This window comes from Pinus tabuliformis, chromosome 6 (genome assembly GCF_031772625.1).
Source record: "Pinus tabuliformis cultivar Carrire ecotype Pingquan chromosome 6, CPIR1, whole genome shotgun sequence".
In the NCBI taxonomy this organism is placed as follows: domain Eukaryota; kingdom Viridiplantae; phylum Streptophyta; class Pinopsida; order Pinales; family Pinaceae; genus Pinus; species Pinus tabuliformis.
In genome coordinates, this window is record NC_142292.1 from 831,612,404 (window position 1) to 831,900,761 (window position 288,358).

The following is a 288,358-nucleotide window of genomic DNA, read 5'->3' on the forward strand; positions in this document are numbered from 1 at the left end:
CACCGTTGTAATATGTGTAAATCACTGTACCATAGCCAATGAAGTGGGTACGATCACTTCACGAGCTCTGATATGATCTCGTGCTTGACTCCTTTGTAAGGGGGTCTTCCTGAAGAAAAAATGTAATAACTGCATTTATCTCCCTATCGCAAGATTCTAATGTTTGTCTGCAACTTTGGAAAGTTTACTCACTTCCCTATTCCAAAGCCCTACAACCTAATCTATTGTAGGTGGAAAGAGCCCTAAAAATAATAAAAATTCTAGATGAATTTTATTAACGCTGTGTTATTAAGTTGTTATTTATTCAAAGGGTAAATGAACGTGAAATCGATGGTATTATGACTTGACTCAAAACTCTAATGCATCAAATATGAAATGTGTAATCTCTTCATTTCGATTACTTCTAGCTAGAGTAAGTAAAGAGGTTCTTCTTTAAAACATTAACTCCGGAATGTACCACTTCTAATTTTTCAATGCAATTCAAAGCTCTAAGTTTCCAACCATGCAATGTAATCTATGAACAATATGCTTGAAAACTATGCAAATGTAATCTATGCACAATTTTCGTGAACACTATGCAAATGCAATCAATGCACAATTTTTGTTCATGAAATGAGAATTCTAAACATGCAAATGAAATCTATGCAAGATAATTCTTTAAAATAAACACAAGATGATTCCAAATCAGCGAAAGAACAACAAGACTATTTCCTTTCACTAATACAACTAAAGAACCAATCAAGTGTAAGTAAAGGAAATCGGGTGAAAATTCCAAAGATAAAAATAATGACACTCAAAGGCAATTAACACCCAGACACAATTCAGCACACCCCCCCCCCCGGGGCGATTGAGGGGCATTTTTTTTTTCAAAATATGAAGGAAAAAACAAGCAAAAATTGTTAAGAAAGTGAGACAAACCTTTGAGCAATGAGCAAAGGAAATCAAATTAAAAACACCCAATGAAATCCTTAAAATGAAAATGCTTGAATGAATATTATGAAATTAACGCTTAAAGTGCAATTCTGATTAAACTTTAGTAATGGAAATAAAATTACTTATGTTTTCAATATAGCACAAGAAACACGTCGCATCAAAATACTAATCCTTGAGAAACCCTACCTTTCAATCCTTGAAAACGAAAAAATCTCAAGACAACTCCTTCACAACACCTGATCAAACACACACAGACTGACTAGAGGCATATACAAGTGTAATGAAACCTTAAAAAACAAAAATTCAGACTTTAATGAGAGTAAAAGCCATTTTTTCAAAAAAATTCAGAGTATGCGCAGGTAAACAGTATAATATAGTGTGTATGCACATTGTTGCTAAAGGTAACTTGTGCTCTGTTTCTAAACAGAAACCGCGCAGGTTGAGAAACTTAAAGAAAAAATAAAAAAATATCCAAACAAATCAAAAAATCTGAAAGATCATTAACTTGTCAAGACTTGGATAAAGCTATAAAAAATGTTATAGAATAAAAAAAAAGGAGATGGAAGAGAACAGGAAGTTCCCTAGTATGATTGCCAATTTGTTATGAGGACTAATCGCAAGTGTAGACATAAGCAATCTTCGTAGGTTTCTTACAAAACCTGGTAACAAGCAAACAATCAAGCTAATTCCTTGTCTGAATCTATCTTTTCTTGAATCATGAGCTAACAAGGTGAGAAAAAGAAATTCATACCGTATTACAACATGCTTGATGAAGATCCCCCTTTGTGCTTCATTGCAACTCCTCCATGCTTGAATCTAGAGTTGCATGCATGGAAACAAAAAAGGATCAAAGACATATGCAACATAAATGATTCAATAATTCAAATTAGTGATCAAGGAGACTAGTAACAACATCATTCCATTGGACAAATAGAAATAACATAAACCATCCGTGAAATTCATCAATTAATCCATTGAACAATGTAGTGAGAAGAAACACTTGTTTGTATTAATTTCAGAAACATAAAAGAGTTATAAAACATGTGCTTTGATGTTGTGAAGCCCCTTCCATTGATCTCAATCCTCTCAAAAAATGATAAGCTCTCCAACCTAATTTCTCTAACATAAATTTACTCTGAATAGCCTCCATTCAACTCCCCCACCTATGGCTTGATTAATAGGCCAAAAGGAAGTAGTTTGAGATCCTTAGTCCAAGGATGAGATCCACTAAAAGAGGGATGGTGGCTCCTTGAAGAATGGGGATTAGCTCCATAAAAAATGAGGTTAGGCTCAAATAAACATGAGTTTGAGGCTCTCTGTTGGGAATGATTCGCCCAACAAAGCTTTTAGATCTCACATTTTATTTTTAATTTTTATTGAGTCATGTGCGCACGTTTTAGTGGTAGACAGAGCGCACATCTACGTAGGGATCAATGTCAATAGCTACGTATGCATAGAAACTAACTAGGAAAATGCGCAAGAGACTAAAAGTGGGTTTATGGACCATGTTTCCTAGAATTTACACTTTATTTAAGGTATATAAGTTGTTGACTTGCAAGGGAGTGATTCATGACACTTGGATGGATGGGGAGAGATCCAATTTGATGATCATTTGCCTAATGTGACAAAATGACATGTAACACTTTGCATAAACCAAGATAGGGGAGCAACATCTTCCACTTTATGGGTAACAGATAGGGGTAATACCCTATTGTCTAGAGATCCCTTAACTCCAGGAAACCTCCATCTCAATTCCACACCCTGTGAGCTCAAATAGGGGGGAAGAGTCGACTCTGTGTCCTTGATTAGCCCAGACCCTTACTTCGTAGGGTCACATCCATTAATCCATGTTGCTCTCTGTAGATTAGAAACATATCAACATGCTCACATCCAGTACCAACTTAACCAACTCGCTGAAGAGTTACCTCAAACATACCAAGAGCACCATTCCTCTATTTTCTTGTTCATGTAGGACATCAAAATCAAATATTATGTTAGAAAAATACATGACATAAAAGGATACCTTATTCATCCTCCCTCTCATGGAGGTACCAAACACAAGCCTAAGCTTGTCTCGTACAACAACACTGTCTCAATATATGAAGATATCTCAGTCTTAGCTATATACAAGATTCTTTGCCAATCAGATCCCACTCTTTATTATCGCAATGTATCACTGTCACATCCAAATCCTATTCAAAACAACTTTCCAAAGAGTTTCTTCAACCAAAATTCTGCACAACTAGCCATGCTAGTAATAATGTACTCAACCTCAGTCGTTCTTAAAGCTACAAACTTTTATTTCCATCTCATCAAAATGTCATGGTAGATTGCAAGCTAAAACGGTACCCAAATGTGCTATTTTTGTCATCATTTGTGCATCCATGTTGTTGTACATCTCCTATAGTATATCTCAAACCAAGATTGATCGTCCCATGCAAATATCTTGAAGGGTGCTTGGCGGAAACCCAATGTGTATGACGCGGTTCAATCATGAATTGACTTAAGTTGTTCTCTACAAAACATATATTTAGGTGGATGTTACAAGGAACATCAATGCTTTAATCAACTGTCGGTTTGTAAGTTAGGTCTAGTAATATCTTTGCATAACTTCTTGAAATTAAATTCAATTGGATTGTCCAAGGATTTGCATTCCCACTTTCTAAAATTTCTTTAATAACTTCACGATATGTTTCCCTTTTCCAAACTTCATCATGCCAAGTTCTTCATTTCAAACTTCAAAGGCCATCTCCCTCTTCCTTTGATCATTAGAGGCTCGTTACCTGTCAAGAATAAATCGTCAACATATAAAACCAAAATCAAAGGCATACCTTGGACCACTTTGAAGTAGAGGTTTGGATCAACACATCTTCCAGGCTTTACTAGGTAACTGTCAATGCAGACATACCAGGCTCGGGGAGCTTGCTTCATACAATGCTTTCTGCAAACATAATACTTGACCAAACCAATATGCTCAACCTTAAACAAATCAATATTGTGCAATCAAATCAACCAAGTCTACTTGTCAAACCAGAACAAATATCAAAGCTATGAAAGTTCCTACCAGTATCACTGTTAAACCTTTAATCCAAGTTCCCAAGTAGAGCTCACATCTAAGTACCAGGTTACAACCTTATCTATTTGACCTATCAACAATTGTTATTTATAATATCAAGCCAGACTTCATCAAGTCATCCTTATGATCATGATTTATATCCCGAGATGCAAATGCATATGTCATATAAGTTCCATCCATCCATAGTGAGATCACTACATACTGAATCAGAACTATGTACTCTTCAACCAATGTGCCAATACAAAATCAATTATGTCTACAGAGCACTGCTATTTCACGTCGAGGCAAATTACCATTATCAAGAACCAAATATGATCAAAACCCTAATTCATTATCACTATGACTTCAATCAATCAATAAGACAAAACATATTTATGAATTGTCAAGCATCATGCCAAAATTCCAATACTGCTTATCTATATTAAACCAATAAGTGAAATCTCGTCAAACCCTTGCAACTATTATCAAATATTGACATATACTAACTTCAATGGTCGAATCAAAATAACATACTAAAATGCAAATTCCAGTTCCTTGCAAACACAAGTTTAGTCAACACATTCACATTCTCTATAGTAAGTCAAAAATTCAAACTTCCCTGCTCATAGGACTTTCTATTGTCTGCTCCATATCTATAAGACTGTCATACTCTTGGTGTGCTCCTGATCTCATGCATAAGGCTTCAATTTTGTGTCCTACAGACATAACCACACTCATAGGCCTTCTTCCGTGCGGTTGGGAGGCTTACAACTGAACCCTTAAGCCTTCTTCCGGTGCGGTTGGGGCTTAGACTAGGAGAACCCTTCTCTGCTTAAATAAGAACCTGTCAAAACCTTTTTCCACAACATCAAATGTTTATTCATGTCTAGAATCCTTCCTCCAATAGTCAAGTGTCTTCTTTTCAAATAATAATAGGTGTTAAAATCTCATGAAAAGTTTCTCCCTCTAAATGGGAAGCCACTTCAGTCATCATCATTCAAAACATCAACCTATCTATCATAATATTGTCATGCATCAACATAACTGTTAGATCATGAAATCAAACTATATCAGGTTCTAAAACATATATTCATCATGGTCATAACATGTTAGCATCAACTACTTTATCATCACATATGAATATGACATAAAACTTTTATTAAGGGTTAGTGTCATATAATTAGGGTAGCTGACACATGTATCATTATACTTCAAGGATCATAATCACTACATCACTTCTTTATCACACTATCTAACCATCAAGATAGGGCATCCACATTTACCACATTGTCAAATTTACTAAGATTATCAAAACCTAACAAGAAGGTCCCGAGTATCAATTTTGTTGTTACACTTTTATCATCAAGGTTATCATGCTTATCACAAGCATTAATAATAAGATCAAGTCACTATATATAAAAGAACAATGTATTTAGCTTGCTTCATAACATCAAGAAATCAATCATGTTTAAAATGTAAGATACTTGTCAAATATCAAGTGCACCAATATATCACATGTACCATAAATCAAACTTACTTTCATATGCATATATGAGTCATTCATGAAGGTGATATTCCCATAATGCCTTAGGGCTTACCCTGCCATCCAATATTGCAGCTGAAACAATATACTATACATACCTTATAACATTCATATACCTTTGCACTTTGTGTCACTTACTTGTTATGGACAACTGTAACTCTTCTCTTCCTACACTAGCTATCTTTTCCTACACCTCAGATGATCCTCAAGAAGGATCCACTTATCACATCTCATTAGGAGGTTAGAAGTATCCAAATACTCAAATATACATGCAAGAAGTATAATCAATGATCAAATCAATAAATCTAAACAAAAGTAAAGACATAAAGAAGTAACATAAATTGAAAAATTACTTATCTTTAATGAGAGGTGATCATCTCCCTCTTGAACCAACCTTCAAGAGTCATGACTGTCCATTGTCCATATAACATTGTTGCCTTCATTATATTTCAACCAACTTCATCAACAACCAAGCCTAATTGAGACTATCCCATCTAGTGCTACATCAAACCTGTCACAAGTGCTAGAACATCTTCACACTGATCATGCTAGGGTTTCTAGATTGCATATCTCAAATCTTTGTCATAATCCAGGGTTTCTTCCAAACCCTAACCTCATAATATCCATCAAACCCTAATAACCAGATTGCTTAGGGTTTCCTTCAAACCCTAGTATTCTTTTAGGTCTCCTCCATCTTCTCTTGCTTCCATCAAAGGTGTCTTCATGGGGGTGATCTTAATGACTTTTCTTCAGCCCAACTCTGATACCATGTTAAATTTTCTTAGGGCTATATTGTTATTTGCTTTAGATAATTGCATTTCTTCATTTACATATTAAATTCACCCCACAACATCATAACATTATTCAATTTTACAACATTATTCAACAACATATGCAATTATATAGAAAGAACAATATCATCATCAATGCAGTGAAACATAAAGGAACAATAGAAGAAAATCTTTCACACATAGAGACACCAGGATTGGTCGGAGATAGGGCAAAACCCACTACGAGGAAAATCCTTTCAAATTATTTTCTTATCAGAATGTCATTGTATGTTTCAACAAAGAGAGAGTACAATGATCCATATCTTCAACCACAAACCTATCCAAAAAATTCAACTAAACAACATTCATGAGATGAACCCAATAATGCTAATAATCAAAACACTTATTCAAAAGCCTATGGTCAACTGTCGAATTATGCAGTCAATTGACAAAATCTGCTGTCAACTGTAAAACTCAAACCCTAGTTTCCAACCACGCGTAAAGAGTGCACGTGCGTGTGGTTGAAACCCTCCAGCGGCACTCATGAGCCTGCATGCCTGTGGTTGCAACCAAAAAATGCCCGTGTCAACCTTGCGGTTGGAAACCAAAATCGTAGATCTCACGTGCTATGTGCGAGTTTCAGACCCTACAATTTCGGACTTGTATGAACCAATCTTTGCGAACCAACTCAAACCTGTGCGATCCAAACCAAAGAAAGAAAAATGATAATGATGATATCCAAATGAGGGTCACTTGACTTGTATATATAACCATTCGAGGGTGTCCAATTTCTCTTTTGGGTCGACCTATCCTTTTGTGCATACGTGGGTGTCAATTAAAAAATACACTTTCCCTTGTCCAAATCAAGTGCTTCAGAAGTCAACACTGGTCCTCTTGAAAAGAGGAATCTAGTCCCATGATTGGAATTTGTCACTAAGCTGTCAAATTAACACTTGACTTATATATAAATTTCCCTAAGAGGTTCCCAATTTCTTATAGGGTTTTGTCATCTTAGAATAATTAGGGAACATATGAGATCTTACCCAAACAGGGACAACAATGGGGATCTCTTCATTTGGATCAAAATCTAAGGACCATTTATTCCTATGAGGTAGGGGTACTCGAAGCGAGGGCTGGGGTTCTCGTACTTGTACCCAATTTGCACACCTAACCACCGAAAATCGGTTTAGGTTCTTCTCAAATGCGCCCTTCTGAACCCGGTTTAGGTATGGAGAACCCGATACTCCGAAAATTAAAAATGGGTTCTTTCTTTGTGACGGGTACTCAGTACCCTGTAAAAGGGTGCGTGGTTCCCCGAAAACTGGTACTCGGAGGGTACTTAGTTTGTTACATAGTTTTTTTGTTTGTTTGTTGGATTTTTAATAAAATATTAAAAATTGATGAATGGCTTCCCACACTCAGACTAAACCCTAGTGTTTACTAAACCAAAAAATTTGCATGTGTAGATGAGGAGATACAACCATATGGTCTTATTGAGCTACCTCCAGTTGCTATGGATGAGCAAAAGCCTCGAGATGAGAGTGATCCCTCCCTAAAGAGCTTGTTGACTGCTGAACTTAATGATGTTGATCATGATGACATGGATGCTGATGAGTGATGACATGACTTGAGGAAGCCAAACCAATAATTTTGATACTTGCTCAGTTTCACCTTTTTTAAAGAATTTTCTATTGCATATGTGGAAATACCTTAAGGCTAATTTTAAATATAATATGACAATTGAATCTTGAACATATAATATATACCTATTATCCTCTATTATCACTGTTTTATTTTTCTTGAAATATTTCAAAATTCAAATTTTATATAATATATAAACAAACTATCATATAGTATATACCTCGACGAACCCACGCACTTTGTTTCAAAGAGTAACGGCCCGTTCCCGTACCCGAACCTGAACCTGAGTTTGCTGGCAACTTAAATTTATTTGAAGTTGATGGGAGGGGTTAAGAACCCATACAATTTGCCAGCCAGCACTGACGTGGAGAAGAGCAAGGCAACTTTTTGAGGGTTTTCAGTGGTTACATTCAGACTTTGAGCTTCTTGAATTCTCTTCACGAACCTTTGGGAAAACCCATTCCATTTGACTTCGCTTTTTTGGCGGCTACCTTTGTGAAAGAGCGGAATGAAGCAGCAGCAGAGTCCGAAGGCTGTCTGAAGGTGCCCGTGTATGGTGAGGACCCGCAGCTTTTCCTGTGGAGGGCTGGGAGAAAGTAGAGTTGAGTCATTAGAGTGAGCAGAATCCAAGCATCGAGCCTTTCATAACGATAGGAACTTGAGTTTTAGTATACAATTGGTACTTTTATGATTCATTGGATGTGTGTTACACTTGTTTTTTTATTATCTTGTGTGTATCTGTACATTTGTTGGTCTGTTTGTTTGACTGTATATGCATATGTTTTTGTGCTTTCCTTTTTGTGCAAATATCATTTTTTATTTTATTTTGGAGAATATAATCCCTCGCTTACATATTAGGCATTTCAAGTGAGACACTGGTAACTTGCCAGCACCTCAGAGTTCTCACCCCTCTTTTCTAGTTTTCTTGATGGGGAATGATAATTACTACTAGCTGAAATACCAGGAGGTAACCCCAAGGGGTTGGGTGAGATTTGATCCTGACATGTTTGTGAAGTTATGCACAAGAGCATCTAACAATCAAGGCTAAATGGGGGCTTTGTGCAAATAATATTTTGTTAAGTCATAATCATTCATATAATTTTCTTGGTGTTGAGCTCCATCATTCCAGCATATTAATGCCCAGGGAATTTAAGAATACATTTTAAATTGTCAGCCCAGGATGCCTAAGCTTTCAAGATGCCATGCACTGTATGTGCAACTATAAAGGTTTACCAATTGGAATCTTAACCCTATTGTAGCAAATGTTGAATTAAACCATTATGGAGAATGACAACTAATCTGTCTACTGAAAGAACTGAGACTTTGCAAGAATGAGTTGCCCAGCAGCACACCAGTGATGCACCCTTTTGGCTTCTTGACACCAGTCGTGCAGGGGATAAAGGATTTGCAGAAAATAACTAGCAACTAAAGTCATGCCAATACCAAGTCCATAGAAAACTAGCAGCATGCCCTTTCGAATTTTTGTGTCTTGTGGAAATGAATTGAGATTGTAGAAAGAAATGACAGTAACTAACCACAGAACTGAAGCAAACTTGCAGAATTTAAAGTCTAAGTTGATCACACAGTGGAAATAAAAGTGCAGAATCAAAATCTAAGTTACAGCAAGAAGGGATTCATCCAGCAATGTGTTCCAAGAGTGGGCCTTGTTGAAATTTTGTCGCTATGGTTGGTTTTCATAACTAGAGTTTGTAGCCCTCCAAATATATATGTTATGATAAGTACAAATGTGGTTTTCATGTGGACTTCAGAAGGGTTTTTTTAAAATTTAAATTTTTGGCACCAAAATGATCAAGTCGGCCCATCATTAAGTGACACCCATTCGGCCTCACCAAAGACTATAAATATACCACTTGTTCTCCTCCTCTTGGCATTTCAGATTACATCACCACACACAAATTGTATCTTCTGTTCATCTAAGCGAAGAAGACACAAGACAAGAAAGCCGAAGTTGACCAGACAGTCCAGCATTTGACTGAGCGTCTTTTTTCTCTCTGTTTGACCTCGCATGTGTAGAAGACAGGCCAAATTTCTTCTGGGCAAATCACAGGGCAGCGGACCAAGTTTTTGAGGTGAAGAAGAAGGCCGAAATTTGGCCTCGCAGATCAGACTTGACCGAATCCTTTGGGCAGCAGTTTGACTTGAAAGAAGACAGTTTGAACCAGGGTTTTGTTGTTATTCTGTTTGACTTTAGTTTTTACTGGAAAGATCAGATGTATCGCTTGTTGGATCGAATAATTTCTCTAAGGAAAGGGTTGCTGAGTTTTTCTCTAGAAAAGGATTTTCCCAAGGTAAAATTTGTGTTGTCTTTATGCATCATTGTTCTAATGTGATCCCTATTGTCTTATTGTTTTTCTGTGGTTGAATTTCTAAAGTATAATTGTTTAATGATAAACTGAAAGTGTTAAAAAGAATGTCAATATCATTAGCAGTTGGACACGCTCGAGCCACGAATTGGACATGTGTCGCTCGAGAATCGTGTCCGCCACGTGGGATTTGGGACACGAGGGGGGAGGATGAATCCCATTTCTTAGTTTCAGGAATTTGTGCTTGTACCACACGTCCTGTCTCCATCTTGAATGACACAACTCTCGATCCTCAGATCTCCAACTGACTTTTGTCGCCCAACACCATGTGCAATTTCGAGTCCCATTCAGCTAGAGTCTTGAAAACCTCGTGTGACCCTGTCATATGCTTCGTCGCACCACTGTCCACGTACCATCCATCTTCATTGACAATACCCTGGGAGAAATGAGAAATCATAGCAAAGTCCTCCTCTTCCAATCTCTTGGAGAGATCATCTATCTCAGCTGAAGTGGCAACACCGACGACTTGCTTTCCTTTCCTCTTCTCCTCATCTCGCTTCTTCTTCATTGGACATCTCGACGAATAATGACCCATCTCGCCACAGTTGAAAAAACTTGACTTTACTCAAGTCCTTTTTCTTGCCCTTCATTCGCGTTGCAAGTGCCATGTCATCATCTGAAGCCTTCTTCTTCAGATGAAGATCCTCTTCTTGTAACTCTTCCTGAATGAAGCCATCCCAAAACCTATCCCAGTTTGGCAGCTTCTCCCTGGCAACGATCCCTTTGATGAAGGGCTTCCAATCCTCGGTGAACCCTTTCAAGGCAATCCTTACCATATCTCCATCTGAGGTAGACACACCGATGGTAGCGAGCTCATCTTTGACCTGAGACAATCTCGTCAAATACGAGGTCACGCTTTCACCCTTTGTCAGCTTGTTGGACTTCAACTTATCCTCCAATAGTTCTTGTTCTTATTCTGGAACAAATTTTGAATAGCTATCCACATCTCACGTGCATTGTTCTTCCCGGACAATTTAGGTATTAGGGCATCCTTCACACCATCTAGGATGATCAATCTCGCCCTTGCATCCAAATCTTCATATATTTCCAACTCCTCAGGGTCAGTTGGCTTCTTGATCTTTTTCTCGGCAAAATCCCAAAGCCTTTTGACCTGCAAGACCAACTTGATCCTTTCCTTCTAAGGACTATAGTTAGACAACCCCTCCAACCTATCCTCATACCGGAGACCTACTTGCAACTTCGACATTGTAGTGAGCCCTTCACTTACAATGTGACCAACTCCCTCTCATGTTGTACTTCGTTGCGCACAACTCTGATTTACTTACTTCCAAAGTAGCTCAGACACCCTCTGATACCATGTTGAATTTCCACGACCTTGGGTCTAGGTTAGAGTCTTAAAATCACTGATGCTACCAAACCAAGAATCTCAACCATAAACTACTTTGCACAACAGAAATATAAAGCAATAAATCACATATGCACAAATATACACGGTTTTTAACAAAATTGTACAATCCCAATCTTCGTTATACTAAACAAACTAAGTAATACAACAGTCTATGGTTTACAAGATACAATGACAAACTTTATTGTGCAACTTTAATATCGTATCTTGTCCTGCCGGTCCTTCGCTCTCGTACTGCTCACTAGTAGTGCCTTAGTCCATCAAGGCTCCTACACATTGAGACTCCAAGAGGGCTACCTCCTAACAATGCTGCAAAACTTTTGCTGCATGTACACGAGCTCATCAACTGCTCTCTAGGCTGGCCAATTCCCGAGCTTCAATCGGCCAATCTAGTAGTCACTTTCGTTTATCAAAGTGTTGCTCTTTAGGCTGCAAACTTCACCTAATCATGCACCAACAATGTCCTTCTTATCTGCTGCTCTAGGGCAATTTTGGGTAGCCAACATACTGCCCTCCAATCAGATCAATGGTACCCAATCACTGTTGGCATTATGATACAGGTGTTGTCCTTGATGGCAACTCACTCAGATGACAGATCATAGTGCAACATGTCAATAGCAAAGAATTAATGATTAGACTACAAAGAATGAAGAAAGAGAGGTATAGGCAGGTTCACCTTGACAAAGGAGTGTATACACGCGGGTTAACAGACCAAAAGGAGCATATAACGTACACACGCACTTTCACAGAATGGAAAGCGCGTATATATTGGAAAACTAAGTTTTGGTCCAAGGTATTTGGTCCATGGTATTTTGATCCATGGTATTGGTCCAAGGTATCTGGTCCGAGGTATTGACCCTAAGTATTTGGTCCAAGGTATTGGTCCTAAGTGGCCAAAGTGTTGAAGTATCGAATATCTGATGAAGTGTGAGATCTAGTATGTAGGTTATTGGGTTATGGTGCATTGCTGGATCTGAACCAAGGATGAACCTTAGCTTATGATGAGAGATCAGATCTAATGATGGATCGGGAACTTAATGCGTAAAGTGAACTATCATTATGTGTTATTGTTCATGTATATTCTAGATTTGAATACTGACGCATATATTATTCTGTAAATGATCTGGTCTCGGTATAACTAAAGTCTGGAATAGCTGCAGAATTTTGAATTTATATTTGCAGATATATACGCTGGTTGGCTTTGAGTAAAGCGCGTATGCACGCAGGTTCGACACATGGAAGTAGCGTATACCTTATAAAATATGTTTTAGTTGCTTTTGTTTGCTGTTGCAGTGTTCTGGTTTCTGGTTACTTTATTCTGGTGACAACATTCTGAATGATTAGATTGATGTGTTATCAAAGTGATTGATTGATTCGGTTGTGGTTGGTTCAAAAGGAGATTGGTTGATGCAGATATATTTGATGATTGAATGATGTTGTTGATGGACCCAGTCTGAAAATTTACGAAACGTGGTCCCTAGTAGAAAAAAGAAGGTTGTAGCCTTTTGTAGGCTAGCACCTATGTACTAGTAAACACATCAGCTAGTACAAGAGCTAGGGGGTTGTAGCTCTCTTCTAATAAAAGCTGGAGAACGAGAGAAGGTTGTAGCTTTCTGCAGGTAGAACCCTGCGTATTGGTATAAGACTGCACCAGTACAAAATTGTAAACAGAATTTTCTTATTATTAAAAGAAGACAAAGACGACAACAGTAGGTGGTTTTTACCCACATTGGGTTTCCACTTTATATCTTGGTGTTCTTGTGTGTTGCTTATGTGTGATGCTTTATTCTGCTTTTACTGCACTGTCTAATGAATACCTGATATGTTGATTAAAGTTCAATACATGATAATTTGGGTAAATCTAAAGATCTCTGCATATACGTTGGTTGCATTAAGTATAGTTGCGTATACACGCTAGTTCACTGAGCTGAAGTAGTGTATACAAATCAGTTTTGAAAGTTAAATTATTGATCTGATAATACTGATTCACCCCCCTTCTCAGTATTATTTCCAACAATCATGTCACTGCGAGATATGCTCCTAAGAAAGGCTTCTCACTCTCCAAGTCAGCCTTTCTAATTGGCTCCCACAGGCTGCAATGTCACGATCCAAAACTGACCCAAAAACGTGGGTCCAACACACATTCAATGTTGCTGCTATACTATTGTACTGCTGTCCCTGGTTAGGGCAAGTGCATGCTGCAACAACCCTTCAAAATTCACCCTAACAGTCTCCTTTTTGCTGCGGCCTAGGCAAGGTGAGATGGCCTCCTTGTGGGCTTCTGTTTTGGGCAAATGGCAGCCCTTAACAGCCCAACGCCGGCCTATTTTGAAGAGGCTAGGCATGCGGCCTACCTCAGTTTCTGCAACACCCTAACAACCCTCCAAAACAGTCACTTCTCACCTCTTTTCTGCCCTCAAACAGATCTGCAAACACCCCTAGCAGTCTCGACCTTCTAACTCTTCTCCTCGGCCTCCTCCAACACTTCGGTCACCTGAAACAACCCTAGAAACAATCCTTTCCCTTCGCTGTTCCTTCCCTTTAGTTGTTGTGGCTTCACAGAGATATCCAAGCTCTTCTTCCTTGTGTGTGTTGCACTTTTTGGATGCTCTAAAACAATGCCTCCACCCTCTTTTTATAGCCTAAAGAAGGGCTCCAACGAATTACTGAAGAGACCCTTCTATTGGAGTGATTTACATCAAGCCTACATGACTTGAAAACCAATAATTAATTTGTCAACTTCAAAAATTCATTTCTCCACTTCTGCAACTCGGAATTCGACGATTCTTGAAGCGTTAGATTCATCTTTCCGCCCTCTATTGTTTCATGCCATCACATGTAGTAATGTGCCTCCGGCATTGCCCCAAACATGATTGGGTGCGAAACCCCAAACTTGGGTTCCAAGCCCACAAGTGACCCTTATGGTGTTTGCCCTCCAAACCCTAAACCCTAAGGCTTGGTGTACCTCCCAAGCTACACAAATCAACACTCCTTAGCGAGGGAGGTACTTCCAAGACTAGGAAGTGTCACTGTCACTGCTGGAAGCACCCTGCTTCTTCTTCTTATCCTGTAATGTCTTCCACTCTTTGCATGATTCCTTCTTGGCAGTTGTAGGAGCACCCTTGCTCCCCATTGACCACACGCTCTTCTTGGACTGCAGAGTCTCCCTATGAATCTGTAAGTTCCCTCTAGAACTAGACTCCCTTTGAGTCTCTGGAACCTAGACCTTCTTAGGAAGGCATACCTTCTTCTCGGGATCCCGTACCTGCTCCTCTGGAGCCTGCACCTGCACCTGCTCTTGCTTCTTTGGAACCTGCACCTGCTCCACCTGCTTCTTTCCATGATCCACAGGCTTGCCTGTCAACTTGTAGAGACCATGCTCTCTAACTCCGAGTATAATCCCATCGGACTTAAAGCCTCTAGGCCTGAGTCTTGCCTTCCATCCTGGAACAAGACCTCAAACTCTTTCTTCTCGACCATCGAGATGGAAATCACGCTATATTTGAGTCCTGGTACAAACAATACATCCTAGACCCACATCACACGTCCTATCTCCATCTTGAATGGCACAACTCCCGATCCTTATATCTCCAACTGACTCTTGTCGCCCAACACCATGTGCAACTTCGAGTCCCATTCAGCTAGAGTCTCAAAAACCTCATGTGACCCTATCATATGCTTCGTTGCACCACTGTCCACGTACCATCCATCTTCATTGACAGTACCCTGTGAAAAATGAGAAATCATAGCAAAGTCCTCTTCCAATCTCCTGGAGAGATCATCTATCTCAGCTGAAGTGGCAACACCGACGACCTGCTTTCCTTTCCTCTTCTCCTCATCTCCCTTCTTCATCGGACATCTCGACGAATAATGACCCATCTCGACACAATTGAAACACTTGACTTTACTTAAGTCCTTTTTTCTTTGCCCTTCATTCGCGCTGCAAGTGCCATGTCATCATCTGAAGCCTTCTTCTTCAGATGAAGATCCTCGTCTCGTAACTCTTCCTGAATGAAGCCATCCCACAACCTATCCCAGTCTGGCAGCTTCTCCATGGCAACGATCCCTTTCATGAAGAGCTTCCAATCCTCGGTGAACCCTTTCAAGGCAATCCTTACCATATCTCCATCTGAGATAGACACACCGATGGCAACAAGCTCATCTTTGACCTGAGACAATCTCGTCAGTTACAAGGTCACGCTTTCACCCTTTGTCATCTTGTTGGACTTCAACTTATCCTCCAATAGTTCTTGTTCTTATTCTGGAACAAATTTTGAATAGCCATCCACATCTCACGTGCATTGTTCTCCCCGGACAATTTAGGTATTAGGACATCCTTCACACCATCTAGGATGATCAATCTCGCCCTCACATCGAAATCTTCATAAATTTCCAACTCCTCAGGGTTAGTTGGCTTCTTGATCTCTTTCTAGGCAAAATCCCAGAGCCTTTTGACCTACAAGACCAATTTGATCCTTTCCTTCCAAGGATTATAGTTAGACAACCCCTCCAACCTATCCTCATACTGGAGACTTGCTTGCAACTTCGACATTGTAGTGAGCCCTTCACTTACAATGTGACCAACTCCCTCTCATGTTGTACTTTGTTGCGCACAACTCTGATTTACTTACTTCCAAAGTAGCTCAGACACCCTCTGATACCATGTTGAATTTCCACAACCTTGGGTCTAGGTTAGAGTCTTAAAATCAGTGACGCTACCAAAACAAGAATCTCAACCATAAACTACTTTGCATAGCGGAAATATAATGCAGTAAATCACATATGCACAAATATACACGGTTTTTAACAAAATTGTACAATCCCAATCTTCGTTATATTAAACAAACTAAGTAATACAAAAATCTATGGTTTACAAGATACAATGACAAACTTTATTGTGCAACTTGGATATCGTAGCTTGTCCTGCTGGTCCTTCACTCTCATACTACTCACTAGTAGTGCCTTAGTCCATCAAGGCTACTACACATCGAGACTCCAAGAGGGCTGCCTCCTAACAATGCTGCAAGTCACTTCTGCTGCATGTACACGAGCTCATCAACTGCTCTCTAGGCTGGCCAATTCCCGAGCTTCAATTTGCCAATCTAGTAGTCACTTTCGTCCATCAAAGTGCTGCTCTTTAGGCTGCAAACTTCACCCAATCACGCACCAACAATGTCCTTCTTGTCTGTTGCTCTAGGGCTACTTTGGGTAGCCAACATATTGCCCTCCAATAAGATCAATGGTACCAATCACGTCACTGCGAGATCTGCTCCTAAGAAAGGCTTCTCACTCTCCAAGTCAGCCTTTCTAATTGGCTCCCACAGGCTGCAATTGTGAAAATTTGGAGACCCAAATTCCCTACTGCAGCAAATTGATATTGCTTCTCCTACTTGTTAATTCATGCTAGTTATTTGACTGTGTTACACTCTAAATATCAAAGTAAATACAATTGCAGCCTTCACAACATAAATAATATGCGGAAACAAGAACTAAGCAAGAAGAAATAACACACACACAAGTGACATTGGTGTTTTTGGACAAATGTCCCCAGAAAAACCCAATGTGGGAAAACCGATGCAACAATTGAGGGTTTGTATTATTATGCAGTTATTTTTGACTACAATTCTTCGGATTCCCAAATTGGCAATCCTATACAGAGATCTAACTGAACAAAAAGTGTTAGCCTCTCTCATAAAACAATAATAAATCCAAAAATAAATAAATAAATTAAATATTCCAAGTTGGGAATTTGTGCCTAACTCTTGGGTTGTTCCTCTAAGATAGGAGTTAGTTTAGGTAACTCCTATATTGGTGTGTGTCTGGTGAGAAATTATCTCAACCAAAAGTGTCTAAGATAGCATGCACTATCTTGAGAACACTGTCTCTCATCTATTTATTTGTAACACTATATTCAATTTTTTTAATGAATGAAAATGTGAGAGAGAAGCATGAGGCTTCAGCTTTTTTCCGCCAATATTTTGGGTCTGGTTTTTATGTGTGCTTTATCTATTTGTCTGAGTTAATTTCTATTTTCAATATGTGGTATCGGAGCTTTTTTGGTTCTTAGGGCCTATGTGAGTCTATCAGCGTGAAGATCTGTGAAGCAATTGTAGCATTGATCATTGAGCGTCGAAAGGGCTTGGCGTTGAGGACGGCTCGTTGTTGAGGAGGAGAGCCGAATATGGATGTATTCTCACTGAGTATACCTCCACATAAAGGTGCCCGTCAATTGATGTGAAATTTTGCTATTAGAACAGGCCCGGCTCCGGCCACGGAATGCGTGCAGCGAGCGTGCACCATCCGATTCTAAGAACGGGACAATTAAATCATCCAGCCATGATAGGCATGTACACATCCGGTATACGGCAGACGGATACACAGTGATTATAGACTCACCATTCCGTTTCATTGATTGGGCGAAGCAATACGTATTTTGAATGTGATTGGCAGATCTGAGGTTATTAACAGACTCACGAGCTTCATCAAAACAAGCCCATTTCAGCGTTGTGGACATTAAGCTTGAAACCCTTGAGGGGTTTTCTGCAATTTTGGGGATGACTTAGCAAAGTATGTGAAGGGATAAATAGGGCGCCACCAAATGCCATATCTGTGACCGATCCGTGCTTTATCCAGGCGCTTTTGGAGGTGAAGCGAGGTGAAGGGGAGTCATTTTAGTCTTCTGGTTGAAAACCAATGGGAAGTTCTCGGTGTAATTCCACCCTCTGTAACTTATTTTCCTGAGGAGCCTGTTGAGAAGTCAGTGTTGGGTCCATTGCAGAGGTCATAATTGCATTTTTGAGATCGAGCTGATGTGTTGAGAACGGAAACCGCCATTGAAGACTACAACATGTCCAACAATGAAGGCGAATATCGTGCCAATTCTCGATATCGTGGTATTGCCATTCAATCCAGCGTGTTAAGTGTTTCACTGTGAAATACGTTATGGTGCAACGTCTAGCAAATTATTGCTTCTTTATTCTCTGTCAAAATTAGTCTGTATTGAAATCATATCCAGTGTGGACGTATTTATTTCTCTGTGATGCTGCTTTGGTTTCATTTCCATTTTAATATGTGAAATCACCGTGTCAAATGTTAGATTTATTGCTGGATCTAACCTGAAATTGAAGCAAAAGTCGTTGCGGGAGGAACGTTTCCTGTTTTGGAAGACCAAGACTAGTAATCATTGAAGAATGTCCAGGCTGCGAAATAAATATCGCAAAAGATCTGCGTAAAGAGGAATCAGTCCACGCCTTTTGTTCTTGTGAACCACCAAATCTTGAGCCAACTTGAGATGATCACGAGTGTAAAATGATAAAATTTTGCTTCTACTCTCCTTGCTAACCTGTGACAATATCGGACACCTCATCTCTGCGATTGTTCCAGGTCTCCTTGACTACATTGAGAACTTCTGCCATGGGAGGCCTATCGTCTCTGAAAGGCTGAACGCAGCGATAGGCTATATCTAGCACCGTTTTGATGGACTCCAAATCACGAGCATCGACAGCCTCTACGATCCTGGGATCCACGATCTTCTTCACGTCCGGGTCTCCGCCTCTCATGAACATATGCGTCGAGTAAACAACCGACTCGGCCCCGCCGGAGGGCGTGTTGACGACTGCCTTCTGGCCGGAAATCAGCTGCAGCAGAACGATTCCGAAGCTGTAGACGTCGCTGGCCTCGGTCAGCTTGCCGCGCGTGAAATACTCCGGGTCGAGATAGCCCGTCGTCCCCTTGATCTCCGTGGAGGCGTGTGAGAAATCCGGGGCGATGAGCTTCGAGATTCCGAAGTCCGACAGCTGATCAAATATTTTATTAAAGTTATCATTTTACACTCATTAAACTTAAAAGTGTGAACGTGAATTCACCTTTCATAAAGTGATTTTATAAAATCCATAAAATTGTTTTTTAATGGAAGAAAGGTAAATGAGTGAGAGTGGATTTACTTGACATGAAATTGGAGATGCATTTTTATATGCATGAAAGTGCTGAGATTGTGAGTTGAAAGGTTGGTATTTCGCTCTTTGAAATTGAAGAAATAAGGAGTGTTTCTATTTGTATTTGGAGTGATAAGGTGCATTACATTTTGTAAATTTGAAGAATATTTTGTGGAGATATAAGTGTATTATTTTGTATTTGGAGTGATAAGGGAAAGTTGTTGTAATTCAAATTATTGTTTTACTTTGAGAGGGATCGTGTCACTATCCGTTCAGATTTTGAAGGCGATTTGTTTCAAAGGGTCGTTAGCTTGGCATTATCATTGCTTCATATGTACTCAGTGATTAATAAAGATATCATTTTTTTGGTGTTGATGTGTCCTAGATCCGCCCGAAATTGAATAAGGGGATCTAAGGTACACTATGTGTGCTTGATGGCGGATGTGTTTTATGGATTCATGTTTTTGCTTTTTGATCTGTGTCTAGTTGTGACACATCAATAATTTCATCTAATATTGCATACATAAAGCAAGCACAACACATAGCTGCAAGATCAACACTACAACAAATAATCAAAGTTTTCAACATCGGCATTCTACCTCAACAATCAAATTCACTCAATGTAATCAAGTTCATGAAACTGCAAACTCCAACATTTCAAAGCAAAGTCTACATCACTACAATCAAGTTAATGAATCTGTAAACTTCAACGTTTGAGAGCAAAGTCTACATCAACATTCTTGCAAACAAATTTAAGAACTTGTAAATCAAATTCCAATTACATTGAATTGTAAGGGTGCATTCTCGGTTGAAACCGACACCCAAGTCTTGAATTGAGTCAAATTGAATTCATTGTAGTGAGTCATTAAAATCATTGTAAGCTTTTTTGGGTGCATTTTCGACAGTGTTCGACACCCTTCCTTTAAGCAGAATCTAGTGAATGCACGAATTTTAATTCTAAAGCACACAAGCAACAAGTTCACATCTCCTGCAAGCGAGCGTGAGTACTCATTCAAGCAATTTGCGTCAAGACAGTACAAAGTTCAAACCTTCAAGCGAGCCAGAGTGAAGTTCATCAAAGCAACCAAACAAGTTCAACTCTAACACCAATCAAGCAAGTTGAGATCGACATCAAGTGAGTGTGAAGTCTTCAAGTAAGGCAAATGAGCATTTATGCAAACACGATCATCATCAAGCGAGCGTGAATTCCAAAGTTTAAGCAAGAAAGTTCTACAACTCTAGCAAGTGTTCCTAGCAAGTGCAATAAGCAAAAAATCAAGCGAGTGTGCCATTCAAGTCCCATAGCAAGCGAGCATGTCATTCAAGTAACAAAATCAAGTGAAACATTTCAAAGCACGACATCTACGACAAGGGAGCCTGACTTCAAGTGAGCAAGTTCAGATGGCGCACCATATTCAGTGGTTAAACATTCTTCATAGTTTGATCATCTCCAGTGATGAAGACATGGTGCACATCAGCAAAGAAACTCTTGCTGATCTTTCACAGCATCTACAACAAACACATGAAACCATTGAGTTTCTTCAATTAGAGTCGCAAATACAAAGAGATGAGCTACAACAAAAGAGTGCTTCTTCCAAGTCATTCAACCAAACAGATGAAGATAAAGATGTTGATTCCAAATCACTCATCCAAACAACTTCAAGTGTCGAAGTTGTTCATGATCAAATTCAAATTTCTTCCAAACCCATCATCAAGCCCTGGGAAGAAATTCAAAATAACAAGAATCGACGAGGCTTAGGATATGTCACTGATGACACCAACTTACATATCCCAGATTATTCCAAGCCAATTAAGTTCGTGAGTGCAGGATTTCTTGAACAACACACCTCAGCAGGTTCTGAGAAAGTTGCAGTCAAACAGAATTGCACACAACCTGAAGTTGAAGTCCAACCGAAGTGTTCTCATTGTCAAAGAACCGGTCATATGGAAGATCAATGTTTTGATCTCCATCCTTGTTGCCATTGTGGCAAGCCCAATCATTCCTCAGAAAAATGTCGCAACCAACAAAAATTAGCCAGATTGAAGATACATTATGAATGGATCGATCCTTGGGAATGGTCATCCACAGTCCAAAGATTGTCTCAGTTCTACAACCGACTACACTCACACATAGTGCAGCCAGCAGTGAACTGATGATGGTACTCTCATGCAATTGAACGAGGGAGTACAACAGTGAAACTCTCCTACACCTGAAGGGGGGGAGTTCAAATATATTTTGGAGAAGATTGTCTCTCCTTTCAACTGACAAAGGGGGAAAAATGTCAATGAAATTGACAAGTGGTTGTCAGACTGAAAGTCTCGACAACATCAGCGAAGCAGCCAGTGGGCATCTTCATCAGCCAGTGGGCATTTGTCATCAGCAGTGAGCATCAGCAAATTCGCCAGTGGGCGATCGACAGCCAAAGCAGCTTTCATAGCAAAAGCAACATTGAGTTGTTTTTCGACATCTTCAGCCAGCGGGCGATCATCATCAACAAATACGCCAGTGGGCGTTCATCAAATTGTGTCAGTGGACATCGGATGTTGTTCTCAAGCAAAGGACAGTTGGATCCTTTTGCGGCTTGGCACGTGATGAAGTTGTCAAGCAATATTCATAGATGAATCAGGCATGCAGCTGATTCATGTTCTCTTCAGATTTGAGTTTTTTCCAGCATCCAGTTTTGGCGGTTTTTTCAGGCAATATTTTTGAGGATCAACATGAGAACTTGGAAGATGGTTCCTTGTTCTTATTTTGGATTTATCATTGAAGGGGGGAATGTTAGCCTCTCTCATAAAACAATAATAAATCCAAACATAAATAAATAAATAAATTAAATATTCCAAGTTGGGAATTTGTGCCTAACTCTTGGGTTGTTCCTCTAAGATAGGAGTTAGTTTAGGTAACTCCTATATTGGTGTGTGTCTGGTGAGAAATTATCTCAACCAAAGGAGAAATTATCTCAACCAAAAGTGTCTAAGATAGCATGCACTATCTTGAGAACACTGTCTCTCATCTATTTATTTGTAACACTATATTCAATTTTTTTAATGAATGAAAATGTGAGAGAGAAGCATGAGGCTTCAGCCTTTTTCTGCCAATATTTTGGGTCTGGTTTTTATGTGTGCTTTATCTATTTGTCTGAGTTAATTTCTATTTTCAATAAAAAGATAGTGAGATGATCTCACCTTGTCACTGGGAAATCCGGCACTGATCTGCACTGGAGATGAGCCTCTGTGCTGTCTCTATGCAGTCTCTGCGCAACACTGCGTCACACCTACCCAGCTACTGCATCATTGCTGCTGGGACTGCACTGCACCTCCTCTTGATCTTCTGCTCGCTGTAAACTTCAGCCCTCTGTCCTTCGGTATCACACCCCAGATCCGACACTAGATCCCGACTATTCCCAACAGAAATATGGACTCCCTCTGAAGCTCTGTGTTGCCACAACGTAGCTCTATGCTGCCTCTGCGTGGCCCAACGCCGCCTCTCCGGACTACTCTCTTCCTTCTTTGCCTTGCAGTCTCCGGATCAGGAAAACTTCCTGCAAAAAATTATCCCTGCCCCTCACTGCAAGAAATCTTTTCAATCACCTTCTCCAACAACTGCGACACTGTTCTCTTGAGAAAATCGATCTCTGATCTCTCACCCGATTTGTTTTCCAAATGCCCATCAAACCTCTTCTTATAATCTTCTCGTTAATCAATCAACGACCCAAATTAGATTCTAATCAATGGCTCAAATCATTTTGACTTGATCCTCGTCTTCTTTTAGAAGTTTCACCCCTAGTTTAATTAATACCCTTTAATTATTTTAATTTTCTAAGTTTAGACTTAGACATCCATTAAAAATAATTAATTATTTTAATAAAACTGTCTCTGGGTGGAATTTCCCAAAACGATATCTGGGTATTTTGGAATACATGTGTCCTAGCCTCCCTGCAAATTTTGAGGCTTAGAACACATCTGATGCTACTAGAAATCAACAGCAATGTCACGATCCAAAACTGACCCAAAAACGTGGGTCCAACACACATTCAATGTTGCTGCTATATTACTGTACTGCTGTCCCTGGTTAGGGCAAGTGCATTCTGCAATAGCCCTTCAAAATTCACCCTAACAGCCTCCTTTTTGCTGCGGCCTAGGCAAGGTGAGATGGCCTCCTTGTGGGCTGCTGTTCTGGGCAAATGGCAGCCCTTAACACCCCAACGCTGGCCTGTTTTGGAGAGGCTAGGCCTGCGGCCTACCTCAGTTTCTGCGGCACCCTAACAACCCTCCAAAACAATCACTTCTCACCTCTTTTCTCCCCTCAAACAGATCCGCAAACACCCCCAACAGTCTCGGCCTTCCAGCTCTTCTCCTCGGCCTCCTCCAGCACCTCGGTCAACTGAAACAGCACTAGAAACAGTCCCTGCCCTTCGCTGTTCCATCCCTTTATTTGCTGCAGCTTCACAGGTATATCTGAGCTCTTCTTCCTTGTGTGTGTTGCACTTGTTGGATGCTCTAAAACAATGCCTTCACACTCTTTTTACAGCCTAAAGAGGGGCTCCAACAAATTAGTGAAGAGACCTTTCTATTGGAGTGATTTACATCAAGCTTACATGACTTGAAAACCAATTATTAATTTGTCAACTTCAAAAATTCATTTCGCCACTTCTACAACTCGGAATTCGATGATTCTCGAAGTGTTGGATTCATTTTTCCGCCCTCTATCGTCTCATGCCATCACATGTAGAAATGTGCCTCTGGAATTGCCCCAAACACTATTGGGAGAGAAAGCCCATACTTGGGTTCCAAGCCACAAGTGACCCTTGTGGTGCTTTTCCCTCCAAACCCTGAACCCTAGGGCTTGGAGTACCTCCCAAGCTACACAAATCAACACTGCACAGAATTTTTGCAGCACACTGCACAGGTTTCTGCAGCGCACTGGATTTGTGTTGTTTAACTTGCTCTACAGCATAGATTGTTAGCACTCAACAAATGATAAATATTCAAACTGTAAAAATTAATTCAAAATCACCATAAAAGCTGCCAAACTGGTCACATTGCAAAGATTTACTGAATAATACGCAAGTGGTTATTAACTTATTATAGATGGTTTAGGGAATCCAAGGGGTACAAAACGGGTAGGTTGGAAGTTGGAACTCAAATATTCATGAAATAGGCCAAAAGATGAGCAAAATAATAGATATCCGGGACTCATCACTTGGATCTTTCACCAATACGGTAAGCATGCTTTTCAGTCTTATAGGTCAGTGTGTGTAATGGAACTGTGATATTTTCCATAGAACATCCAAGAAAAGACACAGAGATTTACATTAGGAAGTATTATATCTAGTGTATTACAGTCTCAAGTTGTTTAATATGTTTGTAGTCCTTTCTTTTCATTGTAATTCATTTCAAATATCATAAGTTTTTGTAGTGTTTGTGATGATATATCTCAGTTATCTAAATGATTTGCCAGATAGAAATGAGATCTCAGGAGTTAATTTAGAAAATTTGTGTATATGTTTTATAAAAAGAGAGTTTAAATGTTATTGATTTTATACAAAAATTTAACAGTTATGGGTTCATGGACACAGTATTTCATATTTTTCTTTGCATGTATGTGATTTGAGCGATTAATTGGAGGTCACCCCTGCCAACCTACTGCTTGCATATAAGTACTCATTCTGGTCAAGATACAGTAGCAAGTACAACGCAGCAATTTTTTTTATTGTGGAACATAGTAATTGCCATGATTACACTGGGTTCGTTAAAATATAAAGGCCTTTTAATGTTTATCTATTTTATAAGAGTATTTTAGCAATTGAGTAAAGGTTCAAATACAGGCTATTTCATATTTGGTTTGCACGTAATTTGAGAGATTAATATGAGGACCGAGATTGCCCTGCTAGCCCACTGCTTTTGTATGGTTATTCACTCTTGTCAGGTCAAGATATAGTAGTAAGTAGAAAGCAGAAAATCTACTACAGTAAAATATAGTCATTGTCATCATAATTATAGCAGCATTGAGATTTTGGGTATCCATATCAAACTCTGATTTATTTCACTGATAATACAAGCCGTTGGCATATGTTTCTTATAATATTGTTTAGTCAAATGCCTAAAATTATTTTGAATTTTTGATTTCTCTGAAGCTTGCAGTTTGGCATCTTTAAGTCCTCTATATTATGATGGATGTCCCTTCCTGCCCTGCATTGGAGATTGACTGGGGAGTTTCTGCTGAATTATCGGACTCAGATTATGATGCAGATGACTTTGATGAAGAACTACAGTCACTTTATTTTTCCGATCGTGTTCCCAAACTGCAGTTCAGGTATGCACAGTTTTCCAGTGAATTAATTTTTCCAGGCATCTGTTTACCATATCTTTTGTTGAAAGAAGATCTGATCATTTGCATGCTTGCAGAAAAGATGTTTCTGTGGCACGTTGGGATGGGAAGAAGGGTATGGCAGAAGTTATTGTACGGAAGGGAAGGATGTGGTCAACTACTGGAATTATTCGAAAAGAGAAGTTGTTCTGTCATATAGAAGAGGTCATGTGAGCCCCTTTTGCCTTTTTGAACTCTTAGTGAGCTCTCAACTATGGTATTGGAATATTAGTAGCTTTTTAACTATGGTAGATTTTTTTTTCCTTGTTGGAAGTGCTTCTAGTAATGATGCCAACTGGGCATCTAACTTCCCCAATAAAAACATGGTGGCCAAATTTGTTCTTGGATCGATCTAACATGCTTCTCTCTCATGGATCTTAGGTCTCTGGTGAGATCTTTTAAATAATTTGTCCCCACAACACAACACTTCGAGTGCTTTACAACTCCCAAAGAAAAATTAACAACGCTAAATCCCCCGCCTACTTCAAATTTCATAGCCCCGTAAGCACTAGGGCTTCACCACCTTCAAGCATGTGTTCGAGGGCTTGGAACCACCTGCCTAGGCGAAAAGGAGCTAAGGCCTTTCGACCCGACCTGTTGACATTTCCCTGTTATAACACAAAAGCTTTAAACCTCAAACTTTAACACACGGCGCTTACTTTGATTCAGTCATATGGGTTTTTAACACCTCTTTGATGCTAGTTTTTCTTCCAAGGCCGAATAGCTCTTATTCAACCTGAAGATCTTTTGTACTAGCATGTTGATCCGTGCATTTGGAGATTCGCCCTTCACTCGACTTCACACTTGATTTGACTGCTAGATGCTTTGTAACCCTGGATGTGGTTCAACAATCCGCCCATCCAAAGTTTGCTTGGCGTAATAACCTTCCAACCAGACCTGATGTTGTCATGACCAGATACAACGTTATGCCTCAATTTGGGGTCCATGCTGGATAAAGATTTTGATCTGGCTGATCTAGGGATATGGGTGATCCACTCCTTTACTTATTGAATAGCCAAATGTCCTGTGAGTTGGATAACACTTTGCAAATGCTTCAAAATACAGTGTCCTCGAATGAAATCCACCCGAATATGGTTTGATTGGCCCGAATATCCTTACTCAATCCATTTGCTTTAACACCACACTCACTCTTCATGTGGAAATCTGGGATCCGACTTACAAAGGGGTTTGTTGCAAAATCAAAGGTTTGGGCTAGAACCATGCCAGGTGGAACCTTGACTCCAGTGGCAATCTTCACTTCAGTTGATGAAAATTTTTAACTTGTTTTTTTCACTAAGTCCTTCGGTATGTTGTTCTTGACTCCGATAATGGATAAGCCCCGAAACAACAACATCTCGTCGATAACAGAGGATTGGCTTGCGAGCTTAACTTCACAACTACTTAATCTATTTCTCTGCCCTTCGTAATCATGAATCCTTTCATCAAATTAAGCTTACCTCTGCCTGTTTTGTCCTGCACATCAGCTCACCTGCGAGGACTCGACTGTGTACACACAGTCTCGAATTAACATAGGATCTGTACAAGTTTGGACTAATTCACATGATTATTCGACCTCTCTTGGTCCCTTAGCCTCTCTTGGCTATCTCCTTTTCTCTTCTCTTCTAGCAACTTACTTTCATTTCCAAAGGTCAATTATATACAACAATGATGGTTTGTTAAGATTCACTAATGGTGGATCTAATCCCTCATATAAGGAAAATATAAAATCTAAGCCTAAAACCTCTAACTCCTTGACAAATCTCTCCAAATAGTGTTTTAAATGTCGATGAGGAAATAATTTCTCATTTCCTAAATCTCTATTTCAACAAGAAAATCAAATCCCTATATTTAATTACTAAAATTTGGCTTAAATTAAATTAAGGGAACCCACTCCTTTAGTAAATGTGACAAAACCTCCTATGTCTTGTTGACTTGGAGAAATGCTCCCACATCAAGTAGCATGCCACAAGGGCCTTCATCACATAACACAAACTTCTTTTGGTTTAGACGCTGAGTTTAAGGGGATTATTCTGTCAAATATGCTTGGGATTTGAAGCTAGGTTCATTAACATACCCTTAGGGTGGGGAAGACCACAACAAGAATGGATCTTTAGGGGATTGCTTGAAACTCTTCAACCTCATTAGTCAATTGTTGGTGCTTGGTTTAAATGCTACTTATATTGACAAAACTATCGTTATAAGATTAAATCATTAATGTATGCTTTATTCATCGAAATAAACATAGACAAATTGAAAAAAGAATTGAATTCTCAATTTTCTAAACGTTGTTGCTCTTTTGTGATCTATTGAACAACCTCATACATTTTGTTATATATATATATATATATTATTTAGTTATTGATGTACTTTATTTATAATATCGTTTTATCTAATGAATTAAAAATGAGGTCGTAAGTTGTGTTGTTTAAGTTAAACTTAAGACACATTAATTAAAAGTTATGAATTGGGCATTATGTAATTGACATAACTTATGTCCCTCTCTCTCACGCATGTATTATGATATTACACCAATGAATAATATCATCTAAGTATCTTTCTATTCCCTTTTTTGTGTTATCAACTTCCCTTTGAATTTTGCATGACTTTATGACATGGTATCAGGGCCATAAGGAAGGGTGTCTGGCGAGGCACAACTAAAGATTGCAAAAGATTGTGTAAGGCACAAAGAAGGAGATGATAAATTGTAAGAGACAAATTGAGATAAGATAAGATAATTTAATTAATGTCTAAGAAATTACCACAAAAGTAGATCAATGGGATTACGTTAAATTTCCATGAAACTCTGCAACTACTTAGTGAATCACTGGAAACTAGGCAATTGAAAACTGAAACCAAATTTACTTTCACCAAGATACAGAGTTTCTTAACAAATTAGAAGTAACAAAATAAAAACACCAGAGATAAAAACACATCACACAAATTGACATGCTTGTTTACTTATGAAACCAAATAGGGAAAACCTGCTTCCTTGGTTGTGGTATTGTATTGATTGTTCTTGAGCAATTGGATCTATTACAAAGCAATCTGTCTCTAAGAAAGCATTCTGCTTCTTCTAACAAATCTCAGTGGATACAATTGTTTTCGGCCTGCCTTGATCACAACTTGATCTTGGCCCTTTAGCACATAGTTGTTCCCTGCTGAATACCTTGACTTGCTCTGCTAATCCCTTGATCCTACTCCTATTCTCTTGCGCACTTGGCAACCCTATTTCTTAGCGCAAATCCCTTATTTCCTAGCGCAAGTTTGGCTCCTATTTCCTTGCACAGTTGTGCCTCCTATTTCTTAGGACACAAGCTTCCTCAAATTGGCGCCCAATCAATCTCCTAAATTATTGCACACTAGTAATCTCTTATTTCTTAGGTCACAAGCTCTTTGTGCTCTCCACAATCAAGGATACATTCACAAACTCGTGAACTGTATTGTCTCACAAACCTTGTGTACAAAACTTATGATTTCTTTTGCCTTCGTCCTCCTCTTTATAGACCCAATTTGAGCATGCAAGGGGCCTAGCTCAATTTAGAAACTTGAGTTATGATTGATGAGTTAACTGAGAGTCCAACTAATTCTCTCTCCAATCAACACTTGGAGTATTAACTCGTTCTTCCTTCAATGAAGACTGAAGACTAACTCGCTCTAACTGAACTTGCAATTGCCACCTCATTTTGTAGTCAAACTGATGAAGACTCCACTTAACTGAAGCCCCAACTCTATGCATGCCATCTTGATGATTATTCCAGTAAAATTTAAATAAACTCACCCTAACTGAAGTCTAACTCATGAGCTCGCACTCGTAATGAGAGAAAGACAATTCGAGATCTTCATTGGCTAAGGTACAAGCCAGAAGACCTTTGCTCGCTACATTTTCAACAGTCTCTCTTAGCAAGGAAGGTACTTGTGGAAGAACATCCTTCACATGGATCTGTCTCCAACACCACCCCGTTATTCGTTGTTGTAGCTACTCCCTCTAAACTAGAAGACTTCCCTACTTCCTACTGCATAATCTGATCTGAAGACCTGCTCCTTCCAACCATGCTCCTAGGATGCACCTTGTACACCCCAACTGAGCCTACTATTGATTTTCCCTCTGGCTCTGAGTCTATCAACTCAGTAATTAGTGCCATATACCGGGTGTACCTCTATGGCTGCTTACTCTGCCTGAACATAGGGCTAGGGGTCTCAACTCGCTCTTGGGCCTCCTGATTGGCCCACTTGGCTCTCCTCCTCCCTATGCTGGGAGTCGCTGACTAAGTGGCTGCCTCCACTCGTCCTGGTCTCTTCTCCTCATCATCATGCTGGTCGGCCCACTTGCCAACTAGTTGAGACTCAAATTGTGATATTGGTTGAGGCTCCTTCTTGGGAGCTCTAACCTGCTTTTGCTGTAAGGACATCCTCAAAGCTTTCCTCTCCTCAACCCTTCTGTCTCTACTCTGTGCACTTCTTGCCTTGCTGCTCAAGGCTGTGCCTATCTCAACTTGTAGTAGTTACAAATTCTTCATCCTCACACCTATTTGCTTCTTACACCTAGAAGCTAAGTGCTTGAGGTAAGCCTTACCTCTCCTGAAGATGACATCATAACCCTTGTTCTCAAGGGTAGCTACTGAAACAAGGTTATTCTTCTGGCTTGGAACATAGAGGATATCTCTGAGATGGAGAGAGCTATGTGACTCCATCTCAAAATTGACAGTACCAACTCCCCTAGTTGCATACTTGTCATCATCTCTAGCTCAATTCTAAATTGCATGTCCTTCTCCTTCAGTTGATTGAAATAATTCTTGTTTCTAGTCATGTGGAAGGATGCTCCTGAATAAATATACCATACATTGTTGTTTGGTGAGCTTGCCATGCAAGCTATTAATGAGAAATCTTTCTCGAACTGAGGAGAAAACACATCTACCTTAGCTGATGCAACCACATGATCGTTATTGGACTCCTTCTTCCGATTAGGACACTTAGTGGCATAGTATCTAAACTCATGGCAATGGAAGCACTTGATCTTGCTTAGATCCTTCTTCTTCTTCTTGTCCTTTTGACTGGACTTGACCTCTCCTTGGCCCTTCTTGCCCTTGGCTTTGCTACCCTTTCCTGCCAGGGAAAAGTTCTCATCCTTTGTCAGAGCTGATCGCCTAGCTCTCGTCCCTCTTTGGATTTCTTCTTGAATGCAATCACTCCATAACCTTTCCCAACTCGGTGGATTTTCTCTGCCATTCACTGCATCTTGGAAATTTTCCCATGACTTATAAAGTCCTAATAGCGCAAGACCCACAAGGTCTTTATCTATTACTATCTCGCCCACTCCATCTAGCTCATCTCAAACCTAGGTGAACTGGGAAAGATACATAATGATGGGCTTTTCTTTGCTCATCTAGATATTTCTTAGCTTGTGTTTGAGAGCAAGCCTCCTGGCATCACCGGAACCCTGATATAGATCTAAGATGGCTTTAAGCATCTCATATGTCGTCTTCTTCTCACGGAGAGGAGGAATAATATGGTCTCTAACACCCTCAAGAATGATCCTCCTCGCCTTGGTGTCATTCTTATTATGCTAGATCAACTGTTGGGCATCTTGAGGTGGCACTATTTGTTGCTTCACAAACTTGAGCACCCCATTATCTTCCAACACTACTAAGATTCGCTCCTTCCATGATTAGAAGTTCGAGGCTACATAATACATATAGACTGTGATCTGCCCTTAGCCTTAGGAACGCCATACTGCTATCCAGAGAGATCCTCTTCAAACTCTAGCGCAAGCCTTCTACTTGATCTGCGCTATTCACTAATTAGTCAATCTGATGTCGATCTTTATATTGATCTTTGATGTGATGACATGTTAAATTTCCATGAAACTCTACAACTACTTAGTGAATTATTGAAAACTAGGCAACTGAAAACTGAAACCAAATTTACTTTCACCATGATACAAAGTCTCTTAACAAATTAGAAGCAATGGAATAAAAACACCAGAGATAAAAACACATCACACAAATCGCCACACTTGTTTACTCAGGAAACCCAACAGGGAAAACTTGCTTCCTTGGTTGTGGAATTTTATTGATTGTTCTTGAGGAATTGGATCTATTACAAAGCAATCTATCTCTCAGAAAGTGTTTTGCTTCTTCTCACAAATCTCCGCAAATACAATTGATCTCGACCTACCTTGATCACTGCTTGATCTCGACCCTTTAGCACACAACTATTCCCTGCTGAATACCTTGACTTTCTCTGCTAATCCCTTGATTCTTCTCCTATTCCCTTGCGCACTTGGCAGCGCTATTTGCTTGCGCAAATCCTCTATTTCCTAGCGCAAGACTTGCTCCTATTTCCTAGCGCAAGTCCTATTTCCTTGTGCACTTGTGCCTCCTATTCTTAGGACACAAGCTTCTTCAAATTTGTGCACAATCAATCTCCTAAATCCTTGTGCACTTGTGATCTCCTATTTCTTAGGACACAAGCTCTTTGTGCTCTCCACAATCAAGGATACTCTTACAAACTCGTGAACTGTCTTGGTCACAAACCTTGTGTACAAAACTTATGATTTCCTGTGCCTTCATCCCTCTCATTGTAGACCCCAATTCTAGCATGCAAGGGGCCTAACTCAATTTAGATACTCGAGTTTTGATTGACGAGTTCATTGAGAGTCCAACTGATTCTCTCTCCAATCAACACTTGGAGTATTAACTCGTTCTCCCTTCAATCAAGACCAAAGACTAGCTTGCTCTAACTGAACTTGTAACTGCCACCTTGTACTGTAGTCAAACCGATGAAGACTCCACTTAACTGAAGCCCCAACTCTATGCATGGCATCTTGATGATTATTCTAGTAAACTGGAAATAAGCTCATCCTAATGTTAGTTTTTGTAGCATCGGATGTGTTCTAGCCTTGAAATTTTGTGGAGAGGCTAGAATACATGAGACTTTCAAAACCCAAAAATCGTTTCTGGAAATTCCGCCTAGAAATGAATTAATTAGATTATTAACCAATTTTGTAATATTTCCTAAGTCTAAACTTAGGGAATATGGTTAATTAATCAGAATTAATTAAGTCAAGGTGTGAATGTTCTAGAAACTCACACGGATTGACTTCAAGTTAATCCTAGCCATTGATTAAGATTTAATCTTGGCCGTTGGAGTCCCAATAGATGATTATAAGAAGAAGTCGATGGAGTCTTGGAGAGCACACTTGAGTAGCAGTTTCTTGTGTAGATCTAGCTAGCTGCCATAGAGTTCGAGCCAGAGAGGGACGCAGTGTCAGTGAGGTGCAGGGACAATGATCTGGAGGAAGATTTCTAGATTTGGAGAGGCAGTAGCAAGAGGTTGAGTTATTCCTACTGCAAGAATGTGAGTGCAAGAAAGCACAAGTGCAGGAACGCGAGTGCAGGAATGGGTAAGTGCAAGAACGCGCAGGTGCAGGAACGCGAGTGCAGGGAGCACGGGTGCAGGAAGCGCGAGTGTCGGGGTTGCTTAGGGAATATCTCTGCCGTATTTTCTTGCTGTTTGGATTGCTAGTTGGGCATCCGTAGATGTACTCAGATTTCACTGCTGCATAATAAAATAAAACCCTCACTACTGCACCGGTTTTCCCAAGTTGGGTTTTTCCGTGGACCATTGTCCATAAATAACTGTGTTATTTTATGTGCGCTAGCATTTCTTCCAACGTTTATTCTTCTGCAGTTTTGTTTGTGTAGGTTGCAGTGTGAGTTATTGAGTATTTGTTGTAGGAAACAATAAATGAATTGTTAGTTAAAATAAAAATTAGGAGAATAATTTCCAGTTGCTGCAATAGGATTCGGGTTTTCGAATTCTCACACCTAACTGAAGTCTAACACACGAGCTCACACTCATATTGACAAAAAGACAATTCAAGATCTTCACTATAGCTAAGGCACAATCTAGAAGACCTTTACTCGCTACATTTTCAACAAAGAGTACAACCAATATGAATACATTGTGGGAGTGCTAGCACAACTCGTAGAAAATGCCAAAAATAATACAAAGAAAGGAACCTACATCAGTATAACATCAAAACATATTTATAAAATCGTGACAAAGGTCAATGATACAAACACTAAGTGAGTTTGTTCAAGACTAGAAAAGTGGACAACCCAACCCAAGAACCTGTCGGGAGAGAGAATGAGAGGTAGATTGGATGATGAGCTAATGATGTCAAGGTCTCTTGAGTCTGAGGGTGAGGGGGTTGAATTGGTCATTGGCTTGCTTAGTGTTGTAGGAACCTCCCCCAATGGATCTAGAGGTAGATTCACATACCGTACTGATCCGCCTTCGATCCTTTGGTGGAACCACGGATTGTGGATCTGAAAATCGGATTTGTAGTTCTGCCATTTTTGGGCATTTCCTAAAATTTAGGATCCGTGAGGCCCTAATTCGCGTTTCCGTTGGTTGGATCCACGGACCCGAAAAGGATCGGCCGTGGATTGGCCATGGATCTCGAGTGGATCTGTCATGGATCGCGAGTGGATCCGAAAGAAGGTGGACAGTTCCACGTGGGGGCCATCTTTTTTATTTTTTCTTTTGCTTTTGATTTGGGTTTAGGGGGTGTTTAAGTGGGTTGAGGGTGAGTTAGGGAAAAGAGAGGATGAGGTTAAAAGAGAGAGTGAAGAAGGAGGAGCTTGGAGAAGTAAAGAAGAGAGCTTGGGGGAGTGAAGAAGGAGGAGCTTGGAGGAGTAAAGAAGAGATGTCATTTACAATAGGTAAGTGAAAATCCCAAACTGCGTCATTTTTTTGTCATTCTTTTTTGTATTTTTCTCCTCCCTCTCGTACTCTTTCCCATTCTTTCTTCTTGCTCATTTTATTGTAGGTGATATTCCAAAATGGTGTTCTTTTGGCTTATATGTATCATTCCACTTTTGGTATTGATGATGTTGGTGGGGAGTAGAAATAGAAGGGAAAAAGAAGAAAAGGATAGTGGTCCCCATATGAGTGACCCAATGTATGATGAGGAGGAAGGGTTTGAAGAGGAAGGGGATGAAGAGGGCATTGAAATGCAAGGGGAAAAACTACATTGACACCCTTGTGGAATTATGTGACCAAACTTGAGGGGGGAAAACGTTGTGGAAGCTACAAGTTTTTGTGCCCTCATGATTATCATGGAGGAAAACCTTATTGTGGTTGATATACCCGTGTGAGGAGACATCTTTTTGGGGTGCTAGACAATGATGAGAAAAAGGGTGCCATAGGGATAGTGTTAAATTGGCAATTAGGGCCAAACTCCATGTGGGTCACCTCATTTATGGTAGCTGATATTTTTCCTAGATTCCTCTTGTCAAGAGGTGTAGGATTGATCTAAGGATCATCTGATTCCGACAAGTATTTATGGAGATATGAATTTATTTGTATTTACTTGACAAATTGTCAAGGTCGGCCAGCAGTTAAATGTGTGGCACACATGCCCAGTGAATCATATAAATACAAGAGAGGTTGATTCAATTTCTCATCATCTCATCTCACTCATTCTTCTTTCTCTCTCCTTAGCTTTGGGTTATACAAGGTGCAACTCACACATGGGAAGGAGGAGGATGCATTAGGGCAAGGAGGACGCTGAAAGGAGGATGCAGAAGTTGCTGAAGGTCTCTTTGACCTGCATTGACCAAGCGTTGACTCCTCAAGGGTGTGGTTTTGGAGTGGCTGCCTCTCCTAGGCAGGCCGCAGATTTTGGCACAAAAATCGAGGCAATTCGTCCATAGGTTTGACCAGCATTGACTAACCTAGTTTTGGGCAGTAGATTGACCTCAGTCAACAACAATTTGATTGTGTTTTTGGGGCTGTTCAAGGGTTGTTTCTTCAGACTGTTCGAGGGTTAGTTGACCGGAAATTGACCAAGCATATTGGAGGTCAATTTCAACTCGTTTGACCAAGTTTGACTTTGTTGATCTAGGGTTTGCTGCTGCTGATATAAAATTATAGAACTCTGATTTTGTACTATTTCTCTCTGCTAAACTATTGAAGATAGAAAAAGATTTGATCAAAGGGTTTCTCCGCATTGGGGTTTTTCCCTGGCTAGCCGCCACATCTTGTGTCTCTTGTCTTGGCTTGTTTTCTGTTGATCGTTTAATGTTCTATCTGCACTTTACTTAATGTATATGTGATTGCTAATCTGTGGCTAATAAGAAGAAAAGAAGTAAACTGCTCTAAGCATAGAACATACCATAATTTAACATGGTATCAGAGTTGAGGTGAAGACATAGCCCAAGCAAGAGCAAGAGCAATCACCGAAGAGAAGGTTAGCAAGGCTATCCTAAAAACTTCATGGGTTCCTTAACACTCTTCCACGCCGAAGACAAGCTCCGTGAGAAGTCTGACTATCATGGATGGAAGATGTCTCTCGATCTGACTTTAGAAGATCAGGAAGTGTTGGACCATGTGAGAGGCAATATTGTTGTGCCTCCATCAAATGCATCCGCTGCTTCCAAAAGCAAGTGGTCCAAGGGAGAAGTCAAAGCAAGGAAAATCATCCAAGACTCTATTGACAAGCGCCTGGTGGCCTATGTTTCCGAGTTGACAACCTCTAAGGAAATCTACGATAGATTGGTGAGTTTATTTAAAGTTAATGATGCAAATCAAGCTTTGTTCCTTAGAAATAAGTTGAAGGAAATTAAGAAGGGCAAAGATGAGAGTATGCAAGCATATTTCTTAAGGATCACCGAGATCAAGAATGATCTCCTATTTATTGGGGAAGTAGTTCCTGACAGGGAAATGACTATCACAACCCTTGGAGGACTGCCACCTAAATGGTATATATTCAGGACTATTCTTCTCAACAATAATGTCATCCCAGGATTTGAGGAATTGATGGCTAGATGTATTAAAGAAGAGACAAGGATGGAAGAGCAAGAAATGCCCACACTTAAAGGCCATCCTTCTGCCTTTACTTCTCATGCTAAAAGAAGAAACAATTCTGGGGCTAAATCCAAAGGAAAGGCTGGACCAAAGGGTGGAAGAAAAGGTCGATGTTATAATTGCAACAAAATGGGCCACTATGCGAGGGAGTGCCTTGATAAAAGGGACTCACACCATGACAATGACCAAAATCACTCTCAAGGCAATCAAAGGAATGACAGGTCCAATAGCAGAGGTAAAAGAAATGTCGGAAATCAAGGAAGAGGACAACCCTTCAAGAAGGCAAGAAACTCCAGGTATGAATCTAATGTTGTTAACAATAAGCAAGATGAATATTGTCTACCAACGACCCTCTCTACTACTGCTCCCGTGGACTCGCTGGGAAATTGGCTTATTGATAGTGGTGCCTCAAGGTAGTTCACTGGTTACAAAGAAGCTCTCTCCAATCTGATAGAGAAGGAGACCAACCTGGAAATTGTTCTTGGGGACAACGCAAAATATCCCGTGAAAGGCGTAGGGAATGTCACTCTTCAATTGAATTAGGGTAATACAATTCATTTGCAAGAAGTCCTATATGTACCTGATCTCAAAAAGAACCTGGTGTCTGTTTCGGCAATGGAAGACAAAGGATACAAGGTAACCTTCATTGATGGCAAGGTATGTGTATGGAAAAATAATTTTAAGGAAGCTTTCACTCTTGGGTTTCGAGTTGATTCATTATATCAGGTCGGAGGAAGTCCGCTGGGTGTCATGTCTTGTGTCACATCACTTTAGTCCGAACTATGGCATCGGAGGTTTGCTCACCTTCATTATAAAGCTCTACCCAATGCAAGACACATGGTGACAAGGATGCCTGAGTTCCAAGTAGAGCAAGAAGGTGTATGTCCTTGATGTGTCGAAGGGAAGCTCAAAAGGGGACCATTCCCCTCAAAAGCAGAACCTCTGATATATTGCCGTTGGTTCACTCAGACATATCTGGTATGATGCCTGTGAACTCTCTGGGAGGATATTTATATTACCTCACTTTTACAGATGATTATTCTCACAAGACCTGGATATACTTCTTGAAAAAGAAGGATGAAGTGTTCACTTGGTTTCGTCACTTCAAAGCCTTGATCTTTTCAAGAAGGATGAAGTGTTCACTTGGTTTCGTCACTTCAAAGCCTTGATCGAGAATCAAACCGAAATGAAGATCAAGCTCTTAAGGACTGATAATGGGACTGAGTATGAATCCAATGAGTTCCATGACTTTTGCAAAGAGGCTAACATTAAGAGGGAGACTACAACACCATATACTCCTGAGCATAATGGTGTGGTGGAAATGAAGAATCATACGATTGTGGAAGCTGTCTGTTAAATGCTTCACGATTAAAGACTTCCGGAGTTTCTATGGGCCGAAGCTGCGAATATCGCCGTATATGTGCAAAATCGATGCCCTCATCAAGCATTGGGTTCCAAGACTCTCGAAGAGATGTTCACTGGTAAGAAACCTGACGTATCTCATTTTAGAATTTTTGAAAGTCCGGTATATTTTCATGTGCCGAAGGAGAAGAGGAATAAATTGGGTGCATCTGGAAAGAAATGAATCTTCATGGGCTATAGCGAAAACACTAAGGGCTATAGAATCTATGTGGCTGGTCAAAGGGAAATCGAGATTAGCCATGATGTCACCTATGACGAAGATATGGCTCTTAGAAAAGTTGACAATCTTCCTACTCAAAGGGGGACCTAAAGAAGCTGACACCAGGGAACCAAAGGAAAAGGAAGATGAGACGATGCCCGATGTGGAAGAACCTATGGATCCTATTGATCCCCCTTTGCAAGAGCCTTCCTCTTCTAGGAAGAGGCCTTCATGGCTTAGGGGGACACTTGATGATGCTGAAGGGCACGTTGCACCCAGGGGAACCTTCCGGGAAAGTAAGAAGCCAACCAGGGATCAAGGATACTTGACCATCATGAGCACGATCATCCAAAATGAGCCTTCGTCATTCGCTGAAGCTGTTAAACATCAGGTATGGAAGGATGCTATGATTGAGGAATATGAGTCCATCATGAAAAAAGATGTCTGGGATGTGGTCCCCAAACCACAGGACAAAGCAGTTGTCACTTCAAAATGGCTTTACAAGATAAAGCATGCAGTTGATGGAAGTGCGGAAAAGTATAAGGTTCGTTTTGTCGCTCGTGGCTTCTCTCAGAAGGAAGGTATAGACTATGACAAGATATTTGCACCTGTTGCCCGATATACCACAGTCCGCTCGATCATAGCCCTTGCTGCTTCGCAAGGGTGGAACCTACATCATATGGATGTCAAGACTGCGCTCTTGCATGGTTCGATCAAAGAGGTCTATGTGGAGCAACCCGAAGGATTTGAGATTCATGATCGAGAATCTCATGTGTGCAGGTTGAAGAAGGCCCTCTATGGGCTGAATCAAGCACCTCGACCGTGGTATGAGAGGATTGATAGCTACTTGATGAAGCTGGGATTCACTAGGAGTGAAGCTGACCCTAACCTTTACTTTAAGGTTGAAGATGACAATCCTCTCATACTGGTGTTGTACATTGACGACCTCTTTCGTACAGGTGCAGACCCTCTCATTCACAAATGTAAGAGGGAGTTGGCTTCTGAACTTGAGATGAAAGACCTAGGACTGATGCACTATTTCCTAGGACTAGAAGTCTGGCAGAAGCCAGGGGAGATTTTCCTATCTCAAGGAAAATATGTGGTGAAGATATTGGAGAGATTCGGTATGGTGCACTGCAAGCTCGTGACTACCCCGATGGAGCTTGACTTCAAGAAGTTAAGTGGTAGTGCTGCTGGACCCGTTTTACGAAATGCTACCGAGTATCGTCAACTCATTAGAGCATTGATGTTCTTGGTGAACTCTCATCTGGATATATGTTTTGCAGTCAACACGTTGAGTCAACATATGGTTGAGCCTCACCACTCACATTGGATTGGTGCCAAGAATCTGTTGAGATATCTTTGTGGCACAATCACTCATGGGTTGAGATACACTGCCAGATATGTGAGACTACATGGATATATCGATGCTGATTGGGCAGGCAGTGTGGTGGAGCGAAAGAGCACTTCTGGGTGCTGTTTCTCTTTGGGATTTGCCTTGCTATCATGGATGAGCAGGAAGTAGAAGTCAGTGGCTTTGAGCACTGCCGAGGCAGAGTACATTGCTCTAGTATGGTCTCTTGTGAGGCAGTCTGGTTGCGAAAGTTCTTCAGTGAGCTGTTTGGATTTACATTGGATACCACCGTGATGCTGTGTGACAACTAGAGCAGGATTCGTTTATCAGAGAATCCTGTATTTCATGATCGTTCCAAGCATATCGATATCAGGTACCACTATATTCGAGATATGGTGCAGCGGGGAGCAATAAGGCTCCAACATATCGGTATAGATGAACAGGGTGCCGACATTTTGACGAAGCCCCTGGGAAAGGTCAAATTCTTGACTTTCCGAGAACGACTTGGTGTCGTTCAGAGACCCTCTTATGAGGGTCGAGTATGATGTATTGAGCTCTGGGAGCTCCAGGGGGGGTGCGGGGTACTTCTTGGAGCGACATGCAACCACAGGGCGATTCACCATCCCCTAGTGGTGCACTATGTAGATATGGGATCTGTAGATACAACGATGCGTCCATCGAGGATCAATGATACTGATTTGGGATGACCTCCATTGATATGGGATCAATGTACTGATTTGGGATCAGTGGGAGTGGTATGACACACTCTAAGACTGACTTTGGGTCAGTGGAGGATGGTATGATACATCCTTGATCATTTCTTCTTCTTCATAGTTCAAGCAAAGCAGAGCAGAGAAGAGCAAGGCCAAGCAGTGCAGGGCAGTGCATTTGATGGCTGGGATAGTAGCGATGGTCAGACGGATTGCAGATGGAGTTCTCCCTAGTTGAGAGAGAGTGTTAAATTGGCAACTAGGGCCGAACTCCATGTGGGTCACCTCATTTATGGCAGTTGATATTTTTCCTAGATTCCTCTTGTCGAGAGGTGTATGATTGATTTAAAGATCATCTGATTCCGACACGTATTTATGGAGATATGAATTTATTTGTATTTACTTGACAAATTGTCAAGGTTGGCCAGCAGTTAAATGTGTGGCACACATGCCCAGTGAATCATATAAATACAAGAGAGGCTGATTCATTTTCTCATCATCTCATCTCACTCATTCTTCTCTCTCTCTCCTTAGCTTTGGGTTATACAAGGAGTAGCTCACACGTGGGAAGGACACATTAGGGCAAGGAGGACGCTGAAAGGAGGAAGCAGAAGTTGTTGAAGGTCTCTTTGACTTGCATTGACCAAGCATTGACTCATCAAGTGTGCGGTTTTGGAGTGGTTGCCTCTCCTAGGCAGGCTGCAGATTTTGGCACAAAAATCGAGGCAATCCGTCCACAGGTTTGACCAACATTGACTGCCCTAGTTTTGGGCAGCAGGTTGACTTCAGTCAACAACAGTTTGACTGTGTTTTTGGGGTTGTTCAAGGGTTGTTTCTTCAGGCTGTTCGAGGGTTAGTTGATCGGAAATTGACCAAGCATATTGGAGGTCAATTTCAACTCATTTGACCAAGTTTGACTTTGCTGATCTAGGGTTTGCTACTGCTGATATAAAATTACAGAATTCTGAGTTTGTACTATTTCTCTCTACTGAACTATTGAAGATAAAAGAAGATTTGATCAAAAGTTTCCCCACATTGGGGTTTGTCCCTGGCTAGCCACCACATCTTGTGTCTCTTGTCTTGGATTGTTTTCTGTTGATCGTTTAATGTTCTATCTGCACTTTACTTAATGTATATGTGATTGCTAATCTGTGGCTAATAAGAAGAAAATAAGTAAACTGCTCTAAGCATAGAACATACCATAATTTCACAGATAGCAGTTTGCCCTAGGGTTTCAATGGAACAAAGAAGAAAATATGTCCAAATAGAGGAGGTTGCACAAAAGAAAAACAAGAAACAAGAAACTCATTCTGAATCAAGTGCAACTGCAGCCTCTAGATTTGGTAGCTCATCTCCTCATGATACTTCTGCAACCTCTGAGAATAGAAGAACAGTAGTAGATTTCTTGAATGTTGCTGGGAGGGATGATGTGGATGGAAAGGTGGTCTGGTTTCTTTGTGCTTGCTGTGTTCCCTTCAATGTGCTTCACTCTTTGTATTGGCAAGATATGGTTAAGGCCATGAATGAAGCCCCAAAAGGGTACAAGAGACCCAAGTATGAGAAAGCTAGAATCGTGTTATTAGAAAGAGAAAAAGCAAATGTTCAAAGATCTTTGACACATTTTAGAAATGAGTGGGTGGATTGTGGGGTATCCATTGTATCAGATGGTTGGACAAATATTAGAAACCAACATTTGATAAATGTTCTTGGTGTTTTTGCTAGTGGTGCAGTGTTTCTTACAAGCCATGACTCTTCCTCCATCAGTGCATCTTCCCAAAACATTGCAGATCTCCTATTGAAAACAATCAATGATGTTGGTATTAATAATTGTTGAAGAATGTAACTAGGTTCAGTCTTCATCACTGTACTTGAAGTCAAAATGTAATATATTTGTCAAAAGAAAGCAAAAATAAATTTTATTATTGATTTAATTGACTTGTTAAAGCATGGGTTTCGTGCTTAGGTCAAATGTATAGGTCAAGCCTCCATTGTAGGCTTTAGGTTATTGTCAAAGTCAATTTGTGAAGACTCCTACATCCATCAAAGTCTCTTTGCTGTTGAAAGAATCTCATGTCGGCTTAATATAGCGACACACCTCTTCATATTTTCATGTCGGCTCATTTCTAGATGGTAACACCTATATATAGGAGTGTGACCTTTGCTCAAAATCACAGAACAAAAACTCGACTATTTCAGAGAACAAGTTTGGTCCTATTATAAAGACAAGTTCGGATGACAACTCAAAGACATGTTTCAGTATTTTTACAGTGGAGGAACTCAGATTAGTTGCAGGGATGATCTCGGTGTAAATCACAGTGTGGCAAAATCAAATATCACAGTTTCGGTGCTAATACAGTTCGGTGATATTACAGTGGTTATATCTCGGTGCTACCACAATGAATGTCTCGGTGTTATTACAGTGAGGAAGTCTCAATATCTCGGTGCTATCACAATCATGAAGTCACAATGCTAGTGCTATCACAATGGTATGGTTTTGATGCTAAAGGATAAACTTCGATATATTTCAGTGAGTAAGTTCAGAGATCATTGCTATCACAGTGATGCAAGTTCGGTGCCATTGCAAGGATCAAGGTTTGAATGAAGAATGACGACTACAGGAGCTATTGAACTGAAGAATGACAAGGTTGACTTGATGGGTGGAGGTTGTCTCAAGTTTGAGTTGAAAGGGTCTTGGTCGTCTCATCTTGAATCTACTGAAGGAAGAATTTTGACTGGGTTTTCCTCTAGAGTGGGGTTTTCCTTGGCAGCGTGCCTACATCTTGTGTTCTCTTCTATTTGTTGCTTGGCATTAGTCTTGATGATAATAAAAGATAATTAAAAGATGTAATAATAATAATATTGAAAATATCATAAGTTAATGTCATAATAAGAGAAATCGTTTAACCGCCACCTCTATGGATTTCTCAACAATAATGTGGTTCAAGTGATCATTGATAATGTGGCAAATTGTAAGGGAGCAGGAAAAATCATTGAGCGTACTCATCCACACATCTTTTGGTCTGGGTGTTTGGTGCACACATTGAACCTTTTGTTGCATGATATTGTGAAGCAAAAAGAATGTGGATGGATTAATGAGCTTACATGAAAGAGAAGCAACTCATTAAATATGTCCTAGGGTTTTTACCCACCATTTTGTGGGTAATATCCCTAGGAGAATTTTTCTCTCCAAGATGGTCCTCAACTGGCAGCCAACAACCCCTTGCGACCATCAACTAGCTCATTGTGCCATTTCTCCGCCACCTGAGCAGCCATGTGGTCCCCCACCCATCTGCAATGATTGTATGTTTGAAGGTGGGCCTCCCGAATCTAAAGGTATGCCTTGTCATTTTGAAATTGAGCATTGTAGTTTTCTTATCATGGACACTTCTGGACATGGATTAATGGGGGGATTCGGCGAAAAGAATGGGTTAGGTCCGTGCTCTTGTCCCCTAGACCCCTTTTAGGTATTAACTTTGGATTCTAGTCCCGTGGGATCTCTTTTACTGACCATTTGGCTCTAGGGATGGTATTTCATGGGAAACCCCGATTTTGGTTACGTGGTCTCGCTCCCTTATCCACTTATATTACCCCCTTTCCATTCATTGTTACCCCTTTCATCATTTCTCCCACTTGGGTCCACATTCCTCCATTGGGTCCACATAGGGTCAGCGCACCCCTTCTCCTTGCCCACACCTTGGGTCATGGCTTGGAATGAAGCCCAGAGGTTGATGCAGAGAAAAAGAAATTCAAAAGCATATATGGCCACATTCAACACGAAAAGTACCACAAAATGCAAAAGATGACTAGGACAAAAACATTTATCACATGGACAAAAGCCATTACATCAAGCTCTACCCCATCATCATGGCCATCACCTTGGTTCCAATAGGTTCTATGAACCTTCCTCATCATATAGGAACCCATGATTGTCCCAAACCCTGGTGGGTAATGAACCGCCCCACCTTAAAGGGGGGAATTCACTTCTATATCTTATACATCATGCTCTAACCCCTTGAGCCCCGAGCAGTTAATCAAAGAAAATCATAAAAAGGAAAAAGGGATATAAAGAAGGGTGGAAAAACCAAGGCCGGGGCACCTCATGAACCACGATTTCTCCCTCCTACACCTTATAAACCCAAGTGTGGGCTTCCCTCTTATTAGCTACCCTTGTGTCCCGGCATGTAACCCAGGGTTGCCCCCTCTCATTCCCTACATCATTCACCTATCTACCAAATGCCACCACCTTTGACGGATGTACCTTAACTACATTATCCCCTTTAGAAGCAGAAACCACCTAATAGGGCACTTGGTTAACCCCATTGGGAGTTTAGGAGACATTAGCACATCCCGAAGCCCATTATGGAAGGGCAGACCATTATGAAGTCCCCACCTGTGGTCCATGACTAGGTAAACTCATTTGCTCGATTTCTCTAATGACTTGTTGTACTGGAAGCCTAGGGGACGCATTGGATCTTATGCAGAATTGCAAATGGTTTCTATTTGGGGTTTAGTCTCCCTATACGGGGTCCTAATCCTCCAGAGGGCTACATTGGCACATATAGGGTGAGCGTTGAGTGCCATGGCCCCCCACAGCAACATATTGCACTTCATGGATCCCCACAACGATTTAAAGATTATTTGTGGTTCAGTCATTGGACGAGGAGGATGCACTTGATCCATCATGCCCAACTGGCCCTAAATCTACACCATACACTTGGCAGATGATCCAGGACTTCTATGATGATGTGGCATCTCCTACATTATCATCCTAGCCCTTGAGGGCAACTCACTGGCGTCTTCGATTTGTTTGGAGACCCATGAGGACACTTGTGTGCCCCCACAGTCATTTGGAGCACCACAGGTTATTACAAGGGGCCAACCCCTTATCCACTGCTTTTCAGGGTCCTATTATTCATTGTGGTACCCATGGACCTCATTAGGCCTCTTAGAGGGCCCTACGACGTGCATAGATTTTTATTTGTCCTCTTGAGAGGCTTACCTTTTAATTTGTGAGCTAGTTTGCTGGGCTTGTCACCAAAGTTAGGTCATTTGCACATTATTTTACTTCAGGGGCTAATGTAGGCTCATTAGCTAAATCAAACTCCTAATTAGTGTATAAATAGGAGTTATTTGGATTCATTTGTATCATCACTTGACTGGGGATCTCTTTATCTTTAGAGAACTTCGCACTTTTTCCTTGAAGGATTATTTTGGATGATGGATGAATTTTGACGTATGGATTTGGGCTATTTTTATCTTGGAGCTTCTTATTTGCAAATGTGATGTTGGTTGGATATACTCTCTAACATTGTAAGTGCAAATTTAACGCTATTTTTCTTGTTGCTTCATACATTTGAATTTCGCTATGATTAGGGCTAATTGCTGCATGTACGGAATGTGGAACTATGTGTCTATTTAGCTTATTCTTTATATGGGCCATTGTTAGATGAATTGAATTGTCCTAGAGATCATGCTATCTTGATAAGCTTGCACCATTTGTATGAAGCATAAATGCTTGAAAGACACTTTTGTTCTCTTTCCTCTAACATTGGACGAAGTTCACTTTTGGAGGCTCCTTGAACAAGAAACTAAATCCTTTTTCGTTATTATCCTTGACTCCATATCCCCAAGTGAATTAGGCATTGGTCCCTCAAAAAGGGTGATCCTTTTAAACCTCTTTTTACCCTTTCCCCTTTTTTTAGGTCTAGCCCCATTAGGTCACCTAGGGCATCAATTTCCTGGGAAACTAGCCACAAGAAAACTTTGATCTCCTAGATACAAATGCGCTGGTGGGTCCCCTCGCTCTCCTCCAAATTTGAAGCAATTTTGACGGTGGAATCTCTGGATACCCTAAGCCCTAGCTCTAGGATCAAGTTTTGCCTAGGTGTTCCCAAGGCTAGAACCTAGTAGGATCAATTTGACATCTTTGGGAGAAAATTCTTGTTTGATCCTTTCCCCTCACCTTGGCTAGGTTAAGAGCATCATTGGTTGCCAAAATCCATCCCCTAACCTGGGCTGGGTCCACTTGGCCTCGTGTGGTCCCATTCTTCACCAAAGCCTATTTATCAAGGACTACTCGAGAAATCAGGTTCTCAAAAAGGATTTTAGAGATTGAGAACATCTTTTATAGTTCTTATACTTCTCCCTCAACCCTCCAATCCTCATCCCCTCTCCCTAGAAGATCAAGTCCCTTGCTTAAAGAGCAAGCAAGCCCTATCCTTCAAACTCTTCTGGAAAGGGAATCATTTGGGTCACTCCACCTCTTTATTGATCTACACTTTATAAGTGACTTCCTAACTACTGGGTATCCTCCCATCGGTGAAAGTCTGTAAAGAGCAGGGAGTCTTAGTTGTGGTGACAGTGGGCTATGTCTCCATAATTCCCCTTGACCTAGCAATTGTCCTCATAGAAACCCCTTTTAGGTCCCTTGCTAGTTTGAGTGGTATCAATTTGGCGCTATTGCCGGGGACACGAAACATGCGTTTTGTTCCCCATACAACATATTGACATATGATTATTGGCGACTCCATTGGAAAAACGAAGCCCTAGTTCTTCATTGAACTTTAAGGTTGATGCTTGTAGGGTGAAGTTAGCATTTTTTAGGCATCTCTAATTTCACCCTAGCGACTTCTACATATGTTTCATGTATACCTCAAATAGGTTGTTATTCTTTCGTAAATTTCTTGCTTTGGACATTGCTAGCATCCCTGGACATCCTAATCATGTCACAGGAAGGACGCTATGTGGGATGCTTGTGTTTGATATGTGATCCACTCTCCGCAATGGACCACATAAAAAGATTTAATGCACATGCTTCAAGAGAGAAGGTTGTCCACCAAGATGTCCTTGTGTTATTGTTCATGTGATCTCTCGGTGGTCATAACTCATTGCTGCATGATCATGATGTTGATTTTTGTGTAGTTTGGGACGTACTCCAAGCCCTAGTGTTCGAGGGTTGGAGGTCAAAGCACCACATGTAGGCTTGTGGGCTTAGAACCCAAGACTGGGGTTTTGCACCCAATCGTGTTTGGGGCAATTCAGGAGGCACATTTCTAAATGTGATGGCATGAGACGATAGAGGGTGGAAAGGAGAATCCAACGCTTCGAGAATCGTCGAATTTTGAGTTGTAGAAATGGAGAAATGAATTTTTGAAGTTGAAAATTAATTATTGGTTTTCAAGTCACGTAGGCTTGATGTAAAAATTAGCCAATAGATTTGTCTCTTCATCTATTCGTTGGAGCCCCTCATTTGGCTATAAATAAAGGGTGAATTGGAGTTGTTTGAGCATCCATTTTGGTGCAACGTCCTCTCAAGAAAGAGCTATGAGATTGGCCTACCTGCAACAAGGAGAGGCCCTAGACAGCGTGGAGGAGGTCTGAATTTCTGTGATGGAGGCTGAGTGAGTTGTAGGAGCAATAGACTGTCTTTGGGTTGAAAAGAGGGCCGAGACTGCTGTTCTAGAGGTCGAGTGGCCTTGCTGGTGGGCCAAGTTGCCTAGGGCAAAATGTTGTGTGTTGGAGTGTGTTTGGGCACCAAAAAGGGGGACCGTCTCACGATTTAGGGCTGTTGTGCTAGGTCACAGGCCTTAGCACACAGCTGGAGTTGCATAAAGGGGTGTCAAGGGTGGACTAGTCCCTTAAGAAGGCAACGTGGGTGAGGAAGAGGCTTCTCAAGGTATGACGCAGTCCCTTGAGCGCTTTTTGTTAACTGTCATAAGGGTTTAAGGCTGTAACACTTTCCCTAACTAGGGCTGTCACAAACACAGAAGTAAACACCATTACAATAGTGTTTCGGAGGGGTGTTGGGTCCTTGATTTGTGGACCAAAGCATCGATCAGTTGATGGGAAGCTTAAGGAGGCCTTAAGAGTTGTTTGGAGGAGCCCACGTGGACTGTTGGGAAACCTACCAAGCAGCCAAGGTGACATCGGGCACATCAGATTGGAAGACAAGGGGACAACAACAAGGAGAGTTGTAGATGGACTCTTGTATGGCAGTTGGATAGATGTCCTAGGAGAGGACATGTTGTTGGTGCCCAGATTTGTGCAATAGCTCCTCTATTGCAGAAGAAAGGGCAGATTGGTGGAGTCTGTGGGCAACCATGTGTAAGGGTCTCCCAGGTGTGGGGATGCCCTAACTAGGTGCAGATGCTACAACGTGGACTTGGTCTCTCATGGGCTGTTGGAGGGTAGCATGAGAGAAGACCAAGTGTGGACGAGATTGGGCACTTATGGTCTGTTCGAGGACAATGTGATAGTGTCCAAGTTGGAGCCCGGTGAGCAACACCTTGATGGACAAAGGTGGTTGCAAGAGAGGCAGTTGTTGAGCTCAAGGGTCTGATCAGCCAAGAGTAATTGTGCAGCGCGAGACTTATGTGTGGAGAAGCCCATCCACAACAAAAGATGGGTAGTCCTCCTAGTCCGTGTTCATTGTAGGAGATGGACATCTTGCAGTGATAGGTGGCATCCCTCTGTGCCCTATGTTGGTCTTCATCGGAGCAGCGCAGGAAGACTATAGTGGGCTGAAGTCCTTGAGTAGCTGAGGAGCAATATTGGGCAGATCGAGAGTTGTTCACAAGTGGAACTGTGAACAACTCGACAGGAGTCTCAATGTGTTGATGCATTGATGGACGAACGATCAACTAGTGAGGAGATTGGATAGCTGAGATTTAGTGGCCAGATGAACTTGGAGCATTGATAGAGGCAGGAGCTGCAGAGCGGGAGCCAAAGGACCGCGCAGATACAGGGTACGACTGAGGGGAGTTGAGCGAGTCGACTTCATCAGCGAGATGGTTAGAGTATCTTGTCGAGGGTATATTGGTTGTCGATGGATTGACACCAAGCCCCAGTTTTGTATCTTGTACTAGTGGATGTATGAGGGCCATTATCCCTACAAGAGCCCTAGACTGTTGTATTATATGTTGTTTATTATAGCAAAGATGGGTTGAAAACTGTAAAAATTTGTCCACGTTCTATGCATGTGTGATTTAGTAATTTACTACTGTTTATATTCCGCCATGCAAAGTAGTATCGTTGAGATTCTTGGTTTCGTAGCGTCAAAGATTTTAAGATTCTATCCTAGACCCGAGATCGTGGAAATTCAACATGGTATCAGAGCATATTTGAGCTACTTTGAGGGACAGTGAATCAAAGTGTGCACAGCGAAGCAACTCAGAGGGAGTTGTAGGTGTTTGGATCATGGAGCAGAGGGTTCAGGTGAAGACACAGAGATGTGGTCTCAATAAACTACATGATGAGATGGGTTGGGAGTTCTGGTGGGTCGGTGATGAACCTGGTGCACTTCAGTATGTTGTGTGGCAGTTTGTAGATCATGGACTTCCTATGTCTTGTCGTGGATGGTTGGGACAGCTCGAGGGTTGCTTTGGCTTGGACGAGATCAGGTTGATTGAGATGGCTTCATGTGATGGACTTCACATTGGCAGGCTAGAGTCTTCATCGGATCGTGATGTTGCATATTCGAGATTGGAAGGATTTGCACGAGTGGTATTTGATCCAGTAGGATGAGTGCTTGTAGGACTGAATCAGTGGAGATCGTGTAGGCTTGGAGGGAGTCTAGCCTTAGAGGGAGCAACCCTATGGAGGTTTGGGATCTTTAGGTTCGGATATGATGAGTTAGAGGCATTATCGATATTTCTGGTTTCATTCTACAGGGTATGCTGCAGTGATGGATGCCAAATGGGCTAGTGTCGTCATCAGATGATGGTTATTCCTAGTCTTGGAAGTACCTCCATCGCTAAGAGGGAGTGTTGATTTTTGTGTAGCTTGGGAGGTACTACAAGCCCTAGTTTTCGAGGGTTGGAGGTCAAAGGCATGAGACGATAGAGGGCGGAAAGGAGAATCCAACGCTTCGAGAATCGTCGAATTCCGAGTTGTAGAAGTGGAGAAATGAATTTTTGAAGTTGAAAATTAATTATTGGTTTTCAAGTCAGGTAGGCTTGATGTAAAAATTAGCCAATACATGTGTCTCTTCATCTATTCGTTGGAGCCCCTCATTTGGCTATAAATAGAGGGTGAATTGAGTTGTTTGAGCATCCATTTTGGTGCAACATCCTCTCAAGAAAGAGCTCTGATATTGCCCTAGCCGCAACAAGGAGGAGAGGCCCTAGACAGCGTGGAGGAGGTTCGAATTTCTGTGATGGAGGCCGAGTGAGCTGCAGGAGCAGCGAACTGTCTTTGGGTTGAAAAGAGGGTCGAGATTGTTGTTCTAGAGGCTGAGTAGCCTTGTTGGTGGGTCGAGTTGCTTAGGGTCAAAACGCTGTGTGTTTGGGCACCAAAAAGGGGGATTGTCTCACGGTTTAGGGCTGTTGTGCTAGGCCGCAGGCCTTAGCACACAACTGGAGCTACGTAAAGGGGTGTCAAGGGTGGACTAGTCCCTTAAGAAGGCAACGTGGGTGAGGAAGAGGCTTCCCAAGGTATGTCGCAGCCCCTTGAGGGCTTGTTTGTGAACTGTCATAAGGGTTTAGGGCTGCAACACATGCCCTAACCAGGGCTGTCACAAACGTAGAAGCAAACACCATTACAACAGTGTTTTGGAGGGGTGTTGGGTCCTTGATTTGTGGACCAGAGCGTGGATCAGTTGATGGGTAGCTTAAGGAGGCCTTAGGAGTTGTTTGGAGGAGCCCACGTGGACTGTTGGGAAGCCTACCAAGCAACCAAGGTGACAACAGGCACATCAGATTGGAAGACAAGGGGACAACAGTTGGAGAGTTGCAGATGGACTCTTATATGGCAGTTGGATAGATGTCCTAGGAGAGGACAAGTTGTTGATGCCCAGATTTGTGCAATAGCTCCTCTATTGCAGAACAAAGGGCAGATTGGTGGAGTCTGTGGGCAGCCATGTGTAAGGGTCTCCTAGGTGTGGGGATGCCCTAACTAGGTGCAGATGCTACAACGTGGACTTGGTCTCTCGTGGATTGTTGGAGGGCAGCGTGAGAGAAGACCAAGTGTGGACGAGATTGGGCACTTATGGTCTGCTGGAGGACAGCGTGATAGTGTCCAAGTTGGAGCCCGGTGAGCAACACCTTGATGGACAAAGGTGGTTGCAAGAGAGGCAGTTGTTGAGCTCAAGGGTCTGATCAACCAGGAGCAGTTTGTGGAGCCCGAGACTTGTGTGTGGAGAAGGACATCTACAACAGAAGATGGGTAGTCCTCCTAGCCTGTGTTCATTGTGGGAGATGGACATCTTGCAGTGATAGGTGGCAACCCTCGTGCCCTATGTTGGTCTTCATCGGAGCAACGCAGGAAGACCATAGTGGGCTAAAGTCCTTAAGTAGCTAAGGAGCAATAGTGGGCAGATTGAGAGTTGTTCACAAGTGGAGCTGTGAAAAACTCGATAGGAGTCTCTCGATGTGTTGATGGAAAAACGATCAACTAGTGAGGAGATTGGATCGCTGAGATTTAGTGGCCAGATGGACTTGGAGCATTGATAGAGGCAGGAGATGCAGATCGAGAGTCGAAGGAGTTGATTTGGGGTAGTATCGGATGTGCTCTAGCCATGAAAATTGGTGGAGAGGCTAAAGCACATGAGATCTCCAAGACCCAGAAATGGTTTGGGTAGATTCTAACCGGTTTGGGAGATATTAAAATAATTAATATTTTTAAAGGAGTTCTTAAGTCTAACTTAGGAAAAATAAAATATTAATGGGTATTAATATAAAACTGGGTTAGAAGGGTCCAAAAGTCATGGATCAAGCCAAATCTAATCTTAGCCGTTGATTAGAGATTTAATCTCGGTCGTTGATGGACCAACGAGAAAAGTATAAGAGGAGGCTTGAGGGTCAGTTGGAGAACACACCGAGAGAGATCAAGAACTCAATTTTCTGGGGCAGGGTTTGCTGAGGAAATTGAGTGAGTGATTAGAGTTGTAGCTGAGGGGCAGTGAATACATAGCAGAGAGGCAGAGTTAGTACCAGGAGGATCAGCGCAGAGCCAGGAGAGGGACACAGAGCCAGCTAGAGGCCACGCAGAGGCAGCCAGGAGCTGTGCAGAGCCAGAGAGGGCCAGCGTGTGAGACGTAGAGGGTCCAGGGGCTGACGCAGGGCCTAGAGGCAGCGCTGGGAGCATTTCGTGGGACAGACTAAGAGCTGGAGAGCCGGATAGGGTGATGCAGTCCCTATCAGAGTGACGCAGAGCAGCGGAAGTTACATTGTTGCTGTGGAATCGTTCATCCGGAGTTTTAGCCAGAATATCTGTCTCTGACTGAGAGGTACTACTGCCGAGGGCATTCTCTGTTGGGTGAGCCATTTCTGGCACCCAGGTTGTATTCTGAAACTGCACAATAATAAAACCCTCTGAATAGCTACACTGATTTTCCCCCATTGGGTTTTTTCCGGGGACATTAGTCCAAAAACAACGGTGTCACTTGTGTGCTTGTTTACTTTCAGTTGATGATCTGTATGTGTTGATACTGTACTTGTATTTATTTTCAGTATTTACATGGTAAATAACTTGTTAAGTAATTGAACAAGTAGGAAGAAATAAATTAGATAGTACAAGAAGAATTTCTAACAGGTTAAACTTAGAAATTCCAACATGTTGCAGATCACAAGATAATTGAAGGCATCAGCCGAGCAGAGCAGTAGCAGCAGAAAACAATTGTCCCGAGTGACAGAAGCTGTTCCTAGCAGAAAGCAGCAAGGAAGGGGTGACGCAGAGTGCTTGCGTCATCAGTTCGAGCCAGGAGGAGGATCAACGCAGTGGCAGAGAGGAGCAAACCTGACCTACGCAGTGCCCGGTCATCTTTCTCAGCCAGGAAGGATTGACGCTGTGGCTAGGAGGTGCAGATTTTGCCGGTGCTGGGATTGCGCAGAGCCTAGAGGCTCAATTCTTCAAGTCGTTGAGGAATAGGGGGCTGCGGATAATTTGCAGAGCGAAGCTAGTGGGGTACTGTGGTCAGAACAATACCTAACAGGGTAAGACCAAAGAAGAGGGATTTCCAGAAAGGAAATTGAGACTCAGAGGGAGTCGAACCGAGGACTTCTAGGGGGGAAGTAAAGAGACTCAGAGGAGTCGGATGAAGAGTAGCAAGACGGCAGTGAATGCGCTGAGAGATCTGGATACACTGGACGAAGCTTCCAACTTCGTAGTCTGGAAGGCCAGGATCTTGTCCATTCTAGACAGGTATCACATCAAGCACTTCGCCTTGAAAACGATAGCGATCCCAGTTGACCCAGCTGAAAATGAGAAGTACGAGGAGGCAATGGCCAGGGCAAAGTGCATCATCCTTGATGGGGTCAAGGATCATGTGGTGTCGCATATTGCCGAGAAGGACACGACAAATGAGATGTGGGAGGCCTTGAAGAAATTGTACTAGCATACTTTCGTGCAGAGGAAGATGTTACTTGAAAATCAGTTGCGGTCATACTAGATGCAAAAGGGAGAGCAGATAGATGTCTTGGTGGATTGAAGGAGATCCGTGATCAACTAACTTCCATAGGGGCCACGCTAGATCAGGAACTGATGGTGAGGACCGCATTGAATGCAGTCTCAGAGGATTGGGAGGTATTTGTCCAGAGCATACTGGGCAGGTCGAGCCTTCCAGATTGGGAGGAACTGTGGGTGACTCTTCGTCAAGAAGAGATCAGACGGGTGACCAAGGCGGGGAGTAGCGAAAAAGGGGTCAGAATCAAGGAGGAAGAAGAAGATGCAGCTCTCGCATCTGTGGGAAAGCAGGAGAAGAGAAAGAAGAAGGACCTCTCCAAGGTCAAATGCTTCCATTGTGGGGAACTGGGTCACTATGCGAACCAGTGTCCGAGGAAGAAGAGTAAGGGAGAGGCTTCTGAGACCAAGGCAGCGCCAACAAGGGCAGAGAAAGAAGTGGAGACAGATGACGACTGTGCCATGAGTGCTCATGCGCCACTTGAGAGGAAGTGGGGAGACATCGAGTTGTAGTCAGACGGACTACAGATGATTAGGCGCAGGATCCTTGAGATACCCAACCTCTTGGATTATACCTTGCTACGAGAGCCCCGAAGAGAAGTAGCAGGACTGACGAATGTCGGTAGAGACAAATGCAGATGGATTGACAAAGGGTGCTACAGTGCAGGAGTCCCAGGACAGCATGAGGTAACAATGCGAGATGCATGGAGTTGTTGCAACAACGTAGAGGTCAGTAGAGGGAGCACTTGTTAGCGACAGAGGGAGCTTCAGCATCGGGAGTGTTTCTAGCCTGATAGAGATGTCAGAGTTGGGAGGATCAGTTACTTACTTCTCAGTAACTGAGTTGTAGTGCAGCGATTAGCAGTGGCAGTGCTATGGGCAGCACGATGCAGCATGATGAGAGGGCATGTAGTGTAGATGCAGCGGTGGCAGTGGCAAGGCCATGGGTAGTAGCGCGGATGCAGAGGGAGCTGCCGTACAGATGCAACAGTGGCAGTGGCAGGGCCATGGGCAGCAATACAAGATGCAACAATGTAGAGGATGTTGGGCAAGGAGGCCTAGCATCAGCACAGGGACCGATGCTAGATGATCAGGGTGATACTCAATGAGGAGTATTACTAGAGCATAGTCCTCGCTAAGAGGGAGTGTTGATTTGGGGTAGCATCGGATGTGCTCTAGCCATGAAAATTGGTGGAGAGGCTAAAGCACATGAGATCTCCAAGACCCATAAATGGTTTGGGTAGATTCTAACCTTTTTGGAAGATATTAAAATAATTAATATTTTTAATGGAGTTCCTAAGTCTAAACTTAGGATAGACTTAGGAAAAATAAAATATTAATGGGTATTAATATAAAATTGGGTTAGAAGGGTCCAAAAGTCATGGATCAAGCCAAATCTAATCTTAGCCGTTGATTAGAGTTTTAATCTCGGCCGTTGATGGACCAACAAGAAAAGTATAAGAGGAGGCTTGAGGGTCAGTTGGAGAACACATCGTGAGAGATCAAGAACTCGATTTTTTGGGGCAGGGTTTGCTGAGGAAATTGAGTGAGTGATCAGAGTTGCAGCTGAGGGGCAGTGAATACATAGCAGAGAGGTAGAGTTAGTACCAAGAGGATCAGCGCAAAGCCGGGAGAAGGATGTAGAACCAGCTAGAGGCCACACAGAGGCAGCCAGGAGTTGCACAGAGCCAGAGAGGGCCAGCGTGTGAGACGCAGAGGGTCCAGGGGCTGACGTGGAGGCTCCAGGCTAACGCTGGGTCAAAGAGGCTGACGTAGGAGCGCTGGGAGCATTTCGTGGGACAGACTGAGAGTTGGAGAGCCAGATAGAGTGACGCAGTCCTTGTCAGAGTGACATAGAGCAACAGAAGCTGCATTGTTGTTGTGGGATTGTTCATCCAAAATATTTGTCTCCGACTGAGAGGTACTACTGCCGAGGGCATTCTCTGTTGAGTGAGCCATTTCTGGCACCCAGGTTGTATTCTGAAACTGCATAATAATAAAACCCTCTGAATAGCTACACCGATTTTCTCACATTGGGTTTTTCCAGGGACATTAGTCCAAAAACAACTGTGTTACTTGTGTGCTTGTTTACTTTCAGTTGATGATCTGTATGTGTTGATACTGTACTTGTATTTATTTTAAGTATTTACATGGTAAATAACTTGTTAAGTAATTGAACAAGTAGGAAGAAATAAATCAGATAGTACAGGAAGAATTTCTAACGGGTTAAACTTAGAAATTCCAACACTGAGGAGCAACAGTGGGCATATCGAGAGTTGTTCACAAGTGGAGCTGTGAAAAACTTGATAGGAGTTTCGATGTGTTGATGGATGGACGAACGATCAACTAATGAGGAGATTGGATAGTCGAGATTTAATGGCCAAATGGACTTGGAGCATTGATAGAGGTAGGAGTTGCAGATCGGGAGTCAAAGGACCCGACAGTTATAGCGTAAGATCGAGGGGCGCTGAGAGAGTCAACTTCATCAGCCAGATGGTTAGAGTATCTTGTTGAGGGTAGATTGGTTGTCGATGGACTGACACCAAGCCTCAGTTTTGTATCTTGTACTAGTGGATGTATGAGGGCCATTATCCCTGGTATGGGAGCCATAGACTATTGTATTATATGTTGTTTAATATAACAAAGTTGGGTTGAAAATTGTAAAAAGTTGTTCGTATTTTGTGCATGTGTGATTTACTGTTGTTTATATTCTGCTGTGCGAAGTAGTATCATTGAGATTCTTGGTTTGGTAGCGTCAGAGATTTTTAAGATTCTATCCTAGACCCATGATCGTGGAAATTCAACACATGAACCTAGGAGCATCTCATCTATGAAGAGTTCGTTGATAGCTTTCTTAGACATTTTCAAGTACACCTTGCATTAACCATCCAAGAGGAAGCCTTCATCGAGCATCATCAAGACATTAAGAATCTAGGTAATGAGCAAGAAGACAAGTCCTCCTTGGGTCCACATGATGAAAATAATGATTTTGAGGACACATGTGCTGGGAAGGATGAATTTATGGAAAGTGAAATTGAGACCAACCTTACCTTTCTCAAGGATATTACTCTCGATGAATCCTCTTTTGAAAACCTTGAGAAATATGATCCCATTAGCCCCTTGAAAGATGACATTGAGGATTATTTCCACATTGAAAGGGAGAAATGGGAAATTGTTGGTCCTCAATTTGATGGTGATCCCATTTACGACACTGACAAGGAGGATGAGTATGGGATTGGTCTTCCTTTCCCCTTGGGCACTATTTGTGATGGCATACCCATTGATACCCTTGGGGGGGAGAATCTTCATTTTCCTTTGCATAAAGAGGGGCAGTTGGAAGTGATAAATTTTCCTTTTAGGAGAAACCCTATCTTTGATACTAGGGAAACTGATAAGGCTCCCACTTCTCATGAGTATGATTCTATGTTCAAATCACTTGAGCCTTTAGATTATGATCTTGGGAAAGCAAAACCTGTTGAATACAATACTTCTTCCTCCCTTTTTCCTATTGGTCATCATCTTGAGTCTTCATTAAATGATTCCCTCACCTCTAGTCATATGATCTCAAGTAACTGTGAGCCCCTCCTCCCTCCCGAGTATAGTGTCAAGGAAGAGACCTTCATTGATTATACTTTTCCTCCTTGGACGTACCCTCAGGGTTTTAATCACTCCATGGTATCCCCTCTCTAGTGTGATCATCATGTGCAACCTACTTGTGTCTCTCCATCTCGTCGACCTCCCTTTCCTACTAATCATAACCCAATGAAGGCCATAAGCCATGACATAAATAATAAGGACAATGGTGGAAGTGATGTGCCAGAGGTGGCCATCCATCAAAAGTTTATGAGCTTGGTTGTTGACATCTCTATATTTTGGTTGCAAGAGAAGATCTCATGGACTAGATTACATCCTTTTCTTACCTCGTCTCACATAATAATCCATGTGTGGGCATCATATTTTCCCACCTCTCGCCTACAACATCCTCCATGTGTTTGGGTTTGCATTCGCTTTAGGGTTTGCTACATGAGTAATCATACAAGCAGGCATATTTATATTGACTTGATGACATGTTGGTTGCATTGGCTTTATGATTACACTTAATAGAAGCTTCATCATATGCATGTTAAGGTAGAATGCATTGCATGCTTAATTTTGCATTAGAAGTAACGTCATATGATTTTTCTCATGATAGACAAATGCATATTTTATTTTCTGTTGATTCTATGGCCTAACATATTAGCATGCGCGATCATGAGATGCTACGAACGCATGTTGCCCCGTGTTTCTCCATCTATTATATGTGCAGGCGACAAGTCTATGGTAACCAAGAGATTGTTGGAGTTCTTGTGACCTCCTGTTCCAGTAGCTTCACTCACTTCTTCGAGAGATCACATCCCAGTTGGAGCCAGATGTTACCTACCATTTTGTGGGTAATATCCCTAGGGGAATTTTTTTCTCCAAGATGGTCCTCAGCCGGCAACTAGCAGCCCCTTGCAGCGATCAGCTAGCTCATTGTGCCATTTCTCCGCCATCTAAGGCAGCCATTGGTCCCTCTCCCATATGCCATGATCATATGTTTGAAGGTGGGCCTCCTGAATCTAAAGGTATGCCTTGTCATTTTGAAATTGAGTATTATAGTTTGCTTATCATGGACACTTCTGGGCATGGATTAATGGGGGGATTTAGTGGAAAGAATGGGTTAGGTCTGTGCTTTTGCCCCTAGATTCCTTTTAGGTAGTAACCTTGGATTCTAGTCCCGTGGGATCTCTTTCACTGACCATTTGGCTCTAGGGATACTATTTCATGGGAAACCTCGATTTTGGTTGTGTGGTCTCACTCCCTTATCCGCTTGTATTACCCCCTTTCCATTCATTATTACCCCTTTCATCATTTCTCCCACCTGGGTCCACATTCCTCCATTGGGTCCACATTGGGTCAACTCATCCCTTACCCTTGCCCACACCTTGGGGTCATGGCTTGGAATCAAGCCCGAAGGTTGATGCAGCTAAAAAGAAAGTCAAAAGCATATATGGCTACATTCAACAGGAAAAGTACCATAAAATGCAAAAGATGGTCGGGACAAAAACATTTAGCATGTGGGCAAAAGCCATTACATGAAGCTCTACCCCATCATCATGGCCATCACCCTAGTTCCAATAGGTTCTATGAACCTTCCTCATCATATAGGAACCCATGATTGTCCCAACCCCGGGTGGGCAATGAACCGCCCCACCTTAAAGGGGGAAATTCACTGCTATATCTTATCCAGTGGACGAGGAGGATGCAGCTGATCCATCATGCCCAACTGGCCCTAGATCTACACCATACACTTGGTAGATGATCCAGGACTTCTATGATGATGTGGCATCTCCTACATTATCATCCTAACCCTTAAGGGCAACTTACATGCATCTTCGATTTGTTTGGAGACCCATGAGGACACTTGTGTGCCCCCACAACCATTTGGAGCACCGCAGGTTATTAGAAGGGACCAACCCCTTGTCCACTGCTTTTCAGTGTCTTATTCTTCATTGTGGCACCCATGGACCTCATTAGGCCTCTTAGAGGGCCCTATGACATGCATAGATTATTATTTGTCCTCTTGAGAAGCTTACCTTTTCATTTGTGAGCTAGTTTGGTGGGCTTGTTACCAAAGTTAGGTCATTGGCACATTATTTTATTCTAGGGGCTAATGTAGGCTCATTAGCTAAATCGAACTCCTAATTAGTGTATAAATAGGAGTTAGTTGGATTCATTTGTATCATCAATTGACTGGGGATCTCTCTATCTTTAGAGAACTTAACACTTTTTTCATGGAGGATTATTTTGGATGATGGATGAATTTTGATGTATGGATTTGGTCTATTTCTATCTTGGAGCTTCTTATTTGCAAATGTGATGTTGGTTGAATATACTCTCTAACTTTGTAAGTGCAAATTTAACGCTATTTTTCTTGTTGCTTCATACATTTGAATTTCGCTATGATTAGGGCTAATTGCTGCATGTACGAAATGTGGAATTACATGTCTATTTAGCTTATTCTTTGTATGGGCCATTGTTAGATGAATGAAATGTCCTAGAGATCATGTTATCTTGATAATCTTGCACCATTTGTATGAAGTATAAATGCTTGAAAGACACTTTTCTTCTCTTTCCTCTAACATTGGACGAAGTTGACTTTTGGAGCCTCCTTGAATAAGAAACTAAATCCTTCTTCATTATTATCCTTGACTCCATATCCCCAAGTGAATTAGGCACTGGTCCCTCAAAAAGGGTGATCATTTTAACCCTCTTTTTACCCTTTTTGCTTTTTTCTAGGTCTAGCTCCATTAGGTCACCTAGGGCATCAATTTCCTGGGAAACTAGCCACAAGAAAACTTCGATCTCTTAGATACAACTGTGCTGGTGGGTCCCCTCGCTCTCCAAAGTTGAAGCAATTCTGACGGTGGAATCTCCGGATACCCCAAGCCCTATCTCTATGATCAAATTTTTCCTAGGGCTAGAACCTAGTAGGATCAATTTGACATCTTTGGGAGAAAATTCTTATTTGATCCTTTCCCCTCACCTTGGCCAGGTTAAGATCAACATTGATTGCCAAAATCCATCCCCTAACCTGGGTTGGGTCCACTTGGCCTTGTGTGGTCCCATTCTTCACCAAAGCCTATTTTCCAAGGGCTACTCGAGAAATCAAGTTCTCAAAAAGGATTTTAGGGATTGAGAACATCTTTTATATGTCTTATGCTTCTTCCTCAACCCTCCAATCCTCATTCCCTCTCCCTAGAAGATGAAGTCCCTTGCTTAAAGAGCAAGCAAGCCCTATTGTTCAAACTCTTTTGGAAAGGGAATCATTTGGGTCACTCCACCTTTTTATTGATTTACACTTTATAAGTGACTTCCTAACTATCGGGTATCCTCCCAACGGTGAAAGTCCGTAAAGAGCAAGGATTCTTAACTGTGGTGACAATGGGCTAAGTCTCCGTAGTTCCCCTTGACCTAGCAGTTTCCCTCATAGAAACCCCTTTTAGGTCCCTTGCTAGTTTGAGCGGTAACAGGGTTAGAAGGGTAAACTACTTTTATGGCACTTACTCTAGGTTGCAGTTGCTTAAACTTTCAAAAAATAGATTTGCAAGCTATCACCTCACCTTTAGACAACTAGTGAAGGTGAGACAAGCTTTAACTAATATGGTGACATGTGAATCATGGGATGACATAAACATTGATAGAGATGGTGCTAATGTAGTCAAGGACACCATTTTTGACAGTTAGTTTTGCTCACAGATCAAATATTTTTCACAATTCACCAAACTAATTTAATTCATGATCAAGTTTGCAGATTCAGATTGACTTGTAATTGGGAAAGTGTATGAGCAGATGGATGGCATGTTAGGGCAAGTTAAAGACATTGTTGAGCCTAGAGATATCACCTTGTATAATTATATTCATGCAGAGGTGGAAAAACGATGGGAAATGCTAAACATTCAATTGCATGCCTTAGCATATGTTCTGAAGCCTAAATACTATCATCCATTATGGCTTTCAACACCAACACCTGTGGGGGCAACAGGAGAAAACCACACCTAGATCCAGAGGTTCTATCTGATTATATGAAAGCATTGGATAAATTAGTCCCTAATGAAGAGTGTGCCATGCTACGAAAACAATTGAGCAACTATATGCTTGGCGTTGGTCTATTTGGGACCAATCATGCAATTAAAGATCGAGAGAATGTGTCTTCTTTTGAGTGTTGTAACATGCATGGAGGTGCTACTCCATTTCTACAATCTTTGGCATTACGGGTGCTATCATAGGTGGTAAACACTTCTTTTGCAGAGAGGTGTTGGAGTACCTATTCTTTCATCCACAGTGTTAAAAGGAACAGGTTAAATGTAGATCGGGCAGAGAGCTTGTTATATGTTCACTACAACTTGCATTTGTTGTACCATTATTGTGAGGAGGCAAAGAAAAGTAAAGACTTGAAGGTTCGAGACAAATGTCCAGTAGAGGCCAATTTGGAGGACGAAGTGTTGCAATTAGAGCAATTGGAGGGTGCTTTTATCTAGGATGATGAGGATGTTGAATGGTGTTGTCATTGATTACAATGTTGGTTCTCGAACGCTCTTAATATACATCATGGATTACATCAGTAGAAACTTCAATAGACAAGAAGCCGTGGAAGGATGGCTGGAAACCCTAGAAGCCCCACACTTGTTGAAGTTTTTGAGAATGAAAATCCGTGAATTTGATTTGGAGACCATCTCAAATTGATGCTCCTCGTCATACTGATTCTAATGATATATGTCACGTCTTGTAACTCCTCTCGGTTGAGGAGATATGGGCAATCTAAGGTCGAAGCTCCCATCCTGTGGTGAAAGTCCCCAATACCAAGATGATATGGCAGCATATCATTGGTTAGAGTATGGTTCAAGTCTTGAGGATAAGAAGGACGTCTAATACTTGGAAGATAAAAATATTTTTTTGTATCAAAGTATCCAAAAATAATTTTTCCCTTAGAACGTTTGGGGTTTTTGGCTCCTATATTTAAAATTTAAATTTTAAATTTCGTCTCCCTCCAAAAGTAAGTCGGCCTCACATTTTGGCTAAAATCTCTAAGGTTAGCTCCCTCATATGGCACCCGTTTTGAACTATAAAAAGGGGCACTCGTCCCTCCTCCAAGGCATGAACTTAACGCCTATTTTCTCTGTGATTTCGTCCAAGATCTGTGGCCTGGAGCAGTCATGATTATCTGAAGTAAGGTCGAAGTTTTAAGGGATTCATCTTCAAGTGGCTTGAGATATATTGCTCTTTGCTCTTCCTGTTGTCTTGGAAGACATCTTCTGTATCTTTTCTTGGGTCTAGGGCTTCACTTTTGTTGTTTCTATGGGTTGAGGGCTTTGCAGGGTTACGAAAGTCATTCGGCCTCCCTCCGGACTGATCTAGCATGTCTTTTGGGGCACTCACATACCTAAGCCTGAATTTTTTCTATGGATAATTTGTTGAAACTTTTCAGGCCCTCATAGGACACATATTTGTGGCATCTTCAGTTCTTGAGACGTCATTCTTGTTGAGATAATAAGCATTGATCAAACTTTCTTTCACTAGCCAAATTTTCAGTCCTCTTCTGGAGTCTCCTTGCACAAAAGACTAAAAGACAAATCCGAGTTTTTCATGAGTATGTTTGCAGGACAATTTCTGCCCAAGTAAGAGAACGTCCAGCTCTGTTTAACTCATGCTTTATAGGAGGTCTGTTTGCACAAGTTGAAGTCACTGTTCTGTGACATGTTGTGCTCTAGTTAGGGCTGTTTGTGTGTATAAGCTGCATCAGCAGCCTGTCTAAAATCCTCTAACTGGATCTGTGCATGTTGGAGAGGGCTGATCCCTGAAAAGGCAAGTTAAATTCTGATATATCTCTGTGATAAGGGCCACAACTTCCTGTGGTGTTGTCTGATCTCACAAGGGCCGAATCAGTCCTAAACTATGAACAGAGGTGTGAAAAATGGACAGAATTAATGGCAGGTAAGGGCAGAGGTTTAATGCTGATGGTGTAAGTCTGTTTAATAAGAAGAACAACGTCTTGAATGATAATCGAGTTGCTGGGTTAATTTTGAGCAATTAGTACTGTTATCTAAACCCTCACTGAGTTGATCTGAATATTGTAAGGTGTCAAAGAAGAACATGACTGACTGATTACTTCCGGCATAAGTGGGCCCAGCTTGTTCACATCTGAATTTTATTAGTCTGTTGCAAGGGTTTCTAGGGCAGTGAACGAATGATAGATCACTTTTTTTCCAGATCAGGTCATTAACCGACAGTATTCAGCTCTGTGACATTGCACACTTAAGATAGTTCTCAAGCAAGTTGACAATTCTGCCTCTGCACAGTAGCGGTAAGTTTGGAACTCTTTTTTTAGTGATTACAGTTTGGATATGTCTATTTCAATCTGAGGAACGAAGATTTGATGCTTAAGGAGTATAATCCACAACATTGATAAATTAAGGGTGGATCAAATCAGTGAGTGAGATCTATGGTGGGACCTGTTTAAAAGCATCTTTAGATCATCAGTAGTTCATTTGGCATCAACAGAACCTTGACAGCTCAAAGGAATCCTCAGGTACAACGCTTTGAATTAATTAACCTGACAGTTTTGTAGATTGTGTAGCAGTGAAATACATAGCAGTTTGGGTTGAGCATCCAAGATATACATCAACAGACTTAAGGGACAGGTCTCTTGACACATCTAAAGTTAATCATCTCTGTGTCAGTTTGACAGTTTGACATTGCATATATATTGCTTGCTGAAGGTATTATTCATGAATGCGTATGATTATTCTAACTTCTAAGTGCTGCTCCTAAAAGTAAAATAGCTGAATCATTGTAGCTACTGGTCAGAATGAGTAACTGTTTATAACTACATATTATGGAGTTACACAATATGTCTTGTTCTATGACCTGAGGCTGCCTAAATGTTTAACAAAGGATTGCAAATCAATAGGGCTAATTTAGAATACCCAGAGAGCTGATGGCTGTATGGCTACTGTTAATGCTATTTGAAAAGAGGGCTTATATGCAGCAGAGGGCATTCAATTGTGTCATGCATAGTCATGTGAATATATTGCAGACTTTGAGTACTGAAGTACTGAGTATGTTGCTGGATGTTGATGCCTATGTTACAGCTAGGTTTTTGCCTAAGTTGTAATATGGGTTTGTTGCTTATTATGAGCAGAAGCTTCAGGGGTACAGGTTGCTGATCTGAGTTTATGAAATACATTGTTCAGAACATATTGATGGTCCCAGGGTATGATAGTGTTGCTAATTGTTGAGCTAGGGTTTGAGTAGTAGAAGTTGATAACCTTGTGACAATATTGCAGACCAACAGAGACAAAACTTTGTTTTGATATTGAGCACAGGTGGATCCAGTCTGAAAATTGTGAAACATGGTTTGCTGTGGTGATCTGGTGGTTGGAGCCTTCAGGGCAAGTGGCAGTGTGTTGAGCTGTTGAAGTTTCTAAGTCTAACAGTTAGAAACCCTCCATGTACTTTCTGATTTATTCCTTCCTACTTGTTCTGATTAATTACAAGTTATTTACCATGTAAATACTGAAAATAAACACAAGTACATGCTCAACACATTGCAGATCATCAACTGAAGGAAACAGAAACAAGCACACAAATGACACCATTATTTTTGGACTAATATCCCTGGAAAAACCCAATGCAGGAAAACCGGTGCAGCTATCTGAGGGTTTGATTTATTAAGCAGTTTCAGAATACAATCTAGGTGCCAAATCTGGCTCACCCAACAGAGAAAAATCTCGGCAGTTCCGGCTTCTGCCCTCCGCATTAGCTTTCTTGGCTGTTCTAGCAGTTCCCTGCAGTTCCGACTATTCTCGACTGTTCCGGCTTCTACCTTTGCGTCAGCTTTCCCGGTTGTTCCGGCAGTTTCCGGTAGTTTCGGCTTCTGCCCTTTGCGTCAGCTTTCTTGGCTGTTTCGACAGTTTCGGCTGTTCTCGGCAGTTTCGGCTTCTACACTCTGCGTCAACTTTCCCAACTGTTCCGGCAGTTCCCGACAGTTTCGGCTGTTCCCGGCAGTTTCGGCTTTTGCCCTCTGCGTCAGCTTTCCTGGCTGTTCCGCTGATCCTCCTGGCACTATCTTTGCCTCTTTGCTTTTGTATTGACTGCTCCTCAGCGGCAACTTATGATCACTCTCTCAACTTTCTCAGCAAACCTAGCCCCAGAAAATCGAAATCTTGATCTCTTGGTGTGTTCTCCAAGTGACCCTCAAGCCTCCTCTTATACTTTTCTCATTGACAAATCAACGGCCGGGATTAAGTCCCTAATCAACAGCTAAGATTAGATCTAGCTTGATCCATGACTTTTGGTCCATTCTAACACAGTTTTATATTAATTCACATTAATATTTTAAATTCCCTAAGTTTAGACATAGGGACTTCATTAAAAATATTAATTATTTTAATATTTCCCAAACTGTTTAGAATCTGCCCAAACCCTTTCTGGGTATTGGAGATCTCATGTGCCTTAGCCTCTCCACCAATTTTCGTGGCTAGAGCACATCCGATGCTACCCCAAATCAACATGAGCAAGGTGACGGGGTCGTGCAAAGCAAGAGAGTGGAGTCTCCTTCAGGTTGGAGCCTGGGAACACTTTAGGGCGACAGGGTGATGCTAGGGCAGGTTGGAGCTTGCATAGGGCGTTGGAACGTCCTTCCAGTTGGAACTGGTAAACAGGATGTTGGAGCATCTTTCAGGTTGGAGCTTGTAGACTAGGGCGTTGGAGCATTCATCCAGTTGGAGTTGGAAACGTCCTTCAGGTTAGAGCTTGTAAAATAGGGGATTGAGTCTCCTTTAGTTGGAGCTGCAAATCTTGGAAGTTGGAGCCTCCTAATTGATGTAAACTATTGAATAAAAATATTAAGAAGTGTTTGGTGGTTTTTCTCCCGGAAGGGTTTCCACCTAAAAATCTTTGGTGTACTGTCTTTATTGATGTATATTGTTGAATGGCATTGATGATTGTTTTATGTTTATTTGATGCTAATAATATTTAATGCCATGTGAAGTTATAATTAACTAATTGAAAAGAAATATTGATTCACCCCCCTCTAAGTATTTCCAACAGAGGATCGATTTGAGACGATACCCCCATCCGACCCATGGTCCCCAGGTTCCATTCTTCAACTAGTGCAATAGGGGCTTCATCTTTAGGCTCAACAATTCTACAACTTCCACGACCACGATCTTCTTCACTACTACCACGTAGACTTGGAGGCTCACGTGGTGGTTGTGACGCAAGGAGGAGAAATTAGTAGATATATTCGTAGTGGCCTATTTTGTAAACATTATTATTTGAATTTTGGTCATGACTGATGTTGATAGTTGCTCACTTGCTAGATAAGTTATTTGAATGTTTTATGATTTTATCATCTAAATGTCTACTTTCTATTATATGCTTAAAATTTTGGTACTTTCTACCACCTATTATTTATGACATGCTTAAAAATTTGATGTATGTTTGTAATTGCTAGAATCTAGATGGTTGAGGGTCGAATAATTAATCATTGATGTATAATGGATGCCATATCTATCTTGTTTTATGTACAAACATGCATGTTTTCATATCTTCTACAACTGATTTGGTTATTTGGATGTTTTTTTGAATATAAATGCAAATATATATATATATATATATATAGATAGATAGAGAGAGAGAGAGAGAGACGCTTTAGAGATGGTTTGCTTCCTAGATTTTTGGAAAATGACGCTTTTGATAGTTCACTTCCAAAAGAGTCCCCGCTTCGTGCAACATTGGCCTTTTTGTTGGAGCCTTTTGGAACCATCGAGGTGCTCAGTTGCACAATCTTGAGGGGGTGTATGAGCAATGGATACTTTAACATTCAAAGTTAATAAAAGGAAACTCTGAATGGATCTCATGCAACATTGGCCTTGCTGTTGGAGTCTTCTGGAACCATCAAGGAGATTAGTTGCACAATCTTGAGGGGGTGTATGAGCAAAGGATACTCTTGACCTTCAAGGTCAAAATAAGGAAACTCTAAATGGATCTTTGGCTGTTCCTTTGTATCTAGGAGGTAGTTTGATGGGTAGGGCATGCTCTACTCTAGATCTCTTTGATTCTTTGAGGATGTGTGGCTTGATGTACGAATCGACACCTCCGATCTGGTCTCAACAATATCGGGTGGTCTCCTAGAGGGGGGAGGCTAAAGAAAAACCCGGGTTCTCATCATCTTGCTATTTGGTGCACTCTGGAACCTTGCTTGCCGTTTGTTGTTCCAATTTGACGGATCAACTGGGAAGTATGAGGTAATCGATCTCGTCACCCTAGGGCAGGGCATTTTGTGTAGGAGGAGTTGAAATGTGTGACTGAAAATATCCTTGATGAAGAGGGCTAAGCATCTCTAATCTTGGTAACAAAAGATAGTGGAGAGGGAGCCTCTTGAGTCCCTATAGAGGTAGTGATGACATCCTTTAATCTCATAGTATAGGGGACATAAAAGAATGAGGTGCATCTTCATCACGGGCTCCTAAAGATGGCACACTTGGTAGTCCCTGTTAGATCATCGTATATGGTGATCTATTTCTATCTGGAGTCAATGGGAGCTTACCTAGAGTTGTCGCAAAAGGATCTTGAGTGAGTGCATCCAATGTTTGCACGTATAAAGGGGGTAAACGATCATGCCATCACATATCACCAAAAGTGCTCTAGGTAGAAAGACATATTTGAGCCTAGGCTCATCAGGGGTGAGATCTAAGTGACTGGAATGTACAATCTGTAGATATCCTCTCTAATACCTTGGTTCAGTACTTGTGTAATTGAAAAGAGATGGTGTGGCTGCTGGCGTATCAAGGGAGAATCCAAATGGGGGAAGTTTCTCTGGGGAGATAGTAATCATCTGAAGAAGTTGAGATACCTAAGGAAGGATTTGAAGTGAGATCTTTCTGAGGAGAAAAGTGCGAAGTAGGGATGCCTCTCTCACCTAGTGGTAGAGTCTCTAAGAGATCAGATTTTATGAAGGAAAGAAATTGAGCGTGAAATGACCTCGAGGCAGAAAGGGTGGACGCTAAACTTTGTGTGAATGATGGGTCGTGGAACTGTCTGCTTAAATCAAATTATGTGCTTGAGAAGCTAGGTTTGTACTCTCTCCGGTCTAGTCTAGTCTATCTACAATAAGCTCAACCTCCAAATCTCAGACTATAGAGAACAATGGGTTTGATAGAGTTTGGTCGAGATGTCCTAAAACTACTCTTGGAAGCACTGTCTCTCAATGGGCTAGGGAACCATACCCTTTACTGAATTGAGGTTAGAGGGCTTGCCGCAAACCAAAACGAGGCCTTGTGAATTGTACTTCCAAGTAAGTGTAATCTATGATGATCTCAATTTCGTTTCCTCTGTAGTAGAAATGTAAATATTTAAGAGAGTTCTTTGATGCAACATTGAAGATCAAAACCTTGGTTGATTGCTAGCTATCGAAGGTAAAAAAGGTTGGCCGCTGCATTAATAAAATTTGTCTTTATAAGCCTTTGGGGGTAGAGGTCAACAAGACCAAGTCATCAACAAATAGGAGCAGGGAGTGTTGATTTTTGTAGCTTGGGTAGGTACTTTTGGCCTTGCTTCTTGACAAGGAGGACCTTTGTTTTGTCTCTTTAGGAGCTTGCATGTGACATGTAGATTGAACAAGTGAGTTGCATGTGACATGCTTGTAATGCAAGCTAAATTTATGACTAGTACTTGAGTTAAAGTAAAGAAAGCTAAATATAAGAAAGTTAACTAAAGTTAAGTAACTTATCTTCAGTTAACTTGACGAGCTAATTTTGGCCGTCGATCTTAGCTTAGAAAAGTTATAAATTGAGCCTAAGGGTTGAGGCAAAGACACAACAACAACACAAGATTGAGAGCAATATCTTAGTGAGCATGTGCTGAGTTTGAGAGAGTGCAAAGAGATTGGAGATCTAGATCTGTTGGGAGATCAAGCATCAATCTAGGGCAAATCTGCTAGATCAGATTCAGGTTAATTTTTGTATCTATTTTTCCTTGGTTGGGTCGTTATCCCAGGCTGGGAGCCTAAGTAGATTCTGAGTTTTTTTATTAATGAAGAACTGATTTGTTGGGCAAAAATATGTTTGTGATTCATGTGATTTAGATTGTTAGTTGCTTTTGCTAAATAATTTTATTAGGAACTTGGCTGTGTATTTGTTTAGTAATTTATTGCTTGGAATTAAATATCAGGTGTTCGGTTTTGGAAAATCTACAGGGAGATCAATACTTGATGTATGCTCATGAAAGGAGGACTCTAGCTCATCAATGTAGATCTCAAAGAAGGTTGGTGAGAGGGGGCACTCCTGTTTTACCCCAATGGTACTCTAGATGAAGTTATAAATTCCATGTGCCATCCTGATGCATTCGAAAATTGACTTATACAGTCTCATGATAGCTACCAGTAGGGTCTCAGATATGCCAATGTCACAGAGTATTTGGAATATTGCCTCCCTCACGATTATGTCAAATGCTTTTCGAAAGTCTACTAAACGACTATAAACCTTCAAAGAGTGATAACGAGCCTCCTCATTAATGACTCAAAATGTGAAGATGTGATCAATAGTTTGGTAGTTAGGGCTAGAACCTGCTTTTCCTTTAGTCTTGAGGTGACAAATCTCCAAGTCCTCAAAAACTCATTGGTGTAAGACCGTGGCGTAAAGCGTGGAGAATGTATGACCCACCTTGATAGTTTGATAGCTGTTCATATTAGAACTGCTCCCTGATTTGTGGATTAGATGAATAATGTGTTTGGCCTAGGATGAGGGGAAGCTTGAACATATCACATGATTAAATAAATCATTGATATGGGAATCAAGGGACTAGAGGCCATGCTTAAGGAATTTGGTCGAAATCCCTTCCTCATTAGTTGCTTTGTTGGTACACACGACTCTGATTTTTCTCCTAATGTCCTACTTAGAGAAAAGGTGGCAAGTGTGGGGGAGGGGTGGAGGAGATGCCGGTGGGAGGTTGGCTAGGAATATAGTAAAGGTAGGTGGTGTGGGAGAACATGGTTTGGGGTTCAAGGTTAAGCAAAATGGTATGGGATCGCAGATAAAGGGCACTCCAAAAGGCTTTTGGGAAGTCGCTGAGCGTATCACAAAGTTCTTGTTGCCTCCCGGATAGAAATGCTCATTTCTTCAACAAAAGAGATTATCGTCTGCTATTTAAAAGAAGAAATTAATATGCCTAAAGAAATTTGAGTAAATTTGTTAGATCTGTTATGATGTGTTAATTTAAAGATATTTAAGATCCAAATCACAATACTCATTCTAGAAAATAAACTAGTGATGAATCCTAGGCTCAAATTAGCTTGTTCTTATCATTACAGTGGCTCATTCTCTATACATTGTAGGGGCATCGCATCACATCTATCTGTGACATGGATCACACTCAGTGCACGTTGACTATGACTCTCGTTCTTATGTGGCTCGCACAATGACTATGGCTCTCGTTCTTATGTATCTCACTCGTTATCTATCGCTCTCGTTCTTCTATAGCACACACAATGACTATGGATCTCGCCCTTTATGTGGCTCGCATCCTATGTCTGTGATTTGCACTCATATTCTTGTACCACGTATTGTTTCCTTGAGGCTCGTTTTGCTTCTCCGTGGTCTAAATTGTTTCCTTGAGGCTCGTTCTGCATCTTTGTGTTCTGAGTTGTTTCCTTAAGGCTCGTTCTACATCTTTGTGATCTTATTACAATATTTTTGTTTGGCTCGTGTTGGCTCTAACAACTGTTCTCTTCACCTAATTTTGGGCGATATTATTTTGTTATGATAATGACAATGGTCAAAGATATATGGCAGTAACCTTATTATAACATTGACCTCTGACATGACAGTACCTTGTATGGCAATGACCTTTGATGGTAGTAACCTTGACATAACAATAACGACATTGATTTGGAGGAGTTGTCACCCAGATTGTACAGGCACCACGATAACGCTTAGTATGAGGGCTCACTTTGATCCCCACCCACTCTGTTCTAGCTGTCTCCCAACAACAGGCTATGGGGAGTAGTCCCTATGGAATGAAGTGAAGGAAAACAAGTTGAGAATCAACTTACTTGGGAGACACGGATGAGTGGCCTAGCCACTTGGTTGAAATTAAGCAAAATTATGATTAAATTAGATTTTCTATTATGAGACTAATGCAGTCACAAATTCTTGCTTCTTATGAATTGGAACCAAATGACTAGATGGACATCCGTTGCTTGAATTATTAACTAACCTATATGATATGCAAGAGATTATGAGTGAGATTTATCTTGAGTTAAGATTTTACTAAGTTATTTAAGTACTTTGATTAGAAACCTTTTAAGGGTACTTAACAATAGTGAAATGTAAATCTTAAACAAGATAAATTGCTTACGGATACAAGTGCAATTTTCAACAATATACCCAAATACCAAGATACCCAAGATGCCAAATGCTAACAATAGTCAATCAAGATGCTGATCACAGATTTATGATAGTTTATATCAGCAATACTACGTCAGAAAATTCAGATTTACCAATGTATAACAGCAGTGCATAAACCACTTCAAATAAAAATTACTCAACACATTGAAGCATAAAATTTTCCAATTTGACCAGCAATGTAAATTAGTTTCTTAGGCACACTTTACGATGGTGTATTCAACAATATTTCAGATCTGATTTTGAAATTACAGCAGTAAGGATAGATCAACAAAATGAAAACTTCCCAAACTAGATATCCAATATGCCCAAAAATAGCAAAATGCACCAGAACTTGAGAATTTCAAATTTAGGGCTCTAGGTGAGTTTGCCTTAGCAATTTTCAGATCTGATATGATTATTACAGTAGTGAATTTACCACATATCAACAAATTAACTCAGCCAAAAATAACTGTCCAATACTTTCTAAAAATAGAGATTTTCACCAAAATTGAAAAAAATTATTTTTTGAGTTTTTAGAGAATATGATTCAGAAAATTCAAAACTGATAAATTGATTACAACAGTAAATTAGTTACAGATCAACAAGCTAAAAATACTGAATAGGTTGCCCCAAATGTCTAAAAATAGTAAGTTTTTGCCGAGGAGCTGAAAATTCAAATTTTAGTCCTAATTAAGTATATGCTTTAGAAATATTTCAGACTTGAATTTTACAATTATGCAGTAAATTCCAGCAAGCTAAAATACTAGATCTAGGTCAAATTAGAGATGCCCAAGTGGCCAAAACTTGTGAAAACTTAGATCTTGCAATTTAAATTGATTTTGATAAATTAGAATATGATTTTAGGGAATAGAAGTTAATGATTTAACTATTGTAATGAAATTGAAGCAAAACGAGGGTTTGGAGGTCAAACCCTAGGCCCAAGGTCTTGAAGATCCCACCATTGAAAATCATTGAAACTTTGGGATTACTTTTCCGCTTGCTAGATATGAATTTTGAGACCTTAATCTTGCAAAACCGCCAAATATTTAGCCTTAAATCTTCAGATTAGGGTTTCAGGTCAATTTTGGGGCAAAAGAGGCCAAAATTTGGAGAACAAGGACAAGGGAAGCAAATTTGCGGGGATAAATGGGCTAGGATGATAGATCAGGTCACAAGGAGGCTGGAAATGGCTAAGAAGGGCCAACGCTTTTCCCAAAGAGGCTAGCATTTGGGAAAAGAGGGTCTAGGGGCTAACCCCAAAGCCTAGGGCCTAGAGGTTCCATAAGGGAGTTGCAAGCCCTTAGAGGGTTGCGGTCAAGGAAGGGGAGGAGAGAGGGCCAAGGGAGGAGGGCCGAAAAGGCTAGGAGAGGGAGACACAGGCGAAAGAGGCCAAGAGGAGGAGGGGCCAACGGCTAGCCTAGGAGGGCCGAAAAGGTGACGCAGAGGGCAAGGAGGGCTGACGCAGGCCAAGAGAGAGAGAGACGTGGGCCTGGAGGGGGTAGATCTAGCCCTGAGAAAGCCAAAAATTGAAAACCTTGCTCTGATTTTTTTTTACGCTTCAACTCTTTGATTTTCTAAAAAATTCTGCCGTGGGAAACTGCAAAAATTTCCAAGAGACTAGATCTTACCCTCAAGGGCCTAGATCTAGCTCTTGTTTCACTTAACTCCTTGATCTAACCTGCAAAAATAAAAATAAAAACACCCAAACCCAAAATATATACAAAATGAATCTAAAACCCCAACCCAAGTTAGAAAAAATCAATGTTCCACCAAGACTCCAGGACAGGGAGACATGGGTGCGGGGAGACGCACAAGGGGGACGTGTGGGAGTACCCTCAAATTTTAGGGAAATTTAGGGGGGATGGGGGGACATCGGGGTATATAAATTTTTTTCCTTTTTAATATATATATATATATAATTTTTTTTTTCAAATTCATATTCAATAATGAAAGCATAAATAGAATGATACATACATAATTGAATTAAATAATGAAATACATTGATCCATACTCATCATCCTTATTGATACATACATGATTCATCCATAAACCATGAGATTCAATAATGAAATACTCTGATCCATATTCATTATTTACCATTCTAGAATCTACATTGATTTAAAAATTAAATTCATCATTATTCATTCATCATTCTAGATTCTAAATTGATTTAAAATTAAAATTCATCATTTATCATTCTACAATCTAATTAGTACTAAGCAAAATAGACTATGATAGACATTGAAATCTGAAGACTGGAATAGTAAATTGATATAACTAAAACTAAAAAACAATGGAGTGATGAGTCTAAAAGTCACTCTAAAGTACACAGAGGGCTTGGTGCTCTTGATTAAATATTAATTCCATACCCTTGTACATGACAAAATGTAATGGAAACATCGCAATCCAACGAATCTTGAATTCCTGAAAAACTGTTAAGTCTGTTGGTTTTTGAGTGAGATCTAAAATTCTACTTTCTCCATATGAAATCAAATGAGGTCAGAACCACTCTCAAACATCCTGAGTCATTTCATGATAATGTTAAAAATTTAAGTAAAATGATGAAAATGAAAGATAAAGGAGAATGTCACTTTTACTTTTAAGAATTTAACATCACCATGAATTGCATAGAATTAGTAGGGAAATATGGTCAAATACTAGGTTTTCCCTGTCATAAATAAGTGTTTACAAGCAAATTTAAGGGGGGACGCATAGCCCATTTTGAAGGGGGACGCCCCGTTTGGGGAGTCACATCCCCCCTGCGTCTCCTCGCGTCTCCCCAAAAGGGGGACGTGGGGAAACGTTTCCCCAGACGCCCCCCCGTTCTGGGTGCGCGGGGTGCGTGCACCTGACCTTGGGGGACGCGTCCCCGTGGAACACTGGAATAAATAAATTACAATTTAGACTTACAATCTTATTTACGAAATATAAATGGGTTTTTAAATGGATTTTGAGAAAATATATATTTTTTAATATTTTTTACTTGAAAAAATGGGTAAAATACTTTAGAAAAATTAATTATTCACTATAGCCCAAGTGAAGATTAAATCCATCATATAAAAACTAGAGATCCAAGCAACAATGATTCTTGCCCAGGTTTGTGAACTTGGAGGCCAAGGATTGAAGTTCCTGCAAGCACTATGTATTTATCTCAAAAAATAATCTGTGAGATTACATGGGGAATCAAACCACCTAAGATTAGCCCAAAATTATCAATAGTACGATTTTATCCCCATCTAATGAAAACACAGATCTTACCAATATTCAACACAACACAGAGATGCCCGTAGTCAGAACATACCACAAATCAATAAGCAAGAACACCTTGAATTGCACCCCAAAGTTTTTTATTATGATAGAAAATATAGTTCCTAGTGGGACAATAGTTTACACAATGTTTTAGTAGCAATTCTAGCCAGAGATCAAGATGATTACAGACTCAAATGACTCTTTAATTTATAGATAAATCCTCCCAATGTAAAAATAACGGTCAGTTTTTTTCATCCTTGTCAAAATAATCTTGGCCATTGATAAATACTTCAATATCTTTTAATCTTGGCCCTTGATTTCTTATTTTTGAGGAATTTTCGAATTTATCATTTAATTCCCTTTTAATTAGTTCAAAATTAATTTTTTTGAGTTAATTTCCTCAAAATTTTGACTTTGGCTTAACCACTAAGGTCCAAGGGTGCAATTTTTCTTGAGAAAGACAATATTCCCTTGGTGGAGGACTTTTAAAAATTTATTCTTTCAAGACCCACGAATTTTTCAATTTGGAAAATTTATTTTTTTAGACAATTTAATTTTGACTCTAATTAATTAATTTTCTGACTTAGGATTTAATTTTATTTTGTCAGAAAATTTAATTAATTTACACATGAGGGGATTAATTATTTTTCCAACCCTCTAATATATATGATTTTTATTTTACAAGACTCAAAGAGGGAATACACATTCGTCTTAGACCCTCAAGGCACATAACCCATCTGCGGCTCAATATGATCTAGTAAACCAAGTGATTTGTAATAAAATAATTTAGCCAATTAGCTTAAATTATTCCTAAACCACTTTTACGCCAGACTTGACTAAAACACTAGGACTCACCTAATAATTCAGCAATAAATTTCACCCTTGCTTTGGGGGTTTAAGCTGGAGGGAAAAAACTCTTCTGATTAGCTGTGTCAAAAAACACAGGTAATCAGTGAGGTTTAAAAACCTCCTAGGATAGAATTCGTCAACAAATTATAGGCTTACTTAGGTTGTTACATAGACTCATGGTTTTACTAAGATCATTTACAATATATAACTTGCAGAATGGGATGACCATGACACAGGGATTGCTGATATGTGATCTGATCCTTGTTGAAAAAATTGGTACATATGCTTCCTTGGAACTTCGACAATTTGAGTGCAACAGGAGGCATGATTGTGATCGCCATAACAGAGTAACCTTTGATATGGAATGAATGAGACAGGGACCTAGATTTATGACAGTGACCAAGATATGACAATATTCCTGTATAAGGCAGTGATCCTATTATATGACAGTAATATGGCAGTGAGCTTGCTTATGATACCTAGTGACAGTAACATGATGAATAATGCATAACAATGACTTCATTGCTTTGGCTTCCCTGAAATTTCTCTCGAAATTCCTTGCTACAATTCTCCTCACTTCTCCTCAGTCTAATCGAGCCTCTCGCTCTTGAGAAAATCACTTTCTCAACATGATGTGCCTTTACTTCTCCCTTAGGCTTGTTTTATAATTTCATTAAGCCAAAATCTCTAACCCTAATCTCCTAAATGATCAATGGCTAGGATTAAATCCTAAGTCTCACTTGAGATCAACGATTGAGATTATATCCAAGTAACTTAAATAATTTTATTATTTTTTACAAAAGATTTTTTGGCGAAGATCACATGAAACATCATTTGTCGACGCGTTTCGAACCAACCAGTGTGGTTCATCGTCAGGATTTATACTTAGAACTTTGGCCTAATAGTCCATAATAATTTATTAAATTAATTATTGTACTTTCCCTAAGTTGACCTTATGAAAGAAATCATAAAATCACTTACTCCACCAAGAAAGCACTTAAAGAGGCAATCAAATATTTTCTACATGCTAAGACACCAAGCTAATGTAGAAGACCTTTCGAAGCTACAAAATCAACACCCGTGTGGCATGTATGCAGATGACTTACAATGATTTTGGACTTGATTGTTTTCTTTTCCATTTAACATTTGGATTGCAGCTATGTAGTTGATCCCAATGTTGAAAATGCAACAAGAAAATCCTGATTTAATTTTCCCTTGAATTAAATTAGGAGAAAAAATTGTAATTCCACATCACAAGACAACTTGTACGAGTTAACTAAGTTAATTTGACTTGATTAAGTTAATTCGAGTTGAGGGTCTAACTTGAGTCATGTAGAGTGTCTCCTACTTTATAGGAGCCCTGGTTGAGTTTATTTTGAGTTGTAATTAATTAATTCAGTTTAACTGAGTTAAAGTCAGTTAAATTAGTTCCAACTAATGGAGGAACTAGTAGGAGGTCTAACAGTGGGGTGTTGCTTCATGTGTTCAACCAGTTAACTGATAATTCAACCATAAATAACTCATGCATGTGTGATTTGAGAGTTACCCAGTTGAGATTGGAGTTCAAGGGCAGTGTACTATCAGTTGTATAATCATCCAAATTGTATAGGTGGTGCATGCAGTTAGAGGAAGGCCTATGATGGATTGCGCAATTCCAATTGAGGAATTTCCCTAATTAATAAGGGATAATTCCCAAGGAAACAACACAAGGAAATAGGGACTTGGGCAAGCAGAAAATTGGTTAAGTATTGGCCAAGGCTTGTCTAGGAAGCAGTGAGACAAATAGAGATAGTGCAGAGGTTGCTTGGGCTTGAGCAAAGCATTGTAATATTCTCATATTTTCTGATTAATGCAATATACAGATAGCATGGGTTTTTAGTTGTGGCTTTCCCTAGGAAATCATTGTGTAATGTGTTGATTGAATTCTTTCTCTTGTATGCTTTGTGATTTCTTGATTGATTAATTGTTTCCGCTGATGAGTAGAGTAGATTCAAGTCTTTTGTTTTAGAAAATTACATAAGCAGTTTGAATCTACAAGGAATTTCTACACCCAACATATCTCATGTACAATGCAAGAACATAAGGATTATCTAGTCAAAAGTAGCAGAAAACCTTGAGGTCTATAGGATATTGTTTGCTAGTCTAGTATGCTTGATATGTGATAATATCCATTGTAGGCATTGAGAACTAACTTTAACATGATCAAGGGGTGCTTAGCTTGAACCTTAAGCCATAGTCCCCTTATTGATAGCCCTTAAATAAGAATTCCTCTTTGTAATGTACATCGATCTCTAGGTGCATCTACAATGCCTTTGTTTATGGGATGCATTGTCCTTGAGGCCTTATGAATATTCCACTATGCCATGCTAATTTCAATAGGTTGCATAAGTTAGGAAGTGTAGATGAATGCGTAAGGCGTTATTGCCTATCAGATATTTGTGCTTCATAATACAATTTTTGTTGAGGCTTACGGAGGTTACCAAGTAAGGAAATAAACACGAGAGTGCATGTGTGCTTATCAATTCACATATAGCTTGTGATCTTTGCTTTTGACATGTAACATTCATATACTTGGTTCTCCAGTGATTGCTAATCGATACGTAACTCACTCTATTGCCAATCTCGGGGATGGTTGATATTTGATGATATAAACTGCATTTGAACTTTTGATGGAGCATGTGTGGAATGCAATGCAGGTTACACTTGCATATATTACATAAACATGAGTACAATTTACAGTACATGAAAGTTCATGAACTTTTGATGGCACGTGTGTAGAATGCAATGCAGGATACACTTGCATATATTACATAACTATTATAATTTACAAGAAATGAAAATTCATGCCATAAACCCTTTGGGATGCTATGGAAACCATCTATCCTTGCACCAACATGCATTTATTTATAAATTCAATTGAGTGCAGATACATGTGCTAGTTTAAAACAAGATACCAGGACTATGTTCGATGAGGCAAGTTACCCTTACTGGGAAATATAGCTTGGCCAGGATCTTCTGCACGGGATTAGTGTGAACGTGTGAAAAATAGTTTGAAATATTTCTATTTCCAGAAAGTGATTCTATTTTGTAATTCACTTTAGTAAAAAAGGGTCAAAATTTTTAATTTAGCAGTCGAGTCTAAGAAATGTATTTCACACATGCATGACTTAGACTAGGAGTAATTTCAAAAATAGATTAGGGTTTTGGTCTCAGCTAAAAGTATAAAGACAATTCAAGATAGAGGGGATCCATACAACTTGGTGCAGTTATATAGGTAAGACCATATGGATCTGCACAATCATACAGACAGGACCGTACTCATTCATACAGTTGTATGAGCAAGTCTGTACAACCATAGTCTGTAAATCAGATGTACAGTCCATACAGGTGTACAATAGACTATGTTTCTTAGGCAAGTTGTTCTGCTCAGTTCAGGGGGATTTCAGTAACTGTGCAGTGCTATTTTTTTGACAGCTTGTAGAGGTTTCCTTGTAAGTTTTTCTTTCGAAGGAGTGAAAATCTGATTTTGAAAGAGTAAATATCTCTCTGTGAAATTTATTTTATGCTCCTGCTATTTAATTTCCAACTATCGTGTGATTGATGCTATGGTCTGAATTTAATTTCTGCATTAATTAAGTTCTGTGATTTACTTTTTTAATTGAGATAATGAGGAATTTAGTCACTAGGCTTGGAATTTTTACAACCCTTACAATATTTTTACCTTAATGGTGATCTAGATCTCCAAGTCTTTCAAAAATTGGATGCTTCGTTCATGTTCAAGACTGAAATTCTTTTCTAAATTTCTACAGTAGGCTAAACTTTCTGGTGAACCTTCCTGCTGCAAGAAATTCTGAAAATAGGTTTAAACTGTGTCTTCTAGGAGGCCAAGTTGCCTCCGAGGCAATGTTGCATCCCACCAGGGGTATGAAGTTGACTCTTTTGTCTATAAGACCTAAATGGAAGTTCATCTGTGCACCATAACTTGCAGGTTGATCTCAAAGGGACACTAGCTGTAACTGTCTTATGGCAGGAAACCTGTCTGTATTTGTTACATGCCATCATTTCCTCCACCCAGGTTGGCTTCCTCTGCATGCGAAAACTGTTTGGGGGCCTTTGATCATGTTACTTTGATTTCCTGCTTGCCTATTAAGTTGTAAGTTCTAACTAATGTAGTTGCAGCGAATGCTGGAAAGAATCTAAATGGTAATGTTTCATAGTCCTTGGTAATTTTCCTTTCAAGGTAAAGTTGGCCTTTCTCCTGATCTGTGATAAATTGACTTCTAAAGGATGCAAGCAATGAGTGTTCGTGATGTCTGTGACAACTGGTCTATGGGTGCTAACAACTTGTTTGTTTTTGTGGTTGTATGGAGTATGCCATCTAGTACTGCATATCCCATATGCTGTTGTGGCCATCTAGTGTTGCATATACCATACACCCTTGTGGCCATCTAGTACTGCTACAAGTGGTCTATGGGTGCTAACAACTTGTTTGTTCTTGTGGTTCTATGGAGTATGTCATCTAGTAGTTCATATTGTGATACATTAACACTTCAGTACAACATGACTGATGTATATATCCTCCCAATTTAATGGAATGCACTTATCCTGAAATTGAATGTATGCAGTCGTAAAGGAGATGGAAACAAAGTTATGAATATGATGGTTTGACTCTATACCTGTTTATTTTGTCTATGAAGGTTCATGGTTGAACGTGGTGCTCTTCTTTTGTTGGAGGGTGACGTGAGCCTTTCTATGAAGGATATCTACAGTTTACTTGCTGAGGAGAATTATGGGTGTACTTGGGACTATTACCAGGCATATTGTCATTTGAAGGGTTTTGGTTACATTGTAGGGAGGCGTAATTGCCCTTGGACACTCAAATCTGAGGAATATAAACCAATGTCATGCTGTCTTAGCTCTCCTGAAGGTAGAATGATTTGCTTCAATAAAAAACGTTAAATAATGTGCAATTCAATGGCCTTACAAGACAGTTCACCGAAGTTAATACATGCTTTAATGTGAAGAGTAAGTTGTTCATAAAGGACAGTGTAGAGATAAAGTGATTATTGTCAGCCTGTGTGTTTTTAAGGTTGAAGATTCCTTCATTCTCATTTCCGTTATTATTTTATGATGTGAATTATTTCCATGTATGACTATACATGAAAAAGCAGCTCTCTTATAAATTAACAAATGATAAATATTTTCTTTAATGCAGGTCAAAGTCATGACTATGAAGATGACGCAGTTAGGGTAGACTTATCTAATAGCGATAATTGCTTCCAAAGTAATTCCACCATGATTACCAGTGAAGACAAACATACGTTTTTGAAAGATGGTGAATGCTGCAGCAATTTTCACCAGGCCACCTCTCATACTCCAAATGACTCTTTGGTGGAAGAGGGTCTCTCCCTTGCCTGTGCTTTAGAGAACCTTAGTATCAGCAAGGGTTCAAGTGATTTTGAGCATTATCAAGGACTCAAATTGGTATTTGATGTGTATCTTCCAAATACGAAGTTCAAGAAATCTGCTCCAGGGAATCCGGAATTCATACTGTGCATTGCAAGGTATCTCTCTCTCTCTCATGGCTATGTAAATGCAATCATTCTATCTTTACTCTCAAATTAATTAATATATGAACCACCATATAAGGATTTCTTCGCTGTTTTACTGTTTCTTTGGAATCGTAAATTATATTTGACCTACGTTATTTGTTTAGATACATGAAATTTCTTATGAATACTGATCCTAAGTTCTACAGTTAAAAACATGAATAGCGAATGCATATCATGAAATTGAATATCATTGTTTTGTTGGAAAATGATTCTATTTTCTGTTGATTGGAAGAAGCGCAAACAAACAACAAAAGGCTCGGTCTTGGGGGGCTTGATGGATTACACTTCTGTAATTTCTTTATCACAGTTTTTCTTCTGATATTCTTGTTCATGACACATCATGAATTTAAGCTATGGAAGAGGGACAATTTTCCTGAGAGGTAAAACAACTGAAACTGCTATAGGCATATCCTCCCCATGTGGTGGAATAGGCTACAAAGCAATAGAAAAAGAAGAGACTGATATTGGAAGAGGAAGACCATCTACCTCAGAAAATTTGCATGCATAAAGGCCATAACTGAATTCCCAATAGCAACATAAATAGAATGGATCAAATTGGCTACTAACTCTTATATTACATGTTGAGCCCTCGAGGGTGAGGAGTGAAACAACTGAATACACATTGCCATGTGTAACATTCTTTTGGGATAAAACAACACATAATTATATGTTTGTTTTGATCTTTATTATATATTGGTTTAAATTTATGGTTAAAGATAATATTTTGACATGTCATCAAATGTAATGTGTAAAGTTTAGGTGATTAAACCACTGTAACCTCCCATGGGTGTTATAAATATTGTAATGAGACATGGTGTAAATCTGAGAGAGTAAGCTGTATGTTATTGGGACCCCACAATGAACATGGTATCAGTGTAGATTCGTAGAAACATTTTGTGCCTGTGACTGGAGTCAAAGTTTCTTAAAAAAGGTTCCGGTCTCAGAGTTGTCCTGCCAAAAAGAAAAGACATCTCAGTTCGAAGAGAGAGAAAACCCAAGTTGAGGTAATTTAAGAGATTATTGAATTTTTGGAAATTTAAAACATCAGAATTAAAATATTTTTTTGTGAAGTAACAATGTTCATGAAGTGTATGCGTACATGATAAAACATTTTGGAGCCTGTTATCTTATGGATTCTCCCTAGAACAAAGTCCCAATCTCACTAGGGAAAACCCATGGATACAAACAGACAAAGCAGTCCACTGTAATCTCGTCAGCCTTGCCCCTCCCTTGTAGGTTTTGGATGTGCAGGTTTTCCTTAGCTAATGGGGGTATGACCGGGTATCAAAGAGAGAGAAAGCCCAAGTTGAGGCAATTTAAGAGATTATTGAATTTCAGAAGTTTAAAACATCATGAAGTGTATGCGTACATGATAAAACATTTTGGATCCTGTTATCTTATAGATTCTCCCTAGAGCAAAGTTCTAATCTCACTAGGGACAAAGCAGCCCACTGTCACCTCGTCAGCCTTGCCCCTCCCTTCTAGGTTTTGGATGTGCAGGTTTTCCTTAGCTAAGGGGGGTTTCCCTATGTTTAATTCCAATTCTAAGTCCGTCGCTAGGCATTGTTGAAAAATGTAACTAGGTTTGGTCTTCATAATGACGTGTAATTATGATTTTATGTAATTGATGTAAAGAAGAAAATAAAATTATTTTTGTGATGCTTGTCGCATGGGTTTCATGAGCAAGGAATTTTATTTTTAGTTAAGGCTCCCATTGTGAGTCCTTAGGATTGGTCATAAAGTCAAATTAAGTCAATGTGATGTATAAAGGACCCTTCTTGGGCATGTTACATTTGTATATGAGAATGAAAGAGTAAAAAGGCCCTCCAAGACCAAGCTCAAGCTCCTCCAAGAAGTTGGCCTCAAGATGGAATAATAAACCTACAGCAAATGGCATGTCGGCTTATGGGCAAGGAGAAGTCGGCTTATTTCATGGGCAACCACTATAAATAGGTAACTCGGCATTCATTTGGCAACAAGAATTTTGGTGAAGGCAAGAAGCAAGAAAGAAGTGTGAATAACTCAAGAAGGAAGCCTCATCACCAAGAGAAGAAGAAGGGAAGATATACGAACTGTTTCAGATCTGTTTAGGGCTGATATCCTCCACACATGCGAAGATCCAAGGGTGTTCCACTGCAGAAAGAACCGAAATACCACAGTGATAGTGAGAGGGTAGTTTTGGGAGAAAAGCAAGGTGATTTTCAAGCCCAGTTGAAGGAGAGAAGGTCTCCCACTAGAGCGAAGAGAATCAAGGTGTTTTCTCTCTCATATACCTCAGCTAGGGTTTCTAAATTAGGGCCGAAAGTTGCAGGTCTGTTCCTAGGAACCAAAACTATGAAAGGTGGCCGAAAAAGGAGGAAGAATCAAGAAGTTTGACTATCGTTGAAGGAACTCATCAAGGAAGCTTTGTGACTTGGTCTTGGAGAGGAAAATAGGTCAAGGATCTTGGTCTTGGTATTCGTCAATTGAAGTCTCTATAAGAAGAAGAATTCTTTTGGGTTTTCCTCTCAAGTTGGAGAGGTTTTGGCCTTGGTTGATCACCTACATTCTGTGTCTCATCTCTTTATTATTTATGCATAGGTAACTGTTTGATGAAGAAGAGCACAATAATAATCTAAGCAAAAGAGAAGATCCTAATCTAAAGAAATAAAAATCATTCACAAGCAGTTATCTTTAGAAGAGAAATCTCCTAATTGCTATGCCCTAGATTTCTCAACATGTATCAGAGCTAAGGTGACAAAGTCAAGGAAGGGCATCTCATCAAGAGACACACAAGCAATCAAGGATCAAATCTCAAAGGATATCAAAGTGAAGTCAAGAAGTGTCAAAACCCTAGATCGAAGAAGAAAGTCTACACTAGCAAGAAGTCTTGGAATCCTCAAGTCATCTCAAGAGACCACAAAGACCCTACTCAAGTTGAAGGACTTATACATCAAGTTTCTTACTAGAGAAGCAAGATCAAGGATGTTGTCATCATCTTCAGAAGTTCTAAGGAAATTTCCTCTTGTTGAAGCAAGGACCTTACCATTATAGAAGATCATCCAAGAAGCATCAAGAAGTCATCATTGATCATCATCAACAAGGACATCTCCATAAAAGGATCTAAAGTGATCTCGTTCTTTGTGAAGACAAGGATCACTCTTGAAGAGATCTAACTTCATCAAGGAGAAGTTCTCTATCATCTATATTATCATCAAATTCAAGGAGGCGGCAAGTGGAAGAAGCATCTTCACAAGTAAGTATATTTATGTCTGAATTTGTCGAATTGTTTGTTTGCAAGGAAAACAACAAATTGGTTGGGGCTTCAAACTATCTTGCATGGGAGAATAGGACGGATCTGAATCTCATTGAAAATAAGGTTATGGATCATGTCAAATGATCTATCACCAAACTAGCGAAAGAAGATGCTCAAGCACTTGCAAAATTTATGAAAGGGGAAGTGAGAGCTCAAGGGATTCACATAGAATCCATCAAGGATCCCCTCATTCCATATGTATCTAAACTCGACACCTCAAAAGAAATATATGACAAATTGGTAGAGTTGTTTTATGTAAGCTTTGCAGGAGAAATTATCTCTCTAAGGCAAGAACTCTACAAGCTAAGGATATCAAAAGAAGAAGGGATAGCCTCATACTTTATGAGGATATCCGAAATAAGGGATCAACTTCAAGATGTGGCAGAAATAATGTCTGACAAGGAGATGACCACTATAGTACTAAATGCATTACTAGAGGAGTGGGGTAACTTTACTTCAAGCATTTATGGGAAGAAAGAAGTTACTCCATTCCAGGATCTATGGTCATTATGCAAGATTGAAGAAACAAGGCTGAAGGCTAAACTGATGTGGGATCAAGTGAACAAAATAAAGCATATGCTTCTATGGAAAAGAGAAGAGGAAAGTCTGGGAAATTTGTTCCTCAGAAAAAGAAGAGGAACATGGCTAAAATTCAATGCTATGGATGTTAAGAATATGGGCATTACAAAAGAGATTGCCCCAAGCTCAAGAAGGACAATAACAAAAGAGGTAGAGAAGAAGCCCATATCACAAAAGAAGTGGAGGACACTGAAAAGAAGAGGTCCAAGAAAGAGGAAGTAAGAGATCTCTACTATGATTGAGATAGTCTTCCTCAGCTAGTTCTTTTCAAGTTCCTATTTTCAAGTTTTTATTGTTGTAAGATATGGCTATCATGATTCACTAAGGAAAATGATAGGATGCATCATGGCATCATAGAAGCATTAGAAGCAAGAGCTTGTGACATAATCATAGAGAAGCATGAAAGATGGCTGAAATAGAATTCTATGGAAGGATATCACTCTTGGTAACCTCATTAGAAGCATAAGTGGCACTTATGGGAAAAGGAAGAAAAAGTCATCTAGCACAAAGCTCATCATACATTAGTCAAAAGGAAACATTTGTTGGCTGAGGATACTCAAGATCCTCTATTGGAATCTTCATCGGAAGGTTCACCAATCAAAAGGAAGCAAGTGTTTCATTAAGAATTCCAACTTGTGGGAATTCATGGGATGATGGTATGATGACAAAAGAGGTAAAGCAAATCAAGGGATTGAAGTTCTTTCAATCAAGGAAGCTGCTAAAGGAAGTCTAGATGACCTAAAGAAAAATGAGGTATGTATGCTTGTATTTGATATTGTAGAGTCATGTCATATGGTTGTAAGTAACATGGATAAATGCTCTATCACGAGAGCATGATCAAAAGAAAGGATCTCCTTTTTGAAAGGATGCAGGAAGGTATGGATTACACATTGTCTAGATAAAATCAACGTAATATGTCCTCATATGAAATATGAGGTGGTTTACAAATTGGAGGAACTATGACTGGAAGTTCCTAGAAGGAAATGTGTGAAGAAAGAAAGGAAGAGATCATGAAATATGCAACTATGGAAAAGGAAAGGATATCTCCATGAAAGATATGAAGACTTTGATGAAGTCAGAAAGGGAAAGAGACCCTTGACAATATATATCTTTTGGAGATGTGTCAATGTGTATGCAGGATGTTGATGCAAACTAGAAGATGTCATGATGAAAGACCATCACAAAGGTAATTTTGATTTAATGTTCATTCCTTAATTTTTGAATGATATCTAGATGGGCTTATGCAGGGCTGCCAAGGGAAGAGCTATGGATATCTTCCTACATTGATGTCCATGTAGTAGGATGAAAGATCTTTAAGGAAACATGGCGTGAAGAAGGGAGCATGGCATGAAGGAAGGCTAGATATGAACTGATGGATCACTTTTCGATGAAAGGAATAATGACATGACTGAATCATGGATGAAAGTGATGGATGGTTTGTGCCATATGAAGAAGTCCCAAAACATGAAGAGTCCTTAATAAAGAAAAGAAGTTCATGACAACGTGAAGAGGAGTTCTTCAAGCAGTTGGTTGTCCCATCATCTCCACTTAGAGAGCTGATGTAGGCCCCTAATTAAGAGGGAGCCTAGAAGCAAGTTTCTAACTTGGTAGAAACTTGGAAGCAAATTCCTAAGCCAAGAGGGAGCTTAGGTACATTCCTTCATTGGAATAGATATATGCTCCCTAATTAAGAGAGAGAGATAGACACACCATTCTTGTCTTCACTTGGGAAGAAATAATGGAGGATTGGGTAAACATCTGACATCTGATGCTCCATGAGGATGAGTTAGGGAAACAAAGATAAGAGTAGTCGTAGATGACCGATTTTCTTTGACGATTGGGAATTCAAGATAAGAATAGTCTTGGTGGAACACACTCTTAAGTGAACTCGGGTGGGGTATGTTCCGAAAGAGACAATGATGAGGGTGTCTATGCATCATTTGTCTCGCCAACATTGTGCTCTGATCTTATGGAGATATAGAGATGTTAGTTAAGGCCTTGCTATGTGACAATGTTGGATGATATGATGCTATACAGATGGGTTAACAATTCGACTCTTGTTATGAGAATTCTTCAGATTGAGAATGACCAAGTACCATTATGAATACCTCCCAAGTTAAGAGGGAGTGTTGAAAAATGTAACTAGGTTTCGTCTTCATAATGGCACGTGTAATTATGATTTTATGTAATTGATGTAAAAAAGAAAATAAAATTATTTTTGTAATGCTTGTCTCATGGGTTTCATGAGCAAGGAATTTTATTTTTAGTTAAGGCTCCCATTGTGAGTCCTTAGGATTGGTCATAAATTCAAATTGAGTCAATGTCATGTATAAAGGACCCTTCTTGGTCAATTTACATTTGTATATGAGTTAATGAAAGAATAAAAAGGCCCTCCAAGACCAAGCTCAAGCTCCTCCAAGAAGTCGACCTCAAGATGGAATAATAAACCTACACCAAATGGCATGTCGGCCTATGGGCAAGGAAAAATTGGCCTATTTCATGGGCAACCACTATAAATAGGTAACTCGACATTCATTTGGCAACAAGAATTTCGGTGAAGGCAAGAAGCAAAAAAGAAGTGTGAATAACTCAAGAAGGAAGCCTCATCACCAAGCGAAGAAGAAGGGAAGATATACAAACTGTTGCAGAGCTGTTTTAGGGTTGATATCCTCCACACGTGCGAAGATCCAAGGGTGTTCTACTGCAGAAAGAACCGAAATACCACAGTCATAGTGAGAGGGTAGTTTTGGGAGAAAAGCAAGGTGATTTTCAAGCCAAGTTGAAGGAGAGAAGGTCTCCCTCTAGAGTGAAGAGAATCAAGGTGTTTTTTCTCTCATATACCTCAACTAGGGTTTCTGAATTAGGGCCGAAAGTTGTAGGTCTGTTCCTAGGAACCGAAACTCTGAAAGGTGGCTGAAAAAGGAGGAAGAATCGAGAAGTTTGACCATCATTGAAGGAACTCATCAAGGAAGCTTTGTGACTTGGTCTTGGAGAGGAAAATAGGTCAAGGGTTTTGGTCTTGGTATTCGTCAATTGAAGTCTCTATAAGAAGAAGAATTCGTTTGGTTTTTCCTCTCAAGTTGGAGAGGTTTTGGGCCTGGCTGATTGCCTACATTCTGTGTCTCTTGTCTCTTTATTGTTTATGCATTGGTAATTGTTTGATGAAGAAGAACACAATAATAATCTAAGAAAAAGAGAAGATCCTAATCTAAAGAAGTAAAAATCATTTGTGAAAATTTTTGAATCTATACAAATAGAAATCCTACTGCAATCACTGGTTTATCATCTCCTACTTGTTATTTCATTCAACACAGTATTTAATTATAAACAATGATGAAAAACACTATTGTAGACTACATTGAAGCTTCTCACCCATATTTTTATTAATACCCATTAATATTTTTATTTTCCTAAGTTTAGACTTAGCAACCCCATTAAAAATATTAATTATTTTAATAACTCACAATCCAGGTGGAATTTCTCCAAGCGATTTCTAGGTCTTGGAGATTTCATCTATTCTAGCCCCTCCACAAAATTTTGGAGCTAGAGCACATCCGATGCTACCCAAATTCAGCATCATTAACAAACATTTATCTCTAGAAGAGAAATCTCCTAATTGCTATGCCCTAAATTTATCAACAATTATGAGTGATAATTAAAATCTTATTATAAATTCCCCATGAATCATTAATGACCAATCAGAGAAGACTAAATGTTTGACCATTCAATGTGTGAGCGACTCAATGAAAGAGATTCATAAACATGTTACCATGGCCATGCCAATTTAGAAAAGATCACATATGAATTTACAGACCAAGCCCATTTATCATATCCAACATCATATGGTAAATATTATTAAAAGTATTGCCAATGAAAGTTCAAGAATTCCAAGGAGATATTCCACTAACGATAACTGTTTAAACCAAAACCAAACACCATAAATATCCAAATTAGTTCGAAGGATTTTAAGCTTGGAAAAAGTAAAGGTCATCATATATAAAAAATTTCTAGACCATTTCATGAAATTACCACCAAATGACCCTTCAACCATGTATCATTGATGTTAATTATGAAATGTGGAGAAAATGTCATATCATTTGTATTACCATTTATTCCCTCACAACTTCTTGAATCAAGATGAATATTTTACAAGAAATATTCCAAGTGCAAATTTAATGCAATTAAGACCCTTCCAAAATTTCTCATGCAACAGTAGTAACCATGAAAACATTGCTTTCAACTAAGCAAATTCTCCATTACTTTGCATTTGAATAACATCATTATAACTCCTCCACATGCATTTAAAGGGAATTAATTGTTAAATGAATGTCCCAAATCAACATTTTTTCAAGTCCTCATAAACATGCAAAAACTCACAATTGAAGAAATATATGTTGCCTTAGGTTTTTTTTTCACAATGCACTTCGAATAGTTTTCAGGTACTCTAATGATTAATGCAAGTGCATCATCCATGGATTAGCAAACATATCAGAATAAAATCAAAGTAACTTCTGATTTAAATCATGCATCAAGTCTTACGTCACTATATTACTCTATATGATTTCCCGATTGCTGGACATAGATACTTGGTCATTTAAGGAAAACTTGTCTTGAACAGGCATAATACAAAATCTTTGAAAATATGCCAATAGATCACATAATCAATACATCAGCCATATCAATACACCCACAACCAAAATATTGTTGAAATGGAATTTGAAGGAATGCAACGTTAATGATTTAACATCATTGGTCTTATGCACACAAGGAAAATTTCAGAATTATCACTGTAAAAAATATACCATCAGTTTCAGTGTGATACCCAAATTCCGATATGAGATTAACATTAAATTTCATGACAAACCATAGAACGAGTGCAATGGGAGTCATCTAAATTTTACTGCTTTTGGTAAACAACCAGTGCAATAGAGCCTTTGGAAAATTAAATCAACAAAATTTATTGATTAAGAATCATCAGACTCTTGCATTTGTAACCAAGGTTTTGAAGGTTGTTTTTGATGATTTGTTGGTACCCTATCCTGCATAAATTTGTCACTCAAATTAGGGTTTTAATATGTGGAAATGAGTAGAGTGCTGGGTTGTTTGGTAGATGCAAGAGACTGTGAAAATTTGAATGTTGCAAGGGTTCGACGGCTCAATGGCACAATGAATCGTGTCGCGAATCAATGCTAAGGGGGACCACAGAGACTTTGGCCGCGGGCTATGGATGCTGGTGCGGTGGTCAAGTTGAAGAGGGCCGCAGAGAGCGCTGAGGAGGAGCTGCAAGGAGAGTTTGGCTGCTGGTTCTGTGATGGTTCAAGGAGCTCGGCGGCAAGGAGAAATAGTGGGGTCGGCGTTGGAGCCGGTTATATGGCCACGGAGGCACCCTTGGATGCAGATACGAACTCAAGCAAGGGGGTAATGTCGCTGAGAAGTGTTGAGCGGCTTGCAGATTTGATTAAATCGCTGGCTGGACCGGCTACTAACCAGACGTATGGATCGATGCGTGATGCATCGACCATAGGTTGAACGCCAAGGGACAGGGTCGAAGCTTGTGGAGAGAGGATGGGGCTGCAGCGGGGTTGAACTGAGGCGTGAAAAGGTAGTTTGCCGCTTGCGGGTGGCTTGATGCGGCTTGAGGGAGTGGGTTCGATGCCCTTCCTATGTTTATTTATTTATTTTTAATTTTTAAAACTAAGTTTAGAAAATGAATTTAATTAAAATTTTGCAAACCTAAAATGCTACAAGTAAAATAAAGGGGAAAAGAAATTATATTTTTTTGTTTTATAACAAGGGCTACATGGTAGCTAGTGCTAGCTGCTTAATTTAAATGTAACTAAGTTAAAGTAAAAATATTAAATTCAAGTTAGTGTTAAGGTTTAGAATTGGGTTAATTTAGAATCTACTAATTGGTAAATTGAGGTATTGGGTTATTGAGCCGAGGGGCTCATTCTACAACCCAATGTGATGTGTAACCTTGTCCGTTTGTCATCAAAGTTGAAATTTTGCTCATGTCGGCCCAAATAAAAATTAAAAATAAAATAAAAATTTAAATAACTATACAAAATATTTGAATAATGTTGGTTCATAAAAAAATTGCACGTGAAAAAATTGGATCCCTCTCGGCTCATGTTAGATCCGTATTTAAGATGGATCTATGCTGGTTTGTAATCCAACATTGTCACGATGGAGAATCCAATCCTACCCAACAACAATAATAATAAATTTTTGACTGGTTACTCATACGTGCATGTTGGAAAGTCAGATTTGCATATATAAACAAATTGATTACAAAACAACTCATATTTTTTTAAATGGGATATTGCAATCTCTGGAAAAAAATAAAAATTGCACCACCCATTCAATAGAAATTAAGGTTTTTGCATACAATGTATCTCCTGTTTATAATCTCTATGCAAGAGAGGTGCGTACATTCTATCACAACCGTTTGTAATCTCGGTTTATATAAACAACAAACCGCTAGTACTGTAAAAGAATCAACGAACCGCTTACTGCTTGTAGGTTTTTACTGTAACAATATTAATATTATAATAATAAAAAAAGATACTAAATTATCGACATATGAAGCTAATATTTTGTAAATTAGTTTCCAAAGAATTTAATGATGGTAGACAACAACTAACCATTAATCTTATGCCTCAAATTATGTAAATAATGTCATGGAAAATATCATATGATTATTTAAGTTATAAAGTTTTGCTCAGAAACTGAGTTTATTAAGGAATACTAAGGTGCACATCGGAGTAATTAAAAAATAATAAAAGTTTTAATTTGTAGTTCAAGTTTGTACGACAACGTCAACACATATGGAATAAACCATGGATGCAACATTGAACCTAGATAGATCCTTCTATGCACCCGACCACAACATTAAATGCCACTGTTAGGTTGTTGAGACTCAGATGTCATCAGAGTGATAATGTGGCGAAGTATTAAATCTTTTCTTTCTTGCTTTGAGTGAAATTGGTTGCGACATTTAACCTATATGCACCCGGTCGAAGCATCAAACACTGCTGTCAGATTGCTTAGAAGTACAAGAGTCTGATTATTGTCAATCTGACCAATGCAACAGGTATTAAAATTCAAGTATCATCATACCACGAGTTACGAGGCATGGCCCTATAAGATCTTCAAAATCATAGCCAATAGCATTACAAAAAAATGCTAATAATTTTTTTTTGTGATAAATAAAAAAATAAATTGTAAAGTTCCACTTTATGAAATTGGAAATTATTTAACAGATTTGACCAAAGTAATAGGTGATCAACCTAAAACCAAATGTGCAATACCTGCTGGCAGCAGACATAATAAAGTAAAACCCAATTAAAAGAAAAAAACTATTTCAAAGTGTTAAACACACACACAAATGGAGACAAGATATTAAAGAATAAGCATTAATTGCATTTACTATTTACAATGATACACATTTATACATTTTACATGACCGTTGGATTCATCTTCCAAGGTCTCTTGGACTCCAATGACTTTTCTTATTCCACCACACCAACCTTTAGCTGATTAGGTGTCCAGCATTCCCCCCCTTAACTTGAAGGTGTATATACGAGTCCAAGAAGAGAGTTGTAATACAAAAGTGGCAACCAATCACTGAATGTGCTCTCTGAAAAGATAGCATAAGGTGGGAGAACTCGAGGTCTCAACTGACAGTGGTTTAAGGATGACCACCAACATTGGAGCACTTAGTGTAGTTCTTGGAACTCTTCCAAATTTGGCTAGAAGTTGAAGTCTTATGTTAGAGGAAGTGCTCCCTATTGTTGTGAAAAGGGAGACCTCTGGATCTAAATCTGGCAATAAGTTGTTAGTCTTCTGCTAGAGGAAGTGTTCCTAATGCTTTGAAGAGGGAGACTATCAACAGGGAAAAGGTAGGTCTCAACCTGTAGGAAAAAAAGGGAGAACCTCACCCTAAAAAGGGAGGTCTCAACATGTGGTGGTTTAGGGCCACCAACCAAAGGCATGCTCAGGGGCTTCTGTGTCTCTGGCTACAACTTTGAATCTAGGTATGGTTGTCTCTGGCTATAGGCTCAGGTAGCAGGTTCAGGTTGTGGCTTAGTCAGAAGGTTCTGGCTGTGGCTCAGGCAGGGGGTTCAGGTTGTGGGTTAGGCTCGCTTGATGTGGCTTTGAAGCTTGTAGATGATCATCAATTCCCCCCTTGTTAGATACAAGGTGAGAATATGAAGAAAACTCAACTGCAAGACTTTTCAAAACTCGAGAACAAATTCTGTGATATGATCGAAATATCTTCTTAGCTGTTGAAGCCTATTGCCAAGAAGTGATTCATCCAAGGTGAATCTTTGTGCTTGCAAAAGGCTTGTTTATGAAGCATCTGTTTGAATGATGACTGTGTTGACCACAATGCTTACACAAATGAAGATCAAAACAATGATCTTTCACATGACCAACTTAATTACAATTGACAATCTATGACTGTGAATGTGAAGGAGCAGGATTTGGACTAGGTGAATATGAACTGTCCTGAATAAATCTAGCACTCTGAAAATGGGCTTGGAATAGTCTAGCTTATGAAAGGACACCTCCCTGTCATATCCAAGACTAGTTCTGTGCTTGTTGCTGACAAGCTCTTCCCAAGGTCTAATGGTGGGCTTGGGAAGTGGAAGATGAATTTTTGCATTTGCATGCAAATTTGCTCCTAAAATGAGCACTTGATCTGAATTAACTTCAGGTTCATTGATTTGATCACTTGCTGGCAGTTGGTGGGTGTCTATTTCAACCTCAAATAGAGGATTGATTTGAATAAAAACAAGTTTAGAATGATGTCTATGCTGCTGTAACTCATCTTGCTGAAGTTGTGACTCAAGCTGCAAAAGATTGATTTTGTCTTGTGCATTTTGTAGTTGGTGGGTGTCTATTTCAACCTCAAATAGAGGATTGTTTTGAATAAAAACAAGTTTAGAATGATGTTTATGCTGCTGTAACTCATCTTGCTGAAGTTGTGACTAAAGCTGCAAAAGATCGATTTTGTCTTGTGCATTTTGTAAATAGGTTTGAATGTCAGAGAGATTGCTCTTTCCAATTTCAACCGTATCATGGACAATGGAGTCTATTAAAGTATTTAGCAACTCTAATAACTCAGTAATTGTGACCATTTTATCAAGCTCAAAGAATAAGTGCAAGTAAAAAGCTCTGGCCTCAAAGATAGGAAATGACACTAGTAAAGAGTTTTTTTAGTTGTATAATTCAATTCTACAAATATGTGAGAGGGACATATTAATGCCTGGAACAGACCATGAACTTACAACCAATGCTTCAAATCAGACCAATATGATCACACCTTCAGTGCATGGCGTTGATAAAAGTGTCGAGCTTTATTTGAAGTGACAACCAGTATTGAATTCACTGTTTCTAATATAAAAATGTCTCAAGTGCAATGGCAAGGCCCTCCAAGATATACCAATTTAAGTTTTTGTTGTATCAACCCCCAAGTTTTGATAAAGAAAAGTAAAGAGTTGCATCAGCCGAAGGGACAAGGAGAAGGTATTAGAATTGTCTTTTCGTTTTGGTAAATCACACAATATTTTAAAATATTCAACCAAGCTTTATGGTACTTGAAAAAATCGTTGCAATACAACTCGCAAAAGAAGAATTTGATACTAACTTCAGAGGTTGCACAAGAGATCATTTGTGGAGATTGACTCTTCAAGGGAACTGCCAGTCTTTACTACAGGACAATTTCTCACATGTAAAGTATTCCTTCAATCAAAACTTCACAAACATTGGCAATCTTCCTCAATTCCTCATCAAGTTCGAGTTGATTGTGCTGAAGCCTTAACGACACCTCATGAGGTCAGTGCGGAGAACGACAGTGTAGTATCAAAAGAACCATTGCTACATCTTCACTAGAGGCAAATAACGTTGCCCAATGTCACTGCTGTAAGTTATCTTCTGCAGGGGCGACTCTTCACCTTCTCTGGCCCCTTTTATTAGATTATTCAAAACGACATTTAGCAAATGTGGATGTCCACAATAGTGGAGTCCCTCACGGTGTCATTATTGGCCTAGAGATTGTGCTAAGTTATGATAGAGAGAGTATACCTTGGCACAATTCTTTGCTGATGGTTCCTAGGAAAACCTCTTGAGAAAGTCTCCATGTCTTATCGTTGAGCAAGCTCAACAGAAATTGGTCTCGAATTGTGCACTCACAGTCTTTAATTCAACGCTGCATGCACAGTGAGCGCTAAACACATAGAGGGGACGTTGCAGATGACTGTTTCAATGCTTCCAACAATGCAAAGAATGGATACTAGCACGAACAAACATTCGTAATACTTCAAATTGTCTCCTTTTGATCGAACAAATGGATTAGATGCTCGCACTGTGTTATTCAATAATGTATTCAAACCATTTCTAGTGAATATATATATATATATATAGTGCTGCACAGAATCACCATTTTTGCCTGACAACTCTGACAAATCAATTCTATTGCCCCAAGCGCTTGTCAGACTAAAGTGTTATTTTTGGCATTTTTCCTTTTGGTCACCAATTCTTTGGTTGTTGGCAGCCATATCTGTGTCCCTAACGTTTCACTGCCATACCTCCCATCAATTCTTGTGTGCTGTAACATTCCCTTTCAACCATACCCAAAAGGGAGTGTTACAGCGCAAAAGAATTGATGGGAGGTATGGCAGTGAAACATTAGGGAGATAGATATGGCTGCCAACAACCAAAGAATTGGTGACCAAAAGGAAAAATGCCAAAAATCACACTTCAGTCTGACAAGCGCTCGGAGCAATAGAATTGATATGTCAGCGCTGTCAGGCAAAAATGGTGATTCTGTGCACAATAGGAGTTATGACAGAGAAGGAATGCTCAAATCTACAAAGGCCAAAAAACAAGTGGCTCAAACTAGAGCAGGGCAGGAATTCACCTGCTCTGATACCATGTTAAACACACACACACACAAATGGAGACAAGATATTAAAGAATAAGTATTAATTGCATTTATTATTCACAATGATATACATTTATACATTGTACATGACTGTTGAATTCATCTTCCAAGGTCTCTTGGACTCCAATGACCTTTCATATTCCAACACACCAACCCTTAGTGGATTAGGTGTCCAACACAAACCTTCTAAATAAGAAACAAAAAATTAAATCTGATTTTTTTTAGTAAATGAAAAATATTGAAATCCTATAGCAAGTAAAGATGTGAAATTTTCATACAAGATTTAGGAGATTTAATCGAAGTTGTTTACCAAGATCACTATTTATTCCTTTGCACTTTGTTTGCTCAACACAGTGTAGTGAATTCTTCCCAAGTATAAGAGAAAAATCATATACCTGCAAAAAACAACAAAACCACTACCTTTCAAGGAGTTAAATCTTTTCAACGAGATAAGAAATAAACACTTACCTGTGAAATCAAAAAATAAGAGGAAATTTCAGCAATGATTCCTCTCAAATACTTGTATGATGTAGCACAAAATAATCCTGCAAAATGCTTATAATGACCACACTGCTTGAAAAATAAGTTGCCATGCAGTATCTTGACAAAAGAAATAGACAAAGGGAAAATTTTAGTCACTGGCAAAAAAAATATTTCTTCTCCAAAAATCTTCTGCTGACTGAGATAAAGTGCCATCCTTTTATATGGTAAGGAGGCCTCTAATCCATCAGTTACAATTCCATGGACTCTCAAATACCATGGGAGAATACATGTGGTAACCAAAAGTTGTCCACTTTTGATGTGGTAAAAAATGAAATAATAATAAAATATTTCCCCTTTTCTAGAAGATCAATTTTAAGTAATAAAGTGGTCAAAACGCTTTCGAAACTTCCAGAATTCTAAAATAGAACTAGTTGTGTTCATTTGACCAACTAGTTTTAACTTTTTACATCAAATTTTCTTCTTTTTTTTTTACATGTGGGTAATTAAAATTTACCGTGTTTGTGCTAGCAAAATTTTATACAATAGGAATAATGCTCCAAATAATGCTGATGTAGACCATTGAAAATAATGGAACCTCATGTAGTTGCTCACATTGGTTGATAAGATGGACAATTCCTAGTTCCACACCTTCAACAACACGTCCAACTTCAACATAGACACCAACATAGATAAGATAAATTAATCACAAGTAACTTAGCCAATGTTTCCTTTACTCAAGAAACTAACCAAGGGGGCAACCTTGCCTCTGTTACACATGTCATTCAGCTAAAACACAGTGTTTCCCGATTCCTCTAAGTTCAAGTAGGTGAATGACATTATTACTTTTTTCCCAGGGAAGAATCGTAACTTTCATTATACAGATATTGAAAATTACACGTTGTAAATGCTTCAAAGGAGCATATCTCAAAAAAGGTGGCCACACCAGGCCACATATTGTGAAGTGTCCAAATATAATATAGTATGAGTGGTTACAGTAACAGTTCAAAAACAAAAAATATATACATTTTACAGAACTTCTATATAGTCAGAAAATAACAAAAAAAGTCCATAAATATGCTGAGTTGGATCATGTTGGTGCTTCATCCTGTGTCTGCTAATCAATGAAAGGGCGATGGAAGTACTGATAGAAGTCTTGACCATTCTGTTCATGAATCATCCAAATACCGAAAGATTGGATAAATTGTCGGAAATCTGGTTCCTTTCCCTGTAAATATGAGTTAAATTGCGATTTAAAGATAATACTTCTTCCAGCAAGTTCCTGAGTATGTGCACGTTACAATTTGACTGTTGATTGAACTAGTTTATAACAATTTTAGAATCACCAAAGATCTGGAGTTGTCGGCAACCTTTCTCTAGGGAAAATAGAAGCAAAAGTCTAAGGCTGTTTAGTTCCGCTCTTCTGCATAATTTTTTGTGCCCCTCCCTAAACCCATTTTCATTTTGAAAGAATTATCTTCTTTTAAAAACAATACTGCACCTCCTCCACGTCCTTCCTGCTGTGTTAATCCATCAAAATAAGCCTAGGGGAGAGATATGTCGATAACTTCTGCACATATGTTACGAGGCCGCTGAATTTGCTCATCTTCAGGGATCATGTTATAAATTGCCACTGTTTGTGCACAAATAGTGGCCCAATGTTCTTATTTTTCCTGAATTTTTTTTTTGGTTCCTTCCTAACCAGATTCCCCAACAAACCAACAGGGGAAGATTCTTGAGCTTGGTAGGGTGAGCCCTATTCCACCATGATTCCCATGCATCTGCGAGAGAGTCTCCCTGCCATCTAATGTTGATTGCCAACGATTGATAAATCTGATTCCATATTTGGATCGAAAATGGGCATTGTAAGAACAAATGATTTATCGTTTCTTCATTATCCTGGCATAAAATACACCATGTTGGTCCCTGAAAAGTTTTGCGTTTCAGTTTGTCCCTAGTGGGAACTTTGTTACACAAGAGACACCACATAAAGAGCTTTGCTTTAACCGGGCCCTTAAGCTTCCATAATGTTCGCCACCACCAAGAGACAATTTTAGGTTCGTGATCCACATATATGAATGAATAACCATCTTTTGGTGAATATCTGCCAGGGGGGCCAGAGACCATATAAATTCATCTTCACGATCCAGAATTCTGACATGCGCAACTGAGAGTGCATTGGTGTATTGTTCCCAAACTTGATGCCATTGTGCCGGGATCTGAAGTTCTTGGGCAGTCCTCCATTTTTGACCAAATAAAGTGGAATTATCTGGATCTGCTATCTGATCTAAGGTCCTTCTCCCCGATTCTACAAGAAATTGGATCAAATATGGAGGGAGTAAGTGTGCATTACCACTTCCAGACCATGCATCTGTTCCTATCTAGACCTTCACTCCAGATCCAACTCTCCATGTCAGTCTTGCTATGATATAACCAAAGGAATTTAGGACCGCTCTCCATATCGAAGACACTTCTAACTTGTTCCATGTTGGTAATCAGATCCATTCCTCTATTGGAAGAGGGCTAATGTATTTTCTGATCACCACTTCCAACCATAGACTATCTGATGTAATCAGTTGCCATCCCATTTTTGCTGCTAGAGCCTTTGAGAAACAAGTTAAGTTTTTCATCCCCCAACCCCCCCACTTTTTAGGGAGGGCAATGAGATCCCATTTTACCCATGCAAAAGGTCCGCCTTCCTTTTTGCCCCTCCAAAGAAATCTACAACAAATTTTTTGTATTTTGTGAAGGATACCCTTAGGTATCCATGATAACGACATCCAGTAAACAAGAATGGCCTCCAATATTGACTTAATGAGTACCAATTGACCCGCTCTTGATAACCATCTGTGATACCATACATTAATCCTACTTTCAATCTTTGCCACAAGCCACATCCAATCTACAATTTTATAATTATTTGGTTTTAGCCGAAACCCTAGATATTTCAATCCTTCTTCAAATTCCAGCTGCCAACAGGGAAACCTTTGATGAGCACAATTCAATTCAAATTGGGTACAACCTATAGCAGATAGTGTAGATTTCTCCTGATTAGTCTCCATCCCTGTAGCTTTACAAAATATTTGGAGAGTACTGTTAAGAACAGTGGAATCATTGATTGCTCTACTCATGAAAATGAGAACATCATCTATGAAAAGTAGATGAGAAAAAATAATTTTCAACTATCTTTACTCCTTTGAATCGCCCATGGTTCCTTTTCGCAGATAACAACCTGCTAAGTCCTTCCATAACTAGTAGAAATAACAGAGGCGATAACGAGCATCCTTGCCGAAGGCCACCTGCATGGAAGAAATTTGTAGCCAACCCATTGATAATAATGCTGAAAGAAAAGACGTTATACAACACATAATCCTATTTATAAAGGCATTTTGAAATCCTATGTGAGTCAACAACATCCAAATATACAACCAGCTGGTCCTATCATATGCCTTTGATAAATCAATTTTAAGAATCATGCCTTTCAGGTTTTTAACTTTTAAGGAATAATGTCCTTCCCGAGAAATACAAATAGCTACATGTATTTGATGATTCCCCAAGAAGGCAAATTGTTCCTTGGATATATGCTGTGATTAAATAGGCTTGATTCGATTTGCTATAATCTTAGCAATGATTTTATATATACAATTACACAGAGATATAGGCTTGAAATCATTAAAGCTTTTGGGGTTATTCGATTTGGATTTTAAAGCTATAAAAGTGGCGTCGAAAGATTCATACATTCTTCCGTTAGTTCTGCATTCCTCAATCACTTTTAGTATATCTTGTCCAATGAGATCGAAGAAAGCAAGGTAAAATTCAACCGATTATCCATCCGGGTTAGGACTCTTGTCTTTTATACACCACTTCAGCACAACATCAAGCTCTCCCAGCGTGACCGGCATATTCAATTCTTCGTTTACTTCATCCCTGACAAATCGAGGTAAGAGTCTGGATACCTTAATAATTTTTGCCAATGATGCCTCTCGCTGAGCTTTGTATAGAGTCCCAAAACGTTGAATTCCCAAATTTGCTATACTCCTGAATGTATGCACTGATGATCCCATCTCATCCTCCAGGGACCATATTGTGTTGATAGCCCTCCGACCTCTTGCAAATTATTGAAAGAATTTAGTATTATCATCTCTTGCATGAAGCCAAATTTTGCTACTTTTAAGCCTCCATGTTTCCCTTTTTCCTTTGATAATCTGTGTTTCTCTACCTCCAGTTGTGTAATATGTAATTTTTGATTCCATAGTGGTGAAGCCACCACTATCAGGGTCCTCTGGATGGGCCAATTCAGACTCGATTCTACAAAGGGCCTCTTATTCCTTTTTCTTTTTATTCTTGGCCCATTCAGTAGTCCTCTGCTTCAGTCGAAAAATATTTCCAGCCAGGTTCTTAGCCGGTGATCTATCCTCATTGAGAGAACAGGGCTGACAAACCTCCTTGACTATCCCCTGAAACTCCTCATCTCTTAACCAGGTTGCATTAAATTTGAATGGTGCACGTGACTTTGGGAAGATACCAACCACTTCTAAGGAGATAGGTGAATGATTCGAGATGCCTCCCGATACTACCCATTGTCTAATCGATGATATCTTATCCATCAATGCTTCCTTAATTAGAAATCTGTCTAGACGTCTAGCTAACATGGCATCACCTATCCTACGATTCCTCCACGTGGGCTGGAGACTCGTTGCTTCTATATCAATAAAACTGTTGTTCTCCAATAATTGCTCAAAAAATCTAGGGAGCAAGTCCACCTGAGCATGGCTCCCCCAGGGGTTTGCATGACCCAGCGAAAAGTTCAAGTCTCCACCTAACACACTATTCTCAGCTTGCATGAATGATAACCCCATAATATCTTCCCATAATGCAATACAATTGTGACATGGCCCGTAAATGTTTACAATCCTCACTTTTGTACCTAATTCTTCAGGGATCACATCAACCGCTAGTAAACCTTCCCTACTCCATACATTCACAAGCTTCGTCATTCTACATTTAATATCGATGGCAATTCCACCGGATCAACCTCTAGCATCTAGGGCATGAAATGACCATCCCTTTACCATAGATTCTAGAAAAGATACAATTTGTTCACTATTCCCTAGTGTTTCTTGTAATAAATCGCATCCAACCTTTCAGATTCAAATAATCTTCAGAGAGCTAGTTTTTTGGTTGGGCTAGCCATCCCTTAGTAGTTGAAAAAAATCCACTTCTTCGAGAAACCACGACTGGGGTGCACTTTGCTCTAAGAACCCCATCCAATGATAATTGTCTGCCCTCTGCTACGTCCATATAGGCCTTATGAATGGATTTCGAAATATTGGATTGTCTGCCTTTGGGAATTTTGGGGATCTTAGGAGATGATGAAAGACCTATATGCCGAACACATTTGGTAATTTTGATAATGATCTCAGATTGTATCTATGGCTAGTGTTAGATTCAGATGAGATTTCCATCGTCGAGGCTTCTGAAGCAAGAGTCAATGCAGGGACGACAGGGAAAGGTGTTGGGCAGCATACAGGAACAGAGACCATAGGACAAGTAATAATACTTAGATTGTATAAGGATAGAACCACCCCATGATTCATAACAGGACCAGATAAAGCAGAATAATGAGATGGATTCAATGAAATTATAGGTTCAGAGGATGGGGAAGAGAGGTTGATACCTCGGAGGGGAGCTGATGAAGACAACCGTGCATGGGTAACCATAGCAGTAGTCTGACTTTGTGTGGATGCTCGACGACCTTCATCCCTACTCGTTGCCTTTGTCTATTGAACCGAGCTCTTTTGAGGAGTCAGCAACATAGACATCATCATCTCTACATCATCTCTAATCGTACTGCCATCGACAGACTTCTTCTTGGAAAGGAATGGACATTCCTTAAAGATATGACCCACTTCATGACACCTCCTGCACCTAAATGGCACTCCTTCATAATCCAGCTTCTGCAGTCTGGTAAAACCCCTCCATTGAAGTATCAAACTTTCCACCAAACCTTCCCTGGTGTCAAGGTGTACTAGTATGCGGGCAAATGCCATTTTACCCATCTCATGGAATGACTTATCAAAATCCAAAAAAGTCCCCAAATTATCCCCAATTCTCCTGAAAACATCTTCTGTCCATAATTGGAGGGGTAGTGCCGATAACCTTACCCATATTGGACCCGCCCCTAATTGTTCCCTCTCAGGGTCGAAAAGGGGAGACCATCTTTTCATCATAATGGGAGCCATTTTGACGTGCCAGTGTTTGGTAAGAACTAATGTTTTAAAACTCCGACTCGGCCGAGGGTCGACTCCGACTCCGACTCCGACTCGGTATCGACTCGATTGGCTCGATTTCAATGACTCGGTCGTTGTAAAAAATACATTAAATATTTTTTTTTTTAATAAAAAAACATAATTTTAAAGATTTTCATTCATGTTTCCAAACAAACATCATTAGAATATAGATAGAAGACAACATATGATCAAAGTACGCTCATGAATATATCCATTATATCAAAATGGCACCCAGTGCACTGTCCAATACATACATGATCATGATATAGAGATAAAAAAAAACACATAACCAAGGAGGCTAGAAATGGCCTCTACAACAAAAGTAAACTGTGACCAGTACTATTAGCTACTGCTAGAGGAGTCGAGATCATGTGGATCAATCTCTGGATCATCATCAGAGTCAGACAAGGGGCCCCATGGCTCCTCCTCATCATCATCTCCAACTGCAACTGTAGAAGTGGTAGCACTAGCACGTTGTGCAGCAACTGCAAGCTGAGATAGACGAGATATGCACTTCTGTCGTGGCTGAGCAGAGGAAGCGCCTACAACTGGAGGACTTGCTGGCTCTGAGGCTGAGACTGGTACAAGTGGATATAGATCTGCATTCAACTGAACATTATGTTCGAGTGATGCTATCGTCTGTAATTCATAATCCATATCCTCATCAGAAGCAAACTCTGCTGGATGACTCTCCACTACCCAATCTGAGGTTGGATCAATGTCTTCCAACACAATGGGATTTGAATCAGGGCTTTTGTTCAGCAATTGGTTGCGCCTGAGCCGAAGGTTGTATTGGACATATATTAGATCATTTAACTGTTTTTGATCCAAACGGTTTCTCTTCTTTGTGTGAATCCTCTCAAAGACAGACCAATTGCGTTCACACCCGGTAGCACTACAAGTTTGACTCAAAATACGAATTGCAAACTTCTGCAATTGAAGACAATGGCTACCAAAAGCCTCCCACCATTGTGCTGCAGAAAACATAGGAGTGTAATGAGTTAGCTCAACAAAATTACAAATTATATCCAACTTTCAAATTATAAACGATTTAACAAAATAAGTATTAAGAATTTGAAAATTGAAATTTTTGTTTACCTGGCTCATCTGTTTCCCTTGCAATCTTTGCTAGGTTCTTCCCAAAGGTACTTGAGGCAATGTTGAAGGTTGTGGCCTGTCGGTGTATGTCCAGCTGATCACACTCCAATGGGATCATGTGATCAATGCAGTCAATCAATCCATATCTAACCTACCCCCTCAAAGCTCCCGTCGCCTTAGCTTTATAATGATGCCGTGGGTTCAAAAAATACCCAGCTACATGTATAGGGCGATGGAGTTGATTGTTCCAACTTTCATCAATGATTGCCCAATGGGCCCATACTTGGCCACTTTATCCTTGTATGCCCTCTTTATTTGCTCATTTTCTTGATCCGTAGCCTCATAAATGAAGCCCATAGCCATTCTTTCCCCATCCACCAACCGCAACACCTTAACCAGTGGCTCAGCAAGCTTCACAATCTCTGCTGCCTTTCTCCAAAATATTTCTTCATTAACTTTCTTTTTCAATTCTTTGCCTTCCAGTTTTTGAGACCACTGGCTTTGACTCCATTCTTCACTTGAAAAAATCTTTTGCAAGTTTCTATGTTGTGAAAGCATAGATTGCAATGTAAAAAAATGAGTAGCAAATCTAGTGATTGCAGGCCTAATAATATCCTTGTCCCCTGTGTGTTTCCTCATCAGGCTCAAAATCCATGAATGATTGTAGGTAAATTTTGTTATGCTTTTGGCATGATCTACAGTGTTTTTGACTCAATCTAATTTGCTAATATCCTCAAGCATGAGGTCTATACAATGTGCAGCACATGGGGTCCAAAAGATGGTTCTGTGTTTTTCCTCTAACAACTTACCAACAAGAACATAGTTAGAGGCATTATTTGTGATGACTTGAACAACATTGGCCACCCCACCTCCTCAACAACCTCATCCAATAGCTGAAGCAACAATTGCCCATCTTTTACCTTATCAGATGCATCAATTGATTTTAGGAACATGGTTCCCTGTGGGCAGAAGATAATAAAGTTTATGATGGTACGGTTTCTTTGATCAGTCCATCCATCGTACATGATGGTACATCCTGTTCTTGCCCATGAGTCCTTGAAATCTTTCAAATACTCATTAATGCAGAAAATTTCTTTTTGCAAACAATACCCCCTTAGCTCATGCATAGTAGGGCCTTTGAAGCCTTTTCCAGCAGCATGTATGGCATCAAATATAGGCTCATAATATGGTGAACGGGAAGCATTGAAGGGGATATCAGCATCATACCACCATCTAGCTATGTAATCACAAGCAATCTCCCTCAATTCTTTCTTTCAATGGTCATTTAAAGTGGGCTGCATATGACTTCTACTAGCTTGAGGACCATGTGCATCTGATGGAGAGGAGGGAGTGAAATAACTTTTGATATTCATATCACCTTTTTTCATTTTACCCTTTCCCTTTTCTTGAATAGACTCAAAAGAGGGAGGAACATATCGGAAGGGGTTGGATGCATCAGTACAAGGGATAGAGGAAGAACCCTCAAAATCAAAATGGGGGTTGGTAGGCAACATTTTTTGTATATTCCTCTTCCTCCCAATTTCAGCCTCTAACTCTTTTTGCCTAGCCTTATCTTCTTTAAACTTCTCAAAGCTGGCTAACAAATCCTTCCTAATCTCCCCAATTTCTGGTGAGGTACATGGAGTAATTTGGCCTCTAATCCCCGCCAAGTGTTGTTTCAGCCTATTAATGCCCCCATGACCTTCTTTAATTTTCCTATGGCAAAATTTGCAATGCATTTGACTATCAACCATTTCAACATATGCCCAAGCAACATCTTTCACTCTAGGTGCCATTTTTTGACTTGGAAATGAAAGAAAAAAAATCTGAAAATGAAAACAAAAAAAACATTGGTTCAATGTTCATTTCTTTCACAAAAAACACTCTTTAGGACTTCCAGATTTGCACATAAAATTTCATAAGCAAAAACAGATTTTTACAAGTGAAAGAAATACCTCCAGGCACAAACTGCCTCCTCAAGCTTGCTCCAAGAAACCAACTCCTCAATGGCAAATGCTGCTCCAAATGGCTGCCCAAGAAGCTCCTCACTCCAGCTACAATGCTTGCCCAAGACTCCTCACTGCTGCTCCAAAAACAAACTCAACAATTCCTCACAAACTCTGACTGAAATCCTCACTAAAATTCATGAGATGGCTGTGAGAGAATGAGAGGTGTTGGGTGGGTTAAATAGGGTTTAGGAGAGGGGAATGGACCCCAAAAACAAAATAGACAAATCAAAATCAAGTTTGGAGTCCCCCACGAAAACATTTAAAAAAAAACTGCTGCTTTATGGGTTTTGTGGGCCACTATTTCTAACTCGGCCGAGTTATTGCTGGCTCGACTGAGCCGACCGATTTTCAAAACAATGGTAAGAACCCACAATGCATGCTCGACCCTTGTGAAACAAAGGGCAAACCAACCCCTGGTCATGGTAACCACTGTCGGCATAACATCTAATACTTGGCCCCAAACCTCCATGACCCATTTTTTCAATCTTGCCAATGAGTAATTCCTCCCCGAACTCTGCCTACTAGAACATGTTCTGCCATATCCATAACCTCATCTAGCTTAACACCTTCCCCTAAAACCAGCAATCGACCTCTTTCTTTTACCTTTGTACTCTTTGATTTCTTCTCCCGTTTCTTCGATAAGCCTTCATCTAAGGATTCCGAGACATGTGAGGGATTTACTTTGGTTTTGCTAACCCTAATGTCCCCTTGATAAGACTCATGTTCGCTAACAGGAATACCAATGAAATATCCAGAGGACTGAGCCATTGCTGAGAACCCATAACCAACAATTATTCTTTTGGCATGTACTGCATCATCCCTCAACGACTGGCTTCTGTCTGTCACAAATTGAATTGCAACAAAGGCCTGACCTGCATACTGCTCTGAAACTCCCATTGATATAACCCTATTAGGGTTTTCTGAAATCAACCCAACAGATGTTCTAGGGTTTAAACAATGTTCAAGAAATTGTTGGGTTGCTGGAGATGGTATTGAGTGTTCCTCTAGGAACGTCTGCACACAGTACCAGATCTGATTCTTCGAGCCTTCGAACCTCTGAAACCCTAGTGAGCACTGCTCTTCAGCCGAAAAGAGGTTTTCTTCTATACCTAGGGTAGTGGGGTTTGCAAAGACTTCTACTAAGGAAGACATAGGGGTGTAAACCTTCAACTCCGGTGATCCATCTAGCATCGGTTGTGCCATTCCCGAGTCTGAGGTGGATATTTTGTCCAGATCGACATTGATTCTAACGGATTTGAGAGTAATCCACCAGTTCCTCGTCCATCTCAACAAAGAAACTTAACTGTTAGCTTTGCACAGAAATTGCTTCAAAACCGTAACGAGCAGCCCGACCACTGTAGTTAACACCTGCCGTTGCACTGTGAACACCAAGCGGAGAGCAGTTTCTTTTCTTGAGTTTACTTTGCTTTTCACCTCTTTAGCCCTTTCTTTGGCTTGATTTGACTTTTTTGAGGCTTGCATTTTCCTCTGGATTTTATCTTTCTTGATGACCCTCTTTGGATGATATTTGGTGAGTTAACCATAAGTTAGGGGAATTTTGTCTCATGGATGGGATGGAAAATGAAGTGTGTTAAATGGAAAGTCTTAAGTATGGAAAGGATATGTTCATGCTACCCAACTTGATTTCCTGGTAGTACCTAGTGGTCTAGCTTAATGGCACACTTATCCCAAAGTAATTATATCTAGTGGTTAAAAATAGTAATGTGGTAACATTCTTACTAAGTTAAAAGTGATAAAGAATCCCTCTAATGTCAACATATTTAACACAAGATGAAACCTTAGTGTCATTTTCAGATGAGGAGGTTAAACAATGAAACCATAGCAACCACTAATCAAAGCAGCATGAAATATCATCTAGCACATTTGAGATCATGGGCATGGGGAAATGATACACAACTATGAATGACTAATGAGCACAAGAATGTAACTGATGAGTGGAGAATAGTAGGTCCAGGCTGAGTAGAAAATCTCGTCCAAGTAGCAACAAGTCACACCAACTAATTGTGTCTCTATGGGTGTTGCCTAAAGGGCAATAGAGCCTTTGAAATTTTTGTGGAAGTCTGCAAACACAAGGGCATCAAAAGCATCCATAAGCTGTGGATGGAGTTGTGAACAAAATGATTGGTGATAAATGACCCTGTTACCCACCTACCTATGGTTAACCCCCAGGGAATTTTTTAAAACTTATTTGATGCAGCTAGCCAGCCAACAACCCTACATTGATCCACATGCAACCATCTTCTTTTACCTCCCACGAGGCCTTTTTTCTTTCCACTATTCAGGAGGGGCACAAATAGGATGCCTTGATTGATGATGCATTCCCATGTCTTGTCTATATCTTCCACTTTCCATCTTTTCCCTTGGTAATCTCCTCTCTTTTGGTTGATTTCTTACTTCTCACATTCATTGGTTAGACCCTATGTGCCACATCTATGAGTAAGGGCCCAAAACTTTTCCCTAAGAGGTTGATGTAGCAAAAAAAAAAGCCAAATAAAGCCACACCGCAAGAAAAATAGAAAAAAGCAAAAGATGGTTGGGGCAAATTTTAATTGCGTGGACAAATGCCTAGCTTGAGCTCTACCCGCCTCATTAGCCATAACCTAGTTACCAACATATTATGATCTATCTAAATAAAAGAAACTTTTGATGTCCCAAATCTAATGAGCAATGGAACGCTACAACTTGAGGGGGTATTTAATGCATCTCATTGAAGCTTGTAACCCATGATATATATATGCATAAAAGAAGAAAGAAAATCATTATAGACAAAGGTGCACTCAAGGGGTGGTAAAAATAGGCCAATGAAAGGGGTAACTGTTGAGGCTCATTAATGGGTAAAATATATGGACCTTAATGCACCTCCAGCTTACTAAAATCAACTCTTCTCATAATTCTTTACATGTTTTAATTATATTTTGCTTAATGAGATGAGTAAAAGTAAGATGTCATGTCTAGTGGTCTAATGTGCATTGATTGTAGGTTTTGGGAGCAAATTATGGCTAATTAGGGTGCAAGAACTTGAATGAGACAAGAAGGAGAGATTATAGGAGATGGGATCTCCCTCATTAACTCCTCATTCACTTGAAGATCCCTCAATCAAATCACACCAGCTCAAAGTTGCAAGCAGCCGAGTCATGAGGATCATTGGCAGCCAAGCCAGTGATAGTTAAGAACCAATTAATCTCAAGATTGGGAGCCAAGCCTCCCTAGATTTAAGGAAGTTGTTGGCAACTTTAGTTGTATAAATAAAGAGGCCTAGAGCCTCATTAGGATTCAGATTTTTTGTGCAAGATAGCTAAGTAGTTTTCGAGTTGAAGGATTGTGACCAAACACTGTTATGTATTTTTTGATATGTTAATGAAAATGAGCAGCATTCCCTTGATCCAACACTGAGTTGACTCAGAGGGCTGAAGCTCTTGGGTTAGGGCCCAACCCTAGCAACAGAGGTTCCTCTTACTCTACTTGTATGTCAGGTTATCTCATAGATTAGTTGTTAAATTGATTTTGGTGTTGTTAAATTGCAAGTATTGGTAGATTTGATTAGTTTGCTTCCATTTGTGAATAGCTTTAACAATAGCATTATAGGGATAACAAAATATTCAAAAGAAAGGCTAATAACAGGTGGATCTTACCTCATTCCTCCCTTCCTAGGACCATGGCTTGAGGAACAACTCCCATTTAGCCCAAAAAGACAAAATTCTGGTTTCTTATGAAATTTAGGTTTTTTTCTGCTAATTAGGTCATCCTCTTTCAGTTTTAGAAGATAGGTTGCAGTTGTCATTTCTGATATCTTAAGTTTTGCATTAGATTTCATGTTGCTTTCATAATAGGTTTCAAGCATTCCCATGCATGAACTTGGCAAATAAATGATGCAAATTTTGTTTTCTTATATTTTTGTAAACCCTTCTTGTTTTGAAATGATTTATGGATAAATGCCAACAATGATGTATATGTTGTAGGAGTTTCTACATTGCAGGAAGACCTTATGTCATCAGCCTCAGCCAAACCATATCCACCCATGATCGCCAAAGGCCACTAAGTTCTCAATTCGAGTTATCGTTTTACAAGGACAACTTGCCATTCTTATTGAGCAAATCCAACCATCATAAAGCTTTGGTTTGAGTTCTGAGTGAGTGCCTATCACTCCCTTGCCTTATTTCCTCCCTACTCACCTTCTCCAATCCCCATACCACCTTTTCAAACCACTCCCTATGCTTTTGGCCTGTTCCGGTAGAAAAATAGGGGATCCTATAGGTCAACTAGGACATCCTATAGGAAAACCTGTGGTGGCTTGTTTTGAGCCCGATTTGTGAAAAAACATCACAAAAGCTAGGAGAAGACCCCTACTTGCCTCCCAAGCCATCTGACCCATTGCACTCATCTCCCTCCACACCTATCTCACCTACCATGCAACCAAGAAGGATTAGCATTTATATTTTTACAAAAAGATAAAAAGAAAAAGGTTTTTATATTTATTCATGTACACAACAGTTAAGTGCTTGATTAGATCAGACTTCATGCTTAGGTTAGTTAAGATTTCACATGTGTTAAATTAGAATTCTTTTGAAAGCAAGGTATATTAACAAATAGCTAGATGAGTTATGTGTTTTGTAGGCATCTATTTCAGTCTTTCATTACTACAGTAAGTAGCATTTCAATTCTCTCAATTAGGGTAAAATTCTCCTCTCTCAATTGGTAATCAAACTTCTTCTAAATCAATAGAAGGCTGGTTTGAGAAGCCCTAGTGGTCTATCGCCCCAGCTCAGCAGTGACAAAGAGTGGACCCATTACATCTATTTGTGTATACAACACTGTCACCTCCAAGTTTGTACGAACCCCAGGTTGATGAAGTAAAGTTGGTAGCCCCAGGAGTTGCAGCATCCTTGCTGCAATACTGGTGCTCATCAGTAACTTAGGCCCCCATGATTGTTCCTCCTTCACATCATTATTAGTGAAGGACATTGGTTACATGGGTGGTGCACCGCAAAATGGCATCTTCCTTGAAGTATTCCCCCTTCCCATTTCATCTTATTTCACTAACACCTTCTGATTGGTGAATCGACCGAGGAATTGTCCCCCGCATTGAGGTTGGAAGCACCTAATAGGGCCTGTTGATAACCCTCTCATTTTGGTAGGAGATATTTGATGCTGACGCCCCACATTGATACAATCAAATTGGGTTCACATTGATACAATTGTGGTTTGATACCTTTGATGTTGATCTCACTTGATTCCATGAGCTATGTTAGGTGATTGCTCCAGATATCATGGAGCTTCCCCTGAGGATCTAATGTTTTTTTCTTCATCTTTTTAGAGAGGTCATCTAGTGCACCTTTGTCTCCACCAGAGACATTTCCAGGCAGATTGTTGCACCTTTTGAGCAGGATGTTGGGGAATTTGATGATTCCATATTGTTAGGTAGGTTTTCCTCTTCCTCCGCAACCTTGGATGTTGGCCATCTGAGCTAGGATATTGCCTTCATTGATGATGTTCTCTAGGTACTTGTAGGACACCCCTAGGGTAGCGTTGCACCCTTCTTGATGGATGTTGACTTGTGGATGATGTTTTGATAATTATAACTCAATAAGGCCTCTTTGGAGGTGTTTCACCTTTCGGATTGAGGACACTTCTCTTTGAGCCTTGATGTCACCCTCTTGCACCCACATGCATGACATCATGGAGAATAGGAGCCCACTTCATGTTGAGGAGTGGTTTGATAATGATGGAGCACATCCTTTGGACCATGCAAATGGCCTATGCCCTAGGGTTGGATTTAGGTTCTCTCCTCTTTGAGCCTTGATGTCACCCTCTTGCACCCACATGCATGACATCATGGAGGATAGGAGCCCACTTCATGTTGTGGAGTGCTTTGATAATGATGGAGCACATTGTTTGGACCATGCAAATGGCCTATGATGGTTTTCAACCTTTTGAGGCACATTAATACTTATGAATGAGAAGCATTTATTGAGCATGGCGTCACCCTTATTTAGCCTTGCGACTCACACGTGTGGGCTAATTTAGTTTTTTATGTTATGTTTTTGAGTTGTGATGGCTACTTTTTGAGTTGGCATTTTACATAATCACTTGCATTGTGGTATACTTGTATTTTCGGGCTCCCTAGCATAATTTGAGTGTGAATCAACTCAACCTAGCATTGTATAAATAGGTGAGTCGAGTTCCTCATTCGTTATAACAACACACATTACATTTCTCTCTTGTAAATCAATTTGGAGATCTATTTCTTAATGGAGGCCTAATAGAGCTACTAGGCTAAGTGTTTCTCTCTTTGCATTAGATTGAGCTCTTTTCTTGCAATACATGTTGGATCTTGGATTTTGCAAACTTTGTAAGTTGGTTTATTTGCATTGCTTGGATAATTCATGAGAATTGTTGCTATTTTTGTCAAGTAGGTTGATTTGGAAACTTTGTGCATGTGTATGTTGATTTTGTCAATTTCTAAAGGTTCGAGGTAGAGAGTCGGTTAATTCACTTCCCCTGCTAATCTAGAGAATCGAGAACCCTAAATTAGACCCTAGGGCAAGTCAGTGAATTTGCACTAGAAAGTTGGATTTAGGTTCGCCCCTTCTAGATTTCCCTAGGGTTGGTGTGTATCCTAAATTCCATTGCAATGGTTAGAGAAGTCACTAATCCCTCCTAGTGGATAGGCTATTGTTGTGCAATTGTTTATTTAATAAACCCTAACTAGTAGATTTTAGTTTTAAACCCTAGATTTAGATTAATTTCGTTACTTTATTAAATCACTATTGTATTGGAGATAATTTTCACCTTTTATGAGATATATTGTTAAAATAATGTTCATTGATGAATGTCCTATGATGTAGAAGTGATTTTATGTACATTTAATAGTTAATTCTTGGTTTTACATGCTTATTTCTGCAATTTTTTAGGGTTGACGTCAAGTGTTTATGAGTATTTATTAGAAAGTTGAACTGTTGAAAGTTGTTGAATCATTTTCCCTAAGTTGTATATTTTCCAATATTTGAAGCCATATAATTGTTGTGATTTGAATGGTTAGATTTTCCGTTATTATAAACCCTAGTTTGCTGTCCGAAACAACAATTTTGTGCCCTGGCGGTGGTCTACAACTATATCTTTAGATGCAACCCTACTTGTAGTTCCTTGACGCGACTATAGAAAATTTTGGATGCATTTCCACCTACAACTTTGCAACATGACCACGCTTCTCAAACATGACCAAAATTTATTGTCTATCGAAAATACACAAAGAAGAATGTAGAAAAGGCATATGTTTCCTCCTTTGGTTAGAAAAAGGTAGAGATAAAACATGGAAGTTAGTTGAGTTACATGAAGGCGATAAGCCCATTGGTTGTAAATGGATCCATAGAGGATTTCAAATAAGGCATCATATCTAGCTAGAAATAAAATAAAATATTGATTAATGTCCACTCCAAAGTGTTGAAATATGTAACTAGGTTCGGTCTTCATAATGACATGTGTAATCATGATTTTATGTAATTGATGTAAAGAAAATAAAATTATTTTTGTAATGCTTGAGTCATGGGTTTTGTGATCAAGGAATTTTATTTTATAGATGAAGCTCCCGTTGTGAGCTATTAGGTTTGGTCATCAAGTCATAAAGTCTAGTGAGTCAATGAAGACCCATTTGGGCATGTTACACATTGTAAAAGAGAATTTGTTAGTCATTAACCCTCCAAGACCTTTTCACAAGCACTCCTTCAAGTCGGCTTTCAAAAAGGGATGAAGATGATTATGGAATAGCATGTCGACCTGGTCACAAGGTCAAGTCGACCTATTTTGCATGGATAGACCACTATTTATAGAAGGAATCAACATCACTTGAAGGACCATTCGATCAAGCATCTGAATTTGAAGAAGAAGTGTGAGAATCACTTAAGAAGAGCCTCTCTTCAAGCGAAGAAGGAAGAACAAGAAGCCGAATTGTTTTGGGTTTGTTTTAGGGTTAATATCTCTCACACGTGCAAGGAAAAGTCATATCATTTGCTACAGAAGAAGCCAAGATTGTCACAGTCATCTTAGGAGGCTGAATTAAGGAAGAGAACAAGTCAAGAATACAAACCAAATTGAAGTAGAAGAAGCCTCCATCCAAGCGAAGGGAACATGGGTACAAAAATTGGTGGTGATCCTTCTCATGTGCTGCAACTAGGGTTTTTGAAGAGGCCGAGAGTTGCAGGTTTGAACCAAGAAGCCGAAATATGAAGGATAGCTGAGACAGAAGGGGAAGCAAGTAGTTTGACCATCGTTGACTCAAGGAAGAAGAAATCAAATGAAGAAGTCTTATGACTTGGTCTTGGAGAGGTTGATATGTCAAGGGTCTTGGTCTTGGTATTCGTTAATTGAAGTTTCTATAAGAAGAAGAATTCGTTTGGGTTTTCCTCTCAAGTTGGAGAGGTTTTGGCCCTGGCTGATTGCCTACATCTTGTGTCTCTTGTCTCATTATTGTTTATGGTTTGGTAGTTGTTTCATGAAGAAGAACTCTACAATAATCTAAGTCAAAGAAGAACCTAATCTAAGGAAGTAAAATGTATTCACAAGCAATTATCATCAAAGAGAAATCACCTAATTCCTAGGCCCTAGATTTCTCAACACAAAGGTATTGAGAGTGCCTAATGTAGCTGCGAAAGGAGGTAAGTCTAAAAGATCTGTATAGTCATAGAGCCAAATAAAATCTTAATGCATGGTTTGAAAAGAAAACCTGATATGATGTAGGTTTTGTAGGATGAGAGATATAATCTCTGTAATAAATGCTCTTTCTTGGCAAGGAAAGCTAAAGGAAGTTGGTGATAAAAGTCCTTGGAGTGAATTCTTGGCATCTTTGCACAATCTATTGTTGAATGTGATACTTGATGGCCTTGTTACCCACCACCAGTGGGTAACCCCATAGGATAATTTTTTCTCCTAGATTTGTCTTCAGCCGACAACCAATAACCCTTGATAGCCGCTAGTGTAGCCGATGTTGCGCCAGTTGATCTTCGCTCCCAAAGCCAGTCATATGTCCCCTTGCCCATCTGTCAAGAGCATATGTTTGAAGGTGGGCCATCCAATCCTAAAGGTATGTCTTTCATTATGCAATTGGGTGCTTTTGCTTGTTTTTCCTTGGGCACACTTGGTATGGATTATTGTGTGACTTGGAAGGATGAATGGTTTGACAATGACTATAGTCTTGTTCCCTCACCTTAAATGGGGGGTTAATCCTCAACCCTAGTCCTGTGGGATCTCCCCTATTGGCTTGCAGCTTAAGGATGGGCACTACTTGGAAAACCCTGATTTTGGTAGCACAGTCCTGTTTTCCCTTTCCACATTTTTCACTCCCCTCCACACATTACATGCCCTATTTTATCATCCTCCCTCTCTGGGTCCACAAGGCTCTGGTACTCCCCTCCCCTTGTCCACATGTCTAGGTCGGGCTTGGAATGATGCCCCAGAGGTTGATGCAACTAAAAAAAGGGTAAAAGCATAATATGGCCGCATACGAAAGGAAATAATACCACAAAATGCAAAAGATGGCTGGGACAATAAAATTTAGCACGTGGGCAAACACTGAACATGAGCTCTACCCCTTATCATTATGGCCATCATCCTAGTTCCTAGGCCCCCCCCTTGAGTGCCCCCTACATCATTAAAGAACCCATGCATGTCCCAACCCCTGGTGGGCGATAAACTGCCCCACCTTAAGGGGGTAGTCACTGCTATATCATACACGACATGCCCTCATCCCCTGGAACCCCGAGCAGTAAAATACAAGAAAAATCAATAAAAGGCGAAGGCAAATGAAGAAGGGTGGAAAAAAAAGGCCAGGGTAACTCATTTACCATGATTGCTCCCTCCTACATTCGTACGCCCAAATACGTGGACATCCCTCATCATTACCACCCTTGAGCCCATGGCATATAGCCTTGAAACCCCTGTGCCCCATCCACCTCATCATTATCCACATGACATCTACCCCTTGAAGGATGTACCTTGGACATGTCCTTCCCTTTAGGGGCTAGGAACATCTAATAGGGTTGTTTTTTAACCACTCCTACTTAGGGAGGTAATACCATTACATGCTCAAAGCCCCAAATTTGGAATGGAAACCCAATATGAAGTCTCATTTTTTCCATTGACTAACAAGCTTATTCACTCAATTTCACTAATGAATTATTGTGTCTGAAGGAGAGGAAACACATTGGATCTTATATAAGATTGGTGTAACACCCCTTCGTTGTATGTAACACCCCGTCGCTATAATGCCGGACTTAAGCTAGACTGAATTGTAATAGAAAAGCCGAGTCTGAGGGGTAAAAATGGGAGTAAATATTTTATTACCAAATAAATAAATATAATTTAAACGCTTGGAAAACGAGACACCAAGAGATGAGATTCTTGCCAAATGAAATCCCATTGGTGAATGGGAATGGATAATTCTTTCATGATAAGACTTCTAGATCAAATTCTAGATAAGCTTAATGGAATGGTAGATAAATATCCATTAAGTTGCTTAATCGGAGAAAGATGCTAAGTTTAGGGAAAACATAAAAGCCTCCCAAGAGAGAAAGGCGAGATTTTATGGGAAAAGCCTCACAAGAGAGAAAGGTGACCTTTTATGGGAAATGCCTCACAGGAGAGAAAGGCGAGCTTTTATAAGAAAATCCTAGGCAAGTGGATAAAAAGATCCACAAAAGCGGGATGCCGCTAAAGGAAACCATATCATGAAAGAGGGAATTAAATACCCATTGAAGAGATCAACAAGAGGCAGTTGATCAATGGGAAAGAACTCTCGGCTTGGGGGTGAACTGGAGGAAGTCAATTCTAGGTTGGGTGGTGGTGCTCAATTTTCCAAGTGACATTCTTTCAGCTAATCTAGTTTGATTCAATTGCATAGGATGTTCTGTATGTTGGCTCCTTACTCTTTATGTTGTTGAATCTTTAAGCATATGAGTATAATTGCATGTGATATCCTTGTTTATAAGATGATTGAATACTTATGCATGTGACAACTACTGAATATAAATTTAATCGAAGTTAAATTTAGTGATTGGAGCATCATAGGTGGTTGGTAGTATTGTATCAAAGAGGTATGTGACAAATGGTATCAGAGAAAAATTTCAAATATTGAGGCCTATGGGCCAACCCACATCTGTAAGATATGAATGAGTTGTAGGTCCTAAACAAATAAGAGGTTTCACTGAAGGGTCTGGTCATAAAATTGCTATAAGAAAAATATTCCAATGAGTTCTAGAATAGTGCCCTAAGGCATTAGAATCCATAAAGGTTGAAACTAAATCTTAAAATGATTTATTGGAGCAGAACTTTGAAACCAAATGTAATTTTGAACTGAGGTTGTTTGATTTATGGATTTTGAAATAGCTAAAGTTTGATATCTAATGTGAAGAGTGAAATCTCCTATATTGCTTGACAATCATGTAACTATTCGTGTTGCACAAAGGGATCACTTAAAAACAAAAGTAGTCTGAAACCCTGATTCAGATCATTAGATATTGAATAAAGAAGGGTAGAATCAGTTTCGAAGTTTACATGCCTATACTGAGTTTTTTCAAGCAATATTTATATATATTCCGATGAAAATTTTGTTCTTATAATTGCTAATAATTTTGTAGTTTGTAAAGAATGCAAAGTATAAAATAGATTGTGGATTTCTTTTCTATAGTTGTAAGTATTACAACTCTGCTTCGATGATCTAATTATCTATATAGATAATATCAGTAATGAAATATGTCGTAATTGTGAAGTATGTATGAAGAAATCAACATGTAACAGCCTGAGGTATGGGTTATCTATTATTTATCTCAAATTAGAATGGTGATTGCTCATAACATTCCATGGATGTCTACCTTATATTACGAATGGTAAGGTGATTCGAGATTCGACAATCTTGAAATATTATGTTTGTAGTATATATTATGTTGATAATATACATAGGATGAGTGAAGTCGTTATCCGGGGAGATTGCAACCAAATATTCGTCAGTTGAATATATGTCTAATTAAAGAAACCATTACGGTTCTCTTGGCCATGTATACGATGCGAGTTGTGGGAATTCTGCTATGCAGAGAGTGACAAGTTTCTGGCTCCATGCAATATGTTTTGAAATCTAACAATGAATTGATGAAATTCAAGGAAAAGTCATTTTCCTCTGTGGTGCTTGATACTCTCTCAATGGTAGATTGACTCGGAGCGGTGCCAATCAACACTAGCTCGCATAATGGGAGGCTGCGACACTCCAGAGAGACATCCAAGGCACTGGTATTACCAACCCATTGTTATATTTGATAGATATTTCTGCCTTCTGCTGGAATTGAGTTACTGCTTCCAGAGCTTTACAAAACCCTGCGCCATTGAGCTATGTGGCACGCTCAGTTATGGTAGCCTTAGGAAGCGTTTTTTTGGTAGATTTAAAGCACAACAACGCCTTTCCAATTGGATTGACAAAGAAAATCCCATTAAGGACTGTTTTTTTCCTTATGATCCGCAATGTCGTTTTTTTGCATGCCTTATCCATTGATTTGGAGGTGTTCGTGTGTGATTACTGATTGAGTTGCGCGCCTGTATAAATAATGAGCATACCATTCTGGAAACAACTAAATTTCTGCGGAATATTCTACCCCATAAAAGCATTCAGTTTGTCACGCCCATAAAAGCATTCAGTGGATAATGGTTATCCTTGTTGTCACACCATAAACGCATTCAGTTTGGATAATGGCTGTCCAATTTTTTTTCCCATCTGACAATGTATTGTTAGCTTATCTTTACGCTACGATTTGGAACTCGAAGGCTATGCGTAATTGGGATCGACAAGATCGTTTTAAAGACCTCCTATATCCATTATGTTATTCGATTTGAGTTATCAACATGGAAAACGATCCACCAGGAACAAAGATGGATTGTGTTCGCTGAGTTACATGTACTAACACTGGATAGGTTGGGGAATAATTCAGCTGGAGGAAGTTGTGATCGAGAACCTAATGATTGCCTAAACCCACCTCTCTATGGAAAAGCAATAAAATTGAACATTCATGATATAGAGGAGTTCGATAGTGAAGCTAAGAGGGATAGGGTATGATGAGCAATCCTCTAGGGGTGTGGTGCCTTGGGTGTCGAACTGCGTGGTTGGATTTCGATGATATTCCATAACAGGTAATAAGGACTTGGAGCTTTGGCCTCGAGCCCAACAATAGACGCTGAGAAGAGTTCCCCGTGGGTAGTTAAACCAACAAAGACCGATCAACTGTGATAGTGCATATAGAGGAGGGCAGAATAACTTAAAATCTGAACTAGTCAAATTCGTGCAGTAAGTCGACTGAGAAAGGTCGGATAGCCCTGTCAGCCTACAAATGGAAGAATGTTTTTGGCAATGAGGTAACCTGAATGAGCGTAGCCACCGTTTCCCCAGCAAGGTGATGGGAACGTGGACACCAAAATGGTGTGACAAACGTGTTGACCGCGTTCTACAGGACATATCGACTTTCCATTTATCTGCAGAGAAGTTTTTCGTGGTCAAGATATATCCTATCAAAAACGACAGTTTAAATAATGGAAGTGCCAACAAAAAGGTTTCTATGGTCCAACTACAATTACTCGCTTTGAAATCCAGAAGAGTTCAAGAATTGTCGATTGAATGGCCCATTCCTCTATTTCTAGCAGAGATGAGGCATAATGTTGTGTGCTTGGTACGCCCCAGGTAGAATCTCCAGAATTCTTAACCCCTTTTTAAATTTTCGCTTCACTAAAGTCTCACAACGATACTGTTTTCAGATTGTTCTGCATAATTATTATTACGTAGTAATTACGTAAACACAAGATTAAATGACACATGGGCACTTTGTTTAACGTCTAGAATTGGTGATAGATGACGGATTTACAAAATGTGCATAAACGAACTACACAAACGTGTGTGCATAGTTTTATATGAGCTATTTTTTTTAATTCATAAAGTATCCCATAAAAATATGCATAACTTATGTTATCTTCTCCTCGGAGTTGCGTGATTACATTATGCTTTGAAGGTTGTAAGTTCATCCTTTCTTGTTTTGCATACGATGAGTGTTGTGGATGAACGAGGATAATGTCCAAACTCATATGTGTGCTTACATGCATTATTCATGTGCTTACATGTATGTATGGCTCATTTGTGTGCTTACATGCATGTATGGTTTATTTGTGTGTTTACGATGAGCTGCATTTGTGCGCTTACATGCATGGATGGCTCAAATTTTCACTATTTACCATGATTTCAATCTTGTTTAAAATAATTTACACATGATAGACCTAGCTTTAGATGTTTATAATTGAGCTTGATGAATGAACAAATTGGTAATATTCTTAAAGTATGACTATTGTATTTTAGTGGTGTGGTCATCATGGCTTATAAATATGAACGCAAGTATGGAATGGAGTAATGGTGGATAAGGAAATTTTGAATCCTATGTTTAATTGCGTGCCAATATGTCTTTTCTTCCATACTGTCATCCTATTACTTTGCTCATATTAAAATTAAATTATGAGTTGTGCATAGTCTATCCAAGGACATAGCTTAATGGAATGAAGTTTATACTTATAGAGATCTTAAGAAAGGATGAAATATGAAGGGAAGAAATGTTGAACTCTTATGAGGTAATTGGCAAACAAAAATAGATAAAATGACAAGTGCCCTTTCCATAGATCATGACCAATACGAGGAAGGATCAAAATAAAAGTATATAGATGGAATCTATATAAATCATAGGAAAGAAGTTCATGACATTCTATCAACATTAGTAGAAATTGATGGTTAATTAATTTGTTTCCATCCTAAAAAAAACTCTAAAGGTTCTTCTTATTTGTATCTATTCATCGCTAAGCTCATGAAAGACAGGTCTCTGTACGTAGTATTAGACTATGTATCTTGATTAATTATAATTGTCTTTCAATTTAATGTTTTTGCGTTGATTGGTGCATCTACATGTAATGATGCAATCCATTTTTGATGTGGTTTTGCCACTGGTTGAACCATTTAATTCACCCTTATTGGGAAAATGCTCCAAATATACACTATTGAAGGGAACTAAACTTTACCAAGTCATTATTCAGATATTCAGTAGCAACATGCATATTTAATTAGATATGCATAGTTTGGAATCTACAGGGTTCTTTTTGAATAAAGAAATATCCCAATAATAGGGAACTAAACTTTATCGAATCATTATTTAGAGATTCAGTGGCAACATGCATATTTAATTAGATATGCATAGTTTGGAACCTACATGTTTCTTTTTGAATAAAACAATATCCCAATAATTGTAACTGAGATATGCAAGTGGCACAAATTATATTTCCAATTTAGACTGAACTAGGGTCACAGTGGTGAAGTGTGTGCACACATGTAATACAATTCACTGTATACATGTTGGAGAAGACATCATACATTAATAATTTTATGATCATAATAAATAGGTCAATGGCACTGGCACCCAAAAGTACATCTAGTAATGGGGATGTAAAAGCAACTCCTAGTGCTTCTCGATTAATAACAAAAAGACATTATTAAATACAAGCTCAAGGGCACATTCTCAAGTTCACTCAAATTCCAATGTGTCAATTACTGCAACTTAAAGTATGCAACCTCAAACTCCACAATCTTGATGTGCATATCAATCCAAATATAGATGGGTTTCTATTAATAATAGGAACCTTTCAAATCTGCAACAAGAAGATGCTTCCAGTAGAATGATTGCAGATCTTACAAATGTACTTCTTATGGGAATTGATAAGATTGAAATGATTTGTATTCTTCTACTATATATAAACAAAGTATACATGCTTTATGAGAACATAAATGACAAACGAACTAACTATGGTAGTGCGGATGCATTTGAAGTTGAAGTGCTTTAGGCTGCATTTAGAGCAGCCGAATGACTAACAAGAATTGTACACTAGATTCAGAACATGACTTGTCCGGATTAATTAACAAATTTTTGGTAAAACAAAAGGCTTTGCATTAATACAACTTATGATGGTCTAAGGATCTTATGCTAGTAGTAAAATAATGCATGCATCAAGTAAGGGTGACATATAAAAGGTTCTAGGTGATGAAGAGAGAGGATAACAAACCATGCAACAGCTCGTTGTTAAATCGATAGGATGCTTCAACCATATTGGATGGCTAAGTGGTATTGGTAATCGAGATTGTTGTGCACAAAGATAATTGGTTTCGATAAAATGATATCTAGCAATCTATTCAAATTAATTCACAATCGTACAATCTGGGATGCATAGTTTGTACCACTATTTCCTACCAAGCAATATGGGAAAATTCTACCTGTCAGGTTGCACTGATAGTGCTATCTGGTTTTGAATATGGCAACATAACAATTGTTGCATAAACCACGCGGGAAATTATTTTAATGAATCCTGTTTCCAATAAATGAGTTATATTCTTTTGTCTTTTGGGTGGTGATTTAATGTTTAAGGTGAGGTGTCAACATGTTGATAACCTACGTTTAAATCTAGGTACGCATAGTACCCTGGAAATTAGGAGATTGGGGGAGTGTGAGAACATTGTAACCTTCATTTATGACTCATGTATAGGAGGTGTATGTACTTGCATACTGATTGTTCGATTGGTTTTGAATATACACAGAATTATTCATGGCCAACAAGGTGTTGGGAGTAGTGTTTAAAAGAGCAAACAGGAAATCATATGGCATAACTGGATTATGTATTGTGTACTTTTGAGTACCAAACTATTATTTTCTTGGCTAAAGATAAGGTTAACGTTGTTTATCAAAACCGCAAATATAATATTGAAGGCCATACTAGTTTAACTATCAAAATTCTGCTTTATGATTGGGCGGAGGTCGTATTTCCGATGTTATTAAGACCTTGTCTGGTAACAAATTCAATCCCAAAACCCAAGGTTATTAGTATTGTGAAGATGTATTGTGCATGATTACCTCTGTGTTATCATTTTCTCTCATTGATGAAATTTTCCTGCAACCACAAGATATATGAATAGGATTAGCTCAATAAAATCACTTAAATACTTTGACATGAATGCTCTGGTTGTAGAAGTTGAACAGGTCCATTAATTCTCTATTCTCCAATTGACAAACCGAGCATGGTTTGATTGGACTTACCTAAAAGTAGTGTGAATAAATAATTAAAGGAATTTTTGGCATTGACTTGATGTTATGTTAATAATACTAACATTGTTTGAAAACATGTGGATAATGTACATGTCGTGCATATGATGCTATGGACATTTGGTATTATGTACATGTTGTACAGGTGGTATTGTGTACATGTGGTACATATGGTACTGGTGTGGATGCAGGTATTGCATGATGTTGGATGACGTGTATAGCTGTATGTGTGTGATGCACACTATGTGTATGTGCACATGGTTGAGGGGAAGGCACTTGGTGGTTGTCTGGTGTGGCAACCGATTTGGAATGTGTATAGAATAAAGACAAAGATGGAAGATAAGGATTGATTAAAGGATAAGTATCAGTGTTGTTGGACACCTAATCCTCAATGGGTTAGTGTGGAAGCCGAATGGACAAAAAGAGTCCAAGAGACCTTGGGATGTGAAACCCAACGGTCACAACATGTACTATAAATGTAAATCATTTGTTAATAAAAATGCACTCTCATGTTTTATTCTTCAGATTCCTTTGTTGTCCATGTGTGTTTAACATGGTATCAGAGCCATGATGTGTGGCCTGTGTAGTTTTCTTCCTCACGGTTTATCCCTTAGTTAAAAAATGACATGTTGTTATTCCCTGAGCAGCTGGTCTGAGCTGCCTTGAATAGCATTGGCCTGGTCTTCATTACCTGTAACTTTCCTGACTACCTAACGCCCCTGACAACCTAAAACATTGAAGCTGAGCGCATCAGACTGCGTGCATTGCTGCGAGAATGGCATGATTGAGTGTGGAATGTCGAAATTTTTATGACTTGAGCTGTTTGGTTAACGCCTGACCTATACCGCCTCCTCGGCCTATATTCGGTTGAACGTTGGACTGTCCTCTGACAGCTTTTCCATTATGAAATTCTTTGTTAGTTAAACGTTACCTGACCTCTGGCACTGTCATATACGTTTTTGATATTGTTTGCGCCCTCTGTCAAGAGACCTGCTGCAAATGCTGCCTCTCTACGTGTCTTCTGTGCATAATTTTCTGCACCCTGGGCTCTCTGCCATAATAATAATTTTCTGCATCCTGTCTGCGCCTTTCAGAAATGGTTGACAAAACTCGGGCAGTCTGGTTTGCGAGACTGCACTTCCTCAGTTGATGTTCATATCAGACACTGTACGCGCTAAAATTCTTCATACATTGAACCCATTTTAGCAAAAGCAGAAATGGCTATTGTGTAGATTACTACGTTCGGGTGGCTGTTAGGGTCATCGTCATTACGCATTGCCCTCAGCATTTTTATAACATCTCTCAATCTGCGATTCTGCATATACCCCTTTATTAGAGTAGCATATATGCGAGCATCAGGTCTGTAGCTCCTTGGTAATAACAACCTTGAAGCAGAAACATATTTGACTGAATCCTGTTCTTTGAGGGCGTAGACTCACTACAGAGTTCGAAGAGCAGTGCCAGACCATTGGATCATTGATACTATGGACTGATCGTGATAATCTCTGTCACATCATGGTGAAAGATTCCAGTACATCTCTGTTGCTTAAATTATAAGCTTGGGAGACTGATTGAAGCTTGAAAGCTCCCGGTGTTTAAAGGCTTCCTAGTTTTGAATGCTGCCCCTATTCATATATTCAACCAGCGCTACAATTGCATCGACCTGGACAACGTATCTGTAAAGAAGTTCTATGTAGCCACATCATCAATGGCAACATGCTTGAGAGCTATGAAAATGGAACAGTGGGTGCATCATTAGTTGGTTTATTCATTTATCTGTGTTCGATGGAAAGAAATCTTGAAGATTCTTTGCAATGATTTAAGAAAAAAAAAGGAATTTCACCCAGTCAAAGTTTGAATACAAAGTATTTGGAATGTCCTGGTCGTCGTCTCCACTGTAATTCCTGCAACGTTGAGCCTCAGTGCATTGGTTTATTTTTAGTGTGTCTTCTGTGTGAAATGTTGTGTTGGCTGATTTGTGTTGATTGGTAGAAGACTCAAGTCACAAATCACGGCTGGAAAGAGAACGAGTTGCCTTCAAATTCTGTTGGTATAATCTTGAGAATAGAGGTCGTATTTTGGGAAAAGAGACAAGGCCGATTTCTAGGCACCAATTCTCCCTTAAAGGAAATCTAATCTCCCTCTTGTATCAACGCAACTATTTGCGTGGTTCTTTGAGAACAAAGGACAAACACCTATACCGTCGAAAGAAACACCTTAGTTTTGAGTCGAGTTTCTGGCTGAAGGGACGAGATTCTATCAGTGTTGAAAGCCATATCAAATTCTAAGTTTGAAGCTGAACCTACCTCACTAAGGGACCGATTTTATGAAGTGATTTATTGGTGGTAAAAAGCATACAACTGGCTGGAAATTATCTTCAGTTTGGGCGTGTTGTGACTCTCTTCAGGCTTGTGGATTGATTCCTCATCTATGTTTCACTTGTATGCTATGTCTTGAAGTTTTAATACCCTTAAATGTGTCCATGTGATAAGCTTAAGAAGACCGATTTAAGAAAATCGATTTTATATATGAGTTAAGAGGACTTATGGTCATATTAAAAATGGTGGATTCATATATGCTTTGGAATTGTATTATATTACCATATATATATATATATTATGAAGGAAAGAGAGTACGTTGAGACCAGACTATAGTGCGGCTACAACATTTTCCAGGCTTCTAGAAACTACGCTTGAAAAAAAAAAAAAAAAAAAATTTGTTGCTTCAGTTTAGAATTTGCATGCTGACCAATCCAAATGAAAACCTCGCTGTGAGTATCCAGTACCATGATATCCTCAGTCAACAGGTCATTTTGAGTAAAGTTGAAGACTTCTATGGGCTTCAATATTCTTTTTTCAAATACACAAGCATACAAAATTACCATGCCAAATGAGAAGTGATGTCCTAGTTTGCAACAAGAAGCAACATGTAGTAATTGGTGCTTGCTGGTTGCACACTGGTCAATTAGTGCACATTTATAGAGGATATCGTTGTATTGTGAGTGGGTACTACTTTTCTGCACTGAGTAGTAGTTGTGATCAGTTTTTAAGGTGTAAATCTGACATTGAAAAAAAATGGCTAGAACCAGTGAAGTATTAGAGTTCCTCAAAACTCTGATGTTGTCTACTATTCATGATACATTAAAAGTTAGCAAAGTTTCTCTCACAGACATTCAGGTCTGTCTACAAAATGCACAGGAAAAGATCGATTTTTTGCAGCTTGAATCTCAACTATAGCAAGAAGAATTAAAACAGAGGAGTCATTCTGAACCTGTTTCTGTTCAGAACAATGAAGCAGACTCCCATAAACAGCAAGACAATATTGTTGAAGTTCATTTAGATCCAGTACCCAATAAAGCAGCAGTTGTACATGAAGATGCAGAAACTCAGTGTGCACTTCCCAAGCCCATCATTAGACCTTGGGAATAGCTTGTCCACAACAAGCACAGAACTAGTCTTGGATATGACAAGAACTTGTCCTTTCATATTCCAGACTATGCCAAGCCCATTCAGTTTCAGAGTGCTGGATTCATTCATGACAGTTCACCTCCAGCTGTTCCAGACTCTGCCCCTCTTCCACAACAACAACAACAACAACAACAACAGATTGTGAAATGCCAACACTGTGATCGAGTTGGCCATTTGAAAGATCACTGTTTTGATCTTCATCCATGTAAGCACTGTCATAAAACCAGTCATTCTTCACACAGATGCTTCAGAAATAAACGTCCTGCAAGAACAAAGATTTATCTTGGATGGATCGCTTCTTGGCAATGGGCATCAACAGCCAAGAAGATATTCCAAACTCATGTCAGAACTTGTTCCAGAGTATTGAACAATCTTGCAGTTCCATCTCACCTTGTATCTGACAGGGGGGGAAATGATGGTCATCTACAAGCTTCAAAGTCACATCAAGCGAGCCTGAGCCACAACCTGCCACACCAATTTCAGAGCTGTAGCCAGAGACAAAGATGCCCGTGAACATGCCTTCAGTTGGTAATTTGGGACACTTCCTCTAGCAACAGACTTCAACTTTTTGCCAGTTTCGGAAGAATTCCAGGAATAGAATTGGGGACACTTCCTCTAGCATAAGACTCCAGCTTGCCAGTTTTGGAAGAGTTCCAGGAATTGCATTAAGCATTCCAGAGTTGTTGGTCATCCTTAAACCATCACAGGTTGAGACTTCCCTTTTCAGGTTGAAGTTCTCCCTTTTATGCGAGGTGAGACCTCCCTTTCACGGTTGAAGGTTTCCCTCTTCAAAACAATAGGAGCACTTCCTCTAGCAGAAGACTTCAGCTTCTTGCCAGTTTTGGAAGAGTTCCAGGAACTGCACTAAGCGTTCCAGTGTTGGTGGTCATCCTTAAACCACCGCCCTTTATACCAACATTTCAGAGAGCACATTCAGCCTAGTGCTGCCATGCATTTTTGCACATTTTTGTATTACAACTCTCTTCTTGGACTCATACATAACCCTTCGGATTAAGGGGGGAATGTTGGACATCTAATCCTCAATGGGTTAGTGTGGAAGCTGAATGGACAAAAGAAGTCCAAGAGACCTTGGGACGTGAAACCCAACGGTCACAACATGTACTATAAATGTAAATCATTTGTTAATAAAAATGCACTCTCATGTTTTATCCTTCAGATTCCTTTGCTGTCCATGTGTGTTTAACAAGTGTTTTATTTCAGTTTTAGTATGCATGTGATTTATGATTCTGGTCTATGATGATTACATGTGATCTATGATTGGGTTTATGATGGTTACATGTGATTTATGATATTAATGGTTATGTTTTGAGCTAACGTGATGTGATATTTTTATTCATGTTGATTGGTCAAATGCTCTAGTTGACTTTTTGTGACTAATGCAGGGAGACTGCAAGAAGCAAGTGTTCGGCAAGAACACAAATGCGTTGGCATTTCTTCCTATTATTTACATATAATGATATTGAAATGAGGAATCATAGTTAAATGGCGGGCAACATTAACCCGTAGTTACTCAAATAGTTGTACTGTTATTTCAAGTTATGACATTAACTGTGGTAAACAAAATTGAGCTTTTTAAGGCATCTGAAGTCTCACAAAATTTATTGAAACAAATGTTACAGGGCACATTCAGCCTAGTGTTGCCATGCATTTTTGCACATTTTTGTATTACAGCTCTCTTCTTGGACTCATACATAACCCTTCGGATTAAGGGGGGAATGTTGGACATCTAATCCTCAATGGGTTAGTGTGGAAGCTGAATGGACAAAAGAAGTCCAAGAGACCTTGGGACGTGAAACCCAACGGTCACAACATGTACTATAAATGTAAATCATTTGTTAATAAAAATGCACTCTCATGTTTTATCCTTCAGATTCCTTTGCTGTCCATGTGTGTTTAACAAGTGTTTTATTTCAGTTTTAGTATGCATGTGATTTATGATTCTGGTCTATGATGATTACATGTGATCTATGATTGGGTTTATGATGGTTACATGTGATTTATGATGTTAATGGTTATGTTTTGAGCTAACCTGATGTGATATTTTTATTCATGTTGATTGGTCAAATGCTCTAGTTGACTTTTTGTGACTAATGCAGGGAGACTGCAAGAAGCAAGTGTTCGGCAAGAACACAAATGCGTTGGCATTTCTTCCTATTATTTACATATAATGAAATTGAAATGAGGAATCATAGTTAAATGGCGGGCAACATTAACCCGTAGTTACTCAAATAGTAGTACTGTTATATCAAGTTATGACATTAACTGTGGTAAACAAAATTGAGCTTTTTAAGGCATCTGAAGTCTCACAAAATTTATTGAAACAAATGTTACAGGTAGCAATTGAAGGAGATTTGCTGGTAGAACTCCTTTGTAACCTATATATCGAAAGATCTGATGTAGGTGGCAAGGCCATGGGAACCTGTAATTTTAGAAACGGCTACTTGAGAACGAGGAAATAAATTGTAAGATGCAGAAATACACTGAGGATGGTGTGAATTTAAGGGGGGGAGTATGTAACACCCCGTCACTATCATGCCAGACCAAAGCTAGGCTAAATTGTAACAGAAAAGCTAAGGCTGAGGAGTAAAAATGGGAGTAAATATTTTACTACCAAAAAAATAAAGATAATTTAACGCTTCGAAACGAGACACCAAGAGATGTGATTCTTGCCCAAGGCCCAAGCCCACCAGAGGATCATATTTGTAACATACCCCTTGAGCCTCATTTGAAAATTATCTACTAGGCTCCCATTCACCAAAAATTTGCTTTGGTTAAAGTTAAGATTTAACAGTTGTCACAAGTATAATTATTCCATCATTATCTGAACAATTATTATTCCTGCAACTATATTTATAATCTTAACTATTGAATGATCCAGGGGGATCTTCAGAAAAGTACTTGTGGCATGACAAAAGGCTCAAAACTCAAAGTGGCAGAATCTGGATAAGCTTAGCATCGGATCAAAATGCTCATCATCCTAATTCCAACGGTGTGAACGACACTCAAATCTGAGTCCAGATGACAAAGTTAGAGCAAGTCAAAGTTTGAGTTTGACTTGTCCAAGTAGCAAGGAGAAGATGACATGGCATAGTTTTAGCAAATAAGGGAGCGCCACATGGCAGGATGCCACTGGACCTCGCATATCGCATATCGGCGAAAAGGAGGAGCGCTTAAGGAAGAATCGACCCCTGGTGTTCCCAACTGCGATTGCGATATCACATATCGCAGGCTGGAGGAGTTACGAATTGACCCCGACAAGACTTAGTTGCGATGCGATATACATCGCATATCGCAATCGCACGAAAAGGTGCTTGCGATGTGGTTCGGGGGAAAAGTGTCGATTGTGATACTGCGATAAGGGGCCCAGACCCGATATACTATATATTATGCTTAATACACCCGGCGGGTCCATAGATGTTGCAGTGTGCTAGATTAGTGCGCCAAGGGTTTCATGTCGATTGCGATAGTGCGATGGGAGAGCCGGACGCGAGACATTATGGCATACGGTGAATACTCTTGTCGAATCCATAGATATTGCAGGATGCCTGTGTTCGGGCTTGGATTGTCCGCCGATAAGTTGGAACTGCCGATAAACCCGCCGCTGATACCCATGCGCTGTTGTAATGAGTTGTTTTATTAGACATTGGATTTTCTATTGTGGAAGGGTTGTTGCCGTGAATCCTTCTGCCTGCTAACCTTGGGTATTATGTTGGAACTGCCCCGATTTTGAGGGATGCCGCCATGATCTTATATATATGATTGTTGTGTCGGAGAAAGGCAGGGAGGACTGGTCGAAACTCAGATTCTATTGTATACAGTAGACCCTGACCCCTGGCAGTAGGCTGGAACCTCGCCTTGAGCAACAGGGAGGTTCTGAGAAGGTTACAAAAGGCCCGATTATCCAAATTGGGAGTTTGGATAAGCGTTTTTGCACTATTTTTCGCCAGGAGTTCAGTGGTTCTGTCTGTTTTCAAAGCTGGGCTCTCCATTCTCTACCCATCTATCAGCTTGGAGATATAAGGGTTGTAATTGCTTGTTTTTGTACTTTATCTCTTTTATGCCACTAATAAAAAGGTGGCCTCCCCACTATTGAGCAGGGCCTAGAGACGTAATCCAAATTGGATGAACTCTGTAATCAAATCGTTATGTCATGGTTTTTTGTTCTTCTGACTATTTCCGCATTTTTATGTGTTTTTTTTAAGTTCCATGGTTAATTATCTCTGTTATATGTAATTCCGATGCAAATGTAAGTAAAAGATCTTAGATCATTGAGCAACATCAAAAGTAATGAACCACACTCCCTAGGCACAAATATTACATACTCCTATGATATGGACTTTTAGATTCATCTATAAGACTTATATGTCTGATCAACCCTTAGGCATAAACTACAATTTGGAGAAAAGAATTAATCATGGCATGCAACCAATAAACTTCTTCGATGACTCCACACAAGCCTTAATGGGACATTATCTTGAGTCCACTGTAGCTAGCATGGCTATAAGTCATGATCATAGTCCTATAGGCATAGTCAAAGTGTTAGTGACATAACTCTTATGCAACATGCAGAAATAGCTAAACTAGCCTCATTGGATACAATACCTATGATGCATAATGTATGGCATAGCTAACCAGTACCATAGACTATACAATTTTAAGCATTATACCATAATTGTTCCGCATGCACCAATGTCTCATGCTTAAATATTTGCTAACTTAAAGTAGAGATATCACATAAGGTTAGAGGCGTACTATGTTCGTTCACTAACTCTACACTTGGATGCAATAAGAGTCACATGCATAAGAATTCAATCATTCTCATAAATACAGATAACACAAACATCTATACATCTGAGCTGAACGATTCCACAACATAAAAAGTAAGGAGTAAACATACAGTATATCCCATGCAAGTGAATCCAACTAGATTAGAAGAGAGAACACCACTTGGAAAATTGAGCACCACCACCCAACCTAGAACTAACTCTTCCAGTTCACCCCTGAGCCGAGAGTTCTTGCCATGGATCAACTGCCTCTTGTTGATCTCTGCAATGGGTATTTAATACCCTCTTTCATGATATGGTTTCCATTAGCGGCGTCCCGCTTTTATGGATCTTTTTTTATCCATTTGCCTAGGCTTTTCTCAGAAAAGCTCGCCTTTCTCTCTCGTAAGGCTTTTCCTCACAAAAGCTTGCCTTTCTCCTACAAAGCTTTTATGTTTTTCTCAATGGATATTTATCTCCAATCCATCCAGCTTATCTAGAATTGAATCTAGAAGCTTTATCCCGAAAGAATTATCCCTTCCCATTCACCAATGGGATTTGGCAAGAATCTCATCTCTTGCTGTCTCTCTTTTCCAAGTGATTAATTATTTTATTTATTTCATAAAGTATGTACTTTTCTTATTACATATCAGACCTAGCTTTTCTCAGCTTAGGTTTGCAAAGTTTTACACGCAAGGGAGGGGTGTTACAATATTGACACTTGTAGGGGAAGCGTTGAGAGCCATGGGTTTCCATCACGTGACAAAGCATTATCTCATGCCATGGGCAGCCTCAACACCTTCAACAACTTGTTCATTGCCCACATTATATGAGAGATGATGCACTTGGACCAACAATGCCCCCAGCTAACTTAGCAAAACATAGAAAGTTTGGCAGATGATATAAGGCCCAGAGGAGGTTTGTCTCATCCCTGAGACATGGGATGGAAAGCACCATTTTTTGTGCCCTCATTTGGAGCAGTCTACAGGCTTATTTTTCATCAAGAGACCCATGAGACCACTACTTGTGCCCCAAAGCCACTTTGGAGCACCACATGATGTTTTACTTGGAGATCAAGGGGCCACCCCCTTGTCTATCATTCATGGAGTCCTCACTCTCATTATGGCACCTTGAGGACTCAATGAGGCCCTCCAACAACCTTGCTACACCATCATTTCATCATTTCGGCTCGTTTGCATGACTTATTCTTCACTTTATGATCTACTTGGTGGACTTGTCACCAAGGATATGTTATTTTGCACACTAAAATAATGTTTAGGGGCATCTTAGGCTAATTTGAATAGGATAGAGGATCATATAAATAGAGATCTCTCCCATTGTGAGAGATCATCATCATCATCACTTGGATTCTCATCTTGTAAAAGAACTCACACTTTTTCTTTGGAAGTTATTGGAGTATCTTGGATGCACTATGATATTTGGAGTTGATTTTTGATCTTGTCTTGGAGCTACGTCTTGAATATGGATGGATATATTGCATGATTATCTTGTAAGTTCTTTGCTGATGAAATCTTTCTCTTGAAAATGTCTAATGTATGCAATTGCTGCAACTAATGTAAACGCTGTTGTGCCCTAATTTTGTTGAAGAATTTTTTTTTGAAGCTATTTGGTTCGCTTTTGCATATGCTACTCATGATATAACATGCAATGAATATTCCTAGTGATGAAATGTTATTTTTCTTCATGAAACTCCATATTCTAATAGTAGGTAATTGTTGAAGGTTGGTAGCTAGGGCATCAACTTTTGACCTCGTTGAGGACAAATATGGCTAATCTAACACGTTTAGGACTCCATAGCCCAAAGGACTAGGCACTGGTCCAAGAGGTTTGGTGATCAACTTCTTTTTCCTCCTAAATTTTGTTCCCCGAAAGGTAGGGCAGAAATCTAGGGCTTGCAACGAAATTTTAGGGGGGTGATTTTTTGGGAATCTAAGGTTCCACACATCAAGCTTAAAGGTCTAGGCTATCAATGTTCCAAGTTTGGTGGGCATCTGCCTGAGTTTCATCCATAAAACCTCTTGCCCTCGGTGCCACTCCAAGAGGGAAAACCTAGGTCTTTCTTTCTCACCTTGGGGACTTCTTTGAGGGTTGTGTGAGCTTAGTACTCATTGGAATAAATCATAAGAAGCCATTTCTCCTCCCTTTCCTTGACCTAGCGAGTACGTTGTTTCCACGATTATTCATAAAACCCTACGTCCAACGTAAGCCTTTCTTAGGTCTTTGAAAGAGAGTGAAGGGCATTTTGGAAGTGTTAAATCATCACATTGAGCTCCTTTCAGATGTCCTACCGCATCTTCTAGAGTCTTGATCTTAGACATACCTATTATTATTGTAAATCTTAAGTCCTAAATCCTAACCTTCTCCTAGGTTTTTCTTGGAGATGCTTTAGTTTCTTTGAAGCATTGAACCATTATTGTGTCTCTCCTTGAATGGGCTTAGTGGAATCACTTCACACCTAAAACATTGATCTATTCATTCCATGTAATTCTTTGAAAATCCGTAAAAGTAGGGGGCCTTGATTGAGGTGACAGTAGGTCATTGTCTCATTGTTGTTACTTAGTCTAGTAGTTATCCTTTAGGTTCCCCTTCCTTAGGGCCCTGCTAGATTGTGTGACAACATGTCCATGATACTTGGTTGCCTCAAGTTTTAGAGTGTAGTACAGTGGATTCTTGTATCACATATGCCCTTAAATAGGATTGTTTTAGACAGTGAACCTGTAGCTCAAAATTCCTTTGCAAATAAGCAATGGGATAGATTTTGTGCAGACTTTCATACATCAAGGGGAATGATTTAAGATTCACGGTCCAGTAATATCGTAATCAAACTAATCATGTATAAGTTTGTTGGAGGGCTCCAACAATACTTCCTTATCATACTCTTTTAAAATAGCTATCAAAATATCAGTGGACTGCACATGTTTTCTGGAACTGCTTAGATTGTTTCTTAAATTTTGCAGTCTGATTTCCTTGCAAATATAAAAGGTACACAAGCCATGGATTCCAGGAAAGTTATATTTGCCTCTGATCTAGGTGGATGTTGGTGGCCACCCACCTATCCCACTTAGACCCCCACAACTGTCTCTTTCAGTTTTTCAGTTTCCTTAATTGTAGCACAATTTACTATTTTTAGTAGTTTTTCGGGTCCTGAACTTTCAGAGCTGTTTTGAGGCCCTAAACGATGTTTTTTGGGAAATCTAGGAGCAACATGGGTCCATGGACCTATGTAGCTCTTCCCAAAGTTGTAGTCCTCGGATAGATCTTTCTAACAAGCTATTGTGTGCGTCAAACGAAGATCGTATGCCAAAGTTACGACCCCAGGAAGTTGATGTACTAATTTACCCGAAACGGGGCTCATAGTTTGGCATTTCATCTCCTAGGGTTAGGTTTTTGGATGTTTAGGTTTTTCCATTGTTTCTCATCAATAAATAAGCCTTCGAGCCTCATTGTAACACGGTTCAGAGGCATGTAGCTGCCACATCTCTTCTCAGAGATACGCTACCATTGCCCTAGCTAGTTTATTTCCATTTCTGTTTGTAAGCATATTTCAGTAATTTACATTAATGAATGAAGTATTATTTCCGCTACATCTATGTGTTTATGGGTATTTTTGTATTTTGTTGTGTTCCTGTTTAAATCCGGATCAGTGGTATCAGAGCAGTCTGCTCTTTCTTTGTCTTTCTTTGCATGTCCCCAACGAGGTCGAGATATAAGGAGTTAGGGCTTGAACTGGTCGAACCCTTGCAAGACCAGCCTCGCAAATCCCGACAGCCTCCCATGGTGGATGAAAAGAAAGACGAGGGGGCAAGAGATCCTATCAAAATCTTGCTCGAAGAAGCCCTCGAGCAGCAAAGGAACGCGATGATGGATAACTTTGCCCAGATCCTTCAGCAGCTACCTAGAAGCGACGCATCGGCTTCCAACAGCTACTCTAGAAAGGCCACACCCTTTAAGGTACAAGTTAATTTTGAAATCCCCATATTCGAGGGTAAAATAGACGCAGATGCTGTAGATAAATGGTTAAATTTGCTAGAAGGGTATTTTTTTGTTTATGATTTTTCCAGTTGGGAAAAGATTATTTTCGCTCTTCTCAAATCAGCCCCCCACGTCAAGGACTGGTGGGAAACCTACTATGAGCAGAAGGATGAAAGTACAGGCTCACTATTTTCAGCCGCACCCACTTGGAATTCATTTCGGGATGCCATCAAGGAGTAGTACTACCCTGTCAAAAGCTATGAGGACAAATACATAAAGTGGACCACGCTGCAGCAGGGAAGGGACCAAGATGTGCTGGAGTTCACAAACATTTTTCATACCCTTCGCACATAGTTGGGTATCAAGGACTCTGAGCTGCATTTGCTACTCAAATACCGCGGCTGCCTACACAGATACATCCAGGACGAGATGGAGTTCTTGAACATCTCCTCGCTCGGCACGACGTACCGATACGTTGTCAAAATCGAGCAGAAGTTTAAACAAAAGAAGCGAGACTTTGGATCTGCAAATCCGAAGACCAAAGGACAAATCCAAGGCGGGGTGACCCAAGACAACCCGTCGAAGCCGCAAGAAAAGAACAACACCATGAAGTCGAAGAAGGACATAGGAAAGTGGTGTGAGTTCCACAAGAGCCCCACTCACAACACAAGTGAGTGTCGGACCAAGCAGTCGCTGGTGGCCGAGTTGAAGGCTTCAGAATCAGATGCATGTTCCGACCCTGAGTCAGAACCCGACAAGGGGAATGGCAAAGGGAAGCAGATCATTGACGCGGAGCCCAGCGCCACTGTTGCCACTGCCAAGATCCAGAAGAATGAGCCTGAAGATCTAGAGGAGGGGGAGCGTCTTTTCCACTCACAGATGTGGGTGAAGGGTTCGCCGCTGCAATTCATTGTTGACAGTGGGAGCCAAAAGAACCTCATTTCAGCAGAGGTCGTGAAGCGGTTGGGCCTACCGACTACACCACACCTGCAGCCGTACAGTATCGGGTGGCTTCACCAAGGACGAGATCTCCGAGTTCGCCAGCAGTGCCGCCTTCCCTACAGCATCAAACCCTTCACATACGAGGTATTGTGTGATGTTGCACCTCTGGATGTTTGTGATGTATTATTAGGCCAACCATACTTGTGGAGGCGACATGCTGTGTATGATTCAAGGCCTCACGCTGTTATTATTTCTTTGTGTAATTCATTATACAGGATACCGGAGGTAGCCCCACCTACCGCCTCTGCTAAGAAATGCAACAAGATCATCTCCCAGACTAGGAAATTCATTTTCTGTCTGGTTCGCTCCCAAAGTAAGGGGAAGATCGTCGCCACATCCATGACCCCTGCAAAGGGTTCCTCCACGCAGCAGCAGCAACAGATGGATACGGTCATGAAAGAACACAAGAACATCTTCTCCTCACCCACAGGGGTACCGTTGCACTGTCAGGTCAAGCATTCATTCGATCTGACTCCCAGAGCACCTCTACCCAACAGGCCAATATATCACTGCTCCATTCTAAAAAATGACAAGTACAAGAAGCGACATGGTCCTTACACTAGTACCAAGGTTGTGGGGAACAATGCTTTGGAGCACAACATTCCCCCATTCCTTCGCTTGCATCGAGTGTTCAATGTGGACCACCCTCTACCATGCTTCCCACCATTACTGGACACATCAGAGATTGCAGAACAACTCACCAGGGACCAAGTTTAGCACATGGAGGAACTCAACGCAATGGGGACCATTGCTTCCTAAGGGGGGAGGAATGATCCAGGTGGATGTTGGTGGCCACCCACCTATCCCACTTGGACCTCCACAACTGTCTCTTTCAGTTTCTTTAATTGTAGCACAATTTACTATTTCTAGCAGTTTTTCGGGTCCTAAACTTCTGGAGGCGTTTTGAGGCCCTAAATGACGTTTCTTGGGAAATTTGGGAGCAACATCGGTCCATGGACTGATGTTGCTCTTTCCAAAGTTGTAGTCTTCGGATAGATCTTTTTAACGAGCTATTGTGCACGTCAAAAAGAAGATTGTATGCCAAAGTTATGCCCGGGGAAGTTGATGTACCAATTTACCCGAAACGGGGCCCATAGTTTTGCGTTTCATCTTCTAGGGTTAGGTTTTTGGATGTTTAGGGTTTTCCATTGTTTCTCAACAATAATTAGGCCTTCGAGCCTCATTGTAACACAGTTCAGAGGCATGTAGCCACCACATCTCTTCTCAGAGATATGCTACCATCGCCCTAGCTGGTTTATTTCCATTTCTGTTTGTAAGCATATTTCAGTATTTTACATTAATGAAATGAAGTATTATTTCTGCTGCATCTTTGTGTTTATGGGTATTTCTGTATTTTGTTGCATTCCTGTTTAAATTCAGATCAGCCTCTGATTTCTGCAAAGTTATATTTGGCCCTGTTCTTTCTACTCACTTTGTAGATACAATAGTCAGCAACAAAGAGGATACATTGATGCTAATGGGGTTGATGAACAGTGAATACAGTTTCATCTTTCAGTCCAAAGCTTCAGATTCAAATTTTCTTGCTATTTTCATGTTTCTTCTTTTATCAAAGGAATTATTTGGTGCTCCACAAATAAAAAGTTGCGGTCTCTAGAATTTGGATAAATTATTGCAATAAATAGAAATGGTCTTCTACATTTGAAATAACTGCTTAATTAAACTCAATACTTGAAGAAAACATTTATATGCTGGTCCTAGGCTTTATCCCTTCAGTGTTTTAATGTTGAGTTGTTATGACGTATTAGTCTTAAGACGTTTAAAGAGGGCTTTCATTGCTTAACCTTATGCTTATTTCTTGCAGGGACTGCCCGCCAAATAAAAATGATGTGCAAGCTCTTCAACGTCTATGTGGAAAGATTCCTCTAAAATTTGCTTCTACTGAATGTGGTCGTGTTGGCTTTTTCTCTTTTGATAGTGTAAATTTACCAGTGTTACCATGAAAATAATCATGAGCTTATATATTTTTATCTATAGTAGTTGCAGTTATTGCTTCATTAAAGTGTGTTGCATGTGTTGCATACATAGCACTAATATGTGGTTTCTGAGTGGGAATATACCATATTGGAAGCATCTAACTGCATCTGTATGTGACAAGTTTGAAGTTGTAAACTGAATTGCTATATTCAGGAGGCACCAACTTCCGTTGTGTTGGCTGGCTGTAACATCCAGATTATGTCGTCATCTAATCTCTGCAAAAGTTGCAGCACTTTCATTCTAACTTCTAAGAAGCATTTATTTCCTGAGATGCATCCTTAGAGTTTCAACTTAATAACTAAGGTTACGATTGAATTTGGATCTTGATAACCTTTATATCCTCTGCAGTGGGGGATCATGGCATGTAAAAACATGTTTTGGTATAAATTTGATTATAGCTTGTAACATCTTTTTCTATTTTCTAGCATGGCGATGTTTCATGGTAGCACATTTGTGAAGCTTGAAGGAAAAATAGTGTTATATGTCACAAAAGTATAATTTAATAGCATGTTTGTACCAGATGAAGCTAGTTTGCTTCAAAGACGTCTGAGTTGTGGGTACTTGTCAAGAAGTTGCATATGAAATTCATTGTCCTTGTGTGCAGCAAGCACAGATTGTTGCAAAATGTAGCTTCATTATGAAAACTTTTCCATGGTAATGTGTTCACGTTTAATCTTCATGACATATTATGGATTAAACGATATATCTATTTTGGTGGGTGGCAGTCTGTTGTTTGAAAGCATCATTATGGTTGTCATTTGCTTTAATTATATAGTGACAACCTTTAGGTAATTCTGGTCATTTAGATGCTATAATTGTGATTATGCATCTCAATCTTGAGGTTGAAAATTGTCAATGAATGAAAATAAAAGATAGTTGCTAGAGAATTATATAATATTTCTAGAATTTGACATTGTTTGGCATCAAAATTGTTTAGAAAGTGACTACATTCCGAAGTGCTACTCATGGGCAATTTTCTTTCCATAGGTAGGCATTTGATGTGAAAAAAACATTCCCTTAGTGAGCAATGAATTGACATTGATTAAATTGACTTGCTAGTTTACTTTCTTGTAGAGATATCACAAAATTGGTAATATTGTAAGACATGAATTAACCAAGTTAAACAACAAGGGACACAAATGTTGGTCAATTTATTGGTTTAAATCCTACACACTTAATTACCAATTTCAGGGTGTAGACTTGCAGGATACAAGCACTGTATATGCAGAGTTTAGGGCATTAGTGGCTTTATAACTTATGCTACAAACAAATGACAAAAAACAATTTTAGGGAAGAAAAATTTGGCTGTAAGTTCTAATAATGAAAAGCAAATAGTTTCTATTCTATTTTCTCAATCATATCTGCAATGCAAGGTAATGCCAAGTTGCCAACTCTAAGCAATCAACTAGATACTCATTCAAGCAAATTGGAAGTAAATCCCTTTTATGCAATTGGCTTAGGAACAAAACCATATAAATGTTTGATGATCTATTCAAGTGGTAAATCCAAGTTAAGAAAATCCCAATGGAGAGTTTGCCTAACCACAGGCTTTGTCCTGCCAAGCTTCTCTTCTGGACACCGTGATTGGAAAAGGTCTCCTAGAAGAATCGTAATGCTTTCAGGCTATCTAACTAACTACTCTATGCATACAAGAAAAGAAATGATCCTACCTATGTTATGGAAACTCACTTGGCTCATGCTACAACATTGAAGCTATTATGGGTTATAAATAGAAATGATAGAATGAATTTAGGGCAAGCACAACACTAGGCCAGGACGGGCATAAAACTTCATTAATCAAATCAAATGTTAGAATGATGTTTTGTTGTCATTTAAGCTAGCGGGTTGTTGTTGTGCACAGTGCCTACTGTTCAGTCAAGGTGGCAAAGGCTTAGTCTTGTTGGGCTGAGCCAGGTGTAATATTTGTGAGCATGAAGTAGACATCATAGGTGAGGACCTGAATGGGATAAATTCAGAAACTGAGTCCAATGGACAAACAAATAAAAAGACCTCTCCCAATATTGCAGAAACTATGAGGAGCTTGACAGTAGAACTTCAAAGATGCAGAGCAGATAATGAAATGTTGATCAAATCTTAGGAAGAACAGAACCAATTGAAGGCTTCCATGCTGCAAAGTTTGATAGACATACAAAGACAAATGCATTATGGACAGAATTCAAACAATCGTGCTAGTAGGACTAGGGATAGCTCAGGAGTCATACCAGATTACCTTCTACTTCGTAAGGGGTAAAGATATGCAATCTTCAGCTATAAGCAGATGAACTGAATCTAAACTGCGGTGATTGAAATTTTGTAAGGAGCAACTGTGGACCTTCTAAGGTATAGTGAGAACGGGTTGCCTAAAAAGCATGGAGCTATGGTTGAACATAATACACTCAGATAATCGAATTGTTGTATATTTCAGTGATAACAATCCACAATTGGAGCATCCATAACAAAATAAGATATATACCTCTATGTATATATCAGATTTCAATGATCTGAAATCTGGTGACAACTTAACAAAATTCGATTTGTAAGTAGAAGTACTTTGCAGTGAGTATAAATCCTTGAAAGGTTTAGTGATCATTCTTGGTTTCCAGGTTTGACTATAGAAATTTGAATGTTGGAAATGATGAAGGGAGAATGAAACTAGATTCTAGAATTGTAGCAAAGTGTGTTCTCCATCTTAAGATCTTGGTGACAAACTTGCTGCATAGGATCCAAGTCTAAGTTGGTTAGATGCATATTCTATAGCAATTGTATGGTTTGTTTGATTGTAATTCTGGAAATGAAAAACCCTTTTTTCCTGTAAAAAAACTAACTAAAAGTTATGATTTATGTAAGCAATTTTAGCCTTTTGATATCTATGGAAAGAAGCTTCATTACATAAGTGATCAAACTGAAATTAGTCAGTCTTTTTCCTGTGATAAAAAAAAAGTAAATAGCGGGATAAAAGCTAGGTTGTATAACCTAAACCTTCGAGTTGTAAAAAATTGCACATATATCCCTTTTAAGCAATTGACTTGAAACAAATGAAGAAAATAATTAAGTTTACATTCTAGAAGGTGGTTGATTTCATATAACATAACAAGACAACTTAGGAATATATCCAATCATAGTCTTGGGGATAAATAAAAGGTATATATGATGCACTATGATCCATGCTTTAATCATAACGTTACACTGATCTAGTAGATGTTTTAAGATGTCTATAAATCTATCTCGAGTTCAAGAAACTATTCATGTTACTTGATAAGGGGTAAAAAGGATGGAGTTATGGTTGAACATAACTGGGGTTTAATACACTCAGAAAATCGAATTGGAGTATATTTCAGTGATACCATGCGTGGCAATCAACTGATATAGAGTCTGTAGGAAAAATCACAATTCCAGCATGCATAACCAAAACAAAATTCGAAGATACCGAGCTCTATGTATATACGGTTGCAGAAGTATCCTTGTGGGCAATCATTCAATGATCTGAAATCTGGTGACAACTTAACAAAAACCGATTTGTAAATAAAAGTAGTCTGCAGTGAGTATAAATCCTTGAAAGGTTAACGAGACATACCAAGCAACTAAGAAGAGCATTCAAAGCCAGATTAGGTTGTGGGGATGGGTTAAGCAAACAATTGACAGTGTATACAGTATGGAAGGGCAGGAATGGAAGTGGAAATAAAATTGAAACAATAAAAAGCGCACCGATGGCTAAAAACAATAATTAACAAAGAGAAAGAAGATATAATCCTTTTTTCATTGAACAACAAAACTTTTTTCATATTTACAACTGTTAAGATGCATGTTACAAAAAGTGAGAGTTAATAGAACTGTTAACACACATATCGAAAACTTAAGCTTTACAAAGTAATTGAAGGTATTAGATCTGCTTGATACCGAGAAAGATATTGTCCATCGAAATTGTGAAGGTTCCCTTTAGTGAAAATGCATGTAACATGAAAATAGTTGCAGAGATGTTTTGTTTATATTCTGCAAAGGATATTTGCAGAAGACTTGGAAAGAAGATTTGAAGGTGGTCTTTTGGAAGGATGCAATCTAGATTTGAAGGTGGTCTTTTGATCAGTGATGAAAGGAGTCACGGGAAATTTGCATACCATACATACATGTTTATCAAGCTTCTTTGAGCCACTTAATGATGAATTAGCAAAAGTGGCTCAAAGAAGCTTGATAAACATGTATGTATGGTATGCAAATTTCCCGTGACTCCTTTCATCACTGATCAACAACCAACGAACAAATCACATAGCATATCAATATCTCTGCCGCTTCAACACTGGCAATGGGCCTCTCACTTCTGGATTAGTGCATGCAAATCTGAGGGGAATGTCCCTAATATATCCTGTTGATCCAAACTTTAGAAATATGCTATTTGAACGCTTCAAACCAGCAAGTAAAATACATAGATCTGCAAATAAAACTTGCAGATCAGTGAACAGATTCTTGAAATCTGCAAATGAATCTTCGAAATCAGCAGTCAAGGGTATCTATTTATGTGATTGACCGGGGCCTTGTCCTTGTGAGTGAGAAAAGAGGGTAGGAAAGAAGAAAATCAATAAGGGAGTTGTGAATCGAATCTTGCTGATTTATGAATATTAAATCTGAAAGTTTCAGTTACAGAGAATATCCTACAAGGGAATTTTTAGCAATTAAACCACTTGAATAAACCCAACAACATGTCTTCAATTAATCAGAGCTGTTACAAACACGGTCTGAACAAATCTTGGATCTAACTATTGCTCAAAAGAACCTAAGGGGACATGAGATAAATGTCACAAATTAATTCCTTTTAGTGACCTACAAGAGTAGCTTAACCATAGCCATTAACTCAGAAATAAGATGAGGAGAAAGTTGTGATTTTTCTGAAGAATAGTGAAGGACATTGGGCATTGATTATTAAACTGCCATTCTTCTTTTTCTCTTATAGCTGAAGGTGATACCAAACTGTCCAAGCATAGAAGTTCTAACAATAGCACTTATCTTCCAAAACGATCGGTAATAGAGCAGTGCTCAACTGTATAACATTAGCTCTACATCTGCATGATAATTAGGGAATGTATGCTACTCTTCTTCTTTGTAGAACACGCTGAATCTGAATTGAAGAATACAATAGAAATTTCAAGAATAGCATTGGACATTAGGATTGTGCCATTCCTCTTAAGACTGAATCCCATTTTAGGCAGAGTTGATCCTCAAAATATCTATCTGAAAAGAAGCAATGATTTTTAATATGAAATCATGCAATTGTAAGCATCATATCTTATCAGAGTTAGAGGGAGGTTGAGAAGACTTACATTTTTCATGAAATTATGATATTATGCCTTTTATCATGCATGCAAGTACTATTGATAGTGCTTCTATTGATTGAAGATAGTTAAATTTCAGTACATGGTAAACACTAACCAAACCTGCAACTAAGAACACTTAGAAAACTGAAAAGCTATAAGAAACTTTCAGAACTGCTTCTTTATGCAAGATCTGAAAACATTTAAGCTAACCAAAAAGTTTTGAACAACAAAAGAAAACAACAGAACTTAGAAAAACATCTTTGTTTTCTTTATTAACTCCGGAAAGAAAACCAAACAAAGTGGATCCGCTCTTTCGTAAACTGAATGAATAACAAAAGTAGAGGGACACTACTACTATTGCACCATCCTAATTAACTTAATTCAACCCTAATTCACTTCTAGGAAAGTGCGCCCAAGGTGCTTTCAGAAGTTTCCTAGAATAGAGAGCCTCACTCCTAGACTAATGCACACTAGTCTAAAACTGGAAACCTCATCTACCATGCACTTTTCCTATAAATTGATAACAACAATTAAAGGATAGAAACAGTGCCTAAAACAAGGATGTCTATATTTTCACTATAAGAGATGAGACAAATTGAAGAGGGAGCATGCATAAACCTCATTGACATACCATTCTAGATTTCCCACCCCAAGTAGACAATTATCTATTATCTATTGGATGAGGAGGACACATAGGTAAAGAAACCTTTCATCACTGATCAACAACCAACGAACAAATCACATAGCATATCAATATCTCTCCAGAAACAAAGATCTGAGAAGGTGTTTGGAAGGATCAGACAACATCATAATGTATTGATGATAATCACAAAATCATGAACCAGTTACTTTTCTCAAAATACATTTGTCCATGTACATGGAATATATTACATTTGTCCATAAATTTGTCTCCCATACAAAAAACCGTAATCATTGCATGTTGGGGAAAAATAAAACATTAATAGGTTCTTCTTTAGTGAAAGAACCATGCTATGATAGACCCCAGAAAAATGATAACAACAACCCATTCGCACAATGGGGATTTATATTGATGGCGATCAATGATTTCTTTTGCAGTGGATGGTGATCCTATGTCATATTTGGCATGTACATATGTGCTTAAAAATGCTCTGGACATTATATCAGTGGACATCTTTTCAATATCTGCAGAATGATTGATGGTAAAGTGTTGAAATTGACAACTCCAATTTATTGCCTCCTTATGAAGAGGTTTTAAATTGTCCTTCCGAATCCGATAGATGCCTTTCATCTGACTACATATCAACTCCGAGTTGGTGAAGACTTCAATATCATTGACATCATGTTGTTTTGCCTCTTTTAACCCTTCAACAAGGGCAATGTAATATGCCTCATTGTTTGTCGTCATTCCAGGCACTTCTCTCTTTCCATGAAATAAATGATTTGTTGCCATATTGTAAAGGACGAATTTAATAACTGCTCGACCTGGATTTGGAAAGCAAGACACTTCAATGCATAAACGCCACTTTTGCACCATTTTTTACACTTCAAAAACCTGAAAAATAAATAACAATAAATTCATGTTAAACAAGTAGTCAATTATCTATTTCCTAATACTCAACATGTTTTTCAATCATATATAACTAAAAAAAGCAGATAATTTGTGTTCATTTACACTGCAACACTTTTAATACTGGCAACTATTCTGCAAAAAACACATTTAGCAATCACCACTTTATATAGATGAAATGCTCATTATAGGACCCAAATACATCTATGAGTTTTAAAATAAATGATACTCAAGGAAGTGAATATTGTATGCAGTTCCCTTATTTTTGGATGTGTGAATAGGAATAATTCTAATCATAGACTAATTCACATCATTCTTTGGTGTGTCTGTTGATAGTAAGTACAGATTCTCTTATTTTGGGATGCGTGAATAGATTAATTCAGATCACAGTGAACATATTGCTTCATTATTCTCAAACATTTTTGTATATTAGTCCCCTCACAAAGGTACCATTACACTAAAGGGGGGAGAATTATAGTGTATTATGGTGTTTCATAAATACCATCTTGTACAACATCATCATTTCCCAACATTCTTATTTTTGAACCCTTGAGGCTTCTTATAAAATTGTTTTGCCCATTACCCTGTTTCAATGGTTGGAAGCTTTACTGATTCAGTTTCTTTGTTCCCAGTATTTGATAGCAGAGAGTTTCAATTTCTGTGTGTTTCTATGAATTTCATGGAGAAGGATTGTTAGACCAGATTAGTTAGGTTGAGTGGCCTGTATAGAGGTGATCGTAGAGAAGTTGCACTCAGAATTGCATTGAACACAAAAACTAAAACTCAAAGACCTGATTGGCATACTGAACAGCAAAGGTACATCTTGTTATTCCATTGCCCACTAACTGTTGTGCAAGCTACACTGAAGACAGAGATCATATTTTCACCTAACGATTGAAAGTGCACTAACATGCCTGCAAGTTACAAAAGATGTTTTTTTTCGAAAAATCTAATTCCGACTCGGCAAAACTGGGCGCTTAAATGTAATTTCATGCTTATTTGGCAATGTATTTATTGTGGCGAGAGAGGTAGGCACTGATTAATTAGCAATTTTTGATATCATTGTCCAGTGGTTACAATTCTCTTTATAGGAGCATTCTTTATATTGCTCACAATTTTTTGATGATTATGATCAGCTGTTACAATGTTGCTCATAAAAGCACTTTCCAAATTGCCCTTTTGCAAAAGTTGCAATTGTATCCTATGTTATACTCTACTTACATCACAATTCTAGTCTCTTACATAGGCGTGGCTTCAAGTGTGATGAAGCCTAGATAAACTTGTGATGTGGCTTGAAATTCCTTGGTTGCTTGAGAATATCCCTGCAAAAGTGAAAGGTTGTTCGACGAGTATAGAGACAACATGCAATGACTTTCCAAATGGATTGCCACCAAAGAGGAAGACTGCACATGAGATGGACTTGATTCTAGGTGTGACATTGCCAAATCAAGCACTGCACAAGATGAGTACATTGAAAAGCATGGAATTATATCAGCGAGTTGGTGAGTTGTTGTCAAAGGGCTTTAATGGAGAGATTGTGAGCCTGAGCACGTTATCAGGTCTGATGACATCGAAGAAAGATGGGCAGTGTAAGATGTGTACAAACTCTAAAGCATTGAATAAAACAACAATCAAGTATAAGTTTCCAACGAGAATGGACAATCTAATGGATAATTTGAGTGGTATGAGATACTTTGCAAAGAGACTTGAAGAGTGAATATCACCAAATCAAGATCAACGAGGGCAACAAGTGGAACTATGCATTCTAGACCAAAGGCAATTTGTACGAGTGACTAGTTTTGTCGTTTGAATTGACCAACACCACACTGTCATGTGATTAGGCACTAGTAAGTTTGTAGTTCTTTATTTAGATGATATTTTGATTTTCAACAACTACACAGTGGAACAACATTTGACATTGGTGTATGAAGAGCGAAGAAAGGATAAGTTGTGCATCAACTTGAAGTGTCAGTGCTTCAAGGAGTTAGTTTACCTTGGTTTCATGGTGCCCAAGGATCGATTGTGCATGGATCCAAAGAAAGTGAAGGCAATATCAGAATGACCTACACCTGCAGCATTATAGAGGCTAAGAGTTTACATTATAGCAAATGTTTATAGGAAGTTCAATGACAATGACAAAATGTATGAAGGCGCAAGGATTCCAATCGAGCTCATAGGCACAACAAAGCTTTGATAGGTTAAGCAAAATATTACAAGGAATTTGTGTAAGCATTACCCCATTTCAGCAAGATTTTGTAGGAGGATTATGATGCAAGCACGATAGTTGTTGGCACGGTATTAAGGCAAGAAGGGCAACCAATAGCATTGTTGAATGAACCTGAATGAAGTGCAACACAACTATTCAACTTATGATATTGAATTTTACCCTAATTTGCAAGCACTAAAGAATTATAGGCAATATTTATTGCTGTGAGAGTTCGTACTATACATAGACCATTAGGGATTGAAGCTTATCAAACAACATGTGTTGTAAAGATATCGGAAATAGATCAAATTTTTGAAATTACATATTTGTGATGAAGCACAAGTCCGAGAAGAAGAACAAAGCCATAGATGTGTTTCGTAAGACAGTGTTGATGTTGGCAACAATGAAGAATGAGACAATTGGCTTCAAGAAAATAAGGACTTGTTCAAGTGTGACAAAGACTTTGGAGAGGTTGCAAACATGTGCAATTGGATTGGCTCATCCAAGGGAGGTGTTTGCTTAGGAAGAAGCAATTATGCATACCAAAAAGTTTGATATGTGAAAATCTGATGAGAGAGTTGCACAATGATAGATAATAAACTAGAACACCTTGAGCACGATAAAACACAAATTTGACTAGAAGAAATATATTATTGATCTAATATGAAGGCGGTTGGAAAATTAGTGGTATGGTGCAAAATCTCTCAAATGGTGAAGGGAGTTAGTCAAAATACAAGATTGTATACACCATTGTCAATTCCAAATGTGTCTTGAGAGGACATATCAATGGAGTTCATTCTTGGAGTATTGAGAACATAACACAAATTTGATGCAATATTTGTTATGGCTGATAGGTTCTCTAGGATAGCACATTTCTTACCATACAAGAAGATCAATGATGCAATATATCGAGTGAAGATATTGTTCAAGGAGGTGGTGTAATTGCATGGATTGTCAAAGATGACCACATCCAAAGATGCAAGGTTTCTTAGTCACTTTTGGAAGATGTTGTGAAAGAATATAGTAATAAAGCTACAATACAATTCGTCTTGACGCCCTCATATAGATGGACAATCCAAAGTCTTGGAAATATTCTAACACACTTAGCTAGAGACTAGCCAAAACGATGGAATCAAGTTTTGGTGCAAGCTCAATTCACATTTAACAATTATGTGAATAGGTCGACAATATTTGTGCTTTCAATATTGTGTATGGAGTAAGAGAAGATGAAAAAACATATAAGGGAATGGAAGAACACCAAAACAGCTGAAAACATGCGAGAAGGTGGAAGAATACCCAACCGATAAGTCTCTAAGGCTATAAGCCTATTGATCTCCTGCAAGTGCTAGATCAATAATCTGTTATTATCTAACCTGTATTAAAGTTAATTCTAATATGCTCCAACCTACAGGAAATTATCTATGAAAGTTTCCTCTAGGGAGACTGCAGGGGAGCTGCTTCCGTGAGAAGAAGGGCTTTGGAGATGACAACTGGCAGATCTATGGATGGGTTGCCCTTGGATGGATTTGATTATGGATCCATCCTTGGGCAATGCTGTGAATTACCTGTTGGATATGTGCAGATTCCTGTGGGTGTTGCAGGGCCTCTTATGCTCGATGGCTATGAAATCATGGTTCCCATGGCCACCACCGAGGGCTGCCTGGTGGCCAGCACCAACAGAGGTTGTAAGGCCATTCATATGTCTGGGGGTGCTACAAGCGTTCTTCTTAGAGATGGCATGACCAGGGCTCCAGTTGTTCGATTCCCCACTGCTAGGAGAGCCGCACAACTCAAGTTTTACTTGGAACATCCCAATAACTACAAAATCTTGTCTCTCATCTTCAACAGGTATGGTGATACAAATTATTTTTTGTTCTTTTCGATCACATGCGTACACACTCTAATAATTTTATCGCTCCAAAATCCCTTAATGCTATGTTGTGATATGCTATTATCAATCTATCAATCATTTAAGAGAATCAGATTGTTGTATACCAATCTTGTGAGTAGTGATGTGATGTTCTTGTGTATGTAATAACAACACCAACAGATTTGCCAGGCTACAAGGAATCAAGTGCGCAATTGCAGGAAGGAATCTGTACATGAGGTTTTGTTGTTCCACTGGAGATGCCATGGGGATGAATATGGTGTCCAAGGGTGTGCAGAATGTTTTAGATTTCCTTCAGAAAGAGTTTCCTGATATGGATCTATTACTGTTTTTGGTGAGTCTCTCTAGGCCATGCAAATCTTAACAATTCTGATTGGAATTTGGGTTTTGGATCATCCTAATTTCACTAGTTCTGTGGACTCTTGCATCACTATGCATTCTTTGGTCGCCTTTTTTTCATTGTGTCGTTGAAAGTTTTGTTTAATATAATGTTTTTGGCCCGTCATCAGGTAATTTCTGTGCGGACAAAAGCCCACAGCTGTAAACTGGATTAAAGGGCGTGGGAAAATCAGTGGTGTGTGAGGCTGTCATCACTGAGGCAGTTGTTAGCAAGGTCTTGAAAACCACTGTTCCAGTTTTGTTAGAATTGAACATGCTCAAGAACTTAACTGGATCTGCACTGGTTGGTGCCATGGGCGGCTTCATTGCCATGCATCCAATATCGTCTCTGCTGTGTTTATTGCAACATGCCAAGATCCTGCCTAGAACATTGAGAGCTCTCATTGCATTACAATGATGGAGGCATCTAACGGTAGCAAGGATTGGCGTGAAAATTTCATGCAACGATGGAAATTAAACCCTGGCAAAACCCTGCAAGCCGAGGGATACTTGACTGAGAGGATGCTAACAGGTTCACCGAAGAGTACCTGGGTGGCGAGCTGCAAAGTGGAATCGCAGAGTGGGAAGCGCCCAGTCGAAGAGGAATGTGAGTGAGCAGCCTGCGGGTGACCATTTCCTCAATTCGAATTGGAACCGACAACAATACTCTGCGACTGCAATTCCAGCTCGTCCCCGATCTGTCAGGGGATGTCAGGCCCTCCAGCTGCGATCGTCAGGTCCTCCAGCTGCGATTGGATTTTTTGTCAGGGAATGGCAGGGAATGTTAGGATTGCTAGGGGAGGGTGGCGGAGAAGGAGGGTGTCGGAGCTACGGGATGGTGGCAGAGGGCGGAGGGATTGCTGGTGGCGGAGCTGGACGATTTTCCGGCTGGTGACGGAAAACGGGGCATTCTACCGCCTAGGTAGACTACTCCTTATGCAAACAATAAAGTTGGGCACAAAATTCGATTAGTATTGGAGCCAAACCTTGTAGATAGGAACATTTAAGTTGATGTGACATTGTTGGAGGATGTACCATTTTGCTTATGAAATCTAAAACTCTCGTACCATTTTATTTATTGATAAATTGGAGGAAAAATTACCAATTTTTGCAATGATGGTATAACTTAGTAAATTTAATAAAAAACTTTAAAATCAACCCTTAAATAAAAAAGTAAGTAGTGCTAACAGTAGTATCATTTTCTATTTGAGGTTAAAATTGCAACATTTTTGAAATTGTGGACTTAACAGTAAGTGTCATTGTAACCAAAATCTTAAAATCTTAAAAGATAAATCTCCCAAAAAAAAATTGGTGATCCTAGTGCTAACCCCTCTCTCTCTCTCTTTATATGTTATAACATTTTTGAAATCATTGCCTTGGAAAATAATAATATTTTTGCGACCAAAATCCTAAATCTACGCTTAAAAAAATAAGTGTTATTAGTGGCACTTTTATTTTGTTCCACTTCTTTTTTGTTTGGGTTAAAGTTACACTAGTTTTCAAACGATAATCTAAATTATTGTACAATTGCAAATAAGATTACCAAAAAAGAAAAAAAAAATATTGTAAAAAGGGAAAATAAAAGAAAATGATAATAAAAAAAATCTAAAATGAATGTTTTTTAATAACAAAAAAAACACACACAACACAACATATTTTAAATAAAAATAATACAAAGAACCAATTTTAAAAAATTTGAAAAAAATAAATTAAAAAGGAACATGAAAAGTATTTTAAAAACAAGTTTGAATATAAAAGGTGATCATTCTTCCTTCTATTTCATGAACCCCTCGTGAACCCTGCTTACACCTATCAAATCCGTTCAAGTGAGTGGTGGATTTGGTAGTGTGGTGGAGGAGGGAGCTTGCCCTATCGGCCCATTACTTAAAGTAGTGATTGGCACTCCGCAAGGGGTAAGTCCCCTCTCCTCATGACCTTACCAAAGCCATAGGGCATTGGTGGGCCTTGCAAGAAGACTTGTTTGTGTGATGACTTTTGTAAGGTTGTTGAAGGCTGGTGAGGCTTAGGACTCACTCCCCCTTAAACATGTCTTTTACTAATATTTTTATGTTTTTTCTTTTTTTGAAAAAAAATCTTTACTTTTTTTTATCCATTAAATTTAAAATGTGCATTATATTTTTATTAGCTTAATTTGATTTATAAAGGGACATGTTTTCGTATTTGAATTCTTTAACATCCCTTTTTTTTATTTTTCAATTTTTTTTTGGTGGGGTGGGTTATAATGATTTTGTTTGGAATACTATCCAACTTTTATGCTATATTTTGAAACATCTGATTTTAAGTCAGGAAAATTATGCCATTGGTAGCACCTTTTTTCGAGTTGGGAGTTGATTTTATGTTTGTGGTTACAAGGAGATTGGTTTTTAAGGCCATGATTCCAAAAAAGTTCTAATCAAATGGGCACTTAAGCACTTAAAGCTAATGCCTCATGAGTGAAAGGAAGATGAAGATGATAATTTATATGATTTTGAACCCTGTGGGCTTATGGAAGGCCAACTTTGAAAGATGTGGAGAAGACCTTCCCCCTCTTATGGTTAAGAACTCTACACTAGTAAACAAAATGCCAATCATTAAGCTCCAACCTTTAGTAAGGGAGTTGGGCTCTTGGGTACTTGCAATTAAAGAAATCTAGGGGAAAGAAGAAGGAAGAATGCAAATGATAAATGATGAATTGTGGAGTCTATGTGAAAGCCAATATGTTACCCCACAAAAGAGAAGCAACCCAAAGCTGGAATGTCAAGGGTTTATGATTTTAAGAAGGAACAACACAATGGATATTGATGGGAATTTTTATATTTGAATACAATGAGATCCTCAAATTAGGATCTAATGACAATGCACATTGGAGATGAAAAACCTAAGGATCCTTCTTTTGTAGGAACCCATATAAGAGGAACATATGGGGAACACAATTTTTTCTAACAAGGGTAAAGAGAAAGCTCAAGTTGTATCTTCAAGAGAGGGGTCACTTGAAGTTATTGAGCACATCTTAGATGGAGAGTTTAAATCAATGAGTTAGAAAAAATACCATCTTTGCTCTAGCAATAAAGGGAATAAAGCATAGATCAATGTACCACATAGATGATTGGATAATACAACGTCCTCAATTCAGTCAAGGGTGAATGTGAGAATGATGTCTTACTCACATATTTCCAAGATGCAAGTTAATGCAACATGCCATGTGGGAAACATTGTATCATTTAAGATCCCCTTGGAGCAAGGTTAGCCTCCAAGAGTTTTAAACAATGATTATTTTCTCTAAATAAGGGGGCTACGTCTCATGAACAAACATCCCTAGGTATAACTTTTGAAAAATATGAGATGGATATAATACATTTATAGGAGGCCATGCAAAATCAAGAGGTAGCAAGGAAAACTATGTACAAGATTCTTTTGGGGTGTCATTCTTTTGTGTGAGGAGGAGAAGAAAGATCAGTAGGGCTTCTAATATAGTGGAATCCCTCCTATATTTCTCAACAATCACATGTGGGATCATCCTTGATTTATTATTTATACTCGAAGGAGCCTAAGATATATTTAGTTTTGGTTAATGTACATTGGCACAATTAATAAAGGAAGAATTTGTAGGTATATTTATTAAGCAATGAGGCTTTCTAATCCAAGTCTATAATGTGTGTAGGGTACTAAAATTTGCTGTTAAAACACGAGGAGTTTTGCGGTTCAATAGGATACTAGGATCTTTTGAGTGATTTCCTAAATCAAGGTTGTAGCAAAAACTTGTAAGATGAAGAACCCCTACAAATAGTACCAACTTTGAGGAACAATGGAATTGGAGAGGGGGCAATTTCTAAGTGTTTGAATCAATCTCTTCTATTAAATGACATTATGAGAGAAAATTATAGATCTTGGATTGGGCTTGGAGGATCACCATATAACACACACATATTCTCTTGTAGATGGAATTAGGAAGGAGAAACCCTACAATTCCATTCAAATTTTATCCACATCGGTTGACTTGGGAGGGTTATAGAACCTTGGTCAAGGAAATAAGAAATCCCTATGACGACATCAGGGGATACATCATGAAGGATTTCCAGAAAATCCTTATTAGGGTTAAGGGAGCCATAAAGGAATGGGAAATGAATATATTTGGAAAATCTAAACAAAAATTAACAATTTTGGAGGAGGATATTAATAATATCTACAAATTCCAAATGATAGGAGTGTTAGAGGCTAGAAAAGGACTTAAAAAAGGCAGAAGAAGAGAGTAGCAACATTCCAGCTTGGGAATAAGAACAGTGAATACTAAAAAAACAAAGCAACTTGGCTCAAAGTATGCTGAAAATAAAAGATTTTTTGTAATCTTGCAAAACTGAGGAAAGCTCAAAACACAATTTTGTCAATTAGGGATGCTCAAGGGAGAAATGTAAAATCCCTTTTTGTTGCACCCCATATATATAAAAGTCATCGCGTGATTTTTTTTAAGCATATGTAAATTTATGAAAAATTGAATTGATGGTTGAACTGAAGGAAGGGACATGGATTCATAGTTGTGTGTATATTGGGGGGTGGGGGTGAGGGCGAGTTTTCTTGTAGTGTGCCAAGAACAGGCTAAGACCCACCACATTAAATCCCTTACTTACCATCACACTGGTTTCTTGCGTTGTCAAGCATTTAAATTCCTGAGTGAGTAACACATGGGGAGGACAACGCAATCCCTATCCCCTCCTCATGGATCGAGAGAAGAATGGTGTACTTGGGAGGAAGAAGGGAGACCAACAAGAAAACACAAAAAAAGGATAGAAAATAGTGCAAGAAAAGGGGGGCGCGCACACAACAGAGACACCAAGAAAACAACATAGAAATCATGCAAGCATTAATTGTGGACAACCGCAGAAAAATAAAAACATGAGTGAGAGACAAGTCTAGAAGGAAGGAGAGTCATTGACAGAGGAGCAACCTGGAAAGAGACCATGCAGAGGAGTTGTTGAAAAAGCTAGTGGGAGGATGTATTAGACTAGACTGTCCGTGAGCTAGCGCTTTGAGATTTAGGGTGTCATCCCCTATGTTATGGAAAGAAGGCCTTTCATTATCTGCCTAAACTTGAATGGTCAAGGGGAGGCTCAATGAAGGATTGAACCACTTAGTACAAGTTGAATAAGTTGATAAACAACTTGGGTGCTTGTTGTATGGCTGATAAACCACTTGACATTGTAAGTGAGCCATTGTGGTGCTTACTGGAAGAGCTGATAAACCACCTAGACAGTGGACTACATAACCCTTTAGTTCCTCCTTGAAAACACAACTGAGAAACCACCTATATAGTGGATTTAGTCTCTTGGAATTGAGAAACACCCCAACTGGGCCTTGGGTGAAGCCCTGTGATTAATCTTAGGGAGTAGAGAGTCATTGTGGTGCTTACTACCATAGAGCAGTTGATAAACCACCTAGATAGTGGACTCCATCTCCTGAGAGTTTGACCATGCCTTGGTGTGAATTTTCCCTAGAACAAATATCCCCTCAGACTCTGGATCTAGCTCGGGGGTGGTTAATTGTAGGATACATTGTTAGATTTTGGTAGCATCAAAAGTGTTCTAGCCTTGAAAATTGGTGGAGAGCCTAAGGGACATGAGCTCTAAAGAACCCAGAAACCGTTTGGTAAAATTCCACCCGGATTGTATTTTATTAAAATAATTAATATTTTTAATGGGGTCCCTAAGTCTAAACTTAGGGAAATTAAAATATTAATGGTTATTAATCTAAATATGGGTGAGAATGATCTAGAAGGCGGATCAAGTCATGTTTTAATCTTAGCCATTGATTAGAGACTTAATCTTGTCCTTTGAAGTCTCAATAGGAAAAGTATAAGAAGGAGGCTTGGGGTTCATTTAGAAACACACTGAGAGATTGAGGAAATCGATTTTCTGAGGTGAGAAGTTCTCAGGAGGAAAATCGATTGAGGAGATCTTGCAGTAGAGGGGCAGTGAGATTCCAGGAGAAGGAATTTCCAGAGAATGCAAGGCAAAGAAAGGACAAAAGCCATCTAGAGGAGCGCTGACGCTGGCCTACACAGTGCCAATGCAGAGGCAACACAGTTAGTGAGGGGAAGTCGAGTTTCTGCAAAGGGAATTTGAAGTTTAGGTGCCAGAAGCTAGGGTGTGAGACTGGAGGCAAGAAAGTCGAATTCTCAGCCATCATAAGATCTAGAGCTGAGAGGCAGCGTAATACCCAGGAGGGGTGACACAAAAGTTACCCAGGGTGACGCAGAGGCCATCAAAAGGTGACGCAGAGCCTCCCATGGTTGAGGATCAGTCACTGATTCTCCAGTGACAGGGTGATATTATTTCACCAGTCTTTTGTCCAGTATTTTCTCTGTAAAAGATTGCTAATTGAGCATCCTAGATTTGTATTCAGAATTTTCTCCTGCATAATAATAAACCGTCAAAGCTGTTGCACCGGTTTTCCCACATTGGGTTTTTCTGGGGACTATTTTGTCCAAAAATAACTGTGTCCTATGTATCTAGTTCATTACTCAGTTTCCTTCTTTCATGTAATCAAAATTTAAGTAGTGTAGGTTGTAGAAGTAATTTGCTTCAACATTCAGAAGAATAACTTGATGAATGTAATTAAAATCAAGTAGGTGAAGTAGATTTAGATTTGCTGCAGTAGGGGTTCCTTGAGACTAAGAATTTTCACATATATTACATTATAGTTGACCTATGGTTTGGTGGAGAGTTGAAGTCCTTTCTTTAGTTTCTAGCCATCTCAATTCATTCAAATAAGTATAAAGTTGTTCCTATTTGGATTTCAGGTTGTGATAGCTTTGTTCTATTAATGAATGTTACTATGATCATGCACATTCATGTGTTGATGTTTGAAATTTGTTATTACACTTACTACTGATTATCCTAGATTTTATGGTTTCATGGTAGCACAATAGAGTTGCTACCCTATTTATGATTTATCAATTATTTGTACGCTTGGATTTGAGTGCCTACATGGCTGTAATTGCAAGTCCATATCTTATGAAAATTGTTGTAAATTGTAAATCTCTACAAATTGACCTTATTGTTGTTGCTTGGATGATCACTTCACATTATTCACTCAGAATCCACCATATTGAGAAAACACATAACAAAAGCATTAAGAATTGATTTGCAGGCTTGTTTCGCCTATGGAGGCCAATGTTTAGGCCTTAGACATCTCCTTCAGAAATTTTGGCATTATAGGAAAATTCCCTTATCTTAAAAAATTCTTGCATTTTCATTTGTTTCCCTTCTCTTCAATGCTGCAAACAAATTTAGTGACATGGGGTATCAATGGGTGGTCAGGGTTGTGACAACCCAACTTGAGTTCCCTCATGAAAATGCAATATAAATATTTTATGAAGTATATTAAAAAGGGATGAGTCAAAAGGGACACAGATTCCAAAACTAAGGAGGTTGCTTGCTTGGGATGTGTGAGGTTTCCTTGTGAAAGAAATATGAACTACTTTCAACAACTACTAAAGGCTAGTTGGTATATGTTTGTAATGGACTGATTCTGAATTTAATGGGACTAGAAGAGAAGGATGAGGACCATGCTATCTTGGAAGAAATTGCAAAGTAGCAAGGACAGGGGAGTAAATGCTTGTACATAAAATAAAACAATAAAGGAAAAGGAGGGGATTATTCACACACTCATTGATTCAAGCAGGGGGACTCATTCGAGTAGGATTAAGTAGAGAACATCACAAAAGGGAAGAGAACAGAAAAGAAATGATTTCTAAAGAGAAGAGAAGACAAGACAATGGAAACAATTTGGTTGGCATGATTGGCATGAACATGGTCTCTCATTGGTGAGAAACAATGCCTCTCAGGTCCTTGTAAAGCTAAAGGGTGGAGATGGTTTTCTCTGGATTCCCTTGATGGTGTGGGTGGAGGATTGTGTCTTTGGATACCTGGAGGGAGGACCTTTGAAGCCTTTCTTGCTATGATTTTGTAGTGGGTTATGGATTCCCCATAGTGGATACTGACTACTGTGTTTAGGGTGGATACTTTCTTCTATGGATTCCCTTGACATTCTTGGGTGGATGCAGTTGGCCTTTGAATTCCCTGTTTGTGCTTGGATGGAGAAGAAGCCTATGGATACCCTGTGTATTTGATTGGATTCATTTGGGTAGTTGTAGGGTGGATACAATTGGCCTTTGGATTCCCTATGAATTGTTTGACTGCTAAGTGGCTGGTGGGTGGAGGAAAGAGGTCTTATGGATTCCTTGTTTTAGCTGGAAGTTGGTGTTTCAATCCCTTAAGCAAGCCCCTCTTGTAGAAATTCCTTGTAGATTAAAACTGCTAACTGTAATTTACTAAAACAATATACTTGAATCTACTCTACTCATTAGCGGAAAAAATTAAATGATCGTGAAATCACGAAGCATACAAGAGAAATAATTCAATCAACACTGTAGAAATTCTGCAAATTCTCTACAAATCTCGCTCTATAGAAACCCTACTTGTAGGTTAACCCAATACTGCTATATAATTCAAAGTAGAATACTATAACCTACTTCTACTATCAATTTGCGGAAATTTAAAGATCAAGCTGAATCGAGCTGAACAATATAACCAGAAGAAGAAGAATCGATCACACAATACACATGAAAATACTTTGGGGAAAGCCTCAACTAAAAACCCCACTATCAGTATTATCATACAAGGTGGAAATACATAGGAATTATACAAAGCCTTAGCTCTCACAACTACCTAGCTCTCAGTACAATCCTCACAGATGTTCACAGGCAATCCTAGCTTCTCACAAGCCTTCCTCTCTGCCCTCCAAGCTCCTATTTCCTTGTGCTGTTCCTAGTGGATGATTCTCACCTCACCAAGTGGAACACTGCTCTAACACACTGTTAGAACTCCGCAATCCTCAAGGAATTGTTCTTTTTGCATGCATGAGTTTTCTTTATAGGAAAACACATGCAACTGATAGTACACTGTCCTTGACATTTACTTCAACTGGGTCTTTCTCAGAATAGACATGCATGAGTTACTGATGAGGGAATCTCTAGTTAATTGGAGTACACTATTTGAGTGCATGCATGCATCAACTGACTGTTAACTCTCTATTAGTTCCTCAAACAGTTTGGAACTAATTTAACTGAACTTAACTTAGTAAACTGAGCTAACTAATTACAACTCAAATATAACTCAATCTTATCTCCTTAATTTAAGGCTTATCTCCTTAATTTAAGGCATAACCCTTGCATGACTTCAGAAAGAATTCTAACTTGAATTTCTCCAACTAATTAAGTCAAAATAACTTAATTAATTATCTCCAAGTAGCTGTTAAGACTAAATTCAATTTTAGTTCACAATTTAATTCAAGGACAAATTAAATTGGAATTTCTAGATTCTATTTTTAACATTTCTTGTTGCTATTTTCAACACTCCCTCTCAATAAGAAAGGAATTCAACTCGATCTTGATCATTAACTTTTGGAATGTTATGCATGCAACACTTCTCTCTAGTGTTGTTGCTCTAGCAGCTCCAGAAACAAAAAAATATCCAACTTGAATCAGTATGATGCATCTATCATCAAAGTCTGTGACTGCTATTGCCTCTGTCAACGGAAAACTTTGCGCTTCTGCTGACTCTGCCTTTCCGCACTATTGTTAATCCTTCTCTGCGCTCTTCAATATCTGACTGCTCTAGACTTTGTCACTTTGATCTCTGACCACATCAATTCCACTGATTCCTCCCGCTACTATGTACTTTGGGCTCCCGTAGCAAGGTACGATCCATGAGATAAAACCTCTCAATGGACCCTGCCCAATTTCAGCCTTCTTGGGACTATCACTTCACATCGCCCCACCTCACACTTGGAGGTATGGTTGCATGTGATCCCTCTACCCACTTGGATCAAAATTCCCCCCTAATGGAGGTATCTGCATGAGTGGATCTCTTCACTCGGTCTCCTCTCTACTTCTCCAATTTTGGCTCCTCCACAATTTTCTGAGACTTCTTTTGGGGCTGCATGTTGAGAGGTAATTTACTCTCCCTCTCAACCACCAAGTCTCTAACATTTTCCTTGCTCCTCAAGGCTTTGCATGCATCTTGAACCTCAAGAGCATACAGGTTCTTAACTCGTGAACTGATCTGTTTCACCTGTCTCGTGGTGATGTGTCTAAGGAACGCCTTTCCTTTACTGAAGACAACATTGTAGCCTTTGTCCTCCAACATCGCGACCGATACCAAGTTCTTCTTCAGTCCAGGCACATACTTCACATATGTCAAGGTGATAGGAGCTCCATGCTCCATCTGAAAAGAAACCATGCCCACTACTGAAACACTATACTTTCCGTCATCACCCATATCTATGCACATCTTGAGGTCTTTCTCCTCCAAGGCACTGAATAAATTTTTATCGCCGGTCATGTAGAATGAGGCTCCATTGTCAAGATACCAAACACAACCCATCATCGATGACACCATGCATACGATGAGGGTAAATTCCATTTCGAACTGAGAGGCTAATGCCTTACCTTCCAATCCTTCTGAGGATCCCTTCTTGGACTTCTTCGATGGGCAATTAGTCGCATAATGTCCCATATTGTGACAATTAAAGCATCTCACTTTAGACTTGTCACACTTCTTCCCTCCATGAGAAGAATTCGATTTGGAATGGGAAGCCTTCCCCTTCCCTTTCCTTGCCTTACTTGCTAAGGCCATATTTTCTTCATCATCATCCTTTGATGAAGAACCATCTCGTGTGCTCCTCCTGATCTCCTCCTGCATAAGATCCGACCATAGTCGTTCCTAATCCGGCAGTTTCTCCCTTCCATTCACAAAGTCCCGATAGCTATTCCAGCTCTTTGGAAGGCCAAGGAGAGTGAGGCTCACCATATCATCATCGGCAGTAGTTATTCCCACACTGCTAAGCTCATCTCTGCAGGTGGTGAGCTTGTTCAGATATGTGGAAATAGTATCGCCCTTCTCCATCTTGATTCTTCGAAGCTTATCCTTGAGCGCCAATTTCCTCTGGTCACTACTGTTCTGGTAGAGGTCCTTCAATGTCTTCCACATTGAAAATGGAGTATCCTTCCCATGGAGACTCGAGACAATATGGTCTCGAACTCCCTCAAGGATGATCCGTCTCACCTTCGCCACACACTTCTTCCACTCAGCCAACTCTTGTGCATTAGTTGAAGCTGGCTTTTGGATTTCTTGATCAATGAATTCCTTCAAGCCATTGTCTTATAATACAACCTCCATTCTATCTTTCCATGCTATGTAATTCGAGCTACCTTCCAAGGCATACTCGAGTCTTAAGCCATAGAACGCCATTGGCCAACTTTGAAGTATGATATGAATTCAATTTGCACCTGCAACCCCGAACTTCAAACTTCGAATTCTCTTCTCCATATACTGTTCACAACTTTGATAAACTTGGCTCCGTACCATGTAGAAAATTTCTAAAAATCCAACTCTGATACCATGTAGAAAATTTCTACAAATCCAACTCTGATACCATTTAGAAATTCTGCAAATTCTCTACAAATCTCGCTCTATAGAAACTTTTCCTGTAGGTTAACCTGATAATGCAATATAAATCAAAGAAGAATACTATAACCTACTTCTACTATCAATTTGCGGAAACTTAAAGATCGAGCTGAATCAATCTCAACAATATAACTAGAAGAAGAAGAATCAATCACATAATACACATGAAAATACTTTGGGGAAAGCCTCAACTAAAAACCCCACTATTTGTATTATCATACAAGGTGGAAATACATAAGAATTATACAAAACCTTAGCTCTCACAGCTAGCCAGATTTCAATACAATCCTCACAGATGCTCACAGGCAATCGTAGCTTCTCACAAACCTTCCTCTCTGCCCTCCAAGCTCCTATTTCATTGCGCTGTTCCTAGTGGATGATTCTTACCTCACCAAGTGGAACACTTCTCTAACACAATGTCAGAACTGCACAATCCTCAAGGAATTGTTCCTTCTGCATGCATGATTTTTCTTTATAGGAAAACACATGCAACTGATAGTACACTGTCCTTGACATTTAGTTCAACTGGGTCTTTCTCAGAATAGACATGCATGAGTTATTGATGAGGGAATCTCCAGTTAACTGGAGTACACTAGTTGAGTGCATGCATGCATCAACTGACTGTTAACTCTCTATTAGTTCCTCAAAAAATTTGGAACTAATTTAACTGGACTTAACTCAGTAAATTGAGCTAATTAATTACAACTCAAATATAACTCAATCTTATCTCCTTAATTTAAGGCTTATCTCCTTAATTTAAGGGATAACTCTTGCATGACTTCAGAAAGACTTCTAACTTGAATTTTTCCAACTAATTAAGTCAAAATAACTTAATTAATTATTTCCAAGTAGCTGTTAAGACTAAATTCGATTTTAATTCACAATTTAATTCAAGGACAAATTAAATTGGAATTTCTAGATTCTATTTTTATCATTTCTTGTTGCTATTTTCAACACTCCCTCTCAACAAGGAAGGAATTCAACTCGATCTCGATCGTGAACTTTTGGAATGTTATGAATGCAACACTTCTCTCTAGTTTTGTTGCTCCATCAACTCTAGAAATAAAAAAAATCCAACTTGAATCAGTATGATGCATCTGTCATCAAAGTCTCTGACTGCTATTGCCTCTGTCAACAGAAAACTTTGCGCTTCTGCTGACTTTGCCTTTCTACACTGTTGTCAATCCTTCTCTGAGCTCTTCAGTATCTGATTGCTCTAGCCTCTGTCAATTTGACCTCTGATTGCATCAATCCCATTGATTCCTCCCGCTACTATGTACTTTGGGCTCTCGTAGCAAGGTACGATCCATGAGATAAAACCTCTCAATGGACCCTGCCCAATTTCAGCTTTCTTGGGACTATCACTTCACATCACCCCACCTCACAACTGGAGGTATGGCTGCATGTTATCCCTCTTCCCACTTGGATCGAAATTCCCCCCTAATGGAGGTATCTGCATGAGTGGATCTATTCACTCGGTCTCCTCTCTGCTTCTCCAATTGTGGTTCCTCCATAATTGACTGAGACTTCTTTTGGGTCTGCATGTTGAGAGGTAATTTACTCTCCCTCTCAACCACCAAGTCTCTAACATTTGCCTTGCTCCTCAAGGCTTTGCATGCATCTTGAACCTCAAGAGCATACAAGTTCTTAACTCGTGAACCGATCTGTTTCACCTGTCTCGTGGCGATGTGTCTAAGGAATGCCTTTCCTTAACTCAAGACAACATCTAGCCTTTGTCCTCCAACATCGCGACTGATACCAAGTTCTTCTTTAGTCCAGGCACATACTTCACATCTGTCAAGGTGATAGGAGCTCCATGCTCCCTCTGAAAATCAATCGTGCCCATTCCTGAAACACTATAGTTTCCATCGTCACCCATCTCTATGCGCATCTTGAGGGCTTTCTCCTCCAAGGCATTGAATAAACTTTTATCGCCGGTCATGTGGAATGAGGCTCCATTGTCAAGATACCAAACACAACCCATCATCGATGACACTGTGAATGCGATGAGGGTAAATTCCATTTCGAACTAAGAGGCTAATGCCTCACCTTCCGATCCTTCCGAGGATCCCTTCTTGGACTTCTTCAATGGGCAATTAGTCGCATAATGTCCCATCTCGTGACAATTAAAGCATATCACTTTAGACTTGTCAACCTTCTTCCCTCCATGAGAAGAATTCGATTTGGAATGGGAAGCCTTCCCCTTCCCTTTCCTTGCCTTACTTGCTAAGGCCATATTTTCTTCATCATCATCCATTGATGAAGAACCATCTCATGTGCTCCTCCTGATCTCCTCCTGCATAAGATCCGACCATAGTCGTTCCCAATCCAACAATTTCTCCCTTCCATTCACAGAGTCCTGGTAGCTATTCCAGCTCTTTGGAAGGCCAAGGAGAGCGAGGTTCACCATATCATCATTGACAGTAGTTATTCCCACACTGCTAAGCTCATCTTTGCAGGTGGTGAGCTTGTTTAGATATGTGGAAATAGTATCGCCCTTCTCCATCTTGATTCTTCGAAGCTTATCCTTGAGTGCCAATTTCCTCCGGTCTCTACTGTTCTGGTAGAGGTCCTTCAATTTCTTCCACATTGAAAATGGGGTATCCTTCCCATGGAGACTCGAAACAATATGGTCTCAAACTCCCTCAAGGATGATCCGTCTTGCCTTCGCTACACACTTCTTCCACTCAGCCAACTCTTGTGCATTAATTGACGCTGGCTTTTGGATTTCTTGATCAATGAATTCGTTCAAGCCATTGTCTTCTAATACAACCTCCATTCTATCTTTCCATGCTATGTAATTCTAGCTACCTTCCAAGGCATACTCGAGTCTCAAGCCATAGAACACCATTGGCCAACTTTGAAGTATGATATGAATTCGATTTGCACCTGCAACCTCGAACTTCAAACTTCAAATTCTCTTCTCCATATACTATTCATAGCTCCGATAAACTTGGCTCCGATACCATGTAAAAAATTTCTACAAATCCAACTATGATACCATGTAGAAAATTTCTACAAATCTAGCTCTAATACCATGTAGAAAGTCTAAAAATTCTCTACAAATCTCGCTCTATAGAAAATCTGCCTATAGGTTAACCTGATAATGCAATATAAATCAAAGCAGAATACTATAACCTAGTTCTACTATCAGTTTGTGGAAACTTAAAGATCGAGTTGAATCGAGCTGAACAATATAAATAGAAGAAGAAGAATTAAGCACACAATACACATGAAAATACTTTGGGGAAAGCCTCAGCTAAAAACCCCACTATTTGTACTATCATACAAGGTGGAAATACATAGGAATTATACAAAGCCTTAGCTCTCACAGCTAGCAAGCTCTCAGTACAATCCTCGCAGATGCTCACAGGAAATTCTGGCTTCTCACAAGTCTTCCTATCTGCCCTCCAAGTTCCTATTTCCTTGCGTTGTTCCTAGTGGATGATTCTCACCTCACCAAATGGAACACAATTCTAACACACTATCAGAACTGCGCAATCCTCAAGGAATCGTTCTTTCTGCATGCATGAGTTTTCTTTATAGGAAAACACATGCAACTAATAGTACACTGTCCTTGACATTTACTTCAACTGGGTCTTTCTCAGAATAGACATGCATGAGTTACTGATGATGGAATCTCCAGTTAACTGGAGTACACTAGTTGAGTGCATGCATGCATCAATTGACTTGATAGATGTGAATGATTATTGCATTGGCAAGCATATGGCTTGTGGAGTGTTCTCCTTCCTTAAGGAGTGATTGTATGGTGTTACCCTACCTCAAGGGTTTGATTAATAAAAGGAAGCATTTCTATATTCAGATCTTGTTATTTCTAGGCATATTTCTATTTTCATATATTTTTAGGTCATATCTATTACACAAGCTCGAGCAACCTCTGCACTATCTTTATCTGTCTCACTGCTTCTTAGACAAGCCTAGGCCAATACTTAACCAATTTTTTTCTTGCCCAAGTCCCTATTTCCTTGTGATGTTTCCTTGGGAATTATCCCCCTATTAAATAGGGAAATTTCTCAATATGAATTGCGTAATCCTCATAGGCCTTCCTCTGACTACATGCACCACCTGTACAATTCATATGATTATACAACTGATAGTACACTATCCCTGAACTCCAATCTCAACTGGGTAACTCTCAGATCTGACATGCATGAGTTATTTATGAGTGAATCATCAGTTAATTGGTTGAACACATGAAACAACACCCCACTATCTGACCTCCTACTAGTTCCTCCATCAGTTGGAACTAGTTTAACTGACTTTAACTTAGTTAAACTGAATTAATTAATTACAACTCAAAATAAACTCAACCAGAGCTCCTATAATGTAGGAGACACTCTACATGACTCTAGTTAGACCCTCAACTCGAATTAACTGAGCCAACTAAGTCAATTTAACTTAGTTAACTCGTACAAGTTGTCTTCTGATGTGGAATTACAATTTTATTCTTAATTTAATTAAAGGACAAAATTAAATTAGGATTTTCTTGTTGCATTTTCAACACTCCCCCTCAACAAGAAAGGGATTATCAGATACCCCAATCCTGCCTCTATGGAACTCGAATTTTCCTCTTAACAATTCCTTAGTCAAGATGTTTGCATCTTGTTCCTTTGCTGATCTGATATTCACCTTATGAATGACATCAGTTAAAGATTTATTAAACTAAGGTATTACAGACTCATGTGCTGGTGTGTGTTCCGTGTTATTGAAACAACGGATTGATCAGATTTCCAATACATAGACAATAAAATGGAAAGACAGCAGAGAAATACAGTAAGCAACACAAAGACACAAACAATTTTAATAAGGAGTTCACCCTATTCTCCAGGGTTACGTCTCCGGTCCAGCTTTCAGTGGTGGCCTTGTTTTATTGTGTCTTCAAGCAGAGAAATTACAATACAGGGACTCAATGCAAGTTCTCCTGAAACATATTTTGCTTGGCAGGGTGGTTCTTGGGTTCCCCAAGCCACTTGGAGTACACAGACTCTTCTTCTTCCTACCAGCCCTGTGACCCTTTGGTCTACAGTGGAAAGAGCCAAATGTGATGCTCAGTTTAGATAGATTCCTCTATGGGAAGGCTTGAATCTTCAAGCTCTTTGGTGCTCGACACTACCTTTGGTCAACTCGGCCCTCTGTCTCTTCTACTTGGCTTTACTGTTCTCTGTGTTCAGTCCTCATCTCAGGGTTCACTGTTCACTGTCTCTCTTGGTCACTTGGACTCTACTCAACTCTAACTCTCTGAACTGACTGTCTTCTCTATTCACGGCTTTAGCCATTCGATCCCCATGCCTGTTCGGTTCCTCTTTCGCCTGTCGATTCACCTTCTGCAGCTGCGCTTGGAGTTCCCTGTGTTCGGCATCATCATGAACACTTAGGGAGCGGCCACTTGTCCTCCTCTAAATGGTGCCAGCATGCTTCGTCGGTTCGTTTCTTCAATTATGCCGTGGATGTTCTTCTTCCACCTTGGCGGTTAAACGGATTCCAAATCCCTTTAAAATACGGCTTAATTCCTTGTCGATTCCGCTTCCTCCATCGGGCGCGCTCTCAGCCATCTAATCTGGGCCCTCTAGATTCGACGGCATATGCACGTTTCGTGCGGTTGACTTGCTCGACCAATAGTGCGCGATCAACGACGGTTTTCTCTCACCTCTGCCTACCATGCATCGATCGTTGTATGGAATCGCTCCGCTTTCATCCAAAACCTCTTACCGTTCAAGGGCACCCTGATCAATACTGCCGGTTTTCCAGTGCCCGGGTCCCGCCATTGTAGGTTAGCGTTTTTCGCTTTTTCCGCCCGTGGTTTCCTAGCTTATGATGTGAACGAGTGCTCAGGCTTCCCCTTCAGGGCCCTATTCACCTAGCGATGCGCAATTAGCGCTAAGCGTGCATCAAAAATCCCTTCCTTTTCCCATTCCAGGGCTCCCAGGGGCTACTTTGGCCTCTTGTGCAGTCTCCACGGGCCTCGGTCAGTGCGCTTTGACCGAGGTCCTCATCGTTCCACATCGACTGTCATTGGCATTAGTTCAGGGTGTTTTTGATCGTAGTTTTGGATTTGCTTAGAGATTTGTTCGACTTGATACAGTCATGGTTCTTTGACAGTCTTTCATGGATCCGATTCGAATCACGACCTCCCTACTGAAAAAAATTTTGGACCACCAAAAGTTGGTTTTCAAGCATCAACTAAGTGAGGATACTGTTTCTTCACTTGTCCAATCTCAATCCATTTCGCGTTGCTTGGCTTTGAACCTTTGATCCCAATCCTGAGGTACTCAACATCTCCCCTGCACGTTGTCCTCACCTTCCTGTCCAACACTGTGTCTTCCTACAACTCATTGAGGTATTCAGGTAGCAGGTCATCAATAGAAGGTAATTGACTTTGCTCTTCAGGTTCCTCAATCATTGAAGGTTCAAACAATCTCAAGCAATCTGCATTTATGACTGAGTAGATGTGCATGTAAGCTGGTAGATCAAGGTGAAAAGCATTTTCACCAATCTTCTCAAGTATCCTAAAAGGTCCATACCTGATAGCCTTTAGTTTTTTACCTTCACCTTGCATCCTGTCCTTGCTGATATACATCTAGACTTAGTCTCCAACTTGAAAACTATGCTCCATCCGATGCTTATCATGCCTAGCCTTATACTTGGCCTGGCTCTTTTCCAGCTGTTCCTGTACTACCTGGTGGATCTCCTGGATCTGTTCAATGAACTAGTTGCTTTGTCCACATCACTATGTCCTTCAACCATGGTGTCTTTACCAAAGACAAAATCCAAAGGAGACCTTGGTATGAAACCAAAACAGGTCTCAAAAGGAGATCTCTGTGTAGAAGAGTGTTAAGCTCTGTTGTAAGCATGCTGTAGATAACACAAGTGTTCATCCAAAATCTTAGGATGTTTACTGCAATATCCTCTCAGTAACTGGATCACGGTCCTGTTTACTACTTCTATCTGGCCATCTGTTTGTGGATGAAAAGTTGTGCTTTTCTTCAGTTTGGTGTCCATCAGTTCCCACAAACTAGAACAAAACTTCCCCACGAATCAGGTATCTCGATCAGATATAATGGAAGTGGGTAATCCAAAATGAACGCATACATGTTCAAAGAACAATTTTGCAGTATGTTCAGCTGTGATCTGCTTACTACAAGGTATCAAAATACACATTTTGCTGAACCTATCCACAAAAAAATATAGATAATCATGACCTTTCCTAGGTTTAGGCAGTCCTCCAACAAAATCCTTGGAAACACTTTCCCAAGGGTGAGAAGGAACTGGCAATGGAGTGTACAAACCTAGTTTTCTATTGCTGGGCTTTCTTTTAGCACACATGGCACACCCTCTTACATACCTAGAAACTGTCTCATTCATTTATGGCCAATAGCAGAATCTTTGTAGCTGTGCAACTATTTTACTTACCCCAAAGTGACCTGATATCATGGAAGTATGTGCTTCCTTAATTATCTTTATCCTCTCAGTGTGTGGAATGTAGAGTTTCCCACAATGATATAAGAGTCGGTCCTTTATATGATAGTCCAATTCTTCTATTCTTTTGCCTTTGACTCAAAGTTACATATACATCTTTAAAATCCATATCCTGAGCATATTGTTCTATGTAGCTTTCATGTAGCACAAAATTATGCTTAAGTATGGTAGATGCATTTATAATGGGTCTAGATAACATGCCTGAAACCTTGTTATGTATGCCCTTTTTATATCTGATGACTAAGTGAAACTGTTGTGGAAAACCCATCCATCTGTAATGTCTTGATTGTTGCAACTTAGTTTGGGAGTGTAGATATTGAAGTGGCTGATGATCAGTATGTATTACTGACTCTTTGCCCATTAAGTAATGTTTCCACTTTTTCACACTCTGAACTAATGCATACAATTCTTTATCATATGTAGGATAGTTAACCACTGCAGGATTAAAAGTCTCAGAATGATAACATATGGGTTTACCATGCTATGTCAACACTGCTCCCATGGCATAGTCACTGGCATTAGTTTAGATCTCAAATGGTCTTTGTAGATCTGGCAGTGCTAGTACAGGTGTTGTACTTATTTTCTCTTTCAAGGTGTCGAAGGCTTTCTGATGTTTGCCTTGCCACTGAAACACCTTATTTAATCCTGTTAAAGCATGTAAGGGTGCTGCAATCAAGGAGAAGTTAGAAATGAAATTCCTCCAATATTGTGCTGCTCCTAAGAAGCTTCTCACTTCTGTAGCAGACCTGGGTTTAGGCCAGTTCACAATGACTGCCACTTTAGAGGGATCTATTTTCAATTCACCTCCCCCTACTATATGGCCCATGTAGTTTAGAGATGTTTTGCCAAATTCACATTTTGAGAGTTTAACATAAAGTTTTTCTCTTTTCAAAACATCCAATGTCTGCTTAACATGCTTTAAATGTTCTTCCCATGTTTTACTAAAAATCAGAATATCATCCAGATACATAATAACAAAATCATCAAGAAAAGGTCTGAGTACATCATTCATTAATCTCATGAAAGTAACAGGAGCATTAGCTAAGCCAAAAGGCATAACCAGCCATTCATACAATCCCTGCTTTGTTTTGAAATCAGTCTTCCATGCATCTTGCTCTGCAACTCTAACCTGATGGTATCCACTGTGCAAATCCAGCTTGGTGAAATAAACAACTTCCTTCAATTGATCTAAAAGATCATCTATGCGAGGAAGGGGATAATGATTCTTGATTGTTATCTTATTCAGTGCTCGGTAATCAATGCACATTCTCCACGAGCCATCTTTCTTTCTCACTAAAATGATTGGTGACCCACATGGTGATGTGTTAGGCCTGATGAATCCCTTCTCGAGCAACTCCTGCACCTGCTTCTTGATTTCAACATTCTCTAAAGCAGACAACCTTTTATACCTGTGGCTGCTATAGTTGTTTCATCTCTCGAGTTCGACCCCAAATTTTTCTAAATAGCTACAGCTGTCTTCTTCTTCTTGCCCTCAGACTTCTTAGGTCTAGCTCTGGATGCGGAATCCAACAATGCTCATCATCGTACCCCTCCTTTTTACAATGAGTGCATGAAGCTTTGGCTTTTTGTGCAGTGATAACCTTCCTTGCCTTCCACTTCTATTTTATTTTCTCCTTGCTCTTGCTTATAGTGGGTTGGGATGGTCCCCTAACTTCTGGATTTCCATTCTTTCCTCTAGCTTCTAGATGAGTAGCTTGTACAGATACCTCATCTATACTAGTGGGATTAAACATGAGGATGGTATGCCTCATGTAGCTGTGTAGACCACCAATGTACTTCAAAAGAGTCTCTGGTGAGTCTAGTGAGATACCCAATACCAATGCTCTCTTTCTGAACTCTTGAGTATACCCTTGCACACTTTTCCCTTTCAGCTGCCGAAGAGTTTTCCAGCTCATCATGGCTTGTTGCATGTAGGCCAATGGATAGAACTGCTTTTTGATTGCAGAAACAAAGTCACTCCAGACAGAGATGGTCTTACCATGTCTTTTCATATCAGCTTGGGTTCTGCCTTCCCACCAAACCAAGGCAGTGCCTTCTAGGCGTAAGCTTTCCAGCTGAATCTTACTCTTGTCTGAGTTTATGTTCTATACCCTGCAATACACATCAATCTGTCTAATCCAATTGTCGAACTTTTCAACATTCAGCTCTCCATCATATATAGGCAAATCAAATTTAACATCTAACTTAATCAAAGATGCTTTCTTATTATGCACAGGGCTATTAGGAGGTGTGAGAAAGATTTCCTCTTTCCCCTTTCCTTTGGAGTTGTCATGGAAGTGAGACTCATCTTCTTCTTTATCTTGTTTAGAGCCTGATGCATCTTCCACCTTTTGCTTTCTAAAGTCTCTGTACATTTCTTCAATCATAGACTTTATAGCTAGGAAACTCTCAATGAATTAATGGTTTGACCCTGCAAAACCTTCGTCTGACATTGTCTTTCGAGAATAGACTCTCCCAATTTCAGGATTAGTTTCCACCAACTCTCCTTCTCCTAATTTGAGCTTTGATCTTGTGAGCATTCATAGCTAACCAACACAAGCTTGTCTAACCTTACAACCTAGAGCTCTGATACCACTTGATCTGATATTCACCCTATGAATGACATCAATTAAAGATTTATTAAACTAAGGTATTAAAGACTCATGTGCTGGTGTGTGTTCTGTGTTATTGAAACAATGGATCGATCAGATTGCTAATACACAGACAATAAAATGGAAAGACAATAGAGAAATACATTAAGCAACACAAAGACACAAACAATTTTAATAAGGAGTTCAACCTATTCTCCAGGGCAACGTCTCCGGTCCAAATTTCAGTGGTGGCCTTGTTTTATTGTGTCTTCAAGCAGAGAAATTACAATATAGGAACTCAATGTGAGTTCTCCTAAAGCATATTTTGCTTGGCAGGGTGGTTCTTAGATTCCCCAAGCCACTTGGAGTACACAGACTCTTCTTCTTCCTATTAGCCCTGTGACCCTTTGGTCTACAGTGGAAAGAGCCAAATGTGATGCTCAATCTGGATAGATTCCTCTATGGGAAGGCTTGAATCTTCAAGCTTTCTGGTGCTCGACACTGCCTTTGGTAAGCTTGGCCCTCTAGCTCTTCTGCTTGGCTTTACTGTTCTTTGTGTTTAGTCCTCCTCTCAGGGTTCACTGTTCACTGTCTCTCTTGGTCACTTCGGCTCTACTCAACTCTAACTCTCTGAACTGACTATCTTCTCTGTTCATGGCCTTAGCCCTTCGATCCCCATGCCTGTTCAGTTCCTCTTCCACCTGTCGATTCACCTTCTGCAGCTGCGCTTGGAGTTCCCTGTGTTCGACGTCATCATGAATGCTCAAGGAGTGGCCACTTGTCCTCCTCTAAATGGCGCCAGCATGCTTCATCGGTTCGTTTCTTCAGTTACGCTGTGGATGCATTCTTCCTCCACCGTGGCGGTCAAACGGATTCCAAATCCCTTTAAAACGCGGCTTAATTCCCTATCGATTCCACTTCCTCCCATCGGGCGCGATCTCAGCCGTCCGATCTGGGCCCTCCAGATCCGATGCCATACGCACGTTTCACGCAGTTGACTTGCTCGACCGATAGCGTGCTATCAACAACGGTTTTCTCTCACCTCCGCCTGCCACGTGTCGATCATTGTATGGAATCGCTTCGCTTTCGTCCAAAACCTCTTACCATTCAAAGGCGCCCCGATCAATACCGCCAGTTTTCCAGTGCGCGGGTCCCGCCATTGTACATTAGCGTTTTTTCTTTTTCCACCCGCAGTTTCTTGGCTCCCGATGTGACCGAGTGCTCAGGCTTCCCCTTCAGGGCCCTGTTCTCCTAGCGATGCGCGATTAGCGCTAATCACGCATAAAAAATCCCTTCCATTTCCCATTCCAGGGCTCCCAGGTGCTACTTTGGCCCCCTGCGCGGTCTCCATGGGCATCATTCAGCGCGCTTTGACTGAGGTCCTTGTCGTTCCACGTCGACTGCCATTGCCACTGGTTCAGGGTGTTTTTGGTCGTGGTTTTGGATTTCCTTAGAGATTTGTTCGACCTGATATAGTCATGGTTCTTTGTCAGTCTTTCATGGATCCGATTCGGATCATTTGCAGGAATGTACTCCAACAACATGATTCTCCTCTGCACATAACCTCGTAGATGGTGATATTGGACGTCGATATGCTTTGATTGATCATGAAAAAATGGATTCTCAGAGAGTTTGATACAACTCTTATTGTCACAGTAAGTCACTGTAGGATCCATTTGCTGAAAAAATAACCCAATAAGGATCTTCCTCTCTAGATAGACTCACAAGTTGCTTGGCTAACAATCATGTACTCTGCTTCTGTCGAACTGAGTGCAACTGATCTCTACTTCCTTCTATACCAAGAAACTGTTGCTGACCTAATACTAAAGATTCTCCCTGACGTGCTCTTCGAGTCAGATGGACTCCCTGCTCAATCTACATATGTGAAGCCTTGTAGCTTCACTCCCTCTCTCCGTCTGTACCAAAGACCAAACTGAGTGGTGCCTTTGAGATATCTCAACACATGTTTAACTGCATTCCAGTAGAGTTCAGTTGGCTTAACCATTGCTTGACTAAGCTGGTTAACTGCAAAAAATATGTTCGGTCGTGTGTTCACCAAATACATAAGTGAACCCACAAGCTACTTGTAAATAGTAGCCTCCACTACTTCAACTGAAGTAGCATCTTCCTTCCTCCAATTCCCTTCTAGAGGAGTCTCCATGGGTTTGTTGTTCTCCATGTGGAACTTATTCAGTATCTCATTGGCATACTTGCCCTGAGAGAAAAAAAGTTCCTCATCTCCTTGCCATACTTCCATAGCAAGGAAATAATGCATGAGCCCTAGGTCCTTCATCTAAAATTCTCTTGCAAAACCCTTTTTGCAAGATTTTACTAGATTCTCATCACTCGTTAGAATTAAATCATTGACATATCATACTATAATCAATAATTTACCTTCAACCATAATATGGTAAAGGTTCACATCTGCTTCACTTTTGGTGAAGCCCAACCTGGTGAAATAGATATCAATCCTGGTGCACCAAGCACGAGGTTCTTGTTCCAATCCATACAATGCTCACTTGAGTCTGCACACAAGTGACTCTCTATTGAAGGTCTCAAATCCTTCCAACTAATTAATGTACATCTCTTCCTCAATCAATCTGTTGAGGAATGTCGTCTTCACATCCATCTGATGTATCTTCCATCCTATTTGCGCTGAAAGTGATAAAATAGATCTGATTAAAGAGTACCTTGCTACTGGAGAAAATGTCTCCTCATAATCAATTCCCTCCACCTGAGAGAACCCTCTGGCCACAAATCTGGCCTTGTGTTTATCCACACTCCCATATGTTACTTATTTTACCTTGTAAAGCCATCTGGAACTCACCACTCTATTGTCTGCTGGTCCTGTGACAACTTCCCAAACATTGTTTTTGATAATGGAGTCATACTCCTCTACGATGACATCAACCCATACTGGTTGATGCACTGCTTCCTCGAATGAGGATAGCCCAATCTCTACACTCTTGCTCATTAGAGCCATGTAGCCAGTGTACTGATCCGGTGAACTCCTCTTCCTGCATTGTGATGTGGGTGCTCCCACATTCTCTCTAGCATGATGTATCAATCTGTCACCCTCTATGGCGCGCTTCCTTCCATCTCTAGAAGTCTCTGCATGAGTGTGTGTGCTTCCACTCTTTGATCCTCTGCATGTAGCTGCTCCACATCATCCTGAGGTTCTTCCTTTGGAGCTAGAAGATCCTCATCTGCATGTAACTGAAGCTCAAGGGAACATCTCATGGCCTTATCTTCATCAAACCTCGCATCTCTACGAACCACTTTCATCCTGTGAGATGGAAGGTACACTCGATGGTTGTGAGGTGTATTAGTGTACCCAACAAATATTCCCAACTCAGTTCTTGGCTCTAGATTTTTCCTTTCATCCTTGGTAACATGATAGTAAACTGATTAACCAAAGATCCTGAAGTGTGCCACATTTGGTTTCTTACAGGAAAAAAGCTTCTTTTAGTGTACTCATCCTGAGAATCCTATGAGGACTCTTGTTCTGCACGTATATAATTGTGTTGCATGCTTCAACCCACAAGTGCAACAGTAGGCCCTGATCATGTAACATTTCCCGTGCATCTCCCACAATATTTATTTTCTTCCTTTCAGCCACCCCATTCTATTATGGGTTATGGGGTGCTATTAACTCCCGTCAGATGTATTTTGATGCACAAAAGTTCTTGAATTCATTCAACACATATTATCCACCATTTTTGCTCCTAAGAGTCTTCACTTTCTTGCCAATTTCTTTCTCAACAAGTGCTTTAAAGTCACAAAATTTAGAGAACGTATGATATTTATTCTGCATGAAGAAAATCCAACACTTATGTAAGAAATCATCTACAAATATTACATAATACTTGTGCTTGGCCATGGAGGCTGTCGAGAATGGTCCACACACATCTAAGTGAACTCTTTCAAGGATTGCTTGCACTCGATTGTCCTTATCATGAAAGGTGGCTTTGGTGTACTCCCCAATGTACAGTCTTTGCATGCATCTCTCTACTCTAGTGTACCCTTGGGAAGTACTGTAGAAATATGTTGCATGATCTTTAAAGCTCCGTGGTGCAAGTGACCCAATCTTCTATGCCACAATTCACCGATGTCTTGGCTTTGCACCTTCTCTGCTTTTGTGCTCAAAGTAGCATAATCTTCTACATCCAATTTGTAGAGGTTCTTCACCCGAACCCCGATCCACTTCACTTTTCCTGAGGCTATGTGATGAAGGAAATCCTTTCCTTTGCTAAATATCACATCGTAGCCATGGTCCTCCAACATAGCAACTGAAACCAAATTCTTCTTCAGACCTGGAACATACATGACATATTTTAATGTGAGAGGAGAACCAAACTCCCTCTGAAAAGTAACAATATTGATGCCAGTCGCGCTATACCTCCCATCATCTCCCATTTTGATGTGCATCTGGAGGTCCTTCTCCTCCAAGTCACTAAAGAATTCTTTGTTGTCGGTCATATGGAATGAGGCTCCACTATCCAGATACCACACACTACCCATCACTGATGTCACCATGCAAGAAATGAGGGTGAAATCCAACTCGAATTGTGAAGCAAGAGCTTCACCTGTTGCTCCTCCTGAGGGCTTCTTTCCGGCCTTATTGTGCAGACACTTCGTGGAATAGTGTCCTAGCTCATGACAATGAAAACATTTAATCTTCAACAAGTCATTCTTCTTGCCGCCTTGACTAGAATCTGATTTGGAATGGGGTGACTTCCCTTTCCCTTTCTTTTCCTTTCCAGGTAAGCCACAAGTCTCCTCATCATCATATTTGGATGAGGATCCATCTTTGGTGTTCTGCAGAATCTCTTCTTGCACCAAGTCAGACAAAAAACGCTCCCACTTTGGTAGCTTCTCCCTCCCATTTACCGAATCCTAGTAGTTGTGCCAACTCTTGGGAAGGCCTAGAAGTGCTATGCTGATATGAATATAGATATAAATGCTTCTTTATTGATCAAACCCTTAAAGTAGGGAAACACCATACATTCACTCCTTAAGGAAGGAGAACACTCCACAAGCCATATGCCTGTTCATACAATAATCCTTGAAATCTCTCAATGGGGAGTCTCTAGCCTCTATATAGGCCTCATACATACAATACCATGGGTCATTACCATGGTTCCCTCAATACCATCTATATAATACCATGGGATTATTACATTATTGCTAACTACTTGTGGTCCCTTACATGATACGGGTTAACCACCTTATTTATTACTATGCCCCATCCCATTATTACATTATTCCCTTGGGTACCTCCCTCTGTACCTCATATTATCCCCCCTAGGTATACTAAATTCCACTCCCCTTAAAAATGTTTCGTCCTCGAAACATAAGAAGGACACAAATAATAAGATCTACTCAAAAGAGTAGTCCATTGGTACCATGCATGTGCATCTAGCCATCCCAGAGAAAGGTGAACTCTCGATCTAGCTGGTGCCTCGCTTGCTTGAGATGGAAGTTGACTCTGGTGGCTCTTCTGTGTTGATGTGTAATAGGTGGATCGTCGCCCCTATCTATTTTTCATGCAGGGGTTGTTGTCCTTGTGGCTAATTCATTGCCATCTTGTTGGTTGTTTTCTTGTGGGGTGATGTGGGTGGTGATATGCTGAAGTTTTAAGCAACGATGTCTTTTTCTTTAATTCACCACCTAATGGAGCCTGATTGGTATCTGGTACATGTTGTGGTGCCTGTTGTTGTTTCTTATCTTCCAATATTACTTCAACCATTGAGTCCTCATCTGATGTATCAATACCTGTAACATTTTCTACTTCAACCTCCTTAGACACTACCTGTTTTTCTGGTACCTGGTTTGATGTTTGTGTTTGATTGTCGACCATCAAAGGCTCATCATCTAATGTGTCAGTGTCATTAGAGCTTTGTGCTTCTTCCTCCATAGTCTTTGCTTAGGTCTTAATGGAAATATCTTGCAATGTAATTTTCTTCTTTTTATACCAGAGCTTCAGGAATTTCTTCTGCACATTAATATTGACAGTACCCATGGATTCCATCCAAGGATATCCCAAAACAACATCCATGTTATCCATATCCGAAGTATAAAAATCACAATGTAACACATACTTATCCATAGAAAGCTTCAAATCTTTATAAATTTGAACATCCTCATTATCAACTTGTGTTTTCAATGTGTTTTGCTGTAACTTGCAATTTTTTTGCCAAATTAACATTGATAAAATTATGCTTGCAACTAGGATTTATAGACACAATGATCTTCTCCTTCTGAATCAATCCATGAACATGCAATAAGGAGATACCATTACAAAATAACCCCACATGTTTCTAATTATCTTGTTTTGTGGCATGAGACCATCTGTCTAAAAGGAATTTTTCAAATTCTTCATCGGGCAGGTTGGAACACTTCTTTTGGTTAAGTAATTCCCACCATGTGGCCGCCTCATCTTTAAATTTAGCCACTACCCAAAATATCCAATGTTTTCCCATACTGAATTTTGTGTTTTTATGTGTTCTTCGATAGTAGGACCATTATCTTTTCCTGTAAAATCTGGAACCGTCATGAAGAGTGTTTTGAAAAAATTCACTTACTCGGTGAAAATTTGAAATGGCCACAATTTAGTCAATATTGCTCAGAATCCCTATTATGACCTATTTTTTGAAATGGAACAACCATTATGCTTCTTCCCATGTGATAGAAATCCCGATCTAGGCAATGAATTTTTGATTCGCACTGCAACTGTCCCGCTGTCACAAAAATTTATGAAAAAAAGAGCTGATTTTAAATCAGCGAGATCTCCCTCATCCGGACTCCGATTCGACTGATTTTTTTTTTTGAAATTGGGTATTTTTTTGCAAAGAACCCAAATCTGCAATTAAATTCTACAAATGTTGACCAGCATGTACAGATCTGATATGCAAACTCACCGCCCCAGAAAATGTCTGCAACACAACTGATTTTTAAATCATCAATATCTCCCTCATCCGCACTCTGATTCGGCCAATTTTTTTCTTCAAATTATGTATTTTTGCACAAAAAAAACCATATCTGCAATTAGGTTCTGCAAATGTTGCCCCAAAATATACAGATCTGATCTAAAAACTTGTTGCCCCGAAAAATGTTTTCAAAAATAAAAAAAATTCTTCGCTTTGCCCAAGAAAGTGCTCTGATACCACTTGTTATATATCTGACCCAGAAATATATAAAAATACAAATATACCCAAGAATAACAAGATATGAATATAAATATCAATGCTTCTTTATTGATCAAACCCTTAAGGTAGGGCAACACCATTCATTCACTCCTTAAGGAAGGAGAACACTCCACAAGCCATATGCCTGTTCATACAATAATCCTTGACATTTCTCAATGGGGAGTCTCTAGCCTCTATATAGGCCTCATACACAGGGAAAATTTTAAGAACCCCCGCTAAATTTATAAATATAATAAATGGGCGAATCTCCATGGTATATACGAAAAATGAAAGGCGATTTCATCAATAATATAATATGTATATATAATTTTTTGGCGAATCTCTCACCAGGCATGGCGAATATTTTACTCAATTATAAAATCTTGTAAGATCTTGGCGAGTCTTTCACTAAATAATAAAACTTTGTAAAGTCCTAGTGAATCTTAGCATAGGCTACATGCTGGTTTAATTCCCCCATTTAAATAGGCTACATTCCAGGTGAATACCATGGGTCAATACCATGTGCCATTTTGGTGAATACCATGGGTCAATACCATGTGCCATTTTTATTTTTATTAATTCTAATATTAGGGTTAATAATGGTTTTTTGCATGGTATTAATAACAATCTAGTCCATGGTATTTGTCCCATAGTATTTTTGCCATAGGTTTCACCTAAATATAACCCATTTTTTGAGTGTTCGTAAATATAAGGTGACTTATGGAGTAAATATAAAAAAATGTTTTATTTGTTTACCATACCTCTCGTTTATTTATATTTTTATTAATTTACCATACCTCTTTTACAAATATGGTATTTGGCCCATAGGATTCACTTAAATAAAACCTCTTGAGCTTTCATAAATAGAACGAGGGTTATGGACTAAATATAAAAAGAGGTTTTATTTATTTACGATACGTCTAGTTTATTTATATTTTTATTTATTTACCATACCTTTTGAGTAAGTATAAAAAGACGTTTTATTTTTTTACCATACCTCCACTTTACTTATATTTTTATTTGTTTACACCCTTACATGTATATAAGGTGACTTATAGAGTAAATATAAAAAATGTTTTATTTATTTACCATACCTCTCATTTATTTATATTTTTATTAATTTACCATACCTCTTTTATAAATATGGTATTTGGCCCATAGGATTCAGTTAAATAAAACCTATTCTTGAAAATGGGCGAATGGATTCACTTAAATAAAACCTATTCTTGAAAATGGGCGAATGGATTCACTTAAATAAAACCTATTCTTGAAAAAGGGCGAATGGATTCACTTAAATAAAACCTATTCTTGAAAATGGGCGAATGGAAGGTTGTAAGTCCTAATTTCAAGGGCTAAATTTACCTTTTTTACCCTCTCCCTTAAAATAAGGTGGGCTATTTGAGGTGATTTGTAAAAATATACTATGATACAAAATATTCGCCCACTAAAAATTTAAAACCCATTAATTTCGCCAAAGGGCGAACATTCACCCCTAAAATTATCCTTGCTCATACATACAATACCATGGGTAATTACCATGGTTCTGTCAATACCATCTATCTAATACCGTGGGTTTATTATATTTATTACTATGGCCCATCCCATTATTACATTATTCCCTTGGGTACCTCCCTTTGTACCCCATATTATCCCCCCTAGGTATATTACACTCCCATTTACGGAATCTTGGTAGTTGTGCCAACTCTTGGGAAGGCCTAGAAGTGCTAGGCTGATCAAATCATCTTTAACAACTGTAACACGAAATTTTCCAAGCTCCTCCCGACATTGGGTGAAATTGGTCAAGTACTTTGGTATTATGTCACCTTTCTCCATCTTGATTTTCTTGAGCTTTTCCTTCAATGCCAACTTCCTGTGGTCACTGCTATTCTGAAATAGGTCTGTCAAGGCCTTCCACATTGCATACGAAGTCTCCTTCCCATGGAGGTTCAAGACACTATGATCTCAAACTCCTAGTATGATCCTTATTGACTTTGCAACACATTTCTTCCACTCTGTCAGATCTTGAGCATATGTTTTTGGAGGCTTAGGAATATAAGTGTCTATGAATTCCTTTAGCCCGTTGTCTTCCAACACTGCCTTCATCATGTCCTTTCAAGAAATATAGTTCGAACTACCCTCAAGGGCATATTCAAGTCTCAATCCATAGAATGACATCATGTTAGCTATGAAAAATGATACTGCAAATTTGATTTCATCTGCAAAATACAAACTTGTATTCTCCTCTTCTAGAGTGATTTCGGCCTGATACCATGTAGAAATTCCTTGTAGGTTCAAACTGCTAATTGTATTTTACTAGAAAAATAGACTCGAATCTAGTCTACTCATCAACAAAAACAATTAAACGATTGTGAAATCACAAAGCATACAAGAGAAAGAATTCAATCAACACATTACACAATGATTTCCCGAGGAAACACACAACTAAAAACCCCTGCTATCTATATATTGCATTAGTAAGAAAATATGAGAAGATTACAATGCTTTTCTCAAGCCCGAGCAACCTTTGCACTATCTCTATCTATCTCACTGCTTCCTAGACAAGCATAGGCCAATACTTAACCAAATTTCAGCTTGCCCAAGTCCCTATTTCCTTGTGCTTTTTCCTTGGGAATTAACCCCCTATTAATTAGGGAAATTCCTCAATATGAATTACACAATCCTTATAGGACTTCCTATGACTGCATGCACCACCTGTACAATTTAGATGATTATGAAACTGATAGTACAATGTCCCTGAACTTCAATCTCAATTGGGTAACTATCATATCTGAAATGCATGAGTTATTTATGAGTGAATCATCAGTTAACTGGTTGAACACATGAAGCATAATCCCATTGTCTGACCTCCTACTAGTTCCTCCATCAGTCCGAACTAGTTTAACTGACTTTAACTCAGTTAAACTAAATTAATTAATTACAACTCAAAATAAACTCAACTAGGGCTCCTATAATGTAGGAGACACTCTACATGACTCTAGTTAGACCCTCAACTCAAATTAACTAAGCCAACTAAGTAAATTTAACTTAGTTGACTTGTACAAGTTGTCTTGTGAGGTGGAATTACAATTTTATTCCTAATTTAATTCAAGGAGAGAATTAAATTAGGATTTTCTTGTTGCATTTTCAACACGCCAGTCTCTAGAATATGGGTTGGGGGTGACAGCTGCAAGTGATCTTGGCTACAGATGTTTATGTTTGGGTGGAGAGTCCTTGTCCCAAACTCAGTTGCCCATAACATTTCGAGATGAGTGTTCTTATGCATTTTCAATGCTAATGAATGTGTGTTTATATTTCTTTACTAAATTGATGCTTATGAATGTGATGTACATGTGTTTACATTTTTGGATTGAAATGTTATGCTGTGTGAAATGTTTGACTGTGTTGTGAATGGAACACCATAAATAACATAATGAACAAGGCATAAAGGCATTGAAAACATCCATGAGGATCTAAACTAAAGCTTGACAATGATTGATATAAACACTTCTTTCATTACAATTTGATGGTTACATTGAAGACAACTTGTTTGATAGGGTTTGTGTGTGTGTGTATATATATATATATATATATACACTGGCTACAAGCCTATATTATAGTTCACGTGGTGTTGTGTTAACATTGAGGATTACTTCCTCTATTAAATTAATAACCCATGAATCCATGTTAAAGGCTTCTCAGTCTTGCATTTTTAGCAGTCTCGAAGGTCTTTGACAAGCTTCATAATTTCACAGGTCCTGACACTGTAAGCCCAATGGTGCACCTTGGCATACTGATATTTGTAGAGTGAAAATAGTTGTGTGGCCATTTTGGTACCTTGCAACTCTCGTGGACTTGAGAGGAGAAATACTATCATAATCTCAGAAGGGGTAGTGTCATTAAGCATTTTAGTGCGTCATAGTAGCCATGGCGGACCATTAGCATGGGTCCAGGCAGTTACAACGCCATGGTTGTCGAGCCTTTTAAATCCATGCTCAAATGAATAATTTATGCATAGAGTTGTGTACGATGAAGTTGAGTGGGAACTCAACTTATAATTTGATCGAATAAACCTTATCCTTCAAATATGAGGAAAACCTAGTTGTGGAAGCTCATGATTGGCGCACTCAAATTCGCCTTATCGCTATTGGACGAATGATGATGATGTGGCTTAGAGGAAATATCTCACAGGTCTGTTCTTGCAACATAAAGGAATGACCAGGATGATAGGGCACCGAGCCAGCTGGGCTCACAGCTTGGAGGCGGGGAGCATTGTAGAAATTCCTTGTAGATTCAAACTGCTAATTATAATTTACTAAAACAATAGAATTAAATCTACTCTACCAATTGCGGAAAAAATTAATGATCGCGAAATCACGAAGCATACAACAGAAAGAATTCAATCAACACATTACACAATTATTTCCATGGGAAATCCATAGCTAAAAACCCCTTCTATTTATATATTGCATTAGTCAGAAAAATATGAGAAGATTACAATGATTTGCTTAAGCTCGAGCAACCTTTGCACTATCTCTATCTATCTCACTGCTTCCTAGACAAGCCTTGGCCAATACTTAACCAATTTTATGCTTTCCCAAGTCCCTATTTCCTTACGTTGTTTCCTTGGGAATTAACCCCTATTAATTAGGGAAATTCCTCATCCATAATTGTGCAATCCATCATAGGACTTCCTTTGATTGCATGCACCACCGGTATAATTTGGATGATTATACAACTGATGTTACACTGCCCTTGAACTCAAATCTCAATTGGGTAACTTATAGATCACACATGCCTGAGTTATTTATGGTTGAATTATCAGTTAACTGGTTGAACACTAAATTTCCACCCCATTGACCTCCTACTAGTTCCTTCAATAGTTGGAACTAGTCTAACTGACTTTAACTCAGTTAAACTAAATTAATTAAGTACAACTCCAAAACAAATCAACCAAGGCTCCTAAAAAGTAGCATCTACTCTACATGACTCAAGTTAGATCCTCAACTTCAATTAACTGAGTCAACTAAGTGAAATTAATGTATTTAAATCTTACAAGTTGTCTTGTGATGTGTAATTACAATTTTTTCTCTTAATTTAATTCAAGGGGAAATTAAATCATGATTTTCTTGTTGCATTTTCAACACTCCCTCTCAACGAGAAAGGGCTTATCAGATGCCCCAATCCTGCCTCTATGGAACTCGAATTTACCTCTTGACAGTGCCTTATCCAAGATATCTGCATCATCTTCCCCTATAGGAATGTACTTTAGCAACCTGATCCTACTTTGCACACAATCTTTGAGATGGTGATACTGGATGTCGATATGCTTGGATTGCTCATGAAAAACTTGATTCTCAGAGAGTTTGATACAATTCTATTTGTCACCGTAAATCACTGTAGGATCCATCTGTTGACCAAATAACTAAGGATCTTCCTCATCCATATAACCCCACAAATTTCTTGACTTAGCAGCCATGTACTCTGCTTCTGCTGAAATGAGTATAACTAATCTTTGCTTCCTCCTATACCAAAAAACTACTGCTGACCCAATACAAAATATTCCCCATGATGTGATATTCCTGTATGATGGACTCCCTACCCAATCTGCATCTCTGAAGCCTTGCATCTTCACTCCCTCTGTCTGTCTATACCAAAGACCAAACTGAGTGGTGCCTTTAAGGTATCTAAACACATGTTTAGCTTCCTTCCAATATAGTTTGGTTGGATTAACCATTGCTTGACTAAGCTGGTTAACTGCATAACACATGTATGGTTCTGTGTTTGCCAAATACATAAGTGAACCCATAAGCTTCCTGTAAATGGTAGCCTCTACCACTTCACCTGAAGTAGCATCTTCCTTCCTCCAATTCCCTGTTAGAGGAGTCTCCATGGGTTTGTTTCTTTCCATGTGAAACTTCTTCAGTATCTCATTGGAATACTTGTCCTGAGAGACAAAAAATTCCTCATCTTCTTTCCATACTTCCATACAAAGGAAATAATGCATGAGCCCCAGGTCCTTCATCTCAAATTCTCTTGCAAGATCCTCTTTACAATATTTGACTAGTTTCTCATCAGTTGTTAGAATTAAATAATCAACATATAATACTATAATCAATAATTTAGCTTCAACCACAATATGGTAAAGGTTTGCATTTGCTTCACTTTTAGCGAAGTCGAACCTGGTGAAATATTTGTTGATCCTGGTGTACCAAGCATGGGGTGCTTATTTCAATCCATATAATGCTTGCTTGAGTCTGCACACATGTGAATCTTTGTCGAAGGTCTCAAATCCTTCTGGTTGCGCTATGTACACCTCTTCCTCAATCACTCAGTTGAGGAAGGTTTTCTTCACATCCATTTGATGTATCTTCCAGATTCCCATATGTGCTAAAAGTGTTAGAATAGATTTGATTGAAGAGTACCTTGCTACTGGAGAAAAGGTCTTCTTGTAATCAATTCCCTCCACCTGAGAGAACCCCTTGGCCACAAATTTGGCCTTGTGTTTCTCTACACTCCCATCTATTTATTGCTTCACCTTGTAGATCCACATCAAACCTACCACTGACTTGTTCTATGGTCTTGGGACAACTTCCCAAATAATATTTCTGACTGTGGAATCATATTCCTCTACCATGGAATCAACCCATACTAGATTCTGCATTGTTTCCTCAAATGAGGATGGTTGTGTCTCAACTCTCAATTATCTCACTCATCAGAGTCATGTACCCAATGTACCGATATGGAGACCCCATATGCCTGCGCTATGATGTGGGTGCTCCCACATTCTCTCTAGAATTATGCAATAATCTGTTAGCTTCCTTGGTGCACTTCCTTCCATCTTTGGATGTCTCTTCATGAGTGGGTTCTTCCACTCTCTACTCCTCTGCTTGTGGCTACTCCACAATATCCTAAGGTTCTTCCTTTGGTGCCAACAACTCCTCATCTGCATGCAACCGAATCTCCCTCTCAAGGGAACATAATGGCATTCTCTTCATCAAAATTCACATCTATACGAACAAATGTAATCCTATGAGATGGTAGGTACACCTGATAGTTGTGAGGTTTATCAGTGTACCCCACAAATATGCCCAACTCTGTTGTCGATTCTAGATTTTTCCTTGCATCCTTGGAAACATGATAGTAAACTGATGAACCAAAGATCTTGAAGTATGCCACATCTGGTTTCTTACCTGAAAAATATTCTTCTGGCGTACTCATCCTAGGAATCCGATGAGGACTCTTGTTCTGCACATATACCATTATGTTGCATGCTTCAACCCACAAGTGCAACGGTAGGCCCTGATCATGCAACATCACTCATGCATCTCCCACAATACTTTTGTTCCTCCTTTCATCAACCCCATTCTACTGTGGGTTATGGGTTGTTATTAACTCTTGTCAAATGCATTCTAATGCAAAAAAAATCTGCAACTCATTCAACACATATTCTCCATTTTTATCGCTCTAGAGAGCCTTCACTTTCTCAATAAGTGCTTTAAATTCACAAAATTTTGAGAATGTATGGTCATTGTTCCGCATGAAGAATATCCAGCAGTTACGTGAGAAATCATCTACAAATATCACATAATACTTGTGCTTTGTCGTGGAGGACGTTGAGAACATTCCACACACATATGAGTGAATTGTTTCAAGGACCGTTTGTGCTCAACTTTCCTTATCATGAAAGGTGGCTTTCGTGTACTTCCCCAATGTACACTCTTTGCATGTATATCGTTTCTCTAGTGCACCCTTGGGAAGTCTTGTAGAAATATGTTGCATGATTTTCAAATCTCCATGGTGAAAATGGCCAAGTCTTCGGTGCTATAATTCACCGATTTCTCTGATTTGCACATTCTATGCTTTTGTGCTCAAATTAGCACAATATTCTACATTCAATTTTTATAGGTTCTTCACCCGAACCCTGATCCACTTTACTTGTCCCATGGATATGTGACGAAGGAAAGCCTTTCCTTTGCTAAATATCACATCTGAGCCACGGTCTTCCAACATAACTGCTGAAACTAAATTCTTCTTTAGACCCCTAACATACATGACATCTTATAACGTGAGAGGAGAACTAGACTCCCTATGAAAAGTAACTATATTGATACCGATCACGTTATACCTTCCATAATATCACATCTCCATGTGCATTTGTAGGTCCTTCTCCTCCAAGTCACTAAAAACTTCTTTGTTTCCCGTCATATGGAATGAGGCTCCATTATCTATATACCACACACTACCCATTACCAATGTCACGATGCATGCAATGAGTGTGAAATCCAACTCGACTTGTGAAGCTAGAGCATCACCTGCCGCTCCTCCTAAGGGATTCTTTTCAGCCTTACTGTGTTGACACTTCATGGCATAGTGTCCCAACTCATGATAATGAAAACATTTAATCTTTGATAAGTGCTTCTTCTTGCCTACCTGACTAGAATCTCCTTTTGATTGGGCTTTCTTCCCTTTCCATTTGTTTTCCTTTCCAGCCAAGGAACAATTTTCCTCATCCTCATGCTTGGATGAGGTTCCATCTCTGGTGTTCCACCTTATCTCTTCTTGCACCAAGTCGGACCATAATCGCTCCAAATTTGGTAGCTTCTCCCTCCCATTTACCGAATCCTAGTAGTTGTGCCAGCTCTTGGGAAGGCCTAGAAGTGCTAGGATTACCATATCATCTTCAACAACTGTAATACAAACACTCCCAAGTTCATCCCGACATTGGGTGAACCTGCTCAGGTACTGTGGTATTATGTCTCCCTTCTCCATCTTGATCTTTTGAAGCTTGTCCTTCAGTGCCAGCTTCCTGTGGTCACTGTTGTTCTGAAACAAGTCTATCAAGGCTTGCCACATTGCATATGGGGTATCCTTCCCATGGATATTTGAGACAATATGATATCAAACTCCTTCTAGTATGATCCTTCTTGCCTTCTCTACACATTTCTTCTACTTTTCCAGATCTTGAGCATTAGTTGTTGGAGGCTTAGGAATATCATTGTCTATAAATTTATTCAACATGTTATCTTCCAACATTTCCTCCATCTTGTCCTTCCAAGAAATATAATTCGAGCTACCCTCAAGGGCATACTCGAGTCTCAATCCATAGAATGACATTCTACTTTCTTTGAAGAATGGTCTTGCAAATTTGATTTACTTGCAAAGATAAACTCGTATTCTTCTCTTCTATTGTTATTCGTGCTCTAATACCATGTAGAAATTCCTTGTAGATTCAAACTTATAATTGTAATTTACTAAAAAAATAGAATTGAATCTACTCTACCAACTACAGAAACAATTAACGATCGCAGAATCACGAAGCATACAAGAGAAATAATTCAATCAACACATTACACAATGATTTCCTGGGGAAAGCCACAACTAAAAACCCATACTATTTGTGTATTGCATTAGTCAGAAAAATATGAGAAGATTACAATGCTTTGCTCAAGCCCGAGCAACCTCTACACTATCTCTATCTGTCTCACTACTTCCTAGACAAGCCTTGGCCAATACTTAACCAATTTTCTGCTTGTCCAAGTCTCAATTTCATTGCGCGTTTTCCTTGGGGATTAGCCTCTATTAATTAGGGAAATTCATCATCCTTAATTGCGCAATCCATAATATTCCTTCCTCTGACTGCATGCACCACGTGTACAATTTGGATGATTATACAACTGATAGTACACTTCCCTTGAACTCCAATCTCAACTGGGTAACTCGTAGATCACGCATGCATGAGTTATCTATGGCTGAATTATTAGTTAACTGATTGAACACTGAAGCTGCACCCCATTGATAGACCTCCTACTAGTTCCTCCAACAATTGGAATTAGTTTAATTGAATTTAATGCAGTTAAATTGAATTAATTAATTACAACTCAAAATAAACTCAACCAGGGCTCCTAAAAAGTAGGATACACTCTACATGACTCAAGTTAGATCCTAAACTCAAATTAACTGAGTCAATAAGTGAAATTATCTTAGTTAACTCTTACAAGTTGTCTTGTGATTTGGAATTACAATTTTTCTCCTAATTTAATTCAAGGGAAAATTAAATGAGGATTTTCTTGTTGCATTTTCAACAAGCATTCCCATTGGTCGGGATGGAGCCCACATAATATCTCATCCCTCAGACCAAAATATTGTAAGTTAGGAAAGGGAAACATGCATCAAAGCATGGGATGATGTGGGTCAGGACATGGTGGCCTCCACAACCCCAAATGCACAGGATTGGTGTAGGGTGGGCCATGGGACAACTCAACCTGTAGATCTCTCCCATAGGTTGAATGCAAAGTGTGATAATAAAGAGTCGAGATGACTCGAAATGAGATGCTGTGGCACTGTTACAATGTAGGCTAGTCAAAAGTAGGGGTCATGTAGAGGTGTGGCCCACCGTTCCACATAAACCCAGGGGTTCTTCCCTGAAAGCCTAAAAGTTCACTTTATGGGAACGTTGGGGTGTTGGGATCAGGATTACGTGTCTCGATGGTCCCTATCTAGAGGTGCAAGAGGAGTGCCCAGGGAGAGCACCGAGGAATTGGGTTTGGATGATGTGTCCTGAAGGGTCCCACCCTGAATGGTTACAAAAGGGAATATGAGAGGAGGCACTGGGATGAAGGCATCGAGATGACATGTCCCAGAGGTCTCATCCCATAGGTATAAGGGAGAGCAGCGAATGAGAGTGTTGGGACATAAGAATCAGGATGATGTGGAGGGCTGGCACTGTGGGAGGGGCTGAAAAGGTGGGTCCTCAACCTAACATCATGAGTGCATAAGGAAACCCTCATGGTTTCATTGGAAACAGGAACCTGCTTCTGAAGGGTGCCCTTGGCGGTTTTGGGAAAAGGGATTGACTCACCAAAATGATAGTGAGTCGTTGATATGGTGATCGACAATTTCCTCTTACTGCCCATTCTAGGAGGTGAACCCCATCCGAAACCTCACACATGTTACCTTCTCGGAAGAAGCGTGTGATGGCTCCACTATTTGAATGTGCAGGGATCTGCCTAGAACCTCCATGTACTTTATGTGATGTGGCAGATTATTAAAGGCGCCAGGAAATTAACTAGGGAAGATTTTATCATATATGGGCAGCTTAACATTATATATATATATATATATATAATATATATATTATATATATATATATATAAAAGATGAAGCAATTGAGGATTTGAGTAGAGTGCTCAAGTGGAAGAAAGGTGGGGAGCCATAATCCTATAGTTAGTGAATATATAATGAATTAAAGTATATAAATATATAATATAATTGATAATATATATAATATATATATATATATATATATCTAACAGATGACAAGAGGAATTGGGTTATCAGTGAAAATCCATGCCACCAGCATCCAGGTTCAACACTTGGAATGGATGGGATCTATCATAAGCAAGTAATGATTTTTAGAAATGAAATAAAACAATTGTTTAGGTGTTAAAATCCAGTCTAGGTAAATTAATTGCAGCCCTAATTGGTAGATTAACTCTATGATCTATTTAAAATACTAGTAACCTAAACAGTTGGCATGGTTGAACAAATTAACAAATATAATAATTTGTGGATTTTGCAGGCCTATATTTTATATTTGACGATTTGTTGTTTTTTTATAATCATGTACTAATTTGGACCGTTTGTTGCAAATGGTCCATTACAATGGCTTTGTAAAAGAGTAGGAACCTGGGATAATTTTGTTATTCATTTATTTGTTATGCACTAATAGTTGGAGTTTCTTGATACATGATTGGTGCATATCAATTATTAAATACCATGGGCATACTAACAAGGTTGTTTTGTCATAACATGGATATTAATGGTAGCTCCACGAATGTAAGGTTCATGGTCATGCTTGTATATATTTGTTTATCACATGAATATCTAACTATGTGTGTGATTTACAACACATCATAGTAGCCTAAGGCAGAGAAAAATATAGAATGGGGACTGGTATGGTGTAGTATAGCTTTGACAAGTCACATCCTAGAAGTGATGAGGTCAGGGCCAATGAAGAAGAAAGATCACTTGACCAAGGGGGAGGGAATCACTCTCCAGATTGGATGGATACTTTGCGAAGCGTAATGGCTGGAGTTAGAAGCTTCAAGGAAAATAATGAGAGGTTGATAAGAGCTCAAGAGAGACAATCTAAGATAAATGTCGTCATCTTGCAAACTATCTCAAACTTGTAGAGACGAAGGAAACTTGAGATGAGGGCTAGTCATAGAGACAAAAAGAGCCTTCACGAGTAAAAAGAAAATACAAATGGGGAAGATGGTAACAGGTCCAAGAAGAGGCATAGGCCTGAAATTTAGGATATTGTGCCGGGAAATGCACCATTAAGAACCCCAAGGGGAGGAACCAACACTTATGTGCATCATTCTAGCAGACCATCTAGTTTTGCTACCAAAAGACACCACCATCACTCTCATCATCGCCATCATCATCATCCAAGAGGAAGGAAATGGATTACATGCCTGAGGAATTTAGGAAATAAAATCCACCCACATTTTATGGGGAACTAAAGAAATTTGAGGATGCATAAGCTTGGTTGCTGGGCATGATGAAATTTTTCAAAATTCATGACTATTATGAAAATATGAAAGCCAAAATTGCCACCTACCGTCTTGAAGGGAAAAACATACATAATTTAGGAAGACTTGAAAAATGTTAGAGGCATTGTTGAGAAGGAGTTCTATTGGACAAAGTTTGAGAATATCTTAAGAGAGAAATACTTGTATGAATTCTACTATGATGGCAAAGTAAAAGAGTTATATGAACTCAAGATGGGGAAATTAACATATGATGCATATGCTACTAAATTCTTGGAACTATTGAGGTACGTGCCATATCTTAAGGATGAGAAATACAAGATTCAAATATTTATTAGTGGGCTTCCTATCACATTCAGAGAAAAAATTGAGTTGTTGGAACCTCAGACTCTGAAAGATGTTATTAAGAATTTCAAGCACTGTTATGAGCAAGAAAAATGTAGGCCAAAAATTAAGGGTAACTGGTAGGAAAAGAACAATGTTGAAACTAAGAATAATTGGCCTAAGAAAAGTTCAAAAAAGAAGGAAGGTAAGCACCCAACTCATACAAAGAAATTCAACAGAAATCCAATGTTGTTGTTAAGAGAAATATGCAATAGCCATCATCAGGGAAGCTTACGTTTGAAGGTCGAGAGCCATTAAAGTATTGGACATGTGGTGAAAACCATGGAAAAGAGATTTTCTGCATCAACAAGATGTTGGACCAAAGGTTTATAGTGCCCAAGAAGCTCACAGAGTGGGTGATGTAGCTCGAGATTTACCCAAAATTTATGTAGTTCTAGATAACCATTAGGCATCTATCATTGAGATGGAAGGTAAATTGTGTGATCAAATTATTTCTATTTTAATTTATCCATGTTCTAATTATAGATATATCAACCCAAAGCTTGTTGATAAATGTAAATTGGTCAAGGAATTTCATGAAATACCATGGTTGCTTCAATTGGAAACCATAACTAAAAGAAGGATTAATCATTTGGCGAGACCATGTACATTTCAGCTCAATGGCATGCCTACAAAAGCACATTTGAAAGTATTTCCATAAGGTGCATACAACATATTATTGGGCATGGATTGGTTATACTTTCATAGGACCGAAGTGGGCTGTTATGAAAAGGAAATTGAATGCTTAGATGAGCAAGGATAAAGTAGAGTTCTACAGGGCAGGAAAAAGCCTACTTCAGTGAGGTTGATCGCGACCATGCAGGCCAAGCACAACAAAAAAAAGGGATGAATGTTGTTTGCAGTACAAACCTTAAGTGATGGAAAGGATGGAAGTGATGCTAATAATGAGGAAATTGAACCGCTGAAAAGATACCCGATTTTTCAGTAGTATGCAAAAGTGTTTCCAGTGGAATTTTCTGGATTAACTCCCCACATAGAGGTGGATTTCTCAATTGAATTGGTACCTAGAGCAGCACCAACGTCCAAGGCACCATACAAGATGAGTACCCCTAAAATGGTGGAGATAAAATTCAATCTAAAGAGGATGCTTGACAAGGGCTACATAAGGCCAAGTGTGTCTCCATGGGGAGAACATGTATTGTTTGTAAAGAGAAATATGGAACCCTTAGATTATGCATTGACTATAGGAAATTAAATAAGGTGACTATAAAGAATAGGTACCCATTGCCAAGGATTGATGATCTCTTTGATTGACTGAGGGAAGCAAAAATGTTCTCCAAGATTGACTTAAGGTCAAGATATCGTCAAGTAAGGATTAAGGAGGAGGACATTCAGAAGACTGATTTTAGAACTAGATATGGGAACTATGAATTTGTAGTTGTACCCTTTGGGCCTACTAATGCCCCTACCACGTTCATGTGCTTAATGAAAAATGTGTTGCATCCTTATTTCGATAAGTTTTTCATTGTGCTTGTTGATGACATATTAGTGTACTCAAAGACAGAGGAAGAGCATGACAATCATTTGGTTACAATGCTATAGTTGCTGAGGGAGCACAAGCTCTATGCAAAGCTTGGAAAGAGTCAAATTTTCTAGTCACAAATACATTATTTGGGGCATAAGGAAGGGATATTCGTTTATCAAAACATGATCAAGGATACAATGGAGTGGCCAATGCCAAGGAATGTGAATGAGATTATATCACTCATGGGATTGGAAGGTTATTGCAGGAGATTTATCAAAAAATTCTCCAAGATAGACCATCCTATTACATCCTTGCAAAGATAAGGAAAAAAATTGAGTGGAAAGCTTAGTGTGCAACAAGTTTTGAGTAGTTGAAGCAATTTCTCACAAATGAACTAGTTTTGAGGATTTGATATCCTGACAAGGATTTTGTGGTGTGCACAGATTCCTGCAAGGAAGGGCTCGATGGAGTCTTGATGCAGGAAGGGAAGGTAGTATGTTATGAGTGAAGGAAACTGAATGAGCATGAGGTAAATTATGTGACTCATGATTTAGAGCTAGCTTCCACGATTCATGCATTGAAGATGTGGAGGCATTACCTCCTTGGTAGAAAATTTACCCTTATGACATAGCATGGTGGGCTCAAGCATTTGTTTGAGAAAATCAAGTTGAACGAAAGACAGGCTAGATGGATGGCCATACTTATTGAGTTTGAATTTGAGATTAAGTACATCAAGGGAAAGGAAAATAAGGTTGTGGATGCACTCAGTAGGAGGATTCAAGTGAATCACTTTGCAACTATAAGCTCCTACAAAACAAGCCTGGTAGAAAAAGTCAAGAACGTGGAACAACATGATGAGAAATATCAGTGAATGAAATAAAAGTTTCTACAAGATGGTGGCGATGAAGAAGATCACCTCACGGATGATGACCTAATTAGGTTTACGAGTAGAAATTTTTGCGAAATAATAATGAATTAAAGGGGCTCATAATGAAAGAGTTCCATGTGAAGCCTTATTCAAGCTATCCACAGTATCAAAAGACCCTTACAACCATTAAAAAATTATATTATTGTCCAAATTTGAAGAACTAAGTGGTTTATTTTGTGGTTAAATGCATAGAATTTTAGCATGTGAAGGCTGAATGCAAGCATCCAGTAGGATTACTGCAACGTATTCCCATTCTGGAATGGAAAAGGGAGGTAATTTCTATGTATTTCATTATAGGATTACTTAAAACATCTAGGCAACATGATGTAATCATGGTAGTTATTGAAATATTGAGCAAGTAGCTCATTTTATAGTAGTCAAATCCACTAGTTTTGCTAGTGAGGTGGCACAAATATTCATAAAGGAGATTGTGAGACTGCATGGTATCCCTAAGAAAATTATCTCAGATCAAGATGCTAAGTTCAATTCAAGATTTTGGAAGGAAATATTTTTAGGTTTTGGGACCAAGTTAGCATTTAGTACAACATATCATCCATAGAAAAATGAGAAAATAGAGAGCACAAACAGGATCCTCGAGGACATGTTGAGGATGTATGTAATGCATCAACCTAAGAAGTGGGAAATGTACCTTCCACTTGTAGATTTTGCATACAATAAAGGATACCAAGAATCCATAAAGATGAGTCCATTTGAGACATTATATGGGAGGAGTTGCAATAATCCTATCAGCTGAAGTGATCCAATGAACAAGGCCCTTGTCAGGCCTGAAATGCTCAAGCAAGTGGAGCAGTAAATTCAGACCATCAAGAAGAATCTGAAATTGGCAATGGATAGGCAGAAAAGCTATGTAGGCCAACATAGGGTACATAAAGAGTTCCTAATAGGGGAACATGAGTATTTGAGAATCAAACCTAAGAAGAATTCTTTAAGGATTGGGTCATGTGACAAGTTGGTACCATAGTATTGTGGGCCTTTTGAGATCCTTGAAAGGATTGGACTAGTGGCCTATAGGCTGGCTTTACTTCCATCGATTAAAGTTCATGATGTTTTCCATGTTTCTTTGCTTAAAATATATGTGAAGGATTCTAATCATGTGATTTATTGGTCTGTGCTACAGGTGGAACTGGAGGGAGAGATCCAGCTAGAGCGATTGTGCATTCTAGACTGGAGGAGACTCATGCTTTGGAATCAAGCCATAGAGAAAGTCAATATGCAGTGGAGGAACTTTGGGCTAGAGAAAGCCGCTTGGGAAATGACTGACTCCATGAGAGAAGAATATCCATTTTTGTTTGTTGGTTGAATAAAATGTCTATATATGTGTAAATATTGTATAGAGTTGTACCTATTAAGCTCCATGAAACAATATGTGTTTTATTTTGTTTCCTATATTGGATATGAGCAGAAGGACACTGAGGGCGATGCTCCTTCAAGGGGGAGGGGTCTATGAGAGCCCCAACTTGGATTAGCTCATTGAATTCCAATGTAAATATTTTACAAAGTATGTTAAAAAGGGTTGAGTCAAAAGGGGCAAACATTCCAAGGCTGAGGAGGTTTCTTACTTGGGATGTGTGAGGTTTCCTTGTGTAGGAAATCTGAACTGTTTTTAACAACTACTAAAGGATGGGTTGTATATGTTTTTAATGGACTGATTCCGAATTTAATTGGATTAAAAGAGAAGGAAAAGGACCATGCTGTCATGGAAGATATTGTAAGGAAAAAAGGACAAGTGGATAAATACCTGTGCATAGAAGAAAATAATAGAGGAAAAGGAGGGGATTCTTCATGCACTAATTGATTCAAGCAGGGGGACCCATTCGAGCAACATTCAACAAAGAATAATGTTGAAGGGTGTTGATTTTCCACGACCTTGGTGTCCGAGATAGAATCTTAAATATGTGACACTACCAAACCAATAATCACAACGAAACTACTTTGCACAACATAATATAAACAACAATAAATATACTAGTGCGCAAATATAGACAACTTTTAACAATTTTCAACCCAATTTCGTTATATTAATCAAATTTAATAATACAATAGTCTAGGGCTCTCGTACTAGGGATAATGGCCCTAATACATCCACTAGTACAAGAATACAAAATTAGGACTTGGTGTCAATCCATCGACAACCAATCTATCCTCAACAAGATACTCTGACCATCTGGCTATCGCATGCTCTCTCATCTCCTCTCGGTCATACCCTGTACCTGTCTGGTCCTTCGACTCCCGATTTGCTATCAACGATCCAAGTCCATCTGGTCACTGAACCTTGGCTATCAAATATTCTCACTATTTGTGCCTTAGTCCATTAAGGGCACAACACATTGAGACTCCTGTCGAGTTTTTTCAAAACTTCCTTTGTGAAAAACTCTCAATATGCCCACTGTTCCTCCTCAACTACTCAAGGAATTCATCCCACTATGGTCTTCTTGCGTTGCTCCAGTGAATACCAAAATAGGGCATGGAGGGATCCCACCTATCACTACAAGATGTCCATCTACCACAATGAACATGGGATAGGAGGACTTCCCATCATCTGTTGTAGAAGTCCTTCTCCACACACAAGTATAGGGCTGCTCAACTTCTCCTCTAGCTGATCAAACCTTGAGCCCAACTACTGCAACTCTAGCAACCACCTAGGTCCATGAAGATGGTGCACATCGGGCTCCAACTTGGGAACTATCATGTTTTCCTCCAACATACCATAAATGCTCAATCCAATGTCTACACTTGGTACACTCTCACGCTACCCTCCAATAGACCACGAGTGACCAAGACCTGATGTAGCATTTGATCCTAGTTATGGAATCCAACCATCTAGGAAACCCCTCCTCTTGGATGCTAATAGACTTCACCAACTATATTATCGTAGGAAACCCTCCTCCTAGCAAATCTCATCAACAAGAGAGAACATCCTCCAACATATTATTGGCCTATTATTTTCCTTGGGATTTGTACTACCTGAACTGTGGTTAGGGATGAAACCACACTGCTACAACACCTAAGAAATTCTGTAATCACTGTAATCTCCCTTTCAACTAACTATACTTCATTGCTATCCCTTTTTAGGTCTCTTCCACACACTATTTTTCCTTGGAGTCCTTCTCAAAGCACCCTACATCCTTCGGTTAAGCTACAATAAGAGGTATGCTCATTGTTCAAGAGTTAATGCCCTTTTTTTAGGTTACAGTGGCTTCTTAAAGACTGTGGATGGGTGGGAGGACCCTCAGTAGGCCTCTCGAATCTCCAACAATTCTCCACACATGATGTTGTAGAATCAACACACCAATGACCCAAAACATAAGAAAATATAAGCACATAAAGCACCCTTATCTCTCCTCAATCCTGATGATTAGTCTTGCAAGAAGTACGCACCTTAAAACAGAGAGAAACTCCTCCCAAACTCGTCCTTCTTGATCCATGCTAGCCTCAGATATTCACTGTAATTTCAGAGGTATTTTCTTGATGAGATTTCTCTTGGATATGTCCAAATGACCACACATATTACCTTAAGATAAAGCCTTCACAAGGTATCCAACGAATATGCAAGGTGGCCTTGGACAACCATCCAAAAACACAAGCCTACATGACTTGTCACCCACAAAACCCACTTGTAACTTCAAAAAATTAATATCTTTTCAATGAAAACTCAGAATCAGACGATTCTTGATGCGTTGGATTCGTCTCATCATATACTATCATCCTCATCCATCACATGTTCAAATCTCATCACGGTTTTGGCCCAAACATTGATGGGTGAAAAACCCCAAGCTTGGTTTCAAGCCCACAAGGACACTTGTGGAGCTCCTTCCTCCAAACCCTTGATACTCAAGGCTTGGAGTACCTCCGAAGCTACAAAAATCAACACTCCCTCTTAGTGCGGGAGGTAATTCCAAGACTAGGAAGTAACCATCATCATCCGATGACACTAGCCCATCTAGTACCCATCACTGCAGCATACTCTATAGAATGAACCCTACAATCTCAGTAGTGCCTCTACCTCATATTAGTGTACTCAAATGCAAAGGAAGAGAATGAAAATCATTTGGTTGCAGTGCTACAGTTGCTGAGGTAGCACAAGCTCTATGCAAAGTTTGGAAAGTGTGACTTTTTCTAGTCACAAACACATTATTTGGGGCATATTATCTCCAAGGAAGGGATATTTGTTGATCAAAAAATGATTAAGGATACAATGGAGTGGCCAACGCCAAGGAATGTGAATGAGATTAGATCACTCATGGGATTGGAAGGTTATTGCAGGATATTTATCAAAAACTTCTCCAAATAGACCATCTTATTACATCCTTGCAAAGACAAGGAAAAATTTGAGTGAAAAGCTTAGTGTGCAACAAGTTTTGAGCAGTTGAAGCAATTGCTCACAAATGCACTAGTGTTGAGGATTGCATATCCTGACAAGGATTTTGTGGTGTGTACATATTCCTACAAGGAAGGGCTTGCTGGAGTCTTGATGCAGGAAGGGTAGGTAGTATGTTATGAGTGAAGGAAACTGAATGATCATGAGGCAAATTATGTGACTCATGATTTAGAGCTAACCTCTACCATTCATGCATTGAAGATGTGGAGGCATTACCTCCTTGGTAGAAAATTTACCCTTATGACATACCATGGTGGGCTCAAGCATTTGTTTGAGAAACTCAAGTTTAAAGCAAGACAGGCTAGATGAATGGCCATACTTAGTGAGTTTGAATTTGAGATTAAGTACATCAAAGGCAAGGAAAATAAGGTTGTTGATGCACTCAGTAGGAGGATTCAAGTGAATGACTTGGAAACTATAAGCTCCTACAAACCAAATCTGGTAGAAAAAGTCAAGAATGCAGAACAACACGATGAGAAGTATCTGTGAATGAAAGAAAAGTTTCTACAAGATGGTGAGGATGAAGAATATCACCTCACGGATGACAACCTAATTAGGTTTAAGAGCAGAAATTTGTGCGAAAAATAATGAATTAAAAGGGGCTCATGATGAAAGAGTTCCATGTGAAGCCTTATTCAAGCCATCCAGGGTATCAAAAGACCCTTAAAAACATTAAAAAATTATATTATTGTCCAAATTTGAAGAAAGAAGTGGTTTATTTTGTGGCTAAATGCATAGATTTTTAGCAAGTGGAGGCTTAATGTAAGCATCTAGTAGGATTATTGCATCCTACTCCCATTATGGAATGGAAATGAGAGGTAATTTCTATGTATTTCATTATAGGATTGCCTAAAACATCTAGGCAACATGAAGCAATCATGGCAGTTATTGAAATATTGAGCAAGTAGCTCATTTTCTAGTAGTCAAATCCACTAATTCTGCTAGAGAGGTGGCACAAATCTTCATAAAGGAGATTGTGAGACTGCATGGTATCTCCAAGTAAATTATCTCAGATCGAGATGCTAAGTTCAATTCAAGATTTTTGAAGGAATTGTTTGTAGGTTTTGTGACCGGGTTAGCATTTAGTACAACATATCATCCACAGAAAAATGAGAAAATAGAGAGGACAAATAGGATCCTCAAGGACATGTTGAGGATGTATGTAATACATCAACCTAAGAAGTGGGAAATGTACCTTCCACTTGCAGATTTTGCATACAATAAAGGATACCAAGAATCCATAAAGATGAGTCCATTTGAGGCATTATATGGGAGGAATTGCAATACTCCTATCAGCTGTAGTGATCCAATGAACAAGGCCCTTGTTGGGCCTGATATGCTCAAGGAAATGGAGCAGTAAATTCAGACCATCAAGCAGAATCTGAAAGTGGCATTGGATATGCAGAAAAGCTATGCAGGTCAGCATAGGGTGCATAAAGAGTTCCAAGTGGGGGAACATGAGTATTTGAGAATAAAACCTAAGAAGAATTCCTTAAGGATTGGGTCATGTGACAAGTTGGTACCATGGTATTGTGGGCCTTTTGAGATCCTTGAAAGGATTGGACTAGTAGCCTATAGGTTGGCTTTACTTCCATCAATGAAAGTTCATGATGTTTTCCATGTTTCTTTGCTTCAAATATATGTGAAGGATTCTAATAATGTGATTGATTGGTATGTGCTACAAGTGGAACCAGAGGGAGAGTTCCAGCCAGAGCCATTATGCATTCTAGACTGGAAGAGTCTCATGCTCTAGAATCGAGCCATATAGAAAGTCAATGTGTAGTGGAGGAACTTTGGGCTAGAGAAAGCCACTTGGGAAATGACTGACTCCATGAGAGAAGCATATCCATGTTGGTATGTTGGTTGAATAAAATGTCTATATACATGTAAATATTGTATAGAGTTGTACCTATTAAGCTCCATGAAAAAATATGTGTTTTATTTTGTTTCCTATATTGGATATGAGCAGAAGAACACTAAGGGCAATGTTCCCTCAAGGGGGGGGGGGGGGGGTCTATGAGAGCGTTAACCTGGGTTACCTCATTGAAATACAATGTAAATATTTTACAAAGTATGTTAAAAAGGGTTGAGTCAAAAGGGGCACACATTCCAAAGCTGAGGAGGTTTCTTACTTGGGATGTGTGAAGTTTCCTTGTGTAGGAAATTTGAACTATTTTTAACAACTACTAAAGGATGGGTTATGTTTTTAATGGACTGATTTTGAATTTAATTGGATTAAAAGAGAAGGAAAAGGACCATGGTGTCTTGGAAGACATTGCAAGGAAACCAGGACAAGTGCATAAATCCCTGTGCATAAAAGAAAATAACAGAGGAAAAGGAGGGGATTATTCATGCACTAATTGATTCAAGCAGGGGGACCCATTCGAGCAATGTTCAACAAAGAATAATGTTGAAGGGTGTTGATTTTCCACGACCTTGGTGTCCGAGATAGAATCTTAAATATGTGACACTACCAAACCAAGAATCACAATGAAAATACTTTGCACAATGGAATATAAACAATAATAAATATACTAGTGCACAAAATATGCACAACTTTTAACAATTTTCAACCCAACTTCGTTATATTAATCAAATTGAATAATACAATAGTCTAAGGCTCCCGTACTAGGGATAATGGCCCTAATACAACCACTAGTACAAGAATACAAAATTAGGGCTTGTTCTCAATCCATCAACAACCAATCTATCCTCAACAAGATACTCTGACCATCTGGCTATCGCATGCTCTCTCATTTCCTCTCAGTCATACCCTGTACCTGTCCGGTCCTTCGACTCCCGATTTACAACATTTCCTCTATCAACGATCCAAGTCCATCTGGTCATTGAACCTTGACTATCAAATATTCTCACTATTTGTGCCTTAGTCCATTAAGGGCACAACACATTGAGACTCTTGTCGAGTTTTTCACAACTTTGTTTGTGAATAACTCTCAATTGCCCATTGTTCCTCCTCAACTACTCAAGGACTTCATCCCACTATGGTCTTCTTGCGTTGCTACAATGAATACCAAAATAGGGCATGGAGGGATCCCACCTATCACTACGAGATGTCCATATACCACAATGAACATGGGATAGGAGGACTTCCCATCATCTGCTGTAGAAGTCCTTCTCCACACACAAGTATAGGGCTGCTCAACTCCTCTCGCTGATCAAAGCTTGAGCTCAACTACTATAACTCTAGAAATCACCTAGGTCCATGAAGATGGTGCACATCGGGCTCCAACTTGGGAACTATCATGTTGTCCTCCAACATACCATAAATGCTCAATCCAATGTCTACACTTGGTACACTCTCATGTTTCCCTCCAATAGACCACGAGTGACCAAGCCTTGATGTAGAATTTGATACTAGTTATATAATCCAACCATCTAGGAAACCCCTCCTCTTGGATGCCAACACCAACTATACTATCCTAGGAAACCATCCTCTTAGCAAATCTCATCAACAAGAGAGCACATCCTCCAACATAATATTGGCCTATTCTTTTCATTGGGATCTGTACTACTTGAACTGTGGTTAGGGCTGAAACCACATTGCTACAACACCTAAGAAATTCTCCAATCACTGCAATCTCCCTTTAAACTAACTATACTTCATTGCTATCCTGCCTCTTCCACACACTATTTTTCCTTGGAATCCTTCTCAAAGCACCCTACATCATGCGGTTAAGCTACAATAAGAAGTATGCTCATTGTTCAAGAGTTAACGCCCTTTGTTTAGGTTATGGTGGCTTCTTAGAGACTGCGGATGGGTGAGAGGACCCTCACTAGGCCTCTCAAACATCCAACAATTCTCCACACATGATGTTGTAGAATCAATACACAGATGACCCAAAACAGAAGAAAATATAAGCACATAAAGCACCCTTACCTCTCCTCAAGCCTGCAGATTAGTCTTGCAAGAAGTACGGACCCTAAAACAGAGAGAAACTCCTCCCAAACTCGTCCTTCTTGCTCCATGCTAGCCTTAGATATTCCCTGTAATTTCAGAGGTATTTTCTTGATGAAATTTCTATTGGATATGAAAAATGACCACACATATGACCTTAATATAAAGCCTTCACAAGGGATCCAACGAATATGCAAGGTAGGCTTGTGCAATTGTTCAAAAACACAAGCCTACATGACTTGTCACCCACACAACTCACTTGTAACTTCAAAAAATTAATATCTCTTCAATGAAAACTCAAAATCAGATGATTCTTGATGCTTTGGATTCATCTCATCATATACTATCATCATCATCCATCACATGTTCAAATATCATCACGGTTTTGGCCCAAATATCGATGGGTGCAAAACCCCAAGCTTGGTTTCAAGCCCACAAGGCCACTTGTGGAGCTTCTTCCTCCAAACCCTTGATCCTCAAGGCTTGGAGTACCTCCCAAGCTACAAAAATCAACACTCCCTCTTAGCGAGGGAGGTAATTCCAAGACTAGGAAGTAACCATCATCATCCGATGACACTAGCCCACCCAGTGCCCATCACTGCAGCATACTCTATAGAATGAACCCTGCAATCTTGATAGTGCCTCTACCTCATCATATATGAACCTGAAGATCCAAAACCTCCATAGGGATACTCCCTTTGAGGTTAGACTCCCTCTGAGCCTACATGATCTCCACTAGCTTAGTGCTACAAGCACTCATCCTCTTAGATCAAATACTACTTGTGCAAATCCCTCCAATCTCGGATATGCAACATCATGATCCGATGAATACTAGTCCATTAGATGAAGCCATATCGATCAACCTAATCTCGTCCAAGCCAAATAAACCCTCAAACTATCCCAATCATCCATGGAAAGTCAAAGGAAGTGCACGATCAACAACTTTCCCTACAACAAACTGTTGTTCACGAGGCTCACTACCAATCCACTAGAACTCCCATCCAATATCGCTGCCAATCCAATCAAGACCACATCTCCATGTCTTCAGCTGAACCCTATGCTCCATGATCTAGACACCCACAACTCCCTTTGAGTTTCTTCATTGTGCACACTTTGATTCCCTATACCTGAAAGTAGCTCAGATACTCTCTGATACCATGCTGATTTTCCATGAGCTTGGTGTCTGGGATAGAATCTTAAATCTATGATGCTACCAAACAAGAATCACAACGAAAATAATTTGCACAATAGAATATAAACAACAATAAATATACTAGTGCACAAAATAAGGACAACTTTTTAAAATTTTCAACTCAACTTCGTTATATTAATCAAATTGAATTATACAATAGTCTAGGGCTCCCGTACTAGCAATAATGGCCCTCATGCATTCACTAGTACATGAATACAAAACTGGGGCTTGGTGTAAATCCATCAACAATGAATCTACCCTCAAAAAGATAATATAACCATTTGGTTGTCGCATTCTCTCTCAACTCCTCTTGGTCGTACCCTGTACATGCTTGGTACTTCGTCTCCCGATCTACAACACTACCTATATCAACGATCTAAGTCCATCTGTTCACTGAATCTTGGCTATCAAATCTTCTCAATAGTTGTGCCTTAGTCCATCAAGGGAACACCACATTGAGACTCCTATCGAGTTTTTCACAACTCCATTTGTGAAAAACTCTCAATCTGACCACTAGTGCTCCTCATCTACTCATGGACTTCATCCCCCTATGGTCTTCCTGTGCTACTCCAATGAACACCAACATAGGGAACTAAGGGCTGCCACCTATCACTGCAATATTTCTATCTCCAACAATGAACATGGGCTAGGAGGACTTCCCATCATCTGTTGTAGAAGTTCTTCTCCACACACAAGTCTAGGGCTGCTCAAATACTCCTATGGTTGATCAAACCTTGAGCTCAACTACTGCAACTCTAGAAACCACCTAGGTTCATGAAGATGGTGCACATCAGGCTCCAACTTGGTCACTATCATGTTGTCATTCAACATACCATAAATTTCCAATCCAATGTCTACACTTGGTACACTCTCATGCTGCCCTCCAACAGACCATGAGTGACCAAGCCTTCTTGTAGCATCTACTCCTAGTTAGGGCATCCAACCATCTAGGAAACCCATCCTCTTGGCTGCCAACGGACTTCACCAACTATCCTATCCTAGGACACCATGCTCCTATCAAATCTCATCAATAAGAGAGCACATCCTCAAACATACTGCTGATCTACTCTTTTCCTTGGGATCTATGCTACCTAAGCTTTGGTTAGGGCTGAAATCACACTACTACAACACCTAAGAAATGCTCCAATCACTGTGTTTTCCCTTTCAACTAAATATCCTTCATTGATGTCCCTTTTTAGGCCTATTCCACACATTGTTTTGCCTTGGAATCCTTCTCAAAGAACTCTACAACCTGCGACCAATCTACAAAAATAAGCATGCTCACAGTTCAAGGGTTAACACCCTTTGTTTAGGCTATAGTGGCTTCTTAGAGATTGTGACTGGGTGAGAGGACCCGCACTAGGCCTCTCGGCCCTCCAACAATTCTCCACACATGCTGCGATAGCATCAATATACCTATAGCCGAAAACAAAAGAAACTACAAGCACAAAAATCACCCTTACCTCTCCTCAATCCTCCAGCTTAGTCCTACAAGAAGTATGCACCCTAAAACAGAGAGAAACTCCTCCCAAAACTGTCCTTCTTGCTCCATGCAAGCCTCATATATTCATTGTAATTTCAGAGGTATTTTCTTGATGATATTACTCTTGGATATGTCCAAATGAGAACACATATGACCTTAATATATAACCTTCACAAGGGCTCCAATGAATATGCAAGGTGGGCTTGTAAAAATGTCCAAAAACACAATCCTACATGACTTGTCACTACAAAACTCACTTGCAACTTCAAAAATTAGTATCTCTTCAATGAAAACTTGGAATCAGATGGTTCTCAATATGTTGGATTTATCTCGTCATCTAATATCATTATCATCCATCACATGTCGCAATATCATCGTGGTTTTGGCCCAAACATAGATGGGTGAAAAACCCAAATCTTGGGTTTCAATCCCACATGGACACTTGTGGAGCTCGTTCCTCCAAACCCTCGATTCCCGGGGCTTGGAGTACCTCCCAAGCTACACAAATAAAAAAAATGGAAGAGAAGAGAAGAGCAAGTATTTTTGAAGAGAAGAGAAGACAATGCCACCATTTTAGTTGGCATGCCTCACATGAAGATGGTCTCTCCTTGGTGAGGAACAATTCCTCTCGAGTCCTTGTAAATAAAGAAGGTGGGGATGGTTTTCTCTCGATTCCCTTGGTGGTGTGGGTGGATGATTATGTCCTTGGATTCATAGAGAGAGGACCTCTGAATGCTTTCTTTTTGTGATTTTGCAGTGGGTTATGGATTCCCCATAGTGGGTGGAACCACTATGTTTAGGGTGGAGACTTACTTCTATGGATTCCCTTGACATTCTTGAGTGGAGTTAGCTGGCCTCTAGATTCCTTGTTTGTGCTTAGGTGGAGAAGAAGACTCTGGATTACCTGTATGTTTTATTGGTTGCCATTGGATAGTTTTAGGGTGGAGGAAGTTGGCTTCTATATTCTCTGTGAATCATTTGACTGCTAAGTGGCTGGTGGGTGGAGGAAAGAGGTCCTCTGGATTCACTTTTTTAGTTGGAAGTTGGCATTTCAATCCCCTAAGTAAGCATCTCCATCTCTGGAATCTATCTCGGGAGTGACAACAACAAGTGAGCTTGGATGAAGGTGTCTATGGTTGGGGGAGAGTCCTTGTCCCATACTCAGTTTCCCAAAACATTCCAAGATAAGTGTTCTTATGCATTTGCAATGCTAATGAATGTGTTCTTATATTAATGGATTGAAATGGTGCTTATGAATGTGATGAACATGTGTTTTCATTTTTGGATTGAAATGTTGTGATGTGTGAAACACTTGATTGTGTTATTAATGGCACACCATAAATAACATAATGAACAAGGCATAAATGCATTGAAAGGATCCATGAGGATCTAAACTAAAGCATGAAAATTATTGATTTAAACACTTCTTTCATTATAGTTTGATGGTTACATTGAAGACAACCTATTTGACAGGGTCTCTCTCTCTCTCTCTATATATATATATATATATTGGCTACGAGCCTAGATTACCATTCATGTGGCATTGTGTTAACGCTAAGGATTACTTCCTCTATTAACTTAATTATATGTGACTCCACGTTAAAGGCTTCTCAACCTCACATTTTAGCAGTCCTGTAGGTCTTCGACAAGCTTCACAGTGTCATCGATCCCGACACTGCAAGACCGAGGGAGCATCTTGACGTGTGGATCTTTGCAGAGTGAAGATCTCTATGTGGCCCTTTTGGTACCTTGCAACTCTCGTGGACTCAGGAGGAGAAATCCTATCATAAGCTCAAGAGAGATAGCATTGTTAAGCACTTTAGCAAGTTGTAGTAGCCATTGTTAAGCACTTTAGGAGAAATCCTATCAAAAGCTCAAGAGCGATAGCATTGTTAAGCACTTTAGCAAGTTCTAGTAGCCATGGCAGCCATATCTATATTGGACGAATGAAGATGACATGACCTAGAGGAGATATACTGGAGGTATGTTCTTGCAACATAAAGGAATGACTGGGATGACTAGGCACCAAGCTAGCTGGGCTCACAACTCGAAGGCGAGGAGCATTCCCATTGGCCGAGATGGGGCCCACATGGCATCTCATCCCTGAGGAAAAAATCTTGTAAGTTAGGAAAGGGAAACATGTAGGGGAGCGTGGGATGATGTGGGTCAGGACATGGTGGCCTCCATGTAATCTCAGATGCATAGGATTGGTGCAAGATAGGCTATGGAATAGCTCAACCCATAGAGTTCTCCCCCGAGGTTGAATGCAAAGCATATTAAGAAATGTTCGGGATGACTCGGCAAAAGATGTCATGGAACTATTATAACATAGGTCGATCAGAAGAAGGGGTTATGCAGAGGTGTGGCCCATTGTTCCATGTAAACTCGGGGTTTATTCCATGGAATCCAAAAAGTGCACATTACAGGAGCATCGAGGTGTTGTGATAGGGATGATGTGCCTCAAAGGTATATGGGAGAGAAGTAGATGAGAGTGTTGATATGTAAGCATTGGTATGCCATGGTGGGTTAGAGTTGTGGGAGGGGGCAGAAAAGTGGGACCTCAACCTAACATCATGCACATGTAAGGAAACCCTTGTGGTTTCACTGAAAATAGGAACCCTCTTCCAGAGGGTGCCCTTGAAAAGTTTGGGAAAATGGCTTGACCCGTCGGAATGATAATGAGTTGTTGATTTGGAGGTCAGTGGTTTCATCTTACTACCCATTTCGGGGGCTGACCCCCCTCATAAAACTCATGCATGTTACCCTGTCAGAATAAGTGTGTGATGGCTCCATCATTTGGATGTGCGAAGATCCACCTAGAACATGCATGTGCTTTATGTGATGTGGCATATTATTAAATGCGTTAGGAAATTAACTATGTCATATTCCATCTTATATGGGGAGCTTAACAATATATATATATATATATATATATATATATATATATATATATATATCTATATCTATATATATATATATATATCTATATCTATATCTATATATATATATATATATATATATATATATATATATATATATATATATATATATATATATATATATATATATATATATATATATATATATATATATATATATATATATATATATATATATATGTCCCATTCTTCTGCCAAATTACAAGAGGAATTGGATCATCAATGACTACCCATTCCACTGGGTTAGGTGGGGTGGGTTTGTTACAAGGGTCAACACTGTCATGTGGAGGCCAAACACACATGGGAAAAATATCCCCTTTTGTATATGTCGTAGCATCAAGTGATCCGAGGTTAGGTGGAGGAAAGGCCCATGACCATTTATTAGTGACTCGATCATGCCACATGCCAAATTCCCTTTTTAACTACAATAAAATTAGTAATCTAGGGTCCAATGGAAGTAAGGGTCATCACCATTGTGTGGATATTGATCACGCCATGATCCAAAATGAACTTAGCCTAGTTAAATCTATATATTCAGGCTTTGAGGACGTGATAAGGACATATGTAATGTTAAAATCCTGATGGACCATATTTTGACAAAAATTGAATATAATGGTGAAAGCTCGCAAAACACAAAGGGGGAGGACTTTGTGGGGTATCAAACCTAAGTTGAAGCGGTAGGGCTATTTGGGCCATGTTATGGCTGCGTGGATGCTACATAGTAGTAGAATTTTGACATGATCTACTCATGTGTTGATGTGGCGGTGCCACATGGGCATGCCCTAGAAGTTGGTGATGTGGCGATGCCACACAGACATATCTTAGAAATTTGGTGTTGTGGCAACACCACGTGGACATACATCGGATATTGGTGATGTGGAAATGCCATGGTGGATGTGACATGAATATGGGGGTTCCTATGGTTGAACAGGTGGACACGAGGTTGGAAGGTTGGATGACCAGATTTACCATTGAGCTAGAGTGAATTTAGGCATTCGGGGTTTGGTGGTGGCAGGGGCCATCACCCTATGGGAAGGATTGAATGTGATCAGACCAGATGCATTTTACACATGAATGGGATTTGGAGATCCAAGTTATAGGGGTCGCAAGGGGTGCATCCTCTTATGAAGGCTCAAATGGGCATCAAGCCAAATTTCCCTCAAACAAGTGTGGATTTAGAGATCCATAGGTCTAGGAGTGTAGAAGCATGATACTTTGTTGTAACACTAGATCAATCATGAACTATATATAATGATAAAACACTGCAAAATAAAAAGGGGAAGGTCTAGGTAGGTCCCTCACATGAGTTGATGTGGCAGTGCCATGGGGATCTGACAGTGGCCACGTGGATACCACAAAGGGACCTAGTGATGACATAGACCCCATTTTGGTGATGTTTTAGTGTAGTGTGGGTCACTTTTGGATGCTAATTTGAAACACCCAGAAGATGTGGAACTCAAACTATGTTTGCGTGGTAGTTCCATGTGGGCCACCTTGATGACACATGATAGTTCAATGTGGATGTGGCTATATATAATTGGCTAAAATTTAGAAGGGCATATATTTCAATATGGGAGTCAGATTGAGATAAAATTTATATCATCGGAAGCTATCAATAAGTTGAGTGTGATGGTGGCATTTTTTTTGAGATTTGGAGACATCAGAAAAAGAGGATTTCGTAACCCTATCTTCATAACAAACCTCGGAGGTTGGGTTAAAATAAAAAACTAAAACCTCTTGTAGACCAAGATAGTACAAGGGGGTCAGAGGGAGTGTTACAAAGTGGTATCAGAGCCCAGGTTTAGCACTCATATTGAATGGACATTAAACAAGAAAATAAAGCTTTACGATAGAGTAACCCTTGGAAGTAACATTGCGATCAAAGAGATGGATAAAATCTAAACTGTTAATTTTAATTGTTATATGTGTATTGAATGATAGACATACAATTGAAATGAATACTAACCTTGATGAAAATGTTGATATGATATTTTGTTTTCTAACCTACATGCTTAAGTGTTGATATAATAAGGGATGAACAGATATATTTATTTATGTATACTTCATTAAGCTAACAATTGTGTCTATAGTAACACATAAGAAGACACAAAATTACAACAAGGAAATAAATGAAAGAACAATAGGATGGTACAGTACAACACAGACATATCCCAACATAATTAGGAAGAGGACTTAGTTGGGAAGAGGACAAAGGAAAATTCCCTCAATTTGATAGACACTCTTAGGAGCTTAAGGGTTGAATTGAGAAGTTGTAAGGAACACGATGAAAGGATTGTCATATCTCAGTAAAATCAAGTAGAAGTAAATGAAATGATTTTGTAGAGCTTATCATATTTGCAAAGAAAAAAGTAACATGAGCTTGGTGTCAACCATCTAGGAAGGCACGAGTCCAAGAAAATTCCATCTAAAATAGGGAAACATGGATTGAAAACTAATAGGGAAAAAGACAACAAGTCAAAGAAAAAACATAGACAGGAAAGTGAAGACACATTTAGAGGAGGAACTCCACTCAACACTCGAGAGAGAAAGTCTGACAATCATAACATTTATTTAGTGTTGCAACTAGGAGACACCACTAGCAAAGGAGAAGTAAGAAAAAATTAATGTCAGAGTAGTTCAAGAAAGGAAAACCCCCTACATTTGATGGAGAAATTAAGAAGGTTGAAGAGGCATAAGCTTGGCTGTTGGGAACTAAGAAATACTTCAGAGTACATGACTAATATGAAAACATGAAGGCTAGAGTAGCCATGTTCAACTTGAAAGGAAAAATTGATATATGGTGGAAGTATTTGAGGAATGCCAAGGAAATTAGAGAGTAAGAGTTATCATGGGGATGATTTTTGAAATATTTCCAGGAGAAGTACATGTTTGAGGGGTACTATGACAACAAAGTTAAATAATTCCATGAGCATAAGCTAGGGAAGCTTATGTTGATGAGTACACTAATAGATTTTTGGAGTTATTGAGCTAGGTTCCATACATTAGAGATGAGAAGGTGAAAATTCAAAGGTACCTCAGTGGGATACCACAAGCTTACAAAGACAAAATTGATTTCAATGAGCCAAGAACCCTAGAGGACACTATCCAAAAGGTGAAATATTGCTATTAACAATCCAGGCACAAGACTGAGCTCTGAATAGAATTGAAAAAGAGAGATAAGACCAAGTTCAAGGGAAAAGGGCCAAAATCCTCATGATATAAGCAAGAAGGGAGGAATTTGAAGTTCACCACTCCTGCTAAGGGTTAGTTTCAACAAAAAATCATTACTGCTAGCAGACACTAGCGCACTAAACTAGGAAGAGAAGAGGCTGAGGGCATCTAAAAAGGGCATTTTCAGTGTTGGACATGTAGAAAGAACCACTCGCAAAGAGACTGTCCTTAGTAATAGAAAAATGGCACAAGTTTGTACAATGTGTAAGAGGAAACAATGGTGAAAAATGTGGCTCAGAATGTTCCTCAAATTTATGTTGCATTAGACAACAAGAAGGAAGAACATCAAGTTTTAGTAATTAAGATGGAAGGTATGGTCGTTAACAAACCTATTTCAATTTTAATTGATCCAAGTTTTGATTTCAGCTATACCAACCCGAAGTTTGTAGAGAAATGTTCTCTACAAAAGAAAACTCATGAGAAATCAAGGATTTTCTAACTAGCCATGGGGACCAAAAGATGTGTGACAAACTTAGTGGAATAATACCCCATGATGATAAGTGGCATGTCAACATCAGTCACCCTCAATATATTTTTGTTGGGCTCATATGACATTCTAATCAGCGTGGATTGGCTAGCAGCACATAAAATCAAAATTGAATACTACAACAAGTTGTTTGAATGCCTCAACGATGTGGGTGAGGAAATGATGCTTGAAGGAATAAGGAAGCTAGTCACTGTTAACAAAATATTAGTGTCGCAAGTGAAAAGATGAAACAGAAAAGGGTGTGCCTTGTATGTTGTCTAGGTGACTAATGAATAAAAAAACAACAGGGATATAATGGAAGAGAACCCAATGTTAAAGCAGTTCAATTATGTGTTTCTGGAGGAAAAACCAGGATTACCATCTAGGAGAGTGATCAATTTTTCCATCAAATTGGTTCCAATATTAGTGTTGGTATCAAATTTTCCATATCACATGAGTATGCTAGATCTAGTGGAGCTAAAACTAAAACTGAAATACATATTGAACAAAGGGTATACCTTGCCCAACGTATCGCCCTGGGGAGCCCCTATGCTATTTGTGAAGAAGGATGGCCCATTGTGACTGTGAATTGATTATCGAAAGCTAAATAAATCTACAGTGAAGAATAAGTACTCGTTGGATATAATTGATGACTTATTTGATCATCTGAGAGGGGTTGCAATACTCTCAAAAATAGATTTGAGGATTGGTTACCATCAAGTTCAAATTAAGGATGAAGACATCCAAAAGACAACCTTTATGACCAAATATGGACACTATGTTTTGTGGTGGTGCCATTTGGGCTCACAAATTCCCTCACCACATTTTTGTGTCTGATGACCAATGTCATTACCCCATATTTGGACAAATTTGCAGTGGTCTTCGTGGATTACACATTGATCTACTCGAAAAACAGAGAATATCATTTGAAGGTGGTATTGAAATTGTTGAGAGAGAACAAGCTCTATACCAAGCTTAACAAATGTGATTTCTTCCAATCATAAGTTTAGTACTTGGGACATATCATTTCTATGGAAGGAGTGGTAGTCGATCCTGAGAAGATCAAGGCCATCATGGAGTGGCCCATCCACGAAATGTTACAAAAGTTAGATATTCAATGGGATTGATTAGATATTATCAATGATTCATTCAATATTTCTCAAAGATTGGGCACCCAATTAAAAATTTACAAAAAAAGGGGATAAAATTACAATGTAAATTAGGGTGTGCAACTTGCTTTGAACAACTAAAGCATTTTCTCACACATGCACCTATCCTGAGAATAGTTTATCCAAAGAAAGATTTATTAGTTTGCAAAAAATGAATACAAGGAAGGATTAGGTGGGGTCCTAATGCAAGAGGGACATGCAATTTGTTATGAATCGAGAAAACTAAATGAACATGGGAAGAAGTGTGTCACTCATTACCTGGAACTTGTAATGATAATACACACATTGAAATGTGGAGGCACTACTTGCTTGGGAGGAAATTTTTGTTAATTTCATACTATGGAGGGTTGATATACTTGTTTGACCAACTGAATTTAAATGCAGGACGATCTAGACGGTTGACATTGATTAGAAATTTTGAATCTAAGATAAAGCACATTAAGGGCAAGGAGAATAAGGTAGCAAGTGCACGTAGTAGAAGTCTACAAGTGGCTCACTTGGTAGCCATAATCACTTGTGAAATTGACATCAAAGAAAGGATCAAAGAGGCATTACTTCATGATGAGCATTACCTACACATGAAGGAATGCTTGCAGACAAAGACAAAATGATCATTGAGAAACAATTGTACGCTCATTAATGATGGTATGTTGAAGTTCAAGGATATATGATACATGCCTTGTATAAGTGACTTGAAGAAGCTCATAATGGATGAGTTTCATAAAATGCCTTATTCAGACCATCCTAGTTATACAACTTGAGTGGGCCTAATGGTTAAGAGCATGTGTTTCCTCCTAAGAGGTCACAGGTTCAAAACCAGAGGTGGGTAGAGTATGTATGCCTTTGTAGACTGAGCAATCAAATCACTTCTTGGAGGTGGGTCCCTTGTCCCACAAACAAGGGGGTCTCATATACCAATTTGGTGTCTTGCTTAGTCATGACCTTAAAATTGAATAATAATAATAATACCAAAAATGATAACAACCACGAAGAAAAAGTATTATCAGTAGGGTATGAAGGAGGTTGTTGAATACACTACAAAGTGCCTAGAATGTTAACAAGTGAAAGTGGAATGAAGGTACCTAGGTTGATTACTACAACCAATCCTAATTCCTAAGTTGAAATGGGAAGTCATATGTATGGACTTCATCATAGGATTTCCAAGAACTTCCAAGTAGCATGATGCCATTATGGTGGTAGTGGACAAGTTGAGTAAGTTTTATCACTTCATAGTTGTCAAGTCCACCCACAAGGCAATTGACATAACTCATATTTTCATGAATATATTTAGATTGCATGGCATACCCAAGAAAATAGTTTCAGATTGGGATGCCAAGTTCCCTTAGTTGAATTTTCCTACAGAAATGGGTACAAAGAGTCATTGAAGATGAGCCCTTTAGGGGATTTATATGGTAGAAAATGTAACAATCCCATTATTTGGGATGATCTAGTGAATAGGGTATTTCTTGGACCTGATATTCTAAAGGAAATGGAGTAGGAATTAATTAATATCAGGAAGAAATTGAAGGAATCTTTGGACAAGAGAAAGAGTTATGTAGAGCAATAGGGAATGCACAAGAAAATCCAAGTGTGAGAGTATATATATTTCCACATCAAATTAATGAAGAGTTCACTGAGAATGGGGTCTTGTCCTAAATTGGAACCCATATTTTGTGGACCATTTCAGATTTTGGAGAGAGTGGGGCCAATGGATCATAGATTGGCCTTACCACCCTTAGTGAAAGTAAATGCTTTTTTCCACATTTCTTTGCTTAAGAATTTTATACATGAGACTAATCATGTTTTGGATTGGACTATGATACATGTGGAATCCTATGGGGAATTCCAACCAGAACCTCTACGCATCCTAGAATAGAGGTAGATCATTCTCTGAAATCATGTAATAGAGTAGGCCAAGGTGAAATGGAAGCACATTGGACAATATGAATCCACATGGGAAATGGAAAATCAAATGAGGGTACTTTATCAGTTTTTGTTTACTGCATAAAAAAATGTAAGAGTTGTTAATATAAAGCTCACTATTTGATTTGTATTTTATTTTATTTGATTTTTTTTATTTTTTATTTTTATTTTTATTTTATTTTATTTTATTTTTATTTTTTATTTTTATTTTTATTTATTTATTTATTTTATTTTTATTTTTATGTTTATAGAACACTGAGGATGGTGTTCTCTTAAGGGGGTGGGTCTGTAACAACCCTTTTTTTTGCACCCCATATATGTAAATGTCACTTTTACAATTTTTTTAAAGCATAGGTAAATTTATGAAAATTTGAATTAATAGTTGAACTGAAGGGAGGGACATAGATTCATAGTTCTTGCGGGGGCAAGTTTCTTGTGGTGTGCCAAGAATAATTCCAGACCCACCACATTAAATCCATTATGTACGACCTTGACCATTGGTTGGGAGTGTCAACAAGCATTGAATTTCCTAAGAGGTCAACACAAAGGGGAGGACAATTCCATCCATGTCCCCTCCTTATGGATTGAGAGAAGAATGGCATACTCAGGAGGAATAAGGGATCCCAACATGAAAACACAAATAAAAGAACATAAAAAATAAAATAAAATGGGGATGCACACACAGTAGAGAGAAAAAAGAGAAAAGAATAAATAAATTATGCAAGTATTAGATCATAGAAAACAACATACATAGAGAAAAACATGAGTGAGATACAATTTTGGAATGCATGTGGGAAGAAGATCCATTGAAAAAGGAGAAACCTATAAAGAAGCCTTGCAGAGGAAGATTTCTTGAAAAATCTAGTGGGAGGGATGTATTGGACTAGACTGTCCCAGATCTAGTACTATGAGATTTAGGTTGTCATCCCTTGTGTTATGGTGAAAATGCCTTGGAATGTGTGTCTAAGCTTGAATGGCCAGTGGGAAGCTTATTGGAGTATTGAGCCACTTAGTGCTTGTTGAATAAGATGATAAACCCTTGGGTGCTTGTCGTATAGACGATAAACCACTTGACAGTGTAAGCTGAGCCACTATGTTCTTTGTTGGAAAAGCTAATAAACCACCTAGACAATGGACTATCAGCCCCTACTGTGTTTTCCTTGAAAACATAAGTGAGTAACCACCTAGATAGTGGATTTAATCTCTTGGAACTGAGCAATACCCCAACTGGGCCTTGGGTGAATCTATTTGATTGATCTTAGGGAGTAAGAGATTTACTATGGTGCTTACTACCAAAGAGTAGTTGATAAACCACATGGATAGTGGACTCCATCTCTTGAGTGTTTGACCAAGCCTTGGTGTGAATTTCCCCTTGAGTAAGTATCCCCTCAGACTCTGGATCCAGATCAGGGGTGGTTAGCTACAAGAGAGATTGTAATGTAGCTAGCGAAGGGTTGGGTGGAGAGTTGAAGTCCTTCCTTCAGTTTCCAACCACCTCAATTCATTTAGATAAGAATAAATTTGTTCCTATTTGGATTTCATGTTTTGATAGCCTTTTTTTGTTAATGAATGTTACTATGATCATTCATATTCATGGATGGATGTTTGAAAGTTGTTATTACACTTACTGCTAGCTGTCTTAGATATTATGGTTTCAATGACTAGTATCACCATGGAGCTGCTACCATGTTTATGATTTATCAGTTATTTATAATCTTGGAGCTTAGTGTGTACATGGTTGTAATTACAAGTTCATATCTTAGGAAAATTGTTGTAAATTTTAAATCTCTACAAATTGACCTTGTTCTTGTTTCTTGGATGATAACTTTAAATTATTCACTTAGAATCTACCATATTGAGAAAATTCATAACAAAACCTTTAAGAGTTGAGTTGTAGGCTTGTTTCACCTATTCGATGCCAATGTTTAGGCCTTGGTCATTTGCTTCAGGAAATTTTGCATTTGGGAAGATGCCCTTGTCTTAAGAAATTCTTGGAATTTACTTTGTTTTCCTTCTCCTTAGCACTCTTGCAGGAAAATCTGGTAATTTGGGGTATCCATGGGTGGTCAAGGCTAATACCATCATGTGGAGGCTAGATTTCTGTGGGCTAGATATACCATTTTTTTTATGTCGTAGTATCTAATGCTTCTACGTCATGTGGATGCAAGGCCCATCACTGTTGCTTGGCAATCAAATCATGCCATGATGTAGATTCTCTTTGTAATTGCAATAACATTTGGTAATCTGTAGTCCGATGGAGGTAAGGGTCGTCATCGTTGTGTGGATACTGGATCACATCATGAACTATATTAAACTTAGCCTAGTTACATATGGAGATTCGAGCTCCATGGGGTGGTAAGAGAAGATATAACGTTAACATCCTGATAGACCATATTTTGACCAAAACCAAATATAACCTTGACAACTCACAAAACACCCAAGGGGGACGACCAAGTGGGGCCCCATGCCTAAGTTGATTTGATAATGACACATGGACTAGGCTGGGGCCATGTGGAAGTATATTGATGACGTGGAATGCACCTATGTTGACATGGTATTGCCATGTGAGCATGGCCATGGAAGTTGGTGGCATGGTGGTGCCATGTGGACATGCCTTGGATGATCAATGATGTGGCAGTGCCACATGGACATAGACTAGATATTGGTGATATGGTAATTCCATGGTGGACGTGACATGGATCCGGGGATCCACAGGGTCCGATGGTGGAGCGGGTGGACACGAGGTTGGAAGGTTGGATGGTTGGATTTACCTTTGAGCTAGAGTGGATCCGGGAATCCAAGATCTAGTGATGGCAAGGGCCGTCACCATATGGGAAAACTCAAATGTGGCCGCATGGTATGACTTTTACCTGTGAATGGGATATGGTAGTGGAAAGGGGTGCACCTCCTTGTGAAGGCTAAGATGGGTGCTAGGCCATATTTTCCCTCAAATAGGTGTGGATCTAGAGATTCGAAGTTCTGGGAGTGTAGAAAGGGGATGAGAGTATACAGAAAGGGGATGAAATTTGAATCATCTATACCTGATAAGGCCAAATGCCCTAAAATTTTTGAGGTAGATGATCAAATAAATCCAGTTTTATAGCTTTTTGATGAACTGGCTGACAGGCAACAATTTTGGTGGCCCAGCAAATGGGCAGTTTTTGAAGTTTTAAGTTTTCAGGCCTTAATGATTGTAAGCATTTTCTTTTACAGGTGTTAGTGTAGACTTAATTTGACTCCATGCCAAATGGATACTAGGCACTATTTTTAAGCTTGTTTTTTATGAAGGCATTGGTATGCAGTTCTTGAGACCTCACAGTGAGGATCTCATCCCCAGAAGGAGCCAGTGTTAGCTCTGCTACATAATTCGGTATTTTTTGGGTCAAAGACAGCTTGGCCGTGTTGTTTGTGCTTAAAGAAAGCTTGCAGCAGCCTTTTCCTCCCTCCTCCTTCATTTCCCTTATATTCCCCTTCACCCCTGCTTATATTTTCAAACCTGCTACCTCCATTTTACCTTTGAAACTCTGTGTAATTCTGTGTTTCCTCTGACCCCTGAGCGCTAAATTTTAGCCATCATATGACCGCGGTAACATGACCGTGCACCTTCCCCAACTATTCCTCACCGTTAAATCCCCACCGTCGATTGCACATCACCCGATCTAACGGTCTACGCCTTTCTCCCCGCACGTTAAACCACGTTCAATTCCCCGCCATCCGATCATCCGTCGCGAGATCCAACGGTGATCGCTCGTCCCGCACCCGTAACTTAACCACATGTTAATGCGCGGGGAAAGCAGTTTTCTGCCTGTCACATCCGCCACGTGTCAGGCGCTAATTGTGATCACGCCCCCCGCGTACGAATACCGCCCGACCCTGTAAGCAGTGCGGGGAATACCGCTTACCGCCCACTCGTACGTTCCCCGCTCACTATTGTCTGCATACTTTCGACCCCCGATCACCATCGGATCTGCCCGATCGCGATCTGACGGCCCACGATTGTCTGCCCCTGCTTCCTCCCGATAGCTCCCTCCGATTCAATCTCCGCCATTCGTCTGTTGGATCCAACGACTGTTGTTTGTTCCCCGACCTGCTCATGCATCCGCCATGCTGTACTTGTGTCTTCGACCTGTATCATACACCCGAAGGTGGCCAGCTACCTGTACTCGGCACAATTAGATCCTCAACAACTGCATTTAAGGAAGAGGATGGCTGAGAAGAAAAAGGACAGCCTCGAGTAGATCTCAGCATTTATCAGTTATGGAGCTTCTTTCAGTCAACACTCCACCAGTTCGTGAAGTACAACAGAGTATCAGAAAAGATCGATTTTGTTTACTGAAACAGCAGACTGCACTCAGAGACTCCATCAGTCAATTAAAACAGTTGGTGGTCAATTATGATCCCTCCACGTCCAGAATAGCAAAATATATTTGTAATAAAACTCTATATATACCCAGCAAACAGACATAATCAGCGTTGATGGTTGTAGTTTTGATGTAAGGTTCAACTTTTGGAGACTGTAACTACTGTGATACCTGCAACATCTGGTCTTCATTTTCAGCTAATACAAGCTTCTTTTTCTGTTAATTGCTCACTTTCCACTTCTATTCTGTTCTAGGTTGTGCATGTTATGCATTTGTTCATGTGCTCTTGATATTTAGCATTAGAGGGGCTGTCATCCCACCTCTGTGTTAGAATCTAGTATGTATCATTGAATGTGTATGCAGGTTTCTATTTACTTAATGCCAGAGAGCTGTCATCCTGCCTTTGCATTAGGAAATAGATTTGCAGACCTCTTTACTGGTTGCAGCTGGCCATCACATGGTCTTGTACATCTGCTGGTGTGATCAGTATTCTCCATGTTCACCTAATCCTCAAACTGTGAGTAATTGGTGGTCTAAAGCCTTGTAGTCTGGGGGTGTTCACCCATGTCTGGGGTTAAGCATAGTAGAAGTGGTTATCTGGCTTGAATATGCATCATTCTTTCCATTCATCCATCCGATTTCCAACATTTTTGTTGAGTTTGTAATGTTCCCGAGCATCTCTGAGATACAACCTAGGAGAGTTTCTTGGGGTGATAACAGTACCCTGATGATGTGGACCTCACACTATATTGACGTGGAAGTTCCACATGGGCCACATGGATGGAAGGTGATAGTTCAATGTTGATGTGGCTCTATATAATTAGCTAAACATTAGAAGGGAATAACTTTCAATTCATGAGTTGGATTGAGATAAATTTTATATCACCGGAAATCTCTCGATAAGTTGAACATGATTGTGGCACTTGTTTTTAATTTTGGAGACTTTAAAAAAAGAGGATTTTGTAGCCCCATCTTCATAATAAACCTTGGAGGTCGGGTTAAATTAAACATGTAACACCATATACAACTTGAGATAGTACAAGGAAGTGGGAGGGAGTGTTACAAGAAAATATAGGTTTTCTTAGGGTATCTCAAAGGAAACAATCCAATCTCAGTGCAAATGATATAAATAACATAGTTGGGAATTCAATCACCATGTATCATTTCTTTAGTATAATGGTTGATTGTGAGCATACGTATTTTGATGATGTTTTTGGTAGTGATGAAATGATCCATGTGATGAAAGTTTTTCAAGATAAGGCAAAATGACCATATGACTTCTTAATTGAATTCTACATCATATTTAATGGCCTTTGAGAATGGATCCATTACAAGTTCATAATGGGAAATTTGATATGCTCTAATATTGGATTTTGCAATTGAGAAGCCTTATGTCTCCATCCCAATTTACCTAATATGATAAATGAGTCCAAAGGAATTTGGAAAAGCCTTGGAGCCTTTAATTCCGAATTTATAGCCACAAATACAAAAATAAATGCATCTTAATATTTTGAGAACTACAAGCCTATTTTGATGTGCAACAATATAATAAAAATAATAATAATCTAATTTTAAGGTCACGACTAAGCTAGACACCAAATTGGAGTATGAGACCCCCTTGTTTATAGCCACAAATACAAAAATAAATGCATCTTAATATTTTGAGAACTACAAGCCTATTTTGATGTGCAACAATATAATAAAAATAATAATAATCTAATTTTAAGGTCACGACTAAGCTAGACACCAAATTGGAGTATGAGACCCCCTTGTTTGTGGGACAAGGGACCTACCCCTTACCAGCAATTTGATTGTTGAATTATATAGATATGTACATACTCTACCCTCCTTTGTATTTGAACCTATAAAAACTTATATGGAATCACATCCTCTTAACCATGAGGCCCATTCAAGTCGTACTCTTAATTCTTAAGCTTGAATGAAATCCTCAATTCTTTATTTTGGACAAGGAATTTGGTTTTTTAGTAGGGAAAAAAAGACATGATGGTGTGGGAGTGTCTTACAAGGATTTTCATATTATTAAAACCAAGAAACATTAGCTTTCACCATCAAGCTTGATCAATTCAAAGTGTATGATAGAGTGAGTTGGATATATTTAATGTTCATGATTTTTCCTTTGGGTTTTTTTCAAGCATTTGTGAATTGGATATAAATTTGTTGCAAGTTAATCTTCCATTTACTTTTATTAACTAGTGTCACCATCTTTTTTGTAGTATAGGAATTGGGCAATGATTCTCCTTTTTCTATGGGTCTCTTAATGCATGAGTTGATAAAGAATGATGACACCTGGAAGTTCTACTAAAGGGAAAAAATGTATCATGGGCCGCCTCCATTACACATGCATGGTTTGTGGACAATATTATTATATCTAAAAACATGATAATGCAAGATGGAAAAACTTAAGAAAGAGGTGTAAACTTATTCAACAAATAAATTAGAAAGGATATAAACTTTCAAAAGTCCATGGACCCATGGAATGGATTATCAAACTATAAATTGAATTAGATCAAGTCCTTTACCATATTGGAAATATTGTTGTCATTGATGTCAAAGGTAGGGGGAGAATACATATGTCCAAGATAAATATTTCATGATGGAGATTGTTGGAAATGTTGTTTGGATACCCAATTATTTTGATGCCTAGATCAGATACCATATATTTGAAGGCCTTTTACTCTAAATACCTAGATCAAATGGGAGCACACAATATATCATTGAAAATAATATTTCACGATATTTCCTGTCATATATGGCACTCCATCTAAATTTATAGGGGAATGAGGAGACATAAAAGATTTTGTTAGGTTGGCCTAGCCAGGAAGTACAAGTCTACCTAGATATTTTTACAAGTTGGGCACATAAGTGAATGTAGAAACACTATAAATAAATGATATATGTTTGCATTTGAATACCATCAAAGTATGAAGATCTAAGGTGCACAAGATAAGATGGGGAATACTCATCAGGTTTTAAAGGTGGAGAAAAAATGTGATTTTTGGAGTGAATGAGTTATCTTCGCATTTTCATGACTATGAAATTTTGAGGAGATTGAGGAAATATCTTCATGTATATACGATAATTTTTTTAAGCATTGGTTCACTATACTTTAAAAAATGATTTGAGGATGTTAGGATTCTTAAATGCTCCTACAATCTACTTCAAACAAGTTAGTTTGGAATTTTCACAACGACTTATTTTCTAAGAGGTTTTATATTTTGAAATATTGAGAAGATAGATATGAGATATATAGGAACTTGTGGTAAAATTTTCAGACTTTCATTCACTATTAATTCAGAGATATGCCTTGTGGAATTTAGGATTTCTTAATAGTCCTAAAATTAGCTTTAAACAAGTTAGTTTCACATTTTTTCTGTAACTTATTTTCTAGGATGTTTTATACTATGAAATTTTCATAAACCTGAAATTGTGATTGTTTTCTTATTTACAATCACCATACCTGAAACATACATGAAAATAGTATGAAAATTGTAGACTTTGGTTCACTATACTTTCATTCATTATGGAAGTTAGGGTTTTTGAATGGTCTTGAAATCAGTTTCAAACATGTTATCTTGGTATATTTGTTGTAACTTATTTTCTGAAACTTTTCAGATATTCAAACATCCTTATAGTTGAGGAGACATATAGAAGTTCCTCTGGTATAAATATCAAAATCAAATTTGCAAAATTGGATATATGGGATGACATACAATTTTATTCTTGGGAAGATGCCTAAAACAACAAGTTTTAGGAGAAGAAGAAATTGGTGAAGGATGAATAAGCAAGCACACCTGTTGAAGGAAGAATTAGCAAGAAAACTTGGTGAAGGCATAATTAGAAAGAAAAATTGGTTAAGTAGGTTGGTGCATATGAGTATTTGTAGTACTGGGAATTGGTGTCTCAAATAGGTTGGTGTCTACAAATATTTGCAGTGGTGGGGATTGGTGTCTCCAATTTGTTAGTGCCTACAAATATTTGTAGCATTAGGTATTGGTGTCTCTAGTAGGTTGGTGCCTACAAATATTTTTAATGGTAAGTTTGTGCCTACAAAAAATAATAAAAATGATTTTTTTGGTTTTCTCCTAAAAGGGTTTCCATGTAAATCTTGTGTTCCGTGTTTTGTAGTTGATAAATATCATGTGTGATTGTTTTCTTATGGTTCATGAATGTTTGAATATGTAAAAAAATGTCTTGTATTCATTCAAGCCCCCCTCTCAATAAAAGTGTGTGCTCAACATACAATTTCAAGGTATCTTTTTTTGATATAACTACCAACATAGATCCCTCTAATTCCAAATATATCATGCGCTGAGAGGGATCAAATTCCTCGAGGTGTAAACCTTATTTTTGGAGTGTTTAATTTTAGGAAAGGTTTGCACCTCAAGGGATTTGATCCCTCTAGGCATGTAATAGATCCAAAGTTAAATAGATCTAGGATGGTTCAAGTTGATGGCAATAATGACACATTTTTAGATTATCATTATTATGTTTATGTTTGAGATAAACTTCATACTTTTAAATTTACATTTGTTTTCTTTGTTTGACATGACTATACCATTCTCTTCTTTAATTTTGTTTTTGTTGCTCGCCTTGAATGGTTTGTACATCTGCACTTGGATGATTTGAGTGGTTTGTGTGTTTATGTGTTTGGATTTGGATGGTAATGTTTGTGAATGTTACAATTCTTGTGTTATTTTTCTATATGTGTATGTAACTGTCTATTAATAATTAGTCGGTGATGAAGAAGGGAGGCAATCTTGTCAATAGTTTGCAAGAGGATTGATATTACACATATATTTCATTTAATTTTAGGTATCACAACTTTTGACAATTAATAATTCTTAATAATGTCCCTCTAGCTATTACTAAATATATTTTGAAGAGTAGTTTTAATAATTTACTGCATCAAGATTACTGTTGAAATCATTTGTTTCATTGCTAATGTTTGAAACAATTTTTTTCCTTCAAAATATTTTGAGATATATATATATATATTTAGTTTGTTTTGCAAAATTCAAGAAATAATGTAATTTTGATTTTTTTTAATGAGTTGTGAGATTTACAAATTCTTTACATTATTTGTTAGTTTTTCCATATTTTCATATCGATATATGAAAAGGATAGTTGATATTGTAAACCATTCAATTCTTTAACTCGAAGTATTCTAGTAACATCTTACCTTGTCTCTCTTGCTCTCCAATATTAATAGGTTGAATTACTATAACACAAAAATAAATTGTTGAATTCAGACTTCTGTGATCCATAATAGTCTCAATTCAACAAAAATCAATGCAAAGTGTTAATCATTTTTGTGTGCTTACATTGAAATCAATGCATATTGCTAATCCAATCATTTTAAGTTAATGTACCATCATACATTGAGTTACATCAAATCAGAAATCATCATCTACACTTAAATCAATGCATCTAATGCACACAATTAAATAAGATTAGAAGAAATCTACACTAAAATCAATGAATCTGATGCAAGAAACCACATAATATTAGAAATCAAAATCTACACTAAAATCAATGCATCTAGTGTAATCAATCAAATAAGATTAGAAATCAACCTCTACACTGAAAATCAATGCATCTAGTGCAAGCAATCAAATACGGTTAGAAATCAACATCTACTCTAAAATCAATGCATGTAGTGCACACAATTAAAAAAGATTAGAAAAAATCTATACTAAAATCAATGAATTTGATTCAAGCAACCTTATAATATTAGAAATAAAAATCTACACTAAAATCAATGCATCTAGTGCAATCAATCAAATAAGATTAGAAATCAACATCTACACTGAGATCAATGCATCTAGTGTAAGCAATCAAATACGATTAGAAATCAACATCTACACTAAAATCAACGCATCTAGTGTAAGAAATAAAATAGGATTAGAAATCACCATCTACACTGAAATCAATCCATCTAGTGAAAGAAATAAAATAGGATTAGAAATCAAAATCTAGACTTAAATCAATGCATTTAGTGCAAGAAATCAAATATAATTAGTAATCACCATCTACACCAAAATCAATGCATATAGTGCAAGAAATCAAATATAATTAGAAATCAACATCTACACTGAAATCAATGTATTTAGTGCAAGAAATCAAATAGAATAAGAAAACATCTACACTGAAATAAATGCATCTAGCACAAGAAATCAAATAAGATTAGAAATCAATATCTACACTGAAGTCAATGCATCTATTGTAAGAAATCAAATATCATTAGAAATCAACATCTACATTGAAATTAATCCATCTAGTGAAAGAAATCAAATAGGATTAGAAATCACCATATACCATGAATTGAATGCATTTAGTGCAAGAAATTTTCTTCCCTCTCTCCCCCCTCCATCTATATCTATCTATCCTCCATTTCTCCTTGTTTGTCTCTCTATCTCACCCCCAAACATACACACTCTTTCTCCATCTCTTCTTTTTCACTCCCTCTCTCTATCTCTCTTGCTCTGCTTTTCTCTCTATATGTATTTTTTCTTCCCTCCCTCTACACCCTTCCAAATCCATCTCTTTGTCCTCCCTTTCTCCTCCTCCTCTCTCTCAAGTCATCTCTCTCCCTTTATCTCCTCTCTCCTCCTCTCTCCCCCTCCCTCTCTCCTCCTATCTCTCAAGTTGTCTCTCTCTCAACTCTCTCTCTCTTTGCCCTACAACCCTGTCACGATCTCCCTCCATATCTCCTTCTCTCTCTCCCCCTCTCTTCCCCCTCCATCTTTGGGTGTGCCCCACCTCTCTCTTACCATTCTCCCCCTCTCTCACTCCTCTCCTTCTCCCTCTCTTCATTCCTCCTCTCATATGTCCTTCATTTTATCTCCTTCAATGCAAGTAATCAAATAGGATTAGAAATAACCATCTACACTGAAATCAATGCATATAGTGCAAGAATTATTCTTCCCTCTCTTCCCCCTCCATCTATATCTATATCTCCCTCCATCTCTCCTTATTTGTCTATGTTGGGTATGGAATCCCCCGAGGCATGTTTTGGGGCTTAAAGCCCAATTTTTGGCCAAATCCTTTTGTAAAAGCTCCGCGAATTGTGGGCACAGAGCGCGAAATCATAATAGAGTCACAGGGTTGTCTGCTCTCATTTTTGTAAAGTATTGTCAGCTTGATAGACCTACCCATGGTATGTGGACCATGGGATTGTATAAATAGAGTGAGGCTCTAAGTGTAGAAGAGGAGATAGAATAACTAATAGAAGGGAAGCATGAGAAGTCTAAGTGGACGAGTCAAAGTGTAAAGTGTGTCTTTAGGTCATAGAGTAGGAGAAGGCTCTGCAGCTGAGTGCGCAGAGGCCTAGTAGTCCGCAACTAAGTGCGTGGATCCCTACAGTTGAGTGCACAGGGCAGGTCGAGTCTGTAACCGTTGGAAGAATCAATAAATAGAAGTTTACCATATTTCTGTGTATCGTTTCCTGTTTTAATGTATGATTGGGTATAATTTGCAAGTATACTGTTTATTTTCTACGCAAACTCATATGAATATTTTGTGTAAATAAATATAACATAAGATATCCAAGTACACGAACATAATTAACTAGTATAGGAAGATAAGTAAGATCTCGAGTAATAGCGTAGAGCGTTGCTCTAGCAGCACGGAAGCTCCACAGCCCCTGAGTAGGGCTGCGTGAAGGCAGTATATCAGGGCGTGAGGAACAGGAAAGTGCATGAAGTGACTTGTGCGCAAGGATGAACAGTTGGACTAGTTGAACCTCTCAGACATCTCAAGGGTGCAGAAACCTGGTTCCAGCACCCTCCCATACTACTTCAGGTGAGACCTCAGTCCACGCTTCGTGGACTGTTGCTGAAAGAGCCAGTAATACAGGGATTTGTTTGGCTAATTAACTCCGAACCTGGGTTAGGCCCCTACAAGCCAAAAAGTGGTTCCATTTTCGAGACCGAGATCTACATAGAGATGTCTGATGTTGTATCATTGGAATCCGACAAAGAAAGGAATTGAAGATTGGTTGGACAGGAAGATTCACAAGTTCACGACGCAGGAAAATAGGAATCCGTGACTATCAAAGGAGGAGTTCTTAGACTGCTACTTATATATAGAGATCCATGAAATTTTCTTTGGATACTTCCCCACTGAGTTATACGAGTGGATTGTGAAGCTATCAGATAACCAAGGAAGGTGTAAACTTGACAAACCTATTGTGTGGACTCCAGAATTTGTGTGCAAACTAGAAGCATCGAAAGATAAGATCACGCGTGTTGTTGATCACTGGCTCGATCGAATCATAGGAGGATTCATCACTGAATTCGTGGTAGATACTTCAGTCAGTTATAGCGAGGCAGAATGACGCTTCCTCAAAGGACCGTGAGGTAAGTACGTTAAATCTTTGAACACTTGGATTAAAATGCTACTGTGTGAAAAACAGGTTATGCGAATAAATTGATGTTTGGGGCTACACGAAGTGGGAGAATCTACAGAAACGAAGGTAGCATAGAACTAGAAACTAGCCCCTTGATTTCACCTCCACGAGGGGGCGAAGAAGAGCTCGCGAAGGTCTCGCCAAGAAGTGTGATCAATCTGATAAGGCAGAGAATTCTGCGCATACCACCCCCACCCACACCACCACCAGTTTCACCGTCTTCACCCCCGTCTTCACCCATACCACCTCCGCCACCACCGCGAAGTAGTATGGCAAGCGCAATAAAGCTACCAATGTTCAAGGGAGTAGGGAATGAAGATCCAGACCAGTTTTGGTTTGTGATAAAAGCTGTATGGGAAGCATAGGGAGTCATAGATGACAATATAAAGAAGGCAACGTTGGTCAGCGCTCTGCAGGATTGCGCGCTGACCTGGTACATTAAGAATTCCAATGACAATTCGAAAGCGGGGATCGCAGATATCCAAGATGCGCTAAACAAATAATTTAGTAGGAAAAAGTCAGAGGCATAGTCGATCATTGGGTTCAAGGAAATCACAATACTACCAAGAGAGACCCCTTGGGAGTTGGATCAAAGATTGAAGTGCACAATTCACGAAGCTAACATGACATTAACAGATGGGCAACATCGTGAATGGTTTGTACCATCGTTAACACTGCATCTATGGAATGCGATGTCACAATAGAGGCTAACCACTCAGGCCGAGGCCTTGGAGGCTGTAATGAGATTGCACGAGACCCTGATGCAAGATCCCAATCTGGGAGTTCAGCAGATTCATGCGTAGTTGAAAAAATTGTGCCTGGAGATACAGAGTTTGAAACAAGATAGGACAACCCGCCTAGAGATGCGTGATGAGGTATGGTGCATAAAATGCAAGGGCTAGGGGCACGATAAGGACCACTGCTCGGTGTTCGCGAATTACCTTGCTGGAGGAGGGCCAATGCCATTAAGATCAGAGGCACAAGCAGGACTAAGCGCGGCGCCTGCCCTATGGTGCGCGATTTTTCAGATAGGAGGAAAGAATGCTACAAATAATTGCCATCTATTATAGAAGTATACACAGAATTCACAACAGTTTTTCTGTAATTTCTGTAGATCAGTGGGACATGATGAGCACACCTATAGAAGTTATGAGCTGATGATGATTTGAACTCTTACCTACAGAGCTCAGGCCAAAACACGGCCCCTCGATCAAAATGTAGAAACGACGCACACTGGATTTCAGGGACGCGGACGAGGCCAAGGTGGAGGGGGAGCAGGAAGAGGTCGTGGACAGCTGATATGTTACAATTGCGGAGGGCCAGGGCATTATGCCCACGATTGTAGGAATCCAGTGCGAAACATCATGCTTGTATTGTATGTTGTTAAATCATGAGACAGAGGATTGTCCCACGCTGATAGTGAGGTTGCACGATAAAGGAGCACTCCAAACTCCCCCGACTCAGAACCTGCAAATGATGAGGTCCGAGCCGTGCAAGGAAGACCCTAATGTAAATATCGTGCTCCGGAGTGGAATTACGACAGGGGATGACAAAGGAAGGAAGCCTAAAGAAAGTACCTGGGTTCGCAAGGCTCCAATGAAGGAACCAAAAGTTGATTTGGAGCGTGCTAAGGAGACCTTTATGGAAGCTAAGAGGAGCATCGCTAATGCCTCCACTTCAAGAAGTAAAGATAGGTTGGAGCCAGAAATGGACCCATCGAAGCTCACTATGTTCTTGGAGACATGCATGAAGCTACTTCATGAAAACAAGGCTATGAAGGGGCTGTAAGAACTCATAACTAGATGTGTTGGGACCATGCGTAGTTTGGAAGCTCGGGAAGCACATGACGCGAACAGGAAGGGAGATGAGATTGACCGTGCAGATTGGTGAATATGAGATGGATCAAGTGATTTTGGATCTAGGATCGGATGCAAACGTCCTGCCAAAGCAGACATGGGAGCGCATGGGCAGGCCTACGCTGCAATGGTCGCCTATCCAACTGCGAATGACAAACCAAAAAAATATCCTACCTATGGGGAGATTGCAGGGAATCACAGTAGCTATCAAAGGAGAAAGCGCACTGGCAGATTTTGAAGTGATAGAGTTTGTTGATGAACACAATCCCTACCCCATGCTATTGGGAATAGATTGGGCCACTGACATGAATGGAGTGATCAATCTGAAGAAGCACAAGATGGTTTTTGAGAAAAAGTCTCTACGCGTAGTGGTACCTTTAGACTCTACAGAAGGATCACTCTACACGGAGCCAGTGCACGACTATGACAACAACAATGATCTGGACTGCATATACAAGATAACCGCGTGGGAGCAAGACTGGGTAAATCCAATCGCGGATGGCCAAATATCATGGGAGTGCGAAAGCTCCTAACATCAGATTCTGACGAAGAGATAGAATGATGGCAGAACCGGTTACACAAGGTAACCATGCTCAACTGTAACATGATGACGAGATCGTTGGGTTGCGTAGCAACAGAGGTAAGAGATCTGCCTACGCATGATAGGTTAAGTGAGGTGAATGACTTCCTTAATAGATTTGAAAGAGAAGTGTCGAAGCAGCAATGCTTCGACACTCTGAAATGGTTACTGCGAGCTACGCCCGCAAGGTGGTGGGGTGTGCATCAAAGAAGTTTTGAGGATTGGCACCACTGCAGAAGGATGATGTGCATGTAGTTTTGGAAGCCTCAGATGTGATTAATAGACAAGATTTTCGGATGAAACGGTCTGCGCACCCACCTATCCAGGTAGATACAGGCATATGGTGCGAAACTTGCACGAATGCACACAGTCCCTGCGGTAGGAGACACGATCAGTAAGCAGGTGCGGGCAAGGCAATGTCGCGAATGACCCCTTCGGTTGGGACCACGGAGTATGGAAAGACCAAATGCACAAAAGGATATCCACGTAATAGCCTTTAACAAAGTACACGAAGTACTGAAGAAGGTCCACAATGCGAAGCAGATTGACTGGGACCTGCGCATACTAGCGGTTCTATGGGCTTATAGGACTGCGTGCAAGAACCTGACTGCGCAGGCACCACCAAGGCTGGAGTATAAAATGAACGCTATAAGTCCTATAGTACATGAAAAGCTTAGACCACGCATGATAGCACTAGTAGATACGACGGTTCGTGGAACCTTCGAAGAAGAAATCCAACAGGGAAATTTTAGGCTCCAAGAACTTGAGAAAGAAAGGGTGTGATTAAGGAAGAAAAGCACTCTGGTAGATGCGGAAGTCAAGAAGCTAGAGGACGAGATAAAGGAATATTTTCTCGATAAAAATACCAGGGTGATAAGACAGGATGTGCACAATCATGCTGACAAGTTTGAGGACTATTGCCGTGAATTGATCAGTCTGATGCCTTGGCTTGGACCGCACATTACTAAGCGAATCAACCAAGGTAGTGCGTTGCAGATGATAAAGTGCGCGACGCCGCCCGTAACAATAAAAGGTGGGTATTTTCTAGGAAAATTTATGGATGACAGGATGAAACTCTATACAGGTGGTGCGACCACCTGACTAGCCAAGCAGTTGAAAGGAAATGTGGGACTATAAACTATTCTGCCCGGGAGCTGCACGATGTTGGTGTTGCGTACAGAAGCAAAGAGTCACAAGGTCCACGACCACGCATCGGGGGTTGCGCTGCCACGTGGGTTGGCCAGAAAGTGACCGTTGAAGTCACTATTCATGATGGGATGCTCGACTTGAGACCAAATGGAGTGGGCGGTAGGCATTTAAGACACGATTTATGGGCAAGATTTGGGAAAATCTACTGCCAAGGGAGCATTAATGAACCGAAATTGGGGGGAACAGTCGAATTCAAATTCAAAAAGCGCTATAAATTACAAAGGGCTGCCCAGCAAACAACACTTGGTCATTTGTGAATTGAGCTATTGAGCATAGCCTTGTTTGTTTTATGCTAAGCATTGATTGAGCCCCTGAGTTCGTGAGTGATAGATTTATGGATGGACACGATGGCAACAGGTGAGGAAGTTATGGAAATAACGGAAATGATCGCCAAAGAGGCCGCGCAGGCCCTGACTGTGGGGGATGCTCCGAAAGGTGCCGGGATTGTAGCAGAAATCCTGAAATAACTGTGCATGCTAAGACCAAAGAAGGACAAACAAGCGATGGTTCCTGTACGTGTGTCCCCGCAGAACCCGCTGCGCACCAAGCTGTTGATGGAGGAGAAGGGGAAAGTCATTACCATAGAAACCGATGAGAAAGAAGAAGACCTGGAGGACCTTATCATCAAAGAAGACGGCGACGGAGGCATGGAGGAGGAAACTGAGCCTGCACACCCCCCGACAAAGTTTCCCGCCTATGTCCCCTAAGGAAAGTGAAGGCTAAAGTACCCAAGGACCTTGACGAGACCAAGAGCTTGCTCGGGACCCCACTCCTCCCAGACAACATCATTTTTGAGGGCATGCACCTAGGATGGGTGCCGAGCTAAAAATTTGAAGATTGGGACCTCGCTGACCATGAGAAGTTCCCTCACCTTGAGATCTCACACCTCATGAATCCCAAGCAGAACACCACGGCGGGGGTTACAGAATTAGAGCCACAAAAGTGGTTGCGCGGAGTGGAAAAGGTCGGGCTACTTAACCTGCTCTGGGTGTTGCATTTCCACCGTGCCCCAATAACAATTTTCGTCATCAGGCAGCTGCTCTGCCTGGTGCATGATGGGTGTTTGTGGCTATAGGAGCCCATCCCCATCACGACAGACTTGATTCACTGCATTACCCGACTTCCATGCAAAGGAGAGGACCCCACAGACATCTTGGAGGGGAAGAGAAGTGACTTGGCCATCGCGGAGGCCATGAAGAAGAAGTACAAGTTGGCAAAGAAGAAAAGGGGCTACGCCATATCCAACATCAATGACAAAGTAGTGAAAGTGGCGACCCAAATACTGGCCGGTAAGGTTATGCGCAAGTGCCGTGCGGATGAGGTACCCGTGCCAGTGGTAGCACTGGCTGAGCAGTGCACGGAGGGGGTCCAGTTTAACTAGTCTGAGTTCCTCTGCAAGGAGTTCCTAGAAAAATGTTGCGAGGCCCAGGAACAAGGAAAAACATTCCACTATGCATGGCTTCTACTCTCCATAGTGCTTGTGGCCGAGGAATTTCCGGATGATAGCCAATTCCCCATAATTGACAGGGATTTTCCGGAGGTCTTGAAGTATGCTTCGCTCTAGGACACTAAGGATGCAAATAGGATCCGCGATAGTAAGATATTATGGGTGTTCATGGAGATGAACCTCAAAATGGGGATCAACCACAAGCCGCAGTTGTCACCCATTGTCTACAACAACTTGCAGAGTTTAAAGTGAACATCCACAGCATATACATCAAAGCGTGCAAGGACCCCGCCAAGAAATGGAGAAAGCTACCCTTTGTAACCACGGACAATGTAATCTTCAATGTATTGGAGACATGGTCGCTGTAGTGGTGTGCTCCAGACATCGCGAAAATAGAGAATTTGGCAGCGCAGAGGAGGAAAGAAGAGGCCAAACTACACACGGTGAAGTTGGCAGAGAAGAGAAGGAAGGAGGCAGCGGCAGCAGAAGCGCAGGAGGAGTGAGACGCCGCATAGATAACAATTGAATAGGAAAAGGCCGCAACAGTAGCAGTAGCGCAGGAGGCATCCGTGAAGGCGCACGAGGGCCAAATGTCACCTTTGCATGGGTAATAAGTAGAGGAAGAAGAGGGAGGCGCTGACCCACAAACCGCATCAACACAATTGAAGCACCAACACCTAATCGAGCAGATAGGGCCGCGCAAGAAGGTCAAGGCATCGAAGTTGTCTATTGACTTGATCACCCTAACCGAGGGTGATTTGCATGAAATCGGCGAAACAGTGCGCGATGTCACCTCCGAGGCCCTCCAAAATTTTATGCTGGGGAACCGGATTGTGTTAGGGGCCCTCAGAGCGTAGCTGCAGGAGTTGCAGGTGTGCACTCCTTAGGATGGTACCCTTTTGACCAACCTCACAGTCGGAACAATAGTAGCAGAACAAATGTTGCGCGCTCAGGTGACGAATACCATAATGCTGCTAGAAGGGCACTAGTGACAACAAATGAGTCCAACAGGCCTACGGTTAGCGCATTGAAGGGTCTCAGCATCAACATAGCTGCACTCCCGCGGGAGACCTTATATGTTCTGCAGGATGGGATAACTGTAGAACTACAGGCTAGGGAGAGCTGCGCACTGCAAGTCCTCAGCGAGTAGAAAATCAACATGGAACAGTTGAGCTTGCAGCGTGACGAAGTGGTGTTGCAACATCGATAGTTGGTATAGGTACTAGATGAAGCTTGTCAAATCATCCCTGAATTGGCCATCCCAGTAGACACACTAGCAGAGGCGCGCATCCATATGCTAGCAGTAGGGGTGCGCGAGGCATGGGAGGAAATGACAAAGGTTCCACTGGAGCTGAACCTTCAGATCGCCGAGTTGCTGTTAAAGGCACAGTCGTACACCCCTCCGAAAGTTAGAGAACAACGTGCCAGTGCTATTACAGCGAGACTGGATGAGATCAATAGTGCAGTGTGAGACTGCACCAACATGTTGGAAGAATCATTTGAGGTCCTCACGAATTTGCAGGAGGACCCCAACATCCAACACTTAGAGATAGAGGCGTGAGAACTCCAACATCAGTATGACAACGTTAAAGGAACTGTGCAGATGGTGGCTGTCACTCAGAGGCTCGTGTAGATGCAACAAGCCAAAGATTTGAAATAACAGGTGGACACGAAACGACACAAGGAAGCAGTCCTGAAGGCGCGCATTCAACCTTGGATCGACAAGGCCTTCACCATCACAACATAACTTGAAGGAAATCTCGCACAAATGCAGGGGATACAGGAACATATGCAGAGAAGTAGTTCCGACACTGCGGTCTCAGAATAACGCGTACAATAGATCTAGCAGGTAGCAGCTCAGTGCACTGCCGACCTTGCAATAGTTCGAGCAAAGTTGGAAGGACTTTGGGCGAAGATCTCCGTGCCGATAGAGTGATTCGAGGGCGAGTCACGATGTTTGTGTTGGGGGCCTGTTGGGCATGGAATCCCCCCAAGGCATGTTTTGGGGCTTAAAGCCCAAGTTTTGACCAAATCCTTTTGTAAAAGCTCCATGAATTATGGGCGCAGAGCGCGAAATCATAATAGAGTCACAGGGTTGTTTGCCCTCATTTTTGTAAAGTAATGTTGGCTTAATAGACCTACGCATGGTCCGCAGACCATGGGATTGTATAAATAGAGCGAGGCTCTAAGTGTATAAGAGGAGATAGAATAACTAATAGAAGGGAAGCATGAGAAGTCTAAGTGGACGAGTCGAAGTGTAAAATGTGTCTTTGGGTTGTAGAGTAGGAGAAGGCCCTGCAGCTGAGTGCGCAGAGTCCTAGTAGTCCGCAGCTGAATGCGCAGACCTTGCAACTGAGTGCACAGCACAGGTCAAGTCTGTAACCATTGGAAGAATCAATAAAGAGAAGTTTACATATTTTTGTGTATCTTTTCCTGTTTTAATGTATGATTGGGTATAATTTGCAAGTATACTAATTATTTTCTGCGCGAACTCATATGAATGTTTTATGTAAATAAATATAATGTAAGACATCCAAGTACAAGAAGATAATTAATTGGTATAGGAAGATAAGTAAGATCTCGGGTAATAGTGCAGAGCGCTCCTCTAGCAGCACGGAACCTCCACATCCCCTGGGTAGGGCTGTGTGAAGGTAGTATATCAGGGCGTGAGGAACAAAAAATTGCACGAAGTGACCTATGCGCAGGAACGAACAATTGGACTAGACGAACCTCTTAGACATCTCAAGGGTGTGGAAACCTGGTTCCAGCACCCTCACATACTACTTCGGGTGAGACCTTAGTCCGCGCTCCATGGACTGTTGCCTAAAGGGCTAGTAGTACATGGATTTGTTTGGCTAATTATCTCCAAACCTGGGTTAGGCCCCTACAAGCCAACAGTCTCTCCATCTCACCCCCCTGCCCAAACAAACATGCTTTCTTGCTCCATATATATCCATCCCTCCCTCTCTCTTCTTCCCTCTCTTCACCTTCCATACATACATACATACATACATACATACATACATACATACATACATACATACATACATACATACATACATACATACATATATATATATATATATATATATATACCTCCCTCTCTCTCTCTCTCTCTCTCTCTCTATCTCTCTTTTGTCTGTTTATATCACCCCCAAAACATACACACTCTTTCTCCATATTTATCTATCTCTCCCTCCCTCTTCATTTCCCTCCCTCTCCCTTTCCCTCTCTCTCTTTCTTCCCCTTCTCCCTCTCTTCCCTATTTCTCTCCTATCTCCCTCTCTTTCCATCTCCCTTATCACTCCCTCTCTCTCACTCCACCTTTCTCTCTCTAATTATTTATTCTTACCTCCCTCTTTCTCTCACTTCCTCTCTCTTTCTCTCTCCCTCACATCCAATCTCTCTTCCTTCCTCTCTCTCTCTTTCTCTCCCACATCCCTCTGTCTTTCCCCCTTATCTCTCTGTCTTTGTCTCTCTCTCTCTCCACCCTCCAACTCTGTCACTATCTCTCCTTCTCTTCCCCTCTTCTCTCTATCTCTCCTTCCTTATCTCTCTATCACACCCTAAACATATACACACTCTCTCCATCTCTCCCTTGTCACCCCCTCTCTCCCTCCCCACTTTTCTCTCTCTATGTGATTCTTCTTTCATCCCTCTCTTTCCTTCCAAATCCATTTCTCTATCCCTCCCTCTCCTTCTGTCTCTCAAGTCCTCTCTCATCCTTCCTCTCTCTCCCTTTCTTTCCCTTCCTCTCACTCCCTCTATCTCTCTGCCTCTATCACTTTGTCTTTGTTCTTCCCTCCCATATATATCTAGAATTAATATATATCATGATATATTAATATATATTATAATATAATAAATTTAATATTATATTAAATTTAATGTTTTATTAATCCTAAGTTATTAAATTTATAATATTATAATATTAATATTAATATTAGATTTAATGATATTTTTACATGGCATGATAACAAAATTTTCAAATATTACAACTTTGACATGGAAATATTTATGTCTCTAGAGAGGATATGGTTTGACTTTTAAAGATTCATTTTACAAATATTTAATTAAAATAAATATTAAAAGATTTTGGAGCAAGATTTTCGATTCTTTGTGTTGAAATAACCTTTTTACTTTATTTTAAGAAATGGTATTGAATTTAGTAAAGAGTAAAGATGTTTAAAATTTTAGCTGATTTGGAATTTTAATGTGGTAAATTTTTTTATTGCAGGTAAATTTATGATCCATTCAGATTCAACGTATGTGATAAAATAACTATTAAACACATGAGATAATTGTATAACAATACAATTATCTTATGCGTTTAATAGTTATTTGATCATATACGTTGAATTTGAATAACTATATAAAACATTTAAATTAACTATTTTTATTTTTAGATTTTATTTATTTATTTTGGCCAACATGAGAAAAATTTCAACTTTGATGACAGATGGACAAGCTTACACATCATACTGGGTTGTAGAATACGCCTCTCGATGCAATTAAATATATATGGTTTGAGTGAAAGGAACATGGGTACTTGTATAAGTATTGTTCATGGTTGTATTTAAAGATAAAGAAAATGATATCCTCTTAATTTAATGAGTGGTTATATATGGATGGTTGATTACCATTGATGATGAGTGTTTTGGAAGCCACAATAGTCTATTTTATATCTCTATCTCAAGTCTTAAAACAAAATTGAAAAAAATGCTATCAATACTTAGGGTTAGGTAAATAGGACAAGGATGAAGTTTCTTTGGTAAAGTGGAAATTTCTTGCTCAATCAAAGGCATATGGGGGTTAGGCGTTCAAATATCTAGTTCTCATTTTCCCTTACATTCAATGGAAATGAGAGACTCTTAAAGACATTGATTGTGGTATAAGGTTGTGAAGCAAAAGTATATTGAACCAAAAAATTTAGTTCACTATATAATATACCTTTCAAAGACCTCACATGAGGATAAATCACATATAAGGCTATGGTGAAGGCATTCCCTTTGGTATGTAATCCTCTAGCATGGATAATAAAAGTTGAGAATTAGGTTTGAGTTGGAAAATTTCCATGGATGGGAGTTATAGATACACAATTTTTGAAGATATTCTTGACAAAATTCATGGTAAGAACTTACAACATTAGCACATTATTATAATAGAGAGTTCATAGGAATCTAGTCAAAAGATTGTAGGTCAACCTAGGAAATTGGAGTTGAAAATGAACTTGCATTAGAATGCACTACTTTTAAGAGAAGTAAAGTCTAAGCCTTTGTCTAGACAAGGGAGTAAAATGATATTTTGGTATTAAATAGAAATAAGGAAGGTAGAATGAACATGGTCAAATCAGGATACAAGATTTATTTCTCTATACCAATTGAAAATAATATTAGTTGGAGGCACCCATCAAAACTAAATTTTTTCTTTAGTTATTAATGGAGAGGAAGATTTTACGTAGAATATATACAAAAATGAAACTAGGAAGGTCCTCTAATGTGCTATTTATGTAGAGAGTGTGATGACACTATAGATCATATCTTTCTACATTATCACAACATAAAACAAGTATGGCATGCATCTAAGAGGCTAACAACATATAAGGGAAATTAGGATGGAGCCATACTTGAGGAAGCATTGGAGCATTGGGTGAAGTACCATGAGATTAGTAGTGATCATAAGCCTCTCCTACTCTTTGTAATGTAGGTTATTTTCTTGGGTAGAAATTAAGATGTCTTGAAAGGGAATCTATAGACACATGGGAAAGTTAACTATAAAATCCAAAATGATTTTATAACTAATGAAATCCTAAAAAGGGAAAGATTAAGATGAAAATGGATATGCTAGAGAAAGAAAATACAAGATGATGTATTTTATTTGATAGTTCACCACAAGAAATCCTAAGGATCACTGGTGCATAAGCATTAATCTCTCTTTCATTTGATCATTGGTAGCAATTAAAATGCATCTTAGGGGTAGGCTTTAAAAATAGAGATGAGGTCATGGAAGTTGATTGTTATGATATTTGAACACTTAGGAGTTAGTTAAGGTCAACTTGGCCCAATGCATCTTTAGGTAAATTATATTTCTATGTTGTGATTGTATTAGTGTGCATTAGTATGCATTTGCAATTATGTAATCTAAAAATGATGATATATTTTAGACATTAAGTGGTATGGCTATTCATATTCTCCACAATACTAATATCTATATTTAACCATGGCTTAGCACAAGATTATTCCAATATATCTATTTAAGGAGTATGGAGGGTCATTTGTTGATGATCAATCATCATAAAATCTTATGTAATTTTTTTTCTTTTTGCATTAATATATTTCTTCAAGTGGTTGCATTGGTTAGGGCCATGGATTGTTTCCCTTTAAGGGTTTTAACCATGTAATACACTAGTGTACTATTGATCTTTAATTTTTTGTGTGAGAACTTGCTTAAGGTGTTTTAATTCTATAGAAATACTCTTTTATGTTGAACATGGTACCAAATCCCATATGGAGACCCGCTCTTGTTATTGATCGAAATCCTAAACTTATGTTGTCCCATGCATCAAAATATTTTTGGGTTCCATTGGGTTGATTGGCATGTTCCATTGTGACTGGAGCATTTCTTTTAGTTGGAAACACTTTTTGTTTCACTTAAAAATGTCTTTGGTTTCCCAAGATATTACAATTTTTGTCAGATTCAGAGTTATAAAGTTTCATTACAATTTTTATTTTTATTTATTTTAAATTTCATTTTATAATATGTTAATATTTTAGTTTTCTATTTATATTCCTAGTTTTCTACCCTTTCCTGGTTTGTGTGTGCTCTTTACCATGTGCCTTTTATGATCTTGGCAAACTAGAAATAGGGAAGAAATGCTTTATTTTATGCATATGCTCTTGGCTTTGTGCTTTATGCAATCTCAACGAATTAAAAACAGGAAGGAAATTTGCATTCTTAGGTAGGATAACTAAGATTTTACCTCAATCATTTTGTTTAATTTTAGATTTTATTATTATTATTCACTTATTTTTGTGTGAGGTATTTTACAAGCAAAAAAACAGATTTTTAGGTAAGCATGTATTTCAAATAAAATAGTAAAAAAATGTTCCCCTCTTCCTTTGGAACATTTATTTTATATTTCGCATTAGCTCACTAGGTTGAAAGTTACTTTATTAAATAAGAGGTCTCTAAATTTAGTGTTCTTTTTGTTATGTTACTTCCTGAAAAAAGATCATGCAACTTTAGCTCATGATTATAAAGTGCATTTCACTTAAATTATAAAATTGAATTACTATAAAGTAACGTAATTTTCTTTTTTGCAATTATGTTTTGCATGTAGTTTTAATTTATAAAGTAAATTTATTGTAAAAATAATTTTTGCTTATTTTATAAATATGGATCACTTCATGTGAAATTAATTATTTGTAAAAGTGAGCTTATAGAGAAACCTGGAAAAATAAAGAAACATTTTTTTACTCAATAAACTCATTGCGCATTCATCATCGTGTTGACCACCCATTATGTACCACGTGGAATTTTAGTTATCTTTTATGCCTTTCTTAAAAAAAGTATAACTTTGATATTTAAACTCTAGTTTTGGTGCCATTTTATTGAAACTTCCTATTTTCTTGAGAACTTTCCATTCATATAGTTAGTTTTTCTTTGAAGCCATAACATTTGTATATCTTGAAGTGATCAAACTTGTAGGTACATCTAACAAAGCCTAGTCATCTGATAGAAAGATAAATCAAAGCATGTAAAGAAGTAACATCCTCACAACGACAAGAAAAACAGGGCTCCCAAACCTTCTCAGCAAGCTTCTACTCCCAATTGTGACAAAGGATCAAAATAGAAAAGTAAGAATATTAGAGACATTATAATTTTGGGGGTTGAGATTGTCATCTAAATTTTAAAATTTTCAAGAAGATGGATGTCTTAGAATTAGCACTGAAGAAGCACACATTAGGGGAATTTTCAAGTCTAAAATGGGCCTCATGATGTAAATACTAAAATAATAATTACAAAAATAAAAGAATATTTATGGATTTTAAAGGAAAAGAAAGAAAACTACTTTTTTAATTGTATTTTTGGCATGTCTTCTTATGTGTTTATTCCAAGTGTAGGCACTTGTTGGATATTGAATTATGCATAATTGAATTATGTATCCAACAAGTACCTAATCTGCATACTTTTGAGTATAGCCACATTAAAAAAAATGAAAATACATGAAAAAATGTGTTTCTTGAAAATACATGAAAAAAACATTTTTCCTTTAAGAAACACATTTTTTTCCATGTACTTTCAATTTTTTAGTGTGCGTATACTCAAAAGTATGCAAAGTGGGTACTTATTGGATGCAAACTTTAAGGAAGATCTTTTTCATGTTTTTTCATTTTTTTTTTCAATGTGGGTCTCTCAAGAGTATGTAGAATGGGTAGTCATTGGATGCAGAATTTAATTCTGCATCTAATGGGTGCTTACACTCGACATTTGAGTAAATATGTAAAGAGATAGGTTGTAAATACAATTATAAAAAGTAGGTTTCTTGTTTTCACTCCAAAATTATTTATCCCTAGGGATGCGTAATATTTAATCTTAACTATTCTTTAAAATTGATTTTGTTGGTAAATTTGTTGTTTTGAGGCCCATTTTTGACATCATGATTCCCTTAATCACATCAATCTTGATTCTTCTTCTCCTAAATGTTTTTCTCATGGATATGCATTTTATGCTTCTATTTTTTTCTTCAATGCAATGTCTACTACTTCTAATGAGTGGATTATTGATTCTGGTGCATCTTATCACATGGATAAGGATCAAACCATTTTTTTTGCCCTTAATGAATGTAACACAATTCAATATTTGTTGGCGATAATAGATCTCTTAGTGTTGTAGGATATATAAAAATCAATGAGATGATGGTCATTTTAATGATGTATTTTGTATTCTAAGTCTCTCTTTCAATCTTCTATTAGTGTATCAAATCATTCATTTATGTTAAGGTAAAATAATATAGAGTCTTGACCTCACCAAGTTATAATCAAAGATTTAAAAGATACTTAGCATGTTTTATCAATTAGAATTGTTGATGATATTACCAGGTTCTACAGATTTGACAACTTTGGGTTATCATCTTTTCCATTAGTTTTTATCTCTCATAGTGATGACTTAAGAAATATTTGGCATGAGAAATTTGCTCATCTAAACTATTGCTCATTGCAACAACTATGTAATCAAAATATGGTGATTGGTCTTCCTCTCATTTCTTTAAAATATTGTCTTCTTGCCAGTTGTATTCTTGTAAAACATCATTATGATAGTTTTGAAAAATGTGCCTCAGCCTCCTTGTAACTTTTCCATAGTGATTTTTGTTGAAGAATCTAGGGCTAATGTAGTTAATGAGATTCTTCTTGCATAATAACTATTTGTGAGGAATTTTGTCTTTAGATTATTAGCACAATCTTTTGCTTATTATCATTAGTGTGTGTATTTCTTACTTCAACAAATAGCTATCAAAGCAAAGAGACAAGAGCACAAGATATGGAATTCTACCAGGGCCAAAACCTCTCCCTCTTGGAGAGGAAAACCCACAGAAAAATCTTCTTATAAAGACTCTTATTGACAAACACCAAGACCACACTCTTTGGCCTTCTAGGCCACTCCAAGACCAAGACACCAATCCTCTTCTTGCTGTTGAGAACATCATTATCATTGATGCTTCATGAATCTCATCCTACATCTACACTGAGATATTAATTCTAACAACGAGATCATGAATGCTGCTCCATTGTTACTGTGATCTTCACTGTTTTGTTACTGAGATCATGTCTTCACTTGAATCAATGCTATAACGATGAGATCTTGCACGAAGATATTTTTCATAATCAATACTTGTTACTAAGTCTTCGTAAAACATAGACTGAGATTATAACTTCGTCTAGAATGTATGATGTGCCATAGCGTATTACTGTGAGTTCTATTCATCGTGAATATACCAAGACTGAGTATGCTTTTGTGAGATCATCGAGATTCTTTTCATCGTAGTTAAGTTGAGGCTCTATTATGCCAAGACAAAGATTATATCAGTGATCAAGGTTATGCGTTGACTCAGAAGTAATGCCGAGATTGTATGTCGTGTCAGAGCGTGTGACTAGATAACATGTTGAGAGTGCACTGTGCGATTACTGAGATCAGAGACTTCGTTTAGTATGCCGAGAGTGAGTGTGTTCTTTTGACTGCACCGAGATCTTCATTATCTTATCAATATGAAGGACAGAGACATTCTAAGATTGTGATGTCTTAGAACTGTCCTCACTCACTTTTATTACCATCAAAATCTGTAGAGATGTTTGAGACTCTGTTTTGTACCCACGAAGAATTACAGAGAAAATTCGAGATATGTTCTCTCACTTTTGCGAAGACCTTATTGGGTATATATATATATAGTGGTATGTTCAATGTGTAAGCTGACTTGAACCATTGCGTTCTTTTATTGAGCTGACATATCATCTATATATACCTTGAAGCCAACTTGACTTCCTTTCACATATTTTGTTGGTAGTCTTCTTCTTTGGAGGATGGTGCTTGTCTTGGAGGGCTACATGACACTAGGTTGATCCATATTCTTGCTCAAGAAGAGATCTTTAACATGAATTTGATTCTTTGACTTTCCTAGACCTATGGAATGAGAAAGAAACTCATTCGAATAATTCAAAAAAATAATATTTCTTTTTCTTGACAAGTACAAATATCAAAATTGCATTGAAAAATACCGAACCTAGTTACACTTTTCTTCAACACTCCCTCTTAACTAGGGAGGTATTTGAAATGGTAATTGGTTATTCTCAACCTGAATAATTTCTCATAAGAAGAATTAAATTGGTAACCCATATGTATATCATCATAGTAACCAACATTATTTCCACAGCAAGGCCTTCACTGACAGTTCTATCTCTCATCATATTAGAGCACAATGTTGGTGAAACCAATGACTATAGACACCTTCATCATTGTCTCTCAATGTACATACCCACCTGAGTTTTCACTGAGTATGACCTTCTAGGACTATTCTTATCTTGGCTTCCCATCCGTCAAATAATATCGTTCCTTGCCTACTCTTATCTTGGATTCCCTACACATACTTAAAGAGTATCGGATGCCAAATGATTACCCAATCCTCCCATTCTTTCTTCCCAGGTGAAGACAAGAATGTTTTGTCTATCCCTACCTCTCAATTAGGGAGGATAAATCCATCATGTGTCTGCATTTCTCTTCATGGCCTTCACTAAGACTTTCATTTGTTAGTCCTGGTCTCCTGCATGACACATGAAATAGAAAACACAATTCTCACTCCTTTTTAATTAGGGGTGAACCAATCCCATCTCCCTCTTGATCAGGGACTTGTCAGAGCTCCCTCTTAACAATGGATTCTCCTTATCATTAGTAACTTCTTCTTCATGGGTCCTTCAACTGCTTGATCAACTTCTTTCCTTGATGTCATAAAATTTAGTTGAGCCTATTTTATTGTAGGGCATCATCCATCGATCACTTTCCTTCTTGGTTTGTCATGTCATTCCTTTCTTGATACATATATGGAACCTTCATCATATCGCCTTCTTGATACATATCTGGAACCTTCATCATATAGCTAATTATTTTCCATCATTCTTCTTTCCATCCACCACACGAATGCCAGTTGTACTTACAACTCTTGTTCCAGTAGCTCTGCATGCACTCATCCAGATATTATTCAAGAAATCAAAACATAACATTAAATCAAATCATACCTTACGAGATGGATCTTCATCATGACATCTTCCTGTAGGTATCAACATCCTGCATTCATGTTGACACATCTCCTAAAGATATCCATTGTCAAGGGTCTCCGTCTTTTTTCAGAATTTCGTCAGAGCCGTCATATCCTTCTGGGAGATTTCCTAGTTAAATCTTGTTGGTCTATTGGATTTTGATTGCCTTCATCATGGTTGCATATCTCATAATCTATTCCTTCCTCACTCATTCCATTCCACGAGCTTTCAATCATAGTTTCTTAACTGTAGTTAATCACCTCATACTTGATATGAAGACATATTATGTTGATTTCATCTGAATGTGACTTTATGCCTTCTTGCATCCTTTCAGAGGAGGAGATCCTTTTTCTCTTGATCATACTTCTCAAGATATAAGTAATGATCCAAGTTACCTGCAACCATACGACATGAAATTATAATTTTAAACACAAGCATACATACCTCATTTTACCTTTAGGTCATCTAGGCTTCCTCTAGTAGCTTCGCTGATTGAAGTATCTTCAATCCCTTGATCTGCTTCATCTCTTATGACATCATACCATCATCCCATAAATTCCATAAGTTGGAGTTCTTGATGAAACACTTGCTTCCTCTCTTGATTAGTGAATCCTCCGACTAGGATTCTTCCAGAGAATTTTGAGGATCTTGTATATCCTCATATGACAAACGTTTCCCCTTTGACTTGATGTATGATGAGACCTATCATAGATGACTTCTTCCTTTGCTTTAATGTCCAATGATTCCCATGGTGATGCCATGAGCTCTTTCGTCTAATGCTTTCATGATGCCGCGATGCATCTTAATTTCATAGCAATATCTAAAGATTTAGGAGCTTATGATGGGACCCATTTTGTGAGGGAGGCCATCTAATCATAGTGGAGATCTGTTTCTCCCTCTTTCCTTGGCCCTTTTCTTCAGCTTCCTCCATCTTTCCGGTGATATGAACTTCTTTCCATATTCTTTTCACAACATTGAACCTTATACTATTTGAGGACTAAACTTTCCTTTCCTTTCTGCACATGATTGAAATAATTTTGTCTGCAACTTGTCTTTCTCTATAGAGGCCAAAAATTGTCGGATGGGGTAACCTTCTTGTTCACTGACATTTTTTACCTTTCTTACCAATCATGACGACCTTCTTATCATATTTCCCAGATCTCCCAATTGAGATCTCATGAAGATATTCCTTCATTCTTTGATACCTTTGTTTTTGTGTAGGTCTAAGTGATGTGATCTTATTTACTATAATTCAGAGAGTATATCTTATAGAATTTCATATATCTCTCTTTATGTCTCCTCTTCTACTACATAGGCATGAGAGGACCTTTGAGTGATTTCCTATGTGTCTCTTGTTGCATTTCAAACAATGTTTGACTTAGAGAGACTTTTCCATAAACATCAATGAATTCTCTTTTCTATGAGGATTATAATAATCCTCCTTATTATATGTAGGGAATTTCGATGACTTATTGACCTATAGATCTCCTTGTAATCATGAAGTCATTTTACAAAATTTATTAATGAAAAATACTTACTTGATTTGTGACGAAAAAATCTTTACCTTGATCATGTTGATGAAGATTGAAGAGGGCTTCTTCTTGAATGGTCTTATTGTAGGGTAAGGAAATGATCCTTGCTTTCTTGAAGATGATGACAATGTTTTATTTCTTTTAATATGCTTTGCCTTGTAGATCATAACTGCTTCTAGGGTTTCAACTTTCTCCAAGCTGATACGATCTTTATTTTGAGGTCCTTTGAGCTATCTTGATTTGTGGACAACTTGATTAGTGTCTTGATGGAATTTTGATGCTGACTATGGAGACATGAGCTCTTGTTGTTGTACACTGCTCTTTGATCTAGGTTTTGATCAATATTAGGGTTTGATTATGCAATGTAGATCTTGATGTCCTTCAACTTGCTTTGATTCCTTGCTAGAAACTTGATCCTTGAATGTATCTTTTTTGCCCTTCCTTTGTCTGTAACCATAGCTATCATACAATGTTCAATAATATAGGGCTAATGTAGTTAATGAGATTCTTCTTGTATAATAACTATTTGTGAGGCATTTTGTTTTTAGATTATTAACACAATCCTTTGCTTACTATCATTAGTGTATGTATTTTGTAGAAATTTTGAATAATTAATCACTTATTCACATAGATTATCCCGATTATGCACTATTGTCGAATACATGCACAATACATAACCTCCTCTACGTTGATCATCAATTTAGCAGCATAAAAAACAATGAAACATCAATCGCATGCACACATTAACACAGTATGTAACCCGAGGAAAGCATACAGCTGAAAACCCCACACTATCTGTATATTATAATGATAGAGAACATGTAACAATACATAGTACAATACTCCTCACAAGTACTCAGTACTATCTCCACCTATTACACACAAAACTAGCTCAGATCTGATCAATCACAGCTCAAATCTCCTCCACTGCTTTGCCTGCCTCCACTGCGCAATCTGCAAGAGAAATCATTCACTCTGTAAAAACGAATTCCCTTGGTATACTACGCAAGCCTCATGGGCAATCTCCATCCATGCATGTGCAAATCTCATGCACAACTATAGTCACATCTATAGTCACAACTGATAGCAATCTCAACCTCTAACACCTGTCTCCACTGAACTGTACATGCACTGAGTTAACTGATGTATTCTTTAGTTGCTTTATGAGTTAATAATTAGTGAATTAATTAATATTTAATTCACACAACTCATCACTAGTGTATTCTTTAGTTAGACTAAAATACAACTAGTTCAACCAAGTCAAACTGAACACAACTCCATCAACTCCACAATCAACTCCACCAAACTCAACCACATGAGTTCTAACTGAAGTCCTGCATGCAATAGCTCAACTAACCCACAAAGAAAGCGTATTTCCTTCTGAAAGCTGCATGTGCCACTTCTGTAGCTCAAACTGAAGTGCTTCAAGAGGATAAGATAATGTTTATAGTCCAAATAATATTATGAGACAATAATATTCGACTGTTCTATTTTTAGCCTGACATTCTAAAAATAGAAACTGCCCATATGTCTAAAAATAGAAGTCCATCTATTTTTACTAACATGATCAATCATCCACAAATAGCATACTGCAACTCATAGACCATGATCCATATGTCTAAAAATAGACTTTGCGCCAAAAATAGCCTGTAGGCCCACTTAGTGAATGCGACTTCTTTCCACTAAGCTCCATCCTCTTGTTGCATTCTCAACACTCCATCTCAACAAGATATGGATTATCAACAACCCCTATCCTGCCTCGATGGTATTCGAATTTTCTCCTAGTGAGCGCCTTCGTCAAGATATCAGCATCGTGATCCTTCATTGGAATGTATGAAAGTAACATGATTCTCCGCTGCACACAATATCTGATATGATGGTACTTGATGTCAATGTGCTTAGATCTATCATGAAATACTGGATTAGCAGAGATTTTAATGCAACTCTGGTTATCACAGTAAATCATAGTAGGCTCCAAGTAAGAACCGAACAAACCGAACAGGATCTTCCTCATCCATATAGCCTCGCATGCAGCCAAACTTGCTGCCATATACTCGGTCTCTGCTGAACTGAGTGCCACGGATCTCTGCTTCCTGCTGTACCAAGACACTGCTATCGACCCGATACTGAAGACCCCTCCAGATGTGCTCTTTCGGTCCGTTGGGCTCCCTGCCCAATCTGCATCCGTGAAGCCACATAGCTTCACCTCATCCTCCTGTCTGTACCACAATCCATATCCCGATGTTCCTCTCAAATAACACAATACATACTTGCCTGCCTTCCAGAAGAGCTTGATTGGATTAACCATAGCTTGTGAAAGCTAGTTAACAGCATAGCATATATCGGGTCGTGTATTGAACAGATACATAAGCGACCCCACCAACTGTCGATAAATAGTGGCATCCACTTCTTCTGCTGAAGTGGCATCCTCCTTCCTCCAACCTCCAGGAAGAGGAGTATCAACAGGCTTGCAACCATGCATGTTGAACTTCTCCAGTATCTCCCGAGCATGCTTACCCTGAGAAACAAATAGTCCATCACTGCGCTACCAAATTTCCAATCCCAGGAAATAATGAAGGAGGCCCAAGTCCTTCATCTCAAACTCCTTAGCAAGATCATCCTTGCATGAGAGTATCAATGACTCATCACCTGTTAGAATCAAATCATCTACATAAAGTACAATGATAAGCAACTTACCCTCCACCACAATCTGGTATAGGTTAGGATCCGCCTCACTCTTGGAGAATCCAAGTCCGGTGAAATAACTGTCTATCCGTGTCTACCAAGCACATGGTGCTTGTTACAACCCATACAACGCTCTCTTGAGCCTGCACACATGAGACTCGCTGCTGAAGATCTCGAAACCTTTGGGCTGCTCAATGTACACCTCCTCCTCAATGAATCAGTTGAGGAACGCAATCTTCACATCCATCTGATGAATGTGCCACCCCATTTGCGCTGAGAGAGAAAGAATCGTCCATATGGAAGAATACCTTGCGACAGGTGCAAAGGTCTGCTCATAATCGATCCCCTCTATCTGTGAAAAACCTCGGGAAAAAAATCTTGCCTTGTACTTCTCCACACTCCCATCAGCTGCCTACTTAACTTTGTAGATCCATCTCGAACCCACCACTGATTTCCCTTCTGGTCTTGGGACAATCTCCCATGCACTGTTTTTGACAATCGAATCATACTCTTACACCATGGCATCTACCCATGCGGGATCCTCCACAGCTTCCTCGAAAGAGGATGGCTCAATCACAACACATTTTCTCACAAGAGCCATGTATCCAGTGTACCGATGGGGTGACTGTCTCTGTCTACGTTGAGTTGTAGGTGGTCCTACAACCTTCTCTGCATCTTGAGCCAATCGCTCAGCTTCTATCAAGCGCTTTCGCCCTCTGATGGTTGGCGCTGCATGAGTGGTCTCTTCCACTGCATGAACTTCGTCCTGTGGCTGATCCACATCCTGAAGCTCATCCTTAGGAACTAATAGCTCCTCATCTACATGCAAGTGTGGCTCCCTCTCAAGCGAACACTTCATGGCTTTCTCCTCTTGAAATTTTATATCCCATCGCACAACAGTCTTGCATTGTCTGGCAAATACACACGATAGTTGTGGGGCGTATCAGTGTACCCCAAAAATATTCCAACCTCTGCGGTTGGCTCCAACTTCTTCCTGGCATCCTTCGTCACATGCATGTAAACGTTAGCACCAAAAATCCTCAAATGAGAAAGATCAGGCTTCTTACTAGAATAAGCCTCCTCGGGTGTACTCATGCCAAGTATCCTGTGAGGACAACGGTTCTGCACATATACTGCAGTATTTCATGCTTCCGCCCACAAGTGAAGGGGTAGGCCCTGATCATGCAACATCGCCTGTGCAACACCCACAATCATTCTGTTCTTCCACTCAGCAAACCCATTCTACTGCGGGTTATGGGGAGCTATGAGCTCTCTTCGAATCCCTTCTGCACTGCAGAAGTCCTTGAACTCGCTAGAGATGTATTCACCACCATTATCGCTCCTAAGAGCCTTCACCTTCTTCCCCGACTCCTTCTCGACCAGTGATTTGAACTCACAGAACTTTGAGTATGTCTAGTTATTCTTCTGCATGAAAAAGATCCATCACTTTCGAGAGAAATCATCAACAAAGATCACATAATACCTGTGTTTTGCTGTCGAAGCTATTGAGAAAGGTCCACACACGTCTGTGTGAATTCTCTCAAGGATCGTCATGGCACAGCTATCCTTCTCATGAAAGGTGGCTTTCACAAATTTTCCAAAAGCACACCCCTTGCACTGATCTGACTACGCAAGAGTACCTTTAGGAAGCCCAGTAGTGATCTGCTGCAGTATCTTCAAGGCTCCATGGTGAAGGTGACCCAATCTCCTATGCCACAGCTCGCCATCATCTCGGCTCACCAATCCTTCTGCCTTGCATGCCATTGCTCGCAGCCATCTACATGCAATTGATAAAGGTTCCTCACTCGAACCCCTATCTTCCGGGTTTCTCCAGTTGTCTTACTGCGCAGGAAAGCCTTTCCCTCGCTGAAAACAACATCATATCCCTTGTCTTCTAACATCGCCACAGAGATAAGAATCTTCTTCAATCCTGGAACATGCATCACTTCCTTCAATACGAAGAGTTTACCAAACTCCCTCTCAAAGGAAATGGCACCGATACCGGTCGCACTGTATCTACCATCATCGCCCATCTCGATGTGCACTCCAAGATCTTTCTCCTCTAGATCAGAAAACAAATATCGATCTCCTGTCATGTGAAAAGACGCATCACTGTCCAAGAACCACACCGATCCCATCACACTTGAAAGCAAGCATGCGATCAATGAAAAATCAAGCTCAAACTGCAAGGCTAGAGCTTCTCCTGCTGCAGATCCAGCAGCTTGCTTGTTCTTCTTCTTCTGCGGACAATTAGTGGCATAGTGTCTGTGCTGGTGACAGTGAAAGAACTTCACCTTGGACATGTCCTGCTTCTTGTCTTTCGCACCGGAATGAGAAGCTTTCTTGTTCTTCCCCTTCTTTGCTTTGGTAGCCAAAGAGCAATTTTCTTCATCAGGTGCCTTTGATGAAGATCTGTCCCTGGTAGTCCGCCTGATATCCTCCTGCACAAGATCTGACCAAAGTCTCTCCCATCCTGACAATTTCTCCCGACCATTGACAGAGTCTTGATAGGAATGCTGACTCTTCGGAAGGCCAAGGAGAGCCAAGCTCACTAAGTCCTCATCATCGACAATCACCCCCACACTTCCCAGCTCATCCCTGCACTGAGTGAACTTCGTGAGATACTTGGGCATACTGTCTCCCTTCTCGCATTTAATGTTTCTGAGTTTATCCTTGAGTGCCAACTTCCTCTGATTGCTCTTGCTTTGGAATAGATCTGTCAATGCTTTCCACATCAAGTATGGAGAAGCCTTTCCATGCAGGCTAGACACAATGTGATCCTTCACGCCTTCCAACAGAATCCTTCGACACTTTGCTGTCTTCTTTTGCCAAACCTCAGCTTCGGCAGCATCAGTAGGCTTTGGGACCTCAGCCTCTATGAACTTCTTCAGCCCATTATCATCTAACACCGCCTCCATCCTGTCCTTCCATGCAATATAGTTCGAGCTGCCCACAAGAGCATACTCCAATCGCAATCGGTTGAAAGACATTGCCACGTTGACACTAAGAAAACACTGCTGCAAATTCGAATTCCACCAGCTCAACAACTCAACTGCCTCTGATCTAAAATTTGTTAGAATAAAGTATTTCTCGTACAGAGATTGACTGTATGGGATTTTACCAGATATCTCACCTTCCAAAGGAAGGATGAATCTAGAGGCTACCTGGCCCGATTACAGACTCTTCCTGAAGAAATAAAATGTAAACACTTTCTGAATAGTAGATCTGATGATCAACAGCTCTGATACCATGTAGAAATTTTGAATAATTAATCACTTATTCACAAAGATTATCCCGATTATGCACTATTTCGGAATACATGCACAGTACATAACCTCCTCTATGTTGATCATCAATTTAGCAGCATCAAAAACAATGAAACATCAATCGCATGCACACATTACCACAGTATGTAACCCGGGGAAAGCATACAGTTGAAAACCCCACACTATCTTTATATTATAATGATAGAGAACATGTAACAATACATAGTACAATACTCCTCACAAGTACTCAGTACTATCTCCACCTGTTACACACAAAACTAGCTCAAATCTGATCAATCACAGCTCAAATCTCCTCCACTGCTTTGCCTGCCTCCACTGCGCAATCTTCAAGAGAAATCATTCACTCTGTAAAAACGAATTCCCTTGGTATACTATGCAAGCCTCATGGGAAATCTCCATCCATGCATGTGCAAATCTCATGCACAACTATAGTCACATCTATAGTCACAACTGATAGCAATCTCAACCTCTAACACCTGTCTCCACTGAACTGTACATGCACTGAGTTAACTGATGTATTATTTAGTTGCTTTATGAGTTAATAATGAGTGAATTAATAATGTTTCATTCACACAACTCATCACTAGTGTATTCTTTAGTTGGACTAAAGTACAACTAGTTCAACCAAGTCAAACTGAACACAACTCCATCAACTCCACAATCAACTCCACCAAACTCAACCACATGAGTTCTAACTGAAGTCTTGCATGCAATAGCTCAACTGACCCACAAAGAAAGTGTATTTCCTTCTAACAGCTACATGTGCCACATCTGTAGCTCAAACTGAAGTGCTCCAAGAGGATAAGATAATGTTTATAGTCCAAATAATATTATGAGACAATAATATTCGACTGTTCTATTTTTAGCCTGGCAGTCTAAAAATAGAAACTGCCCATATGTCTAAAAATAGAAGTCCACCTATTTTTACCAACATGACCAATCATCCACAAATAGCATACTGCAACTCATAGACCATGATCCATATGTATAAAAATAGACATAGTCTAAAAATAGACTTTGCGCCAAAAATAGCTTGCGGGCCCACTTAGTGAAGGCAACTTCTTTCCACTAAGCTCCATCATCTTGTTGCATTCTCAACATATTTCTTACTTCAACAAATAGCTATCAAAGCAAAGAGACAAGATCACAAGATATGGCATTCTGCCAGGGCCAAAACCTCTCCCTCTTGGAGAGGAAAACCCGCACAAAATTCTTCTTATAAATATTCCTATTGACTAACAGCAAGACCACAATCCTTGACCTACTAGTCCACTCCAAGACCAAGACACCAATCCTCTTCTTGCTGTTGATATCATCATCAATATTGATGCTTCATGAAGGTCACCATTGATGCATCTACACTGAGATATTAATTCTAACAATAAGATCATGAATACTACTCCATTGTTACTGTGATCTTCATTGTTCTGTTACTGAGATCATGTCTTCACTTGAATCAACGCTATAACGATGAGATCTTGCACAAAGATCTTTTTCATAATCAATACTTGTTACTAAGTCTTCGAAAACATAGACTAAGACTATAACTTCTTCTAGAATGTATGATGTGCCATAGCGTATTATTGTGAGTTCTATTCATCATGAATATACAAGGGCCGAGTATGATTTTGTGAGATCATAGAGATTCTTTTCATCGTAGTTAAGCTAAGGATTTATTATGCTGAGACAGGGATTATATCAATGATTAAGTTTATGTGTTGACTCAGAAGTAATGCCGAGATTGTATGGCGTTTTAGAGCGTGTGACTAGATACATGTCGAGAGTGCATTGTGAGATTATTGAGATTAGAGACTTCGTTTAGTATGCCAAGAGTCAGTGTTTTCTTCTGATTTCACCAAGATCTTCATTATCTTATCCATCCAAAGGACAAAGACCTTATGAGATTGCGATGTCTTAGAATTGTCCTCACTCACTTTGATTACCATCGAAAGCTGTAGAGATGTCTGAGACATTGTTCTATACCCACGAAGAATTATAGAGAAAATTTGAGATATGTTATCTCACTTTTGTGAAGACCTTATTGGGTATACATATAGTGGTATGTTTAGTGTGTAAGCTGACATGAATCATTGTGTCCTTTTATTGAGTTGACATGCCATCTATATATACCTTGAAGCCGACTTGACTGTCTTTCACATCTTTTGCTGGTAGTCTTCTTCTTTGGAGGATGGTGCTTGTCTTGGAGGTGTTGGAAGTACTGAGAGGGGGGGGGGGGGGGGGGGGCGTGAATCAATATTTCTTTTCAATTGTTATTTTTACCAGTTAAATCATTTATATTTAGAACAAAAAATGAACAATAGGAATAAATGATTTTATTAATATAACCTTTACAATAAATCAAATACAATATATATAAGGCTCCAACAAGTTACCAAGCACCAACTTGGAATTTTTGTGAGGCTCCAACCTCCGGGGCACCAACCTTGGATTTCGGAGCACCAACTCCAAGGACACCAATCCTTCCAATTTTGAGGCACAAACCCCAAGGGCTCCAACCCTCTGCTATATATTATCTGGATATGTTTGGTAGTAATTATCTGCTCCCAAAATCTTCTTCACTGAATTCTGTCAATCTACAGCTTCACTGTAGTCTCCATGCTACATCATCAATTACAACCTATCTTCATATGAAGGAGTCTTCACAACTCTTCATATTGCCCACACAGGGTCCGCAAATTTACCTCATGATGATTTCAATTAGCCATCATGATCTCCGATAATGTCTCCAAGATCTGCTGATACTTATCAACAAGATATATGCGCTAGGCCTCAATGTATTTTCAAAACAACTCTGTTTCGACCCTCCGTTCTTACTGTCATAGTAACTGCTTTGGGAGTGAGGCTTCAAGAGTAACTACTTCAAGAATGACTTCTTTAGAGGAGTGATTGTCGCAGTTTCATATTGTCCGTTCAATTAAAAAACAACCCTACCCTGTTCATGCTCAGATAATATTCTTAGATCCGCAGAGTGTCCTTTTGAACTGTTATCAGAAATCACTTTAAAACATAGGTCTAAGATTTTCAATAAATAACCCAGTCAACAGAATGTTTGACGTTCGGTTTCCTTCTTCTTCCGCTGGACCCTTCGGCTTCCTTCTTCGATCGCTTGATCTTCGGCTTCCTTTGCGCTCACTCGACCTTCTTCGCTCGCTTGATCTTCGACTTCCTCTGTGCTCACTCGACCTTTCAGCTTCCTTCTTCGCTCGCTTGATCTTTGGCTTACTCTACGCTCACTCGACCTTCAGCTTCTCGATCTTCAGCTTCCTCTGTCTCTTCAAGTTCACCAATACTCAAAATACACGTTCATTTGGAAGAGAGGCTGAATTACAATAGATGTTGCATATTAAAATTATATCAGAGAGGCCCTTTTTTAATATTCATACAATAGACTTATTATTTACGGAGGATTTCATAGGAGAGACCGTACCCAATGAAGTCCCACATCCACGTCATCAATCGCAATTGCAACTTTTAACATCACTGATGTAACATGGCCAATATTCATACTGTGGATGAAATGGATGCGATATAATATTAAACATTCGTCAATAGATCTGTTGGGTCCATAGCTCCATCGCAATCTGCGTCTTTCGAGTCCACAAGTCTTATCGCAATCGTAGTTTACCATTGTTACATTTCTTCAAGACTTGCAATATGCGACAGATGTGATATTTCTTTAGGACGTATTATAATGGTGCAGCAGGCCCACATACATATCACAATTGGCGGATTTTAATATGGCAAGGCTTTAAAGAGGCTTGCAATGTGGCAGTCTTTCAATAAATTGTTGTTAATAAATTTTTCGGGTCCACAGCTTTATCGCAATCGACGGTTTGCGGGACTTCGACTGGCACATGGATATAAAATGGCCTTAAACCCCACAGTTGACCGTGATCTAAGGGTTGACTATGAGATCGATGGCTAGGATTGAGTGCGGGACTTCAGCCACGATCAAGGAAGTCCATACTTTCCTACCCCCGCTCTTCCGATAGTTGTTGCTCCTGTGACTTCTCTTCAATATTCCGCTCTTCTGATAGTTTTCTTCTTTACTCCTCTGTTATCGATGTTGCTTTACTGGATCTACTGTGTCATTTTTTGTTCAATTGACCTCCTGCTATTCAATTGCTTTTCAATTGACCTCCTACGTCATTTTCTGTTCAATTGACCTCCTGCGTCATTTGCTGTTCAGTTGTTCAATTGCTGTTCAATTGTCCTCCATCTCATCATATCATCATATATCGAACTTTCATCACTATGAGCATTATGATCAATGGGCATCAATGGACAATCATGTATCAAAGAATTTTCCATCACAAACACTGCTATATTGACATCAATGACAACCTAGATTAAAAATCTCCCCCTTTGCCATTGATGGCAATATTCTTCTTCTCTCCCCCTTTGACATCAATGGCAAAGGAGTGCACAAGGACTCCCCCTGTCGAATTGATTTTGTTATTTATGAATAGTATATTTTTATGGGTATGTTACTCCTCGTGATGTGGTGCTATTCTTTTTACTCAAGATAGAAGGATTACTGCCTCATCATCAACTAACACATTATCCCTTCTTCATGTCTCAAAAAAAAGGAAAAACTACTTTATCACGGCTTCAACAATGCTTAAAGATGCTCCACTTCAATGCTTCCAAATAGATTGCAAATAGCCACACACCAAATGTTAAAGTCCAAGTTTTTATGCTTCAATCGATATTCTATTGTCTCCACAGTCAGAATTAAGAGGCCTGCATAGTCTGAACCAAGAGAAAATTCCACTGAAATTGTCTTTCTTGCTATATTTCTTTAGATCCGAGTTCCTTTGTGTCTCTATGCTTCTCCTTAAGTCACAACCATCCAACATTTCAACATCATTGCATTTGGATGAAATGGTGAGAGGTTGTGCCTCACTGTTGCTATTTTTCTAAGTGACTAGTATCAACTTGAGTTATATTTGACTGCACAACATTCTCCTTGCTACAGTCCTTTTGATGAGCCTCCTTTTTTTTGTGTTCTTTCAAGTCTCTGCAATGATGGTGATTGAAGGAATCCCTTATTATTGTGCAATGATATGCCAAAATGATATGGAATCCTTGCTACAAAGTTGTGATAGAAAAGATCAACAACTTCAACTTGTTGACAGCGAATTCTCACTTCCAAACTGAGCCAACGATCATAACGATTTGTACAAGCCCAAAATTCAATCTACTTCTGACTTTTGGATTACAAGAAGACCCAAAATTCTTACTGTTTTCTTTGGAATAATACAATACAGTGACTATGGGCTGCTACAAAAATGTTACTCATACATGGCTCCAATCTTTAGGGTTCATAAATGAGATCTTCAACCAAGACTAATCCACTGTGGTTACAAGAATTACAAGTTGCAAAATGTACCTTGATGTTGCTACAAATCACCCTTTCTGACTGTTGCAACAATGATGATGAAGCCAACGTTTTATAGAGAATTTGCTCAGGTCGACTTTTCTTTTGGCAGGTACTGAACCAAGGGTATATGTATATATAAATATTCAAAACAATGTCATGTCCTGGAGTAGCCTTATCACTAGAAATTCTTTGCACTAGAATAACCCTGTTACTGTAGTCATGAGACTTATGCCGATATGGTTATTGTGAGAAATTGGCACTGTACACACAGGTCCACAAACTTTTATGCTCAAAACATCACACTTCACCTTTATGCTTAGGTCACCGCATTTCATAATTGCATTTTGATATTCGGATTATTTTAGTACAACAGGTCTGCAGGTCAATTAGATCTTATCTTGTTTCAAAAAGATTCAAAAGATGCGGAGATCACTGTTGGAAATCACAATTTACAGTATCCAACATCTTCAATTCAGGAATCACGACTGCTGTTAGACCAAAACCTACAAGTTATCTCCACTAGCAGATTTTGATATCCAATCTGTGACTGTCTTTTAAATTCTTTTACTGGTTGACAACTTTTTGCAATGCTTCAATTATGCTAGATTCTTCCAACTGCTCTTGCTTCAAGCTCCATTCCCAGATGTGTTTGTTTGTTTGAAGGTTGCCTCTATTACTATCCTTGATTTACCTGTTCTCACATTATATCCCTGAGTCGAGACATTCAACTTTTGTAATACCAAAAACATAGTTATTTTCCCTATTTCTCTAGCATTGGATGGCCTTCTCTATTGCTCCAATTTCTGCTTAGTGATCAAGTGGAAAGCATCTTCAACAACAGTGCAAAAAATGGTTAGAAGATCATGTTCTTCAATGTAGTCCTCTTGAGAAATGATCTTTATCAAAGGATGATTGTTAATATAGCTCAACAAGGATTTCATAAGGAACCTTTCATGAATAGCTTCTGCAATAATGATCGAGGAATCACAAGCTCCCCCTCACTGTATGCATGGTCTCTTTTTGGCAGAATCCCATCATAAAATACTCGAAATATCAAGAATATCTTCATCAAGTCAACAATATGTGTTGTTGGCTGGAGGGTTCAGGAGATTTTCAGATTGTATTTGCTTTCTTCTCCATACTTGTGTAACTTTATTTTCTGGCATGGTTCTAGCTTGAGAAGGTGCCCAAATCAAGTTACAATTACGTGCCATATGACCAATTTTATGACACTTGAAGCATTCTATGTTGTTCATGAATAATAATTCATGACTTCTTCTTGTGAAATTGCTTCTTAGAGATTGACGGGGATCATTATAAGCCCTACAATCTTTTGCCATGTATCCAAAGTTTGTACAAGAATAACAATAACCAAGAAATAAACTTTGGTACCTGGGAGATGGAGATTTCCTTGATGTACTTTTGAAGGCTTTCTGGCTTGAGATCCTTTGATGATAATTATTGCTTCTCGCATCCTTCACAACATCTACATTTCTTCTTGGAGCGGGATTTCTTCCATTGTTTCCTTGACTCTTCTCCTTGCCTTTGCTAGAACTGGGAGCATCAACATTTATTTCTAGCTTCCTCACATCCTTTTTGTTTGAAGCATTATCATTCTTGCTTGAGGATTCACCTGCATACTTGAGACCTGATTTATCAAATGGACATCTTTGATGGTTGAGCATGTCATCTAAGGCTTGAGAGCTCTTCAAGGTTTTGTCCATCCCTTCGACCTTTTTCCCGAGGGAGACAATCTCTTCTTCCAATATTTTGCAATCATTATTTTTCTTAGCAAGTTGTTTCTCAATCTCTTCCTTAATACGTATTGCTTCATTTGCTTCTAATTTAAGGGAGATGATATCTGACTTCATTTTGAAGATTTATTCATTTTCCTTTGCTAGACTGCTCTCCATTTCTTCCTTGATCCTTGTAGCTTTACATGTTTCAACGTTGAGAAGGTTGATGTTAGATTTTAATTTGAAGATTTCTCCATCCTTTGCTTTTATTTGACATATCTAATGTTTCTATCCTTTTCTGCTTCATCAACCTGTCCTTCTATGATTTCCAATGCTTCCATTGTCTTCTTAGCTCCTTGTGCTTGTTTCCTTGCTTCTTCTAGTTGTGATCTAAAGGAGGAGACCTCTACCTTGTACTGACCAATCTCTTCTTCAAGTTTGTTCAAGCTCTTGTGCCTTTGTTCAAGTTGAATTGACAAGGTATCTTCCCGTTTCTTTGCTTTATCCAATTGATTTGTCATGGATATGACTTCTTCATGATGCTTTCTTTTGCTTTGATGAAATTCCTTCTTAAGCTTGGCTAGCTCTTCATCCCTTTCTTGTACTTTAAGCTTGATAAGGTCAAATTTCTTCCTTGTTTGGTCTTGGCCACCAGCTAGTGCTTTCTTCTTAAGTTCCTCATTTTCCTTTTTCAAATTGATAATCTCTTCCATGGCAGCCATAAGTTTAGTGAGGAGATCCATTAAATAATCTTTTTCATTCTCTTCATCTTCTAGGTCTTCTTTAGCCTTGATGTCATCATTCTCATTTTCAACTTCTATGATGGGTTTTGGATTTCCTTCTTAGTTTCCATCATCTTCTTGACTGGTGGTCATGGTCAATGCCCCCTTTGAGTGAAGGTCATGAAGTTTGTCCCATATACCCTTCGCTGATGAACATTTTCCTAAATTGTTCTTTATAGAATCTGGTAGCCCATTCAAGATTGCCTTCATTGATTTTGCATTGTACTCCTTGGATTCTCTATTCATCATGTTATCAGTAATTACTGATTCCCATACTTCAATGCCTTGAGTCTTTAAGAAATTCCTCATTCTTTCTTCCCATGTATCAAAGTTTCCATTGAACCACGAAGCCTCCACAAATTGATTGAATTCTATTTCAGTGGTAGAGGGAGACACATCTTTAGGAGGATTGGAGACTCTTCCTTAGCTTCGCCATTTGTGTTCTAATGATAAACCTTCAAGTTGTTAGGCTTTGAGTGAAGGTACTGGCTTTGATACCAATTGTTGGAAATACTGAGGGGGGGGTGAATCAATATTTCTTTTCAATTGTTATTTTTACTAGTTAAATCATTTATATTTAGAACACAAAATGAGCAATAGGAATAAATTATTTTATTAATATAATATTTACAATAAATCAGATACAATATATATAAGGCTCCAACATGTTACCAAGCACCAACTTGGATTTTTTGTGAGGCTCCAACCTCCAGGGCACCAACCCTGTCTTGTCAAGGCACCAACCTTGGATTTAGGAGCACCAACTCCAAGGACACCAATCCTTCCAATTCTGATGCATCAACCCAAATGGATCCAACCCTCTGCTATATATTGTCTGGATATGTTTGGTAGTAATTCTCTGCTCCCAAAATCTTCTTCACTGAATTCTGTCAATCTACAGCTTCACTGTAGTCTCCATGCTACATCATCAATGACAACTTATCTTCATATGAAGGAGTCTTCACAACTCCTCATATTGCCCACATAGGGTCTGCAAAGTTACCTCATGATGATTTTCATTAGCCATCATGATCTCCAATAATGTCTCCAAGATCTGTTGATACTTATCAACAAGATATTTGTGCTAGGCCTCAATGTCTTTTCAAAACAAGTCTGTTTCGACCCTCTGTTCTTACTGTCACAGTAACTGCTTCGGGAGTGAGGCTTTAGGAGTAACTGCTTCAAGAATGACTTCTTTAGAGGAGTGATTGTCATAGTTTCATATTGTGCATTCAATAAAAACAACCTTACTCTGTTCATGCTCAGATAATCTTCTTAGATCCGCAGAGCGTCCTTTTGAACTGTTATCAGAAATCACTTTAAAGCACATGTTCGAGCTTTTAAATAAATAATCTAGTCAACAGAATGTTTGACGTTCGGTTTCCTTCTTCTTCCGCTGGACCCTTCAACTTCCTTCTTTGATTGATTGATCTTCAGCTTCCTATGTGCTCACTCGACCTTCTTCGCTTGCTTGATATTTGGCTTCCTCTGCGCTCACTCGAGCTTTCAGCTTCCTTCTTTGCTTGCTTGATCTTCCGCTTCCTCTACGCTCGCTCGAACTTTGGCTTCCTCTGTCTCTTTGAGTTCACCAATACTCAGAAGACACATTCATTTGGAAGAGAGGCCGAATTACAGTAGATGTTGCATATTAAAATTATATCAGAGAGGCCCTTTTTTAATATTCATACAATAGACTCATTATTGACGGAGGATTTCATAAGAGAGACCGTACCCAATGAGGTCCCACATCCATGTCATAAATTGCAATAGCAACTCTTAACATCACTAATGTAACATGGTCGATATTCATACTACCGATGAAATGGACGTGATATAATATTAAACAGTCGTCAATAGATCCATCGAGTCCATAGCTCCATCACAATTGGTGGTCTGTCGGGTCCACAAGTCTTATTGTAATCGTAGTTTACCATCGTTACATTTATTCAAGTATTTCGATATGCGACGGATGCGATATTTCTTTAGGATGTATTATAATGGTGCAATAGGTCTGCATACATATCGCAATCGACGGATTTCAATGTGGCAAGGCTTTAAAGAGGCTTGCAATGTGGCGGTATTTCAATAAATAGTTGTTAATAAATCTGTCGGGTCCACAGCCTTATCGCAATCCATAGTTTGTGGGACTTTGACTGGCACATGGATTAAAAATGGACTTAACCCCCACAGTTGACTGTGTTCTAAGGGTTGACTATGAGATCGATGGCTAGGATTGAGTGCGAGACTTCAGCCACGATCAAGGAAGTCTGTACTTTCCTACCCCCGCTCTTTCGATAGTTGTTGCTCCTGTGACTTCTCTTCACTCTTTCACTCTTCCGATAGTTTTCTTCTTTACTCTGTTATCGTTGTTGCTCTACTAAATCTACTGCATCATTTGCTGTTCAATTGATCTCCTGTTGTTCAATTGATCTCCTGTTGTTCAATTGACCTCCTATGTCATTCATTGTTCAATTGTTCAATTGCTGTTCAATTGTCCTCCATCTCATCATATCATCATATATCGAACTTTCATCAATATGAGAATTATGATCAATGGGCATCAATGGACAATCATGTATCAAAGAATTTTCCATCACAAACACTGCTATATTGACATCAATGACAACCTAGATTAACAGGAGGGCTACATGACACTAGGTTAACCCATATTCTTGCTCAAGAAGAGATCTTTAACATGAATTTGATTCTTTGACTTTCCTAGACCTATGGAATGAGCAATAAACTCATTCGAATAATTTACAAAAATAATTTTTCTTTTTCTTGACAAGTACAAAGATCAAAATTACATTGACAAATACCGAACCTAGTTACACTTTTCATCAACAATTTTTGTGGTCTACTTTCATATTATTTATTTATGTTCAATTACTTCCTAACTTAAATTGTTGACTTCTTTAAGTGCACATGGGTTTATTCTTAAAACTTAAGATTGAAATATTTGACATGGTGTTGGCAAAAAAGGCCCTTGTAGAACAAACATATAGATGCCAACTATAGAAGTTGGGAACAAATAATGTAGGAAAATATCTTAACAAAACATTTACAACCTACTACACTATACATGAGATTTATATGCAACCTACTATTTGTATGTTTCTAAAAGAAAAATCACACGTTAACTGTAATGAAAAATTGTATGATCTTATGTAATAGATTAAGTCTTCAATTTTTGTTACAAGTCATTAATTATGACAATTATATAGCCAATTTCATTCCCACAAAGGTTTTAAAAAAATAACATTGTAAGAAACATGGAGTAAAATTGAACAAGGAGTATGCTATTTCCATGTGTTTCGTATTGAAGCATGGACTCACATATTGTTGATGGTGTTGGACTTGCCAACATTCAAGGGGTCTCCCCGATATGTGGTCCCAATTAGACCTCACACCATTTGGGATAGGAGCCCCATCTGGAATATGGCACGGTTTCCAGTTATCTTAAAGATATGTGTTGGATCTAATTGTCAGCAAGAGAGAAGAGTGCGAATGTTCCTTCGAAAATAAAGTGGGTATGCCTTTTGAGTGTTCGGTCATATGTGTGTCAAAGTTCTTTCATTACAGGGGGGGAGAAGTGAGCCTCTAAGAGAGAAGTAATAGTACCGCCCCAGCAGAGACACACATAAACAAGAAGAATCCATACAACGTCAAGTGGAATAGTCCACAGGGATGTGGCAGTCATTGCAACCAATGTAACAAGGAAGATCAGTATAATATCCAGTGGAATAGTCCACAAGGATGTGGCAATGATAATAACAATTACAACACATTCTCAATATGATAATTACCAAAATAATCGAAATAGTTCAACTACTTTAACACATATGAAAGCAAACATGAATTACAAACATTCACATAATAGTCTTACAAATATTCGTAATCCATGCATGAAGAACGTGTTGGCCATAAGGCTTCTTATATTAAGTAAAAGTTCCAAGACACATGTATACAATGAATACCACTAGCTCCAATAGTGGAGTGTTTGAGCCACTCCTTTCTCCTCAAAAGAACTAGCTGGTCTCTCTAATATTTTGTGGGAGGAGGCAAGGTGAAAAGTCCTTTGATCATACAATGAGGGTGTATATATAACCAATGAGGTGATGATTCACCTTCCTTGTTACTCTTTGACTGCCCTCATGAATCTTTGACTTCCTATGAATTTTAAACTTTGTATGACTCTTCATATTCTGAATGTGTCATTTGGACTTCCACTTTACAATACATTTCGAATAGATAATTTACATCACCCACAATATGGTGTGGCATATGGCAACCATGGGGGCTTCACTGGAGGGGCAATACCATACCACGTGCATTCATATTGGGGAATATATATTGAGGTAAAAATGACATAATATATTTAGCATATTATAGGGGGTAAGGGATTTATTTATTGGTAGGTATAAAAAATGGAGCTCAAAGTTAATGAAAAAATATAAAGGTGTATAAAAAGTGTTAATGAAAAAATGGATACCTACAATATCTAGTAAAAGTAGGGGTTTTTTAAATTGGAAAGGTGTATTGGGCTCGTATTGGTAGGGGGTTAAATAATGTGATTCTCAAAGGTATTTTCCAACATGCAGTCAAATTAAGGGTATTATTTAGAATGCCATGAACGCACGTGCTACGTCAAAGTTTCATTGAGTGAAACGCCCGTGGTGGCAACTCATGACATGACATGACACTACTGACATGCACTACTTGATGATGAGGCAATGTCAAGCCACTCTTGCTACTGTGTGTTGAGTGTCTTCTTGAGAATTCTCTTCTTTCCACCTCTACATGGGTTGCTGATATGGAATCTTTGATGATCTCAATTCTTGAGTTGTAATCGTAAAATGGTATCCCTTTTCTTTCTCTCAATTGATTAGCTTGCATACTCAGGTGAAAAGATGTCTTTCAATATTTTTGCCTTGTTCATATCCTTCATCATCTCTCCATGGCATGATAAGATACTCGCATCTGCAATTCACTCATGAAGAGGCGACATTAGTTTGAAAAACCCTTAGTCTAAGATAGTGAATATTGATCCATTGGATGAGCCGGAGCTGAGTGACAAGATGGGAGAGGGGTTCAGTGATTGATAATTTCATAGTTCAAGTAGTCATGGGTGAACCTTGAGCCTTGAGATTGCGCAATGTGTAGTCTAGGCTGGACTGAGGAAGAGAAGTATGCAATTCTAGAGGTCAGTGTGACAGGCTAAGGGGATGGACACTGGGTCAACACATTGCGTAGTTCTGGGAGACAAAGGAGCTTATTCCATTGCACAATTTCTCAGCTAAGGGGTTCAAGGGATGAGCTTGATGCTAGAGATTGTGTAATTCACACTTGAGGCTAGGTTGGGAATATGGATTACACAATTCTAGGAGCCAAGGTCAGGGCTTGAGCACTGGAACTGCGTAATGCAGTAGTCCTGGAAGGCACAAACTATGCAGTGCACCATTTCAATAGGAAAGGTCACACATATAGGACTGACACTATGCAATGTGAAATTTAGGGAGGTCGGGTGAAGCTAGGTTGCTTGGTTGAGAAGCTTTTTGTAAATTGGCTAAGTGCGGGATCGGTGAGGTTGCTGTGAACATTGATAATAATTTGACTGTGATCACACACTTAGAATACTTGACGGCACAAAAACATAGATCATCTCAGACACATGAATAATGCATTCCCTCAGTACGACAACTTTACGACAACTTATGACAAGTGCGACAACCGTGACGACACTTGTGCGACAGTTCTTGAAACTTTGTAAATGAGTGTGACAGATGTTTACATGGTTAGATTAACTCATTTACATAAAGTTATCCCCTTGAAACCACCAGAACAGGCTTATACACATTGTGCGACAGCTAACATGTGAAAAGACAACATTTTTCCTATCTTACAAAAAGGACCAAAACACCTCAAGAAAACACATGGAATGAGTTTCAATGTTTGCGACGACAATGTACAAGACCAAGGAAGGCTTTGAAATTAAGCATAGGCCAAAATTTTGGAGGCTGTAGTAGTAGCGACAACACATACCTAGTAAGAAAAGTAAAGCATTACAACCGAAAAGTGAGTTGTGAATTTTTGTTGGATATTTTGAAGATGTAAAATGACATATAATTATTCAACCTAATTTCATTGAAATTATTATTATGAGTGATGTTAGTTTTGATGAAAGTTTATTGGATTGAAAACTTAATTTGATATTTGTGCCATCTTTTTTTCCCAACTTTTCTGTTAATGATCTTATTTTTGTTTTTTCTTAAGGATGAAAATCCACCTCTTCCTGCTCACCTTCCTCCAGTTGGGCCCATTTAACATGAACTTGCACCGATACCACTGCTTTCTAGATGAGTTTGAACAACATGAGAAGTAGTTGGCAATATTGTCAATTATCATATAGATCAATGCCATACATATTCATCATTCCAACAAGCTTAATTTCTTTTGGTTCAATTTTTCAAGACTCATGATTAACAAGCATTTGTAGAAGCTTTTGGCCATTCAAATAGAGATCACAATAATGAATGAAGAATATTGTTCCTTAATAATGAAGAATAATTGGGATTTTATACCTCTTCCAAATGAAACAAAACTTGTCATATGTAAATGGTTGTATATAAACATTTACATGTCAAATGGAAGTGTTAAAAGACATAAGGCCTAACTAGTTTCCAAAAGGATTTTATTAAGTTGAAGAGATTGAATATAATGAAACATTTGTTAGTTTCTTCAAAATTAATTCCATCCACCTTGTTCTAGCTTGTCATCTCACATAAATGGGAGGTTAATTATATGGATGTTAAATTTTCCTTCTTGCATAGGGATTTACAAGAATAAATTTACGTGGAATACTTTCTTGGATGTGTTTAGAACGAATCTAGCCTTTTTTGTCACATTAAGAAATTTGTGTATTGTTTTAAATAAGCACCTCGAGCTTCATATGTTTAAATGTATAGATTTTTTCCTGACATTGACTTTTCTAGATGTCATTTTGGCCTTAATATATATACCAAGAAAGTAGGTAACCATCTCATAATACTTATTCTTATGTTGATGACCTTATTCTCACTACTAGTCACCCCAAACTTTTAAACCATGTGAAATTCAACCTTGTTGGACACCTAATCCTCTAAGGGTTATGGTGTGGAAGATAAAAAGTCAAAGGGAGTACAAGAGACCTTGGAATATGGAATCCAATGGTCACTCCCATGTATTATAAATGTGTATCATTATTAATATTAAATGCATTCATGCTTTACCTCATTTGGCTGTCCACATTCCATGTGAGTTTAACATGGTATCAGAGTTGTAGGCATATTCTTGGCCTGCTTAAATTTAAGCCACTGGTTTCTGTAGCCTTTCTTTACTTGTCAGTTTCGTTGCATTTATGATCTTCTTGCTGCCCTACCTACTCTTCCTATTTTATTGCTGGGACTCTGACATTATATCCACCAATTTTATGCTATTAGTGCTGCACTTTTGAATGTTTTCTCAGCTAAACTCACACCGAATTCTCTGCCCATAGTCCCCGAAATAAATAAATAAAACCAGTTAGTGAGGAGAGCGATGGTTATTTCTCAGATTCTAAGTCGAATCCCTGAACAATCCAATGGAATTGTGCATTCTTTTATGAATTACTTCCATGGGGCGAGCACACTATGCCTTCGACATATACACACACTCTCTCCAATCTCTGCAATTCTCCACCAATTTGGAGGACACTCTCGCTTTTGCTTCCATGGGTTGTGTGAGAAGGTTATGCAAGAAGAAGTACCCAACATCTTAATTGCTATCATATTTTCGTTGTGGTTGTGGACACTAGGATCTTCTTGCCGCTCCGTTGCTATTAAGGTGCGATCGTTGGTGACACTAAATATGTTGCTACGTTCTAGCCAAAGGTGTAGAGTGCAACATTGCTCTGCTATCAGTTAAGAGTGAAGGGTTTTGGAAAGGGACTAATCCTCTTCGCTTGGGATGTCTTCCATGTCTTCAAGATGCAGTGACTGTTTTAGGTTATCCACTAGGAGGAGATACAACTTTAGTTAATAAGGGTGTAGTTTCACGTATTGACGTGACATGATATGCACATGGAGCTACTGATCTGTTTGGTATCCAAATTGACGCAACAATAAATCTTGGAAACAATGGATGATATTTTACATGGACAGAATAATAGTTGTGTGTTAGTGGGCGAATCTACCACTTTCATATTCAACTAGTTCTGCTAGTGTGTGAGGAGTGATTAACGCTCTGTGTGAATGAAAAAAATTGTCGTTTTTAGAGTAGTGCACGATTCCGTGATTCAGTTCTCTCAACATACAATCTTCTTGTTTTCTCAAAATGAAGCATAGAAGGTGGTGTTAAGTTGGTTGTACACGTCTGAGGATCACATTCATTAGTTGAAAATGGTATAGTAGCAGAAAAAGTGACCAATTGCTATAGGGCCTTGGATGCCAGTCACTAAAGAGTCTGCAATTCGAGCACGGTCCACTACTAAGGAGTGACAACTCAGAGCATTAGTCACTCGATCCCACTATACTCAAGGTCATACGTTCGAATCGCACCACGAAAAATAAGTTGAAGAAAAAAAGGAAATAAGATTGGTCAGGAGTGGGTCTCCGAACGAGCTTGGTGTTGATTGCGATTGTGGTGGTTCTGGCTATCATTGTCTCTGCTCGCGCTGGAATTGTGGGTATCAACTATGGTTTCAAACCAAACAAAGTATAAGGTGGGAGGTATTAATATTTCCACAGCTGTCTAATTGATTTTGATATGCAATCATTATTTATGTGCAAAACCATTAGTGCTGTGGATGAGCTAGTATTTGGCATATCTTCTGTATATGCTCTTAAAGTACATTTTGATAGATTCTAGGGGTATACATCCTAGATATATTGTATTTTGTGCATCTCACTAGCTTTATTTGTGTTGAAGCTTTGTTAGTTGTTTCTTTATTCCCTTTATTGGTGCTACATGGGTGTAACGTGAAATATTATTTTATTTTGCAAACTTTGAACAATGTGAGAGGATTTGCAGCGTAGCAGATTTTGAATCTCAGAAATTGAGGGATTAATGTTCGAATCGAAAAGAGATGGGAAGTTGAAGTTTTGATAGACATCGTTGTTCCTTTGAAAGTATATGCTAGAGGTTTTGATAACCTCGCATGTCAACATTAGTCATTGTATTATTGAAGTCGAAGGGAATGACAAAGTTTAGGTTTCTATCTGCTACCATACTTCGCACAAACTAAATTTTCAAATTTAATTTCAGGAGAAGATTCCTTATGTTCATATTCCAATAGACATTGCAATAGTTTTCTATCCACACATGGCTAGACTTGATGAATTTTTAGATTTATTAAACAGTCTAATGTTATCTACTTCTCATAACATAGTCCAAATCAATAAGGACACCCTTTTCGATATTCAAACTTGTTTACAAAATGAAAAAGAAAATATTGATTTTTTGCAGCTTGAATCTCTGCTACAACAACAGGAGCTACAACAGCGTAGTCATGGTTCCAAACTTGTTCCGTCCAAAGTTGACTGTAATCAACAACAAAAAATTATTTAGATCACTGAGCCTAGTACAAGAGTAGATTTGAATTCAAAAGTAGAAATTCAACCTACACTTCCCAAGCCAATCATAAAATCTTGGGAAGAGCTTGTCCATAATGAGCACAGAACAGGTCCTAGATATGATAAGGAGGTTTCCTTTCATATTCCAGATTACTCAAAGCCCATCTAGTTTTAGAGTGTTGGATTTATTCAGGACAGTTCACCTTCAACTGTTTCAAATTCTGGTCCTCTTCCATAGCAACCACAACAGATTCTTAAATGCCAATAATGTGACAGAGCTGGCCATGTGAAAGATCATTGTTTTGATCTTCATCCATGCAATAATTGTGGTCATAATACTCATTCTTCACACAGATTCTTCAAAAACAAGCTTCCTGTAAGAATAAAGATTCATCTTGGATGGATCACTTCCTGGCAATGGGCTTCAACAACCAAGAAGATATTTCAGTCATATATCAAAATTTCTTCTAGAATATTAAAAGGTCTTGCAGTTGAGTTTTCTCCATCTTCTCACCTTGTATCTGACGGGGAGGGAGTGATGGTCATCTACAAGCTTCAAAGCCACATCAAGCAAGCCTAAGCCACAACCTGTCATATCAGATTCAGAGTTGTAGCCAGAGACAAAGATGCCCCTGATCATGCCTTCGATTGATGATCAGCCTTAAACCTTTTATACGGGGTTGAGACATATCTTCAAATAATTGGGGACACTTCCTCTAGCAGAAGACTTCAACTTCTTTCTAGTTTTGAAAGAGTTCCAGGAATTGCATTAAGCATTCCAGAGTTGGTGGTCATCCTTAAACCATCACAGGTTGAGACCTCCCTTTTCAGGTTGAGGTTATCCCTTTTTATGCGGGGAGATACCTCCCTTTCAAGGTTGAAGGTTTCCCTTTTCAAAAAATGAGGAGCACTTCCTTTAGCAGAAGACCTCAGCTTCATGCTAGATTTGGAAGCGTTTCGGGAACTACACTAAGCGTTCAAGTGTTGGTGGTCATCCTTAAACCACCCCCCTTATACCAACATTTCAGAGAGCACATTCAACCTAGTGCTGCAATGCATTTTTGTACATTTTGTATTACAACTCTCTTCTTGGACTCATACATACCCCTTCAGATTAAGGGGGGGAATGTTGGACACCTAATCCTCTAAGGGTTATGGTGTGGAAGATAAACAATCAAAGGGAGTCCAAGAGACCTTGGAATATGGAATCCAATGGTCACTCCCATGTATTATAAATGTGTATCATTGTTAATAGTAAATGCATTCATGCTTTACCTTATTTGGCTGTCCACATTCTATGTGAGTTTAACAAACCTTAAGAAAAAATTCAAAATGACATACTTTGAATATTTGAATTATTTCCTTGCCCTCCAAGTGTTGCAAACCAATCAAGGAATTTCCCTTTCCTAATCTAAGTATGCATATGACCTTCTTCACCACTTTCACATGGAATATTGTAAATTGACCCTTTCTCCCTTCCAGACTAGAGTCAAACTTATTGTATCATGTATTACACCCAAACATAGGCCCTATATTGTAATACCCCTTTGTTTTCTATGTTAGTGATTTACTATTTTTAGACATGGACTATTTTTAGACTTGATGGCTAGGAAATCCATGTTAGACTTGTGAATGATGTGGTCAATAAAATTATTGTGATGTAATTAGTTAAATTATTATTAATAAATAAAATTTTGGAAATTACTCAATAAAGAAGCACTAGAGTTAGAAGATTATTTCCAAGTTGGAAACAATTATTGGTGGTTTAATTCAAGATCAATATTCTCCTAAATATCTCCTAAAAAAATACCTAGGAGGAAATAGATAGGATTTAATATGATGGTAGATAAATATCTATTAAATCACTTAGTTGGACAAAGATACTAAGTTGGGTGAAACAAAACGTGGTAGGAGAGAAAGGAAGGCTTTAAGGAAAAAGAAAAAGAACCTTTTTCGAAAAAGAAAAACAAAACAAAAAGGCCTAGGCAAGTGGGTTGGCAGACCCAAAAAGCCAGAAGCTGCTAAAATTTGTTGGGGAAGGAAAAACTTATAAATATACACCATTTAGGAATCAATGGGGTTGTTGGTTCCATTAGAAAGAATATCTTAGCTCGAGGGGAACTGGTGGATTCAGTTCGTGGTCAAGACGAACATGTTCAGTTCCTAGGTATTTTCCCAATCAACGATTCAGGTTAGGAGTATGGTTACTTTTTCTTTGAGTTATAGTGCATTTTAATATCATAATTATGTTCACTTTTGGATGATAAAGGATTGTTTCATTGATTAGTACGTTTTTTCATTAGTGATAAAAGAGGCTAGACAATGTCTCATAGGAAAATAATTTGACTCTACATGTGCTGCGTATTTGTATGTGTAATAGAGATGATGAGGTTTTTGGTCATGTAAGTATATAGATGGTTTTATTTAAATTATTATGGATTCATGCAGAATCGTTAGATGAAGAAAATTCATGATGGACATAATATAGATATATATGCATATATGTAGAAAGTTAACGGAGGAAAATTTAGATTCTTTTCTTTAAGGTAATAAGGAAAAAACATGTTTATATTGGAACCTACATTTATTGACGATATGTTTATAACGAGTTCATCTAGTTTTTTTCTTCTTAAATTAGAAATAGACTTGTACACTCACGCAAAAGGGAAGAATCTAATATAAAGACCCAGAAACCTAGAAAGTGCAGAAGTACCTCCAAATATATATAGTTGGGAGAACAATTATTGTATGAGGGTTTAAGGGATTTTAATTATACTTTAGCGACTCTATTACTCATGTAGGCTTTTGGTTTTTAAAAGGGAAAGATACATAGATTTTCCTTGAACTTGAAAAGGAATGTACTTTCATTTAGTGAAAATTTTGAAAGAAATTAACAAGTGTCAGTGGTGGTATTACTGGTAAAATAGAAACCAAGTAGTTATTATTCTGCATGCATGGGATTGTAATCAGGTAATTTAAAATTTGTAGAGTGTGAGTAAATATATTTTTGTTGCTTCATAGGTTACGCCACAAATTTTAAGAAAAAATAATAGATATCACGCACCCAATACCAATCAACAAAATCTTAAGCAATTAGGAGAGTTGGAGGACAAAATTAATGCTCAGGAGGGTATTATCTATCAAACCCTTACCAAATTCAGGCATCCATAGACACTGAGTCCCTACAAGTCATAGTTAGATGATATGGCATTTAAGAGAGAAAATAATAATCATATATTTAACCCAATTAAAGTACAGTAGGAAAACAATTCAATAGTGACTGACTTGTATAAAGACTGTGACAATTTAAAATTCCGAATGAAAACCTTTAGAAATGTTGAGTCTATTTGTTGTATGGATAATTGTATAAACTAGAGGCTACATTATAGAAATGCCAAATTAGAATCCATAGTCGAAAAATGTAAATAATAAGTGAAAAAGGAAAAATATGTTTGTGTGCGATTATAAGTTCAATAAAGAGAGTATTTTTCCAATGAAAGCAAAAATTCATTCATTGGCTAAAAAATCACTTTGTTTCACATTACAAAGAAGAACTTATAGATAGAATTATGTAAAAAAATGCAAATAAGGGCACATACAGTGAAATAAGCATTACAATTAATTAGGAAAGAACAAAAAAAAAGAAACTTTAGTGTATTGGGTCCATCATGATAATATAATCCACCTCGGAAATATCTCATATTCAAAGTTTGTAAACCATTGAGGGCTTCCAGTTCAATGTATATTGATTATACATCATCAAACAAAGAGTCCAAGTGCCATGACACAAGAATCATACAAAATCTAGCATATATTCTCCCTCAAATTCATATAGAAAATAGGCGAGAGGCCACCCAACTAAACTACACGCCAACAATGTGACAATTTTCCCTAAATAAATTTCCCCATTGGGAAGAGATGGAAGTAGTTACTCTAGAGTGAATGACTATGAAGATAATTGTAGTCGTGATAGCTTTATTCTATTAATGAATGTTACTATGATCATGCATATTCATGTGTCGATGTTTGAAAGTTGTTATTACACTTACTAATGATTATATGGGATTTTATGGTTTCAATTACTAGTAGCAAAATAGAATTGCTACCCTATTTATGATTTATCAATTATTTGTACGCTTGGATCTAAGTTCCTACATGGTTGTAATTGCAAGTCAATATCTTATGAAAATTGTTGTAACTTGTAAATATCTACAAATTGACCTTGTTGTTGTTGCTTGGATGATCACTTCACATTATTCACTCAACATCCACCATATAGAGAAAATGCATAACAAAATCATTAAGAATTGAGTTGCAGGCTTGTTTAGCCTATTGGAGGCCAATGTTTAGGCCTTGTCCATCTTTAGCAATCTAGGAAAATGCCCTTATCTTAAGAAATCTTGCATTTTCATTTGCTTCTCTTCTCTTTAGAGCTTCTACAGACAAATTAAGTGATATGGAGTATCAAGGGGTGGCCTAGGATGTGATAGATCCAACCTGGGTTCCTTCATGAAAATTCAATGTAAATATTTTATAAAGTGTATTAAAAATGGATGAGTCAAAAGGGACATGGATTCTGGAACTAAGGAGGTTGCTTGCTTGGGATGTGTGAAGTTTCCTTATGCAGGAGATTTGAACTATTTTAAATAGCTACTAAAGGTTGGTTGGAAGACATTGCAAGGTAGCAAGGATAGGGGAGTAAATCCCTGTGCAGAGAAGAAAACAACAGAGGAAAAGGAGGGGATTCTTACCGCACTAATTGATTCAAGCAGGGGGAACCATTCGAGTAGAATTCATCAAAGAACAATGCATAAGGGATGAGAAGAGAAGAGAGAGGATTGATGAAGTTGAGAAAATACAGTGACAACAATTTGGTTGGAATGACTGGCATGAATATGGTATCCTTGGTGAGAAACAATGCCCCTCGAGTCCCTGTAAAGATAGAGGGTGGAGATGGTTTTCTCTAGATTCCATTAATGGTGTGGGTGGAGGATTGTGTCCTTGGATTCCTGGAGGGAGGACCTTTGAAGCCTTTCTTGCTATGATTTTGCAGTGGGTTTTAGATTCCTCAGAGTGGGTGGTGACCACTATGTTTAGGGTGGATACTTGCTTCTTTGTATTCCCTTGTCATTCTTAGGTGGATGCAGTTGGCCTTTGGATTTCCTGTTTGTGCTTGGATGGTGAAGAAGACTCTGGATACCTTGTGTGTTTGATTGGATTCCATTGGGTAGTTCTAGGGTGGAGGAAGTTGGCCTTTGGGTTCCCTATGAAATTTTTAACTGTTGAGTGGCTAGTGGGTGGAGGAAAGAGGTCCTTTGGATTCCCCATTTTAGCTGGAAATTGGTGTTTCAATCCCTTAAGCAAGCCCCTCAGTCTCTAGAATATGGCTTGAGGGTGACAACTACAAGTGAGATTGGCTATAGCCATTTATGGTTGGGTGGAGAGTCCTTGTCCCAAATTCAGTTTCCCAAAAAATTCCAAGATAAGTGTTCTTATGCATTTGCAATGTTAATGAATGTGTGTTTATATTTTTGGACTGAATTGGTGATTATGAATGTGATGAACATGTTTTTTCATTTCTGGATTGAAATGTTGTGTTGTGTGAAACAATTGATTGTGTTTTTAATGGCACACCATAAATAACATAATGAAGCATGATAATGATTGTTTTAAACACTTCTTTCATTACAATTTGATGGTTACATTAAAGACAACATGTTTGATAGGGTCGGTGTGTATATACTTGTACTTGATACAAGACTATATTAAAGTTCACATTAACGTTGAGGATTACTTCCTTTATTAACTTAATAGTATGTGACCCCATGTTAAAGGTTTATCAGCCTTGTGTTTTTAGCAGTCCTTGAGGTCTTCGACAAGCTTCACAATGTCTCAGGTCCTGACACTATAAGCCCAAGGGTGCACCTTGGCATGCAGATATTTATGAAGTGAAAATATTTGTGTGTCCCTTTTGGTCCCTTGCAACTCTTATGGACACGAGAGGAGAAATCTTATCATAAGCTCAGGAGGGGTAGCACCGTTAAGCGCTTTAGTGAGTCATAGTAGCCATGATAGAGAATTGGCATGGGTCCAGGCAGTTGCAGCACCATGGTTGTCGAGCCTTAACTAAATCCATGCTTGAATGGACATGTTATGCATAGAGATGTGTGCAACGAAGTTGGGCGAGAACTAAACTTATAATTTGATCGAATAAACCTTATCCTTCAAATATGAGGAAAACCTAGTCATGGAAGCCCCTGATTGGTGCACCTAGATTCGCCTTATTGCTATAGGATGAATTAAAATGATGTGGCCTAGAGGAAATATCTCGGAGGTATGTTCTTACAACATAAAGGAACATTCAGGATGACTGGGCACTGGGCCAACTGGACTGGCATCTCGGAGGTGGGGAGGATTCCCATTGGCCGGGATGGATCCCACATGATAGCTAATAAGTTAGGAAAGAGAAACATGCAGTGGAGCAAAGGATGACATGGGAAGGAACATGGTGGCCTCCATGTAATCCCAGAGGCACATGATTGGTGCAGGGTGGGCCATCAAACAACTCATCCTATAGAGTTTTCCCTGGAGGTTGAATGCAAAGCACAATAAGAAAGAGTTGGGATGTCTCGACATGTGATGTCATGGTACTATTACAACATAGGCTAGTCAAAAGCAAGGGTCATGCGAAGGTGTGGCCCACCATTCCATTTAAACCTAGAGGTTCTTCCCGAGAAGCCCAAAAGTGCATGCTACGGGAGTGTCAGTGTGTTGGGATCAGGATGACATGTCTTAGTGGTCCCTACCCGATGGTGAAAGAGGAGTGCCCAGGGAGAGTGTCGGGGATTTGGAATCGGGATGATGTGTCCCAAAGGGTCCCACCCTGAATGGTTGAAAAGGGCACCCGAGAGGGGGCGACAGGATGACGTGTCCTGAAGGTCTCATCCTAGAGGTATAAGTTAGAGTAGCAGATGAGAGTGTCAGGATGTAAGCATTGGGATGACGTGGTGGGCTGGTGTTGTGGGATGGGTAGGAAAGGTGGGGCCTCAACATAATGTCATGAGCGCGTAAGGAAACCCTTGTGGTTTCACTAGAAATAGGAACCTACTTCCGGAGGGTGCCCTTGGCGAGTTTGGGAAAAGGGATTGACCCACTAGAATGATAGTGAGTCGTTGATCTTGCGATCGACGGTTTCCAACTACCACCCATTTTGGGGGGTGACCCCCCTTGTAAACTTCATGCATGTTACCTTGTCATAATAAGTGTGCGATGACTCCACTGTTTGAATGTGTGGGGATCCACACAAAACCTTCACGTCCTTTATGTGATGTGGAAGATTATTAAAGGCGTCGAGAAATTAACTAGGGAAGATTCCATCATATATGGGCATATTAGCATTATCTTTATATATATGTGTGTGTGTGTGTGTGTGTGTGTGTGTGTGTGTATGTATATCCCATTATTCTAATAGATGACAAGAGGAATTGGATTATCAGTGACAACCCATTCCCCTGGGTAGGTAGGGTGGGTTCGTTACAAGCAGTATCAGAGAATCCAGGTTCAAGACTTGGACTGGATGGACTCTATCATAAGCAAGTAATTATTTTTAGAAATTAACTAAAACAATTGTTGTGTTAAAATATGGTCTAGATAAATTAATTGCAGACCTAATTGGTAGATTAAATCTATGATCTATTTAAAACAATAGTAACCTAAATGGTTGGCATGGTTGAAAAAATTAACAGTTGTAATAATTTATGGATTTTGCAGGCCTGTATTTTACAATTGGTGATTTTTTGTTTTTCTATAATCATGTACTAATTTGGATTGTTTATTGCAGATGGTCCATCACAATGGATTTGCAAAAGAGCAGGAACTTGGCATCCTTTTGTTATTCATTTATTTATTATGCACTAATAGTTGGAGTTGCTTAATACATGATTGGTGCATATCAATTATTAAATACCATGGGCATACTAATAAGGTTGTTTTTTCATAACAGGGATAGTAATGGTAGCTCCATGAATGCAAGGTTCATGATCATGCTTATATCTATTTCTTTATCACATGAATATCTAACAGTGTGTGTGATTTACAATACATCACAAGTAGCCTAAGGCAAATACAAATACAAAATGAGGACTGGTATGATGCAGTAGATCAGTCACATCCTAGAAGTGATGAGGTCTAGGCCAATGTAGAAGAAATATCAGTTGACCAAGGGGAAGGGAATCACCCTCCAGTTCGATGCATACTTTGAGAAGCCTAACATTTGAAGTTAGAAGCTTCAAGGCAAATAATGAGAGGTTGGTAAGAGCTCAAGAGAGATAAGCTGAGATAAATGTAGTCATCGTGCAAAGTATATCAGACTTGCAGAGACAAAGGCAACCTGAGATGAGGGCTAGTAATAGAGACAAAAAGAGCCTTCACTAGTCAAAAGAAAATACAAATGGGGAAGATGATAGCAATTCCAAGAAGAGGCATAGGCTTGAAAGTGATGATATTGTGTTGAGAAATGCACTATTAAGCACCCCAAAGGGAGGAAATAGCACTTATGTGCATCATTTTAGCAGACCATAGAGGTTTACTACTAGAAGGCACCACCATAGCTCTCATCATCACTATCATCATCATCTAGGAGGAAAGGAAAAGGATTACATTATAGAAGAAAAGACTCCGTCAAGGTATGTTCAGAAAAATCATCCAGAAACTCAAATTTTGGGGGAAAAAGGGGCAGGTGTGCAGACAAGAAGAACTATTGCTGAAGCCTCAAGCTATCTAGCATTACTATCTTCCACTGAACCTCAAAATGTAAATGAAGCATGCAAAGATGAATGTTGGGTCAAGGCCATGAATGAAGAACTTGAGCAAATTGAAAAGAATAATACTTGGGAATTAGTTCCTAGACCTCATGATAAAAATATCATAGGAACTAAATGGATATTCAAAAACAAGCTGAACGAAAATGGAGAAGTTATTAGAAACAAGGCCAGACTTGTTTGTAAAGGATATGCTCAACAAGAAGGTATAGATTTTGAAGAAACTTTTGCACCTGTTGCTAGACTTGAAGCCATAAGAATGTTTCTTGCTCTTTCTAGTTTTCAGAAATTCAAAGTATATCAAATGGATGTAAAATATGCCTTTCTTAATGGAGACTTAGAAGAAGAAGTCTATATTGAACAGCCAGAAGGATTCATTCTTGGAAATGATGCAAAACTTGTATGCAAACTCAAAAAAGCTCTCTATGGTCTAAAACAGGCTCCAAGGGCATGGTATTACCGTCTTGACAAATATCTCCACCAACAAGGTTTTTCAAAGGGATCAGCAGATAGCAATCTATATACAAAGATTGACACTGGTAAATTGCTAATAATTGTTGTTTATGTTGATGATATCATTTTTGGTAGCAATGAAGAATCCATGAGTCAGAATTTTGCTTTAGTAATGCAGCAAGAATTTGAAATGTCCTTGCTTGGTGAGCTCACCTACTTTCTTGGTCTACAAGTTCAGCAAAATAAAGATGGTATTTTTCTCTCACAAACCAAATACCTCAAACAGATCCTGAAAAAGTATGGCATGGAAGATTATAAACTAGTATGTACCCCAATGGTAACAAGATGCAGTCTCAGCTCAAATGATGAATCAGCAGCAGTGCATCAACCAACTTACAGATCCATGATTGGCAGTTTGCTTTATCTAACAGGTACTTGACCGGACATCATGCATGCAGTGGGAATAGTTGGAAGATTCCAAGAAAATCCAAAGGAATCACACATTCAAGCAGTCAAAAGGATCTTCAAATATCTTCAAGGAACACAGAAATTTGGTTTATGGTATCTTAGAGATATAGATCTTACACTTCATGCATATACAGATGTAGATTGGGCAGGAAGTGTTGATGACAGAAAAAGCACTAGTGGTGGTGCATTTTATATGGGTTCAAGGTTAGTGTCTTGGTTCAGCAAGAAACAAAGTTCAATTTCATTATCTACAACTGAAGCAGAATACATGGCTGTTGCATCTTGCTGCACACAACTACTTTGGATGATGCAAACCTTGCAAGACATTCAGATCACATGTACTCCACCCATCTCCATTCTATGTGATAATACAAGTGCCATCAATATTTCAAAGAATCCAGTCATGCACTCCAAGACCAAGCACATACCCATCAAATATCATTTTCTACGTGAACAAGTGCTTGAACAAAAGGTCAAATTGGAGTATGTTCCCTCCAAAGAATAGGTTGCTGATATATTCACTAAACCACTGCCCAGAGAGACATTTGAATATCTCAGACAAAAGCTGGGAGTAGTTGCATCATCATGCTGTTAAATCCTATCTTCTTCAAAGAAAGGTGGTCATACACGAGTTGCATGAAACGTAATCACGTATATACGCTGGTTTCTGTGGGTATAGTCATGTATATGATGGTTTGAGAAAAAGAAGTGGGTCAGACTCAGGAGAAAGGGGTCTGATATGGTTCAGTGAATTATCTGCTCTGCTTGATGATGGTTACATTTTGTTGATGACATGTGGAAATATGTTGCCTTTCATAAGTTGTTGATAACTTGATATATATCTGATTGATGGAGATGCCTTGATAACTCTTCTAATATATGAAATGATCAGATCTGACAGTAAACATTTGACACAGGTTCAGGGGGAGCATACGCTTCTAATAATGCATTGTTGGCATTATCTTCGAAGATTTCGGTGCATTTTTTTTTTCTCGAGTGGAACAGGTTCAGGGGGAGAACATGGTTGCTGATCTGGATGCTGATTGAAAAATGCTGCCAATGATAGTTGTTGATGACTATCATGGTCTTGTTTAAGATATTTGGTCTCTGTTATATAAGTCATGTACATATTTTAATGTAAAGGTCATGAAAAGACCTAGTTTGTAACCCCACTATGCATGGGATGGATGATGTAATGTTTGTGTTTTGACATGTATAAACAATTGTATATCCCCACTTGGTTGGGTGGATGAGTCAAATTTGGTATGAGTCTTTGATGATAGGAAGGTCATTGGTGATGTATGTATAGGGTCATATTATCCTTTTGCAGACCTTGCTTGTGCTTAGGGGGAGCATGGACTCATTCATAGGAGCTCAATTAGTACTTCAACATATCAGAGAATTCAGTAGGTACTCAGGGGGAGCATGACCCTTTGCCCTTGATGAAAAAGGGGGAGAGTGACTTGGTGTTGCCATCAAGTCCAAAGGGGGAGATTGTTGGCATTATGACATAGGTGTTGTCCTTGATGGCATCTCACTCAGATCACAGATCACAGTGCAGCAAGTCAATAGCACAGAGTTACAGATCAGACTTCACAGAATGAAGAAAGAGAAGCATACGCAGGTTCACCATTGGCCAAGCCGCGCGTACACGTAGGTTCACTGTATTTAAGGCACGTATACATACACATGCACTTTCACAGAAGGAAAGGCGCGTATACCTTGGAAAACTAAATTTTTGGTCCGAAGTATTTGGTCCATGGTATTTTGATCCATGGTATTGGTCCAAGGTATTTGATCCAAGGTATTGACCCTAGGTATTTGGTCCAAGGTATTGGTCCTAAATGGTTTTGGTCCATGGTATTGGGAAAGGCCTAAAACTATAAAAGGAGGAGAAGATCATTAGGCCAGGACACTCAAGCATTGAATATCTGATGAAGGGTGAGATCTAGTATGTAGGTTATTGGGTTATGGTGCATTGTTGGATCTGAACCAAGGACGAACCTTAGCGCTTGATGAAGGATAAGATCTAATGATGTATCAGGATCTTAAGGCTTGAAGAGAATTATCTTTATGTGGTTTGATCATTTATCTGAATAACTGGCGCATGTTGTAGTCTGTAAATGTGATGATCTGGGTATGACTGAAGTCTGGAATTGTTGTAATATTTAAATCATCATTTACAGATTTGTACGCAGGTTCACTTTAGAAAAGGCGCGTACACACGCTGGTTCTGCATATTGAAACAACGTATACATCATAAATTTGATTTGCAGATCTATACGCAGGTTCACCTTAAGGAAAGCGCATATGCACGCAGGTTTGACACATGGAAGTAGCGTATACCTTATAAAATATGTTTTAGTTGCTTCTGTTTGCTGTTGCAGTGTTTTGGGTTCTGGCTTGGGTTCTGGTTACTGTATTCTGGTGACAGTATCCTAAATGATCAGATTGATGGGCTGTCAAAATGATTGATTGATTCGGTTGTGGTTGGTTCAATAGGAGATTGGTTGATGCAGATATACTTGATGATTGAATGATGTTGTTGATGGATCTAGTCTGAAAATTTATGAAACGTGGTCCCTGAAAGAAAGAAGAAGGTTGTAGCCTTCTGTAGGTCGACACCTAGGTACTAGTAAACATATTAGCTAGTACAAGAGCTAGGGGGTTGTAGCTCCATTCCAGTAGAAGCTGGAGAACGAGAGAAGGTTGTAGCCTTCTGTAGGTAGAAGCCTGCGTACTGGGATAAGGATGCACCAGTACAAAAATTGTAAACAGAATTCTCTTATTATTAAAAGAAGATAGAGACAATTGCAACAGGTGGTTTTCACCCACATTGGGTTTCCACCTTATATCTTGGTGTCTATGTGTGTTGCTTATGTGTGATGCTTTATTCTACTTTTATTGCACTATCTAATGAATTGCTGATATACTGATTAAAGTTCACTACATGATAATTTGGGTAAATCAAAAGATCTCTGCATATACACTGGTTTCATTAAGTATAGTTGCGTATACACGGTAGTTCACTGCACTGAAGTAACGTATACAAATCAGTTTTGAAAATTAAATTATTGATCTGATAATACTGATTCCGCCCCCTCTCTATATTATTTCCAACAATTTGGTGCTCAAGTACCGCGGTTGTCTACGCAAGTACATCTAGGATGAGATGGAGTTCCTGGAATTTCCTCGCTCGGCATGGTGTATCGGTACGCTGTAAAGATTGAGAAAAAGTTTAAACAGAATAAGCGGGACTTTGGAGTTGTGAATCCAAATCAAGGAAAAGGCACTCCAAAACCACAAAACTAGGGACCAAGCCAAGGCGGGGCTACCCAGGACAACCCGCCGAAGTCGCAAACACAGAAAAACACCACAAAGATGAAGAAGGACATGGGAAAATGGTGTGAGTTCCATAAGAGCTCCACTCACAATACAAGTGAGTGTCGGGCCAAGCAGTCACTGGTGGCCGAGTTGAAGGCTTCCGAATTAGACGCAGGTTCCGACTCTGAATCAAAACTCGATAAGGGGATTAACAAAGGTAAGCATATCATTGATACAGAGCCCAGTGCCACAGTGGCCACCACAAAGATCCGGAAAATTGAGCCTGAAGATCTAGAGGAGGGGGAACGCCTCTTCCGCTCACAGATGTGGGTGAAGGGTTCTCCATTACAATTCATTGTCGACAGCAGGAGCCAAAAGAACCTCATTTCAGCAAAATTTGTGAAGCAGCTAGGCCTAAAGACTACAACACATACACAACCATACACCATTAGGTGGCTTCACCAAGGACAAGATCTTCGCGCCAGCCAGCAGTGTCTCCTTCCCTATAGCATCAAGCCCTTCACAGATGAGGTATTGTGTGACATTGCTCCTCTTGAAGTTTCTGATGTATTGTTAGGACAACCATACTTGTGGAGTCGACATGCTGTATATGAGTCTAGACCTTGCTCTGTGATTATTACTTTGGCTAATAAGTTGTACAAGATACCAGAGGTAGCCCCGCCTACCACCATCTCTTTGATCATCGTAAAGCAATGCAGTAAGATCGTTTCCCATCCAAGGAATTTTTTTTTCTTTATGATTCGCCCCAAGGCAAGAAGAAGGTTTTGTCCACGGCTTCCAGGCAGGGCTCCTCTGCATAGCAACAACAGATGGACAAGGTCATGGAGGAGTACAGGGACACTTTCGCCTCACCCTCAGGGGTACCTCTGCACTGTCAAGTCAAGCACTCCATCGATCTGATCCCAGGTGCGCCACTGCCCAAAGGACCGATCTATTGACGCTCTGTTCTAAAGAACGATGAGGTCAATAGGTAGATTTAGGAACTACTACAGAAAGGGCACATCAGGCCAAGTTCATCACCCTGTGGGAGCCTGATTGTATTGGTACAAAAGAAGGATGGAACCTCGAGGGTCTGTATTGACTAGCGGGTGCTGAACAATATCACTCTCCGGAATAGGTACCCAATCCCGCGGATTGATGACCTTCTGGACTAGTTCAAGGGGGGCAAATATTTCAGCAAGATTGACTTGAAGTCAGGGTATCACCAGGTGCCTATCGAACCCTCCGATGTGTGGAAGACTGCTTTCAAATTCAAGGAGGGCCTTTTCGAATGGTTGGCCATGCCGTTCGGATTGACGAACACCCCTGCAAACTTCACTAGACTGATGGACGACATCTTGTGTCCCTTCACCAATGAATTTATGGTGGTGTATCTAGATGACATCTTAATCTTCAGCCAGAGTTGGGAAGAACACCTCCACTAGATTCGGCAGGTCCTTCAAACCCTTCGACAACACAAGTTGTGTGCTAACTTGGAGAAATGCACCTTTAGCCTGAACCGGGTTCAATATTTGGGGTACATCATTTATGAGGAGGGTGTACATTTGGACCCATCCAAGATACAAGTCATTCAAGATTGGCCAACCCCAACCACTCTAACAGAGCTCCGCAGCTTTTTGGGTCTTGCCAATTTCTACTAGAGGTTCTTGTTGGGATTCTCTCATATCACTTGGCCTTTAAGTCAAGTCACCAAGGACGAAGCGAAAGCAAAGTTCTTTTGGTCGGAAACCCAGCAGCTAGTGTTCTTCAAGTTGAAGAATTGCCTTTGTTCCGCACAATTTCTCACATTACCAGACCTGCAACACCCATTCGAAATTGAGATAGATTCCTCTGACCATGCTATTGGGGCAGTTCTTACTCAACATGGGCATCCAGTGGATTACCATAGTGAGACACTTTCAAACACAGTCCGAAAGTACCCCACTTATGACAAAGAAATTTATTCCATTGTGTAGGCTTGTCATCAATGGAAGCATTACATTCTGGGGAAGGAAAAGGTCATCCACACAGACCACCACCTCTACAGTTCATACAGACACAAGGGAAGTTGTAGGAATATCGCCATCAGAAATGGTCCACCTATCTGCAATAGTTCCATTTTAACATTAAGTATAAGAAGGGAAGCACCAATAATGTTGTTGATTGCCTCAGCAAACCACTGTTCATGGCACTGATCGCTGTGCTCGACTCCTGTGGGAAAGAGACGTCGTGGTGGCTGCATGGTTACAAGAGTGATCTAGAATTCCGCAGCATATACCAGACACTCCTGGAAGGGAAGAAAGTTCCAAATTTTCACCTTCAAGATGCACTATTATGCCACTTGAGACACTTTCAAACACAGTCCAAAAGTACCCCACTTACGACAAAGAAATTTATTCCATTGTGAAGGCCTGTCGTTAATGGAAGCATTACATTTTGGGGAAGGAAATGGTCATCCACACAGACCACCGGCCTCTATAGTTCATACAGACACAAGGGAAGTTGTAGAATGATCGCCATCAGAAATGGTCCACCTATCTGCAATAGTTCCATTTGAACATTAAGTATAAGAATGGCAGCACCAATAATTTCGTTGATTGCCTCAGCAGACCACCATTCATGGCGTTGATCACTGTGCTCGACTCCTATGGGCACGAGACATCGGGGTGGCCGCATGTTTACAAGAGTGATCCAGAATTTAGCAGCATATACTAGACACTCCTGGAAGGGAAGAAAGTTCCAAATTTTCACCTTCAGGATGCACTGTTATGCCACTTGGGACACATATGTTTTCCTTCAAGTGAGCGTGCCAAGATTATTTGGGAGGCGCACTACAGTCGAGTCACTAGACATTTCGAAGTAGAGAAAATAGTGGCGGTATTGCAGAAGTATTTTTATAGTTGAAACTTCATCAGGATGTTGGGAAGTGCATTAGATCCTGCACTGCCTACGCCATTGCCAAACCAACCATCAAGAAGAAAGGCTTGTATACTCCTCTACCTACTCCTAGCTAGCCTTGGGAATCTGTATCCATGGATTATATGTCGGGCCTTCCTTCTACTAAGCACAGGAACGATTGTGTTTTCGTGGTCATTGACAGATTCTCTAAGATGGCCATCATGGCGGCCTGCAAGAAGAGTATCTTAGCAGAGGCCACTCCTAAGCTCTTCTTTGAGCGAGTGTGCGTACACTTTGGGATCCCACATTCCATTATCTCAGATCAGGACAGAATATTCCTAAGTGCATTTTGGTCAAGTCTCTGGTCGATGTTTGATAGAAAACTCACTAAGTCCACAGCTTTCCATCCCCAAACTGATGGCCAAACAGAGGTTGTCAACAGAATGATCGTACACATTCTGCACATGTAAAACTTGAAGCATCCACGTACATGGGATGAAATTCTCCCCTATGTCTAACACAGTTACAACAGAGCTCTCCACAGCTCAACAGGCCACAGCCCCTTTCAAGTAGGGCTGGGATTTTATCCATTATGCCTCATTGATGTGGCCATACCATTTACAGCCACTCAGTTAGATTCGGCTCATGTGCAGTCCGAAGCTGAAAGGGCTAACAACTTCATTAAGTGCATTCAAAACATCTGCCAACAGGTCCATTATATTGGAAAGGTCCAATGCTAAGTACAAGCAATGCCAAGATCAACATCGAGTGTCACACAAATTCCAGGTGGGCAACAAAGTTTGGCTTCATTTGCAGAAAGAGAACCTTGCTGGGCCCCACCGCAAGCTTCGCCTGCTCCGATATGGACCATACACCATCACCAAGGCCATCGGTGAAAATGCCTTCAAGCTCAGCATCCCACCGTTCCTTGGTCTGCACCTAGTGTTCAATGTAGATCACGTTCAGCCATACTTCACACCATTGTTGGACACATCTAACATTGCAGAACAACTCACACTCATAGAGCTAAACCCATACTGCATGGAACAGGTCACCGCTAATCGGATCATGGACACACAGGTCAAGAGCACTCGCCAGTAGAAGATCCAACTATATCGGGTTGTCAAAGTTGGCCAACTCCTTCACTAAGGCAAGTGGCTCACTAGGGACCAAGTTTAGCAAAAGTTTCCCCATCTCATGGAGGCACTCAATGCAATGGGGACCATTGCTTCCTAATGGAGGAGGAATGATCCATGTGGATGTTGGTGGCCACCTTCCTATTCCACTTGGACCCCCAACATTGTCTAGTTCAGTTTTTTGGTTTCCTTAATTGTAGCACAGTTTATTATTTTTGGCAATTTTTTGGGTCCTAAACTTCCAAAGCTGTTTTGAGGCCCTAAACAACGTTTTTAGGGAAAATGGAGAGACCAAAAACATCCCAAACCAACTTACTTATTTGGTTTTTCCCTTCTCTTTGAGATCTTCGAAATGAGGTATTATGATAGCCAAACAGAGATCATATGCCAAAGTTATGACCCCAGGAAGTTGATGTACCAATTTACCCAAACGAGGCCCACAGTTTTGGCACTTCATCTCCTACGGTTACGTTTTTGGATATTTAGGGTTTTCCATTGTTTCTCAATAATAAATAGGCCTTTGAGCCTCATTGTAACACAGTTCAGAGGTATGTAGCGACCACATCTCTCCTCAAAGATAAGCTAACATCGCTTGAGCTATCTTATTTCCATTCTGTTTGTAGGCATAGTTCAATATTTTTCCATTAATGAAATGATGTGTTTTTCTACCGCATCTCTGTGTTTATGATTATATCTGTAAGTTGTTGCGTTCCTGTTTATGTTCGGATCAGTGGTATCAGAGCAGTCTCCTCTTTCTTTCTTTTTATTTGCATGTCCCTAATGAGGTCAGGGTATAAGGAATTAGGGCTCGATCTGGTTGAACCATTGCAGGATAAGCCTCGCAAAACCTGACAACCTCCCATGGCGGAAGAAAAGAAAGACGAGGGGGCAGGAGATCCTTTCAAAATGTTGCTTGAAGAAGCTCTTGAGCGACAGAGGGACGCAATGATGGATAACTTTGCCCAGATCCTTCAACGACTACCCACAGGTGATGCATCTTCATCCAACAGCCACTCTGGAGGCACCACTCCTTTTAAGGTACAAGTTAACTTCAATATTCCCATATTCAAAGGCCTGATAGATGCAGACGTCGTAGATAAATGGTTAAATCTATTGGAAGGATATTTTTCAATTCATGACTTTTCCAATCGGGAAAATATTACATTTTCACTTCTCAAAGCCGCCCCACACATCAAGGACTGGTGGGAAACCTACTATGAACAAAAGGATGAGAGTGAACCCTCACTGTTTTTAGTTGCACCCACTTGGAATTCTTTCCGAGACGCCATCAAGGAACAGTATTACCCTGTCAGAAGCTATGAAGATAAATACATAAAGTGGACCACGCTACGACAAAGAAGGGACCAAGATGTGATGGAGTTCACAAATACTTTCCATACCCATCGCACGAAGTTGGGTATCAAGGATACTGAGCGGAATTTGGTGCTCAAGTACCGCCGCTATCTATAGAAGTACATCCAGGACGAGATGGAGTTCCTGGACATTTCCTCGCTCGACACGGTGTATCGGTACATTGTAAAGATTGAGCAAAAGTTTAAACAAAAGAAGCAGGACTTTGGAGCTGCGAATCCAAAGCAAGGAAAAGGCTCCCCCAAACCACAGAACAAGGGACCAA

General features: G+C 39.3%; 1 protein-coding gene and 1 pseudogene across 7 annotated transcripts; both read left to right on the forward strand.

The window, feature by feature from the left end:
• The first annotated feature begins 8,199 nt into the window (after positions 1–8,199).
• Positions 8,200–139,147, forward strand: LOC149261409 (uncharacterized). 7 transcript variants are annotated; one of them, XM_089422206.1, is made up of 7 exons: positions 8,200–8,498; positions 9,980–10,251; positions 25,764–25,942; positions 26,035–26,166; positions 80,710–80,939; positions 81,228–81,576; positions 138,560–139,147. In XM_089422206.1, the coding sequence occupies exons 3-7, from the start codon at positions 25,797–25,799 to the stop codon at positions 138,696–138,698; spliced, it is 996 nt and encodes a 331-aa protein (XP_089278332.1). In that variant the 5' UTR covers positions 8,200–8,498; positions 9,980–10,251; positions 25,764–25,796; the 3' UTR covers positions 138,699–139,147. The 7 variants fall into 7 exon arrangements, with proteins under 7 accessions (XP_089278332.1, XP_089278327.1, XP_089278339.1 ...); XM_089422201.1 differs by having other exon boundaries at positions 9,984–10,251; XM_089422213.1 differs by having other exon boundaries at positions 9,984–10,251; positions 25,771–25,942.
• An 8,977-nt stretch (positions 139,148–148,124) lies between these two features.
• Positions 148,125–150,954, forward strand: LOC149261410 (3-hydroxy-3-methylglutaryl coenzyme A reductase 1-like; annotated as a pseudogene).
• Positions 150,955–288,358: the final 137,404 nt, after the last annotated feature.

Coding starts and splice junctions, on each gene's coding strand:
- LOC149261409 (XM_089422210.1), top strand. CDS start 25,797: ATGATGGATGTCCCTTCCTGCCCTGCATTGGAGATTGACTGGGGAGTT. Junction 26,167..80,709: donor TGTCATATAGAAGAGGTCAT/GTGAGCCCCTTT, acceptor TTGTCTATGAAG/GTTCATGGTTGAACGTGGTG. Junction 81,577..138,559: donor TTCATACTGTGCATTGCAAG/GTATCTCTCTCT, acceptor TATTTCTTGCAG/GGACTGCCCGCCAAATAAAA.